The 261,745-nt window shown below is 46.3% G+C and overlaps 6 protein-coding genes across 12 annotated transcripts; 3 read left to right on the forward strand and 3 right to left on the reverse strand.

Annotated features, from left to right (window-relative positions):
• Window positions 1–17,600: 17,600 nt before the first annotated feature.
• CCR3 (C-C motif chemokine receptor 3) lies at window positions 17,601–30,075 on the reverse strand. Its single transcript, XM_019723714.3, has 2 exons — window positions 29,896–30,075; window positions 17,601–20,856 (listed from the first exon to the last, which is right to left on the reverse strand). The coding sequence occupies exon 2, from the start codon at window positions 20,844–20,846 to the stop codon at window positions 19,767–19,769; it is 1,080 nt and encodes a 359-aa protein (XP_019579273.3). The 5' UTR covers window positions 20,847–20,856; window positions 29,896–30,075; the 3' UTR covers window positions 17,601–19,766.
• A 16,430-nt stretch (window positions 30,076–46,505) lies between these two features.
• On the forward strand, window positions 46,506–52,816 carry CCR1 (C-C motif chemokine receptor 1). The gene is made up of 2 exons (XM_019724043.3): window positions 46,506–46,783; window positions 50,363–52,816. The coding sequence occupies exon 2, from the start codon at window positions 50,429–50,431 to the stop codon at window positions 51,476–51,478; it is 1,050 nt and encodes a 349-aa protein (XP_019579602.3). The 5' UTR covers window positions 46,506–46,783; window positions 50,363–50,428; the 3' UTR covers window positions 51,479–52,816.
• Window positions 52,817–121,713: 68,897 nt separating this feature from the next.
• Window positions 121,714–127,939, forward strand: XCR1 (X-C motif chemokine receptor 1). Its single transcript, XM_019724044.3, has 2 exons — window positions 121,714–121,829; window positions 123,518–127,939. Exon 2 carries the CDS (start codon window positions 123,535–123,537, stop codon window positions 124,540–124,542), a length of 1,008 nt encoding a protein of 335 aa, XP_019579603.2. The 5' UTR covers window positions 121,714–121,829; window positions 123,518–123,534; the 3' UTR covers window positions 124,543–127,939.
• A 5,762-nt stretch (window positions 127,940–133,701) lies between these two features.
• Window positions 133,702–211,454, forward strand: FYCO1 (FYVE and coiled-coil domain autophagy adaptor 1). Of its 6 annotated transcripts, XM_019724045.3 has the most exons (19): window positions 133,702–133,837; window positions 136,117–136,248; window positions 144,689–144,854; window positions 148,141–148,247; window positions 150,850–150,975; window positions 154,749–154,855; window positions 156,348–156,491; window positions 159,583–159,673; window positions 160,609–162,996; window positions 164,030–164,122; window positions 164,866–164,984; window positions 167,257–167,424; window positions 170,070–170,219; window positions 170,913–171,124; window positions 173,697–173,841; window positions 196,624–196,719; window positions 200,217–200,427; window positions 205,766–205,875; window positions 207,788–211,454. In XM_019724045.3, exons 3-19 carry the CDS (start codon window positions 144,800–144,802, stop codon window positions 207,861–207,863), a joined length of 4,398 nt encoding a protein of 1,465 aa, XP_019579604.3. In that variant the 5' UTR covers window positions 133,702–133,837; window positions 136,117–136,248; window positions 144,689–144,799; the 3' UTR covers window positions 207,864–211,454. The 6 variants fall into 6 exon arrangements, with proteins under 6 accessions (XP_019579604.3, XP_074168605.2, XP_088654331.1 ...); XM_074312504.2 differs by lacking the exon at window positions 148,141–148,247; XM_074312503.2 differs by lacking the exon at window positions 136,117–136,248 and having other exon boundaries at window positions 133,722–133,837.
• CXCR6 (C-X-C motif chemokine receptor 6) lies at window positions 180,589–185,055 on the reverse strand. Of its 2 annotated transcripts, none has more exons than XM_019724052.3 (2): window positions 184,934–185,055; window positions 180,589–182,235 (listed from the first exon to the last, which is right to left on the reverse strand). In XM_019724052.3, exon 2 carries the CDS (start codon window positions 182,231–182,233, stop codon window positions 181,187–181,189), a length of 1,047 nt encoding a protein of 348 aa, XP_019579611.2. In that variant the 5' UTR covers window positions 182,234–182,235; window positions 184,934–185,055; the 3' UTR covers window positions 180,589–181,186. The 2 variants fall into 2 exon arrangements, with proteins under 2 accessions (XP_019579611.2, XP_074168608.2); XM_074312507.2 differs by lacking the exon at window positions 184,934–185,055 and adding an exon at window positions 183,898–184,005 and having other exon boundaries at window positions 181,052–182,235.
• Window positions 211,455–220,981: 9,527 nt separating the features above from the next.
• Window positions 220,982–237,577, reverse strand: CCR9 (C-C motif chemokine receptor 9). Its single transcript, XM_019723715.3, has 3 exons — window positions 237,447–237,577; window positions 230,976–231,020; window positions 220,982–222,201 (listed from the first exon to the last, which is right to left on the reverse strand). The coding sequence occupies exons 2-3, from the start codon at window positions 230,994–230,996 to the stop codon at window positions 221,116–221,118; spliced, it is 1,107 nt and encodes a 368-aa protein (XP_019579274.3). The 5' UTR covers window positions 230,997–231,020; window positions 237,447–237,577; the 3' UTR covers window positions 220,982–221,115.
• Window positions 237,578–261,745: the final 24,168 nt, after the last annotated feature.

The following is a 261,745-nucleotide window of genomic DNA, read 5'->3' on the forward strand; positions in this document are numbered from 1 at the left end:
AACTGAGGAGGGGAAGATGATTACCTTTGCTTTTATATACCTTTATCTATTAAGATTTCACTTCTACAACATACATGTATTATTTTTGTAATTGAAAACCATAAAAAAAAAAAAGGAAAAGAAAAACGTAAAGGAGATAGTAAAACTAATCAGTAATTATTATTAGCATTTCAAAATATATGCTTCAGAGAGTCTTTTTTTTCCTCAAAGCCTTTCACATATTTATTCATGATAGTTTGTTGTCCGTCTTCTTGTGATGCTAGCAGCCACTGATGACCACCTGGAAGTATTAATTCATTAGGAGTTACAAAGTGGTGACATTGTCATTCTCTTGTCTCTTGTCTGTTTATTAGCTGGATTACTTGTATAAAAAAATTTTTCCTCTCATCTACTATTTGGTTGCAATAATAATTTTAAGGACTATGCTGGTTAGATATTCCTCCTGCAGCAAAAGTCAGTATGAGTCTCCACACACACACACATATGTGGCAGATTAAACACAGCTGCAGATTCTTTGACATTTCTCCCATTAAGAGATGAGATCTATGTCCTCTCCCTTGAATCTGAGTGGGCTCTGTCAATGCTTTGACCAAGAGATTATGATAGAAGTGACACTCTGCCAGTTTCCAGGCCTAGGTCTTAACAGACTAGAAGCTTACCTCTTGGAAGATTTGCTCTGAGAGCCACAGGCAGTTATTTAAGAAGTCCAGTTACCCTGCTGGAAACACCATGGAGAGGCGCCCTGAAACCACCTGGAGAGAGAAAGAAGCCCAGCTGAGCCTAGCCTCTCAGCCCTTCCCATTAAGGGGCTAGACTGTGAGTGAAGCTATCTTGGACCCTCTAGACCAGCTGAGCCACCAACTGAAATCCCAGTGGATTCCACGTAGAGAAGAATTGCTAAGCCAAGCCCTTACCAAGTTCCTGACCCACAAAATTGTGAGATATAAGGCAAAGTTTGTTGTCTTAATCCACTAAGTTTTGGGGTCATTTGTTATGCAGCCCTGGAACACACCACACAGGCACACCATTCAACACTTGTTCCTTAGAAAGTTTTCAATCTTGAAAGCACTGTTATCTGAACAGCACACTTGACCAAGTCCGTGTTATCTATCTCAGAATAATACTTAACTAGTTTCTCTGAATCCACTCCATCGCCATTCCAGTCCACTGTGCCCCCTGCGACCAGATCAAACTTCCTAAAGTAACATATTTTTATGTCCACATCAGTGACGTTTCTTCAGAAAGCTACCGAAACTGGTGCTTCAGTTCTATGTGGCTTTGTTGGAAGGATGCACGGAAAGTTCATGGGATGGAAGGAGAAGGGGGGCAACCTGGCATCAGGAAGAACAGGGACTGTGGAAACTCTGGGGACCTCAGCAGTGGGGTTTCAAGGACCTGCTCGCTATAGCCCTGCCTTGAGGTAGCTCAGTTCTACCTACCTTTGGTCCCAGACTGGTTTCACTGGAAACATGATTTTATTTGAAAATTTCAAATCTGATCCTGCAGTATGGGTCAGCCCCCTGGCCAGGGAGCATAGGTGGTAGCATGAACATGGCCGCTGTAGAAATTTCTGTGAGCTAAGGGACAGTTTTCTGGGTGTTTGTCACAGTGCACCTCTTGGCTACATGCAAACACACACCTGACTTTTTTATCCTGATCATCCAAAGGTGACAGGAATAGCAGGCTAAATGCAGAAGCATTCTGCCCCTCCTTGAGGATGGCAGGGTTGCAGCGCAAAGCCATCACCCACTGCTGCACCTAGAAATGAGTTCTCCAGTTCACTGTCATCCAAGTCCATGCTATCCCAGTGATGTCCATTTCTACCGGAGGCACTGTGAGCCCATATTGCTGATCTGCAGCCGATGAACCAATGTTAAATCTCACCAGAACCAGCATAACTCATACACAACAATGGGAGCAGTGAAGAGGGAAGAGAGGTACAGGCAGAAACAGTAATATTTATTTTTGCAACTGGTATTTAAGACCCATCCTCCACGACTACTCCCTTTCTTTTGGCCACCATCTCTATGGGTGGAGTGCTTTGAGATGGCCCAGTCTGTCATTCCTCAGCCATCTGAGACACTCATAGACCTGTCTGTATAGGACAGCAGTAGTTTCTGTTAACTCCTACTTTGGGGTAGAATAGGACAAGGAGATGCATAAAATGTTTTCCTGTGTTTCACACATATTATATACACCCTTCCTGAATATCTATATTTTCCTTTTTTTCTTTTTGTTGCCATTTCTCTAATTGAATAGGGAAATGACAATATGGTCAGATGGCATTCTCTGTTTCCAATTAAGGAGAACTTTTGGGGTCACTTGGGTACGGAAACCTTGAGACCAGTGGAGCTTAGAGGTGTGAGGACTAGAGGTAACATTTATGAGTGGATCATTAGGTAAAAACGTAAGACGTGTCACTGCCGTCTGCCTGTCCCCACCCCTCGCCCTTGTCCTGTGCACTGCGGCTCTAGTTCAGAGGCTACATTACCTCAGTTTTCAGAATGGTGTCTCAGCTGGTGACTTAGCTAAATGTTTACATAATTAAAAGAAATAGATGACTTTTCAGGCATAGTAAGAAAAGCAAAAGCATTACAGCAATGCATCTTTAGACTTCTTATAAGACTTCCTGAAATAGCTATAGTTCTTGAGATAACCAGATGTTGCAAACAGATGTTGCTCTCTTCTTTTTGTGTTTTCACTCCGTGTGAGTCACAAGAGACAAAATAGCACAAAGATTTTTGATAAGTACCCAGTGGAAATATAGTTTATGTAGGAATTCAGTGCCATTCAAAAATGGGGTTAAGGTAATACGAGGTAGGTAAAAAAATATGATTAAAAGAACCTAACTTTGGTTTCAGCTTTGACCATAGTCATTGGAAGGACAAAAAGCTAGATGCCTGCATCGACGTCATTCTGGGGATTTCTGATCTTATGTGCATTCAATGTCATGTGATCGTATAGGTCCCCATCTTATCAATGTATGTAACACAAGCACAAGTTCATTGTAAATAACTGAATATTCAGTTCCCGGTATAACGAAGCACTCAGATGTAACTTAGAGTGAAAAATCCTGTTATGTGTTTTATATGTTGAAATTCTATCAACCAACTGAAATATAAATAAATATACATTAATGCATTCTTTTCTAGTGGAGATGGAATATTCTCAAGGATAGACCATATAGTGGGACATAAAACTAGCCTCAGCAAATATAAAAAGATTGAAATCATACCAAGCATATTCTCTGATTACAAGGCTTTGAAATTGGATATCAACGGCAAAAAGAAAACAGGAAAAAAACACAAACATATGGAGATTAAACAACATACTTTAAAAAAATAACTGGGTCAAAGAAGAAATAAGAGAAGAGATCAAAAGATACATAGAAACAAATGAGAATGAAAATACATCCTGCCAAAATTTTTGGGATTCAGCGAAAGCAGTTTTAAGAGGGAAATTTATATCACTACAGTCCTATCTCAAGAAAGAAGAAAATTCCCAGATAAATAACCTCATGTTATACCTTAAAGAACTAGAAAAAGAACAAATGAAACCCAAAGTCAGCTGAAGGAAGGACATAATAAAAATCAGAGCAGAACTAAATGAAATAGAGAACAAAAAGACCATAGGAAAAATTAATGCAACAAGAATCTGGTTCTTTGAAAAGATTAATAAAATTGACAAACCCTTGGCTAGACGCACTAAGAAAAAAAGAGAAAAGACACAAATAAACAAAATCAGAAATGAAAGGGGAAGTTACCACGGATGCCACAGAAATACAAAGGATCATCCAAAAATACTATGAAGGACTATATGCCACCAAATTCAATAACCTAGAAAAAATGGACATGTTCTTAGAAACATATATCCTTCCTAGGCTGAATCACAAAGAATTAGAAAATCTAAATAGACCTATCAACAGTAAGAAAATTAAATCAGTCATCCAAACTCTTCTTCCCAAAAGCAAAAGTCCTGGACCAGATGGCTTCACTAGTGAATTCTACCAAACCTTCAAAGAGGATCTAATACCTGTCCTACTCAAACTCTTCCAAAAAATTGAAGAAGAGACAATTCTCCCTAACTCATTTTATGAGGCCGACATTACCCTGATACGAAAACCTGGTAAGGATAACACAAAACAAGAAAATTACAGACCAATATCTCTGATGAATACAGATGCAAAAATCCTAAACAAAATTCTAGCAAATTGAATGCAACAATGCATTTAAAAGATTATATATCACGACCAAGTGGGGTTCATTGCAGGGGCACAAGATTGGTTGAACACATGCAAATCAATCAATGTGATATACCACATACACAAAATTAAGGACAAAAATCATATGATTATATCATATGATTATATCAATAGATAAAGAAAAAGTGTTTGACAAGATACAACATCCATTTATGATTAAAACTCTTAATAAAATGGGTATAGAAGGAAAATACCTTAACATAATAATGGTCATATATGACAAATCCTCAGCTAATATCATAACTAATGGTAAAAAACTTAAGCCCTTTGCTCTATGTTCAGGAACATGGCAGGGCTGTCCCCTATTACTTCTGCTTTTCAACATAGTATTGGAAGTCCTAGCCAGAGCAATCAGGCAAGAGAAATAAATAAAAGGGATCCGAATTGGGAATGAAGAAGTTAAAATGTCACTTTTTGCAGATGACATGATGCTTTACAGAGAAAACCCTAAAAACTCCACCAAAAAGCTATTAGAAACAATAAACAAATACAATAAAGTTGCCAGCTATAAAATCAACATACAAAAGTCCATTGCATTCCTATATACTTAACAATGAAATCTCAGAAAAAGAAATAAAAAAATAATTCCTTTTGCAATTGCAACAAAAAGAATAAAATAACTAGGAATAAACTTCACCAAGGATGTGAAAGACTTATATACAGAAAACTGTAAGATCAAATACATAGAGACGAAAGGAGAACTGACACTGGGTAGTGAACACACAATGTGATATATAGATGATATATTACAAAATTGTACACCTATGTAACTTTACTAACAATTGTCACCCCAACAAACTTTAATTAAAAAAATAAATATATATTAAATATTGCAAGAGTAAAATGCTGCAAAAACTAATAATATAAGCAGTCAATATGATGTGCAAAAATTAAGATGTCTCAAATGGTTAAATGAGTAGAAAAAAAAGAAAGAAGTTAAAACAAGTATTAAGGGAAAGTATGTGTTATCTAGACACATCATGTCAGCATTGGGCAGAGATGCTTATAGGCACACAAGTAATATTAAAAGGTAGAATGGGAAGAATAGAAATTATGGAGATTCAATTATGTAATTTTGATATTTGTAGTTGTTTGACTTGCAAGAATTATTCATAAAATTAAACAAACTAACCTTTAAGAACTGTAATTAATTTTTAGTTTAGTCAGTTCAATTTCAGCCAATAATCTTTCCAGAAGATTTTCAATTTGAGAATGTGTCTCACCCCATGAGGACAAATTAAAAGAAGAATGTCAAGAGTCCCACCTCAAATTTTCCCAAAAGGACTCCAGAGAAATGTACAGAAATACCATGGATCAAACCTTCTTTGATCCAGTCACTAAAAAAGAATAAAAAAGGTCTAAAGAAGAAAAGAAAATGTTGGGGAAAAAGGGAAACCACAATAAAACATGTTTTATTTCACTAGTCAAACTTTGAAAACAATCTATGTCATAAGAATGTTTAACGAAGACACAATCTTTGTTTTTAAAATACAATTGAAAACATAGAAGCTAAAATTTTAACAAAACCCTTGTCAAAATGATTGCTAGATGCTGCCAACCCTTTTCAGAAGTTGAAGGATTTTGAGATTTGTCCAGGTGAATTCTAGATGCAAAGATCCTTCTAGAAGACATTTGACTGTTGTGGTTCTGCTGTGCACAAAAGGATTACTGACAACACTAAATGTGCTGGTCTTGTGTCTGATGTACCTGGTACTTGCACCTGCAAAGACAAACAGATACCTTAAAAAAAAAAAAAAAAATTGACAGCACAGTGGAATCACACTGAATTCTATTAGGCTTTTCCTTTATTTGCTTTTTTATTTTTTCCTTTATTTGCTTGTCAAGAAACTTCTGGGTCTCATGCAGATTAGCAACATAGTGAATCTGAAAGAAAAATATGTATTAGATGGAAAATCAGTAAAGTAAAATGTTCTGTAATTGTCATTGAAAATGGAAAACTCCTGGTGAAACGGTGGGTGACTTGGGGCTCACAAGCATGCAATGTTTTATTCACACCTTTCTGTTGTATTTCCAGAAAGTACCTACAACACAGCATAATGCAGCAATATTGTTGGTCATAAGCAAAAAGGTAGAAGGCCACGTGTCATACTCAGTTTTTAGCCGAAGGTAAACTGTGTGACATGTAAGAGATAGTGAAACTGCTTCGATACACATTTATTCCCAAATGCTCAAACAAATGGCATAGCACCCATGATGCGTTAGAAAGGCTGCTTGGTCAAAAGAAAGTGCAATAATACATTTGACAGATAACAGTACTGGCATAGTAAAACTTGCTAACAAGCAATAGCTGTGAAAAACTAGCTGATTTACTGGAAGCCCCCGAAGATGTCATCTTGAAAGCACAGGTTGCTGACTCCATACTGCTATAGAGGTCCTGCTATCCATCCACTTCAGAGGTGTGCGTGCAGATGGCATCTGAGACAGTTTTAAAAAACATTTAATGCCAGTTGCATTGCTCCATGGCACATTCCTAGATTCAAGGTTTAAGAACTTTTCTCAAAAGCTTATATGGAATGCCAAGTGCATGCAGAATTATTAGAAATGAAAATGAAATCAATAATGATAATCCTGTGTCTTTGCTTGGGTTCCTCAGACAGCAGAGTCCAAGATCAAGGCTAAGTGCCAGAACTTTACCCAGGTATGTGACCTCAGACAGCAGAGGTGCGGGGCAGGGAAATAGAGCAGGGAAGGAGAAAAGGCCAGGACTAGGGTGCGTTGTGGCCACTACCACAGGTGCTGGAAGCTATGAGATGCTTCTCAGCGTTGTCCATCTGGGCAATGGAGACGGATACATTTCTCCATCAGTCCTGTCTCCCATGGGTCAAAACTTTGCCCCACAGGCTATCAAGTCCGCTGCACTTCCAGTTTGCACCTGTGGGTGCTGAGTGTCAATGGAGGAGTCCCGGGATGGCTGGCGCGAGGCATGACCCCGGCCCAGACCAGGTGCCATCAGGCTGCACCTGTGCGAGGTGACTGGCGCCGCCAGCAGAAAAGTCAGAGAGGACTGGAAGGGGATCCTAAGAGGGGTCCATGTCTTCAGCTTCGGAGAATACTGTTTATGAGGTGTCTTCTTCGAGCAGTACACAGTGAGACTGCATTTTCACCAGTGATGGTATCTTTAATTCCAGGAGTTGAGGAGAAGATAAACTGTCACCTTAGTGATCACCACAAGATAAAGAAAGGAAAGCTTAGTAACTTGGTGACAGCAGCACCATGAGCCCTTCCGCATCCTGGCACAGAAAACACAAAACCTTTCCTCCACCAACCGCGGGTGGAAGTGAGTAACTCTGTAGTATCTGACATGTGCCACAGGGTGACCACAGGGGCCCCGGGGCGCTGACAATGCCGAGAAGTGCTTGTCTCTGTATCATGATGTCAAATTTCAAAAATGAGAGCCCTCACTTTTAATAATACAGCTGCAATTATAATCACATGTTTAAATGACATTTCGGTTTGACCTTGAATCCCAGCCATTTGTTCTATGACGGTGACAACAGGTTAGGCCCTAGATGCAGCCAGGTATTGAGCTTTAGCTAACACTGGACCATTCAGCATTTACCTAAAAGGTAGAATTGGTCGGCCTCTAATTTAATATTGTTCTAATAATCTGATAATCTTTTAATGATTGTAGTGTGTTGCCACGCAGCAGCATACCAGTCTGTCCCCTCGTACCTGCCCCTAAAGAAAGGAGAGTCTGTGAGACGGATCCTTCCAAGGACTTTGCTTCACCTTTGGGCTTGCACCTTATGTCTCCCTGTTTGGCCCCATAAAGATGGCTGGTCAGCCAATGAGGGGTACGACTCCCCACGGTGGGGGCCACCCAAGCCAGGTGGAGCCGTATGGGGACCAACAGGAGAACCCACGGGTTGATAGAGGTGGGCATAGACCTTCCCCCGGCTAAGGGGAGCCTCTGCCTCTGTGGCTGCATTCCTTCCCACAACCTGCAGGGGAAGAGATTCAATGATGTGCTCTCTACCTACTCATATGCATAACGGTTTTGTCCTGTGAGGAGGTACATACATCCTGAGACTTACCCTTTCAGCTGCCTGCAGGCAAGGGTGATTAGCTTGAATCAGTTTCCTATTATAATGTGTGGGATTCACAGATCTTGAGATTGACAAGTTCTATCTCCTTTACTTCCTCACCTAACTAATAAAAGCTATCTATGCGTAGGCCGATTTGGGGCTCAGTCCCTGAGGCTGCAGACCCTTGGCCCTGCTTGCACTCTATTCTCATCTACTGTCTTTATTAACCCTGCGCTGCCCTCCATGGTCCCCACAACCCTCGTCGCGCGGGAGGCGACAGTAGTGGACAGTGTTTGCTCTTTGTTTGGGTTACTAAGAAGCACATGGTCAAGTTCGTGTTCACTTCTTTCTGTTGTCAGGGCCTTCGAGTATGCAATAAGGAATTCTGTTTATGGTTTACTCTGACTCTTCTGTTCTTATTCTGCTCTAATTTCCTCATCTAATAACATCAAAATTGTTTTAAAGTTATTTTTTATGAAAGTTATAACAGCGCACGGTAAGACATTAGAACAGCATCTCCTGCTCCACCTCCCCCGTCTCCTCTGAGGCAACCATTTCTATTGGTTGTCTCCCCGGGTGCTTGCCTACGTGTTGTTAGTAACATGCTTATATTACGATCTCATGGTATATCAGCTTTAGACATTATTTACCAATTTCCTGTTCTTGCTTTTCTACTCAACTTTACCTTTCAAACTTCCTGCTAACTTTGCTTTTTAAATTTCTCATATTTTTTAATTTCCAAGAGTGTTTTCCCATTTTCCGATTGTTCCCATTGTGCCCTGATTGAATTCCTGACCCGGAACTAATAGACGACTCTAATGATTTGCTTCAGCAAGGGAAGCAAATTTAGGAGAACACACTGTAATACTCTACTGTTATGTTATTCTCCAAGAGCCATCAGTTTTTATGTCAGCCAATGAGAATTAAAGGGAGGTGTGGTAGGAATGGATACGTCCACACCTTTCATATCTGTGTTGGGCACTAATCTTTGCTGTTTTCCTCATGGGATAGTGTGTTGTTTTTGACTGGCAGGACTGGAGGCCTCCAATGGCTTCCACTTGGACCTTCCTTTCAGAGTAAACTTTCTCTACTGTCTAAAAGCCAGTGTGAGAATCCCATCCTTGACTGAAGTGTATCCATCCCTACACTGTACTTGGGGACTGGTGAAAAAAATCACATGGTGGGGTCAGGCCCTATTCAGTCCACAATGATACAAAGTCAAATCAAAATGATCACCTGGCTGTCATGAACACCTACCTGAAGCTGACCTCAATGGTTTCCTGGGTCTTTTGCAATTACTGTAATTTATAACTGGCATCCAATGATACCTAACAAGTGTGAGTATTGCTTTTCCCAGTGCCTGTTAATTCAGCAGAAGTGGCTACAGGTCCGTTTGGGATGAAGGTTCTCATGAGAGGCAATATGGTACAGCTCTTCCTCAAAGATGAGTGGTTTCCTTATTATCAAGGGGCCCTGGCTTTGTGAAATGACTCACTTCTGAGAATTTAGAGAGCGGCCACATTATCTCTTGAAGCAACTCAAGACAGGCCTGGTTTTTGCCAGACCTGAAATTTTCTTGAGTAAGGCATGATATAATCCCCATGATGAATGAACAGTCACGGGTTTCTGGATGTCAGATCACGCCTTGAGCCCTGATCACCATCCTTTGTTTGTTGGCTTTTATAATGGCCACACCTACGTTGCTTCTGGCGGGTAAAACATCCACGCTTAGTATACTCCCTCCCTCGTTGCGGTCAAAGATTGTATTTCAATTATAACTCCTCCCACCTCATTCTAGATGACCTTCCCTCTCTAATCTTGTCTGTGAGACAGAAGAGAGGAGGGTCTTCTCTGTGAGAAGAGAGTGAGGTAGACTGATAGAGCACATATAATGTTCCAGTTGTCCTCTAGGTTATTCCAAGGGATTCCTGGCCTTTCACACTCACTTGGCATGAACCGGTATTTGGTCCAAATCTGTATTAGTCCAATCAGCAAACTCTCAGAACCTTAGCCATTGAGTTCAGTATTTCTGATGAGTGCACACATATCAATAAATTCAGCTCAGTCCAAAATTCTGTTCTGTCCTCTTTTATTCAGCACTCTGAGAATCCAAACTCAGATTTTTGATACTGTATATTAAACAATTTCTGTAGTTCCTTATGGAATTTTCTTCCCTGCTCTGATTCTGCGTTTTATCTTCTAGACCATGTTGAATTCCAATCCTATTTATTAGGTGAGTAACCATGAAGCATGGCACTGTTAACTTTATCATACTAAGGAAAATGTCTTCCTTGGGAACAAGAGGTGTAGACGACAGTGTGTCAGAGGGTGAGAGAAGGCCAGGGTTTCCCAGGTCCTTTGCATCCTTCCAGATTTTCTCATTCCCACTGGTTCTCAGTCTGTTTCAATTAACGCCTTAACATTCATACATGGTTTTCTACAAATGTGTGAATTAAACTCATATTATAATTAAGACGCCTGCCAATTTAGGTTCTGATTTGGTTTCCAATAGTATTAACCTGGCAGCTTCAACTAATAAGAGTTTTTTGTTTGTTTGTTTTTTACCAACATGGTCACAGAAAGGCTCTAAGCTTCACTCTAACCTAAAGATGAAAATTTCAGTATTTGAGGTTTTTGTTGCCATTCTTTTGTTTTGTTGCTTTAAGTTGCTCAGCGCCTTCAGAAGCAGCCATCCTGCCTTTTGGTTCTGGCATTCCTCAGCCTCTTTAGATCAGTGAATGGTAGCATCTTCCTGCCACCTACCCGCCACGCCTGGCTAAGCTCTGTCCTCAGGAGGCCCACGGTCCGAGGTGATAACTTGACTAATTGTCTCTGTCACATGGGCTGCCATTTTCCCATTTGGGACATGGATGTGTCACCTCCTGGAGGTGTGATGTCTGCAAGCTGCTCTCCAGTGCTCATTTCCACATCAGTTAATCTTCTTTGATTTATAAACAGCCCAACTGCAGCCAAGAACGACTCTAAGGGCACAGTGTAGACAGCTCACAGAATGGAAGTCAGAAGGACCACTGGACCTCAGGAGGAGGTCATGGAACCTCTCTCCAGGCCAGGGCCGTAGGATCAACTAGTTCCGCTCCTCTCTGTGTCTTCATTTGAGTTTTCAGATTCCAATTGGCCTTGTTCAGGTCAGGCTAGGATCAGTCACTATCGGACCAAATAAATCAAAGGCGACCTGGGAGGGGCCTGGAGATGGTCACTGTAGGCCAAGCAAAACCCTCCAGTTTGGTCTGTAACACTGTCACTGTCCATTGCCAACAGGGTAGGTTCAAACCCTTGGCATTTAAGGTTCTTAATTCAGGGTACCAAGGGCCCTTGCTTCCAGACCTCTCACTTCTAATATGCCAATTTCTCCTTCCCACATGGACCGTCAGCCTCTATGCCCTGAACTTTCTCTGTTCATTCCCAACTCTGCCTTTGCTTAGCCCCTTCCCACAGGTCTCCTCAGAGGTGTAGCTGCCTGTTTTTAGGGTACAGCCGAGTCCCCCTCCTTCAGGAAGTCTTCCTTGAACACTTACTTGACAGTTTCCATGTATATATATTTTATTGTCAGCTTGTTTTCCTGTGCTACATATTGTCGCTTCACGTCACTCAGGGTCCAAGCAGGAAACGACACACTCAAATTGAACAATTTGAAGAGCGTTTAATAAAGGTACCATTTACAAGGGTGATTGCAGCGTGAAGGGAAAATTCTGTCTCCTGAGATGAGTAACAGCTGGGTTTATTGCAAGCCCTAGATCTGAAGGGTAAGGGGTGGGAGAAACTGGAGAGGTGCTGAGCTAGGAGCTGGGACCTGCTTTCTGGGGGTTTAGCCACGCCCCAGTGCTGCTCCAGGGAGCAGGGCTGGATGACTAAATACTCTGGCCTTACTGTCCCCCCATCTTCCCACCTCCTGCAGGTACTCCCATGAGCTTAATCCACAGAACTGAGAGAATACTGGTGTGGTCTGTACAAGGCAGCTTGTCAGGCACAGAGCAGGGTAGAGAAGACGGAAGAGAAAGGCAGAGAACAGATCTGTGTTGGGTGTGTGTGTGTGGGAGGACGGTGACAAAATATCCCCCACACTTAATTAGATAAATTGTTATCTTCTTGTGGCCGGTCACCATGTTTTTACCATTTCCTTCACCTCCCCCCATAAAGACTAGGACAACTGGAGATATTCAGTAAATGTGACTCACTGGGGTTTGACACATGAACAGCATCTTGACTGAACAACATAGGATGAGGAAAATGCGTGCCTTTCTGTGCAATCCCCCTTGTCCTGGGTCAGAGGAGTTGCTGTTCTGATTTGCAGATTTCACAGTATGGATTGGGCCACATTTCCTAGCCGTTGGAGCCCTTGAGTGTTAAAAGGTCCCCACACAGGTCCTCGCAAGCCTAGTCCGTTTCACCCCTAAGCAGCAGTGTAGAATCAGGCTGTGCCTCAAAGGAGCAGGTCCTGCGTTCCCCACTTCCCTCTGTTTTCTTCTAGTCACATGGGGTGTCAGCATACCCATAGACTCAGCCTCAGGATTGGGCTGGACCCTCTGGAATATGATTTCGCTTTCGGTTTATGAAGAGATAATGGAATTCCATAGACCTTAAATCAGCTTTTACCAAAAGCCCTACCCCAGGGAACTAGGAATATTAGCCCAGGTAATAACAAAGTGGAATTGTGTTTCCTGTCTTCCATTACTCCCTTCTGCATGGTGGCTACTGCATTGCACGATTCCTAGGAATATAAATAGCATCCCCTAGAGTTTTGCAACTCAGTTGGACAAGAGCAGACATAGGCATTCCTGATATTCTGGCAGCAATATCATCAAAACCTCACCTCCCGCTTAGCATATGGGTGGATTCCTGACTTGACCGAATGGCTGGCTGTCCCAGGTCTGGCTGTGGCTCTGGCATTGGTGAAGGCCCCCTAGTGTTCACCTTTCCCACTGCAACTGTAACTGAAGCTGGTATTAGCGAGTAAAGGACCCTGTGAGGTTTGGGGCCAATTTGCCAGGACCACCCAATAAGCCGGGAAGAATCTTGTCTTATTGGAAAATTGAGAGGCTTTTCTTAGTTCAGAAAGTCTAGATTGCAAGACATAGCCCGTCGTCTGATGGCGTTGGGGAGTTGCCTGTGGACCAGCTCTCACTTAGCCAGGAAATGTTAACTTTAAAAATAGGCAAAATCTAGGTCTATAGGATTTTAAAGGCATAATCAGGTATGTCTATAGTCAAGCCCATATCCATATGGATATATTCATATCCACATGTATATTTAATATTGCTTCCCCCCCTCTGCCTTATTTCTCAGCCAAGACCTGGGACTCTAATATCTTTTTAAGTCCTACAGGACTGTCCGAAAAATTCATGTAAGCTCTCTGTAGATCTCAGAGAGCTGACATTTGGGGGCTTTCAATTTGCCACCAGTATGTTGAACCAATGGTATTCATGAGGTATAAACAGAAAGAATCCTTACTTTTGTACCTCACGTCCCTTTAAGAGACTGAAGTTCTCATAGTGCCAATGAAAACCTGGGCCGTCTCATGACTTTTGTCATCACGCTTAGATACAAAAAAGTCCCATGATCATTTGCGGTCACAAAAGGATACATTTTCAGTTTGGAAATAGAAGAGTTGATCCCCATATGAATATGAAAACTCAACTTGAATTGACACTTAAATCTTCCCCCCACCCTCTCAGCCCGCAGCTTGCAGGAGAGAGAAATGGGGACACCATCCTACTCATCTGTCTCCCTCCCTGGCATTTCTCCTCTTTCCGCAGCTTGTTAAGCGTGGTTTCTAGTCCTCTGAGTGGGTGATGGGAAGGGAAGGAAAGTCAGGTTAGGAAAGTTTGTGATTAACTAGCCCTATCATAAGGGGATGTCACCCCCTTGGGGCTGGCAGGTGTTTAAAAGTTGACTCTTTCTTTCATGGACTGCTTTTATAGTCTTTGGAGACATCCCTGGGAATAGTCAACGTATCCTCTGTGATTTAAAAAAGAACTGCATTTTCCCTTGTTGAAATTTCCCGTTGTCTTCTGTTGTTTTGGCAGCCCACTGTACACACATTGGCTCATGGGGTCCCACAAACAAGCTCCATCCAGGCACTCTTCTTGGGCTAGACAGAAATCCTTCTGTCAGCTCTCTCCCACCCATTCATTGAAAAGAATCTTTGCCAAAACCAACTCTGAATGTACAGATCTATCCCCAAAATAGTAGCAGTTTGTCTCTCCTTCACCCCCAAAGCAGCTGGCCGGCCTGTGTCTTGTCTTCTGATTTCCTGGGTGAGAGTCAGATCCCAATGCACCGTCTTTCTTTGACCTTTGTGACTTATATCGAGCTTATATGACAACTATGCCTTTGGTCCCATTGGCATTCCTCTTACTGGGCTTGAGATGAGAGACAAGCACACCCTATGCCTTCCTCCCTTCCCATCCAGGGTAGGTGGCACCAGCAGCCCTGGACAAAGAAAAACCTCCCTAAGTGTCATCGATCCAATCTCTTTGTCCCCAAATATAGGTGAGGGGTCTCAAGAGTCTTGACACCTGTTTTTACGATTGCTTTGCAAATTCTGCATTTAGTCTACTTTGGAATAAGATCTATGGGGTCCTGCAGCTTCCATGAAAACTGCCAGTTTGCTCTCTGGGACATGCTGTTTGTGAGCAGCGTGAGGCTACGTCACAATTTAACCCTATTTAGTTTGTTTTGAACTGCATCCAAGGTCACGGTAGAACTACCCTGGGGATTTCCGCAGCTTCTCTATAGACCTCCTGGCCTGAGCTTTCCCCCACAGCCTGGTCTGCCTGTCAGAGCCCCAGATCCCAGTGTGTATGGACCATCAGGGTCAGGAAGCTTCTATAAAGGACAAAAGAAAACATGTTTCAGGACTTGGGGGCCATGCAGTCTCTGTCACCATGACTCACCTCTGTAGTGGTGCAAAAGCCACTATGGACAATCCACCAGCAAATGAGTGTGGCTGTGTTCCACTGAAACCGTATTCATAGGGCAGGCGCTGGGAGGATTTGGCCCGTGGGTCACAGTTCACCATCCCTGGATTAGCTCAGTGAATAGAGAAGAGGATTGGTGGTCCTAACTATGCTGAGATTGACCTGGGGGCAGAAATGGAAGAAGTCCCCAGTGAAGTCACTGAAAGCCCATAGGCTGTGAAGGAGGAAACTGCTTTATTCAGAAGATGGGAAGACCTTAGAATTTCAGCTCTGGAATTTCAAGAGAACCTCAGAAATTCAAGCTGGAAAGGATCATCTTTTTAAAAAAGAGCAAAGTATGATATTCGACAGAAAGGAGGAGTAGCAGAGAAGTCCCCCCTGAGGCATGTTCAAGGTCACCGGCCATTGTCAAGGTCACTATGCTTTCACCCACAGCAAGCTGTCTGTCTGCCCTTTCGGGCCACTGTGCCTTCCAACAAATTGACCCACCTGCCTGGACACCACTCTCACTTCCACGTTTTGCTTCATGAAAAAGTTGTTCACAAACCAGTTCAAATATGTGGAAGATGCTTTAGCGCTCAAGCCTTAACCGAGTCTGCCCAGCTTCTAACACCCAATATCTGCATTTTGTTGCCTGAGAGCTTTCCCCAAACTAGGCTGATCTCTGCCCACGCCAGGCAGGCCTGTGGTGCTTGGGTATTACGTCCGTCCCCCAGGAGCAGCCTTCAGCCAGGGACAGACAGGAGTGGGCGGTAAATAGCCCAGCTCCCTTACCCCTGGAATGGGAACAAGGAGTGTCACTCACTCCCTTTCTCAGTTTTCGAGCAGGTTTGAGCTCCAGGCGCCCCCAGTGGGAGGCAGCTTGGTAATATACCCTTTGCTGGCCTCTTCCTTTTTCTGTACTTCCCCACTCCCTGCTGGAGTGTCCTGTACTTTCCAAATAAACTCTTTGCTCTCAAATGCTTGCTCAGGCACTGCTCTTGGGGGAAACAAAGCTAAGCAGAATATCACTTTCTCTGTGTCCTTTCTGCTCCATTCTGTTTCCTGCAGCAGGGTCTGTTGGGCACCCAACACATTTCATCATAGCCATTTGAGCCAAGCGTGTCTCCTCCCCTGAACAGTGAGTGAGTTTTCTAGAAATGGGTCTCGTTCCTCTTTGCATCCCTGGCAGTTTCCTTAGTCTGCCACACAGTGTTCGTGTCGTGTGCTGGCCGACTACAGGAAGCTTGTGGCATAGGTAGAGCAGACATAAAGCGGCAAGTTCAAAGGGGCTGGTGCTGCACCACTAACCACATGTAGTAGCCACTAGTCTCGTGCGGCTATTTAAATGAAAATTCAACAGAAATTTCCAATGCAGTTCCTCAGTCACACCAGGCACATTCCATGTGCTCATAGCTGCACAATCTGGTGGTGAGCATACTGGACAATGCAGGTATGGACCATTTCTACCATCGCACATAGTGCTGAACTGGAGAGCAACACAGAGCTCCCTGAATTCATGACTTGGTGATGGGCAGTACTGTGTGCGTCACGAAGGCCCTCAAAGCTTTCAGGAATCAGGGAGTAGGAACAAGCCCCTATATCCTGCACTGTGGTTACCTAAGGACAGACACTACTTCACCACTCAAGAGAGAACCAGAGATGTATAGTTAAGGGTTTAAATAATTGCTTTATTTACATTTTGGCTGAACCACAAAAAAAGGGAAGAAAGCAAAAGCACTTCAAAGTTTCTTAGCCAAATCGAGATTCATGATGTGTGGTTTAATGTTCTAAAGTTCACATCCTGTCCATGTAGGGTTGGATTGAGTTAAGAGCGTTCAGACAGGTGTGAAGGTGAGCGAAGTCAAGGCCGCTCCCCAGCAGTTGAGGCTGGATGGACGGGACGGCCAAGGGCATGCATATCCCTTCTCCAGGCATTTGATTGGGAAATGGAATGTTTGGGAAGTGGAATGTGTTCTAGCCTTAAAGTTGAAATTTTTCTCATTTGGGTTGAATTTAGGCTTTGGCAATTTATTTTTATTTTTTTAGACATGATTTGAACTGGCAGTAGAGGGCAAGATCAGTGTCCAACTCACTCTGATGGTAAGTTCCCCGAGGGCAAGGCCCACGGTGTGCCCCTGTTGCCCCGAAAATAAGACCTAGCTGGACCATCAGCTCTAATGTATCTTTTGGAGCAAAAATTAATATAAGAGCCAGTATTATATTATATTACATTATATTATATTACATTATATTATATTGTATTATATTATATTATATTATATTAGACCTGGTCTTACATTATAGTGAAATAAGACCGGGTCTTATATTAATTTTTGCTCCAAAAGATGCATTAGAGCTGATGGTCCGGCTAGGTCTTATTTTGGGGGAAACATGGTAATTTTGTTTGTCTGAGACTTAGCTGAGAACATGGTAGGTGCTCAGCAAATGTTTACTGAATGAATGATAAGTGACCAGATGAATGAATGAACATGTGAAACTTGGGTACACCTTAGTGAACAAAGGAAAACGTACTTGGTCTCACAGCCAATGGGAGGTGATGTATAATCACCCACCACACTGCCCCCCCCCCTTTTAAAATCTACTTTGTAGACTTTGAGCATCCAGCTCCTACAAATTTACCAAGAATCGGAGTCTATTTGGCTACAAGAGATGATTTAAGCAAGCAGTAGGGTTGATTCATGGCAGAGTGCTTGTAATGTTCTTATGGCTGGTAGGAAGGCTACCACATCAGAATAGAAAACTAGTCTTTTATTTTTTTATATAATTCTAAAGTTTTGCTTATTTTTTGAATAGATAACATGCTCCCAATCCAAAAGGCACAGAAGGGTATTCAGGGAAAGGTCACCCCCCTTCTTTTTTTCTCTATTCATATCCCTCCTTAAAGACAATTGTTGCTGCTTTCTTTTGCATCCTTTAAGAGATGGTCGGTGCATATACCATGTTTCCCAAAAATAAGACCAGGTCTTATATTAATTTTTGCTCCAAAGACACATTAGGGCTTACATTCAGGGGATGTCATTCTGAAAAATCATATTAGGGCTTATTTTTGGGGAAACACGGTAAGCACCATGAAAAGGCTTGTGTGTGTATATCTTTTTTTTTTTTTAAACATATGATACACCTTGTTTTGCCCTTTGATTTTTTTTAGTTCCCTATATAGCTCCTGGTGCTTTGACGCTTTACACTGTCTCAGCCAAATTCTTCTCTTGGTGCCCCTGGCACCTCTTTTACCAGCTGTTGATCATTCCTTGTCTTCACACTTGCACTTGTCTCCTAACTTACCTCCCTGTGTGGTGCTGGGATCTCCACTCCATCCTCTATGTGTTACCATATTTATCTTCCTAAGGCACCATCTTGATTATTTTGCTCCCCTGCTTGAAACGCTTCACTAGCTCCTCTTGCCTTCCCAACAAAGCCTGAGATGCTTTGCCTGAAAGTCATGGTCCACCCCAACCCACCCCACCATCCACGCATGTTCGTGCCCTTCCCTGCCACGTTTGTATTGGGCATTTTGTTGGCTTAAGGTGCCTCTCCAAATCCTCTCCCTTTCCCATCCTGTTCCTTCTTCATAGATCTGCTCAAAAGCCACCTCCTCCGTGAAGTCTTCCTCAGGTCCCAACTGGATATAGTCTCTCCCTTCCTGGCCCAGACGTAGCATTGAGTGTGTTCCTCTTTGCAATGGAGTTTTTTGTTTCTGTCTTACAACCCCAACTAGATGGAAGCTTTCTCGGAGGCAAGGGTTGTGTTTGTCTCATACTTTTTTTTTTCATCCTTCACTTAACCAAAAGCAATGTTTGTGCCTCCTGTCTGTATCACCTCCCACACAGCTGTTGGATAAACAGCGACACTGGTGTGTAGAGGACAGTGTCTCCACAATTCAGGGCTAAGAAGTTTCTATGAGCAGGGCCTTCATTAGTCTACTGAAAAGACCAAATTGCTCTTCTTCTATTCAGTCACTCATGGGAAATACGGTATTCCATGTGAACAGGAAATCAATTCACTGTTAAGAATATTCAGAACAGGTGTGACATGCCATTATGTTGCTTGAGAGTACATAGCCATAAACTTTTTATTTTTTAAAGAGCCTTTTCATCAAATAAGGAAAGAGCTAGGCACATTAAGAAGTAATGTAATTGATTTATTGTACTTTGTGAAATGTTCCATTTATGTCAATAGCTGGCTGAAGTGAAGATTTAAAATACAAAAACTTTTACCTGTTTGTAGCTGCACATAGGAACTAACAGTCAGGTGCATTAAAATGTAAGTAACTCTTCAGAGAATCAAGCAAAGCTCTGCTTTTTCGGGTTGACGATAAGTAAACTGCCCAGCTGTTGCCCTCTGGTAAAGGCTTTGGGCTGCATAGATATACTGCCACCATCACATATATATTCTGAGATCTTCAAGAGCTTCAGTGTAGCACTGGAAGTTCAAAGAACGGGGCAGAGGTCAAGGTAATTGGTATAATGCATCTGCTTCATCGGCCCCATGCATTTCTTTAGGGAATTTTCTGCACGTAACCTAAAATACAGCTGAGAGTTCCTGCTCCCCTGTTGATCGGGATACAGAGTTGGCTCTTTCCAGTTTCTCGCTAGGAAGGAATGGAATGTATTTGCCCAGGGGCAGGAGCATGTGCCTGTGGAAAAAGTGGTGGAGGTGCTCCCGGAACCTCTCTCCGACAAAGGCGTAGATCACAGGGTTGACGCAGCAGTGCGTGTAGGCGATCACCTCTGTCACCAGCATGGCCACATCCAGCTGTTTGCTCCGTTCACAGTCGGTCTCAAAGAAGACCGTTTGATAAGCGGAGAGAAGGAGAGCCAGGTTGTAAGGTCCCCAGAAAATGAAAAAGACCACCATGATGATAAAAATGAGCCGGATGGCCTTATACTTTTTCCTACTGGGGCATCTGATGAGGGTTTTAATGATTCCGGCATAGCAGACAGCCATAATGAGCAGAGGCAGAGTGAGACCCAAGACATTCATCCTCACAGCGTGAAAACGCTTCCAGGTGTCCTCTTCGTCCTCCGGGTAAAGTGAACTGCAGAAACTCTGTCCAGACTCCTGTTGGAACTCATGGAAGATAAATTCAGGGAGGGCTGCCAGCCCTGCCAGGGCCCAGGTGAGAACACTGCTTATGATACCAAAAGTGACGGTCCGGGCCCGCAGGGCAAACACAGCGTGGACGATGGCCAGATATCGGTCTATCGTCAGCAGGATGATGAAAAAGATCTCCCCGTACAAGCCCATGTAATACAACCCGGAGAACAACTTACACATGCGATGGCCAAAAACCCACTCATTCCACTTGACATAGTGAATCCAGAAGGGCAGGGTGAATAGAAACAGCAAGTCAGAAATGGCCAAGTTGAGCAGGTAGATGTTGGTCATAATGCGAAGGCGCCTGTATTTCGTGAGAATCACCACCACCAGCACGTTGCCCAGGAGACCAACTGCAAACACCAGGGCATACAGCGGCGGCAGCAGCTGGGTGCCCAGCAGCTGGATGTTGACTTTTTCACACAGCATCGTAGACTCGTACTCGTAGGGTGTGGTCCAGAGGACTCCCTCCGCAGTCTCGGGCCTGTCTATTGGGGTTGCCATGTTCTTGTCTCTGTGACAGCAGAAGAAAACACAACCGCACCATCAGGCATGCCCACTCTTTGTGAATCCTGCTTGATTTATTCATGTACCCAAAAAAACCACAGGTGATAAACAGCCTATACATTTGAAGGTTCTTCAGCTTGTGTTTCAAAAGGGTCTACATCAGAGCTGCTATGGGGGAGGAGTCAGAAATGAAAGATAAGAAGTTTTGAAAGTCAGTACAGTCAATATGGTCATTTAATCTATGACAAAGGAGGCAAGAACATACAGTGGGGTAAAGACAGTCTATTAAATAAGTGGTGCTGGGAAAACTTGACAGATAAATGCAAAAAAAAAAGAAAAAAAGAAAGAAACTGGACCACGTTCTCACCATATACAAGAATAAACTCAAAATGGATTAAAGACCTAAATATAAGACCTGAAACCATAAAGCTCCTAAAAGAAAATATAGGCAGTAAACTCTGTGACGTTGCTCTAGGTAGTATTTTTTCTGATCTACCGCCTCTGGCAAGGGAAACAAAAGAGAAAAAAAAAGAATGGCACTAGATCAAACTAAAAAGTGTTTGCACAGTGAAGGAAACCATAAACAAAGTGAAAAGACAGCCTACTGAATGGTAGAAGATATTCGCCAATCATATACCTCTGATAAGGGGTTAATATCCAAAATTTCTAAAGAGCTCATACAACTCAACACCAAAAAAACAAAACAATCCAATTGAAAAATGGGCAGAGGATCTGAATAGACATTTCTCCAAAGAGGACGTACACATGGCCAATAGACATATGGAAAGATGCTCACCGCTATTAATCATCGGAGAAATGAAAATAAAGACCACAATGAGATACCATCTCACACCTGTCAGAATGGCCGTCATCAATAAAATAACAAACAACAAGTGCAAATGAGGATGCAGAGAAAAGGGAACACTTGTTCACTGTTGGGAGGATTGCAAATTGGTGCAGCCACTGTGGGAAACAGTGTGGAGGTTCCTCAAAAAATTTAAAATAGAACTACCTTATGACCCAGCAATTCTACTCCTGGGTATTTATCCAAATAAATCCAAAACACTAATTCGAAAAGATATATGCACCCCTATGTTCATTGCAGCACTATTTACAATAGCCAAGATATGGAAGCAATTGGAAAAAGAAGATGTGGTGCATATACACAATGGAATATTACTCGGCTATTAAAAAGAATGAAATCTTACCGTTTGCAACAACATAGATGAAACTAGAGGATTTTATGCTAAGTGAAGTATGTATGTCAGACTGAAAAAGACAAATACCATATGATCTCACTTACATGGGGAATCTAAATGGCAAAATAAATGAACAAATGAAACAGAAACAGACTCACAGATACAGAGAACAAACTGATGGTTGCCAGAGGGGAGGGGCTTTGGGGAGCTGGGTGAAAAGAGTGAAGGGATTAAGAGTAAAAATTGACAGTTACAAAATAGTCACAGGGATGTAAAGTCCAGAATAGAGAATATAGTCACTAATGTTGCAATAACTATGTATGGAGCCAGGGGTGCACTAGACTAATTGGAGGGAATCACTGCAATAATATTATACTAATATTATAATAATTATTATTATTACTGTAACTTTTAAGGCATTTAGCATTTTATGTTTTACTATTTACCGTGTTTCCCTGAAAATAAGACCTAGCCAGATAATCAGCTCTAATGCGTCCAAACCACTTCGAGTCCAAAGTGTTTTAAACTTAGCCTGATCCTTTCATATAAACAACAACTTTAGGTTTTGCTCATTCTTTTTACGTTGCCAGGTTATATAATTCCAGTTTCTTTTCTCCTCTCATTGGTCCTTTCTAAGATGACAGTGGAAATGAGGGTGGGGCCAGCATGCCTGAGGCATGGCACAGTGCGGAGGGGGGCACCCCGGCCTCCTGTTGGTCCTCGGTCTGCTGAGATGGGGCAAACTAGTCCCAACCCTGAGCCTTCTGCTGGCAACTATTGCAGTGGTTTGTAGCTAACGGCGTCCTGATCCATTCTGTCTTCCCTGGGCATAGTGACCACTCCCAGGTGACAGTGTTGCCCCAGCTCTGGCTGGAATGGAGACCCCTCTCTGTCACCGCCACATCTCGATCAGCGTCCTGGCTCAGGATGTGCCCCTTCTCCCGAACCAGCAGGTACCCAGCAGATATGCTGCGCTATGCCTCCATGCCCGTGCCTGGCACAATCCAGGGCCTCTCAAGAGAGCAAACTAGATGTTTTTTCTGCCTGACCACCTCCTTAACGACACTGGTCAGCCCATGTGGTAAAGCGGTGCCTTTCAGACAGACATCCCCTTGAGGTTCCCCCCAATTTATCAAACAACCCTGCACACCCCCCAACTCTGGTTAAAGCCTGAATAGGGGAGATCAGGACCCATAGGTGTGATGGCTTCCTTCCATGACCATTGTCTCTTTTCTCACAATTCTTGGAGTTGGAAGGCAAGGAGGCTCCTCCCCCAAATCCTGGTCCAACTAAATATATACACAACCTCCCTTTTTACTGTGTAATAGTTCATGAATACCTCTCCATGTTAACAAGCATAGTTTTATATTCACCAACTTCTAATTTGAATGAATTTTGCAAAGCGGAATTGAGAATAAGCATCTAGAATGGGAGGTCCTTTTTTAGAAAATATATTTAGTTTAGAATGCCATTTTAATTATAAAAAAGAATTTCTTTTAATGATGACATTCAGTGCTGGTAAGGTTGCTACAGAGAACCTGGAGCCCTGTGTCGCTGCTGATGCAACGTAACTTGGTTCAACACATTTTAGAAATTTTGTGTGTAATGAGAACCATCAAGATGCATAGGGCTTTGATTCAGTAGTTCTACTCCTAGCAATTTACCCTAAGGGGAAACAGTTAACCGAACAGTAACCCAGTGTGTGCACAAAGGTGTTTGCTGTGGCATCATTTTCATAACAGAAAGAGACAAAGAAATGGGGACCGTCCAAATCTTTGACATATGTAGGATATTCTGAATAAATTGTAGTCCATTTCCACAATAGATTATTATGTGGTCATTGAAACCAGTTTTGGAGACCAGGTAGAATCACAGACAAATGTTAGTGAAAAATGGAGAGAACATACAGTGTGTAAACTAAGATTGCAACAACATGAAACCATACGTACATATAAAAGGCAATGGGCAAATAATGAAAATAGCTGTGGCAGGGACGTGGGTTATCATTTTTAAGGTTGTAAACTTCCTGAACTCAGAGATCATTTTCTTCCAATATGATTCCCTTCCCAGATGGTTGTTTATAATAAGGGGGAAAAAACATCATACAAAGACACTTTTTGACCATATCGTGCATTATTTGATCCATACTGAGTACCTTTGGTCTTTAGGAGATGAGAAAATTAATATCATTTTTAATTGATATCTAGCTGATATTCCTTTCTAGAAACTTTACTTATTTAATATGATTTACTTATGACAATAGCAATATGAGGTAGGCACTTTTATTCTGATTTTATGGCTTAAAAAAAAACTGAGCTCAGAGCAATTCCATAATTTATGATCACATAGCAAGCAAATGGCTAAGCTGGGACTTGAAGCCAGGGGTTCCTGACAAAGAAACGTAGGCACTTCCTGGCGCCTCACCTGCCTGCCGGCATCAGCCCACTAGCTGGGAGACCTTTGGTGTGACCGCGGACACCTGTCAGCTTAGCACCATTTCCTCACTGTAGACATTGATTCTGCACGGGAGTCTTGACTCCCACTAATAACCAGGGCACGGTGTGGAATCCATCCGTGGCAGCCAAAGCCAGATATACTCAGAGTTCATCGTTTGCCGTCTTTCTCAGACTTGTCTGAATTTTTTAGAAAGAAATGTCAACAAGCTCTTATCAGATAGGTGAAACATGATGCTATTAATTTAAAATCCATTTTATTCTAAAATTTTGCTAAAGTGGGAAACTGGTATGCCTAATAACGAAGAGTGCTAACCCTTGACTGTAGCAGGAGTTTGGTTAAAATCAGGCGTGTTCAATATATGACCACATGCTGAATGATATCCTGGTTTAGTGAAGTCATTAATCTGCTGTGTGTGTGTGTGCGTGCATATGTGTGTGTGTGTGTGTGTGTGTATGTGTTTAATTAAGTGCTTAGCCTCTTTGAGGGAATCAGCCATCCATTAAATACCGTGTTTCCTTGAAAATAAGCCTGGCTGGACCATCAGTTCTAATGCATCTTTTGGAGCAAAAATTAATATAAGACCCGGTGTTATGTTATGTTATGTTATGTTATGTTATGTTATGTTATGTTATGTTATGTTATGTTATGATGTTATGTTATATTATACCCGGTCTTATAGTAAAATAAGACCAGGTCTTATATTAATTTTTGCTCCAAAAGACACATTAGAGCTGATGGTCCAGCTGGGTCTTACTTTCGGGGAAATGCGGCATGGTATAGAGAAGACAGCAGGTGTGAATCACTGCTTTCCACGCTGAATTTGCCTGCCTGTCTGGAAGAGCCCTGCCCACAGGTGACTCCCAGTGGTGACCATTCCTGCAGGCCCACATGGTGTTGCTATAAGCTCCTGTGCGCACAGCTCCAAATACATTTGGCTTCATGGGTATCTGGGGCTAGGGACTTGTAGCCATAAGATTTTCTTTCTTAGGTATCTCTGGTCCTCCTTAGTGTAAGATAATAACTTAATTTCTGGGTCTGAAGAAATGACTGTGTGACCTAGAGCAAATAGCTTAACCTTTCTGTGCCTCAGAATCCTCATGTATAACATGATGATTAAAAGAGTTACTGCCTCATGGGGTTCTTCTGTTATTCATTTGACAATTACTTAATTAGATCCTATGACAGGCCAGGCATTGGCCCAGAAACACAGGCATGTCAATAAACAGAACAGACCAAACTTCCTGAGTTCCTGGAGTTGATTTTCTTGTTGGGGAAGCAGATAAATAAGAACTACAGTGTGTCAGATGGTCATGGAGAAAGATAAAGGAGGAGATGTGGAAAGGGAGTACGGAGAGGTGCAATTTTCAATTGGAGGGCTCAATAAGGTGCCCATTGAGGTGACATGTAAGGAAAGACTTGAAGGGAGTGAGGGAATGGGTGGAACTGGTGTCTAAGGGATGAGAGTTCCAGGCAGAGAAACAGCAAGTACAAATGTCCTGAGATGGGAGGCTGCCGGGATATGTTCTCAGGAGAGTGTGGCCAGAAGAGGGGTGAATATTAGGGAAAGGTGTCAGGGAGATATGGGCTAGGGATGCGGTTCAGTGTAGTCATGCAGCCATTAAAGAACTGGTTCTTCTCTGAATGAGGTGGGGACCGTTGGAGAGTTTCCATGAAAGGAGTAACATGATCCAACTTATATTTGTATAAGGATTGTTTCTGGCTGCCACGTGGAGAATAGACTCTGGAATCAAAGTTAGAAACAAGGGACCAGTGAGGAGGCTGTCATGATAATCCAGGCAAGATATGACACTGGATTGGATGTGGTGGTAGGAATAGAAAGGGCAGGAAGTCGATGGATTCTGTATAAAAGCACATGGTAACACCACAGGATTTGTTGGCAAATAGGATGTAAGTGAGAAAGAGTCAAGGATGACTCCAAGAGTTTTGACCTAAGCAACTGGAAGGATGGAGTTTCCATCAGCTGCGATGAAGAAGGCTGGGGGGAAATAAGCCTGCTGTGGGTCATGTCAAGTTGGAGAGGAACGTTGACTAGAGCAATGGTTTTCAGCCTTGGCTGCACATGGGAACCACCAGAGGAATCCCAATGCTGGGCTGTGCCCCTGAACAATTACACCAGAATCACTGGAGGTGGGACCCAGGGCTCAGTGATTCTTATCGCACCCCCAGTGATTCCCATGTGTAGCCTCGGTTGACCACACTGGGGCTAGATGACATGAAGTGTCGCCTAAATTTTATGCATCTGTTTTCTATCTCGGAGTTATATACACTCCAACCTCCTTAAGCTTAGGAGAGAAAAAGAGGAAGTGGTAGAACAAATAATATTCTCAGTTGCAAGCTCTTTAGAAGCCAACACTAACATGGCAACCCCAAGAGTCAATTCAGTCTTAGTCTATAGTAATAGGAAATCTACCCAGCTGATTTTTCATCTTTCTCTCCACTCAGCTGTCCCTTCGTTTATTTATCTAATTACCTGTCCATCTAGCTATTCAAATTGCTTCCCACCTGTACGCTTAAGCCAGTGCCCCCTCCCTTTTCACCACTTTGCACAGAGTACCTGGGGTAGTAAGGAAAAATGACTATCTGGTGTAGAAATGTCCAATAGGACTTTCTGCAAGGATGGAAGTGCTTTGCATTTGTACTGTTCAATAAAGCAGCCATTAGCCAGGTGGCTGTCGAGCACGTGAAATGTGGCTAGTGCTATTGAGGAACTGAACTTTTCATTTTACTTAAATTGAAATTGAAATAGCCACACGTGGCAAGTAGCCACCATATTGGACAGTGCAGGACTAGTGCCCAGTATAATGCGTAACAATAATAGCGGCCTAATAAATCCTTCTTAAATGCTTAGAAGGATGGAGTAGAATAAATTTTACGCTGATTTTCACTGTTCAGATTCTTCAATTGAAATGTTATGTTCTGTCTCAGGTATCACAATTTGAGAGGGTTAGTATCAACATGGAGTACAGAACAAGCTAGGAGGTAAAGGTCCAGAAACATCAGCCACAGTTGGCAGAACTTGGTATGTTTCGAATGACAAATCAAAGTCTTCAGATTCATTTTGCATTTCAGTTCTTCTGGGTGGGGGGCAGTATTTGTTTTTGGTGTGGACCAAAGTTTTCTAAACTTTTTTATTAAAGGATTGGATTAGGTGATTTTTTCAGGTCCCTTTGAGATAGAAAAGTCTATGATGTGATAGCTTTTCCTGTAGAAGGCGTAGACTCTCCAGAGAGGAAAGATTGGATAGTATTGCAGGAAGCTACACTCAGTCACACACGGGGAGACCTGGCCAAGAACCACCAAGTAGGGTGGGAGCAGAATGGGTCGCCCTTGAGCCAGCAGGCTCCCTCCCCCTGCCCCATTGGGACATCCACAGAACCTCTCAAGGTTAAAATCATGAATAAATGCTGTCTTCTTTCCAGCTGCAGACATATCCTGGCATCTGTATTTTAGGGTGGCACATGGACTTCCACAGCAGCCAACCATTACTAGTGACTAAGGCCCAGGTTACACCCCACTCTTGGAGTGTGGCCAGTTCATTTAAGAGGCTTGGTTTCATCCACCTGCCAAACGATTTTGGATATTCTTACCACGCTCCTTATCCCAAAATTAGATTTAGTCTTTATATTTCTATAGCAGGTGTTTCAAAAATGTGACTGATTTGTAGTGTTTATATGCAGGCTGATATGTTATTTAGTTGAGAGATGACGGTGAACAATGTTTTTTACAGGGAAGGTATGCCCAGGCAGTCAAAGTAAGGTGGTTGGAGGGTGTACAGCATGAACAGGGGGTTCAGCTTCCTGGCCCCTGGTACTTCCACCTCCACCTATGCCATGGGAGGGAACAATCGCCTCATTTCTAGATACCATGCGTGTTATAATAGATAACACGTGTGTATATCATTTTGTATTCTGATAATTTCAATTTTATACCCTGCACCTCGTTCCATGCGGTTCAAAATTATTGGAAAACATGATGACTCCAACATATTGTATAGATATTCATTATTATTTATTCCTTGTCTTATTCCCAATCATGTTCCCAATTTGCACTTTTATAAATAACTACAATAAACATCTTTGCATTTATTATTATTCCTTAAAGTGGATTTTCCAAAGCACAATTTCTACCTGTAATCATGTTTCTAAGGCTCTTGATTCATTTTGCCAATTGCTTCCAGAAAGTGTGAAATGATGTATATACTCTTGGCAGTAGCAGATGATGGTGCCAGTCTCAGCAAGCATCCATCAACACAGAGAAGATCTAACAGAAAAAAATTTTTTGGCCAATTACATGGGCAAAGGGATGTCATTATCGTTGTAACTGACATTTACTTAATTCCCGAGGTTTTTCTTTATACACTGTAATTATTAGTCATTCGTGTTTCCTTTTCTGTGAATTATCTGTTTGTGCCCTTCGCCCATTTTATCCTACTGAGTATATCTGCTTTTTCTTACTGAGTCATACAGTTCTTTCCCCAGGAGAAATAACTCAGCCCACGTGGTTTAAGGCAATTATCACCACCTTCTGACAAGAGTGGCAGATACATGCCAGCTCCCACCATTTCCATGTGCCAGACACGCCATATTCCCACTGCCCTCCCTCAAAACACTTGTCAAACAACAGTTAACTTACATCGCAGCCAATCCAAGGTTTCTTAGAAGATTAGAAAATCTTTCTATCCCTACCCTCTAACACGGTCCAGGAAAAGCAGCCAACCTTGTAGGTCCAGACAAAAAGACACCAAATCAAGAATCAACTGATTCATCTAATAGCCTGACTGAGGGTGGATTTTCAATGAAAACTTGAAGTGTGTGTGTGTGTGTGTGTAAACATACACAAAATGGTAATATGTAAATGTATGTACACACGCACATGTATGTAAAATATATTTCCACTGACTTTCTAACAAGTCAGTATCAATAAATACAAAAATACTAAGTGTCAGTCTTCTGGAGTGGTCATATTCTCAGTAGTTGAGAATGTATGAAAGCACAGCTACAGGCATAGTGACTGAAGAGGTATAAAAGGCCAAGTTTGGATAAGTGAAAGAGGCAAGCGTGTCATGGTAAGGGTGCGAGAAAGGAAGGGAAAAGGGAAGAAGGCAAGACAGCAATGGACATATTTCACAACACACTCTCCCACTTTGGCCCCATAATCCCTATGAGATTGCAGTGGGCCCCCCTCCCCTCTGCCTCCTGGATCCAAGGGCACTCCTGGGAGGTAGTGCTTCCACCTGCCTAAACCCCTCACTCCATTTCCTTTTTCCTAGAAACAGGACAGTCTACCTGGAAGTCTCTTCTAAATAAGCAACTTCTGTTGCTGCTAATAATTTCTCGCCCAGGTGAGAATAAGAAAAAGACAAGTGGTACCTGCTGATTTAGCAAAGTCCTTTGTGCGTCCAGGGATCCCTTAGGTCTCGCCACTGATGAAGGGGAGATACCATCTGTTCAGAGATACTAGTAAAGTAGGAAAAACCCGTCTTCCTCTTTTGAACAGGCTAGCATCTCAGGTTTTGCAAGTTTTCAGGAAGACATCAAGTTTGGTGCAGTTCTTTCTTTCTATGATTGAGATCGCATACTAAACACTGGGTTGAGTAATCCTGGAGATGAACATTGCTGATGTTTATTGAGCAGTTTCCTTAGGGTGTCTGCATTCACTTGGCATTGCACATTTTGGGGGAAGGAGGGCGTAATTCTTGAATAAGCATTGCTTTGATCCATGAGGAGGCAGGGTAAAAACACAATATTGAAATTGCCCTGTAAAGGAAGAATAACGAATAGGGAATAACTTAATTATTCTCCAACGCTCTGCAGACTTCAGTGAGGCAGGTTGTAGCACAAATTTACACAATCCAAGAAGACTTGAGGTGTGAGTTGCAGTTGTAGCACCTACAGCTGCCTGACCTTGGGTTAATTATTTAATCTTGCTGGACCTCAGTTTTCTCATCTGGAAAGTAGAAAGAATAACAACTACATCATAGGCTTGCTGTGGAACCAACTAAGTATGTGTGAAAAGGCTCTAGAACATGCAGGGCTGAGCAAACATAAGGTGTGGGGAACATACCACTGTGACGTAAGCTTAACAGGGCAGAGCCAAGTGCCTGCTGTGTGTGCCGATGTGTCCAAGGGACCTAGCACGGTGCTGGGTGCAGAGCAGAGGGGTCTTTATAAGGTGGTCTGCTCACCAGTATTTGTGGGAAGAGCTCTGACCAGGTATGGTGTGGTTTTTGATAAAGTAGCTAAGTGACAAGTCAATGAACTTACCAAGTGTTGTTAAACATCCACTATGTGTGTAGGATTGCAGCATAGGATTCAAATGACACAGAAAAGATAGAAAGGACAAACACTTTGCTGGGGTGGGGGGGCTCGTGGGCACCCTGGGGATCCCCACTTGAGCGCGCTCAACCATCAGCATTCAGGCTCAGCTGGGTCAGCAGAGCCCCTGTCAGAGAAGAGGCAGAGGAACTGGAAGCCTCTGGTCTGAAAAAGAGAAGCTCAGAAGTTCTTAGCTGTCGTGTGTTATTATAGCGTTGGCCTTTGCGATGTGCTCTGTGAGGCAGCCCAGGGTGGAGAGGTGACCAGGAGGCAGATTTCTAGCCCCATGAACAAGCAGTCTCGTCTCCTGGAAGGGGGGCTGTCCTGGGAGCCCACTGACAGAGCTGGCAAGACACAGCCTGTGTGGCGTTTCACGTGCGGTGCACTCACCCCTGTGAGGCCGGCTCCCTGGGGCCCGGGGCCACGTCTCCCCTGCTTGCCACTGCCTCCCTCACACCTGCACACGACTGGCTCTAGGTACTTACTGAACAAATGAAAGAAGGCAGGAAGGGCCATCATGCTTATAATGAAAATGCTATGTCAGAATAAGGAAAAGTTTCTCCACATGTGAGAGTTTCAATTAGAAAATTCCTCGTCCAACTCCACTTGCATTTCTCAGGACCCTTTTTCTGTTATACCTCCCCCCCCCAACTTAATAAATAAATATGATGAAGAAAAAATGAACAATGATTTAGAAATGATGCAGAAAATGCTTTTCTCCCTGAGCTTTGGGAAGTGCCTGTTAACCAAGTGCTAACATATGCATCTCTGTATAAACAGGGACCAACCTGCATAACGTAGGTTTTCCATGGTGTCTCACTCTGTGAGATGGGGCCTTGGAAATGAGAGAGAGAGAGAGAGAGAGAGAGAGAATAGATAAAATAGACGAGAAGTAAGAGAGATAAGGGATAGGCGGATGGATAATAGATAGATCTTTAAGTTAATCTCGCCTCTTTCTCCAACTAGCAGCCAGAAATGTTTCTTACCATGTGGGAAACTTTAATTTCTGCTTTGTTTACAACTAAGTCATATGGTGCTCAGGAGGCTTCTATAAGCCACAGTGGCTGGTAGGACACCTACAAGTGAAACACCAGGGTGGAGAGGAGTGGATGGTTAGCTTTCATGTGGAGCATTATTTTGCATCCCACCCCCAAGATTAATCTGGGTATTTTTTAAATGTGTCAAGCCTCTGTTTTGAGCAATGCAAATCCTGAATGAATTTTTAAAAAATGTGTCAGAGTCTCTGCTTTGGAAGAGAAAAGAGCCAGAGTGGGGTTGGAAAAGGGGTATGTCAGTCCTGCATACCAGATGGCATGAATAGACTCAGACAGCATCCAGCAGTGACCGGGGTGGGGGCTGCTGTGGAAGGCAGGGAATTGGACGAGAGCAGAGAAATTATTGTTTAATAATGAAAACAGCTTTTCCTGAGCACTTGTGTCACACCAGAGACTCTGCTAAGGGGTTTATGGGCCTTATCTTGTTTTTGCCGTTTCTCAGAGGAGGAACTGAGGCAAGTCGGTTTAGCAACAAGCCCAAGATCACACAACCAGAAAATAGTGGTGCTCGTCCTGGGACCCGTTTCTATCTGATCCCAACCCCCTACCCTAACCACTGTGTCGGCTGCCTCTCTAGAGGCCTGTGGATGTGGCACTAGGGGTCATGGCTGGCTTGGCAGCAGAAGGGTTGAGCTAGTGAAGTGTTTCAGTTGGCATTGGACCTTCCCTCCAGTGGCCTATGCCCAAGATTCAGCAGCTTATTTTTATGTCAGAACACATCTGCTTTAATTCTACATTTCTTTAAAAAGATCTGAAGAAAGTGTGCATATTACTCTTCATTATAACAAAGACTGAGTTCTCCTTCTAAGAGTGTGTAGTGGATATAGGCGGTGCTCTGCTAGATCTCCTTGAGTCCCTCTGACCACTTCTGTGCACTCCTTCCCCAGCTTCTGTGTCCCCTGGCTTCCAGCCACCTGCACCTATAACCCTCTGTGAAGAACTGCCCTCAGGCTACGGGAGCTAGTTTGACGCCATGCACATGCGCAGAGATCCAGAAGGCATCTCTCCTACTTCCTGGTCTTGAGGCAGGAAAAACTCTGAGGCTAGTGCTCCGCACATCCCCTTCCAGATCAGGCAGGGGCCACCCTTTGGGGGCTTTGCTGAGATCACACTCCTGCTGGTGTCTTCCCTCCCTGAGCTGCTTTCTCACTCCTCTGCTAGTTTCTCCCAAGAGCACTCACTTAATAAATCACTCACACAGGAATCCTCACCTCAGGGTCTGGAAACCTGATATAAGACAGGGAGTTTTCCATAGATGGGAGCTGGATTTTTCCCAACAACTTATTAAGATATAATTTTTAGACAATAAACTGCATCCGTTTAATGTCTACAATTTGATGAATTTTGACAATTGTATACATCTGGGAAATAACTCCTCTAGTCAAGATAAGAAACGTTTCAGGCACCTCCAAGAGATTCCTTGTACCTCTTTCAGTTCAGCCCTCCCTCTGCTCTCAACTCTAGGGAACCACAGCTTTCCAGTTCTTAAGGTCAGTTTCTTTGCAGCCCACTACCTAAACATTAAACCAATGCTTTGTATTTTCCGTTTGTTTTTTATGATACCACTTCAAGGTACCAATTTCTATATTAGTTAAGAAAATGCTAGCTACTAACAAACAAACTCCAAAATGTATAATTGGCTTCAACACGAAAGAAAGTATTTCTTGACTATGTACAGCTCATCAGGATTACTAATCATTGGTAGTCAACTTCCAGGCACTAACTCAGGAACCTCAGCACTTTACATATTGTGAGTCTGATATTACTAAAGTCAGCATCCAAGAGCAAAATGTGTACAGTTGCATCACCCAAGAGGAAGGGGAAAGAGTATGAAGAACGTCCCATGGAAGGGTTTTATGAGCAGGCCTAGAAATTGCTCACATCATTTCTGTCCACATTCCATTGACTGGAACTCAGTGATACGAGCACACATAAATGCAAGAGAGGCTAGAAATATAGCTAGTCTGTGTGCCCTGAAATCACTAGTGCTCTCAGGTAAGCATGAGCTATCTGACCAGAAAAGGGAAAGCGAGAAAGAGGAAGAAAAAAAGAGATACTGATATACACCACCCTCACTAACAGCAACAATACAACAACAAAATAAGAAAGATAAGAATAACTATCATCTTTTGAGCCGTTTCATGCCAAGTGCTTTAACATGATTTATCACATTTATCTTCACAATTCTATAGTAGATGAGGACTAAAGCCATACGAGATTATATGACCCAACATGGTTGCACAGCTATCAAATGGCAGAGAATTGATTTGTGCCCAGGTCTTTCTTGACTCCTAAACCTCTACTGTTAGCATCATACAGAACAAATCAATTACAACATTTTCCGACTTCCATCAGAGCTATAAAATATCAGCAGCAGATTTCAAAATAACCCAGGGCCTCAAGAATATCAAGATTCTGTTGTTATTCAAAGATTCTGAAGAATTAGAGAATAAGCTTCTCACAATGTAGACCTCAGCTCAGTTGACCAAGAAGACAATGCACAGATACTAAGGGTGGGATCAAACTCAGCTCCAGGAGAAGGAGAAAGTTATTTGGTATTTCCCATCCCCTATGAAGTGTAAGGAGGACAGATCACAGTGAAAATTCTGAATGAGATGATGGGGAGTGGCAAATTTTTTAATTTGAGAAAGAAAAAATATTCTCTAGGGATAGAGAGAGTGGAATGGAGAGTGGGAGTGACATGAAATCTGGAAAGTCAGATGAGGCTGGCACTGGGGCGATTGGAAAGGTGTGGGCCTGGAAAAGAGGAAGGAAGACAGCTGGCAGCAGATGAGAACAAGTTTGGGAAAAGAAGACAAAAAGTTCAGAAGGGATTTCAGGAAGCTTTATTGTGTAGTGTGGGACGTCACCTTCTCGCGCAGTCAGGACTTGGCCATGAAAAAAAGCCTCTCTAGGTATTTTGGTCCGGAAGGGAATTCATATAGGGTTTTGATGCTTTTATAAGTAGTAAATGTTTTCAAGTGCCCATGGAACATTCACAAAGATAAACCATATCCAAGGCCTCTAATTTTGAAAAAATTTGAAAATTTTTTAATCATTTCAATTAAAAATTGAAATGATACAGGATATCACAGTGAAATCAACTAAAAATGAAAGAAAACAGAAAAATTTCTAGACACTTGAAAATTTAAAAATGTAATTCTAAAGAACACATGGGTCAAAGAGGAAGTCTCAAAGGAAATAAAGAATGTGTAGAACAAAATGAAAACAAAAATATAACATGTCAACACATGTGGGACGCAGCTAAAGCAGTTCTGAGAGGAAAATATGCAGCACCAAAGGCTTACATTAGAAAAGTCTCAAATCAATAATCTGTTTCTTCCTCAAGAAACTAGAAAAAGGGCGAAATAAACATAAAGTAAGCAGAAAGCAGGAAAACACAGAGATAAGAACACAAGTCAATAGAATTGAAAACAAAAACAATAGACAAAATCAATGAAACAAAAAAATAGTTCTTCAAAAAAAAATAATTGAAAATGATAAACTTCTAGCAGAGGATATCACTACAGAGTCTTCAGCCCTTAAAAGGGATAATAAGAGAATACTACAAATAACTTTATGTTCTTAAATGCAACAATTTAGAAAATATGAACCAATTTGATGAATATTAACACAGAGGAAACGTTTGACAAAATATTTCACCCATTCTATCTTGGGGGAAAAAAGCTCAGTGAACTATGTATGAAGAGAGAAAAACTTCCTCAACTTGATAAACAGCATCTACACAGAGCCTAGAGATAACATCGTGCTTTATGGTGAAAGGCTGTACGCTTTCTTCTGAGATCAGGAACAAGGCAGGGATGTCCGTTCTCACCACTCCTATCCAACAATGAGTCCTAGCCAGTGCACTAAAGAAGAAAAAGAAATAAAAATTATACAGAGCTGTCCTTATTTTAGGATGACAGGGTTGTCTACATAGAAAATCGCAAGGAATCTACCATAAAACTCTTAGAACTAATAAGTGAGTCAGCTAGTTTGCAGAAAAAAACCAACAAACAAAAATCAATCACATTTTAAATATTAATGAACACTTAACCACTAAAATTAAAAAACACAATACCGTTTACAATTGCTCCTAAAAGCTTTTAAATTACCCTTAGACATCAACCTAACAAAACATGGCAGGACTTGTATGCTGAAAACTGCCAAATGGTTATGAAGTAAATCAAAGAAGACTTAAATACACAGAGACATACTATATTCTTGGGCTGGAAGAGTCAACATAGTAAAGATGTCAGTTTTTTTCCAAATGGATCTCTGTAGGTATAAGCCATGTATATCAAAATCCCATCAAGGATTTTTGTAGACATAGACAAGCTTATTATTCTTACACGGAAATTCACAGGATTTAGAATAACTAGTAAAATAATTTTAAAAAGAAGGGTAAAAAGCAGGAGAAGTCACTTGATCTGAATTCAGGACTTATTACAGAAATCCAGACAGTGTGGTTTTGGCAGAGGGGTAGACGTACAGATCAATGGAGCCAAACAGAGCGCAGAACTAGACTCACGGATGTGCCTGCCTGCTTTTCGACAAAGGCACAGTGCCATTCAACAGAAGACTGACAGCCTTTTCAACAAATGGTGCTGGAGTAATTAGACATCCACAGGCTGAAAAATAATACACCTCAGCCTAAACCTCACATCTTATACAATGATTAACTCAAAATGTGTCACAGACTTCATTGTAACGTGTAAAACTATAAAACTTTAGAAGATAACAAAGGAGAAATCTTCAGGATCTAGGGCTAGGTGAAGAGGTCTTAGACTTGGTACCCAAAGCACCATTCAAAAATAGAAAAAGGAATAAATTAGGCTTCATCAAATTACACACTTTTGTCTATGAAAGACTCTGTTAAACAGATGGGAATACAAGCTACAGGCTCAGAGAAAATATTTGCAAACCACATAGTCAACACAATATTTGTACCTAAAATAGAAAACACTCTCAAAACTCAAAAGTTAATCCAATTTGAAAATGGGCAAAGACATGAAGAGAAATTTCAATGAAGAGGACATACAGATGGAATAAGCACATGGAGCGATGTTCAATATCTTTAGCCATTAGGAAAATACCAACTAAAACTACTACACAATATTACTACACAACTATCAGAATGACTGAAATAAAAAATAGTGACAAACCCAATGGGCAGAAACTGGACCACTCGTACATGGCTGTTGGGAATGTAAAATAACATTGCCACTCGAGCAAAGAGTTTGGCAGTTTCTTACAAACCTAAGACATGTGCTTACAATACAACCCAGCAATCACATTCTTGGGCAATTTATCTCAAAATTAAGACAAAAAAAAAAAAATATTTTAAAATTGAAATGTAGCATGCATATAATAAAATGTCTAAAGTACACTTATCTTAAGATTTTGCGTATGTGTACCCCCATGAACGTTCCCTATGCTTCTTCCCAGATGGTACTCCCCGAGGTCATTGCTGTTTTATTTCTATCGCTATGGATGAATTTTGACTGTTTTCAATATAAATGGAATCATACAGTACCTGGTAGTGGTAGTTGGTTCTTCCATATTGCTGCATAATATTTTACTGGTGATAGGAATTTGGGCTTTGCCATTTGGGACTATTACGAAGATATCTTTTGGATTCATGTATACTTCTTTAGCTTGTGTATATACCTAGAAATAGAATTTCTGGGTCTAGAGAAGGCATATGTTTCACTTTTCCTACTAAACAGTTTTCCAAGTGGTTGTACCAACTTATGCTTCCACAAGCAGCGTGTGACAGTTTCAGTTAATCCACATTCTCATCAACGCTTGATATTGTCTGTTGTTTGTCTTGTTTTTTCTTTCCTTTTCACTTTAGCCATTCTAGGGGGATGGGCTGCTATCTCGTTGTGATTTTCATTTGCATTTCCCAAATGATTAACCTGCACAGGCCCCCGAACGACCATCTTTGTAAAGGCCTTTGTAGGGCCTCTGGGTCCCCTTTACAGAGACATCATGAAACAGGTATGCTTGAAAGCATCATAAAGGATAAAGTAGGAATTAAAAATGAGAAAAAAGCGCTGTCTTGACAGCAGTGAAAGGGGAGGGAGAGGGAGGATGGGAGGGCGGGCGGGAGAGGACATGCAGGGAGAGGGGTCCTGTGGGGCAGGCACTCAGGAAGAGGAAAAGCTGGCGGAAGTCTGTACAGGGCAAAGGAGGCCAGTTACACCCTGGAAGATGCACCCCTTCGTGGACCCCCTCCTTCACTGTCTTCAGTGGTGTGGGTCGGGTCTGCAAGGACTAAAGGAACACCAGATTATCACATGAGAAATTTGAACGCATGTTTCAATAACAGGAAAATTGCCAAGAGGTTCTCGGGGGGAGAGTAAACACCAAAAACGAAGGCCAGAAAACAGAACAAAATACCACCACCCCCTCCTCACTCCCCCCACAAAAACCCACAGAGGGAAAAGGAAGACAGTAATGAGACTAAAAGTCCAAAAAAGGAAGTAGAAACTGGGTACAAGATGCCTCAACTGAAGGCATAAACCCATGGTTGAACTTCTGTTTGTGAGACATGAAACAGAGCCCCGGGCAGTCGGGCAAGACCCCAGCTTCCCTCCGTGGCAGAACTGGGCAGGGGCGGTCCTATGAGCGGGGCATCTGGAATGTAAGGGAATTCCCCTGCAGTTAGGGAATTGGGCCCCAGCTAGTTGTGCAAAAGGCAGGTATTCAAGTAAAAGTTAGCTTCTGCACAAACTCAGATATGAAATTTGTTCTGTTATCAGACCCTTTTCTCTCGCAGATTTAAGAATAAAGAGATGCAAACATATTCTCTGTACACTGCTGGCCTATAGCTACTCTGCAGTGGGATTCTGTTTAACGTCCGCTGTTCAGGAGGTAAAAAGAAAAAACAAAGGCACTGACCTGTAGGGTTTCCAATTTCCCTGGTGTGAAGACTCTCCCTGTGACCAAGTTCCAGCTGCCAATTTAAGGTCATTGAAGGTGGAGCTCGGTAGTCTGAGTCTACTGCAGGGTTTAAATAAGTACAATAACGGAGTGCATTGGATATACGGTATCCGATGTGCTAGATGCTTTACATGCATCATGTTACTATAAGAAAAGTGAGGCTCAGAAAGTTAGTTAATTTACTCTGGGCCATTAGCTACTAATTGGTGGAACCAGGAGTTTAAAATAAATATATTGGTCTGACCTAGATCAGTGACTCTCAAGCTTTTCAGTCTCAGGAAGTTTTACACTCTAACGACAACGTGAAGACACCAAGGAGCTTTTGTTTATGTGCATTACTAATATTTACTGTAGTAGAATTAAAATGGAGAACTATTAAAAATTCAGTAATTTACTTAAAAGAACAATAATAAAATGGTTCCATGTTAACATAAATAACACTTTCAGGAAAATAATTCTATTTTCCAAAACGAAAAAAGTTTAGCGGGAAGAGCAGTATTATTTTCCCATTTTTGCAAACCTCTAATGCCTGGCGTAAATAGTCAGTTGGATCCCCATGGCTGCATTTGCATCCAGTCTGTTGTGATGGGTTGCTTTGGTTGAAGTCTGTGAAGGAAAACCAGCCTTGCACAGATACATAGTTGGAAAAAAGAAGACATTGGATACCCCTTGGATGGGTTTGGGGGACCCAGGGGTCCTTGGACCACATTTTAAGAACTGCTTTACAGATGAGAGTTGCACTTGGTACAAACATCAAATGGTACAAAATAACATACAGTGAAAACGAAGTCTTTGTGTCTCCGACAGCCGCCTGGCTCCCTCATGGGAGACTACACACATGAGCGGTCCATTGCGCCGCCTTCCAGAGACCTGGTGCCTTCACAACCAGCGCCTCCCAGCTGGCCTGCCCACAGCATCCTGCCCACAGCATCGCGCCCTTGCTTGTTCACTCCAGCCTGTAGGCACTTTGTACCAACCTGAAAGTTTGCATAGCACTGCACGGGCCTTCACCAGTCCTCACAGTACAGGGATCATCCTGTAACCTGTATCTTCTGCTACATGTATAAATGTTTGTAAGATAAATTCCTAGAAGTAGGATTAGAAGAAAAGATATGCACACATTTCAATTCTGATAAACGTGGCCGAACAGCCCTCCATGACCGCGGCTCGATTTCCACTCCCTCCAGCAATGGGCACACATGACTTTTTCTCCACAGCCTCACCTACTCAGCATGGGAACCAGATGTGAAGTTGGGGGTCTGACTCCAGGACCTGGGTGTCCCCACTAAGCCTCAGGGGGGGATCTCAGAAGCCACCATCCATCTGGGCAGCCCAACGCGTGTGCCCCTGTGTCTAATAACCAGTCATGCGATGTTCCCTGACATCCTGAAAGATGCTGGGTGTGGGGCTATTTGTTCTGCAGCATCACATGCCTCCTTCCCTGGTCCCCTGACAGACTCTAGCTCCTCTCTCTAGTCCGTATTAAGTGGCTAGTCCGTAAACATCTCTGCAACGTGCTTTTGACCTCCCCCACCTTCCTCTGTGCATGTCTTGAGCCCTACACAGATTCGTACCCCACTAGACCATGACCTTCTAGACTGGGGTGTCTCACTTTGATGTGCAGACAAATCCCCAGGGATCTAGGGAGAGCGCAGATTCTGTGGTGGGACCTGAGCATCTGCATTTCTGAGAAGCACTCAGGTCTGGCCATCACACATTAAACAGCAGGGGTCTAGCAATAAGTCTCAAACTCCAACACAAATACGATGGCCCTGGAGGGCTTGTTAAAACCCAGCCTCCTGGGTCCGACACCTGCTCCTGGAGATTCTGATTCAGCAGGTCTGGGCCAGAGCCTGAGAATCTTTATTTCCAACAAGCTCCCAGGTGATGCTGATGCTACCGGCCCACAGACCTCACCTGGTGTTAACACTAGTTCTAGGCCTTGCCTAACTCATCTTCGAGGCTCTTGAACTGCCCAGTGCTTGACAGAGAGAGGGCACTTATAGATGTGTGACGAATGAGGTGGAAGGGGACAAATACCAGCATGAGCCAACTGCATGATTTAGAGCTTTCAGACTAGATAGAAGAGGTGACAGGGACACACACATCACTTTCTGCAACTTAGATCTGAGATACAGAGGATCTTTATCAACTTCTTCATTCCCACCTGCCTTTCTACCAGGCGCAACCCACAATGAGCCACTACTCAGGTCACAGACCTGCCATGGTCTGGTTAGCAGCCCTTGGCCCCAGCTTTTACAGGCTCAGTGGCCATGCTCTGGGCTCTCTGCCAACAGGAACCATCCCCAGAGACCAGTGTATTTGGGTGAGTAGGAGGGGCAGAGGAAGCAGGCTGGGAGGAGATAATGTGCTCCTTCTTCGTTCATAGGTTCTCATATCCTGCCCCCCAGTGCCTGCTTCCTGCCATGCATCTCCCTGTGGCAGAAGAACTGCAAAGAGGAGCTTTTCCCCATGTCACTGTCATCCAGGCTGTGCCCGGGAAGGCCACATAAGAGGGTCTGTCTCCTGGTCTCACTGAGGAGAACCCACCTCTCAAGTAGCTGTTTTCTCACAGGACTCGTCAGAGCTTCCCGGCACCTATAAATTGACAAAAGGAAGAGGCAGCCTTTTTTTTCTGTTAGATATCATCATGCCTGGTGTGACACCAGTAGCCATCTTGTGGCCATTAGCAGAGCTGGTCTGAGTATGTCAGAAAGATGGGAAGAACCCTGGGTCTTGGGTGAAGCTGTGGAGCCACTACACTAACAAACTCTGTAGCCATCCCACCTCTTGTGATTAATCTATTCAAAAATGCTTACTGAACACCTATCACATGGGGATACAGCAGTGAACAGAAGAGGGAGCATCATAGCTCTCAGGCAGCTGGCGCTGCATTGGAGGAAAACAGACAATGACTAAGAGATAGATAGATAGATAGATAGATAGATAGATAGATAGATAGATAGATAGATAGATAGACAGACAAGATGGATAGGTCAAGTGGTGATAAGTAAATCAGGGGAGGGAGTCATAGATGTCTTCAGGGGCGAGGGAGGAGGAGATTTAATTTTAAATAAGGTGGTTAGAGAATGCCTCACAGGAAGTAACACATATGTATAGATATGAAGGGGATGAGGGAGCAGGTTATGCAGGTATCTGGGGAAGTGCATCCAGGTTGAGGGAAAGAGCAAGTGCAAGGTCCTGAGGTAGAAATGCACCTGGTGAGTTCAAGGACATCCTGGGTCAATTTGGCTGAAGCGGAGTGAGCAAAGGGGAGAGTTTTAGCAGAGGAGGCCAGAAAAGGAATGAGGGCCAGGAGGTGTACCACCTTGCAGGCTACTGTAAGGACTTGGAAGAGGAAAGCCTGACTTGAAATAACTCTTGAAGAATTACTCTGGCCACTATGTTGGAAAGACACTGTGGTCTTGGGTGGTTTGGTCCAAAGTGGGGCAGTGGAGGTAGTGAGGAGGGATTGGATTCCTTATATGTTTTGAAGATAGCGCTAACAGGTTTTGCAAAAACATTACATGCCAGGTTTGAAAGGGCTGAGTCAAGTGTAACTCCAAGGTTTTGGCAGGGCCAATGGAAAGGAGAGAGCTGCCATTTACCTCTAGATGAGGATGACAGTGGTAGCAAAGAGTTTTGAAGAAAGATCAGGAGTTTGATTTGCGATCTGTTAGAAACCCAAGTGGAAACATTGAGCAGAGTGTTGGATATGAGCCTGGATTTGAGGGAGGCGGGTGGGCTGGAGGTGGACATTTGGGCGTCTTCAGAACAAATACGACATTTGGAGCCATGAGAGAGAATGGTGCCACCAAAGGCGTGAGTGTAGATAGGAAAGAAAAGCAGCTCAAGGACCATGCCCTGGAGCATGCCAAGTTTAAGAAGTTGGAACATGGAGTAGAAACCAGCAATGGGAACTGAGAAGGAGCTGCCAGTGAAATAAGAGAAAAAACAGGAGCATGTGGTGTCCTACACATGTGAAGAAAGGCTATCAAGGAGCGATAATGGTGACAAATGTGCTGAGCCATCAAGTCCAATAAGGTCCGAGAATTGGCCATTGGATTTAGCCTCAGGCAGGTCCCTGGTGACCTTGACAAGAGCAATGGAGTGATGGGGGCAAGAGCCTGGGTTTCGGAAAATGTGGGTGAAGTGGAATTGGATACAAGTAAAGACAACTCTGAGTAATTTTATTGTAGAGTGAAGAAATGAGTCAATAATTACAGGTGGAAGTGGAATTAAGGGAGATTTGTTTGCTTTGTTTGTTTGTGTGTTTGTTTGTTTAAGATCGGAGAAGTAAGGGTGTGTGTGTATGCTGACGGGAATAATCCAACAAAGCAGGGAAAGCTGACCATACAGGAGAAAATGACCAATGTCCTTGAGCAGGTGCGAGAGGATGGGACCCCATGCAAAGTGGAAGGGATGGACTTAGATGGGAGCGTGGAGAATCCATCCATGTAACAAGAGGGAGGGTAGGAAGGGTCTAGGAAAGGGTGGATGGGAAGAGGGGAGGTGGGACTCGTAAAAAGTCTCTTCTGGTGGTTTCTATTTTCTCAATGACATAGAAAACAAGGTCATCAGCTGAGAATGAGGTTGACAGAGGTGGTGGTGGCGATTCAAGGAAAAGGTAGAAGGTGTGAAATGATGTCTGAGAGGAAAATGCAGTTGATGGACAGTAAGGACCCTTTAAATATGGCTGCCTTTAATTTAGAACGACCCCAGTCGGTACGCCTGTGGGATTTTCTTTAGCCTCCTTCCGCTTCATGGGTATAGGTGGGAAGCAGGCTCTAACCAGGATAGGATTTTAGCAGGTGGACGTGACAAGCTCAGGAAAGAGTAAAGGAGTTGAGGATTATGTAAGGAAGGAACTGCGTGATGGCCCGTGATGCTTTGCAGTTTCTGTGTATATTTGAGACTGTCATGCAATGAAGCCAGCCTGGCCAGCTAGAGGATGAGTGATCACAGAATTGAGGCACCCCCATCCATAACTAGCACCAACGGTCACACTTGGGAGGGAAGCCACCTGGGACCAGCCACCTAATCCACAGACTCACAAAATCATGTCATTGTGATTTTAAGAACCTAAGTGTTGAGGTTGTTTATTAAAACTGCAAAGAGAAACAGAGACATATGTGGATAGTGATATTATCAAGAATTATTGCAAGAGAAAGTTAGAGAGTAATACCAAAGCAAAGCTAACATCTAGGTTTGTGAGAAAATAAGTTTCTATTCTTCTTTTATTTGAGCTATTTTGAGTGAATTGCCTTGTAATTTATTATAAAACGTGTCCAACCTATACAATTAGGGATGAAAAAAAGTGATCTCTGCCACCCCCAAAAAGCTTAAACCCCCAGAGAGCATCTGCCTCTCAGGGATGTCTTCCTGCTGTGGAGGGTGGGGAGGGCATCCGGGAGGAGGCGGCCTCTTGGATGATTCAGGCAGGAGAAGAGCGATCTGACAGGGATGTGTCCAATACCCTCTTTGACTTTGGGACCTGACCTAGCATAGCAGGGCAGCTGAGAAGGCCTGAGAGAGGGACAAAGGACTATTGGAACCGTCCCTCCTTTGGTTTTCAGGTTGGGGTTTGTAGAGTGCTGGGGGGTGAGAGAGCGCCTGGGAGAGGCCAGGCAGGCAAGGAGAGGCAGAGATAAAGGAAGACAAATGACCACCTGGCTAGAAGGAATATGGACTGAGGAGGGGTGGTGGACAGAGACAGGGAAAGGAAATTACGCAAGGTGGAAGGAATGGGGCGAGGGGAAGGTGGGGATAAAATAGGGTGGTGTGGAGGGGGCAGGGGTGCGCTACTGCCTATGGGCCACCTGTATCTCTCAAACCCCTCTTGTGCAGCTGTGGGACACTCACCAATGGGGCTTTCTTGTCCTAAAAGTGGCCTGGGACCAGAATCAACTTCTTTGGCCATGTAACCAGACAGTGTGTCCCAGAATTAGGCAACAGAGAGATATCCATGGTCATGACACCACCATCCCCTCTCTTGGAAATTCACTTACTAGTGTCGTAGTTGAACCTGAAAGGTGTGCCTCAGTGACAAGCAGGTTGTATGCCATCGAGGAGCATAGCCCTGCCCTGTCTTGGTTGTACAGAACATAAGGTTTCTGGGATGCTGAGGTTGGGACAGGAAAGGAGAAGCTGAAACATGGCTGGGTCAGGATTAGAGGTCACAGGTGAGACGAAAAAAGCAAGTGTGTGGGATTTAAAAAAAGGAGGGGGGTTCAGTAGGCCAGGTCATGCGGCTGACACTGGAGGGGTGTCAAATTAAGATATAAGCATCCTAGACAGAGTCAAGGTTAGACTATTGTGTGTACCTTACTGACACTTCTATCTATTCCCGCCACAGATAGGCATGGGTGACAGCATGCCTAAATGTCCCACCCTGCATGCTGGTGGAAAAAAATCTCCTGGGTTGATGTGCAGTGATAAAAGCCAGATGGAAAACAACGTGTACCTTATGGCCCATCTGTGTTAAAAAAAAAAAAAAAAAAAAAAAAAGCCTGTGTGTGTGTGTGTGTGTGTGTGTGTGTGTGTGTGTGTGTGTATTCCTCTCTGTAGTCACCAGTATTAACCTGGTTTTACTGAAGAGGAAAGAGGCACTCGAGGGCTTAAAATAACATGCCCGAAGTCAGTAAAAGTAGAGCTAAGATTTAAGTGCAGGACTGTCTGATTTGAGAGGCTCATCACTGATGATGCCCTCCTGCCCTTCTCTCTCTGTACAAAAGCGCCAAGTCGCTAGGCCTATAGCCGTGCTTGTCAGTCGGGTACCTTTTGCCTCCTTCTTCCAACATCTATCTCTCTGTGGACAGGCTTCCAAAAAGGGGAGACCCAACCCAGAAGGCTCATGGGCTGTTCCAATGAAGAGGACACTGAGGCACCTTGTCCAAAGTCTTCATTTTACAGATGAGGAAACTGAGCCTTCTTGAAGGGGCACGTGACATTTTGCACAGCACATTCACATTTATGATTTCTGACATGGTGCATTGCTGCAAACCTGTGAGGAAGGTTTAGCGGAGTCCCCATGTCACAGAAAAGATGTGAACAGACAGGGACCCAAGCGCAGAGCAGGTGTGGGTAGTTGTGGGGAGAATCAGAATCAGCATCATTTGTCAGACACTTTTCCTGTGCCAGGCGCTTTTGATATTTTTCACATCCAAGCTGACCTCACGCATCCTCCTGTGAGCCTAAGCGTTCAGTGTTCTCCTTTGACGGAGGGGGAACCAAGACTTAGACAGTCATAATGATCTGCCCATGTCTTACGTGGAGAACTGGGACGTGAACTTGGCCGGGGTTGGACCATTGCAGAAAACAGTAGCCCAGGCAGTCAGAAGTGGAGGACGTAGGGGGCGCCAAAGAGCAGCTTCCCCTTCTCTCTGGCTTGCCAGCCAGATCATTTTGAGGAACAGAGGACCCAGGTTTCCGGTTTAATTCCTTCCACTTGCAATCTTTAAAAAAAAGAAAGAAAGAAAGAAAAAAGCTACTTACTGACCACAAGAACTCCACCCCCTGTCCCCACCCTGACACCACATTCCAAGCCTTCAGTTGCTCCGCAAGCTCTCGGAACACTTCTTTGTAACCCACCCTACTCCATCAACTCCACCCAACCCCACCCTGCCCAACCCCCTTAAGACAGAGCTGGCCAAGGAGAAGTGCAGTGGAGTGACCAGAGAAAATCCTTAGAGTAAACTCAGCTTCCAGGAACTGACCACTGGTGGGCGTTGAGGCCATTCATGGACACCTAACCATTCAAAAAGAAGGACTGTGTCCCCTTTGTGTCATTCTGAATGACTGAGAACCCCGGAGTCCTATCTCCATCATCACACAGGAAACTGAGTTCTTCCTACTCTATCAGGACCTTGAACCTTGAATTCATAAAGACTCTAAGAGCTCTTGAAACAAATACTTCGTGGACACAGTCCCTTGACACCACAGTAAGTGGCACTTGTCTTTTCTGTCTTGTTGCTTTCTGTGGAAGGTACTCTTATTTGAATGTATGCATGCAGTTAGGCAGGAGTGTAGTTTTTTTTTTTTTTTTTTTCACATTGCAGGGGCTTAATGATTTTTATCTGTCTATCTCCTCAAAGGTGGGGGGCTCTTCGAGGGCTGGGCGGATATCTAAATAGCCCTTTGATACATCTATAAGGCAACGAACTGTGTGGCAATACTGAGAATGGGTGGATTTATAAGACTGGGTGCTCAAATGTAAAATAGGTTTTTATTTTTGCTTTAAAAAAGGAAGCTTTCTTGAATGACCCGTTGTTGGTGACTGGTTAAGAAAGTCAGCCCAGTACTGAGGGACAAGAGACCTTGTCTGTGGAAAGCTACTCAAGAGGATATTACTTGCCAAATGTTCCCCATGTAAATGAAAACCACACATGGTATATGAAGTCATTGTGGCAAGAGGCAAATACGAATTAGAAAAACCTGTGCAGATGTGAGGATGATTTAATACTAAACCAATTTCTTAAGAAGACTAGATTTCAAAATCAGACTGCAGGCTGAGTTTGGAGGAGGTAGAATTCCACCCCTCTGAAGGCAGGGAGCTGACCCGATGACCTCTTTGGGTGCATCCATTCTGTTCTACTAGCAAAGAGGCAATAGAATTTTGTTCTGAAGATAGAGGGGCATGGGGGCGACGTGGAGGTATCTATTTTAACTGTTTTTCCATAAAATCGAGAGGGTCTCAGTTTTTCAGAGTTAGAAACTCCCAGAAGTTTACATAGCTTGCCACTAGCCTGTGTGGAACTCAGTGATGCTTTAGTCCCCACTCTGGTCAGCAGTGCAGCTCTTAGGCTATTCAGACCAGGGGACATTGATGGGCTGGTAAATGTTTCATAACGGGCTTTCCTGAAAAAAGAGCCCTAATCTAATCTTTGCCAATTTCTGTGTGTAAATGTTCCCACTATGGTTGATTTCAAACTACCAACATGCTGAATGCAGAGTTGGGAAGAGAAGCACACGATTGGTTCGTATGAACCAGCATAAGCCAGCTCCTGTATACCACCATCCCTGGGTGTCTTTACCATCACAGACAGCCCTCTCTCTCTGCTCAGAGACTTCACCAACTCCCAGGCTAGAGGGTGCTGGCACTGGAAGATTCCAGGCTCCAGGGCCAGAGCTGGCCACTGTGCAGTGACCTTGGGGAAGACTTTTGCAGCAGACTACAGCAGGGCTGGCAGGTTGACTGGCAACATAATCCTTTGGTTTCTCCTCCAAGGTCCCACCCCAGCCCATCTCCCTTTGGGAGCAGCGTGCCCTAGAGTTATTGCATGGTGCCCAACAAGTGGGGAAAACAGTGAATGGAGTTAGAGGTCAGGGGTATGGAGGTGACTCTCTGTTCAAATGGCACCTGATAGGATGACCTGATGTGCCTTCACCTTTGCCAAAATCTCCCCCCCACCCCCGCCACTGGGCTTATTGGCTCAGTCTTTGCACAGGTGCTGCTCATGCTTCCAAGCTGCTTGTTGCTCTCACTGTAATCCTGCCTTCCCTTGTCAACGTGCTGACGGCCCAGCTGAGTTGCCAGCACTGACCACCGCAGTAGAAATCAGAAGCTGCCACGGCCTCCTTAGTGACTGCCAGCCTGGGTTTCTTCAGATACAGGGTGGATCTGGTAGAAGCAAGTCCAGAGATGGAGGAGTAAGCCCCGGGGATGGACTTGGCAGGAAATAACAGTCTCTAGCCAGGGTGCCCCATAACCCCCCCACCCCAGGTGCCTTAATTTCCAACGGCCTTTACAGAAACGTGAATTTCTACGCAGGAAACATTCATTAAGCAGTGTAGAAGAAAAAGCACTAGAGACTCCAGATTGAAGATGGGAATTATGATAAAGGCACCACCTACTTTGTTGATTGGTGCTGAGGTCAAATCAATTCAGATTGGTGGCAACATATTGAAAATTGGAAAGTGCAGTTCACATGGGAGGGACTGTCTTTTCCATCATTGTCAGGCAGAATTAACTTTCTAGATTAACTACAGAGAGGCCTGATGGGGGGGGCATAGGGGCAGGGTACATTAGTCAGAATAGGATTGGAGCTTGAGACATTCTTGGTGGTGACAGGCTTCAGGGAAGGGTTACTACAGGGAAGGAGGTCCCCTAATATTTACCGAGGACCCAGTAAGTGCCAGAGTGGTTTTTCTCATACATTACCTTACAGTAGCCCTGCAAGGTAAGTGTTACTTTCCCATATTACAGATGAGAAACCAAGGCTCAGAGAGGTAGATTAACTTCTGCAAGGTCACACAGCTGGTAGGTTACACCAAAGCCAAGCTCCCTTTGGGGACGCATCTTCAATAAGCTATCAGAAAGGATTGAAAAGGATTGCTAAAAAACAGAGGCTAGGGGAAGTCCTGCAAAGGCAAGCTAGCTAGTATTTTTTGTTTGTATTTGTTTTTGTTTGTGTGAAGGCAACCTTGGGTAAAAATATTTAAGTGGTTATTTCAGCAGAATTCTGGCTTCTACCTGGTCGCTGTGCAATAAATACCTCATGGCTTGGGGCTGTTTTGAGCTCTTCCTCCTCAGACCTCCATCTTCTCTCACCAGGTCACCCACTCTGCCCAGCCTGTGTTTTCCTCTGAATTCTCACGGCTCACAGGAGGCCTGCACAGTTACCGGTAGACAGACCTACCTGTGCCACTCCAGGGCCGTGTGATGTGGGCCAGGCTGAGTGCACTCTGGTCTCCTCAGTGCCCTCTACTAAGGGATGGGGTTGGCCTCCTAGAATTTCACTGTGGCAGCACCACTGGTATTTGGGCGGGATAATTTTTGCACTGTACAACCTGCTTGGCTCTGCCTACCAAATGACAGTAGCATCCTCTGTCTTTGTGACAATCAACAAAGAAAAAATGCCCACATATTTTCATGTGCCCCTGTGCCCTATGTTATCCCTGGCGGAGAACCTTTTTAGCCCCAGAAGCCATGAAGATCCTCTGGTTAGTTTTTGACTCTCGGCCAGGACTGTCTTCTTTCCCACATCCTTCTGTGTCTCCAAAGTGCAAAGTTACTGCTCTGTGATTGGAGGCAGGAAAGCCGAGTGGTTTCAGGAATGGGCATGAGTGATACCCACCCAGACTTGAGCTCCAGCTCTCATTCTCACCGGATATATGTCCTAACCACTCCAAACATCTGTGTCATCACCTCTAAAATGGGGAGAAATAGTGGTACCCCTAAAGGGTTGTTTAACATCAAGTCCAAAGCCAAGTCCACAGGAAGCATGAGGGAAGGAAGCATTGGTTATGGAGAGTGTGGTGAGGTCCCTGTGTCTGAGCTCTCCATCCACGGGACTTTTCCTTCACAGCTCTCATTGCCAAAGTAACTGAATTCATGATTTGTGCACCCCTTTGCTTATGGCCCAAACCCCCTGTAAGACTACGGTTTCCACGAGGGCAGAGAGAACCTGGGTCCTCCTTGCTCAACATTGAGTCCCAGGGCATGGTACACAGTAGGCGCTCAGTAGACAGTTATCAAGTGCTTGAAGACATATAATCACTGCCTTGTCTTTGTTGTCCAGAGCACACTGCCTTTAACAGCAAAGTAAATCCGGAAACCACTTTCCTTGACGGTGGGAGAAGCCAGGATGGAAAGTTCAACCACCCGCCAGGCCTATGTGGAGACCACAGAATATGACTATGGGGCGGACACAACCCCATGCACGAAAACCGAGTTGAGGGCTTTCGGGGCTCAGCTGTTGCCCCCCTTGTACTCCCTGGTATTTATCGTTGGCCTGGTCGGCAATACCCTGGTGGTCCTGGTCCTCATGCAACACAAGAGGCTCAAGAGCATGACCAGCATCTACCTCCTCAACCTGGCCATCTCCGACCTGCTCTTCCTCTTCACGCTGCCCTTCTGGATTGACTACAATCTGAAAGACAACTGGTCTTTCGGGAACGGCATGTGCAAGCTGCTCTCGGGGCTTTACTACATCGGCTTGTTCAGCGAGATCTTTTTCATGATCCTGCTGACCATCGACAGGTACCTGGCCATCGTCCATGCTGTGTTTGCCCTGAGGGCCCGGACTGTCACCTTCGGGATCATCACCAGCGCCATCACCTGGGTCCTGGCCATTTTGGCTGCCGTCCCAGGCTTTTACTTTTCCAAGACCCAGTGGGAGCTCACTCAATTCACCTGCAGTCTTCATTTCCCTCACACAAGCCTCCGACAGTGGAAACAGTTCCAGGCTCTGAAACTGAACATCTTGGGGCTGATTTTACCTCTGGCGGTCATGATCGTCTGCTACACAGGAATTATACAGATTTTGCTCAGACGGCCGAACGAGAAGAAGGCCAAAGCCGTCCGTCTGATTTTTGTCATCATGATCATCTTCTTTCTCTTTTGGACCCCGTACAACCTGACTATGTTTGTGTCTGCTTTCCAAGATGTCATTTTGACCCATGGCTGTGAGCAGAGCAAGCAGCTGGACCTGGCCATACAAGTGACGGAGGTGATCGCTTACACGCACTGCTGCGTGAACCCCATCATCTACGTCTTTGTCGGCGAGAGGTTCCGCAAGTACTTGTGCCAGTTGCGCCTTGTTGCATGGCTCCCTTTCCTCCCCACAGAGAGGGTGGAGAGGACCAGCTCCGTGTCCCCCTCCACGGGGGAGCATGAGCTCTCTAATGGGTTCTGACACAGGCCTCTGGATCTGGATTTTGATCTAGGATCCAGACGCCGGCTGGAGACGAGGCAGCTTGGCTCTGCCGGCCAGATTCTGACCACTGACACAGCATGGAATGACGCCGCACAGGGCTGAGGGAGCTTAAAAGTGGTCCAGACTAGATCACCTCGGGGGCTTGAGTCTACTCTATGAACTTTTCCCTGGAGATGAATGAGTGAACAGGGGCAAAGGGGGCCAATGAAGGGCCTTGGCCCAAACAGGGTTTCAGATTTGTGAACATTAACATGTGCAAACAAAGTCACTGAGCATCTCCCATCTCTACCCCCACCACCAACGAAGTTGGAAATAGTGGTTTCCACGGTTGTCTTCACTTCCAGCCCAGAGCCAATCAGGAGCCGGCAGCTGCCTCCACCCACCCACCGCAGCCCCACTGTGGGTTTTAGGCTCTTGGAAACCCTGAGGGACATAGAACTCATGATGGAAGAACTGGAAACCTCTTGGGAAGTAGGATTGGGAAACTGCTGTTGGCAGTGGAACTTCCCTTAGAGAGAATTTTTATAGTCACCGAAGTCAAACAATTCAAACAGTAGGCTAGACACTGACCATGTGTATAATGCGTTGAACTTCTTGAAATAGCCATAGAGGGGAAGGAGTCATTATTTCCATTACCATTCCTTTCTTCCCGAATATTTTCAGAATGTCCCTTCTCTGTCAGTTGAGTGATATGGTAGTAAATTCTGACAGCTTTATTGCAGAAATTACGAACGGGCCAAAGGAGACGGTTGATTTCTCCCTCTGGTTCTCCATCCAAACCTTCTGTTTTTATGGATCAGAGTGCTGGCTACCACCTTGGACCCAGCAGCAGGAAAATGACCTGATGTGAAAGCTGATAGTATTTGAGCCTAGGAGACAGGACAATGTCTACCCGGCAGGGTGGGGTGGGGACTGTCCTTGATGTAGGAGGTTGAGAGAGCCCTTAACTCAAAGAAACTTATTTACCCAAAATGTCTCTAACACTTTATCTCTCGCCAAAGACCTATTTATCATGTCTTTATTCCCTTTTTCCTCAGACTTATATTTCCTTGAAAATCATTTCTCCAATGACAAAAATTATTTCTAAAAAAGCTTAAAAACACAAAAGGGAAAAAAACCAGACATCAACATTACCCATTTACTACCCAAAGACAACCACTGTATATTTTTTATGTATTTTCTTTTAGTTATTTTCTCTCTTGTGTGTATTTATGATTAGAATAAAGATGGACCTCTACTCACTCTTCTACTGTCGTCGTTTGTAAGTCATAGTATGTTTTGATCACATTTCCAGGTCAATAAATCATTTAAAGCATCGTTTTGGGTGTCGGTACTGATTTCCTTGGCTGGGACACACTCTAGTTTACTCCACCCATTTCCCCATTATTGCTTGCACAAATCAGTTCAATCCAGCATGGTGACTGAGGACCTGCTCCATCCAAAGCAAGCCCTGGGAGACAGAGGTGCCAGAGGGAGTTCTGTTCTCAAAGAAACCTCTGCTCAGTGGGGTGGACAGACACGGGGATGCCACCAGAGCCAGGGCGGGATGGGTGGGGCTGCCATGGCGCCCGTAGTGCCAGGGCAGCCCAGGGGAAGAAGGAATGCATCAGTCAGAAAGCACCCTAAGGGGATGGGTGTCCCACCTCACAACACAGTGACTGACCATTGGGCTGGCCTTTCTCTTTTTGGACACTAGAGATGTGCTTTTATCAAGCCACCCTCCCCTTTAGGCAGAGACTGGCTACGTTTGCAAGTTGTCTTTGTGCAAAGAAGGTTTAGAAAACTCATCTGGGGAAGAGGACATCACACTGCATTGGGCTTATACCTCCACATGCAAAATGTGGACAAATGTAGGCCTTGCCAGTCAAGGTGAATGTCAGCTCTCCAGTTGTAAACTTGCCAGCCCTCTCTACAGAGTGGAGAGAAAGAGGTTACATGGAATTAAGAAACATTCGTCCACTACTTTGGTAAAATAAAACGGCATCAAAAAACAAAATTTGATCCACAACAATATCGTAATGAGCAATGTTTCATCATACCTTCCAGTTCCATTTTTGAAATAATACTTTTATTCTCTTGCTACAAAGGCAATACATGTTCATTGTAGAAAACTGGAAACATGTAAAAAGCGCGAAGAAGAAAATAGAAGCATATGCACCTACTCAGATGCAGCCTCCTTTAGCATATTAATATTTTAGGGCATGTCCTTCCAGCGTTGTTTTCTAAATGCGCATGCACACGTTCAACGGCGCTTTACATGTTTTATATAACCTCAGTAAACATTGACACATAGGAAGTATTCAGTAAATGCTGGTTGGATGAATGATTCTCTGAGCCTCCAACTTCTTTATAAAGCGAGGATAAGACTAGTATCTACCACCATGAGGCTGTTTGCGGGATTCAATGAAATAAAGCAAGGAAAGTGGAGTGATCTTTCTCCCAAACTGTCAGATACGAGACCTGATTCCTCCTGCACATGCTCAGGACACCCCAGCCCTTCCCAACTACCTTCCTCCAGTCACCCCCCTGCCCTGCTCCTGTGTGGATGGGCTCACGCCCCATCTCCTTGTGACTGTCGTTCTTACTGTTTTCTCCATTTCATCCGTATGGAGAAGTTGCCAGAATAGCACATGGAATACAACTAGAAAGTTCAATAACTGGGGAATCAGTTCAATAACTGATACAGACATCAATTATTTTAAAAAGAATTTTATTGACATGCGAATATGCTTGTATTATCTTTTTGACCATTGATTATATATTTTTTAATTTGTTGGGTTGACCTTGGTTAATAAAATTATATAGATTTCAAGTGTACAATTCTGTAATACACGTCTGCATATTGCATTGTGTATTCACCACCCAAAGTCACATCTCCTTCTGTCGCCATATATTTGACCCCTTTACCCTCATCTACCTTCCCCCCTCCCCCCTTTACCCTTTGGTAACCACTAAATTATTGTCTACGTCGATGAGTTTTTCTTTGTTTGTCTTGTTTGTTTGTTGCTTTCAGTTTTATGTCCCACATATGAGTGAAATCATATGGTTCTCGACTTTTTCTGTCTGACTTACTTTGCTTAGCGTGATCACCTCTTGTATAGTTAATGTTAAATTTAAAAAAAAGAAAAAGATAGAACTCCTCTGGTTCATACTTTATAATATATATACATAGGCAGAACCCAAAGATGGGAACAGAATATACCCCAAATTTCTACGGGACTATGTGTGTATCAGTCAGGGTTTGATCAGAGAAATGGCATGAGAGAAGGCGAGGGTTCCCAAACTGTGTGCTGAGGCACCCCTGGGGCCACGATAAACGCACAGGGGTGCCGTGGAATATTTCTAGTTTTCAAGGGCTGTACATTGATACCTTCGTTTCCTGGACATCCTGAGAACTGCAAGCTTAAGATAGTTCACAGTTTCAATATGAGATTGTAGGACATTCCTTTCAAGGTTGTCATATCTTTGCAAAGCCGGGTTTTTCAGTGGGTTGAGATCAAAGCAGTGGGGAACCGTAACTGAGGGTGACAGGGTCCAATGTATCCCAAGCCTGGAGAATGGGGCTGTGCCCAACAGGTGTACATACCCCATTGGTACTGATGACTTAAAAATAAAATCAAATGTGACTTTTCTTTCAATTTACATGTGCTTTCAGCTGTATGTTTTGTTTATAACAGCCATAAACAAAAATACTTAAGTTGTTTGGCTCTAACCACTTACTAAGTGGAACTGTTTGGCATTTCTATTGGCTTCAGGGAAAAAGTAAGGAGACGTTAAGGGCGCCAGGCACTGAGAAAGTTTGGGCACCTCTAGAGTATGGATTTGCTTAGGAACTGGATTGTATGCAATTGTGGGTGCTGGTGGGTGAGTCCGTGCAGGCTGTCACCTAGCATCTAATGCTGAGCGGACCGTCTCTCTATGTCAGCCTCCCGGACAGTCAGGGAGGAAAGCTAGATGTGGACAACAGCAAGGACAAATGTAACCTGTTAGTACAAACGGCAACCCACATGGACAATTAGCCTCATGAGCACCGAGCATGTGGAGAGAGACCTGCAGAAGCTGCACTTGGGCACCTGGAACAGGATTTGGGAGCAGCGGAAGCTGCAATCGCTGTGGGAGCCAGCAGGTGGACAGCAGCGTGTGGAAGCCCCCACAGGGCCTGGCTCCTGCTTCCACCTTCAGGGCACAGCACCATAGCTGTTGCTTCACTCTTGCAAATCACATGCTAATCATCTCTCCTGGAGGACACTCACCTGGATCCCTACAGGCAAAGGATTCTGGGAAATGTCAGTCCAGGTTCACAAGACCGACACTGGACAAAGCCACCCCACAAGGTGATGCTTATTCTCTTCTGTACACTCTTTCAGTGCGTCTTAAAGGAGCACATCATAAGAAAAACTATTCTTAGTGAAAAGAAAGAAATGAAGAAGGATAGGGAAGAGGGAAGGGAAGAGAGGGGGGGAAAGTTGAAGAAAGAGAGAGAGGAACAAAAGGAAAAAGATGAGCAGTTGTTTCTTTATTTTAAATTTTTTTTAAATTTTATTAAATTTATTGGGGTGACAATTGTTAGTAAAATTACATAGATTTCAGGTGTACAATTCTGTATTACATCATCTATAAATCCCATTGTGTGTTCATCACCCAGAGTCAGTTCTCCTTCCATTACCATATATTTGATCCCCCTTACCTTTATCTCCCACCCCGCAAGAGCAGTTGTTTCTTAAAGGAGCAAATTGGGATGAGCATTCCAGGATGAGAGTGTGGTGTGAATGAAGACCCAGAAGCATGACACCCTCTGGGAACCACAAAATGTTTGGTAGGCTTTCCGTAGTGTGCAGGGGAGACGGGGGAGTGGGGGTGATGAGCTGGGACGTGGGCTGGAGCAGGAGGCACCACAAACTCAAAGTGAGTGGCTCACGGTGTACATTTTGAGCTCAGGCTTTGTAAGACAGGTGTTTATATGCCAGGAGACCCTGGGTAACATACCCCTGAGCTTCACTTTTTCTATATCTAGAAAAGCAGAGTTAAAATAATGGTAGTTATAAAGACTTGGGATAAAGGCCTTGCCGGTTGTGGTAATTGCTCAGAACCCTCTCGTCGCCTCACTGCTCAGGGCCCACTCTCTTACTGCTTAATCTCCCCAGTAGTCCAGGCCGCTGCCTCTTTGCGCCTTGTAACAACATGGCTAAAACTGTGTGGATTTCCATAGCTGCAAATGGGGAGTTAAAAACTATCTATGCAAAGCCTCTGTCTTACAGCAGGCCCTCTTGTTTTATTTATACTTCTTACAAAGTTTTCCTGAAAAGGAAGGTTTGGTGCCTTTTCTTTGAAACAGTGTCACACCTTAGTGATTTCATTGCATTACTTTGATGCCCAAGACACCTTCAGGAAGCTGACACATTGTGGCCATTCACACTTGACATCACCTGGTGTCTGTCAGGACAACGGTTTAGCACTGCAAGCATTTGCTCAATTTAGTATTTGGTTCCTAAGAAGGAGAAAAGAAAAAAGAAGTTACCCCATAACTTAAATTTTGAATACGTGTCTGCAAAATTGCAGAAGTTCAAGCAGCTTTGTACTTCCGTTTTTGTCAACACTTGATTTTCTTTATTTTCACCAGGAAGTCAGGGTGGGAGATGTCCTGAAAGCAAACATGGCATTACTAAATGTGACCACAGACAGGCTGCAAGGACGTTGCTCACAGCTGTGCTCAGTATGAGGCCACTAGGCACTCCCTGTAGGGCTGGCGCTCATTTATAGAAGTGAATAAAATAGACCGCACCTTCCCCCTGTTGGGGACACCTTTTGTATATTGAAGGTAAAGGGGGACAAACAAGAAGCAAACAAACAACAAAAAGGCCCAGGGCATTACTTAAATAGATGAGCTGCAGCCAGCTCATAGCTTCACAAGACCCCTTTGTGTGATCTCTTCCCAACTCCATGATAAATCATGTAACAGTGGTACTTGGAAATGGGACATGGTTGGATTACTTACACCAGGGTACTTGGCAATGCTACAAATCAGGGCTGGCTGCTTTTTTATGACACCCCTGAGTAAACTTATTAAAAACTTGTACACGTGAAATGGGTGAACTTTATGATATGTAAAACAAACTTCAGTAAAGTTGTTTATGTATACGTGTGCACGTGTGTGTGTGCCTTCTCACTGAAGAAATTTTGAAATATATAGAAAAGAACTGACAGAAGAAAGGATCCTATTTCTTTTGGTGCCTATTGTTCCAATAGTTTGTCATAATTATATTGTATATGTGATTGTTCTATTGTGCTTTTTTTTTTTTGCTTACCAGTGCATCCAGAGTATTTTTAACCATCCCCTGGTAGTCCCAGTATGCTTCAAAGCATGAAGTAGTCTGGACCCTGGCTGCACATGAGAATCACCTTGGAGAACATGTAGAAAGCATGGTCGTCCAGGCTCTGTCTGACCCAACTGGGCATCTCGGGGCATCTCGGGGCAGTAGGAGCCTGGGCACCTGCCTTTTTAAAAAGTCCCCCTGGGGATTCTGTGCAGCTAAGTCTAGACACCAGTGTGGATGACTTTGTTTGTCATGGATCATCCATTGTGGAATGCACCTGGAGGGACTGAGAAGAGGGGTGTCCCTAGGAGGTTCACAGGGAGAGAAAGCACTGAACAGCCTGGGGACCGGGAAGATGGATTACCTGATGGGCTTGCTTGGTTGTTCTTCTTGCACATGTGCTTTATTAAGGAAGCATTCCTAGGAGAAATTGGGAAGAGATGCAGGGAAGTTGGACAGGGAGAGGAGTAAACTCAGACAAAGACCCAACTCCAGCCTGATCCTGTGGGCAAGGGAGCTGGGCTTCCACACCGGTCAGTCATCGGCTATGGTTTCACCAGGGAGCCATGACTCCCAGGCATGTCCAGGCCAAAAAGATTTAGTTAACCTGAAAAAGACCACTGAGGCAAGGAAGCAGCTCCCATCTGAAGGGGTGACTGAGGTATCTGGAATATGAGCAGGCCAGAATGGATGGCCTCTGATTATTCTCAGGGTGCCCTGGCAGACAGGGAGGATTCTGTGTTTGATGAGGAGGTAAAGGGGCAGGGAGCTTCAGGGCTCCCGGAAGGAGTCGGCACGGCCTGGCAAACAGGCATCAGAGCACTTGATGTCCTTGGGTGCAGGAAAAGGGATAAGAAGGCTTGTAGATGTTGCCTCCAGAATTCCTTCAGGTGCCACCCGTGCCAAATGTTCCCCGCTAGTGAGCAACTTTGGAAGACGGCTGTGTGAGCTCAGAGAAGCCCTTTCTCTCTAGTCCACATGTTTCTTATCTTGAGTTGTACTAGATGACATGTAAAGTTTGTACATTCCATAGGTGATCTCCAATGTCCCTTTAAGTATTAAATGTTATGAATTATGACTTCTGGTTGCAGCCAAGGTGGAGTAGCCTCATTTCTCCGAGGTCCTCCCTTTTATAACAAATAAAATCCTTTTCAGGACACAACAAAACGTAGGAAGATTCGGCAAGTTTGGGGGAAGGTAGACTGCCCAGGAACCTTGGGACCTGAGGAATGACATGGCAGTGAAATCCTGGGTGTCCTTACTACCTTCCGTGGACCCTGGACATGGTGCTAGAGAATCCTCCAACCCAACTGCCAATAGGCACAGCTATTAAAAAAAAAAAAAGAAAAATTCTCCAACAATAACCATTCATCCTAGCTAAAAGCCTAAGAAAAGGGTGGCCTAACCACAGATGGTCTTTGTGGCAATGCCTATCAAAACCAACAGAAAAATCACCCCACTTCTCCCTCCCCCCCCCCACACATAGTTTCAGTGGGGCCAACGAGGGAGCTGCCTTCCCCCCACCCAGCCCCACACCCCGGGAAGTGGGTAGCGGTGCTCCTCCAAGTCCCCTGCCCAAGGATGACAGTGCCCCTGGAAAATGCTAATCCTCCATCCCCCACCCAGCAGCAGACTCTGCTCCGTTTCCCCACTGCATGTGCTTGAGGGGGGCTGAGCAGGGTCCTGAGCTACCACACCCTGCTTGGAGGAAGCAAGTGGGGCTCCAATCCCCTGCCAGGGTCAACAGGGCCCAGCGGAGGGCTGAGCCTCCATCCCTACCCAGCACTGACACTGAACAAAGAAATGCAAATCAGGGCTAGTAAGTGCTCCTTCCCCCCCCACGCCTGACGTCAGCGGGGCCCAGTGGGGAGCTCAACTTCCTTAATCCCCCTGCAGTAAAGAGCCTGACCAAGATGGCATGAAGCGGAGCTAGTAGGCACTCTGGTTCCCCCACCTCTTGGTATCAGTGGGGTCCCAATTGGGAACTGAGACTCCACCCACATTGGCCTCAATGAGACAGAATGAGAGGGTGTGAGGTAGGGTTAGCCACTTAACATCCAGCCTCTCCCAGTGGCAGGGGGACCCAGCAAGGAGCAGAGCTCACACCTCTGCTCAAGGGAGGCAGAGACTATTTATCACCACTTCTGCTCAGAAGGTATCACCAAGACCCAAGGTGTCAGGAAGACCCAGCAGGGAGTTGAATTTCTACCCACAACCCTGCAAAGAGGCAGTGTGAGTCAGCGCTCGACTTTGGGCAAGGTGGTATTGGCAAGGCCTGGCCTGAGGTGAACATAAACACCCACCTGCCACTTGCACTATACCTCAACCCAGAGACTGCTTGCTAAGAAAAAGAAGAAGGAGAAGGAGATTAAATAAAATAATATCCAAAATGTTCACAGTACAATTTTTAAAAATCATTTGCGATAGCAAGAAACAGAGAAATCACAACTTGAATGAGAAAAGACAATATACACCAACACTGAGATGAGTCAGATGTTGGAATTATCTGATAAATATTTTTAAAGCATCCATCATTAAAAGGTTTTAACAAGAAATTATTAATTCTCTTGAAATTTTAAAATCTCATTAAAGAAATAGAAGTTATTTTTTAAAAGAACGAAATAGAAATTATAGAACTGAAAAATACAATAATTGAAACATAAACTTTGCTGACTGGGCTCAATAATAGAGACGACAGAGGATAGAATTAGATGGAAAACTTGAACAGACCAATAACACGTAAGGATATTGAATCAGTCAGTAATCAAAATCCTCCCAACAAAGAAAAGTCCAAGATCAAATGGTTTCCCTGGTGAATTCTACCAAAGATTTAAAGAGTTAACACAAATCATTCTCAAAGTCTTCCCAAAAACTGAAGAGGAACACTTTCAAACTCATTTTATGAGGTAAGCATTACCTGGATACCAAAGCCATACAGGGACACTACAAGAAAAGAAAACTATAGACCAATATCCCGAATGAATATTGATGCAAAAATTTGTAACAAAATACTAGAAACAGCACATTAAAAGTATCATATACCATGACCAAGTGAGATTTATCCCTGGGATGCAAGAATGGTTCAATATATGAAAATCAATAAATGTCTCCTCTTTAATAGAATAAAAGATAAAAATCATATGATCATCTCAATAAATACATAAAAAGCATTTGACAAAATTCAACATGCTTTCATGATAAAAACTCTCAACACATTGAGTATAGAAGGAAAATACCTCAACATAATAAAGGCCATATGTGACAAACCCATAACTAACATCATATTCAGAGGTGAAAGGTGGAAAGCTATCCCCCTAAGATCAGGAACAAGATAAAGTCACCACTCTGACCACTCCTATTCAATATAGTACTAAAAATTCTAGCCAGAGGAATTAAGCAAGAAAAAAAAAAATAAAAAGCATCCAAATCATACAGGAAGAAGTAAAATTGTCTCTGCAGATGATATGATCTTATATATAGAAAATCATAAAGACGCCTTTAAAAAAAACATTAAAACTAATAAACAAATTTAGTAAAGTTGCAGGATACAAAATCAACTACAAAAATTAACTCATGCAATTTCTATACATTAACAAAGAAAAATCTAAAAACGAAGTAAACAATCTCATTTACAATAGCATCAAAAAGAATAAAATACTTAGGAATAAATTTAACCAAAGAGATGAAAGAGCTATACATTGGAAATTATAAGACATTGATGAGAGAAATTGATGACACAAATAAATGGAAAGATATCCTGTGTGCATGGATCCAAATAATTAATATTGTCAACATGTGCACCTTACCCAAAACCACCTATAGATTCAAGGCAATCCCTATCAAAATTTCAATGGCATTGTTCACAGAAACAGAAAAAAAAAATCCTAAAACTTGTATGGAAACAAAAAAGACTCTGAATAGCCAAAGCAATCCTGAGAAAGAATTCCTGATTTCAAACTTAATTACAGAGCTATAGTAATTAAAACAGTATGGTATTGGCATAAATTCAAAAACATAGGCCAATGGAACAGAATTGTGACGCTAGAAATAAACCCACACATACATGGTCAACTAATATTTTACAAGGGATCCAAGAATACTCAATGGAGAAAGGATAGTCTCTTCAATGGTGTTGGAAAAAACTGGATAGTCACGTGCAAAAGAACAGAATTGGACTTCTATCTTACACAATTCACAAAAATTAACTCAAAGTGGATTAAAGACTTAAATGTAAGACCTGAAACTCTTAAACTATTTGAAGAAAACATAGAGAAAAAGCTCCTTGACATTGGTCTTGGTAACAGTTTTTTGGATATGACGCAAGAAGCGCAAGCAACAAAAGCACAAATCAACGAGTGGAACTACATCTAACTAAAAAGCTTCTGCAAACAAAACACCAATCAGCAAATTGAAAAGGCAGTCTACTGAATGGGAAACAATACTTGCAAGCCATCTATCCAATTAAGGGTTAATACCGAAACTATATAAGGAACTCATGCAATTAAATACCAAAATAAAATAATTTTAAAAATCCTATTAAAATATAGTTAATAATATTGTGATAACTTTGCATGGTGACAGATAATTACTAGATTTAATGTGGTGATCACATTATAAGGTATATAAATGTAAAATCATTATATTGTATACCTGAAACTAATATAATATTGTGTACCAACTGTACTTTAATTAAAAAATAGGCAAAGGATTTGTATAGACATTTTTCCAAAGAAGACATACAAATAGCCAACATGTGCATGAAAAGATGCTTGACATCACTAAACATCAAGGAAATACAGGTCAAAACCACGATGAGATATCACCTCACACCTGTTAGCATGGCCATAATCAAAAAGACGAGACAAGTGTTGGTGAGGCTGCAGAGAAAAGGGAACCCTTGTGCATTATTGGTTGGATTGTAAATTGGTGCACCTACTGTGGAAAATAGGATAGAGTTTTCTCAAAAAATTAAAAATAGAACTACCATATGATTGAGCAATCCCACTTCTGGATATACATCTAAAGAAAATGAAATCACTGTCTTAAAAGATATTTACACCCCCATGTTTATTGCAGTATTATTCATAATAGCGAAGACATGGAAACCCCTAAGTGTCTTTTGATGTGAATGGATAAAGAAAATGTGATAGATACAGATATAAGTATAGATAGAGATAGATAGAGAGGGTAGGAGAGGGAGGGAGGGAGGAAGGGTGGGAGAGAGAGAGAGAGAGAGAGAGAGAGAGAGAGAACCAGGGACCTGGGGTTGGGAGAAATAGAGACATGTTTGTCAAAGGTACAGGTTTCTAGCTATAAGATGAGTAAGTTCTGGGGATCAAATGTACACCATTGTAACTATGACTATGATAACAGTACTGTATTATATATATGAAGGTTGTTAAGAGAGTAAATCTTAAGTGTCATCACCACACACAAAAAATGGTCATGTGAGGTGATGGATGTGTCAACTAACCTTATTGTGGTCATCATTTCACAATATATACTCATCAAATCATCAGTTGTACACGTTAAACTTAACGCTACATGTCAATGATTTCTCAATAAAGCTGGCAGGGAAAGCAGAGATGAGATGGGGGAAATAAAATAAATGAAAGCGAGCTCTGATAAAGATACTGTGGTAGCTGAATAATGGTCCCCAAAGATATCCAGGCCCTAATCCCTGGAACCTGTGAGTTTATATAGCCAAAAGGACTTGACATGTGTGATTAAATTAAGGATCTTGACCTAGGGAGATTTTCCTGGTGGGCCCTAAAGGTAGTCACAAGTATATAAGAAGGAGACAGAGGGAGATTTGCCTACTGAAGAAGGAAAGGCAATGTGACAACAAAAGCAGAGATTGGAGTGATGGGGTCACAAGCCAAGGAGTACATCAGCCAACAGATATTGAAAGAGATAAAGAACAGATTGTCCGCTGGGGCCTCCAGGAGAAACCAGGTCTGCCAGCACCTTGATTTTAGCCTCTGTCCTCCATAACTGCAAGGGAATAAATTAGTGTTGTCCCAAACCACTAAATTTGTGCTAATTTGATACATCAGTGACCGGGAACTAATACAGCCACCATGGTCACCGTTGCCATCTTTCCTGAAGCTGGTTATCCAATCACCATCCATCGCTTTACTGCTTTCCCATCCAGACACTTGATCTCAAGATGTCCTTATGGCATCTATTGTTTCAATATTTGAAAATTTATTTCAATAATTTCTTGATAATCATTGAGCTAGATGTTGCAAAACTGGGGTCAAAACTCACTCATGACTTTCAGTTCCACATTTGACCCTTTTGAACGTTGAAAGACTCTTCGGAAGGTCATTTCCAGTGTGGAAGTGCCCCTGCAATAGGGTAACAGAAGGTCATCCAGCCCCCTTTGCATCCTTCTAGTATCTGGGAACCTGCTTTTTTTCTATAAATTCACAGAAAGAGTGTGCCCTTGTCCTGGGTCAGCCAATCTCTAGCCTGAGATCTGTGAACTAGATAACAGATGTTGAGAAAAGAGGGGTATCTGGAAAAAGAACGGAGACCTTATTTCTAACTACCCATATCTAGAGGAGTTGACCAGCTATTTTCTATGAAAGGGCTGTTGGCTTATATGTATGATAATAGTTGTATGTGTCCCCAAACTGGTTGTTAATTTAACTCGGGGGAAATTCATAGAATTCCTTTGATTCTTCCCAGTGTTGGAAGAGGGAGGAAGGACGTGTAGAATCCATTTGTTTTCTAAGCTCCTAGAGATAATCAGATCTTTGCAATCAACTTTCCAACAAATATCATATGATTGGTTCTTATTGACCTTGTTGTAAGGTGTGCGAGTCTATATATGGATGTGAATGTATGTATGTGCGTAGCTGTACTTGTGTCAGTTTTCGTGATTGTATGAGTAAATGTAGGCTGTGTGAGTGTATGAGTATTTGTGTGTAAGTGTGTATTCGTGTGTGAGTATATATGCGTATTGGTATATATATGTGTATAAATATATGGATATATGCATGCTTTTATGATGAGTGAGTGTTCATTTGTGTGAATCTTTGTGTGCACATGTGTGTGAGTGCGTATAAGTTCATGTTTGTGTGTGTGCATCCTCCACTAAGCGCTGTGCTTACAGGGACCACATGTCCTCCCCATCTATGTGTATCACGGTATCTGGCAAGTGCTTGGTAACCCATATGTTAAAGCCATGGCAAGGGGCAGACACAGCAGCCATCTGAGGAGGAGGCCTCTAGTGCCCCCTCTACCAACAAGCAGAGAGCTAGCCCAGGAGGTAGCGGCACTGGGGTCAGCCCGTGGGAGAGGTTCCCAGAGGCTCAGTCTCCATGGCAGCATAAGGGAGGCAGCCCTAGTGAAGTGCAGGTGGTTCTGTCCAGTGGTCCAGATGTTCTCCGTCCTCCCCACAGGTTGATCCTGATGGTACCCACCAAGCAAGGTGCTTAATGAATGGAAGAGGGCTCTGAAAGTCATAATCCTATCTGACCCTCATAATAACCTGCATCAACAGGACAGATATTGTTCCATCTTTGATTTTAAGAAGGGATTGAAAGTACAATCCAGAAAGGCTGTGACTTGCCTAAGGTCATGCAAAGTGGCTGACCTGGGACTGGGTCCCTTGCATTTTGACTCCTTTTCCAGCTTGTCCACATCTCACTCGTCCAAAGTTTGTCTTGTTGAACTAGGTGCAAGGTTCTGAGGCACTTTATGCCCTGGGCAAGGGTCTGCGTGTGGAAGCTTCAGGCATGGACGTACCTTCTTTAAGGCTTTTGTTTCAAAAGAAAATCAACCACTTCTCACCACCTTCATGGCTTCAGCCCTCATCTGAGTACCCCGCCCTCCCTTCAGAAACACAGCCAGTCTTCCTGTGCTGCTTCTTCTCTCCCTGAAGTCTGTCCCCCACAGAATGGCAGCCAGAGGATCCAGAAAAAACAGAAGTCAGCCCAAATCACTCGCCTTCAGCGGTGCCCCATCTCATCAGGGTAGAGAACGCGGTCCTAACCCTTCTTCTGGGAGCTGAGGACTTCCCACTCTCCCTTCACACACTGTCCCAGCCACACACCAGTGTCCTTGCTCAACCTTGAACATGGTCAGCGTGTGTCAACCTTGGCACAGCTGAGCCTTCTAAACTAGGACACTGTAAGTCCAACCTGCAAAAAATCCAAAATAGATCAATTGGACTTTAGCAAAATTAAAAATGTTCTTGCTTCAAAGGATAATATTAAGAAAGTAAAAAGAAAATCCAGAGCAAGGGAGACCATATTTGCAAATCACATACCTGATAAGAGTCTCGTATCTAGAATACATAAAGAAATCTCACAACTCATAATAAAAAATAAATAAGCCAAGTTAAAAATGAACAAAGGACCTAAACAGATACTTCTCCAAAGGAGATATATAAACGACAAGGGAAATACAAATCAAGACCATAATGAGATATGACTTCACACCACCTAGGATGGCTATAATTAAAGACAATCACGAGTGTTGACAAGCATATGGAAAAAATGAAACCCTCATACACTTCTGTTGGGAATGTAAAATGGTGTAGCCACTTTGGAAAACGATGTGGTAATTTCTCAAAAGTTTAAACACAGAGTTACCACGTGACCTAACAATTCCACTCCTGGGTATATACCCAAGATAAATGAAAACGTATGTCCACATGAATGTTTATAGCAGCGTTATTCAAATAGCTAAAATGCAGAAGCAACCCAACTTAAATAACCATCAGATGATGAATGGATAAATAAAAGGTGGTATATCCATACAATGAAACATTATTTGGCAATAAAAAATGAAGTACTGATACATGGAGGAACCTTAAAACTACTGTACTAAATGAAAGAAGTGAGTCACAAAAACCACTTATTACATGGCTATAACCCCATTTATACTAAATGTCCAGAATAATTCAGCCTATAGAAACAGAAAGTTGATTAGTGGTGTTGCCAGGCTGGGGTGGGGATGAAGGTTGTTGGTGGGAAGTGGGCAGTGACTACTAATAGACTCAGGACTTCTCTTTGGGGTGATGAGAATATTCTAAAATTGATTGTAGTGATGGAGGCACTGAATGTACCGTGAATACATAACTCTGTGAAAGCGCTGATTTTACACTCCATGTGGATGAATTACATGGCATGTGAATGAAAGATTAATGAAGTTGTTCCATTCAAAAGAGAGCGAGAAAGCAGGATGGGGCACCAGCCGGCCAGAGTGGGGCACATCTGGGAAGGAGTTTTAAAAGGGTGCTCTCCAAGTGAGGTGTTTTAGAAGAATGTGGCAGTCGGTGGGGTGGAGGGAAGGCTGTGCCGGGTCAGCAGATGCAAAGACCTGGAAGTGAGAGGGAGCTTGGCTCGTTTTAGGAACTGAAAGTTGCCCAGAAAGACAGGAGCATAGAGTGGGTGGGCTGAGAAAGGAAAGGAAGGAGACTGGCAAGTCAGGGGGGTGTGGGGGGGAGACAGGAGGGGTGGGAGACCACCAGAAGCCTTGTAAGCCCCAAGGTTTGGACCTTTCCCAGTTAGCACATGAGTCTTGAACTTGGGGGGTGCCGTGATCACAACGCCTCTGATATTTGCCCTCTGGCTGACCCCACTCTTGGCGGTCATCCGCTAGTCCTGAGTCTGCTGCCACCTGTCCATGGGACACATGCTCCCAGGCTACTCCAGTCCCCACTGCTCCCTATGACTCCCCCCCAGCCTGTTCCAAGAAAGTGTGACAAGTACAAAGACAAAAGGGCCAGACACCAAAGCAAAACAGGCAAAGGAAAGACTGAAACCAGTAGTCAGAGAGGAGGAAAACGAAGAGAGGATTGTTTTCTAGAAAGTGAGAACATAGAATATTTCAGGAAACAAATGGTAGTCAAGGTGCCCTGTGAGCTGAGCAGCTTAGATGGACAAGGGCAGCCTTTTGAGCCCCCAGAGGGTTTGACAGGTGACTGGGGGGATGAGCTTTAGAGGAGCAGGGAAGGCAGGTGGCAGATGGGAGGGGGTTGAGGAGCAGATGGCTTTAAGTTTCACTGTGAAGAGGAAGGCAGAGATGGGCCTCAGCTGGAGCGATCAGGGAAAGAGTTTATCAAACGGGGAAGGCTTGAGCTACAGAGAAGGAGAGATGGAGGATGGGGGGTGAAGCTGATGGAGCCCCGCCTTTGCAGAAGGGATCAGGAATGGGTGCTGAGAAGGGGGCTAGGAAGGAGAAAGTGCAGGTGACTTGGGAGGATTTCTAGCAAGAAGTTAAGGGTGTCTTATCCTGATGACCTGTTTTCTTGGTGAAACAGTGATGAAGTCATCTGCTGATAGCGGAGGGGTGGGGGGGGTTGGTCAGAGAATTCTAGCGTGAGAAGCTTTGAAATACACGTGGCACAGAATGGGGAAACTCCCAAGTATTGCTGGGTGGTCTGAGAAGCCCACCAGCCTGGAAGCCACGGTGTGTGGGGACTGCTCCTCTTCTAGGCTGCCTGAGGTTGTCTGAGCAGCCCAGGGAGCAGCCGGTGCACAGTGGACAGGAGCCAGTCAGTCAGGATGGTGGAACCATCTTCCCCTCCCTCCTCGCAGGGACACTGCTGAGAGGCTGGGCATCAGAGTGCCCGGCAAACACACGCATTTTCAAACCACACTCTCCACTAGGATTTTCAGCACAGCAGAGGACACATGCTCTTCGAAACGTGCTGTGTTCACAATTTAAAAAGCAGAAGACGAGAAAAACAGAAGGAGCCCTTTGCTAAAATCTTGCCTTAAAACCAATGCAATTAAACGCAAGTTATGAGGTGGCATCCGGGAGGTACCTCATCGTGTTACTGTGTGGTCATGTTCACTGATAAGCACGCGATTATGTCACAGCCTGCTCTCCCAGGGCATCTCCCCACAGGGCCAGGCAGGAAAGGCAGAGCGAGGAGTGTTGTCCTGTCACGGGGCAGGGACCCAAGTTCACATAATTTGTAAATGCCACAGCCAGGAAGGTGAGGCTGTGGATAAGCCTCCCTTTTCCAAAGGTGCGCTGTGAAAGTCAAACTAAAACCAGAATTCTGAACCCATCTTGTCGGAGCCTGCCTACGAGACGAACGGTTCCTGAAGTGGGGAGTGAGGATTGAGAAAAAAATAGACAAGAGACAAAGATGGGATCGGGAGGGCGAGCAGTTCTAATTAGACTGCAGCGCCTACTTTATTTTTCAGCTTTCTTTTATACACACAAAAACAAGAAGGTTACATAAAGCAGCTGAGGCAGCAAGTACAGATTAGTTATGTTTTCTCAAAGTTTGGCCCTGACTGTCTTTAGACCTTTTGATATTTTCCCATTCCCAGGGTAGCAGGTGTCTGTTTGTTCTTTATGCTTATCGGAGTTCCCCTTAGCAATCCTCCCAAACTCTGCTTGAAGTTACATTTTCTTAACCCTTAATGCTCCGGCTCCCTACACCATCTGACATAGAAAAAAGACAGGGGAGGGTGCCCTTGACACTTGTGCCCCTTTCATGAACCCTGAGTTCAGATTCCGGCCCCACTTTTCTTAGCTATGTGACCCGGGGCAACACTTCACCTTCTCTCCGCCTTGGTTTCCTCGTCTGGGAGGTGGGTATTGACCACTGACGACAGGGGGTGCAGAGCCTCAGGGAGGGTTCAAAGAGCTACTGCATATGGAGTACGTGGCACCTGGAAAACAATGAAAGCTCATGTGTCTAATTAAGACAGTGGAGAAAAGAAAGGGGGATTTGGGAAGCCCTGGTCCGCAGTCCAGCTTTAACATCAGCTGTGTGACCTGAGCAGGTCATTTTTCCCTCCCTGGGCCTCAGTTTCTCCATTTACAACAGGTTGCCATTGACCCAGCACTGGTTATCTCTGAGGAAGCTGTGGAGAGCAGACCAGTGATTGGGGACGTCCTGAGTCCTTGCGGGGTTCAGGCTTAGTCAGCCAAGCCTTAAGCAGCTATTACATAACCTAATCAATTTGACTTCCTTACACTCCCTGACCACCTTATGCTATGTGTTGATAGTCCTTTGCCACATTGGAAAAAAAAAAAAAAAAAATCCTAAGACTTGGTGCCTTAAAAAAACAAAACTATTATCTGTCATGATTCTGTGGGTGGCTGAGGGGTTCTTCTAGTTCGTGTGGCATTGGCTGGGGTGGCTGGAAGTTTCAAGTTGGGGCCAGCTGCCGTCCAGGAGCTCAGTTCCCCTCCACATGACCTCTCTGTGTGACCCTGTGGGCTTCTCAGGGCAGGCCACCACATTTCAAGAGGCAGCAACCAACAGAATGAATGTTCCAGGAGGAAGAAAACAGAAGCTGCCAGATCTCAAGATAACCTGGTCTCATAAGTTCCACCACATCTGGTCAAAGCAGTCACAGAGCCAGCTCACAGGGGAGGGGACATACACTCCGTCCCTTAATGCGTGCAGAAAAAGAGGATCTGAGGGTACCACTTTGGAGATTACCCACCACCTGACGTAAAATATCCTCTTTTATTTCACCAAGTAATAGTTTAGGAAGACTCAGACACAGTGTATCCTTTCCGAGGCCTCCCCCTGGAATTATGTAAGAACTCTGAGGGCTTAAAAGGCCTTAGTCCTTCTTCCAAACAGAGGCTGGGAGAGAACTGAAGGGGCCATGCTGGCCACCACAGCACTGCTCTAGAGACACCACACTGTTGAAGCCTGGACTGGCTCAGCCCCAGGGACCCTGGCCTGCTCATGAGGCGATGCCCTCACTGCTCTGGCTCCCTCCAGACCACTGTAGAGGTGTCACACACTGGCCTCCCAGAACGTAGCTCCTTCAGCTCACACATGCTCAGACATGGTTCCCAAGGCATGACACCAAGCCATAGCTGGCCAGGAGGCCTGCCGGTCTGAGCTGCAAGGTACTCCAGGATCACCACGCCCTACATACCCACCAAAGCCTTAGGCGTTTCCTTTAAGCTCAGACCTCCTTCCCCTGCTGAGTCTGCCTTTGTTCTGGGAGCCCTTGTTTTTTCCTGCCACTCGGCCAGATTTTCTCAACTCTGAGTATCTTTAGTTCTTCTCCTCCCAAGGGCTTTTGGCTCCCCTGTGACAGGGGTTTCCCCTCCCTAAAGCTCGTGTACCAAGTCCCAGGAGGGGCTGCTTTCATCAGACCACAGGAAGCATATGCACCAAGTCACCCTTTCTAGAAGCAATGTGATTCCCCTTGCTGCCATAAATTTGCACATAACAGAGACACTCAAAAACAAATTCTTTCCAGGTGGTCTTCATTCTGGAAGCCTCTGGTCAAAAATGAATATATAAAGTAAACTGTTAAAATGATAGCATAAGCAAAAGTACGTTACCAGTCCGTAATTATAACATTTGCAGGTTGCATTTAAATCAGCCTTCCACAGGGGATGATTTAAAAACAAAACAAAGCAAAACCCAGTGTTGGTTCTGTTGCTCCCATAAGTTTAGTTTATTCTCACCCTGAGTTTAAGTTCCACCCATAAACAGAATCCAACCCTGAGCCTTGCCTTTAAGTTTTAAATTTGATGAAATTTCAAATTTACACAAACATTTCAAGAAGAGTTCAAAGATTCTTTTGTTGTTTTTGGTTTATATAAACCAAAAACAACAAAAGAACAAGAAAGAACAAGACAAACAAATGAGAAACAGAAACTCATAGACACAGATAATAGTTTAGTGGTTACCAGAGGGTAAAGGGGGTGGGGGGTGGGAGATGAGGGTAAGGGGTATCAAATATATGGTGACTCTGGGTGGTGAACACACAATGGGATTTATAGATGATGTAATACAGAATTGTACACCTGAAATCTATGTAATTTTACTAACAATTGTCACCCCAATAAATTTTTTTAAAAAATGAAAAATATGAAAAAAAAAAAAAAAAAGAGTTCAAAGAACTCACGGTGAAAAGAACATTTTACCCAGATTCACCAATTGCTATTATGTTGCCCCCTTTTGTGTTATCAGTCTCCTCCCATCCATGTTTAATATACGGATTATTTTCCCGACCATTGGAGCGTAAATTGCAGGCATCATGTTCCCGAATACTTCCGAAATACTTCCGTGTGTATTTTCTAAGAACAAGTACATTTTCTTAGGTAGCCACAGAACAATGATGGAAATCAGGAAATGTAACATTCTTCCCCTAGTCCATTTCACACTTTGCCGGTCGCCCTGAAACAGTCCCTACAATCCAGACCCTCCCTGGGATCCTGCTTTCCCTCAAGTTGCCCTGTCTCTCTTTTCAGCCAATTTTCACCTGGAAGTGCCCTCAGCCTTTCTTAGATCACACCTTCTCTTTAGGCAGGTGGATTTCTGTGTGAGGGCTGGGGCTGCTGAGCGCCCTTCACCTTCCTGTCACACCTGCTGCCAGCCCCAGTTAGGGTCTCTCTGCCCTTGGGCCCCTAATCCTGGAGCGTGGCCCTTCTTTCTGTACATCAGGAAGCCCCACTGAGCAACCTTATCTTGGGGCTGAAAGAAAAGACAGAGGTCATGAAGTACTAGGTCTGTATTGTTTCCTTGTGACTTCTTTCCAGCCAGGAAAATGTGATTTCGATATTCCCATGTTCCCTTTTAAGTTTAACCACATTTTGTTGTAAAAACAACATGCTGGTCATGATAAGGGGAGTTTCCTGACAAGGAAAGAGAACATAATCCTTCTCTATGAACCTACGTATTTTTGCACGTGCTGGTCTAGCAATGCATTTTATGTACCTGAAATCATTGTGCTCTTTTTTTTCAGCTGCTTTTTCACATTTTCTAAACTGCAGATTGTGCCCTGTCACTGGCCTCCACGTAGGACATGCAGGCTAAGGTGCAGACGTGACCTAGCACAGCTTGAGAAACCGCTGCCTGCCCTCATGCCTCAACACGGGGCTCCTGTACTCCCCACACCAGCCGCCAGGCTCTTTCTCAGCTGCGTCCTGTCCCTCCCACTGCTGTCGCTAATCCATAATGCCCACCTGGTAAACATCCTTCAAGGTGCCTAGGCATCACCTCCTGATCTCACCACGCCAGCCCCTCCCCCAGACCAGGCCAGACCAGTCATTCACTGCTGGTTCCAAACAGCGGTTCTCACTCTATTTTGTAGATATGCTCATGTACCACCACCCCCAACCACCAGACTGCGATTTCCTCTGGGTTCCAATGTCCCCAGCACCAGGCACAGCACATAGAGATACCCCCGAAAGACTGGGAGTGAATAAGGCAGATGTAAGGTTCAGTATTGGTATCCTTTTACCCTGATTTCATTTCTAAGCCACGCTTGTAAAAACACTCCTGTCTTTTGAGAATCATGACATCTGCCTGTGCCAACTTCTGTCCCTCATCATTCCCACCAGTCTTCACCCCCTGTTTTGACAGCTCCTTTCTGGATTCCAAGTCTGATTTAATCTGACAAAGAGTCTTTGCATGACCAAACTTCAGTCAGGCTCCTGAATCTTTTCCCTTCTGCCTTCTTTGTAAAACCCAGTTTTAGCAAGAACCCTGCTAAGTGATTTTAGTAAGAATTTCCACCTGGTTATCTGATCACCCTCAACACCTGACTGGGTCGCTCAGCCCCCACTACCCCCACATGCTGTCTGAGCACCCGGCCCGCCTCAGCAAGTATCCGGTTTCCGTTGCTTTAGCCAGCACTTTCTTTATCCCTGACATTTTCGCTTAGTAATTTTCCATTCGCTGACCCCACCCCACCCCACCACTCTGTTCCTTGGTTATAAATTCCCACTTGCCCAGGCGTATTCAGAGTTGAGCCCAATCTCTCTGCCCCCTTGCAAAATATCATTGCCCCGATTTCAACAGCCTCCCCTTGAATAAAATCTGCCCTATGGTGCTTTCACAGGTCACCGAATTGTTTGCTCCCTCCCTATAAGTTCCATCTCTCCTGGTGACTAGCTATGTAAGAAGGGACTTTACCCTTCCAACCTTGAGTTTCTTGACCTCAGATCCTTCATCGTCCCCATCACCCTTCAGCCACCCACACTGTAAACCTTGTCGCCTCCAGGCTCTGCCTTACCAAGAAATCTAACTTAATACCACCTCTCTAACCACCACTTTCTATCATTCCCGTTATCTCTTACCCTCAGTAGCATCCCACCCACCTGTTTTTCACCCCCATGAAGATCACGGGCAGCTTGAATTCACCATTTGGGGAAAAAAAAAAAATTGATCAGCCCCACGTTGTCTTGACTTAATTCTTTATCCAGCCAGGAAACATGGTCACTACCTCCGTCCATCTCTTGCCATATACTCTACACATGGTCCTTCTGAGATTCCTGCCTCAAAGAACCCCACCCGGGCTCTGCTCAGCAAGTCCACTACTGTTTTTATGCCCAGCCTCTGGCGCTATTCACTCAGGTGTGAGGACCCCACAAAATCGTGGTCTCCAATGTCAGCTGGGCCCTCAGCACCCAAGGGAGCTGGATCTGTAATTAGAAACCAGGTGGTCAAGTCCTGGCTTTGCCACTTCAGGCCATGAAATGTTTGTTACCTCATCTGTGCAAGGCTGGGTTTCCTCACCACTGAATGGGAATCTCCAAAGCGTGTGCCTCTCTCCAGTGTTGGAGCCTGGCACACAGCACACTTCCTTAGCAATTGTAATCACTGTGTTGGCCAACCTTCTACACGGGAGCAAGTAGACGTTTTTCTGAAACTGCTCACAGCTGTTCCAAGCATTCCTGATTCTTCTCCAGGCCCTTGCCCCACCACTTCCATAATCACTTACCACTCACTGCCTCCTTCCTGGAGAAGACAGAAGCCACTAGAGCAGGCCTCTGCATTCCGTCTCCTTAGCATGTGTCTCTATTCTGCCTGTTCTTACCTCCACTGTTAGGATTTACGCTGCCCCTGCTCCAGGCTAATCCCTCCCCCTGGCCTTCAGCTCCTAGCTGCCCATTTCCCCTGGCGTTGGCTTCCAGCAGCACCTCCCTCACTGTCTTGTGCCTTCGACCCCTCCAATGGCCCTTTCCTTTGGGAATTTAGAGCAGGCACAAGTCTGCTAACAAGAAAGCAGACACCTTAAGAGATTTCCAGATGAAGTCAGTATCCCCATTCCCTTCTCTAAGTACAACTAAAAACCCAGGAGATTCTATGATAAGACAAACAAGAAGTAGGTGGAGGGAAGAAGGCAGACTGACGGGATCTCAGGACTAGAGGAACGACAGAGTGGTGAGTTTGCTGGGTTTTCTTTTTGCCTCAAAATTGTAGCTGAATATGCCAGCAAGCAGGAAACACCAACAGGCAAGGAGGAAAAAGCCCTGGCCTAAGTCCACTCTTCCTAACTCCCCTACTGGGGTGATGTTCATGGAAGCCAAGCAGAGACATTCATCCCCACTAGGCTGTAACGAGATACCCACACACGCTCCCTTAGGTGTCAGTAGAGACCCTATGGGGAGCCTGGATTCCTGCCCCATCTGACCGGAGCCAGGTGCCCCCCCCACCCACTTCCCACCAGCCAGACAAAGGAGGCCTCCTGGAGGGTCAGGACTTTCACCATTGCCCAGGGGTAAGGAGGCTGCCACCCCCCCCCCCATGTTGTCAGTGTGAGGCCACATGGGGAAAACTAATGAGGCACTTCTACCCACTTGGCTAGGGCTGTCACCTCTGCCCAGCAGTAAGGAGTCTGCTCCTCTCTGGTGTCAACAGAGGCCTAGTGGGGAACCGGGACTTCTCCTCTCACCTGGTGGAAACCAGGTGGTGTCCTCCCTCTCCCTGCCAAAATCAGCTCAAACAGGTTTAAATAAGTTCTAAAGTCTCATAATGACCCCAATTTCCAGGTTTTTAAAATTGTGATAAACTATACATAGAACTTACCATTTAACCATTGTTAAGCATACAGTTCATTGGCATTCAGTACACATTTTTGTGCAACCATCACCAACATCCATCTCCGGAACTTTTTCATCTTCCATACTGAAACTCTACACTCTAATGGGTGCTAATGAATAAAACATTTAAAAGTCCCCAGTCCTAGTCCCCTGATAATCACTAGTCTACTTTCTATGAATTTGACTATTCTAGGCGGCCCACATAGGTGGAATCATACAGTGTTACCCTTTGGTCTGGCTTATTCTACTCAACATTATGTCTTCAAGGTTCATGCTTGTTGTAGCATGTGTCAGAATTTCCTTCTTTAATATTGAATAACATTCCATGGTATGTATATACCACATTTTGTTTATCCATGTATCCATTGATGTACATTTGGGTTGTTTCTACCTTTTGGCTATTGTGAATATACTGCTATGAACGTTGCTCTACAAATATCTGTTTGAGTTCCTGCTGTTAATTCTTTTGAATATATACCCAGAAGTGAAATTGTTGAGTCATATGAAAATTATTTCCTTTTTTTTTGAGGAACTGCCATACTGGTTTCCATAGCAGCTGCACCAATTTACATTCCCACCAGCAATGCACAAGGGTTCCAATTTCTCCACATCCTCTACAACACTTGTTGTTATCTTCTGGTTTTTGGATAATAGCTATACTAACAGGTGTGCGGTTGCATTCAGTGTGGGTTTAATTTGCATTTCCCCGATAATTAATGAAGTTCGGCATCTTTTCATGTGTGTATTGGCCATTTGTGTATCTTCTTTGGAGAAATGTCTATTGCAAGTCCTTTGTCCATTTTTAATCAGTTTGTTGTTGTTGTTCTTATTGTTGTTGAATTTTAGGCTGTCAGTCCCTTTATCAGATATGTGATTTGCAAACACTTTTTCCCATTCTCTTTGTTGCCTTTTTACTCTGTTGAGAATGCTCTTTGGTGAATAAAAGCTTTTAATTTTTATGAAATCCAATTTATCACATTCAAGAAATCACTGCCAAATCCATTGTCATGGAGCTTTTTCCTTATGTGTTCTTCTAAGAGTTTTATAGTCTTAGCTTTTACATTTAGGTATTTGATTCATTTTGAGTTAATTTTGTATATGGTATAAGGTAAGTGTTCAATTTCATTATTTTGCATGTGAATATCCGGTTTTCCAAACACTTTGTTGAAAAGACAGTTCTATCCTCCATTGACTATTGTATTCGTTTGCTTGGGCTGCCATAACAAAATACCACAGATAGGGTGGCTTAAACAGAAATGTATTTCCTCACAGTTCTGGAGGCTGGAAGTTCAAGGACAAAGTTTTCTCTGAGGTCTCTCCTCTGGGTTTGTGGATGGCCACCCTCTTGCTATCTCTTCACCTGGTCTGTCATCCATCCCTCTGTGCTCATGTTCCTCACCCCTCGCTCCCCATGTCTTCCTCTTATAAGAACACCAATCATATAGGATTAAGACCCAACTCTAAAGGCCTCATTTTGTATTAATCATCCCTTTAAAAACTTATTCTCCAAATACGGTTATATCCTGAAGTACTGTGGGTTGGAACTTCAACTAAGGAATGTGGAGGAGACACAGTTCAATCCATGACCCCAAATGGCCTTTGCACTCTGGCTGAAAGAAAATCATTTCTAAAAGTTTAATTCCAGGTTCTCGGTTCTATTCGATTCATCTATATGTCTCTCTTTATGCCATTACTATAGTGTTTAGATTATTCTAGGTTTGCAGTAAGTTTTGAAATCAGAAAGCATGAGACTTCCAACTTTGTTCTTTTTTTTTTTTTTTTTTTTTTTTTTTTGGCTATTCAGGGCCCTAAGGGCCTTGAGACTCCATATGAATTTTAGGGTGGACTTTTCTAGTTTTGCAGAAAATGTCATTGGGATTTTGATAGGGATTACATTGAATCTGTAGATCACTTGGATAGTTTTGACATCTTAATAATATTAATTCTTCCAATCCATGAATGGGGGTATTTTTCCATTTATTCGACTTCTTTAATTTATTACAGCAACGTTTGTAATTTCCAGTGTACAAGTCTTTCACCTCCTTGGTTAAGTTAATTCCTAAGTATGCTTTTCTCTTTGATGCTCTCATAATGCAATTGTGTTCTTAATTTCCTTTTCTGGTTGTTCATTGTTAAATGTATAGACGTACTCCTCATTTTCAAGTGTTGATTTTATAGCCTGCAACTTTGCTGAATTCATTTGTTAGTTCTAACAGGATTTTTTTTTTGTGTTGGGGGGGTGATCGTTAGTGTTTTCTACACTTAAGATCATGTCAGCTGTGAACAGAGATAATTTAATTTTTCTTTCCAACTTGGATGGCCTTTATTTCTTTTTATTTTATTTTTGCCTGGCCAGAACTTCCAACACTACATTAAATAAAAGTGGCAAAAGTGGGAATCCTTGACTTGTTCCTGATCTTAGAGGAAAAACTTTAAATTTATCGCCATCGAATATGATGTTAGCTGTGGGTTCTAGTATATTGCCTTTATTATATTGAGGTACTTTCATTCTATTCTTATTCTGTTGAGTGTTTTTATCATGAAAGGGTGCTAAATTTTGTCAAATGATTTTCTGCATTGAGATAATCATATGAGTTCTTTCCTTCATTCTGTTAATGTACTATATTATATTGGTTGAGTTTCATATGTTGAACCATCATTGCATTCCAGGAATAAATCCTATATGGTCATGGAATACAAGATATAATCCTTTTAATATGCTGCTAAACTCAGTTTGCTAGTGTTTTGTTGAGCATTTTTGCATCAATATTCCTAAGAGATATTGGCCTGTAGTTTTCTTTTCTTGTCTCTTCATCTGGCTTTGGTATTCCATAGATATGAGTTAGGAATTGTTCCTTCTTCTTCAATTTTTTGGAAGAGTTTAAGAAGGATTGGTGTTAATTCTTCTTTAGATGTTTGGTAGAAATCACAAGTTAAACTTTTTCTAACCCAGAGCTTTTCTTTGTTGAGAGGTTTTTGATTACTGATCCAATCTCTTTACTACAGGTAGTTACAGGTCTATTCAGATTGTTTTAATTCTTAATGGTTCAGTCTTGGTCGGTTGTGTGTTTTTAGGAATTTTTCCATTTCTTCAAGGTTATCCAATTTGTTGGTGTACGGTTGTTTATAGTACTCTTTTATAATCCTTTTATTTCTTAAAATCAGTAATACCGTTCCTACTTTCATTTCTGATTTTAGTTATTTGAATGTTCTGTCTTTTTTCAAACCACTCTAGCTAAAGGTTTGTCGATTTTGTTGATCTTTTTGAAAACCTAACTCTTGTTTTTCTTGATTTTCTCTGTTGTTTTTCTGTTCTCTATCTTATTTTTATTTATTTATCTCACTGCAATCTTTATTATTTCCTTCCCTCTGATAGATTTTGGTTTAGTTTGCTCTTTTTTTTTTTTTTTTTTTTAGTTCCTTAAGGCATAAAGTTAGGTTGTGTATTGAGATCTTTCACCTCTTTTAATGGGAGCATTTACAGTCAGATTTTAATCAGAAATCACTCATCCTACCAAGGACCAGGAAGATCTCAAAATGAATTTTAAAAAATAGAATTAATAAATGCCACACTAGGAGAGATAAGAATTATCTGACAATGAGTTTAAGAGCTATCATAAAAATGCTTCAACAAACAATTACAAGTACCTTGGAAAAGAAGAAAAATAAAAAGTCTCAGCAAATACATTTTAAAACTGAAAACTACAATAACCAATTAAAAAAAAAAAACTCAGAAGATGAGCTAAGCAGCATACTGGAGTAAATCAAATAAAAATTGTACCAAACCAACAGAAAGAGGTAAGGAGGATTTTATTCAAGACTCTTCCAGTATGGGTTAAGACTATTGCAATAGAGAGATTGACTGAAACAAAAGGTAGGAAAGTTTTAAGGTGCTGGGGTAAGCTAGTGAAAAATTACTGGAGGATGCAAGCAGGGAGTTTGGTCAATCTATGTTTGCTAATTTTTGCTTATAAAGTTAGGTTCTTAGCCTCCCACAGAGACTAAAAAATAGACTAAAAAATCATCTTTCTTGATGATTACATTTCAAAGGAATGACACCCAAGTCCTTGGAAAAGACATTCCTTGGTTGTAAAACTTGCAAGAGGTTGGAAGATTTATCTGCATTTCAGAAGGGCAGATATAGAATATTTTAAAGTCCATATATAAGTGGATCCGTCTAGTTCAAACCCACGTTGTTCAAGAGTCGACTATATTTTCCATCGCAGGTGGGAATCCTTGTATGTGGAGGGCTGACTTAAGTTATACTAGGATTTTTGACTGCACAGGCTGTTGGGACATCTAATAACCCCCATGTTGTTCAAGGTTAGACTATACAAGTTTTATAAAGTAAATATTCTAAGAAAAAGGTGATCGGGGCTGGTGTCAGGAGGAAACCTGTATGAAGTTTAGTCAAGCTGAGGAGAACGCTAAGGCCATTTTGGTCAGTCCCGCTTTTGATCAAGGGAAACCAGGTTTTCTATTGAGTAATTTAAGGAAGCTCATCTACGTAATTTGTTTTATCAGATTCTATTGTTGAAGTGTTGTTTGAATCATCTGTGGAGACTTGACAGAATGGTACAAGAAATCAGGCATTAATGAGGGAGAGTTTCTATGAAAAGAAAAAAGAATACTACGTAGCAATTAATAGGAATGAACTATTGATATACACAACAGCTTGGATGGATCTCAGGGGATTATGCTGAGTGAAAAAACCTCAAAACATTATATACTCTATGATTCCATTTGTATAACATTCTCAAAATGAAAAGAAATAACAGAGATGGAAAACAAATTAGTGGTGGAACCAGATCAGGTAGGATCTTGTAAACAGCATCAAGTCCATGGCAAGCCATGGGGAGCTTCCCATGATGCAGCCCATTCTTCCTTCTCTGGCCTTCAAACCGCTCCCCCAGGCCCTTTCCACCATGCTCTCCTTTTACACTGGCTGCCCTGTAATTACTTAGAACACCTGTTTCTCTCTCTACCTGGCCAAGCCCTCCTTACTCCTCAGAGATCGGCCTGGACATCCACTCTTCTGGGAAGCTGTTCCTGACACCCCAGGCTCCATGGGCCACTCTTCCCTGTGCTTTCACAGAGCCCTGCAGCTGGGTCCCGTAAGAGTCTTATCTTTATAAGTTGGAATTTTCTTTCTAGACTGATCCTTTTATGTCCCCAGCCTCTGGTGCAGTGAGTGGCTAGTAACAGACACTGGTACATTTGAACGAATGACCATCTGGTTATCTCGCCTCCCTGGGCAGAGAGGCAGATGCCCAGGCATGGTCCTCTTCTGCTCCGAGAATCAGCTCAGTCAGAATCCTTCCTGTATCCCAACCATCCATACCTGACTCTTAGTTCGGGCTGTGAATAACAGGGTACCAGCCAGGGAAGGAATGGCCTCTGTGAACTGAAGCAATTTTTTTTTTTTAATGTCAAATACATTTAAGAGGAGGAACTGAAGCTACTATGTTATAAATTATTACATATTTTTGTACTTGATGTGCTTCTTCCACATTTTGAGTTCTCATCAGCGTGTGACCTTGCTATGACTAAATGAATCAGCTGAGATTGGATTACTCATTTATTTCAGCAAAAATATTAGGTTGGAGCGTGTGGATGAATGGACCTGCTTGTTCATTCTTGGTGGAGGGGGGTGAACACCAGCGCCCCCTCTTTAGAGGGTATCTATCTATAACTGTATTTTAGATCTTAAGTGTTCATGTCTTTGACCCAGGAACTTCATTCCAGATATGATCCTAAAGAATAATCAGAGATATTTGGCTAGGAATATTTCATGTTATACTAGCATTCATGTTGAAAAGTAAGAAACAGCTTAAGTGCCTAAAAGTTCCTGGGTAAATAAATTATGGTATACCATATGATGAGCTATATGTGACCATTAAAAATTAGTTTAGAGAATTGAAATGATATAGGAAAATACAATGCAGTGCTAAGTGAAAAACAATGGAAAAGCTTGACCTCAATTTCACCCCCCCTCCCAAAAAAATAGACCAGAAAAAACATCTCAAAATGTTATAAGTGGTTATTGCTGAGTTGTGGTATTATTGGTGAAGTTTCGTTTTTATTTTTGCTGTATTGCTCTAAGTTTTTTTGGCCCACTCCAAGGCCAAACATGAATAATTTGGGGTCAGGCCCTGTAATGAGTGGCTCATGGTCCTCTACAATGTGAAGAGAGGGCTTTCTCAAGGACATTGTCACAAATGCTCCTCTGTGGGCAGCAACAGTCCTGCTGGGTGCATCAAAATGATTAGAAGACAAACTTTGGGCTGAGAAAAGCAGCCCTGATACTCACAGAAGAAAAAAGAAAGGGAATAACAGAGAGAGTGAGAGGAAAGGCTCAGAATCTTCCAGATGCCTGTTTCATCAGCCCTCCCTTTGTATTTACCCACTGCACCAGCCAGCGGAAAGAGACATATGGGGTAGAACATATGGGGTAGTAGAACATATGGGGTAGTGAGTCACCTCTCCCTTTGAAGAGCCAGCAAAGGTGACAGCTGACTGCTACTCTGGTCTATTTATCTGGTTGGTCAGTCATGCACAGCAGTCCTGCCAAAGTGGGGATAACACAAATCACACCCCCTTGCTACCTGCTGGCCCAGCTCTCTGAGGGCGGTGGGCAGGACGGTGCCTCCTTTGTATACTCAGGGATTGTGTATGGGAACCGCTTAGCATTGTTTGGTAACAAATATGGCGGCATCATGGCCCTAGGACAGCTGGCCCAGTGGGAGAGGCCTGGAGGCACAGTGTAGAAGGCCTGGAAAACAAAGGGCAGCCTGGTTACTAAACCAGACACAGTTAGCTGCTCCCAGCCTCTGGAGGAGGGACTGCACAGCAGGGGCCCCACGTTCCTGTTCACATGGGGCCAGGAAGTTGGGATGCAGGACTGACCCAGGGAGAGCAGACAGGGAAAGGAAACTGTGGGGAGAGGAATTCAGGTGTTCAGAAGCCTGATCCATGGCGTGCTGGGGAACTGCCCACAAGGTGGTATTACTAGCTCCTGGTCATGGACAGCCTTGGTACCCAGCGACAAAGCTGGAGCTCACGGGTGTTGGGGAAAGTTAAACATCCTGCCAACTGAGACAATCTTCTCCACAGTAGGTAGAAAAGAAAGAAACCTTTTATTATGAAGAAGCACTAATGCAAATTGCAACATGCATCACAGTTAGCCCGCTGATGAGATTACAAAAGCATGAAGCATACTCCCAATTTTTATACCACCAAGTAGTCACCATCCATTAAGAAGATGAGTGGAGACTAAGGGTACCTTGTCCTCCCACAGGAAAACCTGGCAACACCATTTGTTATGCATTCTCTCAGAGTTCACCCAAGTTCATCTGCCAACTGGGGGAGCCAGCTGTGCTAGCGAATCGCCTCCATCTGAATGGCCTGTGCCTCTAATCCTGTGTAGGTGGTTTTAGCTTGGAGCACAGTGCTCAGGCTAACCTCCCATGGTGACAGGCAGATAGGGGTGCTATCCTGCTTGATGTTTATTTCCATTTCAAAGAGATATACAGAACCTTAAACCCTTCCAAACACTCCTGGGTTTTAAAGCTGGCAAATGGTGTACTTAGCCTTGGCAAATATTTATCTACACATGGAAGGGACAGAGGAAGGATTCACAAACACTGGATTTCTCACAGAAAAGCTCTGCAAAGGGGAGGAGAAGGGTCTCTTTCCTTTTGCCACCAGGAAAGTTCAATGTTTTAATTTACCCTGATACAGGTGATGGCAAGGCACTAAGACATGAGAGAGGCAGGGCGTCCTGCCCCCAATTCTGTGGGAGATCCCACAGCCAGCTACCTTACAAATTTCCGTAAAGAAATGACTAGGGAGCTCGTGATGACCAATGGCTGACACAAGGGGAATTTCTTCAAGACCCGGGAGATGGCTGTGGCTTTCCTGCTGGATGGGCAGATACCTCTGGTTCGCTTAGAGGTGATGTTTTATCAAGGAACTTGCCGGGTACAGTTTGGTGTCTTCTCTGTGAACAATGTCTAAAGTTCTCTATGGGGTCCAGAGTGGCTGAGGTGCTCTTATGGGGACTCAGTGTACAAGAAGTGCCTGACCAGGTGTGAAACCAACTCTTGTCACAGGTCTAGCCTTGGGAGGGCCACTGCATGGGCCGGCCCCTGAAGGGTCTCTTTCTGTGGGCTCAGACTCCCGTTGGTCGGGCCACTTTTTGACACCTAAGCCATCCCACTTCTGTGTGGAGTGCAGTCATTTCCAGAAATAGGAAATTGCAGATGTTTCTCAAGTTGCTTGTGCAAACCACAGATGTTGTCACAGTACCCCATCCTCCCCCCTCAAATCATGTGTTGTCACAGAGACAGCTCCGATTCAAGCAGGAGGAAACATTCTCTCTCTAACACCAGAGGAGCCCGCAAGGTGACTGTGGAAATCACTCTATTGCATCCCAGAAGCCCCCTCCCCGAGAGAAATGAGGCAGACTGGGCAGCACAGACACTCAAAGATTCCAAGAGGAGAACATGACTCTAAGACTCTACAAAAGGAGATGTGTTCAAAGCAACGGAAAATCATCCTTATGTCCTCAGTTTTTTTCCTTGTTAATTTTGTACTATTTCAAGGCCCAGTTCAAACGTCCCTTTCATGAAGTCTTCCAGCTTTCTGCCCGTCCCCAGCTGCCTCTGCTCTTGCCCAGGTCCACCATTCCCCAGCCCAGAGCCTGGGTTTCCTTCCCCTGCGGCACCCACATATCAACTGAAGAACTGAATGATTACGATACTTTAAAATTTTTCTGACTTCAAAAGCAAGAAATGATCATTATAGAACATCCATAAAAACAAAGAAGAAAATTAAAATTACAAATGCTCTCCCCCATCTTGATGGACATTTTCCAATTCTTTGTCCTGTGCATTTTGTATATACTTTTTTTAAAAAGAGAAAGAAAGAGAGAGAGAAAGAGAGAAAAGAGAGAACGAAAGAGAGAAAGAAGGAAAGAACCAGGTTGAATTCAGTAGTGGGCCTCTTCATCTTGCCTGTCTGCTGTGCAGGGAGTCCTTTGTGGAGTTATTGTTGTTCGGTTAGTTGTAAATTTCAGGGTATCTTTACAGAGGCTCACCTCTGTAAAGGTGTAAAGGTGAAAAATGCATTCACCACAATGAATGTATTGCTTTGTATGCCGCTTTGTCCCTTTAATCTTATTATGTACATTTTCCTGCATTCTTCTAGAACATGCTTTTGGTGCTTATGGACCCTGGTTTATTTGAGGCAGTAGAGCACAGTGATTAAAAGTATGAGCTCTGGAATTGGACCACCTGAGTTGAAATCCTGGCTTGGTGACCTTGAGCAAATTGCTTAACTTCACTGAGCCTCAGTTTCCTTATCTGTAAAATGGGAATACTCCTCAGTGAGTTGTTGTCAATATAAATATATTTTTAAAACAATTTAAACCGTGCCTGGCACATGTAAGCACTATATAAGCAGCCACGATTGTTCTTGATTTGTTCACAAGCCTCTAGAGTTGAGCATTTAAGGGTCAAGGTTACTACTCTAAACACCACTGCAGTGACCATCTATGAGGCGGTATTTTGTTTGTTTGTTTGTTTTTTAGGATAACTGGAATTTCTGGGTTATAGTATTTGCACATTTTAAGGTTTTTATATGTATGCCAAATGGCTTTCTATCAATATGGAACCAGTTTAAAAATCACCTCTCCCCCCCGCCCCGTGTGTGTGTGTGTGTGTGTGTGTGTGTGTGCGCGCGCGTATCTGTGTGTGTGATGTGCCTGTCAACACAGAATGATGGGCCATCCTGAGGCAGATGAAGACTCTCTAGGCAAACCTATTAGGTCGTACCACAGTCAAGAGAAAGTTAGTTCGTGTCCTGCTCACCCAACTATTACTACTCTAGCTGGTATTTAACAAACCAAGATGCAAGCTAATACATTTGTGTAAAGAGCTATTAAAAACAGAACCAAACAAAATAAAATGAAAACAAACAACGTTTTGTTTTTTTTTTCATTGAATGTGGGAAATCAATAGGTTTTTTTCTGTGCTTTTCAATAGTAGTTAGATGAAGTGGCAGGAAAAGAGGTGAAAGTTGAAACAGATCTCCTATTCTCACTCCCCACAAATCTAATAAACACTAAAGGGTTTTTTTGTTTGTTTGTTTTTTGTCTGTTTTGCTTTATTAAGAAAAAACAGGCAAAAATATTCCAGCAACTCTCAAACCAACAAAGGAACAAACGTCACAATATGCACTGCTTTGCAAAGTGCTGTCAAAAGAAGAACTAGAAAATTCCAGACATCATTGAGTGGCTCCGCCCAGAAGTGTATGATGGAAATGGGGTGGGGGGAAGGAAGAAGTGGACTGGAAGCTGAGTGGACAGATGCTGATAAGTATGACTTACATCCCCAATTTTAAGGAAGTAGTTGGGGAGGGGCAGTTTCTAAGTAGAAACCCTTCCTACCAACATATCAAGTATAAAACCAAACTCACAGCAAGTGCAAAGATGAAAATAAGCATTGCTTACAGTCTTTTCCCTCACTGATAACACTACTATGAATATATACGTTTTACATCATCAAAATCATGTGATGCATACAATTTGATATCTTTTTTTAGTGAATATTCCATCATAAAAATTATCCCACATCATTAAAAATTGTCCACAAACGTCACTTGTAATAACTATATAGTATTTGTAGATGATAGCATAATTTACTTATTTCCTTATTGCTAGATATTTCTCCAACTTTTCAATATTATAAATAATACATCAATAAACCACTGTGTGTCCTATCTATGTTTTCCAGAGATATTCTTCTCTCTTGGTCTTTGCTTGTTAACGCCCAGAAATAATTGGGGCAGATTTTGAAAAAGAAAAAACACTCATATTGTTATGAAAATACCATGTTTACCTGAAAATAAGACCTAGCCGGACCATCAGCTATAATGTGCCTTTTGGAGCAAAAATCAATACAAGACCCGGTCTTATATATATTATATTATATTAAAACAAGACCGGGTCTTATATTGATTTTTGCTCCAAAAGACGCATTAGAGCTGATGGTCCGGCTAGGTCTTACTTTGGGGGAAACATGGTAGAGGTTAATAGGATGGTAAAAGGTAAAATATATTGTATTATATATGTTATTAGAATATAATTTTACCCACAAACTTAGAAAGCTTGAGGATATTTGGATTATTAAATTATTTCCAAAATAAATATATAATACTTTATTTATAACAAGAAAGTAAACTTCATTTAGAAGAAAATCATTGTATTTAAAATAATAGTTAACTTACAGTTCAAGATGACAACCGACCACATTCACCAACCCTCCCTATAGAAAACTTGTTGAAATAACAATAAAGACTTACAAAGATGAATACATTCATAAAAGCACTGTGTGTAGGGGAGAGGGCAGCAGACCCAAGATGATAATGAATTTTGGAAAGATGGAAAGTGGATGGAATACTGTCTGTGGAGTCTGAATTTTGGAGGCACCTGCTCAGAGCACTTTGGTGGCTTTAGGAGCAGAGGGAGTTACTGATCAGGCAGTAGGGCAAGTACAAAGGTCAGAATGGGCCTAAAAGGAGGTGATTGGTGGGGTGACTGCACGTTAACTGCTATGGGAACTGGCCTCCCCACCACCATGAATCCCCAATCCTGTGGGTAGGAAGTGGCAGCTTTTAACCCCAAAGGTGAATCTCCAAATTCACCTTTGGGGTTAAAAGCTGCCACTTATTTTTATTTTTATTTTTTTAAAAAAAAGGTCTAGGGCCTACAGCATGGCGCTACCTCCCAGGGTGGAGCGGGGTGGAGCCTGCTTACCTTCTCCCCAGTCTCACGGCTTAATGTGAAACCTACCAGTCAACCATTCCCTTTCCACAGAGAACATATACTCAGTCTTCTCACCCAGAGCAGAGGAAACTCTCCCCACTTACCTCAACTTAACCCCCTAGCCTGGTACGCATAAATAGGAACAGGCTGCCAAAACTCACCATTCACACAGGAAACTAAAAGAGAAAGACCAAGGTAGGTACACAGAACAAATGAACTTGGAAGAGGTAGAGCTAAGTAAAGGGAAAATAAAATAAAAAGCTAAAAACTACATTAAAAACCCTAAACTCTAACCCATTAAAACAAAAAGTCTCGTATTAAAAAGAAGCAGTTGGAAGCTAAGAAAGAGTTTTCAATCCCTTTTTGAAATGTATTTACTTTTTAATTATTATAATAAATATAAGGCACACAATAATAAAACAAAATTCAAACAATAGAAAGACTACACTAAAAAGTCAAAAAGCTCTTGCAGAATAGAGTAAAATAACAAAAAGTGGGTAATTTGAGAAAAAATACATAAAGGGTCAATTCAGAGGGGCCAACACTGATATAAGAGGGGTTTCAGGAAAGGCAAAGAATGAAAATGGAGAGGAGGAAATTATCAAAGAAATAATTGAGGAAAATCTCCTAGAGTTGAAGAGAAACAAAAGTTCTAGCTTGAAAGATCCCCAGTGTCCAGTACAAAAACAATGAACAAAGAATGATCCATAGAAACAAACGCATGGAATTTCAGAGCAGTGACAATAAAAGGGGATCCTAAATATACTCAGAGAGACAAGAAACAGATAACCAACAAAAGGACAAGGAGATGGGCAGCATTCTTCTCATCAGCAACATACATGCTTAAAAGACAATGAAGCAATTACCGTCCAAGTCCTAAGAAATAATTTTGCACCTAGAATCTGATATCTTGTCAAACTCTTGATCTAGTGTAAAGGAGAAATAAAGGCTTGTCCAGACATGCAGGAACTCAGACTCCCATACATTTTCTGGAAGTAAAATTACTTGATGATGTACTGCTACCCAAGCAAGAAAAAGATATGCAAACTAAAAACAATTAAACAAGCCTAGAGATGCAATTAAAAGCATCTACAGTGTTGTGCAGTAGGCCTAGCCAAAACACGTATATTTTGGAGCGCTCAATACGTGACATAATGAAAGAGCTGGGAGGTGTTTGTAATTTTATAAAGAAGGCATACGCTTCTTTGTCAATCAACTGAAATTTCCAGAAAACAGCAAATTGTGAGTGTATATCTCATGGCCCAAATACAAAACCAACCTAAAAGTATCATGACTTTTAATAGTTGATGGAGTCTAAGAAAAGAAGACCCACTTGACCTTGACATTGGAACCTTCCCCTCCACAGATCTCAATATAAATACCTGCTTCTGTAGAGAATCATATTAACATCATCTGTGTACTTTTAATACAGATTGTTCGTTGGCTTCCAATGATCAGAATCAACTTACTTGCAACCATGGAGGACAAATTTACTGAACAGGAAGCATATGCTATAATCCTTGGCAACATTAAAAAGGTAGTGTCTCTGAGACAGGATGAAGAATACAAGAGAGAAAAGAAGTGGAGGGAAGTAAAGGGGTATTAATTTTCTATCTTGCATAGAGGGGAATCAAGAATTACTGCCTACAGTTAAGGGGTCAATAAGCAGATATTGAATATTATGTAAAATCATAAGGTTAACAACCATCAGAAGAAATAAAAATACACAACTATCCATGATTTGGAGGTGGGCGAAGGGTTCGATAAGTAAATAAGTTACTTACCTGTCACAGCTAAAAGTCTATCAATAGTGCTTAAAGCTGATAAATGAAGACATAAGTGTAATATGCTGTTTAGCAAATCAATCAAGGTAACTATCAGAAGAAATAGAAACAGAAACAATCAAATGAAGATTCCTATTAGGAGGAAAACTAGGAAAGGAGTGGGGAAGAAGACTTATTTTCTATGGCTTTCTATATTGTTTGGATTTTTATTTCCAGGCAACTATATTTTAATAATTAAAAAGCAAAATCAGAAAAATACCCAAGGATTTTAAAGTAATAGTTAGATAGGCATTAGATCAAAAAGAGAGAGAATTGGGTAATTTTCTTTGCTCTATTGCCTAATTACATTGTATGTAATGTGGTTTTTGTTATATATAATGGGGGAAAATCATAAAGAAAAGAGAGAAATAATTAATGCATTATTTTTATCACACCGTGGTTAGAAGTTGTAGGAAATGGGAATGACTAGGCAAGGAAATCATCTAAAATATTTGTGGGATAATTCTATAATGATCATGAGGTCCAGGCTAGCTGTGTGACCTTGGGTAAATCACTTAACCCCTCTGGACTTCAGGCTCCACCTCTGAAACATAGAGGAGTTGACTTCAGAAACTCTCAGGCCCTGTTCAGTTCCAAGAATTTATGAATTTCTAAATGTTTAGTGACTATACGCATTGCCACTAAGAGCATGTGACCGAGGGGATCTTGACTACTTAGTGGCTGGGTTCTCTTTTCTGTTGTTGATGAGCTAAACAAGATTTCCACTTGAAATCTGAAGCTGTGAGGTGCTGCAAACTTTATATTCCTCTAACAGAATTATAATAGTTTGCTCCAACAGAGTATCCCCAGAGAAAAAGGCCAAAGGCCTCAAATATTGAGGACCAAGGATGTACCCCAGGCCCTGCTCAAGCCCTTGAAGAAAACTGTAATCATTTGAGCTGTGGCCTCCAAGAGAGGGGTGAGCAGTCCCTGTTTTGCAAGAAAAACAGGAAGTATGCTGAAAGCCATAACCACAACAAAAACAGCCACATCAAACTGGGCGGTATTATCTAAACATGGGGAAATCACACACCACCAGGAATCCAGATGGAACCAAATCCCACTGCCTGCAGGTTAAACATCTCTTTATGTCTTGGCCAGGATATGGAAGTTTTATCCAAAATGAAGTTCTACGTCTATTAGGTTATTAACAAAAACGCCAAATCTGAGACAGAGTATAGAAACCTTGTGGGGAGATCACAAGTGGCAATTCATTTGCTTTTTGTAACATAGTGTCTAAAATTGTGGGGTCAAGTTTTGAACACTAAGGGGCAGCAACTAAGGGATATCCACAAGTCATTAGTAGAGAGTCCACCATCTTGCCATAGGAAGTGTGGTCCCCCAAGCAGCGGCAGGTATATACTCGTACAGAAGCTTAGGCCCCAAGCCAGACCTGTCAAGTCAGACTGCCTTTTCCCAAAATCTCGAGGTGACACATTTGGGCAATAAAGTTTAAGAGGCGCTGGTATACAAGCCTGTGAAGTCCGCATGCCTACCGACATCAAAAACTGAGGACTCCACTATGCACAAGGTCAAGTGCCTAAGCCCACAACAACCCTCCAAGGAAGAGGTGGTGGTTGTTGTTCCTACGGGCAAGTGAGGGGACCCAGCATGACTGGACTTGATAAAAAGGCGCTTGGAGAGAAGGCTTAGAAACTTGTCCAAGATCGAAAGGTAGTAAAGGGCAGAACTGGGGTTTGAAATAAGATCTCTTTGAATCCTAGACTCATGTTCTTATCCATAGCTTTCAGTTGCCTCACTTGAGTTGAATGTTTTCAAGGGATCCGTTTGAACTAGTAAACCCAGTTGGTAGCACATCAAGAACCATTTTCTAGAAACCATCCTTAGGAGCTTCTTTCTCACCCCTCACCCGACCATCTGGGTGGACGTAGACCTGCTGGGACAGACCCTTCCTGTAGTTTTGTACCAGAGAGTGTGACCCTTCTAGGCAATTGAGTCTGAGTCACAGAGGCACTGAGCCCCAGAGACAAAGCTTAGAAACGCCTGTGCTTAAAAACAGAAGACCAAGGCTTCCGGGAAGGATGATCTATTTTATGATACCTTAAGGTTTCAAAATGACTATGGGGCCCCCTCACCTACCTCCTCTGAGCTAAATCATCTGCCCTCTGACACTCTGCAAGGCATAGAGGCACTTGCAGTTGTCAGGAACCTTGCTGTCAAGAACCTCGGCCCCAGGACAATCCTGTTCACTACTCCCGCAACCCCTCATGGTATGCCTTGGGGAAATGAGGGTTTTCTAGAAAGTCAGCCATGCTTTTCCTGGATGCAGGGAAGGGAGACGTGGGAGGACCCAACAGGGAGCTTCTCCGTGGTCTATTCTTCAGTCTCACTTTCTTGGTGACCCCAAATAGGATTCATCTTCTCTATCTGCAAGAATTAGATTCAGCTGCGAACAACACAAGAAATACAATAATAATAATAACAATAATAATGATAGCTTAACCCAATGCTGCTCAAACCGTCATGTGCACATGACTTACCTGTGGGTCTCGTTAAAGATTCTGATTCAGACGGTCTGGGGTGGGCCTGGAGGCTCAGCATTTGTAATTAGCTCCTGTGTTGCCATTGTTGCTGGTCCGCAAAGCACACTGAGTAGCAAAGGGTTTCAACAAGACAGAGTTTTATTCCTCACTTAGGTGCAGAACACCTGGCGGCCGACCCTCCAGGCTCTATGGCTTCCATAGCAACACAAGAGGCTCTGTCTCTGACTCCTGCTCCTCCATCTTCGGCATGTGGCTTCCATCCTCTAGATCACCTTGAGATCCAAAAGGATCCTGGAGATCCAACCCCTCTATTCGTGCTCCAAGCCAACAGTAAGAGAGAAAAATAGTATTTCTACCAGCGAAGCCAACTGCTCGGAAAGATTTTTCTCGCAGGCCCATACCTTCTGTTTTGTCCCTTGGCCACTCCTAAGCTGCAGAGAGGCTAAAAATTGGGTTTCTTTACCTAAGAAAGAAGGAGAGAATGGGTGGCTGGTGGGCAATTAGGATGTCTGCTCGACTCTCCTTCCTGCTCGTCATCATTTTGAAAACTTCAGGTAGAGGAACGCGATGTTGTTAGCCCAGCTTTTCTAGAAATTACTCTGAGGAGGAAGACGCTGGGCTTTACTATGCATTGTCTCCATGACCAGCGAGCCATGGTTAGGAGCTAGCATGAGAATAAATGAAAAAATGCTGACAGCAGGGCCAGAGCTGGATGATGAATTCAGCAGAGTGCTCTGGAATCTTCTGCTAGAACAAGGCAGAAAAATGGAAAGCTCATACACAGACCTTGTGCTCAACTTTTGAAAACTGGCTTTGGTCTTTCTTCTGAGACTGAAGATCTCCATTGTACTCTAAGGGACGGGCCTTTTCCCCTGGGCCTGACAGCCTCTTTTGGTTCCCCTGGAACAGAAGTCCTCTCTCCCACATTCTAGCTGGGCTCTTCCCATCCTCCCTCCCTACTCGGAGATGGAGTGCTGCCTTGCACACTCCAGCAGAAGCCTGGGGCCTCGCTTTTGGCTCATGCCACTGCTACCTCGTCTCACCCATTCCTTCTTGCTTTGAATAGAACCTCCCCAAAGTGAACACCTGTCAGAATCACCAGAAGTGGCTGCTGCCAATTCCTTGATGCTTTTCTTCTATGCCCAGTGTCCTTTTGGCTGAAACTGCCTGGCCTACGGCCTCCAACCCACCCACACACCCACCTAAGGAAAGGAGTTTTGGTATGACTTTTGGGCAGAGGTGACCACTGAGGGGACAGCAGTGGAAACCCTACCATCAATTCTTAATGGCTTATGACATGACCTGATGTAAATGGAACTGGCAAAACCAAGGTGACAGCATTAACCAAGCCAATCAGAGTTCCTCACCAGGAAATTTATCATGAAGTTACAAGACAGAAAGAGGCAGACACGTGGTGGTCACTGAGTTAGATTAAGGATGCCACAAATTCCTACTGCTAATATCCCCAGCTCCCAGCACCCCTGGCGGGCCTGCATTTCCAAATATCCAAACTGGTGATGTGTCATCCTGTTTGTCACCTAGGAACTCCTCACATTTTCAAACACAGCTGACATCCTTTTCTATTCATCTTGTGAAAATGACTGTGACATCTCGTGATGTGTAAACAATGCCATGCAAGTTTCTTGTTTTGATGCCTGCCCTGCCGTACTGTATATCCCTTCCTGGCAGAAACTGCCCCTCCCACAGCCCTCTGCCCAGGGAAGCAGTGATAAACTAGTCTCTGTGCAAAGGTGGTCACTGACTAGGTCAAGGGTGAGCGTCGACCGAGGGAGCCCAACCATTGGCTTTCCAGTGGCTTGAAGGCAATGATTTCTTAAATGTAACAGTGGTTCAGTTGTCATGGTCAAACCCCAATAACATGCTTAAAACAAATATATGTTTACTTTTTTCTCTTGTGGAAGTCTAAGCTAGCATGGCAGCTCTATTCTGCAAAGGTGTCAGGGACCCAGGCTCTTCATATCTTATTGCTCTGCCAACTTTATAGTGTCATCCTCACCTGCACGGTCCGAGGTGGCTCACAGCATATCCACATTCCAGTAAGTGGAAAGGAAAAAGGACCCTGGAGGACATTCCCCTTCCCTTTTAAAGCACAACCTAGAAGTTGCATGGGTAACTTACACTCGTATCCCATTGGCCAAAATGTGATCACATGGCCACACCCAGGTGCAAGGAAGGCTGGGAAATGTTAGTCCTATTCTGGGCAGCTATGTGCTTAGCTGAAAATCCAGAGTTCTATTATCTTGAGAGAGAATGGATAGTAGGGGGCATTTCCAGTCTCTGCTGGTCAAACCAGCTCCCTCTGGAATCGGGGGCTGGAGAAACCAGAGATGATTGTCTTTCTGAGAGTAAGAGGCGATGAAGGGTGACATGCAGAAAGAATCACAACCATGGAGCCCATGAAAGAAGTCAGAGCATGGAGAGGCCCCAAACTGTCTGTGAGACCAAACACCTCTCCTACTCTTGCTCTCACAGAGAGGTGTCCTCTAGAGAAATCTCCTTCTCTTGGGGGACTGAGATACTCAGAAGTCATTGCTACACCTCCAGGACATTCAGTCCTGTTGGAGGTGAGGTGGGAGCAATGTTTTAATAGTGGTTCCATTCTACAGGTGAGAAAACTAAAATCTAAATGCTTCATCATCTGTCCTCAGTCAAAGAATAAAAGATGCAATGAGATTCTCTTGCTTTCAGCCTCTTGATCAATGAGATGGAAACGAACGATTAATACACGATGCTATCTGGCTTCCTCTGTGTAGAAAATACAGATAGAGATCGAAACGGTCCTGTTTGCTGAGGCCACAAGCTCAGGGTAAGTCAGCCATATAAATAGATGAGTTGTGAGGCTGGGGTGTTTAAATGGGCTCAGAGCGCCAGACACACAGGCCTCACCGAGGTCCCAGATATGTGAGACCTCTCTTGGAGATCACAATCCAGCTAGCCACAGTGTGCCCCGTGGAGCCTGGGGACGGGTAAGAAAGGAGAGTGGGGCCAGGACCTGGGACCTGGCTAGCGCTGAGGGGATAGGATAGGTCCCAGGTCCTGGAGGAGGAAGTCCTTCCCGGAAGGCAGAAATGGTCCCTGAAGAGGATGACCCATGTGATGCCTTGCCTGGCAATATGACTTTTGAAAATAAGAAACCCAAATTACTTCTCAGGCATTCACTGATCTGTAACATGAATGAGCTGGTTGTGGGCAAGCCCAGTGGTGTGGCCAAGCTGCAACCCCATGAGTGGTCATCTGTCAGACACTCTGGCCACAAGTCAGCTGCACTAGAATACTGAGCTCTCCGTTTTGGCGCCCATGGTCCTTGGGTTAGGAGTTGGACACGCTGGGCAGCACCAGCAGGGCAGAATGGGTGACAGTGGTCCATAGAGGCAAGCACCGGGGACCCCAGCAGCACAGGGCTCCGGCAAGGAGTGAAAGTTTGGTCCTGTAAAGCAACCACTGGCTATTGACGGTGGACAGATTAACCAGAAACTTAACTCAAACCAGCGTAAGCAAAAAAGGGAATCTGTGGGCTGTGTAACCAAACCGCACAGAGTGCAGTGGTACAGCTGGACCCAGAGACGAGTAGATTTAGAGATTCGACTATTGTCAGGACTTCCTCCCCAGTTCAAGCTGCTATAACAAAATACCATGGACTGGATGGTTTAAACAACAGGCATTTCTTTCTCACAACTCTGGAGGCTGGGAAGTCCAAGACCAAGGCACTGGCACATTCAGTTCTTGGTGAGGGCCCGCTTCCTGCCTTGCAGACGGCCACCTTCTCGCTCTGTCCACACATGGTCTCTTATTTGTGCAAGTGCCCACGAGGAGAGAGAGTGAGCTTGGTTTCTCTTCCTCTTCCTGTAAGTGTGCTCATCCCACGAGGGAGTCCCACCCTCATGAGCTCATCCGAGCCTAATTACCTCCCAAAGACGCTACCTCCTAATATTGTCAAATTGGGGGTTAGGACTTTAACGTATGAATTTGATGGGGCGGGGGGGACACAAACATTCAGTCCATAACAATCTATGTCACTGAGTCTCTCTCACATTAAATTAATTCTCACAATTCAGCTTTCCCCACAAAGCCAAAGCCATACCTGTAGGCAGCTCTGGACCTGAATCTCAGGGAGGAGAGAGAGTGTTCTCACCAGCTCAGGGTTGGAAAAATCTCCAGGAAGTCTCCTGATGGGTCTGCAGCACACCTGCTCATTCCTGGACAATCGCTTTGGCCAAAAGGATGAGGCCACTATGATTGGTCCATGCAGGCCACATGCTCATCAGTGCGGCCACACTGGTGGTTGGAGCGGGGAAGAAAGAGCTTGCCCCCAAATGGGGAGTGTGGGTGTAGTCCTGCCAAAACAAATGCCCATTGCTAAGGGCGTTGGAGGTGGATGAAGCATGAGCTGTGCTGCACTCAGGTAGTGGACCTGTTGGTGAACCTGTGAGGTGTCTGAGGCTGCCCAGAAATAATTCAGGGGACTTACTTTGCAAGGGGACGAAAACCATGGAATAACATCTTCTAAGTCCCCCAAAAATGCTGTTTGTTGCTATTAACACAGAGGCTGGGGCACCCTAGTACGATGATACCTGCAATTTACTTTAAAACACTTCAGCACCAAAAGTGCGAACTAAATGTTAGTCTGTCTTTTTAATCCACACCATAGAGGAGGCCAGTTGCCCTAACCAGGGCCACTCCAGCGGTGGTCATTAGCGGTGAGTCAGAAGGCCATAGCCCAGAGGGGCTCCCACAAGTGCTTCAGCTGTCTATCTCTGATCCATACCAGAGGTCTCGTTGATTAGCGTAACGTGTGGAGAGATGGGTTTTCGATGGTGAAGCATCGAGAAACTCCAGAGCGTACTCGTATGCGAACAGGGTATTGGAATGTAGTGAGGCTTTCTTCCTTCCATCTTAGGGACCCCGTGGCCTGTGTGTCCACGTGCTGATTCCAGAGAACGTGGACCAACGCGAGTCTGTCTAGATGGTGTGCTGGTCCCACTACTAGAGCCTTGTCACATTTGCCTCAAGTGAAACTTACTTTCATGCATGAGTGTTCTCAACAATAGAGGGTTTGGACTTTATAGAGTTTATAGGAGGTTGTGTGACTGGTTTGCGCTTACTTGCCAATAACTGTCTGTTTGGGGGAAGAATTCAGTGCGAGACTTGCTTTTATGGTAACTTAGAGAAAGGCTGCGAGGCCCTTGGCTCCTATAACTAATGGTGGCTGCTGATATCAACCAAAAGCAACCTCCTGGTGGTACATGACCAAATTGGAAAGTAGGAGGTGCCTTTGCAAACCCAGAGGTTCCTCAGAAAGATCTGTCATCCATCAGGTCTCGGGGTCCCAGCTGGAGCAGGAACCCAGGCCCCAAAGATGGGGGGAAGGGTGTTGGGTACAAGGCAGGGCCCAATTAGAGTGAGAGTGGGCAATGAGCAGGTGTCCGTGAGGGAGAGAGGAGGAGACCCAAGAAACGAGGCAAAGGCCCGGGAGCCAGAACTGGAGTCAGAGCTTGGAGCCAGAGCAGATATGGAGCCACCATGGATGCGAGCCTCAGGGTCTGGGCTGCATCCTCCTGAGAGACCTGCCAGAGGGGACTTGAAGAAAGGAGGCTTCAGAGACTGAAAGCAGGCGGAGGCTGCCCGCCCTCCACCCATTCCAGCGACACCTCAGAATCACCACAAGACAATGTGAAGAGCTTAGAACTCACGATGCCTCACTCTGTCAACAGCCTTGAATTGTCACCCTTTCTCTGCGCTGGCCAGCATTTTAAAGGGGATTGCAAAGACTCGGGCGAAATCTCTTTGCAGCTGTGGGCATGAGAATTTCTTTGAGGAGAAAGAGTCTTTGAGAAGCCACATCAAAGGGATAAAAGGGAGTTTCCAGCCTAGCCTTTGAGCACCTCTCATGTTTTCTGCAGAAAGAAGGGGCTTTTCTGGAACGTGAAGGAGGAAGGAGGAGGAGGAGGGCTGGGTCCTGAGGGCAAAGGCCAGGGAAGACGGGGAGAGACGCTACCACAGCCCAGAGCACGCTTTCCAGGGACTTGCTGGACGCGTACATGTGAGGTTGACTTTCCCTGGTCCCCTGCCGCTGAAATCTTTAGCAAATGCCCCCCCTGCCCATTAATGTTCCTCTTGCTCCCCATTTAGTCATATATAACCACACAGTGCCTTTCGGTTAATACCAACAGCTGCCATTAGTTAAAGGAGTTGAAAGTCACCTACAGCCTTTTAACCTCACTCCAGGTCACCTTAAGAGCAAGTCTCAGAATGAATTCTGCCCCAAATACCGACATCTGTTAGCAAGCAGGCAGTACTTTCAAGTGCAAGGGGATCGTGTGGGGACACAAAGAGATGGTGAAGATGAAAACAGAGACCTCGAGCAAAGGCGAGCATAACTTAGCGACAACTGATATACTTGTAAATGGATTTTCTGTCTATTTATACACACCCATCACTTCATTCAAAAATTTATTGGAGGCACCACTGGTTTTGCTTTCAAAATCCCCATGCGACTTCACTCTCCAAGCAGCAAGGGAGATATAAGAGAAAACGTGAACAGCATACAAATGAGCCTTGCGCACTGTGACACGAGGATGGTCCCTTGTTCTGCGAAGGTGTAGACATTGCAGGTGTAGGTCTGGGATGTTGTACCTCTCAAAGGAAGCTTTTTCACCCAAGGTGTCCAGCGGGAAGATCTTCAAGGAGACACCTCCGTGAAGACACAAAGGGAATTGTGGGAGAGGCCGGCTGCATCTGTCCAGCTGTAAGGGCCAAAAGGAGGTCCAGTCCAGTGGGCAGGACTTGGTGTCTGGCATCCACACGGCACAACCACGCACACAAACTGGGGCAGCACCCAGCACTAGGGCCCAGCCAGCCATGCACCGAGAGGGGCAGGACTCAGACTTAACAAAGGGGACTCTGGGAGCCGCAAGCCTCTCAAATTTAGGAAGATGGCCTGGGTAGAATGAAACCTGGGATGGCGGTGGGTGAGAGAGCAGTAGCCACTGGAGTGAAATTTTGGAAGAGGAGAGGACTCCAGCCCTGAGCAGCAACTGAGGATGACAAGAGTAATACGAGTAGGTTCTGGAAGGACTGAGCCCCCGTCAGGTAGACACCGGGTACAGAGCATGAGAGGAAATCCCAGTGATCAGAAACCACGTTCAGGTCAGGTACACTGGCCATTCACGAAGCTTAGGCATCTGATAGTTGCAAAATATTGAAAATATTTAAATTCCTCTTTGTGGCTACTTAAAGAAAGAGATGGAGAGATTCTTTGAGGAATGACCTGGGGGAATCTTGCCAAGGGTAATAACGATGGACCGTCTCAACCCCTTTGGAGTTGTGAAGTCAAACTAACTCATTTGAAGGTCAGAACTACCAACTAGAGCACAATTCAACCTCCATTTTTGTTCAGCTCCCCTCCTGGAATTCCTGAGCCTGTGACCCACCTGTTTTCCTTACAGAGAACACTAATGGATGAGCTAAACCTCCCTTCAGTGCACCCATATGTCATGGGCACATTGCCAGCCAATTTTCTAACTGTCTCCACATTATACCTTCATATGGGGACAACAAAGAGGGCTGGAGGCCTCAGAGCCGCCAAGTTTTCCCCAGGTGCCACGGGATGGAGCTGTCTTGAAAACAGATCGTCCAGCCCCAGTCAAGTCTTCAGATGCCCACAGCCCCAAGGGACATCTTGACCTCATCTTATGAAAGACCATGAGGCAAAACCACCCAGCTGAGTTGCCCCCAAATTTATGACCCACAGAAACTGTGTGAGATAGTAAATGCTTATTGTTTAAGCTACTAATTCTTGAGGAATTTTTAAAAGAGTGATATAGATAATTCATCCATCCATTATACAAGTGAGAAACTGAGCCCCAGAGACATACAGTGACTAGCCCAAAGTTGCACAGCTACCATGTTTCCCCGAAAATAAGACCTAGCCGGGCAATCAGCTCTAATGAGTCTTTTGGAGCAAAAATTAATATAAGACCCGGTATTATATTATATTATATTATATTATATTATATTATATTATATTATATTATATTATATTATATTATATTATATTATATTATATTTTACGTGGTCTTGTAGTAAAATCAGACAAAGTCTTATATTAATTTTTGCTCCAAAAGATGCATTAGAGCTGATTGTCCAGCTATGTCTTATTTTCGGGGAAACACGGTAGAGCCATGGCAGAACTGGGAAGGGAGCTGGCATCCTGTGACTGCTGACCCACACAGCACAAGTTCACTTACAGCCCCATGATTCAGTGGTTCTGTAATTTGGCCACAGAAGAGGGAGAGAGGAGGTTTCAGGCACGGTGCAGTGACTGCCCAAACACCTGTGGCCACACTCAGCACCTAGACCGACATGGCTCCTTAACCAGCTGTCCAGGGCTAGGGAGGGTGGCTGAGAGAGACCCTTTTGTTCCACTTGCACGGGGCCTCGGTGATGAGGAGAAACGAGCCACCATCAGGGACTTCTCACCTGGGTGGATGCACACTTGCACAGGCTTACACACATGTTCTGGGCCTCAGCCCCCACCACACAGGAAACTGCTCTCAGCCACAGTCCTGTGATTCTGCCACGCTGTGGTGAAGGAGGTGTGTATACCGGCATTCGAGCTTAAGACCCACGACCGCGACTCGGGGTCTGGCCTGGCCTCCCAGCATCCCCACTGCTGATTCACACCTTCGCTTTAGAGAAGTCACTCGGCCAAGGGGTGCTTTCAGTTCCCAAGTGAGTCACTGGCTATGTGATTGCCGGTCATTCCACCACAAGCAGGGTCTGTGGGCTAAGTGAGCTCTCTGTAGTGACAGATGGGGTGGTCACGTGGTCAGCATGTGGCAAGTCCAACTGGCTGTTTCCTCCTCCTTCCTGCTGGATGGGACTTATTCCAGCAAGAGCTACTATGGCCCCCTGGGTGGGACTGGAGCTCAGCAGTCACATCAAGAGGCTAGTTTAAGACAAATGGGTGAGGAGGGTTACGTCATCGCTGCTGGTCTTCAGGGTCTCTAGTCAGGCTGTCAGGGCCATGGAGGGATCATCCGATAGCGGCCTACAGCTGGGGCTGAGACTCACAGCAGGAAGCAGAAAAATGCTCATGGCACAGGAGGCAACAGAGAGCAGACCCTCGGCTGTGCAGGCCTGTGGAAAGGAACAAGGGAGAGACCTGGGGTGGTGACAGTTCTTGATGAAGGACCTGAAATAGCCCCAAAGAAGGTCTTGTGCCTATGACTTTGCACAGCATTCAAGGACTTCCACAGTAGGAGAGGGGGGAAAAATAGGGTATAGGACACCTGAGCTCTAATCTAAACTCAAGATTCTATCACTTGGATAACCTTGGACACGTTGTTGGCCAATCTGGGCCTCAGTTTCTTCATGAGTAAAGTCAAGCGAATGGTATTCAAACAGGGTTCCCGGCAGCCCGAGGGTTGTGCAGACATACCTTAGAGTTTGCCATTGGGAGGGAGTCTCGAAGCCAGGGTAGTATCTTGTATTTAATCTAATCTACCTACAATATTATCATTTCAATATGTAATTGATTTAATATTTTACGTTCTACTTTTTGTGCCAAATCTTCAGTATCTGGTGTATAATTTGTACTTAAGCACATCTCAGTTCAGACCAGCCACACTTCAGCACTCAGTAGCTACTGTGTTTCCCCAAAAACAAGACCTCGCCTGACCTTCAGCTCTAATGCATCTTTTGGAGCAAAAATTAATATAAGACCTGATATGATATATATGATATGATATGATATGATATGATATGATATGATATGATATGGATATGATATGATATTAAAGATCCGGTCTTATTTTACTATATTAATTTTTGCTCCAAAAGACACATTAGAGTTGAGGGTCCGGCTAGGTCTTATTTTCCGGAAACACGGTTGAGTTGTGTACCTGACCTGTAAAACGGAAGGAGAAATCAAGGCTTTAAAAGGAGAAGACCTCTCCCTAGTGGACAAAATGGGGAAGTACATGGGAGACAAAAAAATTAAAATGAGCAAAACACTGGAAAGCACTGAGAAGCAAGGTGTATTTGCCGGTGCAGGTGGCTCAGTCCAGCCAGAGCTTGAAGGTAGGGGAAGGAGCATGACAGCAAAGCTCATGAATTCAATTGGTCTCTTCCAGCACCATGGAGTTTTCATGAAATCTAGTCAAGGTCCCAGTTCCTTGATTCAATGAGCCTGTGTAATGTCAGCATTATATATACAGTGAGGGCGTTTGGGGAGAGCATATGCAAATCAGCGAAGCAGGTCAAAGCCAAACTCCTGAGGGATTTGAGAGTAAAAACTGATGACAGATTCCCTGCTTGGAAGATAATGAATGAGGACTATTTTTTCAAGGCATAGGAGGGATGGAGCACAGGCTGGAGGGTGTTTAAAATGGGGAAAAGCTATTTGGACAACAATGCAAGCAGCAGAACAATTGTCATGATCAGATCAACGGAACCAGAGGCATTCAAGTGGCAGAATAGCAGAGCTGGTTAGGAACAGACTCTGGAGCCAGCTTTGCTCTTCCTGGCTGTGTGATTTTGGGCAAGTTATTATTTCCTTCCTTATGCTTTAGTTCCCTCATCTAAATAATGAAAATACTAATAGTATCTGCCCCCTGTGCTTGCAGTGTGATGAGTTAGTTGTGTTTGCGGTGACGATGGATTCTTTTTTGTCCTAATAGCATATGTCAAATGCTTAGAATAGAGGTAAGATCGGCTATTATAATTCCAGGAATTTCTTCAGAGGGACAATGTTTTCTGTGAGTGCACATACCGGGGTCAGCCTTTTCACAAGTGAGTTGCAGTTCAAGTGTAATTATATGGCAAGTGTAAATATACTCAGAAATGACAATGTTATCTCAATAGAGGGCAGTGGCTGACAGCATATTTCTGTAGCATGATCAAACTGAAACTGCCCCGAAGAGCCGCTTCCTGACCTGATGGGGACATTCAGGACTGTGGAGTTTCAGCCCCTTGTTTTACCAATATATAAGTTTCCCCCTTTCCCAGGGAAAAATGTGAACTCATCAGGATTCACAATTCTATCTTTTAACTTGGATGCTGATGAATTCAATGATCTTTTTTTTCCCCAAAAAATGATAGCTATGGTTTGTTGAACCACCATTACGTTGCATTCACTGGCCCACATTCCGTCTAATCCATTCAACTCTGCAAGTGCCTTCCCCATTTTACCGCTGAGGAAGGTGAAGCTCAACTGTCACTCAAATTCACCTAAATTACAGGGTTACCTGAGCCTCTGGGAAGTGGTCCCGTCTTGGCTGGACCTGGAATCATTTGCGTGGGAAGGAGATGAGAGGAGCGATATTTTTTTTTTAATCCTGATAGTCCAGGCCACACTCCAGGTCAATTAAACTGAAACTTCAGGCTGGGGGACCCAGACATCAATTTTCAAACACTGTAAGTGAGTTCGCTGTGTGTTCAGATTGAAAACCACCCACTCTGAAGATGTTGGTCTGGTTCCCAAACCTGGCCGAGCATCAGTGTCACACCTGGAACATTCTTGCAAGCTCCATAGGTGCACAGAATTGAATTGGGTGTTTGCCTTACCATGGCACGCAGCCATCATTGGTCCAGGCCAAGTCCTTCTTTCTCTCTGTTTTATTTTGTTATTTTTCTCCTTCATCACTCATTCCCAACACATTCCCCTCCACACTCTTTGGCACTTCCCCCTCTAGTATATTAATGTATATTCTGGTCCACTTTCCATGTGGGATACGTATTTATATTCCTGCTCCAGTGTGTGTGCACTTCATTTATATAAATGACACGGTGCCATACATATCACTGGGAACACTTTTTTATTAGTCAGCATGATGTTTCTGAGCTACAACTGTGTAGCTGTAGTAAATGTATTTCCGATTGCTGCTTTGTCTTACTACGTGTGCAGGTACCAACATTCTGTGTTCCTTAGTGAAAGATACCTAGGTTGTCTCCAGTCGTTGCCATCAAAAACAACGCTGCCCTGAGCATCTTCTCACCTGTCTCCTTCTGACCTGGGCAGAGTTTCTCTGGATGAGGAACCCAAGAGTGGACCTGCCAGATCAGAGGGCATTTGCAGCCTGAACTTCTCGCAGCTGGTCAGATGCTACACCAGTTAGCACTCCCACAGCCATGCCTCAAGGGTCCTCCCTTTCCATACCCTTGTCGGCCCTTGATATTATCTGACTTTCTAAGTTTTGCCAAAGAGATGGGTGAAAAACAAAATGCCTTCTGGTACCTTTAATTTGCATTTTGTGGATTGCTGTTGAAATCTCCTCATATTCATAGAGCCATTCCAGATTTGAATGCAAAGGGCTGTGCAAAGGGAAACTTCCATCCCAGAACCAGTACAATTCCCGACAGAGGTATAGCTCTTTAGCATGTGATTCCATGTATTTCAGCTTATCTGTTGCTCCGCACAGTCCTGGGAAGGATTCACAGCAGAGGGGGAAAGGGAGACGCAGAGGGTTTGAGGACTAAACCATGGGTTGTCCAGCCAGTTATGACTAGAACCGGGATGCCTGAGCCCTCATCGAGGCTGGTCCTACTGGACTGTGTTGTACCCCAGAAGAGATGGCCTTTGCCCCAGCACAGGGTTCAGATGTTTGTGAGAGAGCTGAGGGTTTTATTTTTCTGTCTCGTTTCTTTAGTCGGCTTTTTTAAGGCATAATGCACCTACAATAGAAAAGCACATTTCCCCGAGTATTCACTGGTATAACCACCACCAATAAAGATACAAAACATTCCTGACTCCCTAAAAATTCCCTAGGAATAACCCACCTTCCCAGATAACCACCCACCCAGACAACCACGGACTTGCTTTTTTCAGTGTGAATGAGATTGGTCTTTTCCAGAGTTTCTATTACTATTGATTAGATTCGTTTTTCCCAGATTTTCCAGTGCCGTGCAGAAAACGTCTGTCCTCTTCTGTGTTACTCAGCATGGTGTTTGTGAGATTCTTCCATATTGTTGCAAATATTAGTAGTGTGTTCCTTTTTACTGCTGACTAGCATTCCGTCCTACGACTGACCATACCACCATTTGTTGATCCATTCACTAGTTGATAGACACTTCAGTTATTTCCAGTTTGGGGGTATTATGAACAGTTACCTGCACGTCTTTGTATGGCGATCAGGGCCAGGGTCAAGTGGACACACCCAAGGTGCAAAATTTAAGGAGGCACTCGCTCTCAGGTTCAGGAAAGTGCTGACTCTGCACTTCTGCGGGCCTAAGCGTGAGTCCTCCTTAAATAGCACAGCCTGCTCTCTCTGCTTGCCTTACCCTGGTCTGGAACTGGTGGAAAGATGTTTTTATTATAGAACAGGCTATAACTATAAACTGGGATTTCAAGAGCACAGGCAGAGTCTGAGTTTCTCAAAGTGTGATCTGAAGACCCCTCGTGCAGCCTAATTACCTGCTGAGCTCCTAAAACGTGCAGACCTCTGCCTCGCCCGTCCTCTATCACCTCAGAACTTCTGGGGCAGTGGTCTGGGGATCAGCGTGTTTAATACAGCAGAAGTGATTCTTGAGTAACGTAAGTTGTAAAACCACTGCTGTGGAAGATGGAGATTGTTGAGGCTTTTTGAGCTGAGCCCTGGCAGGAGTATAGCTGTTTGTTTCACTTTGAAATAATTGTAGATTCATGGGAAGTTGTAAAACTAGCACAGAAAAATCCCGCCTGACCTTGACCCAATTTCTCCCAACAGTTACATCTTTTATTCACTAGAGTACAGTCCCAGAACCAGGAATTTGATGTTAGTACCGTGTGTGCGTAGAGCGGTGTGTATAGTGCTATCATTGTATCACAGGTGTAGATTCCTGTAACTACCTCGTCAATCAAGATAACGAAATCTTTCATCACCGCAAAGATCTCTCTCCTGCTATCCCTCACCGTCACAGAGACCGCCCACCCTCCACCACCATCCCTAACCCCTGGAAACCACAGATCTTCTTTCCATTGCTATCATTTTGTCATTTCGAGAATGCTATGTAAACGGAATTGTGCAGCATGTGACCTTTTGAGACAGCATTTTTTTTTTAACAATCATAAAACCCCTAATTAGTAGCCTATGGTATGCAATTCACCCATTAAAGGACATTTTGGTTTTTTCATGTTGGGGCTATTAAGAATAAATCTTCTATAAACATCACGTGTAGGTTTTTGTGAGAACATACGTTTTTATTTCTTTGTCATAAATGCCCATGAGTATGATTGCTGGATCATAAAGTACGTGTTCAGTTTTCTAAGGGACTGCCATACTCTTTCCCAGAATGGACGCGCCATTTTATATTCCCAGCAACATATGAGCGATCTAATTTCTCCACATCCTTCCCAGAATTTGGTTTTGCCACTGTTTTGAATTTTCACTATTCTCATAGGTATGTGGTGATATCTACCATAGTCTTAGATGATATTTCCCTCATGGCTAGTAATGTTGGGTATCTTTTCATGTGTTTATTTGCCATCTGTATATCCTCTTTGATGAAGTGTCTCAAGTCCTTTGCCCATTTTTAACTGAATTGTTTGTTTGTTTTTTTTACTGTTGAATTTTGAGGACAATACCGTGTATATATATATATATATATATATATATATATATATATATATATTCTAGATACAGATCCTTTGTCTGATATGTGGTTTGCACATATATTTTATCCCAGTCTGTGGCTTATCTTAACAGGGTCTTTTGAAGAGCAACAGTTTTTCAGTTTGATGAAGTCCAATTTATCTGTCTTTTCTTTTATGTGTTATGCTTCCAGTGTTATGTTTAAGAACTCCTCACCAAGCTTTTGGTCCCCAAATTTTCTTCTCAAAAATTTCACATATACATTTGTATCTATGATGCACTTTCAGATAATTTTTGTGTAAGGTCCAAGATTTAGGTTGGAGTTATTATTTTTTTTCTAATGAAAAAACACCCAAATACTCCTGCACCAATTGTTAAACAGACTGTTCTTCTTCCCTTGAATTGGTCTTGCACCTTTGTCAAAAATCAGTCAGCCATATATGCTTAGGGCTATTTCTGGGTTTCCATTCTCTGCCATGAATCTTTGTGTCTAGCCGTCTACCAATACCATTCAGGCTTTTTTTTTTTTTTTTTTTTTTTTTTAGTTTCAGGTGTACAAAACAATGTAATAGTTAGACATTTATCATTTATATCCCTCACACAGTGATAACCCCCCCCCATCTATTACCCCTCTGACATCGCATATAGACGTTACATTTCCACTATCTCTAATTGCCATCCAGGCCTGAGTACTACATCTGCACAGTAAGTCCTGGAATAGGATAGAGCGATTCCTCCCATTTCTTTCTTCTTTTTCAAAATGTCTTAGCTATTCTAGTTCCTTTGTCTTTCTATATAAGTTTTAGAATAAGCCTCTCTATACCTACAAAAAAAAAAAATCTTGGGGGATTTTGAAATGGATTGCATTATAACTATATATCATTTGGGGCAGAATTGACGTTTTTACTATGATGAACCTTCCAACCCATGAATGTGGTATATCTCTCCAGCTATGTAGATGTTCTTTGATTTATTTCATCAACATTTTGTAGTTTTCAGCATAGCCTGCATGTTTTGTACATGTTTTGGTGATTTATGTACTTTCTTTTTTCAGAGAAAGATTGTAAATGATATTGTACAGTAATGTTGCTTTCCATGTTTTTATTACTAGTATATAGAAATACAATTTATTTCTGTATGTTGATCTTGTGTCCTGCAGCTTTGCTAAACTCACTTGTTATTCTAGGAATTGTTTCAGTTTGGTTTTGGTTTTTTATATTCTTGGGTATATTTTTTGTAGACCATCATGTCATCTGCAAACAGGGTCAGCTTTATTTCTTCCTTTCCAATCTGTATGCCTGTTATTTATTTATTTTTTCTTGCCTCATTGTGCTGTCTAGGACTTCCAGTAAGAGAGGTGAGAGCAGACATCCTTGCCTTGTTCCCATTCTTATGGGGAAACATTCAGTCTTTCACCATTAACATGTTAACTACAAGTTGTTTAATAGATATTCTTTATCAAGTTGAGGAAGTTCCCCCATTCCTAGTGTTTCTGACAGTTTTATCATGAATGGGTGTGGAATTTTGTCATGTGCTTTTTCTGTATCAGTTGATATGATCATGTGATTTTTCTTTTTTAGCCTTTTATTATATGATTGACTTCAAATATTGAATCAGCTTTGCATGTCTGGAAAAAAAACATATTCTATTTGCTAATATTTTGTTAAGGACTTTTCATATATATTTGTGAGAGATATTGATCTGTGGTTGCATTTATGTTTTGTACTGTCTTGTCTAGTTTTGGTGTCCAGGCAATACTGGTCTCACAACATGAGTTGGGAAGTGTTCTCTCTTCTATTTTCTGGAAGGGATTATGTAGACTGGGTGTTAATTCTTCATTAAACATTTGGAAGAATTCTTTAGTCAAATTATCTGGACCTGGAAATTTCTTTCTCAGGAGTTTTTAACTTATGGCTCTTATTTCCTTAATAGTTATAGGGATATTCAAGGCATTTATTTTATATTTGGTGAGTGTTCATAGTCTGCGTTTTTTGAGGAATTAGTCTACTTTGTTTAAGTTGTTGAGTTGTTCATAGGATTTGATTATCATCCTTTGATGGCTGCCAGGTCAGTAGTGATATTTATTTCATTCCTGATATTAGTAATTTGTACCTTTGTCTTTTTTGTTGGTCTTTCTAGGGGTGCATCATTTTTATTGATCTTTTTAAAAAACAAACTTTTTTGTTTTAGTTTTTCTGTTGCCTTTGTTTTCAATTTTATTATTTCTGCTCTTATCTTTCTTTTTTCTTCCTTCTACTTACTTTGGGTTTATTTTGCATTTTTTTTTCTAGGTTCTTAAGATACGTGCTCAGATATTTACGTGATTCATGTGAGACATTTTCTCTTTTCTAATGTAAGCATTTAGTGCTATAAATTTTCCTCTCAGCACTGCTTTAACTGTTTCCCACAAAGTGTGATGTGTTGTATTTTCATTTTTATTCCATTCGATGTATTTTTACTCCCCTAGAGACTTCTTTGATCCTTGGATTATTTAAAAAGTATGCTATCGGGCCGGCCCGGTAAGCAGCCGGAGCAGTTAGAGCTCCATGCTCCTAACTTCAAAGGCTGCCTGTTTGATTCCCACGTGGGCCAGTGGGCTCTCAACCACAAGGTTGCCAGTTCGATTCCTCGACTCCTGCAAGGGATGGTGGGCAGCGCCCCCTGCAACTAAGATTGAACATGGCACCTTGGCTGAGCTGCTGCTGAGCTCCCAGATGTCTCTGTTGGTTGGAGCGCGTCCTCTCAACCACAAGGTTGCCTGTTTGACTCCTGCAAGGGATGGTGCGCTGTGCCCCCTGCAACTAGCAAAGGCAACTGGACCTCGAGCTGAGCTGCACTCTCCACAACTAAGACTGAAAGGACAACAACTTGACTTGGAAAAAAGTCCTGGAAGTACACACTGTTCCCCAATAAACTCCTGTTCCCCTTCCCCAATTAAAAAAAAAAATGTATGCTATCTATTTTCCAATAACAGACTTGGTGAAGATTGTCAGGCATAATAAATTGGTTTACTACTTTATTATATACAGAGGGTGCCAAAAAATGTAAGCACATTTTAAGAAAGGAAAAATCTGTATTATAATTGTAATAATATATATTGATAATAAAAGATGAATGCAAGTCACATTTGACTTCTGCAATTACAAGAGGTGCTCAAAGTGGTTACCATCAGTGTAATTTTAATACAGTTTTTTCCTTTCTTAAAATGTGTAGACATTTTTTGGGCACCCTTTGTATATTTTTTCAGCTATTGATTTCATAGTGAGGATGTGCTGGAAGGAGAACCACATCTGAAGGAGCCTGGAGCCTCATAAGCCAACTTTGCTGACATGGAAACATGTATGAAACCACACACACATGCACACACAAACACACACGCACGCACACCCATGGCATAGATATACCCACTACTAACCAGCAGAGCTCAAACTCTCATTTTCAGAAACAAGGCTGATGGCAGATACCACAGTAAACAAGAAACAGGAAAAAGGAAAAAAAAAAAAAAAGTATCTGGTCTGCGTTGCATCTCTAAAAGAATTAGGCCAAACCAGAAACCTCCAGCGGAAATATCAGAGACGTTTCAGTCTGAGTTGATAGGACATGACAAGCTGTACTTCTTGTATGTTAACAACACTTGCCTCTAAGTCAACGTTCTCCCTACTTCTTACCATCAGTGCCCCCATCATAGTAAGATCAACCCAACTAATTCTGCTTTGAAAAATTGAAAGAATAAAAGACACTACATTTAATACAACAATGGAATGGATGTTCCAGGAGCTAAAGATGTATCAAAAAGAAAGAAAAGTATGTCCTGCAAAGCAATTCAATGTCTGATAGGCAATAATGCCCTCTCGAATGGCATGTGCTGAGGATCAGAGACGTATTGTATTTATGTTTATATGCAATATATATACGAACATAGAAGTATGTTTATAAAGTCCTTCCCTGTTTATCTGACTATTTGTTTTCCAGGTGTTATGGTTCCATTTCTTACACTGAAACCGTATGGTTGTAGCTTTATAATACATTTACATATCTGACAGCCTCTAGAGTCTCTCAGCAGCTGACCCATGATATGGAATCTTCGGGCTCCAAGCTCCAAATGTAGTGAAGGAGGCAACTTCACCTCCCCCTTTTAAGCAAAGGGCACCCAATCAATTTAGACCAGGGCTTCTCAACCTTGGCACTGTTGCCACTTCAGTAATTTTCTGTCACGAGAGTTTGTCCCGTTTGGCCACATCCTCGGCCTCTACCTGCTAGATGTCATGAGCTTCCCCCCACTTGTAATAACCAAAAATTCCACCAGACATTGCAAAATTGCTCCCAAGGAGAGTCACTTGTGTAGACATATGTCTCCTTACTTCCGGATGCTGTAAAAGCCGTGATGCTTGGAGCCATAGCAGCCATCTTGCAATCATGAGGAATAATACTACAGATATGCTGAGGCTGACACAAGAGATTGAAAGGGCCTTGGTCTTTATGATGTTGCTGAGCTGCTGGACCAGTCCTAGCATTTCCTTCCTAAGGGAAATTAACCTCCCACTGCTTAAGCCATTATAGCAGTGGGAGGTTACTATAAGGAAACACGTGATCACTCTCAATTGAAGCAATGTTAAATAATTGTTTCAAACCCTTCACCAGTTCTCCATTCAGGATGAGTTGCAAACTCCTTAGCTGAGCACCCAAGGACCTTTGCATCTCTCTCTGCCTCATCTCTCACCACTCGCAATCTTTAGAGCCATAATTAGAGTCCTTTAAACCAGCCCTGATTTTTACATTTGCTGGTCCCCTTCATACCACGTCTTTCCTCCTCTTCTCTTCCTGTTCACTCCTACTCACCTTTCAAGACTTACCCCATGTCATGCCCACCCTGGACGTTTTCCCTGAATCTCCGTGTGTTGGTTTTGAAATATGGACTCCAAATTATTTAACACTCCTCCAATTGAGAGTGATCACGTGTTTCCTCGGGTAGGAGTTGGGCCTTTGTGGCTTCTCGCACTCTGAGCACCAAAGCAGAGTGCTAATTAATCCCAGAGGAGTGTGTTTCAGTGGCACACAAGGTGACCTTTGTGGTTAAGGATGTGCAGTGTGTGAAATGAGCTAGCCAGAACTGAAGGCATCGGAAAACCTAGCTCAACCCCACAAGCTGATGCTGCTCATGTTTTCCAGCCTCAAACCCTGACAGTCCTGCCTCTTACACCACACATCTCACCTGATCTGTATCACTGGTGGCCCAGAATGTGCATTACGGCATATGTGCTCAACCCCTTTTCCCTGGATAACTCCTACTCATTTTTCAGAACTTCCTTTGACATCACCTCCTCTAGGAAGCCTTCCTTGCCTGTCCAAGGCTGGTGTGCCCCGAGCTGCTCCCTCACATTGCACTTACTTACCACACTGTATCCTAATCACCCATTTCCACATCTGTGCGCCTCGGGCATCTTCAGGGCAGAGAACTTGATTTATTCCTTTTTTTTTATTTTTATTTTTTTATTTATTCCTTTTTGATCCCCCAGCACCTGGCATAATGCCAGGCCCAACATAACATAGTCAGAGAGGTAGATGCTGTAATTATCTGCAATTCATATAGGGAAACTCGGGTGCCAAAATTACATGGGCACTGGATCCTGGAGTCCGACTTTGAACCCCTGCGTCCTAATTCCAGAGCCCATGATATTAACCTCTACACTGCCTGACTTCCTTCTCCTGGACCACCTAGACCCTTGTTACAAATGCAGAAGCTCGGGCCCCATCAGAAGAGCTTATTTCTGTAGGTCTGGGTAGGGCCTGGGAAATTGCATTCATCATGAGCCTCACATAGTACAGTGTCCACACCAACTTCCCGCTAAGAAATATTGGCTGTGTCCCAAGAGCATAAGGCATGTCCAAGGCTCTACAAGGCCCAGCGCTGATGTGCGTGTCTCACTGAATCACCAGGAATGCTATCACCACCCCCCACCCCTCACCCACCCAAGGGTGCTTGAGGAGTAAAGAAGGGAGTGAGAAGAGGGGGACCTGCCTATGCAGCATGAGCTGGCAAATGCTCTGCACCCCAGGGACATCCCCAAGTGGTCCTTTCCAGAAGGCCAGGAGTAGGCCAAGAGGCCTCAAGCTTCTCAAATGTCTGTTACTAAACATTAGCACTACCAGAAATGTCGAAAAGTCTCCATCCAGAACTCTCCCCGGTTTCAGAGCACACTCACCAGGACTCAGTCCTCTAACTGCACACCATGGCTGCCCTCTGAAACTCCTGGTGATTCCAGGAGTGCTTTGCTGTGCCTGGGACACGTGCAACCTGGCGAGCAAGGCAGCGGTGGCACCAGGGGCAGCCCCACCAGCCGCCTGTGTGTCCCCAGCCGTCTTGTGAAAACCCTCTAACCAGATCCATGGGTGGTCGGCTGGGCAGAGCAGGCTTCTAAGGAAAGGGCCTGTGCCCGGGAGTCATTGAGTTTGCTGTCACCTAGGGTTGAAGGGGTGCCACATGAAGATTTGGCCGGGGACAATTCAGCGGTCGCGGCTTCCCTGTAAAGCAGGCAGGTTAGCACTTGGGGGATTTCCCAGCAAATGGAAGCTAAGTAGCAAAGGCACCCCTCTTAAAGCCACATCAAAGGGAAGTTGCTGGAGAGTTAGCCTGAGTGGGAGGAGTGAAGGCAGGTTGGGAAATAGGCTGGGGATTTCCCCCTAACCAATATTATGTGTCCTGGCTTATGTGACTACTTCTGTGTAATAGCACACCCAAATATAGAGGCTTAAAATAAGAAGCATTGTATTATATCCCATAATTTTGTCACTCAAGAACTTGAGCAGGGCTCAGCGAGGTAATTCTTTTTCATGTGATATCAATGGAGGTCACTTGGTGCCACTGAGCTGGTGAAAGGGCTGCTCCAAGGCAGCCTCGTTCACGTGTCTGGCCCTCAGCAGAAGAGGGGATCCACCAGACACTCCACATGTGGTCTCACCACCATGGCGGCCTCATGTGGGTGGACTTCATAAGTGGCTGTTTCAGGCTCCCAACGAGAATGTCCCAAAGGGTCCAGCTAAAGGCTGCTGGGCTTCTTATGACCTAGAAGTTCCAGAATGTCATTTGCACTGAATTCTTTTGCTCAAGTAAGTCATTATGACCAGCCCACATTCAAGGAATTAGACTCCACCTCTCAGTAGAAGGAGCAGTAAACAACTCACAGCCATATTTATTCTCCCGCACTTACAAGAGAGCTAGGAAACACTTGCTAGGCTCATTGTGGGGAGTTTACTCCACCCATGTTTGTTGAGCTCCTGGTATGTGCCAGGCACTGGATAGAGAGAATGACAAATAAGACAGAAAATGGTCCCTGCCCCCATGGAGACTATAGTCTGGACAACAGCCTGACAAATAGTTACACAGAGCCTGGCATGTGGTAAGTGCTTAGTAAATGTTGGCTGCTGGTGTTACGAGTGTTAAACAAATCATTATTGGATAAAAAATGTTGCCGTAAGCAGAGCAATGCTTTGAAGAATGACCAGCTGCAAAACAACACAGTCAACACAGAACCTGACGTGTTCCGGAGGGTGAAGTTTAAGCCAAGGAGGAGGAATAATGAATTAGGGGGAGGGGAGTCAGAGAGCTTTCATGCAGAGGAGACAGCATGTGTGGTGTGTGCAGTGCGCACAGGAAGTGTGCATTGAAGGGGCTGGACAGGGAAGGCTCACCCAAGGCTCTGCACTGGTGTCTTACGTTCGTCCCGCCAGGTCCACCTTCTCCACCTTGCCCTGTGCTCCCCTGTACGGCTGCATCAACAGGCTCCCTCACCTCCCTTCCCTCTTGCTGGTGCCAGTGGAAGGTACCAACAGGAGCTTGGGTGGACGAGGGTGAGAAGGACAAGGAGGTTGCAGTATTTATTCCTCCGACCCCCTCCCGGCTGGGCTGGGGGAAAGTGACTAGTTTCTCTTCCCAAAGCCAGTCCCGTGTTAAGCAGCCCTCTGCTAGGTCCGTAGGCCTCACCAGCTTCTTTGGTGGCTGTTGCTCCTGGGCCTACAGGCCTGGGGTTCACAGCAGCTGGCTGCTATAGCTAGCCCGGGGAGACTGCGCCATGGTCCCTCACATTCCCTACACCCTGCCCACAACTTTGTAGAAGTCCCTTCCATAAATTGTCCTGAATCATCCTTTTGAGAGGGCCATCTGTCTCCTACTGGGATCCTCAATAATAGTGCTGTCCCAGCTAGGATAGGAATTTGGGACTTTATCTCAGGAGTGATTCTAAGGAAATGATAACCTCCCATCCAGTGGTGTGATGGTAAATGTTAACAACCGGCTCTCCAGAGGGAAAAGCCCTGATTTGCAGCCTTTGCCAAATTTTGAGTTGTAAGTACTCCCACCACAGCTGATTTCAAGCTACCAATGTGACAGCAACCAGCTTGCAAAATTCCTAAAAATACATCGCAGGCTGGTGTGAGCCAGCTCCAGCATACCTCTGCCCAGACTAAACACTAGCTCTAGTTGTTTCCACCATTAGAAGACAGGCTGGAAGTTCCATCAGAGAGGGGGGAGGGCCTTCTGGATGCTGTCAGACGCCCTCTATCCTGCTCCTTTCCCAAGGCCCTGTTACTCCTGGAAAAAGCAATGGCCTCACACCAGACTTGAGACCCTCAAACGGCTCTTTTGAGCTCTTGTTCTCTTGGAATTTCAAAAGCAGACACCAAGTGAGGTTTTTGAGGGAAATGCCTAAAAGGATAAAGGGAGAGAGAGGGGAGTCATCAGGGAGAGCCCTTAGACCATGATGCACTTCTGATACCCATGAAAGGAGAGGGGAAGGAAGAAGGATCGAATTGTCCCTCAGGGGCAATTCCCCCAAGTGATCAGTGGCTTATTTGGTGGTAGATTTGGTGGTAGGCTGACGACACTGGATTCCTTCTGTCCTGGAGGGAGCCATGTTTTGTTCTTACTGGAACAGACATTTACTCTGAATGCAGATTTGCTTTCCTTGCACAATATGTTTCTGCCAAAACTACCCTCTATGGATTTATAGAATGCTTTATCCACTGTCATAGAAGTCCATACAGCATTGCTTCTGATTAAGAAACTCACTCCACAGCATAAGAAGTGCAGCCATGGGCCCATGGTCATGGCATTCACTGGTCTTCCCGTGCTCCCCCCCCCCCCCCATCCTAAAGCAGTTGGCTTGATGAAACGGAGGAAAGGCCTTTTAAAGTCTCAGTTACAATGCCAGCGAGGTGGCAATACCTTGTCGAACAGGGGCACTGTCCTCCAGGAGACTGTATGTGCTGTAAATCAGCATCCAAGATATGGTGCTACTTCTCTCATGGCCAGGATTCGCAGGTCCAGGAATCAAAGGGTAGAACGAGAGTAGCACCGGTCACTACTACACCTGATGATTCATCAGCAAGAATTTTACTTCCTATTCCTATAATCTTATGCTCTGCTAGTCTAGAGGTCTTGGTTCCAAAGGGAGGAATGCTTCCACCAAGAGGCACAATGTTTCCAACTGGAAGATTAGATTGTCACCTGCCCTCTTGGGCTTCTCTTGCCTCTGAATCAACAGGCAAAGAAAGGAGTTACTATAGTGGCCAGAGTGATTGATCCTGACTACCAAAGGGAAACTGATATTCCACGACACAGCAGAAATAAGAAAGAATATGTCTGGGATACAGGAGATTCCTTAGGCTGTCTCTTACTACTACACGTAGAAATCCTAATAGTCCAGGTTTTCGGAATGAAGACTTGGATGACCCATCAGTCAAAGGACCATGACCAGCTAAGGTACTTACTGAGGGCAATGGGAATATGGAATGAGTCGTGGAAGAGGGGAGCTATAAATACCAGTTATGACCGTGTGACCAGATGCAGAAATGAAGACTATAACCGTTATGAGTATCTCTTCCTTGTTTTGTTTGCATATGTGTTAAGCAAATAATTTTTTCTCCCCTTTCTTATCATGTAACATAAGATGTATTGATAATCATTCACTTTGCATTACGAATCTAAGTTACTGAGTGTCCAGGAAAAGAATGAATACCATCCAACCTATCTGGAAGGGGCAGCCTATTTTCCGTTGTACCCAAGGTCCTCCTAGTTGTATCATGTTAGGTAGAAGTATGGCTTTGTTATTGTAAATGTGTGTATATACCATATGTTATAAATGTATCTCTAAATATATATGTATATTATATAAATATATGGTTTTATATTATATAAATACATAATTTATAAATATATCTAATTACCATATATAGAGAGAGAGATATAGATATAGATATATACACATCTCCATCCTACTGGTTCTGTTTCTGTAGTAGAACACTGACTTACACATACCTAAACCAAAAAAAAAAATCTTGGAGGCTAGAGTGGTCACGTGTGTTTGGACCTTGGTCAAGTGGAAATGAAAATTGACCAGGCACCCTTTCCTCTTTCTGCTAGAAGTGGGAAATGTAAGCTGCATGTTACACAGAAGTAAAAGTGAGAGTCCTTTGCCTCCCTATCCCTCAGGCTGGGAATCGGGGAACTAAGATTTTCCTTTTGAAATCAGCTAGCAAATTTGATGTGCACAGGCTGAGATCTGTGGGCCTGAACCCAGAGGCTGTCTAGAAATACGATGCCTGAGAACTTGGGGACCCATGTCTTTTCCCAAACAAAATGAACAGCCAACCAGGTGCAACGCTCAATGTTCTGCCCATTGGGAGGATTTCCCTTCTCTACTGTCCTTCGGGGATGTCCCAGAAAGAAGGTGCAATGCTTCTCCAGCTGTAAAACAGACGCAAGTTTTCCTCTTCCTCATTCAGCTGGACGTAAGGGAATTCCTCATGAGGTCGAAAGTTTGTGGGCTGCGAGAGAACAAGCCATGTAGCAAGAGTAGGGGCCCTGGGCATTTGGGCCACTTCCTCATGGAACGTACTTGCGCTTTCAGAGCCTGCTTTGTCCCAATCTCATATGTACCACCTCCATTTGTTGGTGACTTGGTGGGTCAGACAGGTGGAAGGGCTGCTTCTGCTGGCAGTTTAGGGATTCTGTGCCCCCCAGCTTCCTTGGGATCTTCCCATTTGTCCCCATTCCAATTTTCAGGGTCCCATTCCTTCCCAGTTAATGCCCTCACTTTAACAGACCCCCTGCAAGGCTGTGGGTTTGATTTGCATTATAATTAAGCCACTTGAAGGTTGAGAGGTGGTTTGGTTTCCAGATATCTCAGCTCCATGGCTACAGAAGATAGGATTTCTTTAAGGACAGAAGTTTTGAGGTCATTTATGCAGAGCTTGAGCTGGCAATGAGAAGCCCTGAGCTAATACTTTTCTCTGCCTACTTTCACTAGGACAGTAGAGAATAACGAATGTCATGATATACCTTAGTTTGACTAAAGTGTCCTAATGTATCAAATACATGGTCACCCAGAACCTTGCCTTTGTATGTGATTAAGAGTATAGTTAGTGATGTTTTACATATCTCTATTACCATATCACATCAAAGTAACAAACTTTTATCACTTTTATCACCCCCTAAGTTTTCTCATGCTCCTTTGTATTCGAAACCTCCTTCCACTCCCATCCCAGGCAACCACTAATCTGATTTCTGTCACCCTGGATTAGTTTGCATTTTTTACTTCTATAAGTGGAATAACGCAGTGTGTACTCTTTCTCACTTCTTTCACTCCACATCACTTTGAGATCCATTCATGTTGTAGGATGTATTAATAGACTGTTCCTTATTATTGCTAAGATGCTAGTATGGGTATTCCACAGTTTATTTATCCATTGATGGACACCTGAGCTGCTTCAAGTTTTGCACTATTACAAGTAAACTACTATGATGATTCATAGCGTTTCTATGAACAAATTTTTGTATGGACATTGTCTTTGGTTCTCTTGAGTAAATACATAGGAATGGGATGGCTGGATCACAGAGGTGTGTGTTTAGCTTTTTAAGAATCAGCCAAATTGTTTTCTGGGATGGTTATACTATCCCTTCAAGTTTTAAAGATGTCACCAAATAGCCCTTCATTTGTTATGTGGATCAAAAATTTTGTGTGACAAGAAATTAGTGTTGAAACGAAATCTTGAAATGCTAGTCCGACACATCTATAATGAGGGCTGGGCCTACACCAGGCGTCTCTAGGAGCAGTCAGAGCACAAGTGGAGGAGACAGTCTACCCCAGCCTAAGGAGTCAGACACTGTTTAACATCCCCAACCCCAAACCCTTGCCCAATCTTGGAAAGCAGGGTGGCTCACCCTGAACCAAGCCATCCCCCAGAAACCTGCGACCTTGGAGCCAGACCTGCTGGGTGCAATCCCACTCGACCCCTATTTTCTTGCTGTTTGACTGTGGGCAAGTGACATAACCTCTGGGCACCTCTGCTGGCTCATCCATGACATTCAAATATTGATAGTGCTTTCTTCACAGTGTCGCTATGAGATCTGATCAAGTCAATGGTTGGCAGAATGATGGCGGCTCCCTAAACCCATGTTTCTCTCTGTGGACCCTCCTGCTGGACAGGCGAGGATCCCTGTCCACATTGTGCTGTACCCAGGCCTGGACTTCCCTTGTGCATGTTGAGTCTGCGTGAGGCTGGAACTCAGCCCCACTTTTGTCCAGTCTGACCAATGTTTTAGAACTTTTTGTTTAAAAATATACACATTATAGACGGTGTCTATAGTGCACAAAGTATCTTTGGTAATTTCCAAGGAATGCAAGCAACCAAGATGTCCTTCAACAGGTGAAGGGATTAAAAAAATCTGTGGTACATCCATACAATGGAACTCAATAGATGCCAAAAAAGCATTTGACAAACTCCAACACACTTTCATGGTTGAAAAAAAGAAAAACACTCAAACTAGGAATAGATGGCATCTTATTCAATCTGATAAAAGGAATGTATTAAAAACCCGCAGCTAACATGCTACTTAATAGTGAAAGACTAGAAGTTTTTCCCTTATGATCAGGAACAAGATAAGAACGTCCACCCTCACAACTCCTGTTCAACATTGAACTGGAGGTTCAGCCAGGGCAATTAGGCAAGGGAAGAAAGAAGGGGGGAAAAAAGCACCCAGACTTGAAAAAAAGAATTAAAGCTATCTCTATAAGAAGATGACATGATTTTATAGAAAACCCTGGATTGGCAACAAACAAGCAAAACCACAAAAACTATTAAAGCTAACAGATGAGTTCAGCAAAGATGTAGAATACAAGATCAATATATAAAAATCAGTTGTATTTTTATATACTATCAATGAACAATCTGAAAATGAAAGGAAGGAAATAATTTCATGTACAACGGCATAAAGTTAAAATGCATAGGAATAAATTTAAGCAAGAAAATGTGAAATCTGTTCACCAAAACCCACAAAACACGATGGAAAAATATAAAAGAAAATCTAAGTACATGGAATCCCGTGTTCATGGATTGAAAAACTCAATGTTGTTAAAATGTCAATACTCCCAAAATCGATTCATAGGTTCAGTGCAATCCTTAACAGAATTCCTTTTTCATTTCTTGGTAGTGTCCTTTGACACACAACAGTTTTATAGTGTTAGCTCTTCAAGTTGGGACTTTAATCCATTTTGAGTTAATTTTTGTAACTCACGTGAGGTAGGAGTGCAAATTTATTTTTTTGTATGTAGATATCTAGTTATGCCAGCACCATTTGCTGAAAAGGCTGTTCTTTCCCCACTCAGTGGTCTTGGCACACTTGTTGAAACCACTCTCAATCATATTCAATTGATCCATATTTATAATCTTAAATAGAAGAAAGAACAAAGTTGGAGGATGCTTACTTCCTAATTTCAAAACTTTCTGCAAAGTTACAGTAATCAAAACAAGGTAGTGCCGGCCTAAGAATAGATCTAGAGAATCATGGAGTATAATTTAGAGTTCAGCACTAAAACTTAAAAATCTCTGGGAAGGAAACATAGGTACAAATCTTTGTGACCTTGGGTTAGACAATGGTTTCTTAAATGTGACACCAAAATCACAAGAAACAACCAAAAATATTATAAATTTATCTTCATCAAAATTAAACACTTGGGTGTGTAAAAGGACACTATCAAGAAATTTAAAAAAAACACCCACAAAATGGGAGAAGTTCTTTGCAAATCACGTATCTGATAAGAGTTCAGTATCCAGAGTATATAAATAACTCTTATAATTTAATAATAAGATGCCGAACAACCCACATTTTTAAGAGCCAACAGTTCTGAATATCTACTTCTCCAAAAGAAAGACCCACATGACCAATAAGCACATGTAAAGATACTCAACATTGTTATTCATTAAGGAAATGTCAATCTCAATCATAACAAGTCACCATTTCATACCCTGTCATTTTTTTTTTAAAGGAAACTAACAAGTGTTGGTAAAGATGTGGAGAAATTGAAATTCTCACACAATACTGGTAGGAAAGTTAAATGGTGAAGTTCTTTGGAAAGCAGTTTGGCAGTTCCTCAAAAAGTTAAACATAGAGTTACCATACAACCCAGAAATTTTACTCCTGGGTGTATACCCAAGGGAATTAAAAATATAGGTCCACATAAAACAGGTACATGAGTGTTCAGAGCAGTAGTATTCGTAATAGCCAAAAAAATGGAAACAACCCAAATGTCCTTCAACTGATGAATGGAATAATGAAGTGTGGTTTATCCATACAATGGAATTATTCAACCATATTGTTCAGTCATTCAACCATAAAAAGAAATGAACTACTGATACATGGTACGACGTGAATAAACCTTCAAGATATGATGCTAAGTGAAAGAAGTCAGTCACAAAAGGTTATATATTGTATGATTCCACTTCTATACAATGTCCAGAATAGATACAACTATACATATAGAAAGTAAATTAGTGGTTGCCAAGGGATGGAGGGAGGTGGGGAGTGGGACTGACTGCTAACAAGTATGGGATTTCTTTTGGGGGTGATGGAAATGTTCTGGGGTTGGATAGTAATGATGATTGTACAGCATTGTGAATATGCTAAAAACTTCTGAATTCTGCAGTTTAGAATAGTAAATTTTATGTTACCTGAATTTTATCTCAGTTTAAAATAATCATAATCATACATAACTGGTACGTTAATCAAACACAATTTTTGATAAAAATAAAAGTACAGCTTAAAAAATGCATTATCCTTTAAGTTCCCTTCTAACTTCAAAATTACCTGCATCTACCCTTGGTGGAACCTAAGGGCTCAGAAGACCCCTAAATTGTCAACCCCACCTGCCTGTGGAGACAGGTTGGGTATCCAGCTCTTTTCTGTGTGACCAGTGCTGTAACCAAGTTCTAACACGAGGTCTCGGGTGGGAGCCGGGGGACGGAGGTGGATCAAACCAGGAAGCCTTGAGTTGGGGAGAAGAGGGATTAGTAAAGACTCCCTCTGAAACTTCACACAGTAGTCTTCCCCCACCTCCCTCCAGCCTTCTGGGCAGGGCAGGTGTTTCGGTTTCTTTGAACAAAAATAAGAAACAGAGAAGCACCATTTCTCCTTCAAGACACACGTCCAGAGGTATAGATATAGGTGAGTACCATTTAAACATGTTTTTGTCTAATTTTAATCAGCTATGCCAGGAGATCTTAGACTTTATTGTGCATCAGAACCATCTGGGTTGGTCATAAATATGCAGATTCTCAAGGCTCCAATTCCATAGGTCTGGGGATCCCCCACAATCTGGTCAACGGATGGTACTTTGAACAGAACTGTCATATATAACACTTTTCTTTTCCTTTTGCTCAAGAAAGTAGAGGCATTTATTTTATTACAAGTCGTTATGTAGGTGTTGTTATTATTGGTAGTTGGATAATTTAGAGCTGTGTTTCTCAATTCAAGTTATGTTGTGGACCACAGATAAATTTACTCTCTTAGAGTTGAGTGGGCCACGGAGATGGGGAGGGACAGGCGAAAGGGATCCAAACTAGAATGTAACTTGGAGGAGTTTGAGGTTTAGCAACATTCTCCTTTTTTATCCCCAAGGCCTCCCAGGCCCAGACCATGAGTGTCTCTGAAATTTTGAGTAAGTGAATGAATAACCAACAAAAAGTGCAATGATTTTTGTAGATGTCTGATACCTCTCATTTGCTGAAAGTTTATGTCATGAATGGATGTTGAGTTTTGTCCAATGCTTTTTTGCATTTATCAAGAAGGATCGTACAGTTTTGTCATTATTCTGTTAATATGGTGATTTAAATTGACTGCTTTTTCAAATATTAAACCAATCTCTTAGTTTTTGGATAAGCACCACTTGGTCAGAATGCATTATGCTTTTGAAATACAAGTATACACAGAATTTGGGGCTCTTGTTCTCTACCCCTTTTGTATGAGAGACATTTGCTCCATTTGTGTCATTTCATTTTGGACTTGTTTCAAGAGACAGCAAGTTTCCTGAAACAATCCTGCCATCATGACTTCTACATTTTATGGGAGGAAGAAAGAAAGGAAGGGAGAGATGGAGGGAGAGAAGAGGGGAGGGAATCAAGCAGACATAGTAAATGCTCACTAGACATTTGTTGAGTAAACGAGGGAATGACTCTGGGATCATTAGCCCTATTTTATATGTGAGGACCAAAGTTTCAAAAAGCTTAAATGGTTTGCCCAGGAGCACAGTAATAGGGCCCAAATTTCATCTTTGAATCCAGTTCCAGGTCTTTGAATCCAGTTGCACTGCTTTCTCCTACACCTACTAGGAGACTGGTCTAACTTCGTGCTACTCAAATGCCAATCTTCAAGGAGAAAAGGGGCTTATGACAGAATGTAAATTAATGCACTGCTTCCTTCATCAAGAAAACCTTGCTAAGAAAGAATGCTAACCAAACTAGAGTATACTTAATGACTCCATGTGCTGGTGAAATATCCTTATCTTGTTACAAACAGTTCACCAACTAGTACCGTGTTTCCCCAAAAATAAGACCTAGCCAGACCATTAGCTCTAATGCGTCTTTTGGAGCAAAAATTAATGTAAGACCCAGTCTTATATTATATTATATTATTATATTATGTTATGAAGACCCGGTCTTACATGATATTAAAATAAGACTGAGTCTTATATTAATTTTTGCTCCAAAAGATGCATTGGAACTGATGGTCCGGCTAGGTCTTATTTTCGGGGATACACGACAGCAAGTCCATGGACCGCACATTTCTGTAATATGAATTCTCTGGAACTATAGCCTAACCAGGTGCCTTTCAACTCCATGTCTCTATCACTTCAGACGCTCTCAATGTCTAGATGGAGCCCTCAGGCATCCCAGAGTCCACCACCCCTTACGATTATGATCCTGACAGCTTTCTGTGTGAGAAGCGGACCTTCACCTTTGCTGCCTTCAACACCACCATCCTGTATAGCCTGGTGTTCGTCCTCAGCCTGGTGGGCAACAGCCTGGTGTTGTGGGTCCTGGTGAAGTATGAGAGCCTGGAGTCCCTCACCAACGTCTTCATCCTCAACCTATGCCTTTCGGACCTGGTGTTCTCCTTCTTATTGCCTCTGTGGACCTTGGAATACCACTGGGGCTGGGTGCTGGGCGACTTCCCCTGCAAGCTCCTCAACATGGTCTTTTCCATCAGCCTCTTCAGCAGCATCTTCTTCCTGACCATCATGACCATCCACCGCTACCTGTCTGTGGTGAACCCCCTCTCATCCCTGCGAGTCCACACCCTCCAATGCCGAGTGCTCGTGACCACAGTGGTGTGGGCCGCCAGCGTCCTGTCCTCCATCCCTGATGCCATCTTCCACAAAGTGTTTCAGAATCCAGAACCTTCCCGTTGTGATTATTCAGAACTCAAGTGGTTCCTGGCCTCGGTCTACCAGCACATCGTCTTCTTCCTGCTCTCCATGGGGATTATCCTGTTCTGCTACGTGGAGATTCTCAGGACCCTGTTCCGGTCACGGTCCAGACGGCACCACCGGACTGTCAGGCTCATCCTGACCATTGTGCTGGCCCACTTCATCAGCTGGGCTCCCTACAACCTGTCCCTGTTTCTGCAGACACTGTTGAAACTGGAGGTCATCCGGAGCTGTGAGATCAGCCAGCAGCTGGATTATGTCTTGCTCATCTGTCGCAATTTTGCCTTCTCCCATTGCTGCTTCAACCCAGTGCTCTACGTCTTCGTCGGGGTCAAGTTCCGCAGACACCTCAAAAGTCTGCTCCGGCACTTCTGCAGGTCACAGGGGTCGATCCCTTCCCCGCTACCTCACTCCCCGGGTTCCTTCCACTATGAGGGTGCCTCCTTCTACTGAAAGAGAGTTTGGTGCTGCAGGTAGCTATAGACAAAGGAGCTGGAGTGGGAGCAAGGAGAAGTGGTACAGGAAGGAGCCCTGCAGAAGGTGCAACCCTGGGGAAGCTACCGCCTCCTGGTGGCGGGGGGGGGAGGGGGGGGCGGAAGAAATACATTACACCAGGTACATGCCCCCTCTTCTGCAGAAAAGTGGATCCCCACCTGCAAATTGTATATTGCCATCAAGAAAAACATTTCTTGGATTCTGAGTTCATCATTCATTCCTTCATTTAGACATGGATTTCTTATTGCTTAGTTCAGAAGTTTCTAAAACAAGGAAGATGTCCCAGAAAGGAGCATCCGTCAAGACTTGATGAGGGGCTGAAACCCACTGTGTGTGATAATTGTGCCCCAGTCGCTCACACTCCAAACCTGAGTCATCTTCGAGCCCTGCATTTCCTTTCCCTCCACTCCCACGACCAAGATTTATTGCCTCTGCCTGCCCAGTGTCTCTCAGAGATGTTATTGCCATCATGAGCCCACGGATTCATCCCCCCACAATGGCCTCGCTTCCCCTTAGCAGTTTCCTGCTGCTCATCTCTTTCCCCACCAAGTGTCCTCTGCGTTGAAATCAGGGTGCTTCAAAAGCCTTACGGGCTCCTAGCTACATAGAAATAAAGCCCAGACACCTTAGCAAGTCTTCCAAGACCCCTTCAATCTAGTGCCAACTGACTTTTCCATTCTTATTCCACCCTAAGCTCCCACCCCCAATCAGCTTGGGATCCAAACACAAAAGACCACTGGCCCCTTTCCAGAAATCTTTCTCCCACTTACCTCTGGGCTCTTGTCATGCTGTCACCTGGGCCTGGAACATGTGCCCTTTTACTCCCTAACCTACAAGCAAGCCTCAGCTGAAAGGCCACCTCCTTCCGGAAACCCCTCCTCAATCTTTAAATCAGGAGTGCCCTCTCTGTTTTGCTGTGGCACTCTGCTTGTCCCCTCGAAAATATTATTTGTCACTTTCCACCACACGTCGTAGTTACACACTTGCATGTCTTATCTCCCTGCCCCTTCAGACTGCAAACTGCCCGAGGACGGTTTACTGTTCCTACCCCCTGCTAAGGATGGACCCTGGTGCTCTATCACTGTGTACTGAGAAGGAGCAAAGAATGACAGCTCTCATTATTCTTCTGATTTATGCTTTCAGGGGAAATACGCCATGGGGCGCTTTCAACCTTCCTTGCCCCAGGCTGCTTCTTTATAGATACTAACCTTGGTTCCCTAGTCTACACTCAGAGCACATTATTTAATCTTCTCCATGGCAATGATTATGCTTGACCTTGCTTTTTAGTTAGTGGTACACATGCCTACCTCTTACACAGTCTCATAGCTTCACATCCAAAAACGTAGATAAAAAGCCACCCTCTAAACTTAACCACACAGACCTGGTTCCAATCTGCGAACCTGATTCAGCTCTGGAATGGGGCCTTTGGAAAGCTCCCCAGGGGGTTCTGACATGCACCTTAGTTAGAAACATTTGCTGCAAGTCCTCGAAAATGGGAATACCAGAGTCTTGCTCAGTTCCTTTGCACAGAGTTACTGTGGCACCTAGTACATGCTTGTTGAATAAAGTAGCTACTAATACAGCCCTCAGCTGGAGCCTAGAGATGTATTTTTCCCTTCAGTTCCAGCTACAATTTCAATGATCTATTTGCCATTAGGTGGCCAGCCTTGGAGGAATTTGACCTGGCTGGGGAAGAGTGAGGGTCTAATTTCAAGAATTAGGTCAGTAACACCTGCTGGAGAGGGTTGGGTGGTGTACCAGTGAGGGGATAAAGCTCTAGGGAACTAACTAACCAATAGGTGGGGCCATTACTCGCCATGAATGGAAGAAATAGGAAAAGGAAGGAGACCATGAGATGGTTACAGGGTCAGAGAAGCTTATGGGCTTCTGTCAGGCTAATCATTTGGCGCCCCCTCAAATTGATAGGATTAAACTTTTGTTCAACTTTTATTTAGATGGTGGGCTCAGCCCAGGGAGCAGAAGGGCAGAGGATTCCAGCTCACACACCCACTTGGCCAAACCAAACCACCATGGGTTTTGAACCCACTTTTCTTAGAAGGCAGGTTCTGGGGTATCACCACACAGCATGTCCTTGGAGAAGCTTGCTTCACTGTCCCCACTCCAGCCCATGTCTTCACATACTAAGATGCTTATCCAAGTGTTTTTTTCAACAACACACAGCCATGTCACTTGGAGCACTTCATTAAATACAATCATGCCCATCTCTTTACATCTCTAGTGATGTTTTGGCTTTCCCAATAGACTAGCCTCCCGGGGAATCTTTAATCAAGAGTCTTCTCCGAATCCAGCTCCTTGGAAATCCAAGGGAAGAGGCACAGAGACAGAAAGGTGTAAACAGGAAGCTAGAGGGGCATCCTATCAGAAAGGAGTGTGGGTGAGACCCGTGACCACACTCTGCATTCTCTGACCACACTCTTCATTGGCCACAACCTCCTGCTCTCCCCTCCCTCCATCCACTGAAACCACTGTGAAACCTCAGATGGATTCCTGCAGGCCTACCCCTCCCTCTCCAGTTGAAGAACAGTGCCCTGGACACAAGGCTGCAGACCTGCCACTCCTGACACATAAAAAAATCCACAGCAGTTTCTGGGGAAGATCCTCTTCCCAGCATTTCCATTTCCACTCTCAAGCAAAATCAAGAAGAGAAGAACCTTGCCGATTCCTGAAAGGAATGGGCCTCTAAGCCCAGGACAGCTCCAGACCTCGGATGACCTCAGCCAGAGTGACACTTCCTCGAGAATACAACCTGTGTTGCATGTCTAGAATTTTCCTTGGTGCCCAGTAATATTTGTGGTTGGTTAAGTGGATAGGAGATCATATTTTTGCCTTTTTTCTACTTCTGTTTCCTCTTCTGACACTTGTTTATATTGTATCTTCTAGTCAACTCCAGGTATCATCCGTGGGCTTCCCATGAATTATTCTCCAGAGCCCACCAGCCCAGATATCACTTGGTTTGTTGAACTCCTAATGGCTTTCATTTGTGAAAGCTGCAAAGCCCAATAGGACAGATTTCCAAAGTAAACTGGCTGAGAAAGCTCTCGGAATTTGAGCCCTGACCCCAAACCCCAATACCAAGCTCTTTTTCTTCCCCACTGTGACTTTGGGCCTCTCAGAGCCTCAGTGCCGCCATCTGTAAAACTGCAGAAATGTTGACAACACAAAGACAGACTCTGCCCACATGGTGGAGGTACCCATGAAATCATGTGTGTAAAAGTACTTGCTTTGCAAATCATTTAGCCCAGACTAATACGAATTACTATTGCAATCATCTCATAAAAACAGAAAGCATCATTGTATCATGTTCACAAATAAAAGATTAGCATGAATTGGCTTACCTCTGGCTAGTTATGTCCTCCTTGTTTCTACCCAGGGTCATTACATAAGATTCCTCAAAGCTCTCTGCTTATGGGGAAACTGGGTTAGGGTCTGGGGTGAAGGGAGGGACACAGAAGAGGGATTGGAGCTAAAATGTGGACCAAGCTCTGTGTGGGTCAGGCTGGTGGGAAATTGGCTCCGTTTAGGCCTTAGGCAAAATTGTCCAAGACCATGTCTTTCTGGAGTGCTCTGTGGCTCAGTTTTCGGTCCCCTATCCCACTCTGGTCTGGTAACCCAAGTGTTCTGTCTCCAAGTTCAAGGCTTTTTTCTATCCCGTGATCTGTTTGTGTCTGAACAAGAACCTTTCAGAGATGAGCCCTCCAATCAGAAGGAATGATACTGCTTCCTGCTGGGAATTTCAGGCCGCCTGAAAATGTGATGAGCGCTACTTTGCAGGTTTGGGGGGTAGTTTGTGAAGGGGAACTGGGGTTATCCTAACTCCTCACCAAGTTATTCTGTATAGATCTCCCCTCTCCACCGTGGAACCAGCTCAGATTTTAGGTGTGAGGTTGTTGTAGTCCCCTGCCGCACAATGCCCCCCCCATCCACAAAAGGAAGTGTGACCAGAGGGACCAAAGGAGGACAAAAGCAGCCCAATTCCTTGACTTTGACCATTTCAGAAAACCAGCCTTGAACATCACTCGTGGTTAGAAGAAATGGCCAATAGACGGGCATGGGAAATCGGGTGGTTGCAGGGAAAAGGGCATGAGCAGGAGACGTGTAGACCTCCAGGAGGTCCCTGGCCTCATTTATGGAGGGCCTGCTCTGTGTGAGATCAGCGTGAAGCCAGTGCAAAGCCTGTGTAGGGGGAAATGAGACAGCAGAGATGAATTAGCTCCATTTTCAAGCTGGCCAGCCTCTAGTCACTCACAGTTGGGGAAAGGTTTCCATAGGATTACTCCAGTCCCAGGAAATTCCTGGCCCTTTCTCCAGATGACCTGGGTGAACCCTCTGGACCAACAGAAAATGACCTCACTTGGTTTTTCACACAACTGGGAATGCATACCTTGCGCATGTCATTGAAACTATTCCAAGGCACTTTGCCATGAACTATAGGAGTTGAGAAGAGAACGTACCCACCTGTATCTGCTCCTCCCACTTTGGTTACAATTGGTTCAACCTTCTGCCTCTGATCTTGTCTAATGGTAAGGAAAATATGAGTTTTTAAAAAACAATAATACTGAACCATTGTTATTCCTTCAAAGTATCTTCTGTTTATTTCAACGTTAGAGGACCCACGAACGTTGGTCCCATGAGGAAGTCACTCACTTTTCTGGCTGGGCCTTTAGAAAGCCACTTCCCCTCCTTTGGAGTTTATTTTTTCAACTTAACTGGAGAGGTTTGAACTCAGTGATCTGTAAGGTCCCTTCCCATGATTAAAAAATAAAGTCTATGGGCCTATAATTTCATGGGTTGCATTTCCATGAGATTCTTCAGGGGATACAAATCTATAGCATAGGGCATGTTCTGGGTTGAATTGTGTCCCCCACCGAATTCCTATGTTCAAACCCTAACCCCTCATACCTCTGAATGTGACCTCATCTGGAAGTAGGTTAGTTACATATGCAGTTCGTTGAGATGAGGTCATATTGCACTAGGACAGGCCCCTAACCCAATGACTGGTGTCCTTAAAAAAAGGAAAAGTTTGGACACAGATAGGGACAAAGGGAGAAAGCCATGTGAAGACTAGAGGTATACTACCCCAAGCCAAGGAGCACCACAGACGGCCAGCAACCACCCAAAACTAGGAGAATGCTATGAGCAGATTCTCCCTTACATCCGCAGAAGGAACCAACTCTGCAGACTCCTTCATCTCAGACTTCCAGCCTCCAGAACTGTGAGAAAAGAAACTTCTGTTGTTTAAGCTACCTCGTCTGTGGGATTTTTTTATGGCAGGATGAGCAAAATAATACAGGGCACAAATTTCAGTGGGTATGCGGAAAATTCCAGTGCATTTCAGAACCCACCCCAATAAGTCTTCTTCGTTTACCTGGCCCACACAGAGCATTGCACCTAACTAAAGACACATACAGGAGATTGGAAACTGACTTTTTCTGAAACCTACTCTGTGCTGGGTCCATACCTTTCCACATCTCACAGCCACCTTGTAAGACCTCTGTTTCCCCACTTAGACCATGGAGGGCATGAGGGCTCACAGAGGTCATACTCCAACATCTGGGGCATGGTTCTCAATCTGGGCAGTATGCTAGATCACGTGGAGAGCTTCAAAAAATACTGATGCCTGGGTCCTACCCCCAGAGTTTCTGATGCAATTGGTCTGGGGTGTGACCAGGCATCAAGATTTTTAAAAGTTCCCCAGGTGGTTATAATGTAGAGCCAAGTTTGAGAAGCACTGATCTAGTGTATTTATTCATTTGATCACTCACACAATAAATATTCATTGAACACCTACTATGTGCCAGGCACTGTGCTATGTGCCTTGCACACATTATGTCACATGTTCACAACAACTTTGTAAGGTAGGCATTGTCTTTTTTACCCAGATGAGAAAAGGGAGGCTTGGAGAGATAAATGACTTGCTCAAGCTCATGGGATCCAGATCGGGGATTTTTCAACTCAGGCCTATCTTGTCCCCAAATACCTACTTTTCCACCACATCATTCTGCTTCCCCAAACAAGGAATGTGTCCATAAGGACTCTTAGATATAATCAACAGAAATCACCTCCAGCTGTCATGCAGAAGAAAAATGTATGAAACAATATTGGGCAAGATTGCATCGTGATTGTGTCAGAGATATGTATGTCATGATATCTACAACTGCATCACAAATGATTCAGGAAAATGAAAAAAGAAAGAAATGAATGTAATTATATATAAAATGGAGGGAAGTAAAACACGGAAGTGTTTATACTCAGAGAAAGAGAAAAGATGCTGTAGAGCTCACAAAACTGACGGGAAGGCAGAAGAAACAGGTAAGACCAAAGAAGCTTATCTCTGGCACAACCACTCCAGAGGCCAGAGGTAGCAGCAGCTCCGGAAGGAACTGCCACCGCCCTGCACATGGCAGGCACATGCAGTGCTTGGATGGAGCTAAGGCCACACGCCTACACTCTGGCCCCGTGGGAGCTGGGACGGCACACATGGGCTTGCTGTAGAAGTGGGCTCTATCTCCCACCAAGACTCATGTGATGGGGAATCCCCCCAACTAGGGAAGGAGACCAGCCACCAAATCTACAAATAGCTGCCACCTGTGGGGATGAGGTTACTGAGGTTTCACTACTGCCCAGGCTTGCTGCAATCGAAGTCAACAATATGGGACACCAGAGGTGTAGCATCAATGTGCCCACCCAAAAATATCTTAGGAAGAAGACTCTGACAAGCAATACAATCAGGCCCCACCCCAAACTGCTCCTTTCAGTATTGCCCCCTGCTCAGGACACCAGAACTATTCAACGAGGAAGTGACACTCTTAGAAAATGGCAAGCTCGATTATTGTAGAATAGTATTATTGAGAATTTCCTTCCTGCCATCCATTTACTTAAAGGTTATTCCTTGGTAGCAAAGATAAGACTTTTTCTAGGGGGCCCTTTTTAGTTTCTTCTCATATCTCATATGTAGTTGATTTCCTTCATTCTGTCAAGAGCCAGTTTGGGAAAAAAAGAATTTTATTTTTCTAATCAGAAAAAAAGATTTCGTTGCACAATCTTGGGCAATGAAATACTTAAAGCCTCCTTAGGTTTGCCTTGAGAATTTGGAGGCTTCATAGTGGAAGAGGCACTGAATTATGAGTCTAAAGATCAGGATTTTAGTCCCAGGTGTGCCGCTAGCTGGTTGGGTGTGGTGCTGCAAATAGTGATGTTGATGATGGCGATTATGATAGTGGTGTTGCTGGTGGTAATGGTGGTGGTGCTGGTGGAGATGATGACACTGATGATGATAGTGATGATGATGATGGTGGTGGTGGTGATACTGGTGGTAATGGTGGAAATAGTGATGATGGTGGTGATGACGATAGCAATGATGATGATGGTGACGATGACAAAATAGCCAGAAATTATTCAGCCCTAACTCTATATAAGGCACCATGCTAGAGTGCTTGTCTTGCCTTAGCTCATTTAATAGTCACAAATGTCATTTGAAATTGCTGTGTGCATGAAGGAGTTAAGCAAATTACAAGAAGTCACACAGTGAGGATTCAAACCTAAGCCTTCGGGCCACACATTGTGTCTCCTTCTACAAGCCTGTTAACATTTTCTAGGCCTTAGTTTCTTCATCTGTAATGCAATGAATTAGGTCAGAGGATTTTAACTAGGAATGCCTGACAGAATCACCTGGGAAGGTACTTTAAAATATACACACCAGAAGCTCACCCTTATCAGAGGTACTGATTCAGTACGTCTGGATGGGGCCCAGGCCTCTGTATTTATAAATACTTTCCCATGTGATTCCCATGCCCACAGGTGAGAACCCATGAACCAACACACTCTGTGAGTTTCCTTCCATCTCCTCTGGTTTTCTATCTGCACGTGCCAAAGTGTGTTTCCTGGAACACTAATCCCTTAACATGCCTCATGACCAGTGGTTCCCATAGTAAATCATCCTGGGAAATGCTGCTGCCCTACCTCCATCTCAGAGACTCCCAGTGCTGTCCTGACTGCCCTGGCCCTGACTTTAGTCAGCCATGAGGCATAGACACTTGCTGTGGTACCCTGCACTTTGAAGTTCTCACCTTTCGTGAAAAACAAAATAAGGCAAAATCTGAAAATCATTGTGTGGCTGCCTTGCTGATTATATCCTGGTGTGAGTTAATAGAATTATATAATAATCATTGCTACTGTTATTATTAAGTGTGTACGGTGTGCCAGGAATTTGGAAAGCACGTCATATACATTATCTTATTCAGTCCTCAGAACACTCCTCATTACCTGACAAGGAAGAAAACACCGAGAGGAAAAGTGATCTGGCCGGGGTTACATTGCTGGGAGGTGGGCAAGTTGAAGCCCCCCTCAGTCTACCTGATGGCAGAGACCACCCAGCTAACCACACCCAAGTATGCCATACTGGGATCTGCAGGTTCCCAGGGGCTCAAGGGTCTTGGAATCAACAAGAAAATGAAAGGAAGTGATGATTTTGTCATTACCTCCCACATACACGATGTAGTAGATATTATTGCATATAGATATTATTAACGAATGCATGTGTTCTATTAAGTCCACTCTGAGTACTTTGCAACTTATAAATAGAAAATATAACTAATAAATAGAAATTGAGCAGAGAGTGGGGCAGAAGTTAGGGGTGGAAGTTCATTAACACATAGTTTTTGAGCACTCATTTTAAGTAGATCAGTGCATTAAGAAGTGAGGGAGATCAATATATAATGTTTTTTATTTAGCTCAACATATCAAAAATATCATCATTTCAACATGTAATCAATATAAAAATGTTAAGCTATTTTACATTCGTTTTTTTCGTATTGAGTCGTTGGAATTCAGATGTATTTTGCACTTACAACACACGCACAATTCAACTCAAACTAGCCGCGTTTCAAATTCTCAAGTTAAACATGGACAGCGCTGCTTTCAAGATTCCAGACCCATGGTTTGTGGGCACACGCCGGGATCGCAAGGGTTAACCCACGGCGGGCTGCCAGGAAGGACCAGTAGGAGTTGTAAACATCTGCTCTGCGGCGCATGTCGGGAGTTGTAGTCTGCGTCCATCTGCACGTGACGTCCGATGGATGTTGTAGGCCTTGGCCCTGTGCAGCATGCCGGGAGTTGTAGTCCGCACCCGCCTGTGTTGCGGTCTGCGTATCATGGCCGACCACGCCGCGCTCCCGCGCTCTTCCGCTTGGCCGCAGAAAGTTTCGGTTCTGTCCAGCGGTGGACACACGAGCGCGTAAGTGCCACCGGGGTACCGGCCAGACTCTAGGGGCGTCCAGGCTACTCTTGGCCCCGGAGCGGAGAACTTGCCTCCGTGCGCGGCTTGTCACCTGTTGCCCTTTCCGTCCCCGCCCATCCCGGGTTATCCACAGACCTCGCCTGAGCTCTTGCCCTTGTCCCGTGGGCCTGGGAAGCACGTCGGGCCGGTAAAACTGACCCTGGAACCCAGCCTGCCTCAGGTTTTCAGTTAGAAAGACAGACCCGCCAAACACCAGTTTGCGTTCCAGGGTCCAGGGCCACAAGGTGGGGTCCCAGGGGCCGCAAAGGAACCCACCTTGTGGGGGTCTCAGAACAAGCCCTGGGATGTTTTAGGCACAAGACTTTCCGCTTGCATTGCCCAAGGGGCCGCTGACCTGAGAAGCGCTGATCCCGGCTTAGCTGGGCCGGGGCCGCCCAGACCTTCACTTTGCGAGACTCCACTGGTGCCCTGGTTTCTCCCTTCTTCCCACAGGAAGACGGTTTGTTCATCCCAGGACATCCTCAGGTCACGGCCCGTTCTCTTTACTCACTGCCCCTTGTGCCCAGATACAGGGTCTGGAGACCGGCCTCCGCTGATGGTTCCTGAAACACCTGTGGGTCTGTGGATGGCCTCTGACGTGGCTGCTCCGCTTGGACTGGAGTCTGTGCTGTTCAGAACCTCGGCTGGGAGCTGTAGGGGGAGGGCTGGGTTTTATTATTGTTACAAGAAAGGCCTGTGTGGTTGACATGTTAACCACGTGGCTCCCCGTTAATGCACATAGGGCCTCTGATACCCCTTGTCACTCTTCACAGTTTTCGTTGGCTGCCCTCTCTGGGAAAAATAGAGCCCTTAGTGAAACTGCCTGTCTTGGTCACAGCTTCTCTGCCCCTCTGTTTGTCTTACCACAGCAGTTTCCTTTCCCTGCAGAAAAATGGGTCAGGGGCTGTGAGGGCAGAGGATCAGGCCCTAAGGTGCTCACTCTCCTCCTGCCACCAGGAGCCTTGCGGTCTCTAGCAAGCTCAACTTCCCTGCCATCTGCCTAATGCGGCTTCTGGGTGTTGCAGCTGGGGAGGAGTTGTCATTCTGAGATTTTCTGCTTTCAGTGGCTTCCACCTTCTGAAGTGGGCCCAGGTGGGCTGGGCTGCACTTGACCCGCACTCTCTGTGACAAGCACTGTTCACAAATTATTGAATGCCCTGTGCCAGTTAGGGGCCATTATTATTATCACTCTGGAAAGCAGAGTTAATTGTCTCAGTGATGGGCTATGGCCTTCTTTCTTTGATTAAAAGGATCTGAAAAGGCTCTTGCTTTAGGAAACAGGTTTTCTATTTAGTTTTTAAAGTGTTTTCAGTAGTTTATTAGGAAGATGGTTAAACATACAGACTCGTTGAAAGAATTGCACCACCTGTTAGATTCTACAATTAATGTTTTACTTCGATGATTTTTGTGGCTTTAGAGTCGATCTTGTAACTGCTCCTTGGATGGTCTTTGCTCCTTGTGGCTCGTTTTGGGGCACCAGCATGGGGTCAGGAACTACGCGTTTAGCCTGGTCCTTTTGGGGCAGCGAGGGCTCCCACAGATGTCTGTGATGAGAGGAAGCACTTAAAACAGGTGTCTGGGAGGAAGAATTATCCTAGACTCTTCTTCTGGCTGGACTAATAGTCAAGTGAAAACCAGACAGATTAGCAAGAGAAAAACAAATTAAAGTTTAATAATATGTATACCTCCTGTATACATGAGAGAGACCCAGGAACACTGAGTAACTCACCCAAATGGTGGAAGCCATCAGCTTAAATAACACTTTCAGCTAAAGGCTAAAGAAGATATTGGGGGTAGAAGGTCAGTAATAGAAGGTGACCGGGAAAAGCACAGTAAACTAGGGGAAGGTGGTTATGCAGATTTAAGTCCCTGCCTTCTCCATTGCATGTAAAGGCAGGCCTGGGACTGTGAGGGAGAAACACCCTTACAGATGGATATTTCCCTTACAAATGTAAATATCCTTTTACAAGACCTTAACGTCTAGGCTTTCAGAGCTTCTCTCACTGCTTTTTCTTAAAATGAACTAGCCTAAGGTAACCAGTCATCCCAAAGGGGCGTATTTTGGAGTGGCAAACTCTTCAAGAGCAAGACCAGAACAGCGGGTGACGTTGGCCATGTTGGTCCCCGAGGCCGTGGGCTGCTTCTCCAGAACTGTCAGCACTTGAATGGCAGTCGTCATCTTCCCTTTAGGGGAGAGGTTTGGCTCGTGGGCACACTGTGTTTTCTGCTGATTCCAGGGACAGCTTTGGTGACTCAAGACTGGGATGCCTTTAAATGTGAGGAAGCGTGTTGTTCAGCTGTGAACGTCACTGGTAGGAACTCAGAGTGTGGAGCCACGTTCCCTGGAGCAGCCCCAGGCGGCCGAGCAGGTAAGGTTCATTAACTGGTGTCTTGTAACGAGCTGGAAGCGCCTGTGAGCAGAGATGAGTGGAGTTGGGCCTTGGCAAACATCTGCTCACCTAGTGGCCAGATGTCATTGTCTTGCTCAAAAGATAAACAGTATTTTTTGTTTGTAATCTCAGGCCAGTTGGGTTTAACTTTTTTGTTTGTTTGTTTTGTTTTAAAGCTCTTGATTGGGAGAAGAGCCTCTGTTCGAACAACTAAATAAACCAGTAGGGTGGGTATTGAAATGTGTCCAGGGGTCTGTGTTCATCTTCTTGCAGTTTTCAGATGTGTCACTGTAGGTCCCCATCGTAAAAGCTTCAGCTTCAGAGCCCGTGGGCTCCACAGCTTTTAAAAGAGGAGGATGAGGGCTGTGCTCAGGTGTGCAGGTGTTTTTCCCCGCTTCCTCACGGGGAAACCAGTCAGCCTGGTGCTTTTAGCGATCGCCATTGGTTGTTCCTGTTCATGCAGGTCTGTGGCATTTGAAAGATCCTGTTTTCAGGGATGAGGATACATACATCAGTGTGGTTCGGAGGACAGACTCAGGAGAGCTGTGGTCTGGTGACAGTACTGTGGCCCTGTGGCTGGTTCAGGGGCCGAAGGGCAGGTCTGACCAACTACCTCGGGAGCCTGGGGTACCTCACCCTTGACGTGGAGCAGAAAACTGTTAGGGAAACCCTTGCAATTTAGAAATAAAACCTGAAGCGGAAAAAGCATTTCCAGCAGGGCATTAGCATGCAGAGGGCTAGGCCAAGGGAATCAGTTGGGCTGGACAGCTGGACCAGAGGTGGCCGTTTAACGTGGAGCTAGAAGGGATATCTTCAAGCTGAGCCTATAGCCCCAGGGGCTTTTTCCAGGGCATCTGCAGCCTCGGTCAGAAACAGGGAGGGGGCACTTAGGAGCCTCAGCCAAAGATAGATGCTGAGCATGTCTGTTCTTCTCCTGCTCCACCTCCTCTGTGAGGGAAGATAAAGGGTAACCCCCACCCTGTATGAAAACAAACAAACCAAAAAACCACGCAAGGTAGAAAAAGATCAAGTAACATCCCCAGAATAGATCAATTTGCTAAAATTGTCTGAAAACAGTTGGGTGAGCTAAGCTTACCGTGTGTCTCACCCAGTCATGGCATGATCTGATCGGCAATAATAAATTTCACGTGACTAGTCTGACTCCAAAGCTCCAAATCTGAATAGGGTCCAAATTGGCAAGACTCAGCAACAATTGGTAAAAGAGAAGACCGTTTTCTTGCCCATTGCCACAAATGCTTCAGAGCTATCCTGGGTCTTGCTTGCCCCTCCTAAATGCCAGAATATAGGCACCCGAGCCCGTCCCCCTGGCCTGTCTATACCCAGCTTGTTGCTCTTGTCCCCATGGAGCATAGCAGAAATCACATCCGTCAAAACTTCCCCAGCCCTTGCAGTGTTCCTGTTAGATGGTTCCAGAGCCAAACTTCTAGGAATGGAGGAAAGAAAGGGCCTCGGGGAGGGTGGGTGAGTGGGGAGGTGGTGGTAATGGCTGTGGTTAGCACTGTCCTGGATAGGGTAAAGGAGGCTTCTGGGCAAGGTGACTTCGGGGTCACAGCTGGGGTGCACACTCTCTGGTAGACACAGTTAATCCACCTGATTGCTAAATTAATTTATTCCATTCATTCTTGGAATAATAACTATAATATTTACACAATAATGATGGTATAATGTCTGCAATTACTTGACTGCAGACTTGATTTTTTAAATGCATTATTTTAGTCAACATGAAAGTAATTTGTGCTCCATAAAGGAAAATTGAAAAATCAGAGAAATAGAATTTTTTGAAAATTTACCCATGTTTCCCACCATTGAAGGATAATTATCATTATTTACATGTTGGTACATTTCTAGTACATTTCTATGCCTAAAGTTTCATTTGGTTTGTGGAGCGAGAGCCAGTCAGTGTGTTTGGTTTTGTCTGATTCATTCATTGAACAAGTAATTCATTGAGGGCCCTCCGTGTGTCAGATCTGTGCTAGGTGCTGGGGAAGTAATGAATAAATAATGAATAGCAGTGGAGCTTACAGACAAGTGGGAAAGACAGATTGAACAAGACATTACTGGAGAGGTAGATGGCCACAAGAGTGGAAGAAAGGAGAGATCCCTGCACTAGGGCTTAGAATCTTGAGCAAAGTAGAGTTCGGTGCCTCATGTGCCTCTGCCTTCGTCTAGGAGCTTCTCACAGGCCTCAGGTGAGCTCCCTTAGTTGCCTGTAAGCTCGCTGGGGTGTATATGGTCTGCCCCTCCCCGCAGGAGCGTGAGTTCCTTGAAGCCCAGGGCTCCGCCGGCCTTGTCCACAGCTGTAGCTCCAGCTTCTGGGTCCGGCCTGCCTCTTCATAGTGGTGCCAAGCACAACCCCTCTGGGCTGGCAGGCGGTTTGTTAACACGTAGAGGTTACGTGTTGTCTCCCTGAGGGCCGTGTTTGGTGGAGCAGCACATTCTATCAGAGAGAGCGATAGTACATCCTACCAGTTCTTAATTCATCATTAGCTGGACTGACGCCTTGATGCTCCGCTCAGGAGACTTCCTGGAGCCTGTGATTTGGGAGTGCTGCAGTTGTCTCCGCCAGTGCGGGCTTTGTGCTGTTGGGGGGCAGGAGTAGACGCACCAGTTGAGGTCTTACTCATTGTGCAGCTGATCCAGCAATGGCCTAGATTTTTACACGTGCCGTCATCACTTCCTGGATGGTTTCTCTGGGCTGTCCAGTGGCACTGCTGCCCCAAATACAGATGTATAGCCCCTCCCAGGAGCAGCTGCCATTCTTCCTAAGAAAAAAGACAGTCTGCTTCCCCCAGACCCGGAAGCAACACTTCACATCCACAGGTCCCCCTTGACTCTGCTCTCCTAGGTCAGTGGGCTGAAATTGGGGCCGGTGTCATGTGTGTTCAGGGCGAGTGACCGAAAAACCTGAAATTATCGGTGAGAAAGAGGGGGGACCCAGAGAAGTTTCAAGAAGTGATGGCAAAGTCTCAGGTCTTCATTCTCTCTAAGAAAGAAGATTGCAAGCAAGGAGGAGTGTTTGGAAAACGTGGCCCAGGCCTGCATTTGGTCAACACATTAATTGTAGGTCTAAGGGATGGAGTTGCCCAATGAGCTTTTGCTCACGTGTGCTGAAATGTCCGCCTCTGAGCTGACCTCTGAGCAACTCCTGAGCATTCCCTTCCCTAGGTACCTTCTTGGAGCTCTGGTGAGGGTAGCCTGTCTGCCCACCAACCTGTTCAGCGCTTGAGCCAGTGGGACCTCGGGCCTTCAGAGCTGCAGGTACCAGCCTAGTACCCCCCTTTCCATAGGTGGTAACTGGACATATGCTGTTGGGTGTGTTGAACCAGACCAAGGCAGTGAACTCTTCCAGAAAGGCTTTCTGCTTTGGGCTGATCTGAACTGTCCTTGTTAACTTCCTTTCTTGGTCTGGGTGGAATTTCCAGCTGGTCTGCTTCCAGCTGGTGTGAGTGCGAGGAGTCCAACGGTAGGTAAGGTACCCTCTGGTTCTTAGCTCTAGTGTTGGGAGCAATAGGACAAAGTTTGTTGAAGGCCTGGCAAGCTTGTCTTCTACGCCCAAACCTCCTCTTCCTCCCCTTCTGTTCCTTCTTTCCTTCTGTAGCTACTCAGACGCTGTGTTGCTCCTGTCAGAGCCAGTTTCTGGGCAACATTGTGAAGGTTAGTCATTTGCACCATTGTGTAAATAAGTTTACAAGAGTCAATCTTTGCCTTTTAATTTGGGACTAAACTGCTGTGTCTGTTGTTTAAGGCATTTAGGGCTTCTGGGCAGGTATAGGAGGAATTTGGAGGTGGGGAAGATCCTTTACCTCTAAAATAATACCTAGGCCATGACTAGGCACTCAGGCAGTAGTCCCAGGTAATAAATAAGAATTTTAAAACATGCTTTTAGTCCCTTTCAGAAGATTGGGTATTTTCAGACATTCTGGGTAAGTTTAAACATAATTTTGGATTGTTGGCTAGAGAACCCAATGTTCTCCCAAATTTTATAAAATATATTTCTTTGTTGTTTGAAAGCTTGCCAGAGACAGTGATAGAGGTTTTTACTAGTCACGCAACAACGACCCTGGGTTCATGGAGGTAACTTGTACTTTGGGGTCTTGTAAGGTGTGGGGGTCCTGGAGTCCTTCCCCCAGTGCTGAAGCAGCCATGGTGATGTGGACAGAAGCTGCCTCTGAGTGTCTCCTGAGCTAGGGGAGCAGTTGGCTAGTGGGGGTGGAGGTCAGCTTTGAGCTGGCTCGGGCCAGAAGTCTGTGAGACAATAAGAAATACGCATTTAGTCATTGTCCTTTGTTCCTGGCACAGAGCTAAACCCCTTGGAATTTCCTGATAGGAGCGTCTTTTGTTCTTCATAACAAACCCCTTTCTACCTTACCTGAGTTTATGCTAATGAGTGGCTCTTGGCTGAGGTCCCCACATGGCTTCAGGGTGGTAGCTGGTTTCCAGAGGAACCAACCACGAGAGTAGAGGGTTAGAACTTTCATCAGTCCCACCCCCAGACTTCTGGGGAGGGGGAGAGGGACTGAAGGTGGAGTTAATCACAGTGGCCAGTGATTTAATCAGTCATGCCTTTGTAAGGAGGGTGGGGAGCCCCAGGCCATGGGAGATCCTTTCCTGGGAGATTTCTTCCCCCAACTGTGCATCTCTTCCATTTGTCTATTCCTGAATTGTATTCTTTAAAATAAATAGTAATAGAACTGTAAGATAAAATAAAATAAACCAGTAATAGTAAAGTGTTTCCCAGGTTTTTTGTGGCGTTCTAGCAAATTATTAAACCCAAGGAGGAGATCGTGGGACCCCCCACCCCCACCCCGGGTTCTAGTTAGTTGGTCAGAAGTACAGGTAGTGACCTGGGACTTGCTGCTACTGCTGGGAGCGGGCAGTCCTGTGGCCCGAGCCCTAAACCCGGAGCCGGCACTGACTCGAGGTGGTTAGTGTCAGACTCGAATTCAATTGTAGGGCATCCAGGTGGTGTCAGAACTGGATACCGGTGTGGGGAAGACCCACACATTTGGTGTCAGAAGGGTTGTGAATAAAAATTAAAAAAAAAAAGCTTCATCCCTCCACCAAAGGGCAGAGTTATCTAGAGACACCAGGAAGTTAACTGTGGTGCGGCGAGAGACAGTGCCCCGTCTTTGTCATCGATGGTTAGTAATGACCTCAGAGCAAGGAAGGGCAGGACAAAGTGCCAGGAGTTGTCCTTTCCACGTCCATGAAAACAGCATCCCTGTGGAGACTGTGCTCCTCCAAGGAAGCTCGCATTTACTTCCGGAAACCCTGTGAGACGGTGACCCACAGGCACGGTAGGAAGCCCACTGGGACCTCCATGCCCATCAGCCAGTTTCTTAGGGCTCATTACCTTGGTGGTGACGCAGCCCCTTTGGAAAAGCAGCTTGTATAGTCAGCCGCTGGCACAGCTCAGCCCATGACCCGGGAACTTGGCATCAGCTGGGTATACTCCTAGGATCAGGTGGAGAAGGCCTCCTGGGCTCAGGCCTACCTGAGGGCCAGGACGTCCCGAGCGAGCATGTTTCTGTCTGTACCCAGGCTTGACCTACCAGGATGCTCGTTTGGTTTGCAAATGTTGTTCCCTCCCTCATGGCAGAGTCCAAAGGGGGCTGGTTTCTAGAAAATCCAGCTGGTTGTCTAGTTCATGCGTTGTCCTGGCCAGAGCCTGGATAAGTTAACTCAGAGTCTGTTGTTCTCACTTCCTTTCAAGCTCCACCCTCTCCCACGTATGCAAGTCTTGCCTCTAGTTGAAGTAAACACAGACCCAGCAGGCTTGTTAGAAGACTCATGGGGTATTAGTCATCTTCCCCCAAGATTAGTTCTTCCAGAAACTACAAAGCTCTCTCTGTGCTGACGACATTCAGAAAAGGAACACAGGTAGAGAAACAGGCTTTATACGTACTCTGCACCCTGGCGCCCTTTCCTCCTTGGGTCTCTCTGAAGGACTGCTGTTCATTTTTCAGACCTGGCCCAACTCAGTTGCCGTCACCGAGTGCCTACCACCCTCTCCCTTCCCCGAGTAGAATTAGTTTTCCCTTCCTCAGTCCCACTGCATCTTTCTAAATTCATCACAATGCCGCTGTTTTTGCTGAGATATATTTTACAAGATGTGAGTTTTGATAAATACATATTTGTCAGATATATGTAGTCATGTAGCCACCACCATAATCAAGATAGAACAGAATTGCCCCCCACAATTTCTGCATACTCCTTTGTAGTCAAAGCCTCCCTTCACCCTCAGACCCTGACAACCACTGATTTGATTTCTTCCCAGTGCTTTGCCTTAGCAAGAATATCATGCAAAATAGGGTCGTGAAGTGTGTAGCCTTTTCAGTTTGGCCTCTTTGACTCAGCACAAAGCATTTGTTGTGTGTATCTGTAGTTCGTGCCTCTTCATTGCCGAATGCCTGTAACTTTTTATCCATATCTCTGCGTGGACCTCTTCTGCTGGATCCTGATATCTGGATATTTTTCTGTCTCCCTCCTTGGTGCCCAGCCAAGCTCCTCCAGAGCTGGCCTGTGCCTTGCATGCCTCTGTGTGCCCAGCCCACACATAGTAGGTGCTTGGCAGAGTGTGGCGCCAGGGCAGCTGTGCACTGACCGTCGTGAGCCAGGTGGGGCAAAGTGTGTGTTTGGGCAGCAGAGCCCCTGCAGAAATCTGGCCGAGCCCAGGCTCCCCCTCTCTAGGGCCCTGGCTGGTCCCTGCTCAGGCTCTGTGTTCCTCAGGCGACCTGGAGAGACGCCCAGGACAGGCAGGCTGGCTTCTTGTAAACCACTCCCACCGTGAGTTTGGTGTCTGATGGGCAGGGTGCCAGCACTTGCTCGTGGGCTTTGGAGGGTTCTCGGGACCCCCTGACTCTGGGGCTCCGTGTCTTTGTGGTACAGGTGTGTGTCTGTCTCATTCCTCCCAGGCGAGACAAGCCCTCTTTGGTCCTTGTTTTCACTGAGTCATAGCTGCTTGGCTTGTTAGTTAAAAATAGGCCTGGGCATATCTGCCCTCTGACAGGCCCTCCTCCCGCAGGCTGATGCTGAATGCTTATGTAAATATTTGGAGGAGCATGAGGTTGGAATCGTTTCTATTCCGGGATCTGCTTGCCTCGCCCCTGGAGCAGTAAGGGGAAGATGGCAGCAGGGGAGTGAGGGCCTGCACGTGTTAGAAACACTCAGGGTGGTGGCATGTTATTCGGGAGACACTGGCATTCAGGGTGGTTCCTAGAAGCCAGTGGAAGTGGTTGGTCATTTGCTGTAGTGACAGTGGCTCAACTATAAATCCACAGAGTTTGAAATCACACTGACGATTCTACTCACACCACGATTCTACTCCTTGCTGGCCTGTGGCCTTAGACAAGTTTCACGGCTTCTCTGAATGCCAGTTCCTCTTCTGTACGTTACCTACCCCACTAGGGCGATTGTAAGAATGAAAAAGATCATGTGTGTAAAGCACCTAACAGGGCCCAGCACACAGTAGGCCCTCATGTAGTGGTGGCTGCTACTATGGCCGCCTCCAGTCTTGCTGCTTTGCCAGCAAACACTACGACTTTGAGGTGGGCAAGGAGGTAGAGCTTCTGACAGGAGGACCCAGCAGGGTCCAAGTGCACGTCCAGGCCTCTTTCCGATGCCGCTCGTATCTCCTCATCTTTATTGGACTGCAGCCACTACTGTGTCCTTAAATCACTTCAGCAGCTGCCCAAGTAGGGCTGGTAACTCAGGACTCACCAGCCATGAGAGGACAGTAACTGAGCTTAAAATAGAAGTGTCCCTTGACTGGTCCCGAGGGCTGTGCGGGGCCCTGATGGCAGGCCCGGCGGGGTCGGCCCACCCAGGCAGAGCCGGACTCTGGGCAGCGGGAGCTGCAGCCCTTCCCCCGCGAGGCAAGCCGGGCTTTCCTTGGTGCAGGAGCCCTGAGGGTATGTGTCCTCAGCCCACGCTCCTGGCCAGAGGTTACTGACCAGCCCTCCGAGAAAGCAGGCCTGGGGAGGATGTGGGGCCGGGCAGGGGAGGCAGGGGCTTGGTGGTAGCCGGCACCTGAGGCTTAGCAGGCCAGGAACTGGGGTTGGACTGGTTCTGGCCTTGGTGCTGGGGCTGTGGGAAGCCACGGAGGGGCATCTAGAAAGGTGGAAGTGAGGCAATGCTGTCTCAGGGCGGAAAGGACGGGGACTCAAAAAGAATAGGCCACTCTGGTTGATCTTGTTTCTTTTTAAGGCCCAAACCAGGTCATTGTGTCTGAATATGAGTGTGTCAGAAGCCAGGCAGGGAATGCCCACAGAGCAAGGCCCACGCAGAAAGGTCAAGCCCTTCCCATTATGAGAAGACGCCCAGACGGGCGACTTTGTGCCAGAGCAGCGTCCCTCTCCTGTCCTTACATTACGTCTGTGATGGCCTCTTCCTGCTGCAGGTGCCGCCATGGAGTCTGACTTCTGCTGACCAGACCCAGGACCCAGGACTCAGGACGCAGGCCGAAAGCCGAAGGTGCTCGGCCAGGACAGGCGGCCTGCAGCCAGCGGCCATGGCTTCCACTGGGGCGGAGGGCCAGCTCCAGAGAATCATCCGCGATTTGCAAGGTACGGTTAGGCCGCTTGGCACGCAGGTTTGGGCTGGAGACAGCTGTAACTGTGCTCTCGATGTTGCCAGTTGAAATTGAGCCCTGTCAGCTGTGTTCACACGAGAGTAATTGGAGCCCTCAGGACACGTCATATTGAAATATTTGGGGCTCAGATGTCCGTCCTGTGTAAGGCTGGGAAAGCTTGCCTGGCCCTCATCCCAGGGCACTGTAAAGCCACTTTGTGAACAAAATCGATTACTCCTTTCTCGGGCGGGTGTGTGTGGGTGTGGGTGTGTGTGTTCATTCGTTCTTGGCTTTATCGCGGCTGTGTATTGTCTTGGCTTAACCACGAGCCTCTGGGCTCTGATGGAAGTGGTCCAGTTGGGGAACAGTGTTCTCCTTCCCTCTGAGCAGGAAGACCAGATACCCGTTTTTCTTGTTTTGCTGTCTCACCTGGTCGTGGTGGGCGGACGGCCCGTTGCCTGGGACACACTCCAGTTCTGGGCCTGCTGCCTGCCGGACCTCCCCAAGTGTGGCCGTGCCCAGGGAGAGTCTCTGCCTGTAGGCCTCTCGCTGGAGACGGGTCAGGAGTGGAGGGGCGCGTAAACAGGAGCAAAGTCAGGAGGAGGGGCTGCTTTCTCTGCCGGCTGCAGAGTCTAGGATCCAAGGCCTGCCTTTCAGGGGGTGGTCCAAAGGTCAGAATTTTGGCAAGTTTTCCAGACCCCGCAGACCCCAGGACTGGTCTTATAAAGCCTCTTTGGAGCTCCTGCACTTGCTGCAACATCGTCTGACACTCACCACTTCCTCCTCGTCGCAGAGACCACAGTGACAGTCTTCTGACACAGCGAAGGCCCAGGGTCCTCCTGCTCAGACACCGTGATGACCAACAGTAGCCTCTCCTGCCCAGGGCCATCGGGCTGGTGGTGACCACACAGTCCTCATTCTGAAGGCCACAGTCGGTTAGATAAAATCACCTTCTCAGGCTTATCTCCTATTTACATAGCACTTTGGGCCTCTACTAGCTAATAATCACATGGCGTTTCACATGTGTCAGGCACTGTCCTACACGTCTTACAGATAATAACTCACTGAGCCCTCATGTTTGGTTCCGTGAGGTAGGAACCATCGTTAGTCCCATTTTGCAGATACGGAAACGGGCACAGAGAGGTTCAGTGGCTTGCTTAAGGTCACACGTCCAGTCGGGCAGGGCCTGGGTGTGCACTCACAGGGTGCCAGAATTTGTGCTCTTAACCATACCAGTCTGCTTCTGGCTAAAATGTTGATGCTTTAAAAACATATATATCTGTACACACACACACACACACACACACACACACACACACACACACACACACACACACACACACGGAAAGTAAAATGACAATCCCTGCAAATCTGCATTTGCCACTGTCCTTGAGAGTTTCTCCCCAGCGCAGGCAGTCCTCTCTATGTTTCAGTCCCTGGTTCTCCAGCAAGACTGGAACCCAGAGGTCCTTAGTGGGAGGAAGAGAACTTCCAGTGCACTTGGGTGGGAATTCTTAAAAGGCACCGCGTTCTCCAGACCCTTTCCTTTTACCTGTTGGTAGCTGTCTGGATACGCACACAGCAAGGCTCCAGCTTCTGCCGTGGTGCATCCTTACTGAGCTGTGCTTGTGCAGTGCTCAGCCTTCACCCTCTGCAGGGCAGCCTTGTGTCCTGGTGACAGCAGTTACCAGGGCTTTGGTGTCAGGCAGGCTCAGGGGCAGCTCCTGGCTCCGCATTGGAACCCTGGCAGATGTTGAACAAGTCCCTTCGCCTTCCAAGGCACAGTGTTAGCTTTGATGATAACACCCACTGCTCAAGGTTGTTGGCAGAAGCAAATAATTCATGTGAAGCTAAGATTATTCCTAAGGAATGCATTTGCTTTATCAGAGATTAGAGCTAGAAACTTGGTATTTCATATCCAAGGCTCGCGCTGTCAAAATCTCAGGAGTTCCCAGATCAGGTTCTGAGCACTAAGCCAGCCTGAGGGTGGAGGAGGAAGGGCGCGTGTCTTCTCCAACCCCTGGGTCCCCAACTTTCTGTGCCAGCCACAGCAGACACCTCTAATAGGGCACAACTGGGCAACAATCACTTGTAGGAATCAGTCCTAAGAACCGGTCTTTGCTGTTAGCTGACCTTGGCCTGCGGGGTCAGTGTTAATTAAACTTGAGCAGCTCGGGCTCAGTTTGTGTCCTGGGCAGACCTGCTCTGTAGCCACGGTGCTTGAGGTCAGGGGCTCGGCCTCCTTTTCTGTTAAGAGTTATCAGAGAAGAAGATAGATTTTTGTCTATTTGTTTTAGTTTTTTTCTTTGGGTTTTTTTAAATATCTATTTTTTTAAGAAGACTGTTTGTCCAGCATTTTCCAACCATCTCAGCTAGAGACATTTTTCCAAGTTCTAATTGAAACCCAGCTTCTAGCAGTCCCACAGCAGAGGCTGGGAGTGAGGGTCAAAGGGGGATTTTCCCCGTTTCTGCACAGGGAGGTAAATTATCTCCGAAGTGAATGGGGGGGCTCTGGAGTCCAAGCCCTTGAGAAAACCAAGGTTGTTATTCTAGCTGTGTTGTTTGCCATCCGTGATCTTGGGCCAAGCGCTCACCTCCGTGAGTGCCTCGTCTGCAGAATTCTAAGTTGTACTTATTTTTTGATATATATTTTATTTTTTGTCATATTTTGATAGCTCTGAAGTTGGGATCACCTTAAAGTCAACTGCAGCTCAGGTTTGTTGACATGAAGCACTCCCTGTCGCAGTGCTGTATTAAGTGAGAAAGACATGCAAAAGCCAGGCCCTAACAGGCAGGCAGCTAGCAGCTACTGTTGTCCTTCTTGGGACTGTCATTGCTAGTCTAGTGTTTGCATACTCTGGTCTTCTGCAGCCTGGACTCCCCTGTCCTGAGCAGTAGAATGAGTGAAGGACAACAAGAAGCATGGCCGCAGTAAAGGATAGAGATTTCTGGGTCAGTATCGGGGGACTTCCGCATGACTCATCCACGCAGCCAACATGTGTGGACCAAATACTGCATGCAAATTACAAGGCCTACGTGGTGGCCCTACAGGGACGGCCCAGAACTGTGCCCAGCCAGCGAGCTGTGGCGAAGGACCGGTGGGCTGTCACCACTGTGGGAGCTTAGCCAGCGTCCCATGGATGCTGACATCCTTCACATTTCTGAGCTGCTGTGCCGTCGCTGACCACTTACTCCTCGTGCTTCCTGGAGTTACTCTGCTTCTCTCACTTCCCTGAGGTCGATCACCATTTGATAACACGTTCCTATTTGTTGTCTTTAAGATGCTGTGACAGAACTAAGCAAAGAATTTAAGGAAGCAGGGGAACCCATCACAGATGACAGCACCAGCTTGCATAAGTTTTCTTACAAACTTGAGTATCTCCTTCAAGTAAGTGACTCCTGTGATGTGTTGATTTCTGCTCTGCTGTCTCGTTTCCCTCTTGGGTGACTCATCAGCATTCAGGATGTGGTCCTGAAAGCTCAATGGGGCATTAAGTCCTGTCAGACTGAAGGTCACGCCACCAAGTGCTGTCCACTGGGGAATCGGAATGTTGCCCCTTAGGATGATTTGAGAATCCAGAACATTCTTTAGAGATTTAGGTCAGCGTAAGGCAGAGGTCGCAAGGTCACTGTATAGCAGAGATCTAACATTGGGGCAGTCACGTCTCCCTTTGAGAGTCTGGTGAAAGCTATGGAATATCTCCCAAAGAAACATGCATATGTGTGTGTGTCTATACAACCAATCGCACATTTTCCAGGAGTGTGTGGGCCCTCTGAAAATTATCCAGAGGCCCCTATTTTTAGAGCCTTGCTGCTCAAAGTGTTAGGCCCCAGTCCTGTAAGAATTCTGACTCCAGCAAGGTTAGGGCTTCCACAGCAGGGTCCGTGGTAGAGGGAGACTTTGTGTTTTTCCATTATCACTGAGATTGCTTAGGGCCGCTAGGGCTACCCTGGGTTAGCTTGCATTTGTTTTTATCTGGGGATTGTGTTTATGGTTTGTTCTTTGATTAGAGTAGAGCTCAAAATGCAATTCTTGGCTCTTCTGTAATTGCTCTGCATTCTTGACTTGTCTTTGGTGCTGGAAGGGAAAGGCATTTATGCCCTGGGTGGGTCTCCTGGCCTTCCAGCTGCCCTGGAATTGACTGGTGTTGCATACTACCAGGTGCCAGAGACCCGCCGGAGAAAGAAGATGTTCAATGTCAAGGAGTCACTGTCAGATTGGGCTCCTGACGAAGTTAAATACGCAGGCGGGGTCCTTGATGCTCTCCTGACTTATCCTCCACAGCCCACTGTGGGCTGCACCCTAGGAGGCATTTGTGTGTCCCCCTGAGTATTGCAACTGCTGTCAGAATGTGTTCTACTGTGTCGAGGGGTTTGAGCTGGATGTGAGTGGTGTGGGATGTTGCAGTTAGTGGGGGTAGGAGCGTGTGCTGCGTAATAAGCTAACGCTCGCTCCTGTGTGCTGAGCCTGAGACGGCCCTCGTGTTCTGCTCGTGATACTGGTATCTATCCCACAGTCAATAAAGTGTGCTCGGAGTCTGCAATCCAGAGTGGACTATGTTTTCATCAGATTCTGTCCTCCGCGGGTGGCTGAGGTGTTGAAGGTGGAGCTAAGCAAGGCAGGATTAAACGTGAATTACTGCGGCCGTCATCACGGCCCACACGACCAGCAGCCCAGGGTCAGCCACACAGGCATCCCCTGGCAGCACGTTAGGAATGGATTCTTGGTTCCCACCGTGACCCCCCAAATCAGGAGCTTTGAGGTCAGCTCAGGAAGTTTTAACACGCCCACAGCCTAATGCATGTGTCTGCTTGGTTCAAGAAACAGATCTATAGAACGCTGCAGGCGTGGAAGAATACAGGCAGCTGCAGGAAGGAAATGGATCAAATTGTTAACAGAAGTTATCTTCGAGTGGTGGTGTTAGGCATTATAGTTTCTAATTTTTTCTATTTTTTTTAATCCAGATTTCCTAACTGTATATGCATATGATCAGGAAAAAATGCTCTAAAATGTTACGTTAGAGAAAGACATACCTATGCATTTTGAACACCCTCAGGTTGCAACGCCACGTCCCACCGAAGTACACAGGAGGAAGCCCACTGGCGGAGACGCCCCCAGCGTGCTGACGGACTCACCCTTCATGTGCCTTTTCAACTCGCTCTCTGTCTTACCTTGTGAACGTGTTTATGGACCTTTTTTTTCCAACCAGCTCATTTTGGTTTTGGATTTGAAATGACTCATAGCTGACATTTGAATTTATTGTGTGTATATTAAAACATGAGTAACTGGGATAAAATGCCACTTACTCATTTCCTTAAGTTGAGATGTAGTTAACACTGTTCACATTGCCCTTAAGATTTGGCACATGTATTTCTCTGTCGTAAGTTGTTGCATATCTTTATCAAAGATCACAACTTTGGTGGTCTTCCACCCAACTCTGTGCACAGAGGTCTCTTAATGGATAAATCTTTTTGGGGGTGCTATTATTCCTGAATCTTACTAGTTGTATGACCTTGAGATAGTTACTTAACCTCTCCTAGCCTCAGTTTCCTCATCTGTAAATTGGGAGTTAAAACACCTTCATTTGCTAATAAATGAAAATAATGCCAGTGAAGTGCTTTGCCCAGTGCTAGGCAACTAAGAAGCTATTATTATTATTTATTTATTTTAAACTCTTAAGTTTTACTGGGGAATATTGGGGAATAGTGTGTTTCTCAGGGGCCCATCAGCTCCAGGTCATTGTACTTCAATCTAGTTGTGGAGGGCGCAGCTCAGCTCTAAGTCTGGTCGCCGTTTTCAATCTTTAGTGGCAGGGGGCGCATCCACGATCCTGTGTGGGAATTGAACTGGCAACGTTGTTGTTGAGAACTCGCCCTCTAACCAACTGAGCCATCCGGCCACCCCAGAAGCTATCATTATTTATCATTTAAATGGTGGGATGAACAGCAGCGGGTTTGAACCTCCTTTCTCTGTCCTTTTCCCTCCCCAGTTCGATCAGAAAGAGAAGGCGACCCTCTTGGGCAACAAGAAGGACTATTGGGATTACTTCTGTGCCTGCCTGGCCAGGGTGAAAGGAGCCAATGATGGGATACGATTCGTCAAGTCTATTTCAGAGGTGAGCAGCCAAGGACCTCAAGTCTTCCTCCTGCGCCTGACGCGTCTCTTGCAGAGAGGCCTTTGCTGCAGGCAGTCGAGTGAGGAGGTCGGGTGTATGGTGGTAAAGAAGTGAGGAAGTCCAGTCCCGGCATGCTCAGTGCCCGCTGAGCTCGGGGAGCCCGGTGTGAGCAGTGATGACTGAGGAATGGCCGGGTCCTGGCGCTGCTGTTACATCACAACCCACACGTTGCCTGTCAGGGTGGGCTGTTCACACTGGTTGGCTCTTGGTGCCCCTCAGACGTGTACAGCACAGGACACCTCCACCTTTCTATAAAAAAACAGTTTCTTAGAGAAAATTCTTAACGTTTGCTAGGTTGGTTTCTCTACGGTTTGCCTAGGGAACTTGGATTTGAAATGAGTCATTTCTTAAAATGCTGACATGCTACGCAGTGAGTGCTGAGCCCCTCAAGAGCAGAATGTCGTGGCTTTGCTGTTTTACAAAACTCCAAAGCAGCAACATTCATCCTCTCACTCTCCTTTCTGCCTCTCTCCCACCTGCCACTCCATATGAATCTCTTTCCCTTTCTCATAAACCTAGTCCATCTGCGAGTAAAGAACTTTGCACGTTAGGGAGTGCTCACCCCCGAGATTTAGGGCAGGAGACCTAAAGGTTTATACTGTTCATCTTTTCAGTATCTTGTCATTAAGTTGAAAGTCACTTGAAAGCCAGCAGATGTGCTCCTTGGCTGGCCTCCTGCAAAGGCCACGGAGTCAGGTGTTCTGGGGGGACTGGAGCCGGATGGGTTTCTTCTTATAGAGGATGACACATGTGCTGACATTGAGGGCTGGATATTTTCCACCAGCTGCACCCTCTGACACCGGAGAAAATGAGGAGAGACCCTGGCTTGGAAGAGTTTGTTCTGCACATTTCTTTAATGTCCATGTAGCGTCTTGTGAGGTCGTGCCTGGGGACCCTCGGGTGCACGGTGTGGAGCAGTGTTTTAATGCAGCAGAAATCGGGAGGGTTCTCATTGTCGCCCTTCCCCCCAGAAGCCTAGTTCTCATTGTCGTTTTCTTCCAGTCTTCAGAGCAACTGAAGCCTTCACCTTTACGACTCAAACAGCTGAAGTCTGGAAATAGATTTAGTTTAATACTCATTGTCCAGGGTTATGAAATGCTTACATCTGCTTTTTAGCTAGTTTCCTCTTCTTTTCTCATAATGCAGTCAAACCTTTAGACAATGCAAGGCCAGAAAAACTGACTTCTAGAAGCAAAACCTGTGCGATCCTTGGTGGGTGTGGCTGGCATAAGCTCTGCCTCCCGTAGGGTCCAGTCAGCTCGTCTCTGTTGCCAGCTCTGCTCTGTGGGGCACCATTGTGAGGAACGGCTCGGGCTGTCCCTGGGCTTCCTGAACACTGATTACAGTTAACCAAGTCCCCAGCAGTCTCCGCCCTGCAGGCAGGAGGGGCTGCTGGACACCTGGGTTAACTCCAATCAGTAATCAAGTGCCATCCAGGCCAATAAGCCAGAAGGTAAACGTAAACGTTCATGGATGAGATGTATCTTTGGGTCCCTCAGGCCCCTTGGGGCGGGAGGCAGACATTTGGGCTGAAACAGCCCAAGGCTCTAATCAGCCACTTGTAAAGGTTCAGAACAGATTGGGCTCAGCCCGGACTGCACCCGTCTCTCCACAGCGGGCAAGATCAGAACCAGGGTGCAGCGTGGCATCCACTCCTGGCGCAGTGGCCTGGCTTAAAGCACAATCGGCCCTGGCGTAGCTTGCAGACTTCCCTGTCCTTTGCTGCTGTTGTATCGCTTCCTGATATAGTACATGTGAGTTCCGATTAAACGCTGAAAATTTTAAGGAATTAGGTAATGAAAGCAGATCCATGATCTCAAAAAAATAAAAAGGCTGTGCAGTATTTCCATTTGGAATACACAGGAACTATTGTTCTCTTCCCCAAGAGATGTTTAAAAAGACCTCATAAAATAAATAGCTCCTTTTTATATATATCTAATAAATTCAGTTAATAGGCCTGATTAAAAATATGGACTCACTTGTTTTCCATTAAAAAAATCCGATGTTCCAAATGCTGTTACAATGGCCGTTTTGCTAATAAGGACACACCCCTCTCTTGGGAGCTTGCAGACATGGGCAGTTATACGAGGTTCTTACTTGGTTCTGTGGGCCTGGGGGGGTGTGTATGACTGACATGCTTCGCTTCACAATGCCTTGCTCAGCTGTTCTTGCTGCCTGAGTTTCTAATATCACCACTGAACACTTTGTTCTCAACCTCACTCCTCAGTGGAAAAAGTATTTGTATATGGGGATGCCATCAAGATTCTCCCCTGGGCATCATCTGTCATGATCAGCTGTCTGCAGCCATGCCATTGGGGTTGTTACAAAGCTGGGGTCAGGCTGCCTCCCACCTTCGTTCCCAGACATCCTGACTTTACCTCATACCCACAAAGCTCACAGGGAGAAATACCTTACAGCCTCTCTAGTTCATGAGGTTTCACACCTTTTTGTTTTTTAGAACTATTTCATCTTGTGGTGTCGTTTCCTCAGTCAGCAATAGCTCTGAGCTAAAAGATGTTTTATACTTGGATGTTTACACCATCATTAATGTTCCAAGGCGCAAGGCTGTACCACTTACTTCCTGTCTCAATGCAGTGCCGTAGTTGGTTTCTTAATAGTGTGGAGGGTTATGGCCATCTTGATGAAACCACTGCTGCCTCTTCCCCTGCCAGCAAGTGAAACGTAGCTGACCTTTGAAGTGTAAGGCGGGTGTGGGTCTCTGCTTACCCCACTCAGAGCCAGAGCCTGACAGAACAGGCACCTGTGGTAGGTTGAGAGCTTTTGAATTCCTGCCTACTTACCTTGAGCTTCTGGGGCTAAAACATCAAGAGTATGAGTCCTCATTTGCAAACTGGTCTCACGTCTCTTTTTTGGCTGTCCCCTTGATCCCATCCATCTTGGTGGCTGTGTGTCCACAGCTGGCAGAGTCTCTGACCAGCATACCCCACCTCCATCACAATGAGCTTCCAGAAACTTCTTTAGAAATCATGTTTTGGTATAGTGGGGAGAGGTTCCGAAGACAGGCCTGCACCGTCCACCGCAGACTTCCTGAAATAGAAGCATGCCCATGTTTTTGTTACCCCAGTGTGACCGGCCACTTAGAGACACCCTTTGCTCTCACTCCCTGGGCATCTTTGACTAAATGCAGCTGAAAAGAAACCCACCGAGGAAAGCATTAATAGATACGTGGGTTTTACTGATGGTTTCCTGAGGACTCAGGAAGCAGTTCTACATCTATCAAGTCTGCCCTTTGCCCCCCACCCCCCCACCCTCATTAGCCAAACTGAGACCATCTCTCACTCAAGCTCACTTCTGGTGTGAGAAGCCCTTCCTTTACCTCCAAGGTATATTCTAAATACTTCAAGTTAAAAATCATACAGTTTCATCTCTGACTCCAAACCCAGAGATTCTGATGGAGCATCGAGGGCGGATCCCCTTTGTGGAGTCCACAGAGGTTGGCGAGCCTCCTGCGAACCTGGCTTCCTGGACACGCTTGCTGGGGTCTGCAGATGGTTCTGGGTGGAGGCCTGCAAGAAGTCCGCCCACTTCAGGCTGTGCGGTGACATTATCAAACATTTCGTGTCACTTGAGGGACATGAGTGAAGCCAATGTGACATTTTCTGCCCTGTTTTTGTTTCATTCAAGCCGTCTGTGAGGCCAGGTCTCTAGTTAGGCCAACAGCTCTTCATTTCTATGTGATCTACTTTTTCCAGCTGCGAACGTCTCTGGGAAAAGGAAGAGCATTTATTCGCTACTCCTTGGTGCACCAGAGCTTGGCAGACACCTTACAGCAGTGCTTCATGAACGTCAAAGTGACCAGGTAAATACTTCAGGTGCTGGGATGGCCCCCATACCATTCAGAAATGAATCGGAGTCCCCTCATTAATAGTAAGGACAACTGCATGCCTGTTTGTGTGGCACCTTGGCACAAGCAAAGCCCTTCCACATCTGTCATCCTCTCTTACCTGTCCCTACCACGGTCCTTGGCACACATGGGGCAGGTAGCACTGAGGTTTACTGGTGAGAAAACGGAGGCTCAGAGAGCCTAAAGCCCTTCTCTAGGCCCCAGCGATGCTGAGTTGTAAAGCAGGAGCTTGGGTCCAGGTCTCCTAACTCCTAGTGCCAAGTAGTTTTTCCTGGTAGAGAGCATGTCCATGGTGCTGGCGCTAATGAATGGACAGACACACCCCACTTGTCACCCTGGACCCAGTGGATTGCAGCCTTGGCCTCTCGGCAGCATCAGCGGTGGGGTTTTAACACCATGGAGCCTGGAGCCTCACCCGAGACAGGGAGTCAGCGCCTGCTGGGTGTGTCTGGGCTCCCCGGAGATTGTGATGGGTGACCAGTTAGGGACCCTCGGTGCTGGTAGTGATGAAGCCTGGGGGGAGGGAAGGGGGAGGCAGGACTGAGGGTGTAAAGCTGGGGGAAGGTCCTGACAGGGCACTGACGGGCGGCATCTCGGGTTGCCCAGCGCCCCTCTGCCAGCTCTGTCTCCCCTCTCCTCCGGGAGCATTTCTCCAGTTCCTCAAAGAAAGAAATCACTTCTGAATGCTAAAAGAAAGACCTGTTGGGGAAAAATACTTGGTTTCATTTTGTTACCTTTAAGATTGATTTGCATAAAGACGTGTTTCTCGCACGTGTGACGGGTGTTGTGCATTCACGTGAGTCGAGAACCTTCACATGCTTGATGTGAAGGTTATTTTGTTCTGGGTGTTTGGTGAAAACCATCCTAAACAGCTTGGCTCCAGTGTGTCAGAGTCCACAGACAACAGCCATGCAGCTCTGTAAACTCACCAACGTTGTCCTTTTAAATTCCCATCACCTCATGGGAAGTGAAAGAGCCGGTACGTCACAGTTCATCTTCTGTTCCTTCCCCTTTAAACTGGTGTCGGGACAGAAATTAGTGGTGAGTTTGGTGTCCTGTACCGAGTTCTCCAGAAGGAATAGAAGATGAGGTTATGTTTCAGAAAGGAAGTGTTCTTTCCCCTGTAATTACCCTTTCTTGGCAGGTAATTGAGATTTAAAGTTTCTCAGATCCTTTTTGGGACCTAGATGTGATGGAAATAATAAATGAATAAGTATCTAATTCATTTCAGCAATTTCTTTCAAGAGTAAGAAGTCTCTTTATTTGAGACTTCTGTGTTCCTGCAGTAAAAAGCAAATTGGGGGCGGGGGTCGCGTGTGTCTGTCTGTAATTCAGTAACCTGAGTTAGAACTGGGTGAGGCAGAGTCCTACTGACAGGACTGATAAATTCACTCTTTTCTGGTCTGTATCAGTCTTGTGAGCACTACCTTGTTCTGTGTCTCTGCAGTGACTGGTACTATGCAAGAAGCCCCTTTCTGAAGCCGAGGCTGAGCTCCGACATTGTGGGCCAGCTCTATGAGCTGACGGACATTCAGTTTGACCTGGCATCACGGGGCTATGACCTGGATGCTGCCTGGCCGACATTTGCCAGGTATGTTGACGAATTGCTTGGTTTAAAAGGGAGAAGAGATGTTTGAAGTTTGAAGATCACCTCTAGTCTACTCAAAGCACTATTGTTTGCTTAGTAAATTACATAAAGGTTTGCAACTCATATACCTGCTCATTTTACAGACCTGAGACTTCGTTGAATGGTGACTCAGAATAACATTTGGGCCCTAACCTTACGCTAACCTAATTGACCAGGAGGTATGAGTCAGTGGAGATTCATATACTAAACCTGAGGTTTTTAAATGTGTTAAGGGACTTGTCATGACAGCCTGGGAAGAGCAGGTGGGCTTTTTCCCATTTGTGCTCTTAGGGAGTTATCATGGAGGCCTTCCAGGCAGTAAGAGAGGGAGTGAAAGCTACAGCCCTTCACATAAGGGTTGCTGGAGGGGTTGCTGTGTTTTCTCCTTACACAGGATAGCACTCAACACGCCATCCAACTGAATCCGCACGACCACTCCGGGAGGGAGGAAACAGGCTCAGAGAGTGCAGACACTTGCCCAGAGTCACCCAGCTGGTGGACAGCAGGGCCAGGGCATGGACTCGAGTTAAACTTAAGACCGGCATTCTTTGTTTTGTTTACTTTCTGTGAATGAGGTTTCTAAAATTTTTCATATTTTGTATTAGGAAATATTTCCAATGTAGAGAATAGTACTGAAGATAATGATATCCACGTACCAGGAATTAATAGCTAACATTTTGCCATATTTACTTCATGTGTCCTTTTTAAAACTCTAATTTTGAAATTATTTCAGAATTACAGAACAGCTACAAAAGTAGTACAGAGTACTCATCTATCCTTCCCTCTATTCCCCAGCTATCAATATTTTACCACAGGTGTTTTATTCTTTATGTATACATGTTGTTTTTTTCCTAAGTCATTGGAGAGTAAGTTATAGACTCGATTCCCCTTTCCTCCAATACACTTCATTGTGTATTTCCTAAAATCAAGGATATCCTCTTATTAACCTCAGTACAGTTATTAAAATCAGGAAACTAACATCAATAACAATACCGCGATTTAATTTATAGACCTTGTTTAAATATTGAGAATTATCCCAATAATGTCTTCTATAATCTAGGGTCACATGTTACAGTTAATTTTTATGTCTCTGTTTCAGAACAGTCTAACTTGGAACAGTATCTCAGTCTTTGAAAAGCACAAGTCAGTTATTTTGTAAAACGTTCATTATGGGAGTTTGTCTAGCGTTTCCACATGTCATGCAGGGTGTCATACGGGGTCTCTGGTCCCGCTCCCCACATAAGAACGCAGGACATGGTGAGGCCAAAAAGGAACACCCACGGAGCCATAGATAGGGGAGTCATACCAGTATAGTCTCGCTGGCAGCTGGGTTGGAGACACAGGAGGCAGGCGCCACATGATCCGCAATCTGCACTCCGCCACCTACTAGCTCAGCCACCACCTTCTTGCTAGCCCCCATTTTCTGCTAGTGTAGCCACGGCAGTTATATTAGTGGCCAATGGCTCACTGGTTACAGCTGACAGCCAACTAGCCACAGCTGATGGCCATCCAATCACAGTTGATGGCCATTTACTACCTGAGCCAGCACCTTTCCATGTGAGGCCGAGAGCCTGGAAACTGTACTCCTGGCTCTGTCCCCACACCACGTTATTAAATTTAGGGTTAAGCATTTTTGGAAGGATGCTTCCAAGGACACAACTTCAAATGTTGTGTCCTCCATTCATAATATCCAGAGACACCGGATGCTCATTTGTTTCATTATGAGCACGGTTAACCATGATAATTTGGTTAAAGTGGGGTCTGCCACGGTTCTATTAAAGTGACTGTTTTTCCTATTGTAATTAATATGTATCTTGTAGTAAGATACTTTGAGATTAGTTTGTTATCCTGTTTTTTTTAATACCTCTCTCATCTGTTAGTTTTAGCATCCATTGATAATTTAGGCAAGAATTTTTTTACTATGTGTGTATCCATAAATGTTTTATTTGTGTATATAGTTTTATTTTGCATACATGGAATCATGAGGTAGCTAACCATTTGCACCTTGCTTTTTTTCACTCCACATTGTTTTTGAGATTTTATCTGTATTTGCCCACAGACTTCTATAGCTGTAGGGTAGTGGTCAGCAACCACGGCCCATAGGGCTGTGTGTAACTCAGCTTCGCCCATCGTTTGCGTGTTGTCTCTGGCTGCTTTCATGCTACAGTGGCAGAGGAGTTGTGACAGATAAGGCTTGCAAGCCCTTAATATTTACACCCGGCCCTTTACAAAAAAAGATTGGTATGGAGTATTCTGTTGTGCGAATAAGCCACGTTTTATCTGTTTCCCTAGCAGCACAGAGCTAGACTGGTTCCACTTTCTCCACCATGACAGTGCTGCCAACAGTGCCCCCATATGTCTCCTTATGCGCATAGGTGGCTGTCTTTAGGGTAGATTCTGACAAGTGGAATTGCTGGGTTGTGGACACCAATAAGTTTTTAAAAATGCAATCATTGTAGCTTAAGGAAAAGCTTCTGGTTAAATAAAAATGTTTAGTTTGCACTGTTCCTACCAAACGAGAATTATACAAGGCTTCGTGTTTCTAGGCTGTCAAATAGAACTTTCTGCAATGAGGGAAATGTTCTGTCTACACCGTCCAGTGCAGTTACCAGAACGACTCAGAAGCAGGTCTCTCAGCCACGTTACACATGTGTAGTTATAAAGCGGTGACCATGGGCTCCTAAGCCCAGTGTGACCTGTATTTACCAGGTTGACTGCTACTCGTTCCTCACTAACAGACCGACTATGGCAGGCACCAAAACTTAAGAAAAATTTAAACCAAAAATTACAAAATACTACGTTCACTTAGTTCTTTTTTGGCACTGAGGGGAAAGCCGTCATGTTTTCACTTTAGCAATGGGGCCCATTTGCTACAGACCCAACGGAAATGTGCTCTTTGGTGGGAACTGCTGGGTTTTGCCTTCTTATACTGTCTGGGAAGACATTGCCCCCTGTCACTACCTGGTTGCCTAGTGACAACCAAGGCCTTCACACATGCAAGTGTGTGTGTGTGTTCCTGGCTCTGATCCAGGTATGTCTGTTCTGTGCCCCACAGGAGGACCCTGGCCGCTGGCTCCTCGGCTTACATGTGGAAACCCCCCAGCCGAAGCTCCAGCATGAGCAGCCTGCTGAGCAGCTACCTGCAGGTACTGTCGGAAAGGCTGCCGAGTGCCTGGCTGCAGGGTCAGCCAGGGCACATTGCTGCCCCTCGCGGCTCAGGGTGGCGTTCTTAGACACCTGTGGTTCCAGCCAGAGCCACATAAACCCTCAGCTATGCCCCGTGTTTCCCAGAGTCCAGGTGTTTATAACCGGAAAGAACTCATTAGGCCTTTGAAAAATTAAGTGCTAAAAGCAGTTCAGCACTGGGGTGAAAAGCGGCAGAGTCAGATCCCGACTCTCACCTCCCAGCTGTGTGACCCTGGGAAGATGACTTACCCTCTCAGAGCTCCAGCTCGCTCATCCGTAAATCGGGGATTATAAAAAGCACTCTCGCTGATCGGGGGTGGTGGGGATTGAGTGAGGAAGCACACATGCATGAACGCTTGACAGAGCAAGTGCTCAGTAAACTAGTGGGTAAGGGTTGGTTTTGTTAATTTTGTTAGAAATGTGAATGTATCATAGCTATTTATAGTTTTGTGGGAAAGAACACTGAAATTAATCAACAAGCAAAATAAAAATAATCAACGTAAGCAGCATTAGGAGTAGACTAACCTTTTACCCTATTTTGTGGTTCAATCACAGCAGCTGTGGGTGTGGTGCAGTGGTGAACAGTAGTTTAAATGTAACTTAATTTATCTAAGAGCCGACATCCACTATATTACCAAAGCTACAGGAGGCTAGATGGGAAATGCAGTTCTGAGTCTCAGTTGAGCTCACCTGTGTGCTGATGTGTCCTTGGGATGTGCTGCTGACCTCCTTTGGCAGGTGCTGTGAGCAAAGGGGTTCTAGTCCTTTGAATAGCTTGGTAGACTCACCTTAGGTCACGGAGTTGCTGTATTTTTACTTCTGTTCTCATTAAATGGTAAAGCTTTTCCAAGTAGCTTCATCCCAAAGCCACCTGTTTTTGGTTTTTCCTCCCCAGACTCAGGAAATGGGCTCCAGCTTTGACCTGAACAGCCCCTTAAACAACGAGGCCCTGGAGGGCTTTGACGAGATGCGGGTGGAGCTGGACCAGCTGGAGGTGCGGGAGAAGCAGCTGCAGGAGCGGATGCAGCAGCTGGACAGGGAGAACCAGGAGCTGAAGGCGACCATCAGCTTGCAGGGAGAGCAGCTGCACATGGAGAAGGAGAGGGGTCGTGCTGCAGCTGAGGACAATGCTCGCCTCACTTGCATGGTGGCCGAGCTCCAAAAGCAGTGGGAAGTCACCCAGGCCTCCCAGGACACGGTGAAGGAGCTGCAGAAGTGCCTGCAGGTCTTGGAGGTGGCTGCAGTGGTGAAGGAGGAGGGTTCGCACTCAGCTGTGCGGCAGCTGGAATCCATACTGCAGCCTCTGGTGCAGGAGCTCGAGGCCACACGGGACTCCCTGGGCAGGAGGAACCAGCTTCCAGCCGATGTCCGGAACCTGCCGGGCGCAGCTGAGCAGAAGGCGCATGTGGCACTAGACACAAAGGGGCAGCAGGAGCCCACGCCCAGTGACTTGGCCCTGGAGATCCAGCAGCTGGGGGAGAAGCTTCGAGCTCTAGAAGGGGAGAGCACCAAGGTCCAGGAGCTCAACAGGCAGCAGAGTGCCCAGCTGGAGCAGCTGGCCAAGGAGCTGCAGCTGAAGGACGAGGCCCGGGCCGGCCTGGAGCGGCTTCTGAGGGAGATGGCGCCGCTCCAGGAGGAGCTGTCCAAGAAGGGACAGGAGACATCCCAGCTCCGGCGACGGCTGCAGGAGTCGCTGGCCCACTTGAGCTCCCTGGAGGAAGAGCTAGCGGAGGCAAGACAGGGGGAGCAGCGTCAGCGAGAGGAGAGGAAGCTGCTGGAGCAGGAGGCCAGGTCCCTGACCCGGCAGCTGCAGCTCCTCGAGACGCAGCTGGCACAGGTGAGCCAGCATGTGAGTGACCTGGAGGAGCAGAAGAAGCAGCTCATCCAGGACAAAGACCACCTCAGCCAGAAGGTGGGGATGCTGGAGCTGCTTGCTGGGCAGCCAGGCCCAGATCTGCCTGTGGCAGGGGACCAGAGTGAGGCTCTGGGCCCCCCGGACGCCACCCAGCCACAGCCCCTCGAGAAGCCAGAGGAACAGGAGGGAACGACGGACGATACAGAAATGCCAGCGAGCGGCCAGGAGGAGGTGCTCCAACAGGTCAACAGGGAGCTGGAGAACGAGCTACAGGGTGTGCGTGCGCTCAACCAGCTCCTGGAGAACAAGCTGCAGGCCCTGCAAGCTGACTACCAGGTGCTGCAGCAGCGCGAGGCGGCCATCCGGGGCTCCCTGGCCTCCCTGGAGTCCGAGCAGGCCAGCATCCGGCACATGGGTGACCAGATGGAAGCAAGCCTCCTGGCTGTGAAGAAGGCCAAGGAGACCATGAGGGCCCACGTGGCAGAGAAGGAGGCTGCCCTGCAGAGCAAGGAGGCCGAGTGCCAGCAGCTGCGGGAGCAGCTAGAGCAGAGCCAGCAGCTGGCAGAGGCCCGGGAAGGGGAGCGCAGGGCTCTGGAGAGCCAGTGCCAACAGCAGGCCCAGCTGATTGAGACCCTCACAGCAGAAAAGCGTCACCAGGGGCTCGGTCCACCTCAAGAAAACGCATCCCATGAGCTAGCTGCCCAGGAGGGCCATCAGGGGGAGGCCCAGCGACTGCAGGCTGAGGTGGTGGACCTCCGGGCCACACTGCAGGCAGCCCTGGGTGACCAGGAGAAAGTGCAGAGCCAGCTGAGTGTGGCTGAGGCAGCGCTGCAGGAACACAAGGCCCTTGTGCAGCAACTCAAGGAACAGAACGAAGCCCTCAACAGGGCGCATGTGCAGGAGCTGCTGCAGTGCTCGGAGCAGGAAGGGCTGCTGCAGGACGAGAGGGCCCACGAGCCCCATCTGAGGGTGGAGGAGCTCCAGGCCCTGCGGGACGAGCTGTCCCAGGCGAAATGCACCTCCCAGGAAGCCCACCTGGAACAGGCCGAGCTGCAGGAGGAGTTGCACCGGGCCAACACAGACACAGCTGAGCTGGGCATCCAGGTCTGTGCGCTGACCGCAGAGAAAGAGCGGATGGAGGGGGCCTTGGCCTGCACCGCCCGGGAGCTCCAGGATGCCAAAGAGGCAGCCTCCAGGGAGCGAGAGGGCCTGGAACACCAAGTGGCAGGGCTGCAGCGAGAGAAGGAGAGCTTGCAGGAGAAGCTGAGGGGGGCCGAGGAGGCGGCCAGCTCACTGCCTGGCCTGCGGGCCCAGCTGGCCCAGGCTGAGCAGCGGGCCCAGAGCCTCCAGGAGACTGCACACCAGGAGCTCGACACCCTCAAGTTCCAGCTGAGCACTGAGATCATGGACTACCAGAGCAAACTTAAGGTAACCCTGGCCTTGACCATCCGGGCGGCACCTGTCTTTTGCAGCCATGCCTGGTGACTTCACGAGAGGATAGGATGCACCTGCAGCCATGTGGCCCATGGCACCCAGGCAGACAAGGTCCTGTCCTGCTGTCGTAGCCCAGCTTCCTCCTGCCTGCAGGAACGTTAGGGACGCAGCTCTGGGAGTGATGCCTTAGCCCAGAACTCTAAACTCGAGGCCATTGCAGACAAGTTTGTTTTTAAATTAGTAGCCAGCTTGTAAAGAGCAGGATGTTTACAAATCCAGTTTGGGGGCTTTTGAAATCTTGGGAGACCATAGAGCCTGCGTCCGCATGCCCCCATGGCAGGAGTCAGCAGGAGCTGAGTGGGGCTGCCCACTTTCAAGGAGGCATCGTCTGCTGTTTGCTCACACTCCTTTCTGTACTTGCCCAGCCCCTGTGGGCATGTGAGTTTGAGACCCTTGCCGGAGCCTCTAGAGTCCACTGCAGAATGGCAGCAGTTCCTGGCTGCCTCGAGTCCTGTCCCTGGGCTCTCTGTCCCTTCAGGTGCCATCCTGATGGCAGGCGCGTGACAGTTAGGTTTCCCAAGGCCCTGGGGATAGACGAGTCATGAGAACAGCGGTTCCCATGTGCCTTTGATCCTGCACAGAGAAAAAGGCTGAAGAGCGAGGGTACAGGCAGCGCGGCCTTGGGGCTCTGGTTCCAGTGCTTACCGCCTGTCTGTCTGTACCAGGTCTGTGCACTTGGATCACTCCTGACCCTCTGCTCTTAGGCAGTTACTGCGTTGTCCCCACAGACGTGTCTCCCACCCTGGGTCCCCATCCTGTGCAGTTCCATGCAGCTCATAGGCCACTTTTTCTGTTGCAGAAATGAAATTCTAAGCTTGGGTACCAAGCTAAGTCTCTTAGGAAGCTTGAAGGATTTTGTTACCAAATGAAGCCTGAAGCTTATTGAGTTTGGGGGAAAAAATGGAGGGGTAGCTTGTTTTCACCCATTTGGACAAGGACCCAACTTCTATAATCCCTGTCTCTCCAGGCCGCCAGTGAAGAATGCAGGAACCTCAGGGGCCAGCTTGAAGACCAAGGCCGGCAGCTGCAGGCCGCCCAGGAGGCGGTGGGGAAGCTGGAGGTAGGCCCGGCCTGTGCGGCCCAGGGGAGTGCGCTCCGGGAGCCTGCGCAGTGGCTGGCCCCCCGGGCTGCCTGGGCGGCGAGTCAGTGTGGCGCCTTCTGCCTGCTCATTCCCAGGCCCGGTGTGTGGACCCATTAGGGCAAGGGGAGCTGGTTTGGTTTTCGCTGGACCATTGGAGGGCCCCCTACAGGACTTCCAGCTCCCAAGCTGAAGCCGTCATCAGTTCACTGTTGTAGACACCCAGACTTTGTGTCACAGTCCCTTTCCACTCCCTGGATACCTGGCTGAAGCTGCCAAGTGTGGTTTTCACCCAGCCCTATGGGACGGAAATAAGTTGTCCTTAGTCCTCTCCCCAGGAATTCTCTAAGTCAGTGACTCGGAACGGAGTGGGGAGCAGCGGTGGTGCTGAAACCTGTCTTCAGGGCAGTGACTTTTTTTAGGTGAACCCTGTTCCTGCCACCCCACCTCCACCCTCACCCTGGAGATTCTGATACCTGCCGTCCCTCCAGCCACCACAACCAGTTGCAATTGAAGCTTAGGGGACATAATTAAAACAGGAGTGTGTCACACTCCACAAATAAGAACAAAGATTCTTGGCCTCTTGCACTTAAAAACAGAGAAACAAAAGCCCCTCCAGTTAGAAGTGACCCAGCCAGGTGGGGCGGAGAGCACGCCAGTGACCCTGTGGCATCTGGCACGTGCTTTTGCAAGCTGAGTGTCTTCTCCCTGGTGTCCCGGGCCAGGCCGCCCGGGCAGATACGGAAGAGAAGCTGAGGCGCAGCAGCAGCCACCTCTCGGAGTCCCGGGCCGCCATGCTGAAGAAGGACGAGGAGGCAGCTGCCCTCCGGGACAGCTTGGCCAGGTTGGTGACGGTCCTCCCACGCAGCCAGCGGTAGTGACTTCAGGGAAGGAGAGGCTGTTGGATGCAGTCATTTAGAAAGTCAGCCGCTGATGTCAGGTTAAAGAAGGCCTTTGCAAGAAAAGCCACAGACACACCAGGTACCCGAAACACGCCACAGAGACCCTGGCATTCTGCTTAGCGTCGCTCTATGGATGGCAGACCTTCCTCTTAGTTCCTGTCCTATCTCTGGCTGGCCACATTTCAGTTCAGTAACGTCAAGCTTTGGAAAAACTAACAGGCAATAATAGTGGGATACAATGACGGTAATAACGACAGCACACAGACACTTGAATATTATGCCTAAAATGGAGCAGCACTGTTTGTGAGTGTTTTGCATCTGTTTGCCCCTCTCATCCTCCCAACAGTCCTGTGAGGATGGAATTGTTTATCCCCATTTTAGTGATGAGGAGGAGGAGGCTCAGAAGAGTTGAGTCGCCGTCTCAGGGTCGGACAGTATGTAAGTGTTAGCAGTGGGGTTAGAACCCAGACCATTTGGCTCCCGAGTCTGTTTTCTCACCAACTACCTAAAAAATATATAGACAGATCGTGTTGTGTTCTGTTTTACTGTAGGGTACTGGCTGTGCGTGCGTGCATGTGTGTGTGCGTGTGTGTGTATTTTCCCCGCTACGGATTTGACTGGAGCTCTTCATATTCGCTGTGAAATGAGAGGCGCAGGGTGAGGTGTGGGTTCTCCTGAGAGTGAGCGAGTGAGGGACCAGGACGGGCTTGCGTCCTGCAGCCTCTCTGGTGCCGTGTCCATGGAGGGCACATCATGCTGTCGTCACCCTTCCATCGTGATTTTTTTTAACTTGACAGTATGGCCCTACGTGTGGCCAGCCCTCAGGCCTCCCCGAGCCACCCCGTCGTCAGGCTTGGGGGCCACCTGGAGTTGTGAGCATGAGCCCCCCCCCCCCCCATCTGCTGGTAGGGCCAAGCTAGTCCTGCCGAGGCCTGATTAAGACAGGTTTGTCGAGAGGGTGGGGTGCGGGGACCACGTGGCATGTGGCCCCCACAAAGGCCGGCTTGCACTTTCCCACCTGTCCCGTCATCCCCGCCTCTCACCCTCCTTCCAGGCCTGGGCCCAGGCCCCACGGGAGATCCAGAACAGGTTCGATGTTCCATGACCCGGATGTGCATTACTTCTCATACTTGGCTGCCTTTAGCCGGGTCACGTTCACATGACAGTTTAAATAGAACTTCACAAGTTGGTGGTGTGTGTGTTTATTTTACTTTTTTAAGTGCTGTGGTTGTTTATGAGATCTCAGAGCCATTGTTTTAGCTGCTCAAAGTTTCATAATCCATCTGCCCAGGATTGGGTTTTCTGTTACTCATTGTGTGAAGCCGTGGGTGTGTGTGTGTACACCCGTGAGGTCATTTTGGTGGACATTGTCTAGTAAACAACCTCCTGACAATGTTGTAGTGGACGTGAAAAGGCTGGCTTAGATACAAACTAATTTGTCTCTGCGGAGCCCTCTGTTTACTGACCCTTTTATGAACATCTTGCTGGGCCTTGGGAGTTTATAGGGCATCCTTGGAAAACCACTGCCTTATGGGACAGCCGAGTTGAAAGTGGGGTGGGCAAGATGGGGAGACAGCCTGGCTCAGCCAGCCGCCTCTGCTGTAGGCTGAGGCTGCAGTGCCCCAGACAGAATTCCTTAGTCCTCGGTGTCAGGTCGAACCCCTGGCAGTGCAGACCGAGTGCCTGTTGTATGCCCAGCACTGAGCCCCATGTGTAGAGTCCCAAAGACTCACGGAGGACTGGTCCTCTGTGGTGACCTCCAGGGAGCTGTGCCTCTGTTCTTTGTGTCCTGACTCCTTTTTCCTCTTGCAAAGCCCCCCATCGGGCTCCTCTCATAACCTCAGGCCCTGCCTAAGAACCACGCAGTGCAGACTTGAGCTCAACCTGAGGTGCTCCCAGTGACCTGAGGTCGACCTGCCCTCCCAGGACGCCCTTGAGTTGGGTGTGTGTGTGTGTGTGTGTGTGTGTGTGTGTGTGTGTGTGTGAGTGTGTGTGTGTGGCAGGGCATGAAGAGTTTGGGTGTGAGAGGAGTCTGCAAGGCTAGGGGAATGCACCACGTGAGCATAGCAGGTGCTGCCGAGGGGCTCCTTCCCCGTGATGAGGGGACGGCTGGGAGGGCAGCGGGACCCCTCATTAGAGGCCTGGGTCAGCCTGGAGGCACAGTGGAAGCTGGACATAGTGGATAATCGGGAAAACTGACTGCTTCTCTACCAGGACCCAGAAGGAACTTGAAAAAGCCATGAGAAAAATCCAAGAGTATTGCGACAAACTCTGCCAGGAGGTGACAAACAGGGAGAAGAATGACCAGAAGATGCTCGCTGACCTGGATGACCTGAATAGAACCAAGAAGTACCTGGAGGAACGGCTGATAGAGCTGCTCAGGTGACTAAGGGACAAACAGGTGGCCGGGGTTTTCCTCCAAGCTTCGGTTTTCTTTAAGGAAATGCAGCTCTTCTTAAAAGGACTCTTCAAGGGAAATGCCCGCCACCTTATGTGTGTGTTCGGTTGTTAAGCCCCGCCCCCCTTTCCCCCACGTGCAAGGTCTGCTCAGGCCCTTAGCAGCCTTCTAAGGGGATTTCACTGTTAACCACTAGTGCTCCTCTGGGTTTCTGTTTTCATATTGCCATGTAATTATTTTCCAAATCTCTATGTGTGCAGAGCCACAAGAGTGACAATCAGTGATGGTTCGTATCTTAGGGAACTTCTCCCTTCCCAGTACCAGGGTTCCCAAACTCCAGTGCAAGGAGCAGACAGCTAATGTAAACGCATGACCTTGGCCAAGAGGGCACTTTGGGGAAGCGGAGGACGCAGCACGTTCCCCCTGCAGTTGTTGCCACACAGGCATCAAGCCCAGGGTGCCCAGATCACCTTACTTCTTAAGAGAAGTGGGAAATCTGAATGTTTATGTGAAATTGGCCTGACTTTTAAACACTGGCAAGCCGTTCAAAAAAATTTTAAATTTTTTTCTTATGGAAATTGTCAAATATGCAAAAATAGAATAACAGAATGCACCCCATGAACGTGTTACCCAGCTCAACATTATTCAGTTCATAGGCGATCTTGTTTCATCCAGAGTCCCACCCATTTCCCCCACGTCCCCAGATTATTCTGACGCAAATCCCAGATAATCATTTCATCCGCAAACGTTTTAGCATGTATCTCTCCAAGACAAGGACTCTGCATTTTAAACGACCACAATATTATTACCGCACTTAAAAATTGGCTGTATTTCTGGTATCATCAAGTATCGAGTCAGTTTCAAAGTGTTTCCAATTGCCTTATAATTTTTTCTAATCAGGATCTAAATTAGAGCCATACATTGTGTGGTGATGTGTTTCTTAGATCTTTTAGTCTATGGGTTTCCCCACCATCTCTCTAACTTTTTTTTTTTCTTTGCAATTTACTTTTGAAAAAACAAGGTCATTCATCTGGCAGAGTTTCCCCGTAGCCTGCATTTTACCAACTGCCTCTCCATCCCATCACCTAACGCGCTCTTCCACCCTTTGTATTTCCTGTAAATGGACAGTTGGAACTAGGGCAGTGGTCCTCAACCGTGACTGCACCTTAGAATCACGAGGGGAGCTATTAAAAAAAACACTTCTTTCCAGGCCCCACCCAGACCAGCCAAATTGGGATTTCTGGGAGTGGGGTCCAAGCCGTCAGTGAGCCAGAGGTAAAAGCACTGCTCTGCTAGAGGCTTGCTCAGACTCAGGTTCAAACTTCTGCCCAGAGCGTTTCATAGAATCGGCTTGTAGTTCTGGGTCTCCCCTTCAAGAGTCACCTAAGACCTGACTATCCTTTTCATTGAATGTTAGCAGCCGTGGACAAGCAATGCCTAGATCTGTTCATTCATTTGGGGTTACAAAAGGGTGCTATTATAACTAAACTGGAAGTTTAACAACTTTGCCCTCCTGTCACCAGTGTGCAGACTGGGAACTCAGGGCCTTTGTGACCTCCGAGCGCAGACATCTTCCCGAGGTGTATGATGGAGAAGCCCAGATCCTGGCAGCATGCCCACATTCCCAGGGTGTGGGGCCTGGCATTCTGGGACAAAACAGACATGCTGTGGCCTGCCTGGGAGAAATGTGGTCCGGAGAACAAATCTTTCTGCTTCCTGACAATTTCAAGTGTTCTTAAAAAGCCAGTCAATTCCATATTCTGGCTTTTGGATTTAGGGGCAATGGTCTGGGTTTTGTATGGCTTCCCTGGCTGGTGATGGAGCCAGTTTCTCAGGACCTAAGTGGCTCTGGTGTTGATCATCAGGGTGTTGCTGGGCCACATGAACCCTCAGGATGGTGGCAGGGGTTCCATGCAGGGAAGAATTAACCTTCCCATGTCAGAAGCCGTAAGCCCTGAAAATGGCCATTTAGCAGGAACAATTCCCCCCTGGCGTAGCAGGCATAGGTGGACAATGCCAGAGCTTCCCGAAAAGCCCCCCTCTTCTTTCAGCCTTCCTGGAGTGACTGCACCTTCTCTTGGAGGAGAAGGGAAGATAACATCCCATCAGGTTTTCAGGCTGGGAAATCTTTGGTCTTCTGCAGTGATTAGTTGTTATTTGAACCGTAAACTATAAAAACATAAAGGGCCCCAAGCACATTTAAGATTTGAGTGGGCAGAGCATCCGTGGTCCTCGGGCTCGCAGCGCACAGACTGTCGTGTAATCATGACAGCACGTTGCAGCTTATACTCCCAGGGGCCTTATGCACTGTCGTGTAGACGCCTGAGCAGTGTGTGGCCCTTGTCCACGCTGGCAGCTCTGCAGTTGCCAGAGCCTTTTATGTACAGCCGGGACCTCCTCTGTACCTACGTATGTGCGGTGTCAGTTAAGGGCTCGCATTTTCAGATGGTCCCGCTGAGTCTGGGACTGATGAGCGGTGACAGAGAAGCCCTAGATGGGGTGTGTTTCCAAAGGAAAAGTGAATTTTCCTTCTGTGTCTTGGTAAATTTGGAGTCAGTCTTTCGAAATGAATCAGATAATTCTATTGTTTTCATGGATTCTTTCTTTTTCTAATATGGCTTTGACCCAGAGACAAGGATGCTCTCTGGCAGAAGTCAGATGCCCTGGAATTCCAGCAGAAGCTCAGTGCTGAGGAGAGGTGGCTTGGGGACTCGGAGGCCACCCACTGCTCTGACTGCAAGCGCGAGTTCAGCTGGATGGTGCGGCGACACCACTGCAGGTCAGCGGGCAGCGGGCAGGGCCCAGAACCAGAGCGAATGGCTCGGACAGGCATTGGCATCGTGGCTGACTAGGACAAGCACAGTGCTTTCTGGCTGTGAGGGAACAGGGCGAGGAGGGTGGCTTAGGACACTCAGGGACCTGGAAAGGGCAGAGAGTTTAATACAGAGGTGCAGGGGAGATAAGGGGACCCGCAGGGATGTGGCGCGTCCAGATACCAGCAGCCTTGGGCCCTCCCTCAGCCTGCAGGGACCGAGGGGAAGGGGCATTACTGGAACCCCAGGAGAATGGGGGCTGAGGCGTCACTGGAACAGCAGAGCGCTGAGATGCTCCTGGGCCCAAGGAAGGGCAGGCGGAAGGGGATCTCGGGCTGGGGCCAGGGCACAGGGGTCGTTCACCGGGGCCGAGGCGAGGCACGTACACTCGCATCGTGTGTCAGGGAAGGGGAGTTTCCCGCGTGCTTTACCGCAGCCCCGCCTCCCGCAGCCTCGGGAAGGAAAACCTGCTCCCACTCAGCTTACCAGCATGGCTTTATTGGAATCTTGTCAAATGGGCCAGAAGGTCTCACACTGAAGTGGGGGCAGAGCCAGATTTGACGGGAGCCATTGGCGTCCAGAACCCAACAGAGACCCAGTTCCAGTGTGCGAGGCCCACAAAGCGGTGTCCTCACAGCCTGTGCTTATTTGGTCCCCAGGATATGTGGCCGCATCTTCTGTTACTACTGCTGCAACAACTACGTCGTGACAAAGCACGGTGGCAGGAAGGAGCGCTGCTGCCGAGCCTGCTTCCAGAAGTTCAGTGAAGGCCCCAGCTCCCCCGATAGCAACAGCTCCGGCACCAGCCAGGGAGAGCCCAGCCCCACACTGTCGCCAGCCCAAGCCGGGGCCCAGGCCACCAGAGGCCAAGGTCAGTCCCCCGCTGCTGCCCTCGGTGTTCTCGAGGTGGCCCCACCCTCACATTTCTACCCCATTGTGGGTAGTTAGCTCTAAGACCTCGATTCAATGTTTTCCAAACCTAAGCATTCAAAAGGTGTTAAAAATGTAGTACCACCAATCTGAGACTTTCTTTTTTATGTAATTAGGATTGAAAGAGAATTGAAAAGGGAATAACTTTCTCTGATATGATTTAGCGTTGTGTAACATGAGGCCCGTGTTGCTCTTAGCTCACATGCTACGTTCTCCACACTTTGGAGGACGCTGTCTCCCACAGCCTCAGCCCCAATATTCCACCCTCTCTCCCAGAGTAACCAGAGTTGTGTCTGGAAATGACCGTGCGTCCTTCGCTCCCTTCCTGTGGCTCACGTTCCCTCCCAGTGGCCAAGCAGGAGGCATTCTCCTTCATGTGCTTTCTCTCAGTTCAGTAAAAGGAAGTGGGATGTGGTTCCTGCCGCTTTTGCTCCAGGCCCGGCCTAGCAGAGTAGCCCAGGCTGCCGTCTCAGGGGCCGCACTTTGGCTGTGCCGGGGAGCCAGAGCTGAGACGGCAGGGCAGACGTGAGTCTTGTCTTTGCTCCTCATCGTCTTCCAATCTTCTGCTCATTTAAAACTCTTTCTTTAACTATTGAATTTTGAGAGTCCTTTATATATTCTAGATGAAAGTTATTTATAGATATGTGTTTTACAAATATTTTCTCCCATTCTATAGCCTGTAGTTTCACTTTCTTTCAAAGAGCAGAAATGGTTTTCAAAAAGCAGAAGTTTATAATTTTGATGACGTCTAATCCATTTTTTTTCTTTCTCATAGAGCAATGTTTTTCTTTTGGTGTCATGTGTCTTTGTTGAACCCAAGGACTGAAAGGTCTTGTTTTTTTTCCTAGAAGTTTTATAGTTTTAGGTTGCATGTTTAGGTCTGATCCATTTTGCGTTGATTTTTGTATGTGGTACAAGTTATTCGTAGAGATTCATTTTTTTGCAGATGGTTTTTTTGCCATTGTAATTGTTTTAATACCACTGGTTGAAAAGCGTATTCTTTTCCTATGGAATTGCCTTTGCATCTTTGTCAAAAATCAATTGCCCTTGCATAGGTGGGTCTACAGCTGGACTTTCTCTTCCTTTCCATTTATCTGTGTGCCCTTTCTTTCACCAACACCACACCGTTACGATTGTCGTAGCTTTATAATGAGTCTTCAAATCAGGTAGAGTGGGTCCTCCAATTTTGTTCTTTACCAAAGTGTTGGCTCTTCTAGCTTCTTTGCTTTTCCGCATAAATTTTAGAATCAGTTTGTCAATTTCTACAAAATATTCTGGTGACATTCTGGTGGGAACTGCATTGAATCTCTTTGTGAATCTGAGGAGAATTGACATCTTAACACAATGGAGCCTTCTAAGCCATGAACCTAGTGTAGCTCTCCATTTATTTAGATCTTTTTTGATATCTCCCAGTGGCCATCATGTTGAGTCCCTGATGCTCATTTTCCCTCCCCTTCTTTTCCTTCTTCCTTCCTTCTGCCAGTCTCAGAGGGCAGGTTCAGGAGTGTGGCTGAGTCTATGGAGAGAAACCAATTCCTAGTCCCCCTTTCCAGCCTGTGCCTTGAGCCTTGCATTGTGCAGACTTCAGCCAAGACGAAGAGCGTTTCTTCTAAAGCACAGCCTGTCCCAGTTTCCATGTGGCAGGGCTCGCTGGGAACTTGGAGCTCATAGGAATTGGTCTTCTTGCTGAACAGCCCAGGAATCTGTCTTCCCCTTGCCCGACTCACTGGTGTATGTTCCAGCGACAACAAAGTGTCAGAGTGCTGACGTTACCTGTTTTGATTTCTGACATTTCCTGTCGCCTTGTCTGTTTCTCTGCCTTCCTTCCTCCTTCCCTCTCAATCTGTCTTTCTGTCTTCTTTTTTTGTTCGCCTCAGACCTGCCATCACATTTTTTGTGACATGTACAAGAGAGTGTTTGTGGGTGGGTGACTGGCACAGGAGCAGGCATACTGCATTGTTCCTACCGAGTGGCCGGCAAAGTCAGACACAAGTCCCTGGTTGGAGCACAATGGTTGCTGCAACTCCCTGAGCCGGGGGAGGGTCTCTCCCACCCCCACCCCCACCCCCCAGTGGATTGGGATGGAAGTGCAGCCCAGACGGAATCCTGCTTTCAAAGAGGCGCCAAGAGATAGTGTCTGTGTCTTATGGGTCAAGGATTCAGCAGCGCAAAATGTTTACTTTTCTGGTACGTTCTTTCCTGATAAGGTTTAGGTGAGTTTTTCTCCTTCTAAATAAAGCGTCTCAGGGACTATATAAGAGCTTGAAACCTCTCTAAGCCCCTAACTAGGGCTTCACAGAAATCTCTTAAGTTGTGCATTGAGTTTCACCTGGAGTCTCAGCTCTGCTTTTCCAGAGTGTCCAGCAGCCATCTCTTTCCCATCTGGAGTGGGCACTCGCAGTGTGCCCCGGCTTGTCCTGTATAGCTGCCCTCCGTCTGTTCTCTGAGGCTCCCTCCCCATCCTGTGTGTAACCGCTGTGCTTCTCTTGTCTCCTGATCGGCCTCTGCCCCAGGTGCGAACACAGACTCCAGGCTGCCTGACGACGCCGTGTTTGACATCATCACGGATGAGGAGCTGTGCCAGATACAGGAGTCCGGCTCCTCCTCGCCCGGAACACCCGCTGAGTCTGATTCCCTTGACCCAAACGTGGCCGAACAGTGAGTAGACGCCACCTCCATTTCCTGAGTGCTCATTAAATGCCTGGCCCTTGTATGTTCTTACCGAAGGACCAGGGAAATGCAGAAGCAGGACTGGCTGTCTTTGCTTAAAGGGAAGGTGCCTTAGAACAGAGCTTGGGATGGGATGGGATGGCGCTCGAGGGGCACCAGGGCTCGGGAGTGGTCAGTGTTGAGCCTTGTCAGAGGGTTCCTGGGCACTCAGTGGTCCCCTGATTTCAGCATCTCCATTAAGGCCTTTCTTAGTTTGGGCAACTAGATTAATCTGCTTAGGCCGCCATAACAAAAGACCACAGACTGGGCAGCTTAAACCAGAAATTTAGTTCTCACAGCTCTGGAGACTGCGGGTGCCAGATCAAGGTGTGAGCAGTTTGGTTTCCTCTAAGGCCTCTCTCCTGGGCTTGTAGACAGATGGCCACTGTGTCGCTGCCTGCTCACGGGGGCGTCTCTCTACGTGTGTGCACGCCTGGTGTCTCTGTGTCCTAATCTCTTCTTAGGAGGACACCACTCAGATTGGATCAGGGTCCCCCTAATGGTCGGTCTCATTTTCACTAAGTTACTTCTTCATAGCCCTTATTTCCAAATTTAGTCACATTCTGAGCTACGGGGGGTTAGGACTGCAACACAGGAATTTGAAGGGGACGCAGATCAGCCCAGGAGAGCAGCCCTTGCTGTGCTGCCTGAGCCGAGCTCAGAGCAGCGAGTTGCCCTTTAAAAATCCCATTCGTCTTTTGGAACCACTAATCAGGCTGGGTAACGCCGCCCTGAGGAAGGAAGCTCGGATTTCGTCTCACTTGTCTCGGGGAGATGTGTTCTCTCCGAAGTCCCTTTAGCTCCTGAGAAGCCCTCCCAGAGTCCCCGAGTCCTAGGCAGGCCTGTCACCCTTCCACACGCCCAGCCTGTGCCCTGCCCGTCGCCAGCGTCCTGTGCTGCTCGTAGTCAGGCACCCCGGCCCACCAACCCGTCCTGAGGCTGATGGCGCCACAGGCTGCCCTACAAGTGCTGCTTCTGCATGGCCCGCTCTGTTTTCTGGGCTCGCTGTTTTTAACAAGGTTTGGAAGGAGAGTTTTGCCAATTTTTAAATATATGCAGTACTGCACAAAGTGTCACCATATTAAATGACACGCGTTTGCCATGGGACCCACAGGAAAAGGTCAGGTTCCCCTCTGTGGCAGCCTTGCCCAGTGTTTGTCAGCTCCTAGAGTTTGACCTGAGTCCAGTTTCTACAGCAAAGCACTGGCTGTTCAGAAGCTCGAGAAAGAATTGACACGACTGCCACATCCAGACGTTTCTTGACACACTTTCCATCCCATTTAGGGGGTTTTGTGATGCTCTTGGTAACTTGTATTGAAATCGCTGCTACTCCCTTCCTGCCCAGAGTTCAGAGGCAGACTAGGATTGACCTGTCAGATTATTACCCGGGGTTTCTGCTGCATGAGAGGAGATGAACTTCATATCCGCGAGGCCCTCAGCACAGGAGCTGTCCGGCCTCAGTGTACCTACCTCCTCTCTCCCGTACTCTCTTACTGGCCAGTGACTGAACCTGCCCTGTTGTGGCCTCACGGATCAGCCAAGCTGTCACCCAACCCAAGAAAGCCCCTGCTCACTGTCGCTACTGTGACTGGGCCTTTCTTCTGGAACCCTCACCTCAGAAGCCGCCCCTGACTGCCGCAGCCTGCAGCACTGTCCCCGACCCCGAGGCTTGGTGGTCCCCAGGGCATGTTCCATTCCATTAGCACTGAGTCACTCTCTGCCCTCATCACCTGGCAGCTCTTCACTGACCACGCCTTCACTCCCGGGCAGGTGGGTCCGTGGTAAGGTGAGCAGGACCAAGCCTCTGGCTGCAGCCTATGTCAGAAAACGACCCCCTGCAGCCTCCTCTTTCCCTCACCCTTTTCCCAGTGGGAACCAAAACAGAAGGTGTTCTGACTGCTGACAAATATAGGTGTTTTCAGTCTTGGGAAATCAGGAAGTGTTCCAGGGGAAGGAACTGGCCGGCATGCTGGCCCACGGCCTGCAAGGTGGATCCGCGACTGACAGACGGAGACCTGCACTGGGTCTTTTCTGATGAAGAGCCAGCCCTCGCGTCAGTTAAGGGCCTGCCTCGTCACACACCTTCTTTGTGCAGTAGCTAGAGGGAGTCCCAAGCAGATCTGGAAGCTTTTTCTTATATTCTTTTTCTTCCTAAGTTTAAGACCAGTCACACACACCAGGACATGTGTAAGCGACCCTGACAGGAAACTTCGAGAAGGAAGTCAGCTAGTCCAGAGTCAGAAGTAGTCCAGGACGGATTGAACACTGTGAGTCCAGGTCCATGGGGAAAGAAGGCAGCTTGGAGCGGTGTTGTTGAAGGCCACTGTCCCTGTGCCTGCAGCTTGTACACGTGGCCTCACTTGGTCCCTGCTGTACGTGTCGGAACGAGGCTTTGGGCCCAGAGTGCGTCCCCTAGGCCCCAGCCTGTACGTGTCGGAACGAGGGTTTGGGCCCAGAGTGCGTCCCCTAGGCCCCAGCCTGGAGACTTGCTTTGAAGAGGACAACTCTCTTCCCCAGGTCCCCACCTCCCTATCTGCACAGCAGAGATCTGCCCACGCCCCCGGCCTCATGTACATTCTCATATACGTAGGGCTAACCAAGTTGTCTGCCTTGCCTCTCCCAGCAGTGATGGCACAGGAAGAGATGCCAAGTCCAGGCTTTCGGGGAGACCTGGCAGACTCCCTGAGCAGCCTCCCAGTTGGCCCCGTGCCGCCCCCACCCCCCCAGTGTGGCTCAGGGCTAGAGTAGCAGTGTGAGGCAGGAACACAGCTCCTCAGATGAAAAGATGACACTCTTCAGAACCTTCTAGATATGACTGTGACCCGCCACCCCCGCACACACGTAGTCATCCAGGCCCACCTCAGCCAGCTCCCCTGACCAGGTGTCCGACTGTTCTCAGGACTGAGACGGCAGGCAGAGAAGGAGAGAAAAATGTCAGTCAGCTGGTAGCTGCACTGGGCCTGGGCTCCCTTGACCTCTGCTCAGTTTCCGCCCAGTCATGCCCTTGAGGCCGGGCCCCCTCTTCTGATTACTGGACAGACGACAGGCTATATGGTGGTGACGAGTTAGAGCTCCAGAATCAGACCCACTTGGTTCCATGGCTTTGGGCCCTGCGCCCCCTGAACTCAGTTCCCTTCCCTGTACCAAAGAGGCGGGCAGCACCCACTCCCTGGGGTTCTTGGGAGGATTAGAAGAGAGTGATGTGTACCAAGCACAAGCCCGGTGCCTGCATCGCGAGGCCTCCTGTGGACGTGCGTTGTTTTCATGGCGTTTTATCTGCGTTGTGATGTGTAGGGCTGAGCCGTGCTTGTCTGCTGCTGTGTGCTCAGTACCGTGTACCCAGAAGCCCACTGGTCTCCAAGGAAAATCACTCCAGATGTGTGGATGCTGCCGAGCTGGCGCTCACACAGGCACAGCCTGCCCCCGACCCACGAGCATCTCTACCAGGAATTGCTTTAGAACTGGCACTTTGTGGTCACAATGCTTTGGGGAAGCGGTGGTGGGTTTCTCACCGTGAGGAGATTTGATGCCTGGTATCAAGCGAAACGTGAACAGGATATGGTGATAATGGTTAAGGTTAGAAAGCCACCCTGCATGTGGGCTAACAGCTACGCCTACAGATGAGGGCAGAGCTAGCAGGTACCTGGGGCCCTTCGTACCCAGCATTTCTGGGCGGAGAAAGAGGCTCTTCACTGAGGTCTTAGCCCCATTCTGCTGAGTCTTTGAGAGCTTTGGCAGGTGTTAGTCTCTCTGAACCAGTTTCCTCATCTGAAAACGGGGATGGTAGTGCCAAGCCTCCTGCACAACGGCGTTGGCAGTTAGGAACCACGGAGGATGGGCACAGGAAAGGGGGTGCTGCCTTGACCACCCCTTGGAGGGGAAGGCTGGAGCGCTCCTGGGCCCCGTGCTTTCTGCTCTGCCTCCACCCCTCCAGTCGTGGCTGCTTCCAGTTTTTCTCCCCCACAGCACCTTTTCCTCGGTGCAGAAGGCTCTCGGAGATCACCTGGGCTTCTCCCAGGTAGCCCTGGAATCAGGGTCACCCTGTGTTCACATCGGACAGTGTGGCCATCCGTGGTCTCTAACCACCCCACCACCAAGCACTGGGGACATGTTGGGGTCGGGGAGGAGCCCACTCTTTACCTCAGACCCCAAGGCCACACCTGAGACAGACTGGACTGGATAGAACTGAGCCAGGGTCCACACCCAGCCTGGCCCCCTCCAGCCCCCCAGGTAGCTCAGACCCCTTCCATCACGTGCTGGTATGTGTGAGCAGAGGGGAGCCAAGGTGGGGAGAAAAGCAGGTCTGAGTTTGAAAACTTATACTTCGTGGGCTGTTGTGTGGACAGAATGAAGTCAAGACACAAAAGCCCTCCGTGACCAACACGTGCTGTGCCAGTGTCTATTGCCAATAATGGTGTGTATCCAGAGGAGGGTCAGAAAACCATACCTACTCCCAGGTGTAGCAGGTAAGGGCCCAGGTTGTGTAGGACCAGTGAGTGACTGAGGAAGAAGAGAAGGTGAAAGAAGACTCAGCGGTGGGGCGTTCTGGGGACAGTAGGGTACATTTTCCTAAACTGTGGAAGGGCCGGTGCAACACTTTTTTGCAGGGGGCCTAGAGAGGGCATAGAGAACAGGCTGGGGATAGAGCACGGCCTGGCAGGTGCCTGGTCTCACTTGACTCAGCCAGGCAGGCACCTGCAGGCAGAAGCCAGTGGTCCCTGCAGCTGCCCCTCTGTTGTCGTGGCCAGGCAGCCCCCCAGCTTGGTTCTCAGTGCACTGTCCATGCCTCATAAAGCACTCCTGGAGGGACGGCTGTCAGTGTGGGCGGTGAAACAGGCTGGGGTAGGTTGAGTTGCTTGCCCGAAGACAGACACACAGAGGTGGAGCGGTCACTGAGCCGGCGTCTGAGTGGCCCGAGTCCTGCTTTCCCCATCACACCACACTGCTTCCCTCTGGGAACATGTGGTTGCAGCCCTGGCTCCCCCGCTCCCCGACTCTTCACCTTTTCCCCAGTTAGGGCCTCTGCCTCGGGCTGGGTCACTGTACGGGAAGTCAGGGGCTAGTGGCCCCTCTGTCTAAAGGGCTGAACATTAGGGTCAGCGCACAAAGAGGGGTGACAGAAGATCCCCTCTGCAGCCAATTTTAAAGTGATAAAAGCCTTGTCGCCAGGACAAGGGCAGATTTTGTAGTTTGAAGATGTGCCTGGAGGCCCTTGCAGCCTGAGTACAGTAAAGTAACTCGTTGTGGGTGCGTGTGGGCGTGTTTATGAAATAGTAGGCGACTCCGGTGGGGCCCGCAAGGCTCAGCCTGTGCTCACTGGCCCAGAGCGTGTGTGGCATGCTGTGCACCCCTGGAAGGCACGCAGCAAACCCTGCCAGCCTCGCCAGCACACGGGGAGCCATCGGCAGCTTCCATTTTGTGTTGCTAGTTCTTTGTTTTTTTTTAATTGCGGTTAAATTTATTGGTTAAGATTATGAAAGTTTCACGTGTACAGTTCTGTAATACATCATCCATCTATTGCATTGTGTGCTCACCGCCCAGAGGCTAGTCTCTTTCCGTCACCATATATTTTGCTTCCTTTTACCCTCTTCTGCCTCCTTTTATCCACCTTCCCCTCTGGTAGTCACCGTACTGTTGTCTGTGTCAATGAGCTTTTTTCTTTGTTATGTTAATTCATTTGTTGCTTTCTGTTTTACGTTTCACATGTAAGTGAAATCACATGATTCTTGACCTTTTCTATCTGACTTACTTCGCTTAGCATGATACTCTCAAGATACACTCATATTGTCGCCAATGGCAGTGTTTCATCTTGTCTTACAGCTCAGTAGTATTGTTAATTCTTGTGAGAACAAAACTGGCATTTTGGAGCCCTTCTGCCCAAGAATGCAGACTATGCTAAACGTTCTGTGCGCATTACCTCAGGTCCTCGCCACGCCAGCCCTAAGAGCTGGGTGCTCTTATGGTCCATGTTTCACCAAAATGAAAGAGGTTAAGAGATTCCCAACTGGTCTTACCAACTAGCGAGGGACAGAGCTGGGGTTCAGCTCTGGTCTGTCCAAACCTGAGCCAGTTCTGGCCTGCCTCGTGCACTCTCCTTGCCTGTCGTCCGCTGGTTCTCCATATTTCAGTGAATGATTTGTGACGCATGAGCCAAAATGGCAGCGATAAGCCTGTTGAGCAGACTGTTAGGTTCTGTAAACATGCACAGGTGTCTAACATGACAGCTGCTTCATCCTGGGGCCACATTGTGGGGGTTAAACAAATGCACCTCATCTTCTGGGCAGGAGGCTGGAAGCCATAGTGAAGGAACTGGGTTGTTTTCACTAGAACATTCCACTTCCTTGATAGAGCAAGCAGTACCTAGAACATTTACGATTTTAACTTATTTCTTGGGTTCTGGGCCCACAAGTGATCACTTTTGATCCATTCCAGGCATACCACATTAAAGTAGAAGGGTAAGAGTAGTTTGGAGACTTTTTTTAAAAGTTTCTTTCTTAGTCATGAAAATCATATGCTGTTTGATGTATGTGTGTATTATGTATACACACATAATAGGATGCGTGTGTGTGTGTGTGTGGCACAGGATAATTCATTTTTTAAACAAGCAGACCCCACGTTTCAGAAACACCTCTTAGATTAATGACAGTCTTAAACTCTGCTGCACACACTTTTCTAGCATTCTGTGGACCACTGGAATTCTCAGTCAATTCGTTTATTTTGGCCCATTCATATTCCCTGGTGCTAAGTCCTTCCAGGATTAATCAAAGAGAAAGAACATAAGCATCTATCTACATAAAAGCCAAACCCCAAGGTGAGGCAGAACCTGATCTCATTTCCGTCAGGAGCCTGGTGATTGAGGTCTGAGCTGAATAGGCCAGCACTTGTATTCATGGCTACTCTCACCTCCCCTGCCTCCCAGAGACCAAAAGAATCTTCTGCATTTGGGAGCCCAAGCGTCATCAGCAGCCTTGTTGGCCATAGTCCCCTCTTCAACCTTCAGTTCCAGTTCCAGTCTCAGTGAAGGAAAACTGGAGGTCTTTAGAGTCACACGTCATTCCATCTGTGTCAGGATTCTCAGGGATGGCAGCAGAAGAGCTCTTCCAGTTTTCAGACTCCCCTTTGAGCTTTAGGCCTGTGTGTTCATGAGGAGAACAGACGTGTTCCTGCCTGAGACGAAGCATTCTGCAGCAGCTGCAGCATTTGGGTACTTCGCCAAGGAATGCATAAGCTATATACAAAGCCGTCCTCGTCACATCCAGCGGACGCAGCCGTCTCTGCAGCTTCTCCACAAGCCCTACAGCTGGAACATACTGGTGGCCTCTGCGTTTTGGGAGGCGGAACACGTCTTGGAAGTGTCCTCTGAAGACTTCCAGTGTCCTGAGGACCCCAGGTAGGGGAGGCAGCCAATGTCTTTCACCAGTTTCCAGAAGTTCCTACGGAACTTCAGGCCAACAAAGGCATAGAGCATGGGGTTGAGGCAGGCCCGCAGGTAGGCAATGGCCTCCGTCACTGTGACAGCGTAGTGGAAGCTGATCATGGTGTAGTACTCCCAGCTCGTGCTGCGGACGAGCTTCACGAGGTTGAAGGGCGTCTGGGTCAGCACGAACATGGCCACCACCAGGAAGATGATCTTGAGAGACTTGTGCCTCTGAAAGCCTCGGGCGTGGAGCAGGGTCTTTATTATGACCGAGTAGCAGACAATCATGGCGAGCAGTGGCAGGAAGAACCCGAGGCTCATCTGGATGGCGAGAACGGGCGTGGAAATCCCGTCGTCATGGTAACCACAGATAGACTTGTCCTGGTGCCTGACATCGCCGTAGATGATCTGCGGCAAGGACACCAGCAGGGAGAACACCCAGGTGGACACGCAGATGGCCTTGCCCCAGCTCATCCGCTTGGCCTGCTGGTTGTAGGCCTTGGTGGCCTGAACCACTGCCATGAAGCGGTCCATGGTGATGCAGGTGAGGATGAGCATGGACGTGTAGAAGTTCAAAGTGTAGACGCCCAGCAGGGTTTTGCACATGATCTTGCCGAAGACCCACTCGTGGATGCCCGCGTAGGCCCAGAAGGGCAGCGTGCAGACGAACACCAGGTCAGCCAGGGGCAGGTTGAGCAGCAGCACGTCCGTCAGGCTCTTCAGCTTCTGGTAGAAGATGTGTATGACCAGCACCAGCGTGTTCCCCACCAGGCCGCAGATGAACACCACCACGTACACGCAGGGCAGAAAGAAATGGCGGAACTGCAGGAAGCGCTGGAGCGCCTGGCTGCTATTGTGGGGAGTGTCGAAGAACCCGGGGTCCTGATAATCGTCATCGGCCATGGTGTCTGTGCTGTTGGACATCTCTGAGTCAAAACACAGGAATTACATTTAAGGCTGAGGGCTCACTCCCCTCACCTTCCCACTGCCCCGCTGCTACATTTAGGGCACATAGTCATCTCCTAAACCCACCCAGAGTTCTGCCCCCTGCCCGCACACGCTGGTATACGGGAGATAGCCCGTTGTACCGGGAAACGGCTCAGACTGGACAGGGAGTTCTTCTTTGGCCCTCAAATTCTCAGGGTCTCACGCATCTGAGAGACGATGCCTGACCTCACGCATGGTGCATAAAATCCTGTGCTGACTTTGAAATCAAAGGGCACCATGTAGTGAAATGGGGACAGTTCCCTTTGGAAGGGCAGCACTGCTGCCTAATGGGGAGGGCCTGTCTTCATCTGCCTGTGCCTCACAGCAGGTGCCTGCCCACCCTGGGCCCCATTTCTGTTAAATTAGCCCCCGGCGCTGCTTATTCTGAAAGCTAAGGCACATATTCCCCTTCTGGGAGGTGGGGGGGGGGGGCCGAGGGGAAGGGTCCACCATCAAGGAGACTCCTCGAGACCAGGAGGTGTGTGGGGACGGTCAGGACTCGTGCTTGCGTGGGTCGTGCATCCTGCCTTTTCTTGCCCTTGGATGCATAGATTTTAAAAGACGGCTTATGGGGAAACAAGGCGCAGAAAAGCGCATGGCTGACAGCGCTTGACCAGGGAATGGGGAGTTCTCCCTCCCCAGTCCCAACCCCAACCTTCCCCCTTATTAGCTGCCACAGTTAACTACAGCCCACCGTCAGAGCTCTGATTCCTGAAGGTTTCTTGACCTTCTGGAACCTCTTCACAGGTAGATTTCCCCAGATAGGAACGTTGCCTTAGCTTTCATGACTAGCAGTTTAGGGCCAAGGGGTCTCCTTTACCAAATGGAAGACGCCAGTGGGTGGGCTACTGCAGCAAGGCTGGTGGCCGGCCTTGCAGGGAACTTGCAGCGAAGCCCAAACACCTACCGTTCTTGCCCGGGGCTCCTGGCCTTTAAGGTGTCACTTCCCTTTGACCCTTCTCTCTGCCCTGTGACCCTGCTGAGGACCACAGACAGGGCACAGAGGTGATATAACCCGTGGCCTGGGAGTGCCAGGCCACTGCCCTACAGGTCGCAGCACACGGTGGCTTGTTGCCAGTGACCCAGTGCCATGTCCTGCTAGTACCTCAAGAAGTGTTTTAAGAAGAGCGGGCATTTGGTTTAGCAACGTCAGAATATCACCTGGCCAGACGAGGGCATATAAGAGGAGACATCTCCGTCCTTATCTACCCAGAGATTGTTCTCTTCCTGACTGGAAACGCTGTCAGCCCTGGAGGTGCCGCCTCAGTTTTTCCTGGGGGCAAAGCAGCCTTTCTCGCCCACGAAGGACCTTGCCTTTGGGATGTGACTACTCAGTAAAAAGTCCCTGCTCCTAGACCACAAGATGTCAGCTCTCTATGAGTGACAGGCCAGCCGTAGGCACCGTGCCCCGCCAGCTCCCTGGACTGCTGGGGTAAGTAGGTCAGATGACGGTGTGTATGTCTTACTGCTTCACACAGAGACGAAAACTTTTTTTTCATCATTTAGAACATGAAGTAGGTGGCTGTCCTTTCTTAAGAGTAATGTCAACTCTCCATTATTGCTTGACTCATTCTTGCCCTTTAAAAAAAAAAAAATCCTACCATGGCTGTTGCTGCATCCTTATCCTGACATTACGTTTCCTCAAAGGCCCGTGCAAATTCCTTTGTGAGAAATTCCTCTGTGATAGCAGCCTGTCGTTAATAATGTGTGAGCAGGTTGGCCCTGCACGGCTGTAGATAGAGTATGAAAAATTCCTTTTCCTTCTAGAAATGTTAAAACCATTTATCTTCTATAACCAAAGTTCTATGTTGATTTGTGAAAATTAAAAGTAATATATACAGTAAATGAGCAAATTATAATTCAGATATAAATAGAATATAAGTAACGTTTAGAAAGTGCTTTGAATAGTGTGAAAAATGCAATGCACTTAAATTGCTGAGAAGAGTATAAGCACAAAGTACATACGCAGAATCAGTATTGGCTGTTACTATTAAAGTGAATTGATGACGAGAAGGATGTAAAATTGATCATGATTGTTAAGTCAGCCTTTGATCATAAACCCCTTAGACTCATAAAAGCCACAGACCTTTACCTCAGAAATATGTACACACACCCCTGCAATTCTGGGGATTTGTGAACCCTGACTCCCTGTGCCACATAACTGTGCACCCTTGTTTAAGGATCCATGATCCTCTATAGGATTTTGACCGTATTTTTTTAAAACAGAAAAGTGACCAGATTTTATCAGTTTGCTTGTGGCTGGTGGAATTAGGGGTGATGTATTTCCCTTCCTCCTTTATATTTTTTTATGTTTTCCAAAATGTCTACAGTGGCACATTGAGACAAGAAAGTAAATCTAATCTGAGATAGCAGCCTGTCTTATAAAATAGAAAAGAAACAAAAACAGACTAGCCTCTGCCTGTCTCCTTCGGAGGGTCTGATTAGGCCATCACCGCCAGTACCATGACCTTAAAAGCACTTACTCTCTGCCCAGGACTGCAATCCTCTAACCCTCACAGCAGCAACAGCAGAGATGGAATCCGAACCAAGAGCAAATGAGCGCTAAGGCCTGGGCATCTGACATCAGGCTGTGCTGTAGGCAGGCGTCTGAGCTGACAACCTGGAGTTCTGTCTTACCTATAAAGCAGACAAGTGATTCACCAGCAGAGATGATGTGTCAGTTCCAGAGACGAGCTCTGTTCAGCAGCAGGTCCTGCCCCTACTGCTCTGTGATGTGGGGTGTGTTTCCGCTGAAGAGCTTTTAAGAACTCTTGCTTGGGGATGATCGAGACCCAGCCCATCATGCAGATCAGAATCCACATGACCAGCCCGCACCCCATGTAATTTGGGGGCCAAAGATAGGAAGCGGTGGCTCTGATGCTGCGTACCTGCTGCCACCGGGCTGGGGACGTACTCTTCTGCCAGGTCCCAAGATGGTTTTTGCTTGTAAACTAAAGGGGAGCACTAAGTTGGTCTGGCTCTGGCAGTCCACTGAAGATGGCATTTGTACCTTAAGATTGTTTCATTTACTAGCCATATGTCTGTTTCGAACAGTTTGGGTCTAGACCATGCAGAGTCCCAGCGGTGGCCTGGGTTCTATGTCTGCATGCAGCCTCCACTCACATAATAGCCACTGGTGCTCATAGCCCTGCAGAGGAGGTACCCCAATTGTATAAATGAGAATACTGAAGACAAAATAACAGCCCCATGTGCACACAGCCGCTAAGTGGCCCTTGCAGGATACAAACCCAGGTCTCTGTCATTGCGAGACCAGTGGGCTCTAGATGGCTTCTAGGTGATGGGTTTGCCGTGGGGCCTGGTGCAGCCCTGCCTCCTACAGCCTCACCACCGGGGCCCCTCGTAGGCCGTGCTCCCCCGCCCTGCTCATCCTGCACAGTTCTTCTCACTTCTGGAACTCCCCAGGTAATGAGCACCTTGATCAGACTACAGTTTCAGCTGTTGGTCTCCACGCTCCTAACATGCAGGCGCTTCTGGGAAATAACACTTGGGAGGCAGGAATTGGAGGAATGTCTGCCTGGGTCAGATTCCCCCACTGCCTGCTCTGTGGAAAGCGTACTAGGTAGAGGTGTGGACTCCATTTCTGCTTTCCCAGAAGCAGCTACCCTCCTTCCAAGTCACCAGGCCTCCCTTCCCTGATTGTGCACCCCTATCCAACCTGCTTCCCCCCAAGGCTGGTGCTCTGCCCCCCTTGTTAGGCAAGTCCTCTCCTGTGGTTGTTCCTGAGGTCAGGGTATCAGGCATCGGGAGTAGGGACCAGAAGCAGCCCCAGAAAACTAGAGACAATAATACTCAGTTCTATTAGGATTCGGGCCCTGGGCTGGATGCTTCTGTGTATAGTTGTCTAATCCTAGTCATGTACAGGCGAATAAGCAAATTGGTGACATTAGCTCATTTGTCCAAGAACACGTGTCCCCAGGAGTCACCCAGGATCTGTTCCCTGTAGTACTCTGAGTATGGAGCTATCCAGGGGGCCCTGGTAAAAGATCTGAAGACCTCTACTGGATTTTCAGGTCTTTGAATGAACTAATTCAAACTCTCCACCAAACTGATACAAATGAATGAGGCTCTGTAGAATATGTATCTCTAGACTGATGGGTGGGCGGGTGGGTGGGTAGGTAGGTGCAGGGGCTGAGGGATGAATGAACAAACGAATGGGCTAAACCCAGTACTGGAGAGGAGATGGGCCAAAGCATCCATCCTTGTGAAAGAGACCTTTGGGGGCAAGACATCCCTTTAGAGTGACATTTGACAGTCTTTTAAGCTTTGAGAGATGAGCTTTACCCAGGGGCAAGCCAACCATGTCATTTGGGACTGGTTCGTAGGGCAGAGTCTGCCCGGCCTGACCCTTGTCAGACACTTGCTCAGCCATGCTCTCTCTTAGCAATCACTTGTATTCCGTGGGGAAAACCAGGCCTTGCCTGGTGCCCTGTACAACTAACTGTGTGCATGCATGTGGGTGCTTGGGGGGTCGGGGTGATGTGTATGTGGGAGCATGACCACATTTGTCATAACTGTTCTCCAGTGGAAAGCTCTCCAGTGAAAGACTTGCAGTTAGATTGGAGAAACAGAGCCAACTGGGGGCCAGAATTTTATTTCAGCTGCTTCACAAAGTGCCTTTTGTTATCTGCCAGTTTGTCATGTTCATTGTTTCAAGGGCATTGCTTTTCTTTGAAACAAAACAGTAAACTTCTTAAGGGCAAGTACGCTGTCATATGTCTTGGATTTCCCCTGGAATACTTAAACGTTTCCCAACTAGAATTGAGGGAGGAAGAAAAGGAAAGTGGCAGCCATGCCAGCTGCAGGTTTACCTCGGAAGTCAGACTGTTGACCTCACCTTTCCCAAGCACCTGACATCCTTGAGCCTGAGCCTGAGCTACGATGGCACCCAGGGAGGCAGCAGCAGAAGAGGCTAAGTGCAGGGCATTGGTGGGCGAGGGGCTGCGGAGGACGAGTGAAAAGATCCTCAGAAAAGGAGCCTAACAGAAAACCGTGAGTTGGCTGTGGCTTGCTCAGCGGCGCCCCCAGGTGACGGTTGCGAGAATGGGCCTGCAGGTTTGTGTGTTGTGTCAGACCAGAGTTACCCAGTAATCAAATCAGGTTCCCAGAAGTGCTTTTCTTCACTTGGTTTTTAGACAAAAAGGAAGCCAATGACTAAAAGAAAAACTAGGAATGTAACAGTAAACTAAAAAGGTACCCCTGAACCTTCCAAACCGTGCTGTTCAGTAGAGCCTTCTGCAGTGACGGGCATGTCCTGTATCACTGCTGTCCGACCCAGCGGCCACTAGCTCATGTGGCCGTTGAGCACTAGAAGTGGGACCTAGTGCAAGACCAAGGAGCCAGGTTTTGAGTTTTTGTAAATTTGGATGAATTTGAGTAAATTTGGATGAATTGAGTAGTAGCCACATGCAGCAGGTGGCTACTGTGTTGGGCCGTTGTCAACTAAAGACGTCTGCGTTCACAGCCTGTCCACAGGTGGAGGCTGACCTGGGGCAGCAGGAGCTGGGCAGTGAGGCAAAGCACCACTCACAGCTGTGCTGGGCATAGCAAGGCAGAGCAGTAGCTGGAGCCCTCTGGGGAAGGTTGTCAGCCAGACACTCGGCCACTGGGGTTCGGGCACCCGTTCCTTCCTGGCCATTCTACACAGAGCAGAGTCTGCTTCCTTGCCAGTCTTCAGTAATTAAATGGAAAAATTGGATAGTAATTAAATGAAAAAGGCGAAAGCATTTTGATTTGTGAGAAGGGAGTACTATGGATTCCAGCTGCAGAGATTTCTAAGCTGCGGGGACCCCACCCGTGACCCCTCATCCAGGCAGACATGGACTCCTGGACTACGTGCTGGGGACTTCCTCATTATTTGCCTTGTCCACGGTCCCTACTTTATTCTTACCTGGTTCTAAAGTGGAGCCTTGGTCAGGTCCCCTGGAGGGACATTTGGGACAGAAACCACCGTAGCCTGTGGCATATAATCCAGCTGTGTATTGAGCACAGGCTTTGTGCAGGGCTGGTGCCCCTGGATGACCACCTCCCAGAGGGTGGAGCAAGTTGACAGGTGTGCGAGCATCAAGACAGCTTCGGCTGGACTGGCCGCAGGCCCAGGGACAGAATCTCAGCAGGAAAGGGTGACTTGCCATCAGCTATAGGAGGCCACCATAGCCAGCAGTAAGCTCCTATTACCAGAGCAAGAGGATGAGGAAGGTCACTTGTGAACAGTGTGTTTGTCTCACTTCTTTTCTGAGAAAAACACCTCTGGCAATAGAAGGAAGTCGCTCTGGTAGGAGATAGGCTGCCCCCTTGTGGCCATGCTTTTCCCTGTCATTCTCAAACTTAAAAATCTGGTGACATCTTCTAGCACCGTTGCTTAGACATTTTCTCCTGCCTCGCACAATAAGAAATACGCTTTACATGACTGCCCAGGTGTCTACGTGTGTCGACGTCAAGTCAGAATAGGAACCTCATGAAACAGTGCTTAGCCCTCCCAACGTGCAGTATGCTATTGCACTGATAGTTTCTATTGTGGTTTTTCAGTGTTGGCCGTAAATTACTAAATTGATTCACAACCTAAATGGGCCATGACCGACAGTTTGAAAATCCACTCAAAAGAAAACTGCCCCTAATCATTGTCTTCGAGATGGCATCACGCACCCACGCACACTCTGACCTCCCCTCCCCACCTCACTCAGCTCCCCCTGCAGGGAGGGCCTCAGCCAGGTCTGGCAAGGGTCTGCGGGACCTCCTCTGGGAACCATCTACCTGTAGGTGATCAGGGGTTGTCTGTCATGGTCAGAGAAGGGGGAGATGCAGGAAGAGAGGGAATAAGAGATGAGGGCATTCTTTGTCCTGCACGCATGAGGACAGAGAACCAACTACTGTTTTCAGAGCTTGTTCCTTCATACGTGTTTCTCTTTTTTGTTTATGGTATTTGTACTTTGGACAAAGATAAGAGCAAATGAAATGAGGTAGGCCTGAGTGGCCTTGGGCCCGTCTCCTGTCCCCTACATCCCTGCCTCCGTAGCTATCAAGTGGGGTTTTGACTAATTGGTCTCTTGATCTGCTTCTCGCACTAATGTGCTGTGATTCTGTTAGTCCCGGGGTGAGGGGTGGGGGAGTCTGGAAACCAGTGGTTAGAAGAGTAACAAGAAGGAGGTGAGCAGGGAGGAGCTCAGCGGTTGGGGCTGGGCCGGGGAGGAAGAGGAACAACAGTGAGAAGGCCAAGGGCGGGGTGCTGCCCAGACCAAGCCCACCTCTTGCCAAGCTGGTGCGCTGCTCCGTGAGCTGCCTCCTCCAAGTCCTCTGAAACTCACAGCCTTTTCAAGCCGGCAGAACCTGGAATCCATCTGGTTCCATCTCCCCCCTTTAAAGGAGAGAAAACTGAAGTCTCAGAGGAGGAAAGAGCTTACCCAGAGTCACGCAGTCCTAAAGCCAAGACTGGAACCACCTTGGAGTGACAAAAGAGCTATGCCAGCTCTCTGCCCTCTGCAGCCATAGTGACCTCCAGCTAGAAGGAGCCCCGTGCTCAGGGCTAGTGGTGCTCAGCCCCCGAAGGGCAGGGTGTTTGTGAAAACAGGCTGTTCCACTTGTCTTGGGCTGCTGTGGACCACACACAGACAGCCCTGGCTGGGCACCTGGGCGCTAGTGAGTGTCTGATGACCTAGGCAGCCCTGGAGGCTCCTAGTACCAGCCCCTCGCCACCCCACCCCACCCCCGCGGCCCCCGCAGCAGTGCCCCGAGAGCAGACCTGCACCCAGTGGCCTCAGCACTCCAGCAGTAGACAGGCAACAAGGCGGAGGACAGGGAGCTGTATGGTGGCGAGGGCAGCTGTCAAGCCTGGTGATGAGCAGGTGTCACCTCCAAGCAGCCCGAATGAAGCCAGACCTTGAGCTTGGAGCATTCCCAAGAGCACAGAGGCCTCTCCCCATGCACTGTCTGTCCTCCAGCTCAGAGAGGCTTTGTAAGTTGGCAGCAAATAGTCTGCTTTTGTGTCTGAGAAAATCCTGTTAGAGGCAAAGGTGGCTGCAGTCTGTCCTCGGGTGTGGATCTGCTAACCCAGCGTCTGCCTCTCCATGTGTGACTCAGGGTCTTCTTCCTTCAAGGATCTGTCCCCAATTCTTGTTTTGATTTTGTCAGCATTCCCTCTGCTCTTTTAGCCTGAATCTACACTAACAAGTGACACCCCCATGCACATTTCTTAGCAAGTAGCCTTAAGTCTCTTTGGTTCCTGCAGATGGCAGCGGCTGACGGCTGTGGCACCGGTCCAGTATGGCAGGGAAAGCTCAGCTGGGTTTTGCGTTCCCTCCTGGTTGTGGGTCGCCATGCCGTGGTTAGGGTTTATGGTGAGATTGTGTCTCAGTGTTTCCCACCCACTTTGATGGTTTCCCTCTCGATTGCCCAGTGTGAAGGGGTCACTCCGCCAGTTGTTAGGGGTTTTTCAGGGGAAATTGTTCCATGGCTAGCTGTAGGTTCGGCATGTCTGTCGGGGGAGGTGAGTTAAGCATCTTCTTACGACGCCTTCTTGAACCGGAACCTCCTCTTTTGTATTTCTGATGTCCCGGAAATAGTAGGTCCTGTGCTCACCTGAGCTCTGGGGTTCAGGATCTGTTAATTGGCCAGGAAAGCTGCAGAGCCCTCCCTGCATGGCCGTGGGTGTTACACCAGTGTTTCAGCACAAGTCATGGCTCCCTCCAGGTGGATGCAGGAGCTTGGTGCCCTCGTGGGTGTGGAGGTGGCGAGGAGGGCCGTCTGATCGCACGTCTGGATGCTTGCTGTCAGCCCGCTGACCTCACACTTCCGTTGTGTGTGCTGAGACCGCCTTCCAGTGTGGAAACAAAGAAAGGACACCTCCTTCCATTTTGCCTTCTTGTGTATGAAAAGGAAGGGGATGCCCTTGGGGTGCTCACCCCATAAACATGAGGACCACCATCCACCTGTAGATTATTATACCCAACGGCTAGACCCTGTGGCTCAAGGGTACCGCCCTTGCCTCAGGGCCGTTCCTGCTACTGTCCTTTGGGTTAAGGCCCCTGGAAAAATAGTCATGGAATCCCAAGCCGTAGGAGCCCTCCTGAATTCCTGTCACACTTAACACCTTTCGGCCAGTCGTCCTACCCCTTACTTACGAAATCCTCTTACTTACTGCTCCCCACATAATTCTCTCACCGTAATAACCTTAACCCGGCCACGCTTCTTCCCTCCTGCAAGGAGGAGACTCCTCATGACTGTTGGACGGACAGATCACCTCCTGACCCCCACCTCACCGACCCCTTGATGACTTCTAAGAAACTCCCTTGGAAAACGCTGACTTCTCACGGTTCACTGATGGTTCTTACATAAAGGAAGGAGATGGTAAATGTGCTGGATGGATATGTACTTGCAACTCATTTAGAAGTCAGGGAGCTGCACTTTGGCCTTTGGCCACCTCGGCCCAGCAGGCTGAGTTATACACTCTTTCTCGGGCCTTCATTTTCGCCAAGGGCAAGACTGCAAATATCTCTACTGCCAGCAGATGTGCTTTTGGAGTGACTCGTGACTTTGGAGTGCTGTGGGAACAGCGAGGCTTCCTTACCTCTAATGAGGGTAAATGAGAAATGGCCTTTAGGTCCATGACTTACTGCATGCCTTATGTCCACATGCCAGACTTGACTCCCCGAAGGCTAAAGGAAACCACCTCGCTGACATTTCTGCCAAGAACACTGCTCTCAGAGGAACCAATAACCAAACCTGTGTCATGGTCCAAAGGGATGTTTCCCCAAATTATGATCTACAAAAGTTGGCTAGAGATGTGTAACAATTGGCCCCAGAAAAAGAAAGACAAAACTGGCAATGTAATAACTGTTGGTCTGATAAAAAGAGAGAACTCTGGTTTGGGCCAAATAAAAACCCAGTCCTGCCAGAGAACCTAAAATTCCCGTTGCTGACTACTATACATGCATTAAATCATTGGTCTGCTGATAAAAGGATAACTTTTATGAATCAGTACTGGTAAGCAAATATTAATAAGGCCACAGACAGTGTCTACTTTCCTCGCCCCTCCTGCCCAAAATATAGTCCTGGGAAACCTGTCTGCACTGCCCCCAAATACTTTAAATTACCCAGTGGATTGAGATTTGGGAAATGGATTTCATGCAGCTATCCCCATCTCATGGATAGAAACATGTTTTAGTCATGGTGTGTATGTTTTCCCACTGGATTGAAGCTTTCCCTGGTAGGCAGGGTACTGCCTCTTCTTTAGGGGCTAAATTCTGTGAGAAAAGATTATCCCACCTGGGGAACCCGTCTCGAACTTCATAGTGAGCAGATAACTCATTTCACCCGTCAGGTGATTCGACAGGTCTCTGCTATTTGGCGGGTTTAACGACACTTTCACTGTGTTTAGCACCCTCCACCCTGAGGGCTAGTTGAATGCATTAATGGCATTAGTAAGACTATGGGCACAATTTGTCGAGACCCTTCAAAAGCACCCTGGCCAAAAGCACTGCCTAGTCCTTTTAAGTTTCAGGTCTGCCCCTTTTGGAACTCGTAAACTCTCACGCTTTGAGATAGTCCCAGGATGCCCACAGCCCCTAACTCCTGCCTCTTTTGATCCACACCCCCCAAAAAAGGAGATATACTTCAATATTGTAAAGGCCTTATTGATTCTGTTGAAAGTAACTGTGCTTCAATAGAACAGTCTTTTCACAACACACTGTCAGGAGCTGAAGACCTCCAGCATCACTCCTTATAACCCAGAGATCCCGTCTATCGGAGAAGACATCCCCAAAAGACTCTTCAACCTTGTTGGAAAGGCCCCTATCGGGTACTATTAACTAACCCTCATGCCGCGGACTCCTGGGGTAGATTCTTGGCTTCATGAGTCACATCTAAAGAAAGCGCCAAACCCTGACTGACCTGCACACTAACTGGTGATGAGAAAATAAAGATTTCCAGGAACTGAAGCAGACGACAGCTGAAGGAGACAGGTTCCCAAAGATGACTAGACCAGGCCTGTGTACCCTCTTTCCCTTGCTCGTTCTCATGTTTCCTTTGTCCTCTGTTTCTTGGGAAGTCAATGCCCTTGTCTGTGTTTCTCAATCCCTTAAAAAAGGGGGAAACCTTTCTGACTTGGATCTGTCACCGGAAGTTCCGATCTCTTCACAATGTTGGAGACCCCTTGGTCTTGTCTGTAACCAGTTTCTCTCTAGTCCCAAATGCTCCTGCCGTTACACCCGGCAGCCTGTGGATGTTACCTGTCAGGGTAGGCTGTGGTGACCAGCTGTTGCGTACCTTGTTTCAGCCTTTCCCTGGTGTCACCATTCCAGCTCAGGTAAATCCTCCATCTTTGCCAATTGTATAGTCTTCACTCCCATACGTTCTTTTACTTATCTCAGTGTGACGTGTCTCCCTAGGAGGCCACCCAAAGGAGTTTGTGTCACCCAAGGGTTTTCAAACTGGTTTACACCTTGCAAGGTTTTTATAAAAAACCCCTTTAGGAAGCGATGGCCTCTCAAAGAATGTCATGTTGATTCCTCCAACCCATAGCTTGAAAGGGTCAATTAGGAATTTCCAGCTAATGAATCTATTAATAACAAGGCCTTAGCTGGAGTCCTCTGTACTCCACCAGGTTTCATTTTTGTTTGTGGTGGACAGCATTTCCTATAGACATATGAATACTTTAGATGTCTGGCAGCTTGGAGGTCATTGTTTATTGGGACATTTAAGTATCCCTGTTAACATCCATAAACAATCAGAGGCCTCCCATTGGTCCACTGCATTAGATTTCTGTACCATCTTAAACGTGAACGGCATACATGACTCCTGGTTTCCTTCCACAGGGAGAGCTTTTCTCCCTTGGGTCAAAGTAAGTGCCAATAAATGCACAATCAGAAACCTCTTCCTAACATGGGAGAGCGAGCCGATTCCACAAAGTAACAGCAGTCCAAGAACGATCCATTGACTCGTTGGCTAAAGTAGTTTTAGACAATCACATGGCCCTTGATTTATCTTCTTGCTGAGCAAGGAGGTGTTTGTGTGATGGCAGATACCACCTGTTGTACATCGATAAATACCTCGAGAGAGGTAGAAATTCAGTTACACACTGGTTATAACATGGACAAGTGCACTGGTAATAACAAATTTATCTTGACACTCCATGGTCGTTTGATCTATTTAGCTGGCTACCTTCAGGTTTGGGCTCCTGGTTTAGAACAATCATACAAACAGGACTTGTCATAACATTTTTAACTCTGCTTTGCATAATTATTTTTAAGCTCTGTACCTGTTGCCTGTCAAAGCTTTGCAGAAACAGTATACCAAATAGGGTGATACTAGCTGAACGCTTGTGACCTTGATACGTTGGGGAATGCCTGAGAGTTCTCCCTCCTATCTTTCTGTGTTACTCACATGGGGTCGGTTGCTGTGTACTTTCCCTCCGACGTGGGACATGACAATCTGGAAAGCTGCTTCCTGCCATCAAAGAACAAAACCACTCAAGGTGGAAAAACCTGGCTCTTCATCAGTGATGCTTTCGAGGAATGACCTTGATGAAAAGGGAGAAATGTGAAAATAAAGGAAACCTCATTTAAAATGGACTCTGGAAGCCCTGAAGGGGGCGCGCTCTCACATGAACCACTCACTGCAGGACGGAGGAAGACAAGGATATTTCAATAAGGGAGGACATTTTTCGTATAGGAATTCCATCTGCTTTTTAAAAAGGAAGGAAGACCGCCCCCTTCTCCAGCAACAATGTGGTAACCACCGATCGCAGCCAATGAGAACCCACCACAGCCTCCAACTCTTGTTCTCCGCCAATGAGCTTTTGTTCAACACAACCCTCCGCAATTTCCTCCTAGAACTTAATAAGAGTTGTCCTTGCTTTTGTCTCTTCGGACTTGCCTCTGGTTCACCATAGCTTTGCTTTGTCCCAGATGGCAATTCTCTGCTTTTCCCGAATAAACTACTCTTGCCGGTTATAAAATAAGTGACTAGCTTGTTTTTGAGGTTGACACCAGCAAGACCCCAGCTGTGTGTTCTTGCCTCAGATGGAGAGTTGGTGGGCGGGGCCCATGCCCACTTCCTGTGTCCTGTGCAGTGCCTAACCGGCCTGGGCCTGGGCTGACCTCGGGACACATTCAACTGTAGGCAGAGTGCGGGGAGGGCAGGACTGAGTTCCCGCAGGGCCTCAGAGGGCAGGGCGGGTGAGTGTGCCCTGGGGTGCGTGGGGGCAGTTTGGGGCATATTGGCCTCACCCCAGAGACATTTGGGGAGAGCTCTCTGAGAAGGGGGTGGTTCCTGTACCATTTCTGGGAAGAAGCCCCGCTGGGTGAGAGCATCATGAACGCCTTCCGTGCGGGGGTGGGGGGGATCATTGTTATTTTCTGGACCTAGGTTTCCCCTGGCAGAATTGAGGAGCAGAGCTGGTTGGGCTTGCGGTCCTTGAGGTCATATACCCCACCCCCCCCAGCTGGGTGTGGGGCCCAGCAGGATGAGCCCTGATCTGGAGTCAGGGTGTCTGATTCTCGCCCTGCCTCTCAGGGACTTCCTGGGCCTCTGTGTCCCCATCAGTGAAGTGGGGGGACTGCAGTCTAGCAATGTATTCAGTAGGAGCTAAAAATGTTCCATGCTCAAATAAATGTAGGCGTGCTGGAGTTACAATTTATTAGATGTCGTTGCTGCAGGGCTTCTCAGAGCCTTGAATTTACTGCTTACGTCGCCGTGACTTTCTGAGATTATGTGGTGCTCCCACACCAACTCCCTCCCCCACCCCAGCACTGGTGTCCCACAGATCACGTTTTGGGAACCATAGTGTGTCTGTGCTGCCAGGGAGCTCTCACTGCTGATTCTCTGCACAGCTGACAGTGGGTCGTGAGAGAAAGAGGAGAGGTGGCCTAGATCTGCCCCCTTTGCCCATGGCTCTGTCCCATGGCCTCCCTCGCGGCCTACACCTAGTCTGCCCCATCAGCTCCGGGGGCCTGGTCTTGTTCCCCAGAGATGGGCCACAGCGGGCTCCTTTGGTCGTGGACTGGCACCGAGAAGGTGGGCTCCGTGGTGCCGCCAGCTTGCCCTGTGGCTGTAGCCCTCTGCTGGTGGGGGGTGAGGGGTGGTGCATTGGCGTCATGGTCACCCCTCCCCACCGCTGGGAAGACGGCAGGGAAATCACTGCAGCCCTGTTGTCTTCTCCCCATCCTGTGTCCCACTGCCCAGAGAGTCTGCCAGGCCTCGGTCATGGCTGCTGGGATTGCAGGATTTCCCACGCGTTCTGAGGTTACATGACTTCAGTACATGGGACCCTATGTGCTGATCACTAAATGGATGTTCTCTTGTCTGTGACATTTCAGGGACTCCCCGTCAAACTCACTAACCCCTGAGGACACTGAAGACATGCCCCTGGGGCAGGATGCTGAAATCTGCTTGCTGAAGTCTGGAGAACTGATGTAAGTGCCAGGTCTCTGAGCGGGACTTCCCAGGGTGGATTTGGGGCGCAGGAGCCAAGGAGGAGCGGGGTCTGCCCAGTGCCAGAGCCGGAAAGCACCCCGAGGGTGCTCAGACTTGGCACCGGTAAGGGATTTTTTTTTTAGATATAACTTACATACAGTAAAATTCCCCCTTTTTAGTATATACTGCTTGGACTTTGACAAATAATGCAGTGTAAGCACTAGTCGTCCTGCTGGGCCCCACACCCTGCTCAGCCAGCAGCATATACAATCTCAAGGACCTCAAAGCCCAACTAGCACCCCCAATTCTGCTGCAGGGGAAACGTAGGCCCAGAAAAGAAAAATGATTTTCTCCCACGTGACCATTCATGCAGACCAGTTCCATCACCCCCAGAAGTTCCCGTGCCCCTTTATGGTCATCCTGCTCTCACCCCTATGCCTGATTTTCTTTTTTGAAAATAACTTCGTTTTACTTTCTTATCGGAAAAACAATACGTTTTCATTGTAGAAAATGAGGAAAGTAGAGAGAAGCAAATCTCATTGGTATATAGCCTTCCAGTCTTTTAATACGTACATACCTAATTTTTTAACATAAGCATCTTATTTTGCAGTCTTTTTAAACTTCATAGTGCACGGGTATTTTCCCATAGCATCCTTTTTCTCCAATGTTCTGTCCAGCAGCTGCATTATAGTCGTTGAATAGATTCCATCACTCATCACAGGTACTTACTCAGCATAGGTACTGTTCTAAGTTCTTCAAGTACATTGGTGAAGAAAATGGAAAAAGGTCCCTGCCCTCATGTTCAGTTTATAGGCCAGTCGGGGCTGACAAACAATAAACATGAATAAATCAGTAAATTATATAGTATTTTACAAGGTGGTGCTTGCTGTGGAAAAGAAACAAAGAGTAAGAATAAGAAGGGAGGGGAATTCACAATTTTGACACTAAGAAGGTAAGGCTTGAAGTAGCTGCCATGTATATAAGGGAACAGCATTTAGGCAGAGGGAATAGTCAGTGCAAAGTCCCTGGGGTAGGATGGTGCCTGGCATGTTCAAGGAACCAGGAAAGGGCCAGGGTGGCTGAAGCAGAGCGAGCAAGGGAGACCTTGTCAGAGAGGGAATGGGGTCCACGTCACACCAGGCCTCGCTGGCCATTGTGAGGACTTTGGTTTTTAATCTGAGGGAAATGGGAGCCCCAAAATGAGGTTTGGAATAGAAGAGTGACTTTAATTTACATCTGATTGCTCTGGTTGCCATGTGGAGAATGACTGGAGGGACAAGGGCAGAAGCAGGAAGGCCAGTAGAATGTACACTTACGGTGTGAGTCTTGTAGACAGTAGGCTTCTTTCATTTAAGATGATATTTGAGCAGAGAGAGCAAACCCTTGATTTATTAGTATCTCCTCTGAGGAGACTGAGTATTGTCCTCTGACTGACCAGATGGTGTCAGGAAATGGTAAAAAGAGTCAAGACACAACCCAAATAATGATGCAAGGGGAGGATTCTGGAACATAAAATTATAACATGACCCAGCATTGGCGGGGTGTTCTGCCAGAGTGAGTGAGTGCGTACGTGGTAGTACCGTAACATTTCATGTTACAACAGACACCTCTTTTCCTCAGCGAACCCTTCTATCTACTCTCAGAGTCTTAAAAACTGTAAATACTGGACAAGACCTTTTGTACCACATTAGAAATAAAGCTTAACACACAGAATAATGTTGCATGGAATTAAATTTTCACAAAGGTGAATGACTTTGAGCTCTTCTCTAGAGCATTTGGGTCTTTTAATCATCGATTAGTCTCGTTAGCATAGTTTTGGGTAGTGTTTCCATCCATCCCCTCAGCTTTGGAGGCAGACAGCATGCATAGCACCACCACTTACTTGCTGTGCTGTCTCGGACAAGTGAGCTAACCTCTCTGAGCTTTGGTTTCCAGCCCTGTGTTAAAGCGGACAGTAATATGTTTTCTCCATGAAAGGCAGTTTGGTGTAGTAGAAAGGCAGTGAATGGCTTGGGATCAGATCTGTGTGGACATGGACCAAGTTTCTCCATCTTTGACACATGACCTTCTTCCCGCACAAAATGGAAGCATGATGTTTCCTCATGTAGCTATTGTGATAACACATGACCCGGTGAGCAGAGGGGCTTGGCACATAGTGGCCGCCACTTTCCCGTTTCATAGTTGGGAGATGAGACTGGCCCAAGGCCACAGCACTGCTAAGTTGTAGCCCCGAGCTGTCATGCTGCCTGTGGAGTTGCACGTGCAGGACGGGGTGCCACTCAGGCGAGATGGGCAGCGTCAGGGAGACTTTCCTGTTCAGGTCAAGTTCATCCTCTCATGTAATATTCACACCAGTCGGGAGGCAGGCATGGTTGGCCCTGTTTGCAGGTGAGGAGATTGAGGCTTAAGAGAAGGTAAGCCCTGCGGCAGGTAAGAAGTGAGGCAGGTACCAGAACCCGGGTCCCTTTGGCTCCACACCTCATTCTTCACATCACATCTGGGTCCTGCGGAAGGCCCCGCAGCAGAGGAATCACTAAACCCTTCGGACTGATGGGAGAAGCTCGTACACACTTAGTGAGAGTTAGAACCAGGGACACAGCCCAAAGCCTTTCTCCCTGAGGCCATCATGCCAGCCCTGCCTTAAAAAGAATCTGGGGTGTTGCATTTAGGAAAAGTCAGGGTGCCCACTTGGAATCTTGCAACAGGCCCCAGATTTTACTGAGAAGAGGGACCACCAAAAGGGCAGGAGGTTTCTAATAATGGTTATACTTTCTGCTGGTGCTAATTACATAATTCTGCTGGGTGAGGGGCAGGGAATTAGAAAGAGAAAGGGGTCAACTGAGCCTCAGGGCGGGGAGAGCTACAGACAGCTGCAGCCTCTGCACTCGCTCCCTCGCCCTGGGGGCCTGGAGCAGCTCAGGATTAGGGTTTCCAGGCGGGAATTCCTGCCCATTCTCAGGAAGTTTTTTCGCTTGCCTGTTCCCAAATCCCGAGATATAAACTGTTTTCTGCTATCCACAATGAATCATTTCTACAAAGTGATGGCTGATACTACCAACCACCTGGGTTCAAGGAGCCGATTTTCCCGATTTCCCAACCAACTTTTCTCAGGATTCGGGAACAGAAAAGTAGAAAAAAATTCCCGAGAACGGGCGGGAATTCTCGCCCGGAAACCCTACTCTGGATGTTCTCCCAGTTCCAGCGGGCTTGCAGCTACCACAGCAGCTCCATGCAGGCAAGGACTGTCGTCTGTATCTTTCACCCATGTCCCTAGAACCATGCCAGGCACGTAGTAAGGTGCTCAGGAAACGCCTGTTGACGTGAGCTGCACATCAGGTTTTCTCCCATAATGAAGCGTGTTGGGCGAGGTTACCCAGGTCTTGTCCTCCTGAGAGCCTCCGGGCCTCTGGCCACCTCTAAGCCACACACAATGTGACCAGCAAACTCCCAACACTTAGCCCACTTTGATCAGGTCGTCTCTGCACTTGGTTTTCAGGATCAAATTACCCCTCACAGTGGAAGAGATCACCAACTTCGGAGAGGGCAATAGGGAGCTGTTCGTGAGGTCCAGTACCTACAGCCTCATCCCCATCACTGTGGCCGAGGCCGGCCTCACCATCAGCTGGGTCTTCTCCTCTGACCCCAAGAGTATCTCTTTCTGTGTGGTCTTCCAGGAGGCAGAGGACACACCGCTGGAGCAGTGTAAGGTAAGGCTGGTCCCTGCCCGCGGGCCCTGCCTACACGTCAGGCCTGGGCAGGCCTTCCCTGGAATGTTCTAGGCCGCAGCTGTGAGAGGGGCACGGAGAGAAGCCAGGGTGGGAGAGCCTCTGGGCTGTGTGTCACAGAGCAGGCAGAGCACCTGGCCTTGTCCAGCTTGGGGAAGGAGAGACCGGAAGTCCAGGAGAGCTGTCCGTAAATGTCTGAAGGTCGCTCCTTTGTCAGGCAGCTGCAGTCTGACCTTGGGATAGATCGGTGGGTGAAAGTTAGAGGAACACAGAAGTATAACTCAGTGCAAGGAGCATTTTGTAACAGAGCTGTGCAGAGCAAGAGTGGGTCACTGTGGGAGGTGACCGAGATCTCTGCCTCTGGCTATTAGCTTCAGACGTTCAGGCTCTCGCCTCAGAAACATCAAAAAGAGACACATAGCTGTTGTGTCACTTGGGTTATTGGGCTTGAAATCTTGGTGGCAGATACCAGTTCATAAACCCCTAGGACATTGTGGATTTGGAATGTTGGTCATAGTTCTCAGCCTGGGCTGCACATTAGAAACACCTGGGGAGTTTGTTGGACCCCCCCCCCCCACTCCCAAGGCCGCGTCCCAGACACTAAATCAGAATCTGTAGGATTCATGCCAGGCACGTAGTAAGGTGCCAGTGAGCAGCTGAGGCTGAGGACGACGGGGCTGGATTGAGGGGAGAAAGCAGAGGAGAGGATGGGTGGAATCCGGAGCCAGGACGGTGCGCAGGACCCGTGGTGGCTGAGGAGTGTGGGGCGAGGGGAGGGAGGGGGGGGACCCGTTCCTGCATCGCAGGGAGAGGCTGCAGGGGCAGCGGAGGGAGAGCTGGTCTGGGTGGAAACACGCGTTCCGTTCGATCACCCTGAGTGGTGGAAGGAATGGTGAGGACAGTCAGACATGCTGGGCAGGAGCTCAGGGCGGGTCCTAGGCTGTTAATACAGTTGCCACAACCGCCACTTTTCAAGAATGACAAGAATCGAGACAGAGAAGAGCAATTTGAAGCCACGTGAAACAAGACTTCTGTGGCGTCTTTGTGATAATTCCCATTTGTCCCTCATGCGTGTGGCCCAGTGGGTGCCCTGAGGGGCTCGGGGCTCGGGGCGGGACGACCCAGAGCTGCAGGAGAGCCAGGCTGGGCCCGGTGGGACAGTCTGCTGCTCCTGCTGCCGCGTCTACGCGGAGGCACGTCTGTCTGTCCACTGTGGTTTGCTCTCCTGCCTTCCCTGCCCTATGGGGACCTGCTCAGCGTACAGATTGCTTTATTATTTCTGTCCTCTTCAGATTCGCTCCTTAAATGTCAGTCTATCCCCCTGAGGTGGCCTGTGTGTCAGTCTCATGTTCGTTCTCCTTTGAACAAGCCTCTGCCCTCTCCTCTCAGGAGCTGACAGCTGCACCCCCTGCATAGCTCTGGAGCCCTTCCTCCCTGAGAGATTGCCAACCTCCAGCCTGGGGGTCCTTGCAGGCCTGAGAGTGGCCTCAGGGATGGCAGGAGAGCAGGGAAGTTGGCATCTCACTTGGGGGCCAGTCTTTGTCCCCGTTGCAGGTGAGGAAACAGATGCAGAGTGACGTGCCTGTGTGCTTGTCAGTTCTGCACTGACAAACCGCTGCCCGGCCAAGGAAGCACCACCAGCCCCTTTGCTGTCTGCCCTCATGTTCCCAAGGCCCACCAGGCACCTAGCACTGCGTCCGCCCAGATTAGTGGCGTTTGGCAGGAGGGAGGGAGGTGACGAAGCCAGGCGTCCAGGCCTTTGCCATTCCACCTGCCCACACGTGGCTGGGCTGTGGGCCTCTCCCCAGCTCGGTCACTCACCCGCCAAATCCGCATGGCCCGGGAGACCCGTGTTGTTCCTGGGGCAGCTGTCCTCATGTCTGGCTTCCAGGTGGCTTTCTGGGGGCTGTGACTCCCGTTGTCTTTCCCACAGTGGTCGCCAGGGGGCAGGAGGAGCCCATCTATAGGGCAAGCGAGCCTGGTGCCCAGGTGCTCCTCTGTCACCAGCCCACTGTGAGCAGTGGTGGTTGTTTCTGCCTGAGGCCCCCCAAACAGGGCACCTGTTTCCAGGCACACGTCCCCAGCATCTGTCCCGGAGACTCCCCAGGTGACCCCTGAGCCTGGGTCTTACAGGAAACACCGGGATGCAGTGCACTTTGCAGCACTTAAGCTTCGCGAGGCTGGAGGTGCAGGCGTGGGACTGCTGTGCACTCGCCATCTGCTCAGGGCCACTCACTGAGCTCGTGCTGTGATGTAAATGGGCTCTGCGGGGCCCACTGGGGATAGAGAGAGAAGGGATCTGTCCTGGAGGAGCTCGTGGTGTCATCAGAGCGAGACCCTAGGACATAGACTGCTGTGATTTCTGGTGGTGAGTGTTGTGACCGGTGGGTGGGCACTGTGGGGTACCCAAGGAGGGCAGCTAACCCCGCCTGGGACCAGCGATCAGGGTGGGGGGAGACCTGGGTTCGAGCAGCATCTAGGCAGAAGGAGCAGCATTGCAGAAGGCCAGCCCCATCTCTGGTGGCACTTGGTAGACACCCCCCACCCTGGGCCACCCTCTCTCCAGAGTAACATCTTCCATGAAGGACATGCCTTGACACTGACATTAGAGATTGTGAATTTGGGAAGGCACTTGATAAGAGAAACAGTAAATCAACGACTTGAGGCTACTCGTGTGCAAACCACTGAGGACAATCAGAACAGGACACGGACCCTGCTGTCTGTCTGGGCAGAGGACCCGTGTTTGGCCAGAGAAGCTCGCGGCCACAGAGGGCGTTGGGAGGAGCCAGGGCTGGGAGCAAGGACCTTTGACTTTTTATTTTTTAAACAGCTTTATTGAGATACAATTCACATACCATATAATTCACCCATTTAAAATGTACAATTCATTGGATTTTTTTTTATTTTTTTTTTAGTATATCCACAGAGTTGTGCAACTGTCACCATTATCTACTTTTAGATCACTTGCATCATCCCAAAGAGAATTCTGGACCTATTAGCAGTTACTCCCCAACCTGCAGCGCAGCAACCACCAACCTGCTTTCTGTGTTTATGGACTTGCCTGTTCTGGACATTTCATGTCCATGGAATCATACAATATGTGGCCTTTGTCACGGGCTTCTTCCACTTAGCATAGAGCCCTTCTTTAGTATAATACCAGGGCCTGAAGCCACTAGAGCCCAGAGAGAGATCACTTAAACAAGCTTGGCCTGTTTGCAGAGACATCTCGTAAATCAGGGAGGGCGTGGACACTGGCGGCCAATGGGAGGCGTCCCCAGAGTTCACACAGTGGAGTCCTGTCTCTTGGTTTATGCCAGTCATCTTCCTATCACGTCAGCTGCGTGAGCTTTCACATCAGAGCCTTTATTAATCTCCCCTAGAGATTTGTTTATTTATTTAAAAATAACGAGAGAATTTTACAGATTTTGACCATGGTAGAAAAATAGCAGCTGGAATGCATGAAAAATAGAGTAGGATGTTTGAAAGAAATGAAGAGTATTCTTTTAAATGTAGCCTCTTCTGAGAACCTGCCTTAACGAGCTCTTGGTTGTTGCTTTGTAATCAAGGCAGTGACTGTGAAGATAGGAAGTGCAGGGCGCACAGGTGTCTGTGTGTAAACAGCAAGCCTTCCTCCCAGCAGCCCTTCCTGTGCTTGCTGGAGTATGTTAGGCCAGGCTCACAAGTTTTAGGGCATGGACCACAGAAACAGACCTAACCATTCGGCCTCCCACTATCTTCAGTCCCTGGTGGAGGTGGAATTAGAATATTATAGAACAGTAATGGAATAGCGTGCAGAGTGGCTGCCACAGAGCCCCCACATAGTAGGTTCTTATGCATCTTTGTCCCCTCCAGGCTTAACTTGGGCCCATCCTGCTTCCCACCACCAGCTTCAAGCCAGAGCAAATGTACTGCAGTGTCTGGAACACAGTGTGTGCACGCTGTGTGTGCACAGTGTGTTCTCCCATGCCTTTGGTATCTCCCTTTTGATTTCTCTTAGACGCATGTGTTATTTAGAAGTGATTTTATTTCCAAATATTTGGGGGTTTTCCAGAGATCTGCTATTTATTCTAACTTAATTCCATTGTCAGAAAACACACTTTATATGACATGAATCCTATTCAATGTAAGTAGTAGTTTTGTTTTGTTTTTTTTTAACAGCTTAGAGTATAACATACCTGGTGAATGTTCCAAGTGCACTTGAAAAAAATGTGTGTTCTGCTGCCATTGGATTAAATGTTCTGTAAATATCAATTAGATCAAGTTAGTTGCTAGTGTTGTTCAAGTCTTCTATTTCCTTATTGAGTTCCTGTCTACTTATTCCCTCAATTATTGAGAGATATTGAAATATCCAACTATAATAATTGAATTTATTCTGTTCCTCCTGTAATTCTAGTACTTTCTTGCTTCATGTGTTTTGAAACTCTGTCATCAAATGCATAAATGTATAGGATTATTATGTCATCTTGATTAACATCTTTATCATTATGAAAATTATCCCTGGTTATTTTCTTTGATATTAATATAGTCAGTCCAGCTTTCTTTTGACTAGTGTTTCATGGTATGTCTCTTTACATCCTTGTACTTTTAACCTATTTGTATCCTTATAGTTCAGTTGCATTTCTTGTAGGCATGATGGGGCTGGGTCTTGCTTTTATCCAACCTGATAATCTCTGCCTTTTAATTGGGATGCTTAGACCATTTACATTTAATGTGACTCTTGATAAGGTTAGGTTTGAGTATATCATCTCACTATTTGTTTCTTATTTGTCCCATCTGGTGATGGTTCCCTTTTCTTCTCAAAGCAGTGAGCTAGGGCAGTTGTAAGGCTCACCTGTTTTCTCAGAAATCACTGTCCTTCACAGCCTGATGTCCAGTATCTTGAAAACTGTTGTTTTGTATAAAACTAGGGCCAATGGGAGATGGCCAGACAAATGGATTTCACCTAGAATAAGCCCCAGCTTCCTGAAGCCAGAAAGGGACTGCTTCTCCAGATGGTGGGGCGTTCTGGCACTGGCCATGGTCATAGGAGGCTGGGGGAGCATTCCTTTGGGCTGCTAACCAGTTCCTATGAATTCTGGATGGAATTCATACCTACAGCTTGCCCCCTACCACAAGTATCAACAAATGCCAGGGCATGTGGAAGGCATTCCCCCACTCCTGGGGGCTGATCCCAGCCCCCAAGCCAACTCAACTTTGACTTCAGACAGGACATTCAGCTTCCCTGGGCCTCATTTTCCTCCCCCAAAATAAAGGGTCTGCCCAGAGGATCCATGGGGCCCTTTCAGCCTCTGATGCGCTTTCATATCTGCTTTCCTCCCAGGTACTCATTCCCACCACCCGATGCAATTCCCACAAGGAGAACATCCAGGGCCAGCTCAAGGCGCGCACACCGGGCATCTACATGCTCATCTTTGACAACACCTTCTCCAGGTAGGGCCCTGCCCATCAGCAGACTAATCACTACCTGCCTCCTGGCCTCGAGAAAGAGCTGGACAGTGAAAATAGACAATCTAACCGTCAGTCATTTACACTAATCGTTCTTTGATGTCAGACCCCTGTACTACAGTGTTCTGATGTGTGTGACCGATTTTATAACACACAGGCTAATCCTTACAGTCTGACCCCACGCCGGGCGTGTTTTCGGCCCTCTGCTCTTCCTAACTCACTGAAGCCCCACAGAGCCTCAAGTGGTAGGGACCATCCTTGTCCTCATGTTACTGCTGAGGGACTGAGGACCAGAGGGGTAAAAGAGTGATACTCCCAAGTCACACAGCGAATGATGGAGCCAGATTTGAACAGAGTGGCCCAGTTCCAGACTCTGGACTCAACGGGAATGCTCTCCTGCCTCTCTCTGATGTTCAGGTTCCCACTGCCCAGCCCAAAGAAGGCTCAGGAAATACAGTGGGAAGGTTGGACGGATGGATGGATGAAATGCGATGAACAGGACTGGAACTGTGTGAGGCAGAGGCCCTGGGCCTTCTTGTCATGGGGGCAGGAGCATTGTGTGCCATCTCTGGGAAGCACTGTATCAAAGCACCTGACACAGGTCCAGGATGCAGAGCTGGGGGTGGCGGGGAGGATGAGACACAGGGAGGTAAGGCTGGAGGGGCGGCCAGGAGAGGAAGTGGGAGAGGACCAACGTTGGTTGAGCATCTACCTGAGCCGGGGCTCGTGGAAACAAGAGACAGGGGAGCTTAATGTTGCTGGCACCTGTCCCTTCAGCATAAGACCTCACTTGGGGCTGCCTGATCAGGCTTTTTACGAGCGAGACACATCCTCTCCGAGTGGGGGCTGCAAGCTAATGGCCATGTCCCCATACACGGGCAGCTTTCCCAATTCACTTGGCTTGTAGCAGAATAACTTCACAGATCACTCTCAGGGAAGACGGTGCCAACCCCTCCCCAGCTCCAGGCCTTGAACTCCCAGGGCTTATGGCCAAAGGCATTTCCCAGAGGAGAGCTGAGGAGAAGGAACTTCACACCTTGGCCCTCTCCTGCCCCTGCCCTACACACCCCATGACCATGACACCCCTTGACTTAGCAGGACTCGTGGGCACAGTCCCAGCATGTCCCGAGAGCTGCCTCCAGAGACCTCCTAGGATGCGTGGGGCAGCCAGGCACAGGCTCTGCTCCTCCCTCTGCAGGTCCTGTTCAGGCCCCAGTTCCCTCTGAGTGGCAGCGAGCATGGCCGTTACTCACTGAGCCTCACTGCGGCTTGACAAAGAGGCTCAGGAGAGTCATGTTGAGGACAGATCGTAGTCCCAAGCCGGGTCCCAGTTGTCACTAGAGGTGGCCATGGTGCTGTGATAGACTCTGGCCTTAGCCCATTGAGGTCTTCTCGGGGGCCTACTCGAAATTTCCAAAGGTGGATGGCAAAGCAGATTTAGGTGTCCAGTCAGAATGAAATCCATACTCACCTCCACCATCTGTGGCCTCTCAACGCCTGCTCTGTCCACTCATCCCCGTGCAGTACAGACCACCCAGGCCCCTGAGATCCCCAGGCCTTTTCAAAGCAGCAAAGAAAGGGAGCGGTTTACAGCATCGGACCGAGTGGGCGTTTCTGCACCCAAGCCCCAGGAAAGTCCATGGTGATGTCCCAGGTTCCCCCGATTCTTTGCAGGGAGAGAACTCTGCTGGGCAGACAGGAAATGGGGGGATGGGCCTGGAAGAGTCCACGCACTCTGAGAGACCCTGGCCTGTGAGCAGAGCTGGCCCCACTTTTCCCCATGCCAGCCGCCACACCCACGAGGTCACTGCAGCCACCACAGAGGCCCCAACAGCAGCCTCTGACCCCCTTGCGGCTCTTGGAGTAACACCTTCCTTTCCCATTTCTGTTTCCTCAGGTTTGTCTCCAAGAAAGTATTTTATCACTTGACAGTTGACCGGCCTGTGATCTACGATGGAAGTGATTTCCCGTAGCCTCAAGCACCTGGACTTGACTAGTTTCACTTTATCCACAGGAAACACTACTCTCCCTCACCTGTCACATAAAACACTAAAAAAAAAAAAAAAAAAAAAAAAAAAAAAGGCAGCCACTCTGAAGCTGGTCAACTAACTATAACTATGCAAGTCTGGGCGCCAGGCCCTCGGCTGCCCCTCAAAGCTGCATTGTTCAGGAGCACCGTGCACGGGCACTCTGGCCCCCGAGGCTTCTAAGGGCTCAGGCAGCGTTTCCAGTGCTTAGGGACCCAGCTGCCTCCACATCCAAAGGGCTGAACTCCCAGATCATTGGCCTCTCCTGAGGGCACAGTTGGTTCCAAACCTTCTGTGAAGTTTCACAGGCCGGAGGTGATGCCAAATGCTGCCCATGGAAAGAGTCACCCTGTTCTGCCTAGCCCAGACCCAGGCATCCTGAGTGACCATGGGCCAGGATCCCCTGCCAGACCCTGACGCCCTCGGGTCCTCCCAGGAAAAGGGGTCCTCAGGGCCATCGGGTGGGTCAGGGCGCCCAGGGTCTCTCCTGAGGTCTCGACCAGCCTCTTCCCGTCATGTTGCTGCCCGAGTTGGGGGGCTGCTCCAGAACTCGGCAATTGCAGAGGGGCCTCTAACTGCACCTTCCTCCTGTCCCTTCTGTCTGGGCAGTTCTGTCCTCAAGCAGAGCCCTTCTCAGCCAGGCCTCCCACCTACTCGAAACATCACCCTGAGGAGATTGTGCACTGGCCTTAGGTCCCACCCCTCAGCTGCTGGCCCGTCTGTTTGTATAGGTAAGAGCTTCTGCCTCACCTGCAGATACACTCACTAATGGTCATAGTCAGCATAAGAACCACCTTCAGACACTGAGGCCTTCTTAACAAGTCTTCGGTAACTCAAGTGCAGACATAATTCGTGAATCTGCTCTTTGTTCACTTTCTGGTCCCTACTCCCCACCTGCCACATTTCCCGGCACCCCATTTGCCTACTTCCTTCTGCTCAGCCTGTACGTGACACCCAGGAGCCATCCCCCTGAAGGCAGATGGATCCTGTTTCCTTTTCCTGGACAAGGAGATAACGGTCCTGTTCTCTGTAGCCCTTTCTTCTCCCACCACAGAGTTCACCTTTGGTGGCCTCTCTGTGCCTTGTTCACAGAGGCCAGCCGCTTGTAGCCAGGGCCCCCATACTTGCACAGGTTAGCAGAGCATCTGGCAAAGTGGCCCACTGTGACCAGGGATGAGGGGGAGAGCCCTGGGCAGGGTGTCGTCCTCCAGCTGGCCTGCTGACCCAGTCAAGTCACACCACCTCAGGCTTCATTTGGTCATCCACCAGCCTCTTCTGACTGGTTTTGAGAGCTGGAGAATGGGTCAGGGATCCCAGGCTAAGTTCGGCACAGACTCCCAACCTCACCTTCACCAGCAGAGGATGCTAGTGGGGCAGGGATAAGAGGAAGTGACTTTTGACATTTAAACAGGATACTTGGGCACGTCCAGTCAGTTTAAGTGGGGTATGGGGATTGGCAAACAGAACCTTCCAGAGAAAAGTTGGGCCTCTTTTGCTGTCTTTTCTTGGAGCAGCCTCCTCTGGCAGAAAGCCATCAGGGTCTCTAGCATCTCCTCCTGGCCAAGGCTTTGATGGTGCTCAACGCCAAAGCAGAAAACGGCCAAGCCCCCAGAGACTTCCTAGCCCCTGCGTGTCCTCACAGGCGTGCCACAGCCTAAGGATTGGTCCAGAGCCAACTACCCTGCCTTTGATGCCCGCCCCCTAGGAAAGGATCAGAAGTAGCTGGTTCACCACGTGAAAGAAACTAAGTTAAAAGAGAGCCCAGAGCAGTCTGGATTCTTGTTTGGAGTGCTTAGCTTTCCCAGGATACTGTGGAGACTGGCCCAGCTATAGCCTGCCAGTGTCATCACCACCATCTGCAGCTAGAACCCAAATCTAGTGAGTAGCTGATGTTTCCAGCGAAAGGCCTGGGACATTCCATCCAAGACCGGTTCCGAACCTCTGTCACTCAGCCCAGTAGGGGACCTGCTGCAGCTCTAAAAACCACTTGGCTCTTCAACCCAGAGCCACTCCAGGGAAGCAGGGGCCCCTTGTGGTGTGTACACCTTGCACGCTAACTGCAGTTGTGCAAAAAAAGCCCTTTGCTGTGTTCAGAAGGCCGCCCGCTCCCTGGCGGTCACATCCTGCCTCTAGCGTATTTATTATTTGTGCTGGATGGACTCCTGTCCTTTGTTACTTTGCTGTGCAGGCTTGAGTGTACCATGCAATCTGCAGCTAGAGAATGTCTTGGCCTGTGGAAGTGTGGCTGGTGTAAATAGCTTTATTATCTTAAAAGGTTCCCAGCTTTACTGAGGTTTGGGGGTTGGTGTACTTTGAAAAAAAGGCAAATGACAATGAAGTACGACTATTGAAGGTGGCAGCCCAGCCAATAGCTGGAATTACCCCAGAAATCAAGAAGGAAACAACCTTGGGATCCAGATCATCATTTAAAAAACAAAAACCAAAAGTCAGCAGCCCCTTGATGGCCTCGCTCTCTGAGTAACACTTATTTTTTAGTGCTGCTACCAGCTACCTAGTTCACGCCGGCCTCGGGAGCCACTCATCAGCCTCACCGAGCAGGCAGCTGTGTCAGGGACACACCCACAGCAGGAAGCACGTTTGGGATAAAGTGGCCTCTACAGAGCACAGGCTGGAGCCCACTGGACTAAGAGCAGGCAAGTAAATCCACGAGAGGAACCTAGAACCGAAAAAGCCCCCAGGGTTTGGAGAGTAGAAGTGAAAAGCCTGTACCATAACTCAAAAATTGGGATAGTTTTTCTGAACTTTTTCAGTTGTCACCATCCGAAGTGGCAAAGCCATTCCAGATCACATGAAAGGACATCCCCACTTGGGTACAAAATCTTAGTCTGTCTTTTGGTACTGGTTAGATGTCCACTAACAGTTTTACAGGAGTTTCATTTGTACAAGTTCGCATTGGTGACTCCATGTGGGGAGGCCACCCTTGGCTCAGAGGTGTTGAGAATTAAAGCAGAGAGAAGACATGGTGCTTAGCGCCAGGGGTCGCCCTACAGAGACAAGGCAGCCAGCCGCCCACGTTGGCAAAACACCCAAACACTTCCTGGTGGAAATTTGGCTGTATTTCTCATTCCATTGTGATTCTTCCAAGGAAACGGGAAAGACTGAATAACTTTTCCCTCTTGAGCACTTTTTAAAAATAATGAAGTATATCTTTAAGTTCCGGGAGGCATTTCTGCTAAAAAGGCTTCCGTAGAACCTATGACGAGTGTTATCCAGAGACGCTCTGCCTCTGGTGGCTGCAGAACACACAGGCCTCAGGTGGGACGGCTTCCGATCGGAATTGCACGTTAGCTGACTAATCCTCAATTCTCGCGGCCTTATGGGAGAGTGGGTCTGGGAACCAAGTTCATTCTTACCTGCCAAAGAATTACCCAGAAGCACATCAAATGCCAATGCCCCACCTGCACAGTGGAGGTGAGAAATTTTTGTATCCCAAAACATACTCCTTTATAGCATCTGCTGCACCATTTGGAAATATTTTCAACCTCAGGATTTAAATAAACACTGACATTGAGAGTACTGGCATCTGTCATTCATTAGGACATCAGGTGCATGGTGAAGTTACCGGGCCAGGGTCGGAGTGGAGCTGCCCTGCTGGGAGATAGACCATCATCTTGGACTGAGGCTTTTCAAAAAGGCAGATGTTCTGGGAGGTCCCCACACCAGCTGATACCTGGATACTTGCCAGTGTCCTCTGAGGATGCCAAGGCGTCCTTCCAGCCACCGCCCTCGGCCCTCAGCTCACACGTCCCCACGTTTCCTGGCACTCAGCCCCGTGAGCCAAGAGCAAACTTCTGGTTGACCAGAATAGTGGGGTGGGGGAGAAGGTCATGGATGGCCTGAAAGCACAGTCCAGTCTGTGGTACAAAGCTGGGTAAGGCTGCCCGGCCACGGCAGCGGGCAGAGGGAGGAATCCATGTTCCCAATGCAGCTTACACGGCTGTTGCTGGGTCAGGTGTGGAGGGGCATGTCCCACTCACTCCTGCACCGGTCAGATTGAGCTCAGGCTGAGCAGTCCGTCCGCACTCACCTCAGCCCACATCCGGGGGTGACGGCCTCTTGTCTAGCGCCCTGTACCTCACAGAACGCCTCCCAACCCCATTCCCTTCATTCCTCTCCTGTCCCCAGATCCTCATGTGGTCTCTCCTTTCATCAGTTATTCAGGAATAAGTTGCCTTTTCTGCATCCATGTTCTCCCTGGAATGCAAGGACCGGGCTTCGTTCATCTCCATCCTTTACCCCCACAGCACTGAGCCCTCTGCCAGACAGGAGCATGATCAACAGGTACTGAATCCATAAGAAACTGCTTAGCTACAGGCCACCAACAGTCCCACTGGCCAACTCGGCCAGGGACAGAAGCTCCCGGACCTCCATGGCAGAGGGGGGCCAAGGGCAAGCCTACAGGGCAGGTTGGGGAAGGATGCAGGTGAGCTGAGCACTCACTCGATCCTCCCTCCTGCACCCCCTCTTGTATTAATGGTGCCCTCGGACCAAGTCTCATTCTGTCCAGTGACCAGCTTGAAGTAACGGGAGGTTGGTTCATCCAAGTGCCCAAAACAGCACAGCAGAAGGATTTCTTTGTTCATAGAACAGTCCCTCCAGAGGCTTGGTGTCCCTTGGACTGGGGCTGGAATGAGAGAGAACCTACAGAGACACGTAGATGTGCATCCGGGGTTGGGATCTGGGGTCCTCTGTGTCAGGTCCCCATCACACCTCCCCCCACGTGCTAAACCTCCACGCAGCCCAAGATGACCAAAGTCTGCTCCAGGTTCTAAGCCCGACCCTCAATCCCAGGCCCAACTCAGTGCTGCAGGCACCCCGGCCCTTGGAGAAGCCACATCTCTTCCAGACATGTCACCCCGTGGTGCTAGAGCATGTTGTGAGCCCCCCCAAGGTGACTCAAAAGGACACTCTGAGCAAAGGTCAGCCCTTTCGGTTTGAAGATGCGTGAGAAAAATCTGGTGAGAGGAGCTTACCGCCCACACACATCTGAAAAGCAAATAGAGGGTGAAAACTCACCCGAGATGAGAAAACGGACTTTTTTTGAGGGAGCAAATGAAGCTGAAGCCAGGGGGAACACATAGCTATTATGAAAGCCATTCAAAGTGGGTTAGGGTTGAAGGAAAGGTCAGTCTTTTACTTTTCCCACACCCGCTGGGTTCTGAAAAAGGATGGTGAAGCTGAGCAGATGCGTGATGGCCGACCTCGCACCTTTGATGTGTGTCTCCTCCCTCCCCCAGCTCAGCTCTGTGGGAGGACAGACTGTGGTTTCCTCACACCTCTGGTCTGAATGTACTGAGTTTATCTCAGCATTGGCAGCCCCATCTGATGCCTGGAATGAATGAAGTCTTCTCAGCTCAAAAGTGAACAAAGTGAGACAGGCCTCACGAGACCTGAGAGGCGTGAGTGTCCTTACAGAAAAGAAGACCTCATTTCCTGGCCAGGTTTCGCTTTGGGCTGGTGGATTCATGGAATCATTAAAGAGAAAGTGGTTTCAGGAGGGCCTCCCCAGCTTTCTGCTCCCAAGGAGCCTCTGAAAGGGAAGGAAAACATTCCTGGGAGGCCCAGACCTCTGCCTGTCAGGTCAGTGGGACAGGTGCTGTCTTCTCCCTGGCATTAGAAAGGAAAGCGAGTGAGGGAGTATAAGGATGGGAGAGCAAAGAAGGGGTGAGAAAAGGGGGGAAGCAGGAAGGGCCTTCTCAGAGGGTTCGAGGAGGGCTGGACTGGAGGCCAGGTCAGCAGAGGTCACCTTTCTCATTGGAAGGAAGGAGCAGGGGGGCAAAGCAGCGTTGTTGTGGCCAACGCCAACTACCACATCCAGCGGAGGCAACATTATAGGGGAAGCAACATGGGGACTGTTCACTAAACACACCAAAGCAGTGACTGCAGACATAGGAAAGATGATTCCGTTCCTTCCTGACTCAAGGCCTTGCGTGCTTTCACCCAAAGGGCCTGGGCAGTGCCGGCACCATCAGTCCTCCCAAGACACCTTTGCACAAGAGGGGGGGCCCGTGTGTGGACCCAAAAGTCCTCGTAAAAACAGCCCTTCTCCACCAGCAAGGATGCCCGCAGCATGGTTGGGTGTTTTCAGAAAGAGGACCCCATGTCTATGCCCCGAGATGACCAGGGGAAAAGGGACAGGGAGCCAGTCCTACAGCCTCGTCAGTTACCAAGGCTTCGGACATCGGGCTCAATCCCAAGACTGGACAATCCCAAGACTGACCCCGGGCTCAGTTCTGCTCCAGAGTCAAACTCATTACGTCAGACTCATTAAGTGTCAGTTCACATAAAGCAAGTACCAAAGAGTTTCTTAGAATAAACTTCTCTTATTTCGGTTACCTGGTGGCCTATTAAAAGGCAGATACATGGGCACCACCATGTCAGCTCTGGTTGATCAGATCTGGTTCATTCACAAGCCTGCCAGGTGGCTCTGGGGGAGGGGGTCTGTGGACCCTGCCGAGGTCGTTGATGACGGCTGCTGTGCCCCCCACATTGGTTTCAACTTGAGGATAGGGTAAAATGTGCTAATGGATCTTTCTCCTCATTTCACTCTACCAGCGACACTTAGGTCTTGGATCTTGGACTTTTCCCTCAATCCGTCGGCTACAATGATGGAAATTGCATTCTCCGAGAGGAAGACATTTCTAAACGATCCCCAAGTATGAAACTATTCTAGAGGTAAAATCTTCTTACAACCACAGTTTTTTAATGGCTTGTATTTGTATCCAAGGGGCATGTTGTTACCTGGCAAGTCACTTATAAGTGGGAAAACATCCCCTTTTTCAAATACAAAATAGTTCCATGCATGTCCAAAATTTAAGAATTAGAGAAATACGGGTTTGGTACCAGTGGACATGGGTTGGGGGAGATGAGGTTAAACATGAGTTCCTAAGTTGGTCCGTACACAGAAATCAGGTGAATGAACTTGGATGGGGGTGAAATAGCCTCTTTCTTCTAACTTCCAGCTGAAATTTAGGTCCTCCCTCAGTTATGAATATAGACAATATACCACACTAGTGTGTATTAGCAAGACCTGTGGCTTTGTCACTAGTGGAAATGGCAGATATTTTCTTATTACGTGACAGCTCTTGCAGACTCAAAATATCACTTACTCTCATCTCCACTCTGAAACGAAGACTGTCAGGAGACCCGCTGGCAGATTTTATTTAATGCATTAATGAAGAGACACATGTACACTAGTCCATAAATCTGTTTTAATATCGAGAGAATTTATTTCGATATAATTGGTTTCCTTTTGAATCTTACATATTTTATTCATTTTAAAACATCCTGAGAAGGAGGCTATAGGCTTTGTCAGGTTGCCTAAGGGGTGCAAGAGGCAAAAGGAACCATCGGGTCTGGCAGGTTTTTATGGGAAAGAAGACGAGAGAGAGAGAGAGAGAGAGAGAGAGAGAGAGAGAGAGAGAGAGAGAAGCCCCCTGCAGCTCTGTTTCTAATAACAACAGTAGCATAAATAATTCAATAGGCTCTTTCCATACGTCAGCCAGCTGTTGCAGCAAAGACCCAAAGAGGTGGGGAGGAAGCAAGGGCTGGAGAAGATCCAGACAGAGCCGTCCAGAGAACTACAGGGTGAACTGTTTGTCACCTTGTCTGGCCTCCTCTGGGCAAGGGCGGGGTGAGGAGGAAAGCCACCACCAAGTGTCCTGTGGCCAGAAGTTTGCCTAGGCTTGGGTGCAGTGTCCTTGGACCTGCACGCACACACCTGCGTGTGTTTGGGGAGGAACCCAGGAGAGGGAGCAGGTAGGAACCTTGTTGTTATGGTGAGGATGATGCCATCGTCCCTTGCTGGTCCTCCTCACGGCCCACTTTTGAAGGAGGGGTCAGCAGGGCCTCGGCTGTCACATGTCATTGTTTAGAGTTCCCATGCAGCAGTATCTGACAAGGCTGTGCCCATCCGTTTCTCACCCTCTGGGACTCAGCCTGGTACTTGGCACGTTTTTGGTGGACCCTCCAGAGCAATGGCTGGTTTGTCTGACTGTGTCAGGAAAGGCAAGGTGACACTGTGGGTAAAAGCCAAGGCTTGAGGGCCAAACACACCCCAGGTTCCTGTCCTCGCCTCTCTAATTGCTAACTGCACAACTTTGGGTGAGTTCCTTCCCATCTCTGAGGCTCAGCACCTTCATCTGTAAAACGGCGTTAATTACAGTATCTACCTGGCACCGAGTAAACAAGCAGAGGAGGACATCTGAAAGGTCCTAAAAGACTCTCTCCTGTGCACCCCGGGCCCGGGCCTGCCCTTGGTGCGCAGGAAGATCCCTGATGGTTGAAGTAAGATCAAAGGGGCTGTGCTCACAGCCTTCGGAGATGAGTTCTGTGGCTGGTGCTCAGCGCCCTGCACAGCTCCTGGACACACGTGCTCTGTATGTTGAGTCTTCATGGGCTCTTGCAATTGGTGGCCCCTGGTGAAAAGATGGTTGCAGGCTTGCTTCTCTAGAAGCTGACATGGAGCTGGAGTTTGGGGTATCAGATGTTCACCAGAGACCAGCACCTATGAAGGGAAGTGGGAGGCAGCAGGACTGGGCAGCAGAAGTCAAACTGAGAAGCAGGCCCAACAGACCTCAGCTGGCAGGAAACTGGAACAGACACAGCCCATCAAAGTGCCCCGTCAGGTGGGCATGCTCTGTCCCCTGCTTCTCGGGCACTGGATGCAGGTGGCAATGGGGGACATGGCTCTGGCCAGGGCGGCTCTCTGCAGCATAGGCCGACCCCGAAGGAACTGGCAGCTGGAGATATATGCCGACCACATTCCCGGCAACTTACTTCATGAAGGGAAATCTGGTTGGCGCATCTCCATTTCACCACAGACATTTTTTACTTAGCCTGTGGTACCCAAACTGACTGTGACAAATAAGTGTATCAGGAGTGGAAAGGAACTTATAAAGAGACCCATGTTGGAGACACACATTTGCATGTCTTTCATGGGCTTTTATCATATAAAAGTCAAAGAAAGACATTGAAAGGGACATTAGCTACTTGGGTTGTCTGTACCAATAATATAGAAATGATTAGAGGGACACTTGTCCCAACAGCATTCTGGGCGCAGACCTCAACTGTAACAGGAGGGGCATGTGGAATGGGGAGACAGAGATTGTGCTGCACACGCACTGTAGCATCTTGGGTATGATGATAATTCTAAAGCCATGGTATCTATTCATCACACACAGCAAACAACTTGTTGAATGAAGAGAGATTTCTTTTGAGCGTCTATAATGTGTAAGGTGTGGGTGGGTGCTGGCGGCCATGATTAGTTCCCCTCTGTAAAATTATTTAGAGCCCCTTGAGCAGGCCTTTCTTTGAGAGGAGCTGACCAGGGTGTAGGAGGGAGACGTGCAGCTCCAGTGGAGAGAGGCCCAATCCATCGAGAGACAGAGGTCCTCAGACACGAGGGCCAGGATGGGACAGGGCAGGGGGATGTCTTAGCCGGAGCTCTGACCTAGACACCACGCAAACCTCCAGCTTATGAGGCCAACTCAGAACTGAAAAACCAAGCACACCCGCTCAAAGCTGACAAACACAAAGTACACGTGACAGCTTTCCGTTTATTGAAGCGGAGAGTCGGCGGACACGGGCAAAGGTCTCATCCTTCATGGAAGCCTTTGCTGTCAGCCCATCATGGAAACACTATGTGTAACCACCACACTCAGATGGCAACGGCCTCCAGTGAAGGGCGACCATGGAGGTGCTGGTTGCTTCCTCGTGCAGGACTATTTGTAACAACTACTATGGGCAAGTGGGAGAAATTATAACCACACACCTCTCTCTCCAGAGTTGGCAGGCAGCAGTCTGAGCCACTCACCAGGCCACGGAAGACACTAATGTCCAGTTCCACTGGATAGCCAGCTTCTCTCAGGCTGCCTATAGGTGACAGGGTGGCATTACTACCCGAAGGACGTAATGTCCCACTGCTTAAGATTGTCAATCTTCATTTTTCAAAGTTTTCTTGCAGCTGATTTCTGATACGTGAAGTACAAACTTGAGACATGACTAACTTTAGATTTTAACAAATTTATTAGTTCAACATATTGTGTCTACCACATACAAGGCATTGTGTGGGGGGTGAGTGTGTTTGGCACGTACACCAGATCAGGAACTCACGCAAAGCTGCTTGTCCAAGAGCTTCCCCAAAGAGGCTGCCACGTGAGTGGCTTGTCCTTGGAACTGTCTACAAACTAGTTGATAAGCCATACAAGGACACCAGCCTCATGATTCTCAGCCAAGGGGTATTGCCTGACAGAAGCTTGCATACCTCCCTCCGATGTCTGAGTCCACGTGGCACTTGGCTTTTCCTCTTTGCTAGAATGTAAGCACCTTGACAGAAAGGACATTTGTATCCTTGGTGAATAGAAACGTTCATGGTACAAATGTTTGCTGAATGAATGAATGAATGAATGAATGAATGAGTATTCTATAGGCCTGAGAGGCAATTACAAAACACCAAATTTCTAGCCATCGAAGCTGACTACTTCAAAACAGCAATCCCCACTTGAATATGCATGTTGTGATGTGTTGACTTAAAATTAGTTAAAATTTTTTTGGTTAAAAAAAAACAACCAGTTTCCTTTTTGGTAATGAAAACACATCGTATTTCATTCAGTTTCTTCATTTTTCTGATGTATAGAGTTCTAGTAAAATGTCATTATATTTAATATCCCCTTTTATCTTTATTTCAAAAAGTACTCCCACAGTGTATATATATTCTAGAAATGCTGAATGGCTCACAACTTCCTCACGGATTTCCCCATATTGACTCTTCCAACATTTTTAGCTTAATATGTTACTGAAACCTACTTTACTTTGAATGTAAAATGGTCCTATTTATGCACTCACTTAAAAACTAAGACAATTTGCCAACAAAGGATGCCTAAAATCTTTAAAATATAATACAGTTACAGCATGCCTTTCACCCGGCTTGGAAACTGTGTTAGGGCTGGGACAGTCCAATACTAACAGTCGGGTACTAAAGGAAGCCTTGAAACTACACATGATCGTGTGCACTAGGGTGCAACGCATGGTTTTTAGTTCTTGTGACGTTCCCACATCTCCTTTCTTAAAAATCAGAGGGGGAAAGGTGGAGCTCCTGGCCCTTTTTTCCAACTAACGTACATTGGCCTAAGTCGTATTTACCTCTAAATTCCCACTAAGATTCCATCATAGTGTCACTTAAGTAACTCTAGGCTGCGACTAGACTCTACAGACACAATTATGGGTCACCTTCCTCTTTGCATCCCTCCCCCCAACCTCATCTCCACGGGGACCCCCAGGACACATGGTACTAGAACCACAGTATCAAGAGGGCATAGAATGGAAAAGCCAGACTCAGTGGTGGTCTTTCCACCTAACTGTACAGTGGTTTTAGGTTTGGCTCATGCCTATTACTCATCCTCCCAAGTTCCCCAAACGCTATCTGTGTCTTCTGGTGGCCATACAGACGGCTCTGTCCATTTCCGGACCTTGAAGAAGACATGCTCCCCTTGACTGTAGGCAGTGCTTGTGGTACTGGAGCCCAAGTTGATGTGCTGACCCAGGCTAACGCTTATTTGCCACCAACTGCCCAGTCCCGGGATGGGGTAGTGAGGCCTTTGCATCATCCTCCTGCTGTCTGTCATGCTGCCCACTTTCTGCTCCCTGTCTCACTAACACATAGTTCGGAAGTGGGCAGGGGAAGGAGGAGAATGTGGCAGAGTCCAGTGCATTTGTGTCTCCTTTGGAAGGGAACGCCTGGGATGTGAAAATATAGTCATTCACAGCACGCTGGGAAAAGCAGATGCTTTCTCTAGAGCACGCGCCAAAGCTGCTGGTTTACGGTGCTGCTCTAATAGTCCTCCTTGGAAATTCCCCTGGGCTAACTGGGAAAACTTGGAAGTCACTTTGACCAAAGGAGAGGTAAAAACTGGTCGGCCAAGATGCTTTCAAGGTCCTTTGACAATTTTATTTCCTTCTCCCAGTCTCTTACTCTTAATATGGCTATTTGATCTGTAATTGTGTACATATTTAAAATAGAGAGGGTGAAGAAAGTGACTGGTAATAGATATTTTTAAATGTACATTAAAAAGCACTTTTCTAATAAGAAGTATTTTCAAATGTGATAAATGTGCCACGTAGCTAAAAGAAAGACACAAAACAAAACAAAAGAATTCTATTACTTTTTTTCAGTCTAATCTCTATGTTGAAAGCTTTTAAACATGCTAACACTGTACAGTAAGAAAGGAGAAGCATGGAGGCAAATATCCTTCCAGCAGCCTCAGAAATAAGAGGGTCAATAGGACCAACCCATTTTATAGGTAGCAAAATGGAGCATCACAAAAGCCGCTCAGCAGAGGGAGCCCACCCCAGTGTCAGGGCTCCGGGGCTGGTTCCTCTAGCTTGGGTTCTCGGTCTCCCTGCGCCAGCTGAGAGGATCACTTCCACGACACCAGCAGACAATCTGGATCCTTGCCCAGGGCAACCCTGCAGCCAGACGTGCAGTCACAGGACACCAAAATGGGTTGGAAGCCACCAGGATCCGGATCACTGCTGATACGGTCTCTTGCGCAGGGGCTCACTGACTAAGTCCTGCAGAGAGTTTCAAAACAGGAACAAGGACCCTTCCTGGCCCAGAACATATCAAGGAGACCAGAGGGGATTAGATCTGAGGTTGTTTGGAAAGATTCTAGCTCAAGAACCTATAAGACCTGGCATGGGTATCAGCCTCCAAACCAGGATAGAAATCCCCCAAAGGTGGAAGTTTTCATGAAACCTTGTCCTTTTGTGGACTATATAGAGTGGCTAATGCTTCTGTATTTCCTTTAGGAAGAGGTGGCACAGAACTGAAACCACAGCAATTCGCAATGCACTGAGAAGCTGAGACTCCTCTTGCAGAGGTCAGCTGCATTGATGCCCAGGCAGGTGGCACTAGGGTGGTCTGCCATTAGTCCTCTGAAAATTCCAGGCATTGCAGAGCCAGTCAACAATGTCCTGGCTTAGCCAGTCAGTTTGAAAACTCTGGCTTGGCAAATTCTGACTCAAAGTGATGTTTAAATTCATTCCTTTTTGAGTTTTTCTTTTCTCTTCCTCTCTTTGTTTTCCTTCTTTGGTTTCCCTTTGGTCCCATTGGTTGGGAAGCTCTGTCTGTCTTTCTTGTTACTTCCGAAAGGACCGTCTACCTCAGAGAGAAGATCCCTCAGAGGGAGAGCGCTCCCGAGGTTGTGTCCAGCATAGATGACAGCTTCAAGCTCCCCTCTCTCCTTGTGAAGGAGACCCACTGGGCCTGGCTGATGCAACCCAGGTTCTTCAGGGTTTTCACCAGATCCCGGCGGAATCGCTCCCCCACAAAAACGTAGAGAACAGGGTTCAGGCAACTGTGGAAAAAGGCAATGGTTTGAGTGACCTGGAGGCAGATGTCAATGTTGGTGGAAATGGCACAGTTGGAGATGAACGTGACATAGGCATCGACGGTCTGCACCAACAGAACGCAGTTGTAGGGGAACTGAGACAAGACGAAGACAGTAAGGACAGTGATGGTCACCCTGAGGGCCTTGTGCTTGGACGACTTCTTGGCTTGGGTCAGAGTGTGAATGATGATGGTATAGCAGCAAGCCATGACCACAAAGGGAAGGAAGAACCCCAGGATCACCTTCAGGGTCAAGACCGTCGACTTCAGTTTGGCGCTGTCGTCACGAGGGTAAACCATGGTGCAGACGATAATGTTAGATTCCTCCTTGGTTTGGCTGTACAGGATTTCCGGGATGCAGAGCATGGCCGCCAGCAGCCAGACAGTAACACAAACCATTTTGCTGTACAGAAGCCTTTTCTGCCGCCAGGTCTGCGCCTTCATGGCCTGGGCGACGGCGATGTACCTGTCCACGCTGATGCACATGATGAGCAGCACACAGCTGTAGAAGTTCATCTTGTACGTGCTGTTGACCACCTTGCACATGACGGTCTGGAATTTCCACTGGTCAGCGGTGGCGATGGCCCAGAAGGGAAGCGTGAACAGGAAGAGAAGGTCGGCGATGGCCAGGTTCAGCAGGAACGTGTCGGTCATGGTCTTCACGCGCGTGCAGTACCAGTAGACAAGGACCACCAGGCTGTTGCCCACGGTGCCCACGAGGAACACCAGCCAGTACAGCGGGGGCAGGAAGCGGCCCGCAAACCGCCTGACGCCGCTTTTCTCACAGAAGAAGTCCGTGAAGTTGAAGTTCACGTAGTCATCGACGGAGGCAGCGTCATCGTAGCTGTAGTCGCCCGACGGGTTGGGGACGGGGATCTGCAAGAGACACGACACAGCGTTAAGGCAACGACAGTCTTGGAGGCCCCGTCAGAGGGCACACGCGCAGCCCACCTGACCCTTCCAACTTCCCAAATCTATGACAAAAGAAATGCACGCGTGGGAAGTAGGAATCTGAGAGGGTCTGCTTGGATCATAGCACATTTATTTATCCAGCAAAGGTTTATTGAGCATCTACAATTCGTATGTCAGGTACTGTGCAGTGGGGAATAAGTCAGACATGCTTCCTGCTCTCACGGAACTTGCCTATACACGGAGGGCACACACGTGGAGGGCACATACATGGAGGGCACACACATGGAGGTCACACGCATGGAGGGCACGCGCATGGAGGGCACACGCATGGAGGGCACGCGCATGGAGGGCACACACATGGAGGGCACACGCATGGAGGGCACACGCATGGAGGGCACACGCATGGAGGGCATGTGCATGGAGGGCACACACATGGAGGGCACACACATGGAGGGCACACACATGGAGGGCACACACATGGAAGGGCATGTACATGGAGGGCACATGCATGGAGGGCACATACATGGAGGGCACACGCATGGAGGGCACACGCATGGAGGGCACACGCATGGAGGGCACACACATGGAAGGGCACACACATGGAGGGCACACGCATGGGAGTGAATAGTTACAGGACACATGGCAGGTGGGGTAGGATCTCGGATGGGCACAAACTTTTATCAGACTCTGTGAATGATTCTGACCATCCCTTCTCTCTGTCCTACCCTCCCGAAAAGGTCTTCAGCGGCTCTTAAACGTTTCTGGGCACAGATCCCTCTGAGCTTTCTGGAAGCTATGGGTCCTCTGCTCCAGGAGCACCAACACACACACGTGCACACACACGTGCACACACACACATACATACACTCTCACATACATGCACATGCACATGCACAAGCCCCAGGACGGGCTACATAATTTTCAGGATTCCTTGTTCAAAGTTTGTTAAGAATTTCAAGATAGCAGAGCATTAAATCGAGCAAGTGGCACTTCTCAGTACAGGGCCTTGGGCAACTGTATGGGGAAAACACCTATGAAACTGCCCCTCACAAGCACACACACACAATTCATGCATAGATTTGCGTACACACATATGCACAAACATGCCTACACTCAGGCTCACTTGCACATATGTATGCACACATTTACACACACACGTGCACACACACCATCACAGTGCACACACACACACACACACACACACACACACATACCGCTCATTCAAGTTTCGGTGGCTTCCCGGCTCAGAAGCTCAGAAGCCATCCTAGAACCTCTAGAAGAAGAGGAAATAAGGGCTGGCAATCAGAACCCTGCGACATGAGCCCTTGAGTCAAACCTGGGACAGGAGGGAGGGAGCAGAGGGCTGCCGGGATGGAGGAGGGATGCAGTCCCACACCTGCCATGTTGCAAAGGCTCCACTAACATATCTTCAAACACTCTCACTTCCCATCAGTCCTCTCCCAGGGCTTCCAGCAGGGCTCCCAAATTCCACCAGAGACCACCAGTTCTTGCTCCCTTGCTCGGAGGAAATTCCTTGCCAAATCTCATCTCTACCTTTATTTCTCCTCAGGTAAATGAAACAGTTGTTCAATTCATTGGGATGCATTTGGAGTAGAAGTAATCTCAAATCCACAATAGGTTTTTATTTTGTTTTAAATATTAAATATTGACATGGAAATATTTAGTTTACATATTTAGCCAGTCCTATTGAAATAACAAAATATCCTCTACCAGACTTCTGTTAGCTGGGTTCTCCCCCTCTATACACATTGTAATTTCCATCTATTTCTAATAGCTTCAACAAGCGTTTCTCAAACCATGTTTGGGTGGAACCCTACTGATAAAATAGTTGAGAATCTCTGCATACTGTATCACCTTCTTTGAAATTCACATTACTCATGAGCCTATTAAAGGCTCTGAAAGTCCTGCAGAACTGGTTTATTTTAACTGCACATGAGAACAATAAAGGTTCTGCTGAGTCCTTCAAATCTGTTGAATTTTGTTCAGCAATGTTTCCTAAACTTATTTGAGCGTAGAACCCATTGTATGTGTTTGTGGAGTGCTTGGTAAGATACTCGGACACACTGAGGTGGCTGATGACGGGCAGTAGGTGTCAGGAGGCTATTATCTCCTGAAGTCTGAAGCTCACACCAAGAGCTAAGGAGATGCATTCATCTCCTGCGTTGGCAGAAAATACCAGCAGGACCCCAGGCAGGACACCCAAGGTCAGTTGGACTACGACTAGAAAAATCTGGAATCCAGTCCTGACTCCGGCTCTATCTAGTGTGTGACCAAGAGAAAGTCCTATTGCAAAGAGAGAGACTTCAGAGGACGGGATCCAAGAGATGGTTCTTCAGAACCAGGCAGCTAGTTACGGCCTACTGCTGGGAAGGGCTGAGGGAAACTCGCGCCACTGTTTAGGTGCTTCATCCCTAGGCCTGATGGATCCAGTCTCAGTTTACATTTATAGATTTCCCTCCCAGCTTTGGGCAGTGTCTGGAAAGCCAGTCTCTTGGCAGGACAGATCTCATGGGTGACATATTTTAGTGAAGATTTGGGAAGGGTGACATTTTAGAGGAAAGTCAGTAAAATCATGCAGACCAGCAGGTGTCAACTGTGAACCCACACAATGAGTAAGCATGAAACTGCTTTCACAGAGGTATATTTTGTTTGGTTGGTTTTACATTTTTGGGTCAAATAACTTTAACAGACTCTCACGTGAACCTGGGCCCAGTGTTGTGATGTAGGGAGGCAAACAGCATCCCCATCCACAGATGCAGCCCAGAGGATCTCACAGAGGAGGCCCCAAGCAGTCCCAGTATCCCAGGGGACCCCGCTTTCTCCACTGCCTGGTGAGCGGGTTCAGGACCGCCACTCCCCAAGAGGAGTCCCAAAACAAGGACACGTGTCCCGCTTGAAGCACAAGGAGTGTGTTTACTTGTGGGGTGAGGGTTGGCGGAACCGGCTCGTCAGCATAGAATTATATTTAGTTAGAGACTTCCCGGGCACATTTTAAAAGCCATTCAATTCACACACAAGAAACCCTTGATTTGTATAAATTTCGTCAAGACCACATTTGATGTGGAGACCAATATAAGCCTATGTCATCGTTACAAGTTCAAAGCTTTGGTCATCTTTATGAGCATAACAGAGCAAGAGTTAGCATCCCAGGCCGGGAATCCTGGACAAAGGTATCCCGCCCCTGTCAGGACTACGCTTGTAGCTATGTACATGCCTGGTTGGTAAATAGCCTTTAGATCGTAGACACAGAATTCTTTGAAAATCTCCCAGCAAAAGTCATGTCAATATTCACCAACATATTTATTCACTACTGTTGGAGTACCTAGTACATGTCAGACCCAGTACTGAGCACAGCACGTGCATATGTTTAATCCCTGAGCTTCCAGATAGGGGCAGGTCCCTCTTGCAGATGAGGGACTCCAGGCTTCCATGAGGAGTTCTGAGGTTGCAAAGCCATTATTCCATCCTCCCTCTCCTGAGCTGTGTCCTAGAGACACTGCTTGTGCTGGAGAAGCTACTTACAGAGGCTGGGGTCTCTCCAAAAAGGATTTTGAGAGAAGATTAGTGGAAGAGTCAGAAATCCACAGATTTTTACTCCATGTTCCATCCAAGAGCACACAGTGGAGCCTTCTGGTTTGAACACTTTGTAGATTGACTTCCCACCAGCTGCCCTGGCTTTATTCCCGGGATGTGCATTGAGGTGGGATCCAAGGAGCTCCCCGGGGAAGCCCACTGTCTCCCACATGGAGAGCAGGTCCTCAAAGGCCTTGTTCATACTGCTGTGTCCTTCTCACTCAGATCTACCCTAGACATTTCTTTGGCATTTAAATACAAAAGAGATGTGAAGAAAAGCTTCATATCTCCTGAGGGATAGCTATGGGTTTTTATTCTCATGAAATGTGAATTTTATGACTGATCAAGGTTCCGTTTTGTTCTTCAGATTCCACGTATAATTTTCACTAAGTTCCTTGAGCATCTTTATTACCAGTGTTTTGAATGCTGTCTCTGGTAGGTTGCTTACCTCCAGTTCGTTTTTGGTTCCTTTTCTGGAGTTTTCTCCTGTTCTTTTATTTGGGACACATTTCTTTGTTTCCTCATTTTGGCTTCCTCTCTGTGTTTGTTTCTATGTAGTAGGTAGATCTGCTATGTCTCCCAGTCTTGGCTGGGTGGCCTTATGTAGTAGGTGCCGTGTGGGGCCCTGGCACAATCTACCTAGTCACCTGCTCAGGGTGCTCCTGGAGTGTCACTTGTGGGGGTTGCATGTGCCCTCCTGTTATAATTGAGCCTTGATTGCTATTGGCACATCAGTGGGTAGGATTAAGGCTGGTTGGCTGTGGGGTTTGGCCACATCCACAGCTTATAGGCTGCTGTGCGGGGGGCTTACCCCACTGAGTGGGATTCACCCCAGTGAGCTCATACCTGTTGAGACCGCCCTTTGGATGTGCCACTTGTGGGGCTAATTGGGCGGTGTTCTGCTCTGGTCCAGAGCCAACCTCCAAGTATGTTGGTTTTAGGGCCTTTTGGGAGGGGCTTTGCTACAGGCCCATGTTGCCCACTGCCTCTGACCAGCCAGGGACCACCTGGTAGGAGCTACAAAACAATCCGTAGTTGTTCACTGCCTCTGCTGAAGTTGTAGGCACCTGTGAGATGCTGCGAACCGAGGACGTCTGCCACCAGTACTGGGTCTGGGATAGCTGCCAGAACAAAAATCCAGGACACCCCAAGGCCTACTGCCACCTGCCAGCTCCCTTAAGATTCAGCCATTGATAAAGCCTCATGCAAGATGGGTGAGGCAAGGTCTCAGGGAGTCACTAGAGTGGGAAGAGTTGTGGTCAGCAGGTTAATGTAGACTCTGGTTTGGTGCCAGTGCTGAGCCTAGAGCTATTCAGCAAAAGTCTCAGAGCACACCGAGGCCAGTCGCCACCTGCCTGGGGTCTGTCAGGCTCTGACAGTTTTCCTAGAGTGCAATGTGGGTCGGGCTGTCTGCCCACAAAGTGCCTCTGGCTTTGGGGAAGTTGGGTGGGGCAGGGTCCCAGTTAGTCAACATGGCGGAGCTCACCAGGCCAATCAGATTCAGATTTGGCCATGCGGGGGCGGGGTCAACACAGGAAAGATGGCGCCTACCTACTGGCTGCAGGGGAGAAGGACCTCCTCACAGGGAAAATGACCACTGTCCTCCAGCCCTCAACCCATAGCAACACAACTCAGTCTGCCCTCGTTTGTCTCCGACACCCCCCACGTTACCGTCCCTTTGCTGGAGCCCAAGGTGAGTGCCTGGGAATGAGAGAATTTGTGTGAGGGCTGTTTAAGAGGCTTCCTGGGATTCCTGCCACCTTCCTTCCCACCTGGATGGTTGGAATCCCCACTGTTTCTCACAGCCAGAGGTTGTGGGGACTCCTCTTCCTGGCACCAGTACTCCAGGCTGGGGAGGCCAATATGGGGCTAGGACCCCTCCCTCCTCTGGGGGGAACCTCCATGGCCGAGATATCCCTCCTAATTCTCAACCACCACATGAAGGTTTGGGACCAGCCTATTTCGCGTCTCCACCCCTGCTACATGGCTTCTTCTTTATATCGTTAGTTATAAAACTTTGTTCCGCTAGTCTTCTGTGGGGACAGAGCCAGGAGTGCAGTTTCCAGGCTCTCGGCCTCACGTGGCAAGGTGCTGGCTCAGGTAGTAAATGGCCATCAACTGTGATTGCATAGCCATCAGCTGTGGCTAGTTGGCCATCAGCTGTAACCAGTGAGCCACTAATATAACTGCTGTGGCTACGCTAGCAGATGATGGAGGCTGAGCTAGCAAGAGCGCATTGCAGTTAGCACGGCGGATTGCAGCTAGCAAGTGGGGTTGGTTGGTTGGCAGAGAGAAGTGGACGGCAGGTTGCGGATTGTGTGGCTCCTGCTTCCTGTGTTTCTAACCCAGCCACTAGCGAGACTATAGTGGTCTGACTCCCCTGTCTATGGCTCTGTGGGTGTTGCTTGTTGGCCTCACCATGTCCTGCGTTCTTATGTGGGGAGCGGGACCAGAGACCCCACGTGACACCTTGCATGATACTTCAGATGGTTCTCCAGGTTGCATGTTCTATAATTTAGTTGTAATTTTAATGTGTTCATGGAAAGAAGCGGACACAGTGTTTACCATCTGTGGATCTCTTTGCCATCTTGGATCTCTCTCTTTCTCAAGATTCCCTTTTTAATTGGGTGCCTCAGCCAAACTCGTAGCCCAATTTTTGTAACCAAACAAGACCCTTTAGACTAGCACTATCCAATAAAAATATAAGGCAAACCACAGGTGAAGTTTGTATTTTCTAATAGCCACATTAAAGAAGTAAAAAGAAACAGGTGGAATTCATTTAATAATGTATTTTATGTAAACCTGATCTATCTAAAATGTTATTTCGTTATGTAAGCAGTATGAAATTTATTGAGATACTGTGCATCCTGCTTTGGAGTAAGTACTGTTTTCAAACTGAGTGTGTTTTGCACTCACAGGACATCTCAGTTGAATCAGCCACACTTCAAGTGCTCAACAGCTTCGCACAGCTCATGGTGACCTCACTGGACAGCACCGCTTTAGGCTAAAAATCCAAGTTCTAACTCCTCTTGATATTTTCCACCTATTCTATCTACTTCCTCTAACCTTGTTTTAATTTGTGTTCTTTTTTCCCTTATTCTGTTGTTTATATCTTCGTAAAGTGTTTCCAGTATATTATGGAACATGAGGCTGGCAGAGATTGAAAGGGCGGGCGCCACTGTTGACAGAAAATGCCCCAGCCCTGCTGTCTGAAGGGGCTGACCAGTTCTCTTTCCTGTCTTGTTATAATGTCTAGAAATACTCTTACCAAAGGTTTCTCTTCCTGTATTTCTTAGCAAACTATGTTGTTCTCAGACCCCCGTGGAAAAAAATTAGGTATTTACCAAAGTTAGACCACTGTTTGCAAACTGTCCTCCTGATTAGCTGGAGTCTGAGCTAGTTCTCGATTCCTCTACTGCTGTGAGGAGTGGTGATTTGTGAGGGTGGAGAGGGGCCCAGACGTGGATGGTGTGTTTGTGAAAATACGGCCATCTCCTGCCATGCCCAGACTGAGAGAGTGGCATGCTCATCCCACGCCTGAGGAGCATTAGCTCTTTATGTCTCTTTTGGGCAATAAATAATATAATTTGTTCATTCATTCAATAAATATGTCCTGAGCACCGTCTACATGCCAGGCAAGGAAACCACTTCCAAGAAAATAATGGAAATAGAAATGGAGGAAGACATTAGAAAGGTCCACAGCTCCTAAGTCAGGCCAGCCGATGGGACAGGGTGACATGAGTGGGCATGTGCTTTGCCTATGTGCACAGAGGGCCCTGATGGCAGCTTCATAGCTCAGAGATGTCCTTTCCAGGGTGGCATTGTGGGAGCGCTGTGTCACTCCCAAGGGGCTGCTTAATTTAGGGATTTATATCATTTATTTTGGATGATTTTTAGCATTTTGATCAAGAAAAAAGTGCATTATCGTCATGCATCTAAGTACATGAGAGAATGTAACAGCATGGCCAGTGGCCAGCCCAGAATTCAGCAATGTGGGCTGCCTTCTTCTCACGTAGGTTTTTGTTTCTATTCTGATTTTGGAACCTCAGCAGGTTTTAGAATGATTTTATGATCTTAGAGACCACTGGGTTCAACGTGGTCGTCATCTTAGACAGGAGGAGACAGACGTGGGGATTGGAATGTACTGCCCAAAGCCCTCAGCCACTGGGGGAGGGTCAAGGCCAGAGACAGCCCCCCACCCCCCTCAGTCCCAAGCTGGGACACTTTTTCTTTTTTTCAGTTTCAGGTGTACGAAACAATGTAATAGTTAGACATTCACACCCCTTGCAAATTGATAACCCCCTGCCCCCAATCTACTACCCCTCTGACATCATATATAGCTATTACAATTCCACTGACTCTATTCCCTATGCTGTACTTTACATCCTGTGACTATATGTATATATTAAGTTATAGTTGACATTCAATATTATTCAGCTTCAGCTTCAGGTGTACAGCGCAGTGGTCAGGTATCTACACAGCCTATGAAGTGGTCTCCCCAATAAGACAAGTGCCCATCTGACACCCTACAGACTCTTTACAACATTGATTGTATCCCCCAAACTGTCTTTCATGTCCCCGTGGCAATATTGTGGCTACTAATTTGTACTTTCTAATCCCTTTCCCTTCTCCCCAAGCTGGAGCACTTTTAATCCCTCATGACCCAAAGCCTTGCTCTCCACGTTCTGATGTTGTCCGACTGACCAAGACAAACCAAGTCCCATAGTCAGGGAGCCCAGGCAGTGTGGCTGTCAGGTCCCCCACCTCCACCTCCTCGATACAGTGTGGAGCACCACAGGTCACCTGTGGCTTCCTCAGCCCAGCAAAGCTCATGCTAGTTAAAGATCAGAAAACCCCTTACCTATTAATAAAATCTAAAATAGTATTATTTTCCTCTGTCTTCACAATATACCCCAAAGCGCTTCTGGCTCTTCGTGTTTGCAAAGTCCTCTGCTAGACATCGACCTCCTGTATGGGGCGCTGCTCAGCAGAGATCTCACCCCTGGAAATCTCTCAGAGAAATCCTTTCCCCCCCACCCCACCCCGCACCCCCCACCCCCCGCCACAGCAATGGATTCCCTCCCACACCCCAAAAAAGGCAAGATGAGTGCATTTTGAGGAGCATGAGGTATGTGGCTACTCACTGTGAATTCTGTGGGTGTCATGGTGGGCCTGATGCAAGCTTGCTTCTAGAAAGACAGCAAAATCAAAAAGAGGACTTGTAAATGAACAGTAATAAACACCTCAAGGTAGAGGTTACGTGTTCAATCTGTCTGTTCTCGTGGGGGAAAAAATCCCAACCAAGAGTTGGAGTCCATGTTACGCGGAGGGCAAGTACTCTAGCTTGCAAACTCATCTTGGTTGTTCACAGAGAAACGAGAGAAACCTCTCTTCTGAGGGCCTTTGGGGGCTTTAACATTTTCTCAGCATGTCCTTTATCCATTAGCTTGTTTTCTCTTGACTCAACTTCTCCGTCAGGGTCTGTTTTGCTGAAATGCCACCCCCCCAACATACACACACACACACACATGCACGCACTTTTTATCAACCAAGAGACTCTTAAAGATGACAGGACAGTGTGTGACTTGGGGATGCTCTGGGCCAGACTCCACAGGGGAAGGACCTCTGGGTAACGAGGCGGCAAGAACACGAGGGTGGGCTGGTATCTGTTAGTCTCCAGGTCCCTGTCCCAGAGTGGCCAGGAGCCCTAGCACCTACCTGCATGCTCCATTTACAAGCTCACGGAAAGATAATAGGCCTTGTTTTCGCTGGCTCTAGCAGAAAAAGGAAGTCCTAGGTTTGTTTTTTACCAAGGAAAATGGAGTTCCTTAACGTACAGGGCCTCCGAGCTGACTAAAATCAATCTCAGCTATTGTTTTCATGTGTTTCGAATCTCTGTAAAACCCACACCCCTGAAAGGACCAGGGGGAAAACAGCTCAACTCCCTTCAAAGAAGGAGTCTGTGCCTGAGTTGGGTGTTTCCGTTTACACTTTTAGTGAGTATATATCAAACATGTCCAGTGTGACACCCCCAGGCTCTAGAAAAAGAACATTCTCCTTCATAAATCCAACCCTAACCTGTTGGTTTCCTTTCCATAACATGACATCCTGACTCACCCTGCTTTTCTGAAAGTCCAGTGGTTTTCAATAGATGATGTGTGATACAAACACTTTGGAAACCACTTGTCAGTTTATTGAAAAGTTAAACATATGTTCACTATGGGATCTAACCATCCCACACCTGAGTATTTACCTAAGAAAAATGCAAGCAGATGTCCACACAAAGATTGACCTACGAATGTTCATAGCAGCTTTATTTATAATAGCCAACTATTGGAGCAGCCCAAATGCCCATCGAGTACAGTGATAGGATCAGTAAAATGTGAACGAGCCATTCGCTGGAATCGGAATGAGTGACTGATATGCACAGCAACATGGATGGATCTCAAAATGATTACGCTAAGTAGAGAAACCAGACCATGAAAGGTACATACTATGTGATTCCACTTATATAAAATTCTGGAAAATGCAAACTAACCTGTAGTGACAGAAAGCCAATCGGCGATTTCCTGGCGAGAGAGAGAAGGAGGAAAGGGCAGGAGAGGTGCGAAGGCGCCTAAGGAAGCCTTGGAGGGTGGTAAGTGTGTTCCCTCTACTGATTGTGCGATGGTTTCACAAGGGTATACATATGTCAAAACTTACATTCTGTGCTCTAAATACTTGCAGTTGACTATAGTTGGGCTGCAATGAAGTGGTTAAACTGAAGAAAGGGAAAAAAGCAAGATCCGATGAAAACTTTTCAGTTTTCTTCACTCCTCAGTCGTATGTGGCCATTAGCAGGCAAGGAGAAAAGCAGCCAGAACTTTCTCTTGCAACCTTCCTCCCAGCAGCTTCTCCACAGTGCCTTGCGGTGCCTTGTGCTGTTCTATGGGTGTTGAGGGCTCAGTATGAACTCATGATTTTAAGATTAGATGTTAGATACTTTGAGTATATATGTATGTGTGTTTCACCTACATATTTCCTGTCTCTTTTTGCTGAAATAATGGCACACAGTGGAATGAGCATGCACTGCCCAGATCTTGGTTTTTAATTACCTTTCTACACCAGTAGCAACCAGGACTCCTTGGAGAAATGTGTGATTCCAGAGCTAGGGCAGGAAAACTACAAGATAAACCTGGAACTGCTTTTTGCACCAGAAAGCAAAGAAGTGTTCAAAGGGCCTCGAGGAGTTGTCAAAAGGACATAGGAGCCAATTTGATTGGGACCCCACTAGCCAAGTCTGAGACAATTTGAGCATCTAATTAATTAATGAGAGCAATAACTAGAACACATTCAATTAAATGACGATCCATGAATCCAAACCGATGAAAATAAATAAGAGAAAGTTCTTATGGTGCCAACTAATAAACATAGAAGGAATCGTGGAATTAGAAAAGCACCAATGGGATCCGGCCCGGTGGCTCAGGTGGTTAGAGCTCCATGCTCCTAACTCGGAAGGCTGCCGGTTCGATTCCCACATGGGCCAGTGGGCTCTCAACCACAAGGTTGCCAGTTCAATTCCTCGAGTCCCGCATGGGATGGTGGGCTCCGCCCCCTGCAACTAAGATTGAACACGGCACCTTGAGCTGAGCTGCCGCTGAGCTCCCGGATGGCTCAGTAGGTTGGAGGGCGTCCTTTCAACCACAAGGTTGCTGGTTCGACTCCTGCAAGGGATGGTGGGCTGTGCCCCTGCAACTAACAACAGCAACTGGACCTGGAGCTGAGCTGCGCCCTCCACAACTAAAACTGAAAGGACAACAACTTAACTTGGAAAAAAGTACATACTGTTCCCCAATGAAGTCCTGTTCCCCTTCCCCAATAAAAAAAAAAAAAAGTACCAATGGATGTTCAAATTAGTGGGGGGACGTTTCATGAGGAATAGGATATTTACCTCACCTCAAAGGATCTCACCGAAAATTATACACATATTGCCCGTTGACTTTATCATTCTATTTTTTTTTTCTGAATCATGCTCTAAAAAAATAAAATCTTTTTTTAAATGCCCAGTTAAGTTTGGAAGATTCCCAACTCAGCTAATTTAACTTTATTACAGTTTGGGGAACAGGGAGATTGGTTTGGGGAACATTTGTTAGAAAACACTTCATATATGTCTAGTACCCATGGCTTGTCACCTCTTTTGTATTTGCATGAAGTGACTGAATATTAATCAGATCATATCTGAGAAAAGAAATTGCCAAAGAAAGAAGCTGCATAAAGAAGAAGGAATGCCTTTGGTTATGGTTAGATATGCATAGTTTTAGGTTGAGAATAGGGATTGAGGATAACAGTGTTGGTAAAAGAGTTTGGGGCAAAGACCTCCATGCTGCTGTGAACAGTGTAAATCTGTGTGATCGTTTTGGAGGGTGAAGCCATAGCTGTCAAAATTTACAAAGCACAACAGCTCTGACTCAGCAAGCACTTCATCTGCTGGGAACACACCCTACTGGTATTCTCACAAAAAAACATAAAGATACAGATACAAAGATGTATGTTACAGCTTTTTTTTTCCCCAGAACAAAAAACTGGAAACAACCTAAATATCTGGGAATTGGTAATATTCTGGTACATCTATTCAATAAACCACCTGTAGCCAAAAAATAGAATAAAATAGACTTCACACTGATGCAAGGAGGTCGCCAAGGTTGTTGGGTAACAATGCAAGGTATAGAAGACTATGTTGCATGATCTTTTCTCAAATATATCAAAGGTTGTGCACCTCCCTGCTGAGTAGTACTGAAACATGTTCTGGAAGGAGATTGAACGATGAGGGCCAGTGGAAAGTGAGACTTTCATTTTTTTGTAGGTTTTGTAAGCTATTTAAATGTTTTACTTTGCCCGTGAAATTTTATTTTAAGAACTATCATAAAAATAACTTGTCAGCTTTTTTTAAAAAAAAAGAAGAAGCAGCCCAGCGATCTTCCGTTCCATACACCTGTTTGCAAAACTCATCCAAAGAAGGAACCGGTAACCCAATCCAGCTGGCCTGGAGAGCAGCTAGCATGAAAAAGCAAGTCTAGTAATTAAGCTCCACGAGGCTACTCTTTGTGACTTTGAAATCCTACACTAGCTTTTTATAAAGGTTGTATAAAGGTTTGTCTTCCTTCCATGATAAATGTGTTTCTGGCCCATAGAAAATTTGGAGTGAGCCAAAGAGCACAAACGAACCCAAACCCACCATCTAAAGATACCACTCATGGCCTTTCTAGCTATTCCTCCCGACTCCTTGTCAGAATACTTTTTGAATATTTTATTCCACAGACTGCAGTCTCAAAGCTTGCTTTCATTTTCTTCTTGCCGCTGAGATGGAGGGAACAACAGGGTGGGAAAAACCCAAAGATGACAAAACATACTGAAAGCAAGGAACCTCTCAACGGTCTTTTGGGAGAGCACTGGCGTTTGACTCAGCGCTGCCCCAAACCTCTCCCTCGCTGCTCAGTGTGGCCTCATTACAGGGCTGCACCCTCCTGTTTGGCAGCATGGATGAGTGAGGTGGGGGAAAGCGCGATGGACCAGATGTGAAGGTCCCCATCTGCCCTTTGGCCTGTCCCTTTCTGCCTGTGGGAACTTGGCACGGAGTAACATGCCCCCAGATGGAGATGGTAGCCCAGCCTACTCCAAGGGCCTGTAGGGAGGATCAAGAGCAGTGCTGTGCATGAATGATCTCTGCGGAACGCAGAAAGCTGTGAGAATAAGGGAATGTTCTTCATCCCACAGCTCGCTTATTTCATGTGACTTGACACCTGATGTACTTGCTTAGCTTAAACAGTGTATAAGACACAATCTGTGTCCTCAGAAGTTCAGATTCAAATGCAAAGGACACGTCATGGCTGCAAATACTATGATGGTAAATGCTAGGAGACGCTTTGGTAATTGGGAGAAGGAAGTCATGTTCTCCAGGGCTGGGGAAAACCCAGGAGGGCTGCATTGAGGAGGTGATTTTTTGCTGGGCCTTGAAGGCTGGAGAGCATGGGGACATGCAATGAGGGGAGAGAACATTGCTCCAGGGTCGGGAAACATATCAACAAAGGCATGAAAGCCAGAAAGTGGGAGGTGTCCGCAGGGGTCTTGGAGGTAAAGGGACAAAGCTGCTCATTCTGCAGAAGTGGAAAGTGCCTATTAGAAAAGTTAGCCTGGAGTCCATTACTATCCAACCATTATTTTTCTATCCTCTACTGTCCTTAATTAAGCAACATGAAAATCAGCAGGGAGCCGCTGTGGACGCAGCAACTCCCCACGTCCATAGGCTCGGCAGCTCATAGTAGCCCAGTGAACTGGACACTAACGTGAGTCAGGAATGCAGGTCTCACTTTGACCTCTGTCCAGTTTGTTACAGGGTCAGGTGCCCACCCAGCCCCACCCTCATAGGCACTGCCGTGGGCCCCGGGGCTCCCAGTGCCAGCCTATGAGTGGGGTGCACTTCAGGGGGCTTCAGAGCAGATAGATATTGAAAGAAAGGCTGTCAGATTCTGAAATGGCAGATTGGCTTTTGTCTGTTCAGCCGAGGGAGGGAGGAGATGGGCTCTCACAGACTGTCTGCTGCTTTATATCCCAGTGCGCTCTCAGTGCAGCTTGCCTGCGGTGCCACCTGGCCTGAGCCAGGGCTGTTTAGAACTAAAGGGGCGGGGGGGCGGGGGGGGGGGGGTGTTTGAAAGGACAAATCGGCATTCACTGATGGGTCATTTAAAATAAAGTAGCTTGGCTTTTTTTCTGATTATAAAGGAGTATTTTCACAATATACAAAGAAAATCCCCCTAAAGCAGACATATATAGTGCAGAAAATATTACGAAGAAAATATTGCAGTTTAAAAGGTTAAAAACAATTGCAAAAACTGCAATTATTTTTGCGCCAACCTAATAAAAATTTCTAAACATCTCTCTCCTAGTTCAGCCATTGTTAACTTTCTGAGATACCTCCTTCTAGATTTTTGTCTGTAACACACACACACACACACACACACACACACACACACACACACATTCAGGGGTAAGAAAATCAGACTACACAATGTTCTATCTTGCTTTTCAGTTAACAGTCATTCCGGGACCACTTTTCACACCAAGTCAATGTGAAGCCATGTCATCTGATTGGATGACTGCTGAGTATTCCATGGCCCGGATAGGTTACAATTTATTTAACCCATCACCTTGTGGTGCATACTTTGCTTGTTTCCAATTTTTCACTGCTACAAAGGCTGCTACCCAACATCCTTCCAACGGGTCAATGTCTCAGACCCAAGGACCTCACGTGGGCTTCACTTCCCCAGCCCTTGGCCACCTTCTTGTCACTCGTCCCCAGCACCTGCTTCTCCCTCCTTTCAGGTACCAATCACAGAAGAGACTGCCCTGAACCTGTACTTCAGGTGTGTGGGTGGCAGGCCATCTTATTACTCACCCTAGAAGCCTGGGCAGGCACCACCTGCTTCATCTTTGCCTCCCTGGCAATTACTAGCTAAGTTTCTGGTGCCATGTCTACTGAACATATGAGTGAAAGCCTGGGTTCTAGAAGTCACCGTAGCAGTGCCCAGCTGAGGACGCAGGTGACACTGGGACAGAGGAGGAAGCAGGGCGATACTCACAGGCTCCAGGAGAAGGCGACCCCACCAGCTCTCTGCCTGGGATGAGGGCCACGTCTTCTATGAGCTCTGAGCAGGCAGCAACCTGTTATACACACCAGAAAGGAAGCCAGGCCACCCCTGTCTGTGTTGTCACTGGTGGGGTGGCCCAGGAGGGTGGGGAGTGGGGAGTCACCAGCTGCAGCTTTCAGCAATCAGCAGAGTCTATGATTTGTAACCAGAAATGAAAAGCCTAGAACTGCTGGGCTAAGGGAAAACCATCTTCTTTGAAGACGCGTAAACAGGCTGATTATCTAAGAACAATGTCGTTTGCTAGACAGCACAGCTACTCTCAGGGAATGGGGAAGTAGAGAGTCCCAGTGAGAGAGGTCGGCCTTGTCAGGCTTGCCAAAGGTGCACATTTATGAGGTTTGTTTGGGGGGTGGTGTCTGAACAGGCCCGTGTGGGATCGTCACCCGCAGTGCTGTCCGTCACCGTGGAACCCTTTTGGGCCTTGACAGATGTACCCAAACCCATAGAGCTGTGCCGTCCAATACAGTAGCTGTTAGCCACGTATGACTATTTAAATGGAAATTCATTCAAATGTAACTTGTTCCTCAGTCACACCGGCCACATCTCAAGTGTGAGATGGCCACATGTGGCTCGTGGCTACTGTAGGAGACGGCGCACATGTGGACCCTGCCCCTGATCTCTGTACGTTCTGTTGTAAGGTACTATGTTAGAAAGTCATGTATGTGACGCCCATCTAGGCACAGGGAGTGTTGGAGGCCCACAAACACCTTAAAATTGGGGTCAAATACGGTAAGATTTTATTTTGAATGACCACTATACTTCAGGTATATTAACACTGATAATACGTTTCATTTGGTTAATTATGGGTGTTCAGATGAAATTTTGCAAAAGGCTAAACACATAGAATGTTGCATTTTTAATGAGGCTCACACATGAAGTCTTCCCGGCTACAGCTACGGTGGGTCCTTGGATCACAATGCAGAGAAAAGATCCAAGTTGATTCCTTGTTGTGATTGTAACAGACAACCCCCTTTTTTATATTTGTTCTGGGGGAAAATCAACAATCACAGTCCCATGGAGACTGAGTTCCTCTTTCCGGTATCTTTCTTGTCCTGGGGACTCAGGGGTGACTTCCAGCAGAGTGGGCCTTCCCAGACATGTGGCCCATCAGTCACTGTCCATTTGGACAAAGGGACGTGTGAGGGGCAGCTGGATTTATCACCAAATAGGAAAGGCCAGTGATTAGCCCCTATGACAGGTACAGACTGTGAGCAGTAAGAATGAAAGTGATGGTTGATTCAGCAGCCGTGAGGGAGCCCTGCGTTCCTGTCCCTTGTCCCACATTCGTTGCACGTTGTGTCTAAAACAGTGCATGACAGAATCAGTCAGACTCTCTGGCTTTTCACTTCTCCCTCTACATTAGCAATTGTTGAGAGAAAAGGGAGGCCCAAAAGAGGGAAGAAAATGCTCCTGATTTTCTGGTTGTCTTTGGTCGTGAGCAACGAATCTGCTTCTCCCCTGTGTTTGGCTCAGACATGGGAAGGCTTTCAGGAGACTGAGACACGCACACACTGTGGGTAAGGAAGATGTGCTTTCTACCTCCTGTGGGTTCGGGCTGTTTCTTCCCCAGGTAAGGGCATCCCCAGCAGACACTGCTTGCCCACTGCATGTTTGGGTGAGGCAGTGGGAGGAAGGGAAGTGGAAGAGGAGGTCAGAGAAAAAGAGAAGGAGTGAATATGACATTGCGGGAAGATTCCCTCCTGTGTGATCCCTGTGGTCCAGGTGAGGCAGGAAGACTCAGGAAGCATCCAGCCCTGGAAGAGCTGCTTTAGGACTCCCTGGTCCCCTCCACTGCGACACAGAGAGGAGGCACAAGGCTGGGCAGGCAGGAAGATGCGAGGAAGCGGCAGAGAGAACTTCTCATTTCTCAGAGGCGCCTGCGACAAGTGTGATTCCTTTTGCTGTCGGCCAATTTAGGTTCATTCCTTGGAGAGAAAGCCCCATTCTTTTGTTTTCCTTGCTGCGTTTCTCTCTTTGCAGGTAGAATTCACAGAGGAGTGGTCATAAGAGGTCGCAGGTTCCCTTTTGCAGAGGGTGTTTCTCTCTTTGCATTCTCACCCTGCCGAAGGTGAGCTCCAGAGGGCAGGGCGGTGTGTGCCTCCCCGCAGCCCCACGGCCAGGAGCAACGCCTGGAGTTGAAGGGTGTGTAGGGAATAACTGTGTAATGGCAGCTGCAGTTCACAACCTCTTTCTCTAAACAGAGAGAAGACTCAAGTCAGCTTTGTAGGAGGGCGGGTGAGAGTGTCAGGTCTGGGTTCCCTCTCGTTCCTTCCCACGTTCAGAGTGTCTGACACAGTTTTGCTGCAATCCTCTGCTTTCCAGGTTCTCCATATTGAAAATTAGATCCGTAATCTTGTTTTCGTCCTTCCTGAGCTTTCCCTACATATTGGGAGCATCACATTCCAGAAGCACGGTGGGCTCTCTGGAACAGGACAATGCTAGACTTTTACTCTTCGTCGATTAAGGCCTTATCTTAAGTTGGGAAGCCCGAAGTGTCTGGAAGGGGTTAACAGTAGTCTGGTGGTGAGGGTCTGATCGGTGCAGGAATGAGGGTTCCTGGGGCAAACTGCCAAGAAGAAAATTCCTAAAGTCTCTTCTTTGCCCACTGGCTGCATGAGAACGGGGGCCAGGGGTCTTGGCTGTGGCTGCAGCTCAGCAGCACATTCTAGTAGCATAGTAATCATCTTCTGATTATGTTACTCGTTAGCATGAAGCTCTTACAAGTCCTGGGAATCTAGAGTAGAGCCACCCAACCGAGCTTTCTACAATGGTAGAAATGGTCTCTCTGCATTTTCAAATGTGCAGCCACCAACCATATGTGAACACTTAATGTACACTTAAATGGTGGTTAGGTGACTGAGAAACTGATTTTTCTTAAATTTTGTTTAACTGCAATTGGTTTCAATTGAAATGTAAATAGCTACATAATGGCTAGTGGCCACCATAGTGGACAGTGCAGGTCTAAACTGACCCACGTTTCAGTAGGACCCTTAGGATGGCTCAGTGTATGATACAAGCCGAGGGCCATGGCCTATGGCCAAACTACTCTCCTGGGCTTAAAGGGGAGCTCCTCCCTTCCCTTTTGCTAAATGTAGTTACCATGGATAGCCACTGAAATTGAGAAGGCCAGTTAGGAGGCCGTTGTCAGAGGCAGAGAGAGAGAGAATATGAGTGAATGAATGCATGCATGCATGAATGAATGAATGTCTATACCTTGCAGCAGCAGGAAGAGTAAAAGGGGTGGGAGAGATATGGCCATGTGGCCCATAGGACCTGGCAAATGATGGGCTGTTGCAGGAGGGGGAGAAGAAGACCACTTGGAAGCTCTGGGAAGATTTGGGTGCCTTTCACAGAGAGGGGATGTGAGAGGAAATGTTGGTTTTAGCAGACAGTGATACATGTAGCATTGGATGTGATATGTGAAGAGACCGAAATGAAGGTTTCTGAAGCTCAGAGGGAGGTCAAGAGTTCACCGTGCAGCCGCCAAGCTCTTGCAGAACGTGCCATGAGCTATTGATAGGGGAAATAAATGTCATCCACACCTCCTGAGGTTGTGTGCTCACAGCACGTGAATCGTGAGAGCAGTTGCAGGACTCGTGATTTTATTTGCCTCACCTCTTAATGCCAGAAAATATCCCTTCTGCCTTGACACGCTTTATCTCATTGGAAGATCTCGCTGGCATCTTTCATTCAGCATAAATGTGTCCAGTTCCTGGGATGTGCCAGCACTGATCTCAGAGGTAAGGGTCTGGCGGTAAAGGAGACAGCTAGTATTGAATTAAAGAGTTAAAGCAGAGAGATCACAGGGTGACAAGAGGGAAAGGAAGGGCTCACTAAACAGGTGACATTTAGGGCCTGAAACAAAAGAAGTTCCCATAAAGGTGAAGACGGGGGGACCATTCCCAGCAGAGGGAACAGGTAGCAGGAAGAGCTTGACATGTCCCAGGATGCGAAGCCCAGGGTGCTGCAGACAGACAGGTGTGAGGGGCAGCCAGACAAACGGGGGGCCCGACTGGGCGGGCGCTGGAGCCCAGGGTCCATAGTTTTGATCTGATGCCAGGTGTGATGGAAAGCCACGGAAGGGATTTACGTCGGCAATGACGTGAGCTGACTTGCAGGCCTAATAACTCATGGGCCGCTGCATGGGAAACTTCAGGGCAAACAGCAAACCTCAGGGTTTCTCAGCGGGAGGCCCGCCAGCCAGCACCTGCTGGTGGGATGAGAGCGTCCCCTTAGCTGGGCCACCGCAGGGCCCGGGACCCTGTGCTCTGCCTGCCACTGTTCCTTGTCCCACTTCTGCCTCTAAGGAGGCATCAGAGTGAATCCACAGCTCTCAGATCCCTCCCCGTGTCCCGACACCCTCGACTGAGGGAGGGCACCATGCTAACTGCACTTAACCTTTGCAGATGATGACAACTATACAGCCAGATGTGCTGACGGGCTTTTCTTTCTTTCTTTTTTAATAGACTTTATTTTTCAGAGCAGTGTTAAGTTCACAGCAAATTTGAGCAGAAGGTTCCCACGTATCCTCTGTTGCCACACACACGCAACCTCCCCCAGTATCAACATCCAGCCCCAGAGTGGCACGTGTGTTAGACATGATGAAGCCACATGGACACATATTAATCACCCGAGTCCACAGTTTACGTGAGGCTCTCTCTTAATATTGTACAGTCCCTGGGTTTGGAAAGCTGCATTATGAAGTGCGTCCACGGTGACGGTATCACACAGAGCAGCTTCACCGCCCTGAAGTCCTCTGTGCTCTGCCTGTTCACCCCTTCCTCTCCCCAACCCCTGGAAGCCACGGATCTTTTTACTGTCTCCATATAAGGGCTGACAATGAACTTTGCGAACTCATCCTAGAGAAAGTGCTACCTACCTCACTGCTGAATATCACTATGGTCACCTTGGAAGTGCTCCCCTTGGGAAGATATGCACCAACTCCAGCACTTAGTCCACCCTTCACAGCAATTTGGGAACTCTTTTTCTGGAATGGCCATCAGAGCTGTCATCATATTACCCTTGATGTCCTGAATGTCATCAAAATGTCTTCCTTTCAATATTTCCTTTATCTTTGGGTAAAGAAAGAAGTCATTGGGGGCCAGATCAGGTGAGTAGGGAGGGTGTTCCAATACAGTTATGTGTTTACTGGCTAAAAACTCCCTCACAGAGAGTGCCATGTGAGCTGGTGCATTGTTGTGTTGTAAGAGCCACGAATTGTTGGCAAAAAGTTCAGGTCATTTTTGTCTAACTTTTTAATGTAGCCTTTTCAGCACTTCTAAATAGTAAACTTGGTTAACTGTTTGTCCAGTTGGTAGAAATTCATAATGAATAATCCCTCTCATATCAAAAAAGGTTGAAAACATCATTTTGACTCTTGGTTTGGACTGACAGATATTTTTTGATAGTGGAGAATTAGCTGACTTCCATTGTGTACTTTGACGCTTTGTTTCAGGGTCGTATTTGTACACCCATGTTTCATCACCAGTGATAACATGGCACAAAATATTGTCTTGCGTCTCCGAAAGACACCGCCACACATTGACACGAACACAGCTGTGAGACACTGATACACCGAGGTTATGAAACCTCACCGAGCTGTTTGTACAGTGCTGCCAAGTAAGGGCATGGTGGCAAGTTCGTGAACTTAACTGTCAGGCCTCATAGATTTGCCTCTTCCAGCATGTTGCACAGTTGGAATCATACAGAATGCAGCCTTTTCAGATTGGCTTCTTTCACTTAGTACTATGCAGTTAAGCTTCCTCCATGTCTTTTCATGGCTTAATAGCTCATTGCTTTTCAGTGCTGCATAATATTCCAGTGTCTGGATGTACCACTGTTTATCCATTCACCTACTGAAGGACATCTAGGTTGCTTCCAGGTCTTGGCAATTAGCAATAAAGCTGCTAAAAACATCTATGAGCATGTTTTTGTGTGGGCATAAGTTTTTGACTCCTTTGGGTAAATACCAAGGGGTACAATTGTTGGGTCATATGGTAAGAAACTGCCAAACTGCCTTCCAAGGTGTCTATACCATTTTGTATTCCCACCAGCAACGAATGAGAGTTCCTGTTGCTCTGCGTCCTCTCCAGAATTTTGTGTTGTCAGTGTTCTGGGTTTTGGCCATTCTGATAGGTGTGTAGTGGCATCTCATTGTTGTTTTAATTTGCATTTCCCTAATGACATGATACGGAGCATATTTTCATATTATTATTTGCCATTTGTATATCTTTTTTGGTGAGTTATCTGTTAAGACCTTTGGCCCATTTTTTAATCGGGTTGTTTGTTTTCTTATTGGTAGTTTTAAGAGTTCGTTGTATATTTTGGATAACAGTCCTTTATCAAATGTGTCTTCTGCAAATATTTTCTCCCGGTCTGTGGCTTGTCTTCTCAGTCTCTTGTTTTTTCCAGAGCAAAAGTTTTTAATTTTAATGAAGTCCAGTTTCTCCATTCTTTCCTTCATGGACTGTGCCTTTGGTATGTATCTAGAAAGTCATCACCATACCTGAGGTCATCTAGGTTTTCTCCTATGTTGTCTTCTAGGAGTTTTATATTTTACATTTATATCTGTGCTCCACTTTGAGTTAATTTTTGTAAAAGCTGTGAGGTCTATGTGTAGATCATTTTGTTGCGTGTGGCTGTCCTTTTGTTCCAGCACCGTTTGTTGAAGAGACTGTCTTAGCTCCACTGTGTTGCCTTTGCTCTTTTGTCAAATATCGGTTGAACTTATTGATGGGGATCTATTTCTGGGCTCTCTATCCTGTTCCATTGATCTATTTGTATGTTCTTTTACTAATACTATACTGTCTTGATTACCGACAGGCTTTTTTTTTTTTTTTTTTTTTAACTTGGGGTTTTTTTATGACCCTAAAAATCAGACCACTAAATGTTTAACTCTTCCTATAAGGAATATAAATTAAAAATGGACCCCCATCCCAGAGCTTTATCTTGTTTCCGGTTTTGTCCCTGACCTCATGCTGCTTTGATGCTTGATAACTTTTTCAAAAGCTAAAAGTTCAGTGGCTGGTGTTTTGAAACAGAAATTTTCCACAGCATTAAAATAGCTGTGTCAAAATGTCCTCAGTTTCAAAATGGCCACATCAGAACACCCACATCAAAGGGTCTGGTCCCTACAGTGGAGGCTCGGAGAAGCGCTTTCAGGTGGGGAACAGCTGACCTAAGGCCTCTAGGCTCCTGTTTCCTCCTGATCGTCACATACCCGCTGAGTACACAAGGGCTTCCTGAGCTTCTACCTGGGGAAACACAAATTCAGACCCTATCACAGTCTTCAGATTGCTCACAGGGTTCCATCTGAGAAATAACTGTTCAGTTTTCAATAGTAACCATATTTGGAAAAAAATACACCCCAAAACAACATGTAGCAGCCTTCCCAAACCGAGTCCTATGGCCCAGAGATAGTCAATATATCTCAGGCTGTAGGAGTTGGGGCTCCCATATTTTCCCTTTCTCTGACAGGTATTGATGAAGCCTTTCCCCCCGCTATAGTCGAGATCACATAAGGGGGAGACAACTGTTGTCTTGGCTTCCGCCTGGGCTGTCTTGTATCCAGGGGGCTCTGAGCAGAGGCTGGGGAGTCGTCTCCCTTCCTCTCCTCCATCCTGACACCTCTCAGATGACCTGTCCTTCCTGTCTGTTGGCCTCAAAGTTTTAGCTCATTTCTCTTTCTGTTATAAGGCTCCTACTATCTACCCAATTTCTTCAACTTTCCCGCATCCCACCCCACTGCTGGGAAGTCAAGGAAGAGAGTTGAAAGGTCCACACTCAGCAGAACAGGGCTGGGATGACTGCCACTTACTGTGTGACCCTGGGCAAGAGATTTCCTTAACTGTAAAAACGTACCTACCTCAAAGGGTTGCAGTGAGGACAAAATGGCTAATGCAGGGAAGAGCTAAGCCAAGGCCTGGCCCTTAGCACATGCTCAATGAGCAGTACTTTCTATTGAAGTGTGTCGTCATGATGTAATGGTTATATCTGGGATCTGTCCAATTCTGTGCTTACTTACAGGGTGGCCTTTATCTGAGAGCCTCAGTTTCCTCTTCCTTATATTAATAGGACGTTAATATCTATTCCCTAGGATTGCTGTCAGGGTCACTGTCTGAGAGTTTGGCCTGCAGGAGGTGCCAAAGCAACCATACTGGTCCTTTTTAAATTATATTTTATTTCTAAATATGACACAGATCCAATACATGACCAATGCAGGAACTTCATTCATATTCAACCAAATTAACGGGATTGTTTTCCAATCACACTCTGGGATCCCCTTTCTAACAGCCTTTCTTCTTAATGCTTCCAGAGCCTCTCAGAGCTTTTCCGGGGTTTCTCTCCTGTTCCTGGGGAAGCACAGTGTGGGCTTCCTCTGGACTATAATCCCCACTCTTCTCCAGGGAAAGAGAAAGTAAATAAATGTCCTGAGCACCTAGTTTGTGCCAGGAGCTTTACAAACACCACCTCATTTAAATGCCATCATGATTTTATACGACATAGAGTGTGTCCTTTTTAAAGATAAGGAAGATGAATCTTTGAGCAGCTAACTGAATTTCCTGAGAAGTACGCTAAATGAATAAGCAAAGTGTACCAAGTGGCTATTTCCGTGTAACAAACCAGTCCACAATTTATTGATTTAAAACAATGGTTATTGTTTAGCTCATGATTCTATAAGTTGCAGTTTAAGCCGGGCTCAGCTGGGCAGTGTTTCTGGTCTCAGCCAACCTCAGCTGACCTCAGCTGGGCCTGCTCATGTGTTTGTGTCAGCAAACAGGCTGGCTGTCTAGGAGGGCCTGAGCTCCCCCATCCTCCAGCTGGCTAGCCTGGGATTGTACAAATGCTCATGGTAAGGCTCTGAGAGAGAAAGTAAAGAAGCACAAGGCCTCTAAAAGCCTGGGCTCAGAACTGGCACACCATCACTTCTGTCACATTCTATTGGTCAATGCAAGTGACAAGGTCAGCCCAGATTCAAAGGGTAGGGAATGGACTCCACCTCTTGGATTTCAAAGGGTATGAGCAGAGAACCCTATTGATGGAGGACATCAGTGAAATCAATCTACCACACAGGGTGATAGGATAGAGGGGGGCTAGGTGGTGGGAAAAGGAGAGGATGAGGCTGACCTCAGATGCAAGGACAGGAAAGGCCTCTTTGAGGAGGTGACATTTATGCTCAGAGCTGAAATATGAAAAGGAAGAGCCATTTCAAGATGCAGGAAAGAGCCTCCCCTAAGAAGTTATTATAAAAGGAACAATCCCTATAGCAAAATGTCCATATGCTGCACACAGACCTATTGGATAAAGGACTTAACAGCAGGCACATAGTAGGGCAACATAGCACAAGCACAGCACCAAAATGCTCATCCCTTCTTCTCCCTCCATCCCAAAATGGCTGCTGAAAACTTGACAGTTTCTTCAGTGGCTGTTATTTTCATGAAATAGTTCTGGTTCCTTAGAGAAAAGTGCCCCCTAAAATAGAGACATAGGAGAGAGGAAGAAGCAAAAGGAATATTAATGAAGAATGAAGACAGGAGACAATGATAACAAGAAAGAGGGAGGGAAGGGAAAGAGAAGGGTAGAAAAATCTCTAGCATGCGGTGACCCCTTGATAAAACTTGTAGAATCCATGATGGACAAGGTCGCTATCTACTGCATGAGATAAAGCAAATATCAAATAATTAATGTAAGACAGAATAAGAAAACATCATGAGGTGGATATGCATACATACATGATATGCACAGGCGTGTGCGTGCACACATACATACATGTACGATGGAGGACTCAGGGAGGTAAAAAGGAGCAGAGGGAGACGTCTCCACTTAGGGGAGTAGAGAAGCTAAATGTCTTCAGAAGGTTGTGTTATGATTGGAGCAATGAGTAATACTTCAACAGGTTGCCTATCAGCCTGAGGGGAGGAAACTAGCGGGGAGGGGATGGTATTCTAGGAAGAAGCAATGACTTGAGGAAGGCTCAGAGGCAGGAAGCGTTTGTTTCTATTTGAATTGGGTCAAATATATCTTATGGTGAGCTTCTGGAAGAGAAACAGAATTGTGATGAGCAGGACGTGGTAAGAAACAAAGACAGTTCAAAACTCCAGGATATGGGAGGGGACCAAAAAAAAAAAAAAAAGAAGAAGAAGAAAAAAAAAACTCCAGGAAAAACAAAAGGCTGTATAAGAGATGAAATGTGATCACAGGTCACTACTACTTGGCTCTGCAGTGAACAACTTTACATGGTCACTATAACATAAAGGCAGTTTTTAAATAGTGATACAAACACTAAATAAAATGATATTGTAAAAATAGGAAGGTAACTGAAGCTGGTATGGGAATGAAATCCTCCTCTGTAATAACAGGATGTAAATGAAGAACATCCAAAAGTGACTACAAACCACACAGCTAAAAAAATGATTTAAATAAAACCTTCCAGTACGAAGTGTGACCCACAGCCCGGCATTGCATCACCTGGGAGCTTGGTAGAAATTTACAACTTGGGCTCTGCCCCAGACTCACTGAGCCAAATCTGCATTTAACAAGGTCCCCAGGGGACTCGAGTACTCAGTATAGTTTGAGAGGTGCCAAAAAAGTTGTTTTGGGGAATAGGGCTAGTGGGACAAATAAAGAATAAGGAATAGGGGTTTTTTGCCTTAAGCTTTTGAAGTAGTATACGATCTTTATTTAGACATGGGCTTGTCATTAATTAATTTAATTGTATAAGTTTTTAATGGTTAAAAAAAAATACCTGGGTAGACTCTGGTTCCTTTCTCACTAGCATTTATTCTCCATCACAGTTTAATCTCAGCCTTGCCCTGACCCTCAGCTTTGACTAGGGTGACATTTCTAAGACCTCACTGCCCCACATCTGGTACCACCCAGGACTTCACCTCAGAATTTGCCTTAGAAGTTCCCGGGGCAGACATGAGCCTTCGCCTGCAGAGTTTGCCTTAAAAGCTTTCTGAGTTTTCTCTGACTCTCTGCACTCCCCTCCCCAGCAGCCTGAGAAGAGACCACAGCCACAAACCGTCTCTGAAATCTCCCAGCATCTGTTTTCTCCCCAGCTAAAGGTTTTTCTGACAATGTGTCTGTAGCCCAGTGGTTCTAAGTGTGCTTCCCAGACCAGTAGCAGCTCCTGGACACTTGTTATAGGTGGGGCGCCTCAGCACCCCCTGAATGAAAAACCCTGGGGATGGGCCCAGCAATCTGCTTAAACAAGCCCTCCTGGGGTCCAGACCACCCCCTGTTCTGTTGCTGGGTTTGTTTGTCACGAATCTCCCTTGGGCTCCCCTTCCTCAGTGACAGATTCAGCTTCCTAACCACTTTTACAAAGGATGAAAACCCCTCCAAGCCTGTTTTCTAAAAATGGCTGGAGCCTGTCCATACTGAATCTTTTTAAATGATATTTTAAAACAGAGGGTGAAAGGGATTATGTCACACACATCCAGTTCCGTACTCCATACCACATCCCATCTTTGGATTTTATCCCCCAGAATAAGACCTAACCAGAAAATCAGCCCTAGCATGATTTTTCAGGATGACATCCCCTGCACATAAGCCCTAATGCATCTTTTGAAGCAAAACTTAATATAAGGCCCAGTCTTATTTTTTGGGAAACACGGTATGACCTCATCCACACACGTCAGAACCAACTAGAGAAGATGGATCTTCTGCCCCCTTCCTCCTCAGCCCCTCTGTGCCCCATAAGTGCCCCATCCTCTCAAGCCCCCAGATTTCAGGTTTCACCCAGGAAGATGCCCTGTGCAGATAAGTTCCCCTGCGGTTGAGGGTGAGTCAATGAGCCTGAGCCTGCCACCTGCTTGCTCCTCTGTCTGTGTCACTACCAGGAGCGATGAGCCCAGAAGATAAACCCAGACGAGGTCCACAGACACACATCGCTTCCTTAGATGGGCAACTGACAAGCACGAGCCCAAATCCTGAACTCCTGGGGTAGAAAAGATTTCTACGGGGAAGAGTTGGCCCTGGGATTGTAAACCGAGACTTCTGCAGACGTGAGAGCCAGATTCCAGCGGTCAGCTGGAAATGGCCCTTCTTGTTATTACAAGTTAGGTAGAACCACCTAACTTGTCTTTGTTTTTCATCTTTGCCGTTGCACTTTTAGGGGCTTCACTCTGTTTTCTAAAGGTGTGTGGGTGTTAGAATCACGCTATGGAAAAAAAACATGCCCATAATACACACATCACAGGCTTTTTGTTCTCTATTTCTATGCAAGCCGATGCTTTTATGACTTTCTGAAATAAAGAAAACTGTTACTACTTGCTGCTTGCAATTTCTCTTAGAAAAGAAGTTCTGCTCCTACAAACTCAAAAGGAGAAAAACAACCCTAATTTTAAAACGTATGAAGAGGCAGTTCCAAGATGAGGGAAGAAAAACATCTGAAAAGACGCTCTAAGTAGTAACTGGGAATGCACATTGAACAGCAACAACAATATGTTCACTCTGCAAACAGGCAAATATGTGAGTTTAATACTGAGAATTGGGGTGGGGGAACTAGGTACACTCCCACTCCTGAGAGTGTGTGAATTGGTTCAGCCACATTGGGAAGAGACGGTGGCAGGCTCTCTTGACATATAACGGTTGCATCCCTGTGTCACAGCAATTCCACAATAGTCCGCCCCTCTGGAGAATATTCATGCACGCCCTCAAGTAGGCATCTTGTGGTGGAAATGGAAAACAACTTATGTGTCCATCAAGAAGACAAGGAATTCATCAAGGATGGCATATCCATTCTACGGAATTCTATGCAGCGGTTCAGAAGAAGCAGGTGGCTCTCTGTAGGTACTAACTTTGAGAGATCTCCGGGATAGTTTCTGATGAACACAGGAGATTGTAGACGAAGTGTTCAGTGTAGTGGTATTTCTGATGGAAACAAAATAAAACACCAAGATGACATTATCCATACGTCTAGAAACACATTCATGTTTATAACTGCAGAGAAAAGACCGTGGAAGAAGTCATACCCAAATCACACTGCTTACTTCTGGGAAGAAGTCGGGAGGTAGGGGTGGGGGTGGGGAGAGGGTGGTGGGAGGTGGTCAAGGAGGAGTTTAGTTTTGTAATCGTTGAGTGTTTTACTATAAGGGTGCATCCACGAATAAATTGCATCATTGTGTAATTAACATTAAACATTTTAGGATTCTAACAAGTGTTTCTACCTGTTGAATAGCACACACACAAAAATCGGTAACTTGTCTTGAATGTTAAGTAGACTTTGTGCAAATATATGATTACTTCTCTTTAGAAAGTTATTGTACAACTACCCCATTTGTCAAAATCCCTCATTGTTCATCTGATAGTTAAGAGCAAAGATAGGTTCTCTGTGTTCAAACACACACACACACACACACACACACACACACACACACACACACAAACACACCATCACTCATCCTGGGCATAGCAATTTCCACCCGGTGCCACATTGTGCTAACTTTCAGGATGTCTAAACCACATCCAAGCAGGCCTTTCTGATTAGCTGATAACTTTGTTTCCAGGCTTCCGTGCCACCTGATTGTCAACTCATAATTTCAGAGCTGCCAAAACTAAGAGACCTCTGACTTGGTGGTGGAGCCTGGGTCTGTGGGTGTAGCCTGACAGCCAGGCACCTGGTTTCCTGACTCCAAACCACACGGCTCCCCATGTGGCCTCTTGAACATCCTTGTCGCATGCTGTCCGGTCCCTCCCATCAGCCCGAGCTTCAGAGCCAGTGCTGAGGAGAAGGCTGCTGGTCCGACAGGAGTCATCTCAGGACCATCTTCATTACAGTTCTCTCATCTATACCCCATTTAATGGTGGTGCTGATAGTGGGAAGACACAGAGATTCGGAGGAAAAATGTAAAACCAGATGTCATGGGAACTCGTGTATTTTTGTTGATATAACTACTCTCTCTCTCTCGTTCTCCATGGGCAGACCCACTGAAGAACCCAAATGACAAGCTTAGAGTAAATGGTTTTAGACAAGATATTAGAAGATGATATAAATGCCACCTTGGCTTCTCCCAGACTTTGGAGTGACCTTTCCTTTCTGAATCAGACATACCTGATTTGTTTTTTAATTTCAATGAGATGGGGATTTTAGGGTACCAGAATCAAAGCTTTCTTTGGAGCTTCATTTTGTACCAAGGCAGTGCCACGACCCTTCCGGACATTACCCAGGCTGCTTCCCGCCACCTTCCGCAAAGGAGGGGCTCAGCGATACAAGCAATTATGGGCTCAGAGTTGGCCGCATTTCCTTAAAAATTAGGGAGGTGTGCTCCTTCTTTATCCTGTTTTCTAGGAAGGTCCTCATGGATCTTGAACAATCGAAATGGGTTACACTCTGCCTATCCTATTACCCCAAGTTTCTCCTGTGACAAAGGCAGTGTCAGCAGGCTTGGATGCCAAATGCATCCCTCGCACAGCAGAACGGACCTTGCCAATGGCCTTGAGCCAAAACCCTCCATGAGCAATGCCGGAATTGCCGGGCAGTGGATGCCTCTGCAACACTCCTTTCTCTATTCCTCTCTGCGTGACCAGCCTGTTTCAATGCACACATGCTTTCTTTAGCTCTTCCATTGGTGTCACATAAGACCTGCTGGCCTGGGAGACACTGTCTCTTCTCAATGACTCCATGTATCTCTGCTCTGGCCATGATGTGTACATTTGGTGGGAGTATGTTGCAAATTTTAATGTGCCTACAGGTCACCTGGGAGTCTTGTTAAAATACAGGTTCTGAGTGGGCAAGTCTGCGTGGAGCTCTAGAGTCTGCGTGTCTCACAGGCTTCCAGGTGATGCCCATGTTACTGGGCCAGACCCACACTTTGAGCAGCATGACGACGAATTTGGGGGATATGGGGAGAAGCCCCTGCATCGTAGTAGTCACCTGAACAGAGAAGGGTTGTCCAGGCCCCAAGAGACAATGTACCTGAGGGCCTTGTAAACTGTGGTGTGCAGGGAAAATGCTGGCTGCTACGATTACTTCATATTATGTAAATAATATACTTACTTTGGATTCAGAGAGGGCTGGATCTATCCCTCTCACCACTTACTAAGTGGGGGTTTGAGCAAGTCACTCAATCTCAGTTTCCTTAGCTATAAAATGGGAGGTTATCATTTAAATAAAGATGAATTTGCAGATATTCTAAGTCAATATCTATTTACATATTCATCTTCTCTTTGTTCATCTAAATGAATAAAAGTTTTATGTATTGATTTATTTATGTGGGTATGTGTGTGTTTAACTCACTAAACAATTCTGCTACATGCTGAGACTCAAGAACCAGAACTTGGCTAAAAATCCATTCCCAAACTGTCAAATCAAACAACTTAGTTCAGAGTCATTTGGTTTTCTACAGTTTACAGAGCTCTTAAGGAACCCAGAATGATTTATGGTTTGCAACCACAACTCCACGAAGCCAGTGGTTTCAACCAAGCTTCACTTACTCAACCCTGAAATTCAGCAGAAATCTGGGGAAAATCCACTCAAAAAAAAAATTGTTCCCCTGAATCCTTCTGATCACCGGAGCTATCCAGGACCAGAACTTGGAATCCATCCATTGGGGCCAACATTCATCTTTGGCTAAGACGAGTATTCTAAAGAGCTGCTAAATAGTAACAGTGGAACCTGCAGACCTTATTATTTAACTCCAACCCATCCAAAGGATTCTTCAAGCCATGCTGACAGATGACATTCAGACTGGCAGATCCCAAGAAAAAAATTTTCCAATTGAGGAAATTTATATGGAAACGTGGACCATTCTGGCACAAGAATGGCCCATAACTGCCCAGCATCACAGTTTTCTCTCTGCCCAGCGTTGTCACAAACACTGGTTTTGCACCATCTCCTTTAATCCTCACAACCACCTTGGGAAGTGGAGACTATTAGTATTTCCCTTTTACAAAAGAGGAAACTTAGGCAAAGAGCAGTTAATTAGCTAATGAATTTTCAATGAAGTTAAGATGGTAATTTTAACTCTTATTCTTATCTGCACAATGCAAAATTAAGTTGTTAACCTGCTTAGTTGGATCCATGGATTGTTCTTGAATTGCCCTGTGATATATACAAGTCTTCATGATACACCCAAAGACTTATACCCAAAGCTGAATAGCACAGCAATATTGATTATATTGAAAAAGTGTTAACAACCCAAGTCTAAAATTGACTACTGTATATATGACAGTAAAAGGTGTGCAGCCATAAATATATTTTCAAAGAATTTTTAGTGACATGAAAAAGTTCTAATGATATAATACGAATTGAAGAGGGCAGGGTATTTCCACATTCATTTATTTATTCAAAATGGCTGTCAAACACTTGCTTTTCTGGCTTTGTGCTGGGATTACAGCTGGTGTGTCAGGCAGACTTGCTCTTGTACAGCTTACAGTCTGGTGGGTTTGAAAATTTATTGGAAGAAAAAGGCCCCAAAATGTTAGCAGCTGTCTTATCAAAGGGAGTAAGGGTGCCATTTGTTTTCCTTCTTCATCTTACATCAGTTCCACGTTTTCTATATTAATCATGTATTACTATTATGTTTAAAGATTCATTGTTGTATAATTGGCACCTAATAAACTGCTCCTATTTAAACCATACAATTGGGTACATTTTGACACAGAACACACCAGTGAGACCGTCACCGCAATGAAGGTAGCAAGCATATCCATCACCCCCAAAAGTTTCCTTGTGCCCCTTGGTAATCCCGCCCTCCCTCTCACTCCCCATTTAACCACACATCTGCTTTCTGTTACTGTAATTTGGTTTGCATTTCTAGAATTTTGTACAAATTGAAATATATAATATGTACTCTACTTTTTTTTTGTCTGGCTTCTTCCACTCAACATTGTTATTTTGAGATTCATCCAAGTTGTTATGTGTATCAATAGCTGTTCTTTAGTGTTGTTAAATAGTATTCCATTGTACGGCTATATACCATGGTCTCTTAGCCATTCACCCGTTAGTGGACATTTTGGTTGCTTCCAGTTTTTGGCTATTGTAAATCATGTTTCTATAAACATTCATGTCTCTCTACATACATACACATTTCTTTTTATCTTGGGTAAACACCTTGGAGTGACAATGCTGGGTCACATGGCGACTCTATGTTTAATTTTTGAGGAAGTGCCAAATTATTTTCATGTGACTGTACCATTTTTATATTTCTGCCAAGAGTGTATGCATTCATCGTTCCTTCTTTTTCAAAATTACATAAGAAATAAATGCATATCTGCTGCTATAACAACATTTTTTAATTCAGAAATATAGAGTTGAAAAAGTTGAAGTTACTTTTTCTGCCATTCCTTTCCTAATTGCTCCTTCAATTTATTGTTAAAAGTTTGATGTATGTTCATCCAAAGCCTTTTCTTTGCATGTGCATGCATGTGTGTACACATGTGTGTTTGCATGCACATGCCTGTTTAAGTGTGGTTCCACGTGCCATCTCTGCACAGTGAAGCCTGGAAATCTCTCTTTGTCAATGCATTTAGCTCTACCTCAATCCTTTGAATTGTTGCTGAGTATTCTACTTCCGTAATCAAGGGGATGTGTTTTTTAACATGTTCAAATATTGTCTACCAGTCCCGTGAAAGAGACAGGTCTCTTTAAAATCTTAAATTAATGTGACACTTGGTGAACTTCCTTTTTCTTCCCATAACTGAGGAAAGGCTGCCCGTGAGAAAGAACTGTGTTTCTCTGGGTTGGTCCCATCCCCGTGGTAGCACCACAGGCTTGGCTGCCCTGGTGGAGAGTGAGAGAATGTTCCATGGAAATGTAATGGAGAACCATGAGGTTAAACCGCTCCGCTGTTGTGTTATGTCTATGCCTATCGCGTGTTTGTCACAGCAGCATTGCCTTTTTTCTGGTCTACTGCCAGTCCTGTACTTGGTGGTGAGGAGGCTCGCTTTGAGTTTAGTCATCCTGAGAAGGGCAAAAGGGCTTCAACTCTTCAACTCTCGGCTTTAGAGATGAGTAAAATTAGGGGTTTCTTTTACCATGTCAGAAAATGTACCACATTTGCCCAATGTGGTGAGAACCTACTCACTTGTTTAAAGTGATAATAATCTAATCTGTGCCTGGAGAGCTCTATAATTTTGTAGTGTCGCCTCTATGTTTTATTTTCTCGTATTTTCTTTGCACAGTCTCAATGTTACTAGGACTACATTAAATGGTACTCTTTATCCCTCCTTCAGCAATTATCTAGGGGCTAAATCATTTTTACTTACATAAAAATTAGGACTATATTGTAATATAATTGTATACCTTACACCTACTCTGTTATAAACATGTTTTCATGTTATAAAATATTAATCCAAAAGTTATATTACATCCAAATCTTAATTGTTAATGATTTTACAATATTTCAGATATGGACACATCATAATTGATCTAATTATTCCCTATGATTGATGGATTTTTAATAGTAAAGATTTTTTAGTAGCACTAAGTGAAAAAAAATTATAAAAATCATTTCATTGTGAACAGTGGAAATTAGGTTCTGGTAGCAATACTAAAATTAAGTTAGTTATCAGGTCTTGAAAAAAATGTTTTTTAATTTATCTTCTTATGATAACGCCTGCCTCGTTAAATGCTACTCTTTTCACCTTACTCACCATCAAGACTTCAATCTTTAGAAATGTACAAAATTTTTACTCATTATTTAATAGCAACTTATGATTACACATTACTTGCTCGTATAGTTGTTTCTGGTAAGTTTGGTTGGTTAAAAGTCTACGTATGTTTAGCCATTGCATAGGGGACCTGAACATCACAGTCTATTTCACACAGAATGTCCCACTGTGTGTCATCTGTGGAGAATAAATTAGAGACATCATGACATTACCCCCTAAATACCACACAGTGCATTTCTAAACAACACTTTCCTACATAGCAGAAAGTAGCACTATCACAGCGAAAATTAGTAATCATGCTTTAGCATCATCTAATGGCCTGTATATGTTTAAATCCCCCAGATGTTCCTCAAAATGTCCTTCATAGATTATTCGTCCAAACCAGGACCAATCCCCGCCCGTGCACCTGGTTGGTAACATCCCATCAGCCTCTTTTAATCTAGTCTCTAGTCTTCTTTTTCGTGGAATCTTCTTATTGCAGCCACTGGGCCTGTAGCAGCCCCTCTTGCTTGCCTGTTGTGTCATTTCGCTTGCTGCTCTCTCCCCTGTACTTCCTGGAAGTTATACCTACAAGGTGATTAGACCTCAGGCAAATACCGTTGGCTACTGCATCCCAGGTGATGCTGTGAAATCAAAATGCATGACACCGGGAGGCATAAATATCTGGTTGTCCCACCTTTTGTGATTAGATCAGGGTGATGGCAGTCTGATCCATCCGATGTACAGTTACGAGTATGTTTTATCTTGAGACGACCAGAACCATATTGCTGTGGTTTACTTTGGATCCATATGTATGTTCAAGTCCCATCAACCATCCACCGAATGTCTTTAACACAAGTTGATAGTCCTTTCTTGGATCTACATTTTCACTGGAATTGCGAGGTTATGATTTTCAAAGTCTATCGTCCTCCGTCGAGCTGGCATTCTTCCGTAAATAGAGCTTTAGCTCATCAACTGGAAGTGTCTGGTTACCCTGAAATACTGTTCCGACTGGAAAGATATTAAATGTACTTGCCCTTTCATTACATGGTTTTCATCAACTGAGTTTTGAATTAGCTCATCAACTGAGTTTCTTCTGGCTTCCTCCTCTTTAGTATCATGATGGACTCATGAATTTTCATATATTCAATGAGTGTTTTATTGAATTATTCTTGATGCCCATGATAATACTTTTGTTTGTTTAATTTCAAACAAAATTTCAAAACAAGATTAGTTCAAAATATAACCTTCACCCGTTCTGGAAAGAGGAAGTGCTACTGTCTAAGAGCACGATGGCAAGAATCTAATAAATGATTGCTATCGTTATTGTTTCCATTTGTGTTCTTGCCTCATCTTCAAGATATGGGAGAATTCCAAATGTGGATGTGAAGGAAGCTGCAAGCCTCTGCTGGTGGGGCTACTGACTGTCAGCGATTTAAGCGAGTCACATTCAAGGTCAAGAGCTAGTTGACTGACACATACTTTAAGAAGCTTCCAAGCCATGAAGCCATTAAAATTTTGTTCTTACCTGCAGCAAGAACCCAGACTAGGCTCTCTTTCTTCCTCACATAATAGCTTGTAGAAACAAGAATGTCAGAGCCCATCTTCAGGCGGTTCCCTCAGTAAGTCATGGCTTCCCCACCCTGGTGTGTAGAAGAAACAATGAGACCAAGCATTGTTGTTGTTAAAATAACTGGTGAGGAGGATGTGTGTGTAGAATCGCCTCTCCTGAGTGCCCTCGGTACTTTAGATTTTGCCCCGTGTCACTCTCCTGGTCTTTTCCCTGAGGAGCAGACTCATCTGAAGAGAAGCCCCTCATCCCAGCTCCTTACCTTCTGTGTGGTCACACTGCTCCCCTTCAGCGGAGGGTCCAGGCTGCTCCACAGGTTCCTAGTGGTGCCCAATGGAGGCTCAGAGGCTGCAATTAATCTGCAAGCTTCTCCAAAGCGAGAGCAATATTTAGAAGCAATTCGTACAGCTTTACAGCTCACTTTACCTCACAAGAGCTGAGACCCTATCTGTTTTCCTCACCATTATGACCCCAGAGCCTAAGATGGTGTCTGACGTACACACACACACACACACACACACACCAAAAAGAAAAGTACACACATTTTAAGAAAAGAAAAACAACTATTAAAATTGTAATACTCAATACATACCGATAACAAAAGATGAATACAAGTCACGTTTGACTTCTGCAATTCCAAGAGGTGCTCAGAGTGGTTACCATCAGCGTAATTTTAATACAGTTTTTACCTTTCTTAAAATGTGTAGACATGTTTTTGGCACCCTCTGTATATATCAGATCTCAATATACATTTGATGAACAAATAAACGAACTTGAGTGCCAGAAGTCCAGAGCTGACCATATATGATAATACCCGCCAAATGGGGAACAAAATGCTTTGACAGTGACTTGTTACCTTAGGCAAGCCACATGGCTGTTTTGGACCTTGGTTGTACCCAAGTCAGGTTTGTAATAAATGATATGAATGTCCTTCAAGGCTTTCAGTTTCTATAAATAGATTTCTTTTTTAGGTAAGGGGTGAGTAAAGTCTTACAGTTAGTGACACTGAAAGATGTATGTGCTAAAGCCTAAGAAAGCGGTAGACCTCAAATAAGTTATATGCTTGAACTTATAATAAAATGTCCATCGTTCTATGTTGTGGTCTCATCTGTGATTCTACCCCTTGTATCTGCAAATAAGCAGGCATAACAACACATACACACCTTTGCAAATACAGTTAACTCATAGGCAGGGTCAACCCACGCATAGGACTTTTTTTTTTAACTTTTATTTATTTAAGTGTATTTTTCCAGGACCCATCAACTCCAAGTCAAGTAGTTGTTTCAATCTAGTTGTGGAGGGCACAGCTCACAGTGGCCCACGTGGGGATCGAACCAGCAACCTTGTTGTTAAGAGCACAGTGCTCTAACCAACTGAGTTAACTGGCCACCCCCTCATATGACTTCTTTTAAACATCCTGCCCCCCTTCCTGCACTCAGTGAATTGGTGGTAAGTGGAATTTATCTGAGATTAGCAGCTAGTTAGAAAAACCTTTAAGGAATAGGCAGATGTGTTGACGGCTTCTGGCTGAGAAAAAACAAACATGCAGCCAACCAAATAGTATTTCTGGGCAGTCTGAGCTTTTGCATTTTAATCAGTGTTCTCGATTTTACTCACAATCCATCTCCCCTTATAACATTAAAGATAAATCCTCCCTTGAACTTTTGCCCTTTCAAGTTTAGATCTCTGAATGGTGTGTGTGGGGTGGGGGGGTTGTTTTTTTCCCCTTGCTTCTTTGCATTCTTTCAAAATAACTAGAACACCCACAAGGTGTATCTGTACTGAGATTTGGAATAAATGTTCCTCCCAGGCAGTCTCTAGTTTCTTGGAAATGACACCTCTCAGCCTAAGCTCATTCCTACCAGGCCAGTGTACTTGGACCCTGTGATAACTAGAGTTATATATTCTTTTCTCTAAAAATAATCCCAAATAAAAGACCCAGAGAAATATGCCCAAATGAGATTCAAGCAGAAAATCGTTGGCTATGGACTAGACCAGAAATCAACTGGGAGACTAAAGCTGAAAATCTCTCCTGGAAACAGAAAAAAACAAAAGTGATTTTTTAAAATTAAAGGGGTAAAGATGAAACTGGTTCCCATATGGTAACTAGCTGTACTACTCCATGTTTATTGCATAAACCCTTTGAGAATTTCCTTGTTGCACCAGCCACGAGGAGACCAGATAAGAATACAACCTTCCCTTCCTCTCCAGAGCTCCCCTTGGACTTCTATCTGGTTTTTGTGACTCATTTTCAAGGTGATTTGTATGTTCCACGGGTGCTGAAAGTCGCACAGTGGTCTTTTAGTGAAACACGCAAGCCTGTCCTGAGTATTCAGACAAAATCTAAAATAAGAAAAGATTCATTTCAGTCAAAGAAAATCTTTGCCTCACAAAGAGAAGCCCACAAGTCTATTATTAGAAAAGTCGATTATTCATGTTGGCTGAGTTTCATCCCCTACAAAAAGCATTTACTAAGATAGGCTTACAATAAATGCCTGTCCACCATCTGCATTCTCTCAGGATTCCATCGTCCTTTCCTTTTCACTCTGCTCTTCCCCACTAACACACACACACACACACACACACACACACACACACACACACTCATACATTCACGCATATGCTTATACCCATATGCACATATCCATACACACATACACACACCATACACAACACATACGCGTATATATATGTGCACACACATACACTCATGGACACACACTATTCTTTCATTCTCTTGGCATAATTTCTTGAATAAATTATCACTTGCAAGTGCAAATTTTAAAATCTACATGAAATCTTTATTTTCTCTCTCTAAAATGACAGTGGCTGTTCGTGATACTGTGATTCTTAGGGACCATTAGGAGCCATGCTCTGTCATTAGCATCTAATGAATGGGTCATTCCATGTCAAGTTTCCCAAATTCTTATTTTTCGAAAAGGAAGTGAATTTTATTTCAATTCTTTACACTCTTTAATAAGTATTCCACATAATGTTCTCTGTGAAAGATTCACATTCATTCATTTATTGCCTTTTGCCATTTGAAAATGAGAACCAGTCCATTGGTGTCTTTTTGTTGGTGAAAGATAAAAGTAAATCAGAGGCTTCTGGAGGGTCAGACATCTTTTCGACAGCTGTGAATGGGCTGGAAAAGTTAGACCCGGCTTTTAGGTGAATCGTAAGATGAAAAGTTAGCACTGCATAGCACATTTTTTAAAAATACAGGAAGAGATTAATTCCCATTTCTGCCCCACATGTTGTACTATCAACTTGCACATTCACACAGAATCAAGTTGCTGCATTTTGTTTTTAAATTCAATTGTTAGAGCTATTTTTATTTTTCAGCTGTAAATAATTTTTACAAGGAGCAATCCCTCCAACTGCGTATTTCTCAGAGAGCGTCCTAGAGGCGCGTGAGTTCAGTGGCTTTATCACGAAGGTGGTGAAGTAAATGAACCTCCTGCGACAACCACAATTTACAACTTTGAGTGAACTCAGACCAGTTTCTTTCTATAGTAAACATCCCATAACAAACATTTGCAACCTCAGGGTTCAAATCAACAATTCTTAGAATAGTGTTTTTCATGATGACATTGCAGGAAAACTCTTTGCTCTCTGAATAAAGACAGACCCAATTGTTTGATGATGAGATAAGATAGCAATCCAGATTTAACAAAGTTCACTATTCTTTTTGTTTGGATCTAAACAAAGACACTTTCAAAGCAGTTGTATCTGTAGTTTCTCATTCTCTCAAGATCTCTATTTTTAAAAAATTAAGGTTGCTTTTTTATGTTTTAGTTTTTATAGTATATATAGCATATAAGTACAGTTTACAAAATATGGCATGTGATTTTAAACTTTGCAAAAGGAAAATATATTGGGGTTATTAATAAATAATCTCCATGGCACTAGGTGAAAATGTAAGCCAGTGCATTATTTAGTTCACCTATCACTTTGCATGCTTCTCTGTCACCATGTTTACCCCAGTGGTCCTGTACAGCAGAGTTGCCCAAATCTTCCCTTGACCTTGAATAAAATGTTGAAGGACTAATTCATATTTTGGCCA

The sequence above is a fragment of the Rhinolophus sinicus genome, chromosome 5 (genome assembly GCF_057876585.1).
Source record: "Rhinolophus sinicus isolate RSI-liver-muscle chromosome 5, RSI-T2T, whole genome shotgun sequence".
NCBI classification, from domain to species: domain Eukaryota; kingdom Metazoa; phylum Chordata; class Mammalia; order Chiroptera; family Rhinolophidae; genus Rhinolophus; species Rhinolophus sinicus.

Excerpts from the sequence above, each read along its gene's own strand:
- CCR3 (XM_019723714.3), bottom strand. The coding sequence starts at position 20,846 with ATGGCAACCCCAATAGACAGGCCCGAGACTGCGGAGGGAGTCCTCTGG.
- CCR1 (XM_019724043.3), top strand. The coding sequence starts at position 50,429 with ATGGAAAGTTCAACCACCCGCCAGGCCTATGTGGAGACCACAGAATAT.
- XCR1 (XM_019724044.3), top strand. The coding sequence starts at position 123,535 with ATGGAGCCCTCAGGCATCCCAGAGTCCACCACCCCTTACGATTATGAT.
- FYCO1 (XM_019724045.3), top strand. The coding sequence starts at position 144,800 with ATGGCTTCCACTGGGGCGGAGGGCCAGCTCCAGAGAATCATCCGCGAT. Across the intron at positions 164,985-167,256 it reads CTCCGGGACAGCTTGGCCAG|GACCCAGAAGGAACTTGAAA; the intron begins GTTGGTGACGGT and ends CTTCTCTACCAG. Across the intron at positions 196,720-200,216 it reads CTGAAGTCTGGAGAACTGAT|GATCAAATTACCCCTCACAG; the intron begins GTAAGTGCCAGG and ends CTTGGTTTTCAG.
- CXCR6 (XM_019724052.3), bottom strand. The coding sequence starts at position 182,233 with ATGTCCAACAGCACAGACACCATGGCCGATGACGATTATCAGGACCCC.
- CCR9 (XM_019723715.3), bottom strand. The coding sequence starts at position 230,996 with ATGACACCCACAGAATTCACA. Across the intron at positions 222,202-230,975 it reads TGACACCCACAGAATTCACA|ATCCCCGTCCCCAACCCGTC; the intron begins GTGAGTAGCCAC and ends TGTCTCTTGCAG.